General features: G+C 46.2%; 2 protein-coding genes across 6 annotated transcripts; both read left to right on the forward strand.

Annotated features, from left to right (window-relative positions):
* Positions 1 to 5678: 5678 nt before the first annotated feature.
* On the forward strand, positions 5679 to 210988 carry NR6A1 (nuclear receptor subfamily 6 group A member 1; the record flags this gene model as incomplete). 5 transcript variants are annotated; one of them, XM_080708494.1, is made up of 11 exons in its annotated part: positions 5679 to 5778; positions 40333 to 40374; positions 54665 to 54709; positions 177128 to 177370; positions 190481 to 190536; positions 193435 to 193589; positions 195291 to 195518; positions 198589 to 198843; positions 205945 to 206066; positions 207511 to 207663; positions 210900 to 210988. In XM_080708494.1, 11 exons carry the CDS (start codon positions 5679 to 5681, stop codon positions 210986 to 210988), a joined length of 1488 nt encoding a protein of 495 aa, XP_080564620.1. The 5 variants fall into 5 exon arrangements, with proteins under 5 accessions (XP_080564620.1, XP_080564621.1, XP_080564622.1 ...); XM_080708495.1 differs by lacking the exon at positions 54665 to 54709; XM_080708496.1 differs by lacking the exon at positions 54665 to 54709 and having other exon boundaries at positions 195294 to 195518.
* Positions 210989 to 228918: 17930 nt separating this feature from the next.
* Positions 228919 to 249106, forward strand: NR5A1 (nuclear receptor subfamily 5 group A member 1; the record flags this gene model as incomplete). The annotated part of the gene is made up of 6 exons (XM_080709363.1): positions 228919 to 229029; positions 229089 to 229230; positions 231854 to 232479; positions 238990 to 239109; positions 240852 to 240999; positions 248859 to 249106. Exons 1-6 carry the CDS (start codon positions 228928 to 228930, stop codon positions 249104 to 249106), a joined length of 1386 nt encoding a protein of 461 aa, XP_080565489.1. The 5' UTR covers positions 228919 to 228927.
* Positions 249107 to 288358: the final 39252 nt, after the last annotated feature.

Consider the following 288358-nt stretch of genomic DNA (forward strand, 5'->3'; position numbering starts at 1 on the left):
GGCTGAGACCGGAGGATCGTGGTTTGCGGACAGCCTCAGCTACTTAGTGAGGCCCTCCACAACTCAGTGAGACCCAGTTTCAAAATAATAAATAAAAAATAGGGCAGGGGCCGTTGCTCGGAGGCCGAATGCCTCTGGGTTCCATCCCCAGACCTGCAAAAAAAAAAAAAAAAAAAAAAGTCCAGAGTGATCCAAACCTCAAGGTCACCACCAGGCCTCACTACTCTGCTGAGATGCCTTGAGGAGGTCCCCAAGACTCGCTGAACCAAATTCAAGAAGGCACTTCCCAGCCGGGCCTGGTGTCACATGCTTATAATCCCAGTACTGGAGAGACTGATATATAGGAGAATTGCAGGTTCCAGGACAGCCTCAGCGAGTAGTGAGACTCTCATCAACCTAGCCTTCCCTTCTTCCGGAGGGAGACAGGCCCTCTGGGCACACACTTTCTCTTCCCAGGAGCAGCTGGCTCAGTGGTTCTCAAAGTGGGGTTCCCTGGGCAGCAGTCTCAGCATCACCTGGGAGTTATTCAGAAATGCAAATTTTTAGGCCCTGGCCCAGACCTACCAGAAACTTCCTGGGGTGCTGTGCCCCATGATCTCTGTTTTCACAGTCTCTCCAGGGGATTTAGGATTTGAGCACCACTGACATTGCACAAGGTCAGGTGCGCAGTAACTCTGGCTTAAGAATCATTCCTGTGGAGCTGGGCCCCGTGGCGCACACCTGTAATCCCAGTACTTGGAAGCTGAGGCAGGAGGATCACAGGTTCAGGGGCAGCGCATGATAACTTAGTGAGACCCCGTTTCAAAATAAAAAAATAAAAAGGAGTGGGATGTAGCTCAGAGTTAGAATGTTCCTGGGTTCAATCTGTAGCACTTCTTCCCCCCAAAAATCATGCATACATGTTGGGTACAAATGAGGTTCATTCCTAACTAAGAGATCCCGTGGGGAGAATCAAAACCAGTCCTAGGGTAAAAATGTAAATATTTTGTGTCTCCTTATATACAGATACTGTCTCTGAAAGGACACCCAATACAGTGGTGTGGTTATCTCCAAGGGAGGTGGGGTGGGAATGACTGGCAGGATTGGGGTAAGGACACATTTTATTGAATACTTTTTTGCATTTTGTGGATTTTAGCAATATGTGTCCTATCTGTTTAAAAAACATAAAAAGAGTGCTTAAAACAAATGTACCCAGGCAGGGCTTCCCTGTCCCAGCCCTTACCCCTGGTTGTAGCCTAAATCCAGTTTTCCAGACAGGCCAAGGCTGCTGTCACCAGAGGAACTCTGCCCCCTGCTGGCCATTCCTCCACACAGCCCACACAGCCCGAGTGTCTGCTGCCTCCTTCAGTGGGCTCCGGTTACCTGAATCTCTGGGTTCCTCAAATGTGCTAGCTTTGACTTGGCCTTAGGACTTTTGTACCGGCTTCTCTCCCACTTGCAACCTTCCTCTCCACGCAGTCTGACTCGGTCCTTACTCCTTCTCCTCCTTATTTAGCGTATCCCTGCTGGTCTGCCTGCCTCTGGCTTCAGGACCGCTCCCTCACATCCATCCTTACCATTCTTTCCAGCTCTTCTGTCTTGAGTCCTACAGGTGGTGGAGGAAACTTCTCCATTTCTCTACGCCTGCCTCCTCACTTGCAAGTTGGGGAGAAAGATTGATTTGTCAGGACTAGGGGGAGAAATGTAAGGGCATTGGAGAACAGCCTCCATCGAAGGTGCTGGACTCTTCCTGGGTGTCTACCTCACGGGCAGGACAGTGGCTGGGCCTTTGGTACACACTCATTCCCCTGGATTTTCTCAGCACTGGTATTTGACTCTTCCCAGAAACACTGCAGGAGGCAGGTGTCTAGAACTTGGGACCACGTTCTCTTTTTGCATGTATATGGTACTGGAGAGTGAACCCGGGGACGTTCCACCTCCGAGGTCCACCACCTGCCCTTTTTATTTTGTTGTGATACTAGGGATGGAACCCAGGGACCTTATAACTCTGGACTGTACCCCCAACCCCCTTTTATTTTTTTGTTAACAGGGTCTCGCTAAGCTGCTAAGAGCCTAAGTTGCTAAGGGTGACTTTGAACCTCAGATCCTCCTATCTCAGTTTCTCAAGTATTGGGATTACAGGTGTGTGCCACCCTGCCCAGCTTTATTTTTGTTTTAAAACAGGGTCTTAAGCCGGGCATGGTGGTGCACACTTGTAATCCCCGTGCTTGGGAGGCTGAGACAGGAGGATCGCACAGGTTCGAAGCCAGCCTCAGCTACTTAGTGAGGCTCTCAGCAACTCAGTGAGACCCTGTTTCCAAATAAAATATAAAATGGGTCTAGGAGTATAGCCCAGAGGTAGAAAGCCTCTGGGTTCCACCCCCAGTACCACCAAAATAAATAAATAAATAAATAAATAAATAAATAAAAAAAACAGGGACTTGCTAGATTGCTGAAGCTGGCCTTGAACCTGCGGTCCTTCTGTCTCAGCCTTTCAAATACTGGGATTACAGGCATGTGCCACCATGCCCTGAGGAATCATCTCATTTAATTCTCACTACAGTCCTGTGGTAGTAACTATTGTTATTGTCTCCCCCCGCCCCGTTAGAAACCATAATAATTTATCTCAGCAGTAATACAAAGTCATAGAGCTATTGAGTAGAAAAGTCAGAGCTGTTGTGATTCTTTCTTGGCTGAGTCACCAATTATTATTATTTCTTGGTAATAGGGACTACCAAGGCTTTCTACCTCTGAGTTACACCCCCAATCGTTTTTATTTTTTAATTTTGAAACAGGGTCTCACTAAGTTGCTGAGGCTGGCCTTGAGCCTTTGGTATCCTGTCTTAGCCTCCCAAGCACTGGGGTTCCGGGTGTGTGCCCCCACACTTGGCCTAGTTAGCAATTATTTGGTGAAAGTCTACTATGCGCAGACACTCGCTCAGTAGTTAGGGTTATAATGGTGCGAGTGATAAAGGATGTGGGTAATTGGGGTATTTGGGAAGATTTTTAGAAGGGGGAGACAGGGAATTGGAGTCTGAAGGATGAGTTCTTTGAGGAAGCCGAGTATTCATCTGGACTCTGCCATCTCTGGGTTAACCTACAATATTCATTCCCCACTCAAACTCTGGGGCGCAGGAGTTGTTTGCTTTTTTCCTTGGTGGCATTGGAGATTGAACCCAGCCGGGGGAGTCTACTTCTTGGCTAGACCCCACAGCCATTAAAAAAAAAAAATTGTTTTTGAAACAGGGTCTTGCTATGTTGCTGAGGTTGTCCTTGAATCTGCAATCCTCTGGTCTCCCAAGTACTGGAATTATAGGCGCGTACCACCTGCCCAGACTGCAGGTAGTTTTTCCGCACAGCCCTTTAGCCCCTGGCAAGATCTCCAGGTAAGGGGAAACTGGCCACATCCAGAGGTCTGTGATAGGAAAATTCTGGCCCTAGGAAGGCCAAGTGATCCTGACTGAGGGAGTGGCTCAAAGGATCCCTCTCCTCTGTGCCTCACTCCCTCCAACTACAAGGGTTCCCCTGTCCTTGTCATAGGGACCAGCACCAGAAGCATGACTTCCTGTCCCTGCGGGAGCTCAGAAATGGTGAGAGGAAGCCATCACTGAGATCATTTCTTACAGACTGCAGACAGCTGACAGAGCCACAGAGGGACCCAGTGGGGACTATGTTGTCCCTTGGTGGGCAGTGTTAAGGAAGGTGCTACTGAAGAAGTGTGTGAACAGGCTCTAGAAAATGAACAAGACTCTGGTGTGTGTGTGTGTGTGTGTGTGTGTGTGTGTGTGTGTGAAGTCAGCCGCATTCTGGCTGAGGTTGAATGGCCGTCACTCCCGGGTGATTTCATCAGTTGTTTGATGGGAACAAAACGGGAGGGACCTCACTGATGGGGCGGGGGATAAGAGGAGTCTTAGGGAGCTTTGACCAGGGATAAGTCCTAATAGAAGTGTGAGGTTTAGGAAACCAAGATTTAATGCGCATCTCAGAAGAGTGGCCCACTCGGATTAAGGATGAATACTGGTTAACCAAAGTTGGTAAAGAGCAGCGACCTCCCAGAGCAGGAAAGCATTGCAAAACCTTCCTTGCAGCAAGTAAGGGGAGGTGTGTGTGTGTGTTGGAAACGTGGTTAGGAGTCAGACTAGGCAGGAGTGTGGTCGCTAGGCTGAAAATTTAAAATTAAGTACGGAATGACACTGAGGAGCCTAAAGATTGGTGGGGAAGCGGGGGGTGGGGCGGGGCGAGGAATGAGCAGCCAATGAGGAGGCTTTGGCATATCCCCCCCCCCCCCGAGAGGCACACAAAACACCAGCGTTTTTGTATTTATTTATTTCTGTGGAGATTGCACCCACGGGTGTTCTATTCCTGAGCTACACCCCTAGCCCTTTTTTATTTTGAAACGGTTTTGCGAAATCACGCGCTGGCCTGGTACCTGCAATCCTCCCATCTCAGCTTTCTGAGTACTGGGATTCCAGGCTTGGGCCACTACCCCGGCTGTGTTCGGGTTCTTTGTTCTCAAGCAGGCCAGGTAGGGCTTAGATTCCGGAGGGTAGCTGCGAAAAGCTCTTCCCCGAGAGGGTTAAAGACGGACATCCCAGCTGGTCCAGAGGCCGGTGGGCGCGCGCCACCTGGTGGCCGCGCGAGATGCGCTCAGCTCGGAGCAGCGGAGAAAACCTCGGAGTTTGTTTCTGGAAAACTTAAGAGAAACTCGGAGGCTAGGTGGTAGTGGTGTGGGATCTTTCGGCTGGACCTCGTTCCTAGTCCAACCTCACTTTACAGAGAGGGAAACTGAGCAAAGAAAAAGGAGATCAGAGCTGGGGAAGGGGCCACTCGTAAACGGAGGACTTCAAGACAACGGGAGTAAGAGCCTGCAGATTTCTTTAATGGCACCAATGGTCCAGAGCTTAGTTTGTCCATCTGTTCGATGGGCAGGGGGATAATCAAAGAGGAGGAAGACAAACTTTGGTCTTTCCCGCCCACCCGGAGGTAAAAGGCTTTAAACGCTGCTCCGGAAAGCAGAGTTGTATAGGTTTCATTTGCATACGAACGGAGTCACCTCGAGTTAAACTCCGGTCCTTTAATCTCGGGTCCAATTTGTCCCGCAGCGGAGGAGGTAGGCCCTCGTGAATGCCTCCGAGCCCCGCCTCCCAGGCCCCGCCCACGGGGCTGGGCTTCGCTGCACGTGCTCACCCGTTCCCTACTCGATCCGCCTCCTTGGGAGGACTCATTCTTGGAGTGGGGGAGGACAAGAGGAGTCTTAGGGCATTTTGGCCAGGGATAAATCCTAGTAGAGAGAAGGCCCTGAAGTGGCCACTCATTTTGTATGTATCAGAAGTCCTGCCAGCGTTGCTGTGGTCGACAGGCCTGGCTTTCCATTCTCGGGGATGCTTTTCCTTCCTCACACCCCTTCGGTTGGTGGGGTCCAGCGCCGCTCGCCTCGCCGGCCGGACTACAACTCCCAGCGTGCCCCGCGGGCCCGTGCGTGGCCGCGGCGCGTGACGTCAGGGGAGGGAGCTGGCCAGTGCTGAGGGGGCGCGGCGCGGAGGGGCGCGAGCCGGGAGCCTCGGGGGCAGTGAGCGCCGCGGCCCGGAGCCGGCCGCTCCTGACAGCCCCCTCCCTCCGGTGCGCGACGACGAGGACGCCGACGAGGGCGCGGGTCATGGCGGAGCAGCGAAGCCGGCGCGGGTCCTGAGCACCGCCGCATGGAGCGGGACGAGCGGCCGCCCAGCGGAGGGGGAGGCGGCGGGGGCTCGGCGGGGTTCCTGGAGCCGCCCGCCGCGCTCCCTCCGCCGCCGCGCAACGGTGGGTGAGGGGCCGCAGAGCCCGCCGAGCGGAGCGGGGTCCCTGCCCGGCGCGCCGCCGCGGCCCTCCGCGTGAGCCCGCCGCTCCCGTCTCCCCGGCGGGGACCCTCGCCTTCCCGCCCGGGGCCGCGGCGCGGGCCCCCCGCCAGGTCCCCGCGCACAGCCCCCCGCCCCGGGCTCCCCTCCCCCCGCGCCAACCTTCCTCCTCCCCCACCGCCCCGCGGGGGACCCCGCTCCCACCCCGGTCCCCGGCGGACCCCACCCGCCCTCGCCGCTGGGCCGAGGGGCGTCCGCCGTCCCCAGGTCCCGGGCGCCGACCTCCGGCCCCCACGCGGGTCCCTCCGGGCGCTGCCGGCCCGACGCCACACCCTGCCCGCGCTCACCTTTCTGGAGTGTTCTCCATCCCGCAGCCCGCGCTTCCCCCTTCCTGCGCGAGCCCCGGTGGGCTCGTGTCCGCCGGCGCTCTCTTTCTGACCTCGGGCTCCGGCCCCGGCCTCACCTTCCCGGACGCCCCGCGCACTGCTGCCCGCCTCCGCCCCTGCTCGGCCCCGGTGCCGGCCGCCGTCCTGCCCGCCGAGGACCGCAGCCCGGCCCGGGGCTCCGGACACCTGCCCCTTCGCGCCGGCCGCCGCGCCTCGGTCCGCACTCGCCCAGCCGGGTTTTCTCCCCGTTCTCCCTCGCGGACCCCGGGCGCTGGGAATCCCTCACCTGGCCGGGCCCTCCTGCCGCCCGCCCCCGGCCCCGCGCTCAGGTTCCTCGGGGCTGGCTGGCCTTCCTCCCCGCTCCCCCTCCCCCGAGGGGTGTTTTATTTGTATCTGTTTGATATTTCCCCCCTTGGTGTTTGCAGCGGAATGTTTTTATTGGTAACGTGTAAGGAGCTTTTGTGAGGTCGTAAAAGGTGAACTTTTGAACTTGGAAAGCGCCCTGGAGCAATTAGCGCAGGCGATAGCCCCGGGAGGCCTGCATTACAAAGGGTGCTCGCACCGCAAACGCTCCCGCGGCAAACCCGATTTATTTATTTATTTGCCCTGCCTTCCACCTTTCACATCGCCTCATTTCCGAATAAAGGGCCGGCTTTAGGAGATCGGTGCCTCCTCCCTCTCTGCGCCATAAACTTACAATTCTCTGAGAGATGTAGGACCGAGCAGTGTCTAACAAGTAACAGATTTCAAATTGAACGCAAACACAGGGACAGTTAGGAGGCACTAAAAATTAATTGCTTCAGCGAGAAGTTTCTCAATCTGGGTAGTGACCTGGTAGGTGTGAGGGAAGTAACCTGAAAATAGGTCACTTAGCGCTCGGTTGTTGAATGAATGGAGAGCCGCGCAGGGAGGAGATCTTGGGTTGGATCTGTGTCCTCCCTCGTGGGTTTCTTAACTCCTCACACACTGTTACTTCAGTGGAGCCTGATATCTTACCCGTTAAGGAATAAGTCTGTTTAGAAGAGAGCCTGGCTAACCTCACTTCATCTTGCTGATCAAATAGTGGTACTATGTTTTCAAAGCTCTTGTTCACTTGAAAGATTTCTGTGATACTACTATGAGGTGTCTTTTGGAGACTAATTGCTGAGTGTGAACATGTTTGAAATCAATAAAATCGCATGTCACAAAGGAGGAGGCTGGAATACAGTTAGGGTAGAAGGAGACAGTATCATAGGAACAAAGGACTTCTTTAGTGCTTTTGACTTTTTAAAGTAGTTTGTGTGGAGATTTGGTTTGGTATTAATAAATACCAAATCCTAGTTTAAGATTTGCCATGCTGACTTTTTTTTAAATCCAAGCCTCTGGATCTGTCTTCTGGTCCATATATGAGTGCGTATATTTCCAGGAGGCTTTCCTGTGTGTGTATACCTCCTGTCCCCACCTGTGCATATAATGTAGATGGCAGGTTTTACTGCAGACATTACTCTCAGTTCTACTTAAAAATACTGTTGTAAGGGAAGCCTAAGAACTGCATTTGTTATTAATTATTTATTAGTAGGTTTTAAAGAACTCATTGGTAATTTTGACTCGATCAGTTTTCTCATTCATAGTTTTGCTTGTTGGTCAGAAGCATTTAAAAGAACGTTTTAGAACAGTCCATTTCGGCTGAGGTGGTTTGAATACTGTACATCAGTCCAAGTTAGTGATACAAATGTTTTTGTTGAAAACACAAATGGGAACTTTTGCTAGCTTGATGGGCTTAAAAGAGAATACATGAAACTGTTCTGGAATATTTTGGGATTTTTTTCGCTTTAAAAACTAGCATTTATACTTGCTTTGCAATTTATGTTTATAGTACTTATAAACTTAATTGGTTCGCAGAAGAATTATAAAAAAAATCAAGTAAAGTTTGTCTTTGGAATGGTGAACGCGGCTTTTCGTATGTGTTTTGTTTCCTAAACACTTTTTTCTCAAAACTGCTTAATTTCTAAGCAGAAAAAAAGAGGACTCCTGGCTTTTTATCCTAGTGCCAGATTTTCATTCTGTATGCAATATTTGGCAAGAGATAGCTATCTAGATAGGAGGGCTTTGGTTTGTGCCTTGAAGAAATAAGCTGGAGGTGGAATTTCAGAAATGTCTTCCTGCCGGAAACACCATTGATGCTGAATTTACAATCCTTTAAATGTTTTTTTATTATTCCATCAGAACGGAGTTGTTAGCCTTTTGATACGCAGCCCTTCCAGGAATTCCCTGTGCTGACTGTGCTATTTTCAGTCTTTGCTTGTAGGTTTTCATAACAAACATGATCTCATTTAGTCGTAATAGAAGATTGCTCCCTTTTGGGATTTCAAAGGAAGATGAATGATTTGAGGAAACAAATGCTGAATACTGCATTTGTTCATTTTATTTTAAAGTGAGGGAGTAAATTTTTAAATATTTAAAGCCAAGAAAAAGTTAAGAGGCATTTTAGGTAATTAGAAGTATATTTTATGTAATATGTTAGAGGAAATGGGGAGAAATTCATGTGAATGTGTTTTTCCCTGCTGTCCAACATGCCATCCAAATGTTTATCCTTGAAAATAAGTTAGTAGATATTTCCTATGATACTTTAGCCTTTCAGTTCTGTTACTTTAAAATTTAGTTCTGCATTGACTCAACTTTACTTTTTTAAAAAAAAAATACTGTAATACTGTTATTCTTTATACATACAGCCCACAGAGTTCCTATTCTTCTTTCTTTCTTTCTTTCTTTCTTTCTTTCTTTCTTTTCTTTCTTTCCTTCTTTCTGTGGCCTCCAAAGAAAACTAATAAGCAATAATGAACAGACACACTGGTAATTTTGGACAGTTGAGGTAAAGATAACCACATTTTTAATCTGATGTACTATCCACCAAATTCTGAGTATTTCTGGCTCATATAATCAGAATATGATCATGACATAGTTCCTAATCATTCTAAATTCTGTAGCAAAAAGGTACATATGTGGGTCTGTTAGCGCATGTTTGCATGTGTGTTAGCATGTTAAAAGGAGATGGGGAACTAATAATTTAAAAACTTGTCAAGTTTTCCAAAATATGTCCATATTAAGCATTTCCATCATATCTTGGTTTCTCATTTCTCCGAGCCCTTTTACCCCTGTGATTGTGTGGCGAAGGTAGAAAACAGACTTAGATTAAAATACTAGTATTAGGATAGTGGAGTCTGGTGGGTTGAAATGTCAACTGTTACTATAATTTTAATAAAAGGAATTTCTTATACTACTTTTAGTACTTGTGCAAGTTAACTTTAAATTGCTAATGATGCTTCCATGTTTGGGGCTCACCCTGTAGTAAGACACTTTCACTTGATTTTTTATATAATTATGTATATATTTGTTGATTTGTGTTGGAAAAATTGGTCCACGAATGAATTATATTTAGATGGCAACTTCTAGCTAGATTCAAAACTTTAAAACACAAGAATAGATTATTAGGAGTGCCTTCACTTGTCATCAAATTCATCAAGGTCTTGGGGGCCTTGTAATTATTTCTTGTGTTTGATTTTGGGTTGTGGCCAAGTTAAATGTCATTTCTTTGTTGAGCATTTTTTTGTGTGTGTGGTGTTGGGGATTGAACCCAGGCACATACACCCTGGTGTGTATTGAACCTCTGAGGTACACCCCCAGCCCTATTTTTTATTTTTTATTTTGAAACAGGGTCTCACTAAGTTGAGACTGTCTGAGAACCTGGATCCTCCTGTCTCAGCCTTCCAGGTACTGGGATTACAAGTGTGCGTCACCATTCCTGGCTTGTTGGGCATTTTTTCAGCGCATATAGTTAAGTAGAAAGTTAAATTTTTGAAGATGCCTTTTAAGAGTAAATTTTACATTCTTGGTAAGTTTTTTAAAAGCAGAACAATAAAAATGCTCTATATAATACTTTGAAAGTATTTCCAAAACAATCTGCGAAGGAAAATGCTTTCTTTAAAACCTTCTTTTTTTTTTTTTTTTTTTTTTTTTTGGTGTCTGGGAATTGAATCCAGGGCCATTCTACCTCCCCCAAGCCCTATTTTATTTTGAAACAGGGTCTCACTAAGTTGCTGAGGTTGGCCGCAAATCTGCGATCCTCTTGTCTCAGTCTCAAACCTTTGTATTCTTAAGGTCAACTTAAAAAGGTTTTTTTTAAATGTTTTTTCTGGCTCAGATAAATTCTTAAGGATATATGAATACCTTTGGTTGATAACTAGGGTTCAGAAAAACCAGAATTAGTAAAAGTCATCAAGAAGGGAGGCTTGGTATCAGGCAGGTAGTTCTTTTTTAGATATTGGCCTTTTTAGTGCTAAAGTTTCAGATTCATTTGAACTTAAACTGAGTATTCTTAGAATCAAGCTCAGTCTTCAATTTGTTAGTGTTTTCTAGTGTAGCTTGTCTTTATGAAAAAGGTTAAGGGCATTAGGCCACAGGTAATGGAAAATGAGATAAAAAAATCCTTGTGAGATAGCCAACCTCTTTCATTGTGGTTTAGAAATAACTACAAAACAGAGAAATTTATTTGAAAGAATAAAACATTTACTCTCCTATTTTGTTCTTTTATTATCTACTGTTAAATAGCAGCATTTTTAGAATAGCTTCTCAAGAAAACATCCCCCCCCCACTGGTTATGATTATTTAAATAAGACTTAAATGTAACCGGTAATTCTAATTAACAGCGATTTAGTTTGGGATAAGACCAGGCTTTCCTCAGCTGGCTGCTGGGGAGCTGAATTGCTTTTCTCCCCACCCCCAGCTGCATTTACTCTTTTGATCCCCAAGCTACAGTGGTTGTCATTCGAGAAAGCAAACTGCCAGAACTTAAGTTGTGAAAATAGCCCACTTTGAAGCTTCATTTACATTTTGGAATTTTTGTTCTTAAAATTATGAGAATAATTGAACTCTCATTTTTATCTTTGCAGAAGCAAGCTGGCTCAAACTATTATCACTAAATAAAAAACTGGATTTCCTTAAAAATACATTTAGAAAAAGGTTTGGGGGGATGTTTTAATACTGACAGTTTCAAAGAAGTAACTATCCCCATTTTAAAATCAGAGGAGTATCTAAGAGTTTAGAATTTCTTTAGGAATGTATGTTTGACTGAAAACAAAAGTTAGCCTTTGCTCCATGGAAACATTTTCATTTAAGGTGGTTTGTGTTTTTCCCTTCAGAAGTATAAGCTCAAATTGAGACTCACAGATTCTTATGTTTTACATTGAATTACTGCTACAACTTTTTTTTTTTTTCAAGAATTAACTAAAAAGTATCATTAAGTGATGGGTTTTCGGATCCGAATGATAAACTCTACACCTTTCAGTTTCTTTACACCAGAAAGACTATCTATTCAAGCATAAGCCACAGATGGCAGTAGTAGTATATTTTTCAATTTCCTGGGCTGATTTTTTTTTTTAAGTTGGTGTCAATTTTATGGGCATTGTTGATAAGTCAGCTGGCAGGTGTAATGTTTCCAAAACCAGTTCTCTGGGCAACAACATGTAATATATTTAGGAAAACAAATACTAGCATTTGATTTGAAGATACACTCTGTGGGTGGTTTGAACCAGATGGGTAGTACCTTTGCTCTTATTTCCAAATGGGATATAATAAAAATATCTTGGTAATAGTAATTGAAGGAATAGAGTAATAAGCGATAGCTTATTGGAGGTATAATTGTAGTAGTATTATTAGCAGAGGATATTTTTAACAGATATTTGCTTGGATAATTTGCATTGGACAAGTTTTAGTTCATTAAGTATACATAGTATTTTTTTTTTTTTATTTGCAGGTCTGGGGATGGAACCCGTGGCATTTGACCTCTGAGCTCCACCCCCTGCACTACTTTTTATTCTTTATTTTGAAACTGGGTCTCACTGAGTTGCAGAGGGCCTCACTAAGTAGCTGAGGCTGTCCTCGAACCGCGATCCTCCAGGTCTCAGCCTCCCGAATTCTGGGATTACAAGCGTGCGCCACCACGCCTGGCTATATGTAATACTTTTCAGAGAGAGAAATGCACAAATTGTTTCTGTGGAAGAGGTAGCCTTCCCACTTTTTATTTTCCAATTTCTTTGATTTCATAGAATTATGAAATATTAGATCTGTCCATAAAAACATTTCAGAGGTCTTTAATTTCTGCCTGTTCTTTTCTTCTTTCTTTCTTTCTTCCTTTCTTTTTGTGGTACTGGTGATGGTACCTCCGAGCTACATCCCCAGCCCTACTTTTTATTCCTTATATTTGAAACAGGGTCTCACTGAGTTAGGAAGGGCCTCTCACTATGTAGCTGAGGCTGTCTACAAACCGAGATCCTCTTGTCTCAGCCTCCCAAATGCTGGGATTACAGGCGTGCACCACCACGCTGCCTGTTCTTTCAATCCTGTCAAGTCCCCAAATTTCTGTGTTCTCTTTTTTTCTAAGATATTAAATAAAGAGATGATTGATAAATTAAACTTTATATTTTACTTATGATGTTTCCTCGAGACATAATTTCATAGTTTAGGATTTAGGAAACATTTCAGCAACAAATCTATGTTAAAATGAAGGTTGAGTGACAAGATTGAGTGACAAGAACTAACTTGTTTTCATTTAAAAGATTAATGCTAGCCTGGCATAGTGGCGCATGCTTGTAATCCCAGCATTCTGGAGGCTGAGACCAGAGGATCACTTTGTGGCCAGCCTCAGCTACTTAGTGAGGCCCTCTGCAACTAGTGAGACCCTGTTTCAAAATAAAGAATAAAAAATAGGGCAGGGGGTGTAGCTTGAAGGTTGAATGCCCCTGGGTTTCATCCCGAGACCCGCAAAAAAAAAAAAAAAAAATTAATGCTGTTTAATCCATGTGCTCATTTCAGTTCTGAAGCAGCATGAAATGGAATTAAAAATTCAGTCTTAACTATTTTTTTTTTTTTTTTTTTGGTGGTACTGGGGATGGAACCCGGGGGCTTTCTACCTCCGGGCTACACTCCCAGACCTATTTTATACTTTTTTATTTTTGGAAACAGGGTCTCTTAAGCCAACGCAGCTGGCTTCGAACCTGCGCGATCCTCCTGTCTCCGCCTCCCAAGAGCGGGTATTACAAGGTGCGCCACCACGCCCGGCAATCTTAAACTATCTTAATTCCTTATGCTTTACTTGATCAGGTGTAATTTTTTTTCACCATTTACTGCAGTTTCTGTAATTTAGTCTTCCTGTCACAAAAGACAATGAGGATGAGACATTGCTATGTGCCATAAATATACTTTTTATTTTGCTTCCTTATCTCTTGCCTTTTATAATTTATCAACAATAATGAAGTAGTTAAAAACGGTGAAGCTAGCTGGGCGTGGAGGCCCATGCTTGTGATCCCAGTACTACTTAGGAGGCTGAGACGGACTGTCAGTCAGGGTGGAGGCCAGCCTAAGCGATTTAGGTAGACCCTCTGCAACTTAGTGAAACCCTGTTTCAAAATAAAGAATAAAAAATAGCGCTAGGGGTGTCACTCATGCTCCTGGGTTCAACCCCCAGTTACACACACACACACACACACACACACACACAATAACAAAACAAACAATAATGTAGTACTCAGTTGGGATATATTATTTTCTAGCAATCATTTGTTGATTTTTTCATTATTAAATTATTTCAGACCTAATCTCTCTCTTCCCATTTATTGAGTCTTTAAACTTAGGTAGTGTTGTATCTAAATAGTGGTTTTCAAAATACGGTCTTTGGGTCTCTGGGGATCCCTAAGACTTTTAGGATGTTCTTGTCATTATGATACCAAGATGCTATTTGCCCTTTTCACTGTGTTGACATTTGCACTGATTGTGCAAAAACAACAATGTGTAAAAAGTGCTGATGCCTTACCAGAAATTAGAATACTAAATTATACTAGTAGTCACTGTATTTTTCACTTCCATATATTTGTATTAAAAAGAGCCGAGCATTGTGATACATGCTTGTAATCTCAGTACTTGGGAGGCTGAGACAGGAGGAGTGCAGGTTCTCAGCCAGCCTCAGCTACTTAGTAAGGCCCTCTGCAACTTAGACTCTGTTTCAAAATAAAGAATAAAAAATAGGGCTGGGGGTGTAGCTCGGAGGTTGAATGCCCCTGGGTTTAATCCCCAGTGCCAAAAAAAAAAAAAAAGCCATTTTCATTTTCACTTGAGAATGCCCTTGAAAGCAGTAAAAATGATTTCTTCTATTAAATTTCAACCCTTGGGTACATATGTTTTTGATTTGTGTGATGAAATGGCAAGTACACACAAAATATTTATGCTACAAACTAAAATAGAAAGTTTTTTTTTTTTTTTTTAAGGAAAAGTGCTTGTGGGATTATATTGTGAGTTGAACTAGACATTACCATTTTTACTGTAAGGAACAGTTGCCATACTGTGGTTTATTCAGTGCTATTTTTGTTTTTATTTTTGGTGGTACTAGGGATTGAACCTAGAGGCAGTCTGCCCCTGAGCTATACCCCAGACTTTTTTTATTTTTAATTTAATTAATTTTTTTTTTTTTTTTTTGCAGTAGGTAGCTGAGGCTGTCCTTGAACTGATCCACGGATCCTCCTGTCTCAGTTTCCCAAGTACTGGTATTATAAGTGTGTGCGCCATACCCAGTTTGTATGTATGTATGTATGTATGTATGTATGTATGTATGTATGTATTTATGTTTTGTGGTACTGAGGATGGAACCCTAGGGGCATTCTACCTCCAAGTTACACCCCTAACCCTATTTTTATTCTTTATTTTGAAACAAGGTCTCACTTAGTTGCAGAGGGTCTAGCTAAGTAGCTGAGGCTGGCTGCTAACTGCAATCCTCCTGTCTCAGCCTCCCAAATGCTGGGATTACAAGTGTGCACCACTTTGCCCGGCTTATATTTAATTTTGAAATGGTCTCACTAGCTTGTGGAGGGGATTGTTAAATTGCTGAGGCTGTCTTCAAATTGTGATCCTCCTGTCTCAGCCTCCCAAGTATTTGGATTATAGGTGGACATCAGTATTTGGGAGGCTGAGACAGGAGGACCACAGGACCAAAGCCAGCCTCAACAATTTGCTAAGACCCTGTTTCAAAATAAAACGTAAAATCGCTGCCAGGCATGGCGGCCCCTGTCTATACTCTCAGTACTTGGGAGGCTGAGACAGGAGGATTACAGGTTCAAGGATAGCCTCATCAGTGTAGTGAGAATCAGCAACCTTGTGCTACCCTGTTTTTTTTTTTTTTTTGGTGATACTGGGGGTGGAACCCAGAGGCTTTTTACCTCCGGGCTCTACTTCCAGACCTATTTTATATTTTATTTGGAAATAGGGTCTCACTAAGTTGCTGAGAGCCTCACTAAGTAGCTGAGGCTGGCTTCGAACCTTTGCGATCCTCCTGTCTCAGCCTCCCAAGCGCGGGGATTACAAGCGTGTGCCACCATGCCTGGCTTGCTACCCTGTTTTAAAGCAAAAAATAAAAAGGGCTGGGAATGTAGTTCAGAGGTAGAATGCCCCTGGGTTCAAATCCCAGGACCAAAATAAAATAGGGTTAGTGGTGTACCTCAGAGGTAGAAAGCCCCTGGGTGTGGTCCCTAGTACCACATGTGTGTGCGCACACGCACACACAAATATAAAAGGGGTCCTGAGAGAGCACTCATACCAAAATGAGTGAGACACTGATCTAAATAGCCAATTACTACCCAGTACAGTGGGAACTTCACTAGATTCTATTATTAGTACTTTGTTACTTGGCTCTTTCTCTCCTTTGTAGTGGGGCTGCCTTTTGGTGGAAATAATGGTGTATCATTTGAGTTTTCTTTGCTTGAGGCAAAATGAAATGTGTCATAGTTCACCCTCCCTGAGTTCTCTGATAAGCCTTTTGTTACTTTCCTCTGGCAACCTGTTGTTGTTTAACTGTTAATTATCTTGTGGCAGTAGTTTTCCAAATAAACCATTTTGCTCACCACAGGTAGACTTGAAAATTGTGAAAATAAATCTGACAGAACAAAAGTAATTTTTAATAAAATATATTGTAAAAATAATAAAATGTTTGGGGGAAAATCCCATCTTGGTTTTTAAAACTTTTATCAAGAAAGCCAGGTGTGGTGGCGCATTCTTGTAAATCCTAGTGTTTGGGAGGCCGAGACAGGAGGATCACGGTTTCACGGTTCACAGCCAGCCTCCCCTACTTAGTGAGGTCCTTTGCAACTCAGTGAGACTCTGTTTCAAAATAAAGAATAAAGCTAGGTGTGGTGGCGCACGCTTGTAATCCCCGTGCTTGGGAGGCAGAGACAGGAGGATCGCAAGCCAGCCGCTCGCACTGGTTTAGGAGACCCTGTTTCCAAATAAAAATGTAAAAATAGGTCTGGGAGTGTAGCCTGGAGGTAGACGGGCTTCCAGGAACCCCAGTACCACAAAAAAAAAAAAAAAAGAATAAAAAATTGGGCTGAGGGTGTAGCTTGGAGGTACAATGCCCCTGGGTTCCATCCCTAGCACTGCAAAAAAAAAAAAAAAAAAAAGATTGTTTGCTTTTCTCAGACCTGTTTGCTTTCACTGATTTTTTTTTTTTTTTATATTGGGGATTGAACTTAGGGGGGAATTCTACTCTTTTAGCTACAACCCTGACCCCTATTTTAGGGTCCTTATTTTGAAATGGGGTCTTATTAAGTTTCAGAGGGCCTCACTAAGTAGCTGAGGCTGGCTTTGAACCCTTGCGATCCTCCTGTCTCAGCCTCCCAAGCGCGGGGATTACAAGCGTGCGCCACCACGCCCGGCTTGCCCTATTTTTTATTCTTTATTTTGAAACAGGGTCTAAGTTGCGGAGCGTCACTTACATAGCTGAGGCTGTCTGCGAACCGTGATCCTCTGGTCTCCAGAATGCTGAGATTACAAGTGTTTAAGTCAATTACTGTGTTGTTAAAAGAATTAGGGATTTACTCCTCAGGGTAATTACTAGAGAACTCATTCTGCAGTGGGCTTGTGGGCTGAAGAAATGTCACATAACAATGTGAATAACGATGAGTTACTGCATCAAGACTTAAGGTGAGGCTTGGGTGGGTAATGAAAGAGCAGTGAGATGTTTGGGCTCTATTTCTAAGCGCTCTTAATTGATGTTCTTGTAGAGTTCCATGTACCTGTAAGCATTTTTGTGTTCTGTGTGGATTACAACTTAGTTTTAAGAAGATACAAGATTTTCTCTTTTCACTTTTTAATGCTTTCAAGTTTCAGACAAAATCTTAAATGCATTCTTTCTCTTTATGAGATGTGGTCTCATAAAGATACAGAGGCTGATACAGAGGCTGGTCTCAAATTTCCGGGTTCAAGTAATCCTCCTACTTCAATATCCAAGTAGCCAGAACTACAGCATCCCCCACTGCTTTTAAATGTATTTTTCAATTGACTTAAGTCAATTAATTACTAAACATAGTAATTGAGGCATATTATTTCCCCCATGGTCTTGGTCTTCAAATCTAACTTGTCAGAGACTTCTAGCTTTGCAGTCCTGCCCCCTAGATACTATTTTAGCAGGATAATAAACCACCTGGGGAAACCCCCTATTGGCATCCATGCAGAGGGCTTTCTTTGTCTTTGGAAGAGACAGTTCAGGCATCTGGGATTTTGGTTAGCTGATGTGAGAGGGAAAAGAACCAGGACTGGAGTGTGGCAGAACAAAGATCACAGCTATGTAACTTTGTCACTTGATTTCTCTGAAGGTTAGTGTTCTCATTTAATCATACTGAATACTTTTATAGTACTTAAATAATGTTCTAAACTGATTAGATATATTAACTCACTTTACCATTATAACCCTGTGAGGTACGTGTTCTGTTGTCTCCATTTTATAGATGTGAAAACTGAGGCCCATAGAGGAAACCCCTTCCTAATTTTAAAGTAACAGCATTAGTAAAGTAATTTGTTTCCTAGATTGAATTGACTATAGAGACATTAGAGACAGGGGCCTAAAAAGTGCCAAGCATAGTGTTGTCTCTAAAGTGGACTTCTGAGGATCCAGTGTATTGTTGGGGAAGCCCGGACAAGGTTAGAGAGCCATGGAGGTCTACTTTTAGAGTTCCAAGTGACATTTTTTCTTATTCAGATTGACCATTACAGTTTTTTTTTATTTTTTATTTATTTATTTATTTATTTTTTGCGGAACTGGGAATGGAACCCAGGGGCATTCTAGCTCTGAGCTTCATCCCAGCACTATTTTCTTTCTTTTCTTTGTTTTGGTACAGAGGGTGGAACCCAGGGGCTTTTCTATCTCTGGGCTACACTCCCAGACCTATTTCATACTTTATTTGGAAACAGGGTCTTACTAAGTTGCTGAGAGCCTCACTAAGTAGCTTAAGGCTGGCTTCAAACCCCTGCGATCTTCTTTTCTCAGCCTCCCAAGCGCTGGGATTACAAGTGTGCGCCACCACGCCTGGCTTTTATTCTTTTTTTATTTTTTATTTATTTATTTTTCATTACTGGGGATGGGACCCAGGGGCATTCTACCTCCAAGCTACACCCCCAGTTCGATTTTTTATTCTTTATTTTGAAACAGGGTCTCACTGAGTTGCAAAGGGCCTCACTAAGTAGTGAGGCTGTCTGCAAATCATGATTCTCCTGTCTCTGCCTCCTGAATGCTGGGATTACAAGTGTTTGCCACCACACCTGGCGACCATTACAGTTTTGCCCATTAGGGACAATTCTTGGTGAACCTACAAGGTGCTAGAAAGAAGGTATTTTGAGCTGCTCAAGGCAGGGATAGCATGTTTTGTACTCTAAGCTCAGGAAATTAGTATTTCATGAATGGTGTATGAAAAGTCAGGTCACAAATCTGAGTCTTTTTCTTATATCAGAGTCCTTTGCTGGTAGTCAGAATAGTTTACAAAATATAAGAGGAAGAAATGTTTTTCATTCATTGGCTTGAGGAAATTGGGGTCAGTGTCACACAGTGTGTGGAAGCCAAATTTAAGGTTTGATGTGCCCTCCAGGACCTAGAATGTAATTTCTATTTGGAAACATAGTCCCGTCCCGTCCTCCCCGTCCGTGGCCCCCCCCATCCCCCCCCCATTCCCCCAATATTGAGGAAATGAACCTAGGGCCTCAGTATGCTAGGCAAGCACTCTAGTGCTGAGCTATTTCTTCAGCCTTCTTCCTTATAATTTAAAGAGACTAGATACTGTCACAGGAGAGTTGACTCTGGGAAGGATCTGGAGTTCTCAGTTGGAGAGAGAAGGGAGCCTAATTCAGGACCAGCAGGGTACTTGGTTTACATAACAGAAAAGAATTTCAGCAGGAGCCGGAGACACAGAGATTTACCCAGGAAAGTCGGAGACACAAATCCAAGGGAGAAGCTCAACATCTCCAGAGAGGCCCCTGGGGTTTGTGGGTTCTCTGTAAGGGGAGCCTGGTGAGTGTGGGCAGGCATATGAAGATTCAGCCTGGAAGTCACCAGACTAGAGCATTTTGCTCATCTTCATTTGAGATGCTAGGGATTTGTAAACTCCCCAGAAATGTGGGATTTACTGGCCTGGCTTGGAGTTGCCTAGTTCACCTTGGGCAGTTTTAGTATAGGCTTCCACATTAAAGTTACATTTTCCTTGTTTTTCCTTTATGTCTCCTTTTTACGTGTGTTTGTGTGTGTGTGTGTGTGTGTGTGTGTGTGTTACTGGGGATTGAACCAAGGGACATTCTACCTGTGAGCTACACCCCCGACCTTATTTTCTATTTTGAAACATGGCTTTACTAAGCTGCTGAGGCTAACCTCCAACCTGTGATTCTTCTGTCTCAGCCTCCCAAGTACTAGGATTACAGGTGTATGCCAAAATATGTGACTCTACCTGTCTTTTATTTTTACTATCCTGTCTCAGTACCATATTAAGATAAGCTGGCCAATAAACTCCTGGCTGTTTGCTTTACTACTTTTAGGAATGAAGCTCAAGAAAAGGTGGCCTTTGTCCCCTGTACCTTTTTTTTCCCCTGCCACACAAAAGCTGGCTAAGGGGAGAACCAATCCAAGAAGATTGATGTGGTCTTTGAAAGTGGAAATTAAAGGGTTGTCCAAAGTTTTAAAATACAGGTGATTTCCTAGCAAAGAGAGATAATGAGAAAAATATGAAAGATTATAGATTAATATATTACAGTAATACTGTAGTTTGAATAGCAAAGTCAGAGAAGAGGCAGACCAACCCCCATTATTTGAGAATCTGTAAGGCTCAGGAAGTAGTTTATGCCTGAGTTCTGATTCTGGCTCTCAAATGCTTGTCTCTGGGCTCACCTATAAAATTTAGGGGTAAATCAGATAATCCCTGAAGGGATTTTCTAGCTTTGTGACGAAATGAATTGGGTGAAACCAAACCGGAAGTCTCAATTTAGGAAAGCCCCTGCCCAAAGCAAATAGCTTTCTGTGATACTCACAGCTAAGATTCTCTGGGATGATTTCAGATACTGTTTAATCATTCCTGTTAAAACATATTTATAACGCCAGGCGTGGTGGTGCACGCTTGTAATCCCCGCGCTTGGGAGGTGGAGACAGGATCATGTAGGTTCAATCCTTGCTGTAGGTAGCCTTGTTTCCAAATAAAAATATAAAAATTGTTCTGGGATTGTAGCCCGGAGGTAGAACCAGTACCACACAAAAAAACAAAACCCCCATATTTATATTTACCCTCTCTGTCTCTGTTTTGATTTTAGAGCACCTGGTTACTTTAAATTCTGTTGGATCATGTAATTTTTCTTTCGGTACTGGGAATGGAACCCAGGGGCATGGTACCTCCCAGCTACACCCCCAACCCTATTTTTTAGTCTTCTCGTTTTTGAAACAGGGTCTCACTGAGTTGCAAAGAGCCTCACTGAGTAGCAGATGCTGTGCACTTACCGCGATCCTCTGGTCTCCACCTCCCGAATGCTGGGATTACAGCTTGTGCTACCATGCCCCGGCCTGGATCATGGTTAAGTGTAAATTTAGTTTTCTGAGTTTGATTTTTATTTATAATTGAAGTTCTAATGTCATAATAGTTTGCAATGTAAGCTTGAGTTAAATTATAGTATTTATTCAGTTATTTGGCACTAGGAATTGAATCCAAGGGCATTCTACCTCAGAGCTATACCTTTCGCCTGATTTAAAAATTTTTTTGAAACCGGTCTCTCTAGGTTGATGAGAGTCTTGTTACTTGTTGAGGCTGTTCTCAAGCTGCCATTCTCCTGTCTTATCTTCCCAAGTTCTGGGATTACAGGTGTGGGCCACCACGCCTGTCTTGCCTTTATTTATTTATTTATTTATTTATTTATTTTTAATAGATCATTATTCATTTTTAAAACTGGACTCATTTTCTCTTTTGTGAGTACAGTTTTATTTACTGAGTTAAACTCAGTTAATTTAGAGTTTTCCCTCAAGACTTATTCAGGGGTATTTATCTGCAAATCTTATCAAGCATTGAGAATAGTCCTATCTTCTCAAGATTAAATGCCCTGAATTTGAGAATGTGGATTCATTAAGGAAAATTGCAAAACAGAAAGGACAGCTCAAATGCTACCGAACCACTCTTTAAATGCTGCTGGCCTATAAAGGGAACCCAGCAGGAAAGGGAGGCAATGCCTGGGGGAGGGGCAGAGTGGAGGGTGTAGCTGGGGAGCTGCAGTTGAAATATTCATCAATCATTTTACTGGCACCAGGAAACCAATCAGCCTTTTAAAGGGGAGAACTTAATCAATCACCTAATGTGGGAAAATACAATTGCTTTCCTACAAAAAAATATTCCCTTTCTTGCTGACAGATCAAATCTGAAAGGATAGTTGGGGCTGGCTAGAATTCAGAATTTAACTGATTGCAGCAGTTACTGAAAGCACTACTGCGATGAAATGCATTTAACATTTGAAGATAAAATTTCCTATCTGCTGTGAGCCTTTTCAAAATGTTTTGGAGTAAATTTACTCTTCATAGTATCTCACATATGTGAAATACTGTAAATTTACTCTCCAAAGCTAATTCCAGGAGCATGGATGAGACTCCTGGCTGGAAAATGCCTTGTTTGGAAAGCAGCTTGAGGGTGTTGTCTAAGGGGTGTTCTGGGAAACACAGTTGGAAGTGTTTGCATGTAAATAAGAGGAGGAGGGTTAGCCTGTATCTTTTTCTTTAGGTTTTAAATGGTTGTGGTTCTGTACTTGAATTGCCTATAGCCCTTAGGTCCTTAGATGTGGGCTGCTTAAGAATCTAATGCTTTAAAGTTGGAAATCTGTGGTCACTGTAGAAATAAAGAAAATGAAGGAAAACTTCTAACATTTTTTTTCTGGCTTTCTTCAAATCCTAGTTACCTTCTTGTTTTTGTGATCTTATGGTATATATTCTCTTCTTTTTATTTAAATTTTTTTTTTTTTTTTGTGGTGGTGTTGGCGGTATTGGGGTTGGAACCCAGGAGCATTTTACCTCCGAGCTACATCCCAGCCCTATTTTTTATTCTTTATTTTGAAACAGGGTCTCACTGAGTTGCAAAGGGCCTCACTAAGTAGCTGAGGCTGCCTGAAAACCATGATCCTCCTGTCTCAGCCTCCCAAATGCTGGGATTACAAGCATGCACTACCACGCCCGGCTTTTTGTTTAATATTAAGCCATTTTCTCATTATAAACTTGATTCAACATGAATTTATAAAACTTGATAGTTGTATGACACTCCATTGGTTTTCATTGCTGACCATTTAGATAACTTTTTAGTTTTTCATTCTTTTAACACTGCTGCCTGTGCTATCTTGTCCTTTTTTTTTGATCTTGGCCTTTTACTTTTTAGGTGAGGGGGTGGGGATAATTTTTAGAAGTATTGATCCACTTTAATGTACCTTCACTAGCAAACTACCTTCATTAGTTTAGTTAATACTGAGCCAGATGTGGTGGGAAATGCTTGTAATTCCAGTACTTGGGAGGCTGAGACAGAATTGCAGGTTCACAACCAGTCTCAGTAACTTGTGAGGCCTTCTGCAACTTAGACCCTGCTTCAAAGTAAAGAATAAAATAGGGCTGGGGCTGTAGATTGGAGGTAGAATGTCCCTGGGTTCAATCCCCAGAACCTCACACACAAAAAAGAAAAAAAAAAAATCTATGTATCTGTCTACTTATTTACTGGTACTGGGGATTGAACCCAAGGGCAGTCTACCTCTGAGCTAAATCCCCAGCCCTATTATTATTATTATTATTATTATTATTATTAATTATTATTATTTGCAGTACTGGGGATCGAACCCAGGGGGCATTCTACCTCTAAGCTACATCTCCAGTCCTATTTTTTATTCTATATTTTGTAACAGGATCTCCTGCATTGCAGAGGGCAAAACTAAATAGCTAAAGCTGTCCAAGAACCTGCCATTTTTCTGTCTCAGCCTCCCAAGTACTGGGATTACAGGCATGTGCTACCTCACCCAGCTTTATTCTTTATTTTGAAACAGGGTCTTTGTAAATTGCAGAGGGCCTCACTAAGTAGCTGAGGCTGGCCGTGAACCTGCCATCCTCTTGTCTTCGCCTCCCAAAGTACTTGGATTATAAGCATGTGCCCCCACACCTGGCTTAAAAAGAAATGCATACACATTGCTCTATAACTAAAAGATGCTGACTAGGACTGTCAGAAAAAATAAATTTTTAATGTATTGGGTATTGAACCCAGGAACATTTTGTTATTAAGTTATACCAACAGTCCTTTATATATTTTTTATTTTCTTTTTTATTTTTCTTTTCTTTTTTTTTTTTTTTTGCGGGTCTAGGGATGGAACCCAGGGGCTTTTGACCCCCGAGCTATACCCCCTGCCCTATTTTTTATTCTTTATTTTGAAACCGGGTCTCACTGAGTTGCAGAGGGCCTCACTAAAGTAGCTGAGGCTGCCCGTGAACCGCGATCCTCCAGGTCTCAGCCTCCCGAATGCTGGGATTACAAGCGTGCGCCACCACGCCCGGTTTATTTTTTATTTTCAAACAGGGTCTTGCTAAGTTGCCGAAGCAGGCCTGGAACCTGCGATTCTTCAGTCTCAAGCCTCCAAGTACTGGGATTACAGGTATGTGCTACCCAGCTAATAACACTGATTTGTGTGTGTGTGTGTGTGTGTGTGTGTGTGTGTGTGGTATTAGGTATTGAATTTAGGGGCATTTTACCTCTGAGTTATACTCCAAACCCTTTTTCTTTTTTCCCAGTACTGGGGATGGAACCCAGGGGCATTCTACCTCCGAGCTACACCCCAGCCCTATTTTTTAATTTTTTTATTATTCTTTATTTTGAAACAGGGTTTTACTGAGTTGCAAAGGGCCTCACTAAGCAGCTGAGGCTGTCCGCGAAACACAATCATTCACAATTTTAACAGAGGTTTCAGAATGGAAATAGAACATTTTTGACTGGATATGGTGGCATACTTCGGTAATTCCAGTATTTGGGAAACTGAGACAGGAGGATTGCAGGTTTGAAGCCAGTTTCAGCAATTTAGTGAGGTTGTCGGCAATTTAGATACTGGTGGTTTTTTTTTTTTTTTGGTGGTACTGGGGTTCCTGGAACCCTTCTACCTCTGGGCTACACTCCCAGACCTATTTTTACATTTTTATTTGGAAACAGGGTCTCCTAAGCCATTGCGCGCGGCTGGCTTCGAACCTGTGCGATCCTCCTGTCTCTGCCTCCCAAGCGCGGGGATTACAAGCGTGCGCCACCACGCCTGGCCGATACTGTTTTTAAATAAAAAATAAAATAGAGCTGGAGGTGAAGCTTATAGGTAGAATGCCCCTGGGTTCAGTTCCCAGCACCACAAAAACAAAAAACAAAAACATTTTGGGAGCCTGATTATAAATATTTAATTAAAAGTTTCAAAGCCCAGCATGGTGGCACATGTTTGTAATCCCAGTACTTGGGAGGCTGAGACAGGAGGATCGCAGGTTGCTAGCCTCAGCAACTTAGGCTTTTCTCAATTCAGTGAGACCCTGTCTCAAAGTAAAAAATAAAATAGTGCTGAGGGTATAGCTCAGAGGTAGAATGCCCCTGGGTTCAATTCCCAGTTAAACACACACACACACACACACACACACACACACACACACACACACACACGTTTCAGCAAATTATTGATTGCTGAAATTAAAATTGAGTCTTCTAGACATTTTAAAAGTGTATGTTAATTGTAAACAAATGTTTGGAGATCATTATTTTGCTTCTTTGTGCTTACTTCTGGTGGTCAGAAAACTTGCGATTTGCCAAGACAGTTTTTTTTATAATGCTCTGTACTAAGAAAGTAAATAAGCCAGCTGCTCTTTCTCTCAGCCCTATTGAGTGTGTACCTCCTCAGATCTTGCTTGGTAATTAAAAGCCTTGATAGGACCTTGAATCTAACTGCACTACAAAAGCTGTCTTGAGTTAAATTTATAGCTTTTGTTGATTTCAAAAGGGATTAGGTAGAATCCTATTCTTTTTGCTAAAGCATTAAGCATAGCCTTGGGTGTATATTGAATATCTGAAATAATTAATAAGAGGCACTTTTTAAAGTGCAAAGCAGCTCAGAATAAACTATGAAAACAATTAAGATTGTCATCTATTCCTTGAATATTTAAAATATGTACTTGGAAAGGTTTAAGGTTGGGTGGCATTTTTCAGTGTCAGTTTGTACTATTCAGATTTGCTGAAAAATTCTGTTTTCCCTATCTTAACACCAAGGAGATTTTTAAACCTTCCAGGTATTCAGAATAAGTGCTTAACACTTTTTAAAAGTAATGGTTTAAACTGGGCGTGGTGGTGCGCGCTTGTAATCCCAGCATTCAGGAGGCTGAGACCAGAGGATCGTGGTTCGTAGACAGCCTCAGCTACTTAGTGAGGCCCTCTGCAACTCAGTGAGACCCTGTTTCAAAATAAAGAATAAAAAATAGGGCAGGAGGGCAGGGGGTGTAGCTCGGAGGTCAAATGCCTTTGGGTTCCATCTCCAGACCTGCAAAAAAAAAAAAAAAAAAAGTAATGGTTTAATTGGCTCTTAAAATATATTTTATAGGATCATGAACTTTGTTAATAAAAGCCTCTGACCATACTTAGGCAGCATAAAAGTAAAAATATTTATATATACACATATAAAACAGTAAAAAGATACATATATATGTAGTACTGGAGATTGAACCCAGGGGCATTTTACCTCCAAGCTATACCCCTATCTCTATTTTTTTATTCTTTTTATTCCCTATTTGAAATAGGGTCTCAATAAGTTGCAGTGGGCCTCACAAAGTAGCTGAGGTTGTCCACAAACATTCGATCCTCCTGTCTCAGCCTCCCAAGTACTGGGATTACAAATGCACACCACCATGCCTGGCTAAAATTATTAATATTTTAAAAACGATTTAGGGGTTGGAGATGTAGTTCAGTGGTAGAGTATGTGCATAGCATGTGCGAGGCCCTAGGTCCTATCCCTAGTAACACACACACACACACACACACACACACACACACACAGAGCTTTATATATGGGGCATAAGGGTGTTACCACACAGCTTTTACTGGAGAATGAAATAAGGTAGTATGTGAAGAACATAAAGTGTAGCTGTGTTACTTTAGAATATTAATTCCTGAGTTAATATCCATATCTGTAAGTAATACCAACTAACTTTATAAGTAAAGCATACCAGTTAACTAACATTCAAATCACTGAAAGTTCATCTTTTTTTATTTTTATTTTTTCCAGTCCTGGGGATCAAAATCAGGGCCTTGTGCATGCTAAGCAAGTGCTTAACCACTGAGCAGTGCTCCCAGCCCCGCAACCCAAGTCACTGAAAACCAGTTTTCTATGTGGCCAATTTCCTCCTTAATATCTAATTCAGTAAAAGTCGTTTTTTCCAATCTAACTTGTAGAATGTACAGAATCACTGTTAATCTTAATTGCTATGCTGATACTTCCTCCCCTTTGCTTGTCTTTTCCTGTATCCCCCTGCCCCCATTCCCTGCTACCTAGACCAGGCTGCCTTTTTCCACCAGCAGAGGTCCTCTCTGTGCCCAGTTCTCTGCAGCTGTAGGAGAGGAGCAGAGAGCTGGTGTAGAGAGAAATGGAATATTCCTGAAGATGTTGCTATCCTGTCAGTTCTCACTTGGCAGAAATTCTTTTTCTCTTTCTTTCTTTTTTCTTTTTGGTGGTACTGGGGTTCCTGGAAATCCTTCTACCTCCGAGCTACACTCCTAGACCTATTTTATACTTTTTTATTTGGAAACAGGGTCTTTTAAGCCAGCGCTGCTGGCTTCCAACCTGCATGATCCTCCTGTCTCCACCTCCCAAGCGCAGGGATTACAAGAGTGCGCCACCACGCCTGGCGGCAGAAATTCTTAAAAGCCAACCAAACTGACCCATCGGTATGAACTGTTAGGAACTGTCTAAAACAGTTTAATAAACAGTTTAATAGTTAAGACAGATTATTTTTGGTAACTTCAGGAAACAGCCATTTGGTAGTTAGGGCATTACTAACTTGGAATGGCCTCACAGACAGGCTTGAGCAGACCAGGCCATGCGTGCATTGTCACACAGCAGTGGGCTGTAGTAAGTACGCGGTGCTCTGCTCTTGAAGCGCCAGTTGACCTTTCTTCTCCCTTTCTCCTTCCAGGATTTGTCTCACCTGTGGGCCCTAGTTAGGCAATAGCAGATGATGACCTAGGCTGGTTTGTGAACCGCTTAGTGACTCTTCATTACAGCCTTGTTCAGTTTGCCAGATTTAATACCTTGGACTTCTGTCGTAAAATGGCTCTTCCTTTGTTGGTACCCTTTAGGGTTTGACTTCTTGGTGATTTAAGATAAGTATCCCTTTTTCTGTAGCCCTATTCTCAGTCACTTGCTTTTGTAACCAGAATTATGAGCCTTAGGAGAATAGATTACAGCTTTATCAGGGTAAAAAGCAAGGGTAGGTCCCCAGAGGTTTTTAGTGGGAAGTTTTAGAGCCAGAGCAAATGTTCCTGTCTAATATACAGGAAACCTGGCTTCAATAACTACCACCCAAAGCCTCTCCCTGGGGGTCTCTAAAAGTGCTTTCTGGCAATATCCTTAAAAAGGAAAGGAGCTGATAGTACCAGGCATTAGGCTAAACTAACTCGTGTAATCCACTCTACACTTTTCTTTGATAGGTGCTGATCTGCCCATATTATGGATGCATAAACTGATGCTTAAGAGTTGAAGATAATCTACTGCTACTTATACCACATTCCTCTAAACCAGTTTTTTTTTTTTTTTTTTTTTTTTGGTGGCACTCAGGATGAAGCTGGGGCATTCTACCTTTGAGCTGCTATACCTCAGCCCTATTTTTTATTCTTTATTTTGAAACAGGGTCTTGCTACATTGTGGAAGGCCTCACTAAGTAGCTGAGGCTGGCCATGAACCTGTGATCCTCCTGTCTTGGCCTTCCAAGCACTGGGATTACAAGTGTGTGCTACCATCACTGGCCTAACCAGTATTTTTTATTTGTTTGTGGTCCTTAGGAACAAACCTTCTGCATACAGAGCAGGTGCTTTATTTTTTATTTTTTTGTGGTACTAAGGATGGAGAGCTTTGTACATCTGGCCTATACTCCCAGACCTATTTTATATTTTATTTGGAAATAGGGTTTCACTAAGTTGCTGAGAGCTTCACTAAGTAGCTGAGGCTGGCTTTGAACCTGTGCGATCCTCTTGTCTCAGCCTCCCAAGCGTGGAGATTACAAGTGTGTGCCACCACGCCCAGCTGCCATTTTCCAATATATCATTTATTTAATATTTTAAATATTGATTAGTTAATACTTTGCAACCCACACTTTAGGAAGAAATTTGTTTTTGTTATCTATTTTTTTGGTATTGGGGATGAAACCCAGAGGCATTCTACCTCTGAGCTACATCCCTAGCTCCTATTTTTTATTCTTTATTTTGAAACTGGGTCTCACTGAGTTGTAAAAGGCATTACTAAATAGCTGAGGCTGGCCGCGAACTACGATCCTCCTGTCTCAGTTCTTCCAAATGCTGTGTGTGTCACCATACCTGGCTTGTTTTTATTCTATGTGAAAAATTATTCCATAAATAGGAGGTTACAGTTGAAATAGGTTTAATGAAAATGTAATTGTATTAAGTTCTGGCAGATGCTGGGGTTTACCAGGGTCTCTGATGAGGCCTTTGTTAGAAACGGAGATTAGTAAGCATTACAGAGGTACCAGCCTAGATAGTCCCAAATTGAAATCAGAAGGATTAAAAGAGAATTGAAAAGATAGCAACTTTGGAGTGTCTTAAAATACTTTCTTGAGCTGTGGTGGTGCACGCTTGTAATCCCAGCATTTGGGAGGCTGAGACAGGAGGATCGTAGTTTGCAGGCAGCCTCAGCTACTACTTATTGAGGCCCTTTGCAACTCAGCGAGACCCTGTTTCAAAATAAAGAATAAAAAATAGGGCTGGGGGTGTAGCTTGGAGGTAGAATGCCCTTGGGTTCCATCCCCAGTACCTTAAAAAAAAAAAAGCCTTTTCTTTGTATCACGTACTTTCCCTCCTTTTCTTCATTTTTTTCACTTCTCTTTCTTTTCTTGCCTTGCTTTGACCTGCCTTTCCTCTTTTCTTTCTCATCTAAGAGAATTCAGTGGATTCCAGAGTAGAGAAGATTTTTACATGTATTTACCTGATATTTTGCTTTGTTTTATTTAACTTCTATGGGACAGGATTTTTATTTTATATAATTCAGATTTTTCTCAAACTTCAATCTCTTTTCTTCTCTCCATCTCTGATACTAGAGTTATACCCCCAGGCTTTTTTTTTGTTGTTGTGGTACTGGGGGTGGAACCCAGGGGCTTTTCTACCTCCGGGCTATACTCCCAGACCTATTTTATACTTTATTTGGAAACAGGGTCTCACTAAGTTGCTGAGAGCCTCACTAAGTAGCTGAGGCTGGCTTCGAACCTGTGTTATCCTCCTGTCTCAGCCTCCCAAGTGCGGGGATTACAAGTGTGCGCCACCACGTCTGGCCACTTTTTTAAAATTTTATTTTTTTTGCGGGTTTGGGTATGAAACCCAGGGGCATTTGACCTCTGAGCTACACCCCCTGCCCTAATTTTTATTCTTTATTTTGAAACAGGGTCTCACTAAGTTGCGGAGGGCCTCACTAAGTAACTGAGGCTGTCCTCGAACTGAGCTCTCCGGTCTCAGCCTTCCAAATGCTGGGATTACAAGTGTGCCCTACCACGCCCAGCTGATGAATTTTAAAAGTTGGGTGTAAAATATACAGTAATTTTATAGGCACTTATACTGCTATATAAAGTATTTGCTGAAGTAACTATAAGAAATCATAAACCTTCCTTTGTCTCTAAATTAGTGTTGGAAATGTGAATTTGAAGAAATTTTGCCAGCAGTTTTTGAAACATTTTATTGCACATAGAAGTGCAATAAAAACTTTCTCTGGTTTTATTTTCCTTTGTAGTTTTGAAATTTACATTTATAATATGAAATGTAATTACTATTTTAATGCATTATGTGATCTTACAGACAATGGTTACCTTATATGATTCTACCATAATTGGAGTCTATATTATAATTTGAATTTTAAAGATGGCATTCTTTTAGAAAAGTGATTGTTTATATCTTAGTTTGGTTTTTATTTATCTTTAGAACATTCTGAATCAGAAAAACATTTTCTATTGTCATTTTCTTATTGTCATTTTCTTATTTAATTTTGTATTGTGATACTCTTTCAAAACAAAAGGAAGAATTTTATGCTCATTTGTTTACAAAGTTTGTCTTACTAGTTATACAAGAAAAGGATTCAAGTCTGAATTATTTTATTATTTATTTATTTATTTATTTATTTTGGTGGTACTGGGTTCCTGGAAGCCCTTCTACCTCCGGTATACACTCCCACGGGCTACACTCCCAGACCTATTTTTTAACATTTTTATGTGGAAACAGAGTCTCTTAAGCCAGCGAGGTTGGCCCAAGCGCGGGGATTACAAGCGTGTGCCACCACGCCCGGCAAGTCTGAATTATTTTAAATAACATCTTTGTACTTTGAAAGAAATTATGGAGAAATTTTCTTAGAAATTAGTTCTTTTTCTTTTTTCTTTCTTTTTTTTTTGCAGACTGGGGATGGAACCCAAGGGCATTCTACCTCTGAGCTACACCCCCAGCCCTATTTTTCATTCTTTATTTTGAAACGGGGTCTTACTATGTTGTAGGAGGCCTCACTAAGTAGATGAGGCTGTCCTCAAACCCAGATCCTCCTGTCTCAGCCTCCCAAATGCTGGGATTACAAGTGTGCGCCACCACACCCGGTTAAGGATGCAAGTATTACACAGGAAAATTGTGATTTTAGTAGGGTGGGGTAGACTAGTATTTGTAGCACTTAAACGTACCCTAGTTAGATAATATCATTGGTTGGGAGGTCTGAAATCTCAATGGTTGACCCAAAGGACAAGTTTTTCCAGGAATATAGTAGCCTCACCAAGAAGCCAACGTCTCAGTAGTAGCATTGAATAACTTAATAAAAGTCCCTATTCCTTATGTGTTCAGAATGGAACCTTTTTTTTAGAGCTGCTACAAAGTGTGTGTGTGTGTGTGTGTGTGTGTGTGTGTGTGTGTGTGTGTGTTACCAGGAATTGAAATCAGGGCATTCTATATCCAAACTATACTCTCAGCTCTTTTGTTTGTTTTGAAACAGAGTCTCACTAGGTTGCTTCAAGACTTGTTAACTTGCTGTACTTGCAATCCTCTTTTTTCAGCCGTAATACCCACATTTAAGAGATAATCATTAGGAAAAAATACCAAAATGTGTTGTTGTTTTTGTGGTAGTGGCGATGGAACCCCCACTTTTGTGGTAGTGGGGATGGAACCCAGGGGTATTCTACGTCTGCAGCCCTTTCTCCTCTCCTCTCCTCTCCTCTCCTCTCCTCTCCTTTCCTTTCCTTTCTTTGGATGGAACCCAGGGGCATTTGATCTCTGAGCTACACCCCCTGCCCTATTTTTTATTTATTTTGAAACAGGGTCTCACTGAGTTGCCAAGGGCCTCATTAAGTAGCTGGGATTACAAGCATGTGCCACCACCCCCTGCTGGTCTTTATTTTTGAAACAGGGTTTCACTGAGTCATAGAGGGCCTCACTAAGTAGCTGAGGCTGGCCACAAACCATGATCCTCCTGTCTCAGCTTCCCAAGTGCTGGGATTACAAACATGCGCCACCACGCCCAGCTCTGTGTGTGTGTGTGTGTGTGTGTGTGTGTGTGTGTGTGTGTGTGTGTTATGTATCACACACATTACTCTGAAGTACTGGGCATACATTTTATAAACTCTTTTTTTTTTTTTTTTTTTGGTGGTACTGGGGATGGAACCCTTTTACCTCCAGGGTACACTCCCAGACCTATTTTGAATTTTTATTTGGAAACAGGGTCTCTTATAAACTCTTAATAAGACTGTGTGTGTGGTGGAACATGCTTGTAAGTCCAGTACTTGGGAGGCTGAGATAAGAGGATTGCAAGTTTGTGGCCAGCCTAAGGTACTTAGTAAGCCCCTGTTTCAAAATAAAGAATAAAGTAGGGCTAGGGGTGTAGCTTGGAGGTAGAATGTCCCTAGTTTCCATCCCCTTTACCACAACTCTTGATTCACTCCATTGCATAGGTGTGCCAGAATTTAATCATTCCCTTGTCACTTTGTCAAATGTTTGGGTGGTTTCAAATTTTGTACTCTTTGTTTCTAAGATTTCTAGGATTGATCCAAAGGGATATTTTAAAGGCCTTTGTACCTTTAAAATCCATGTTTAATTTTTATATAAGGATTAAAAAAAGAGAGAGAGAGAGAAAGGTCATCTCTTTAGTTGCATTTGCTCCTCACTAATGGATTTTCCAGAAAGAGCTTCTACTGTTCCATCAAACCATCTGTTGAGGATGGCATGGGGCACTTTCTGAAATGACTTTGGAAGCTCTCTGACCATTTTCAAATAAACTTTTTGATTTGCTAGATTTTTTTATTTCCAGTTTTTAAAGTGCTCATGAGTAAAAACATACCTCCTTCACTCATTCTCATCCCTCCTGGGAGCAACTTACTTACAGTTTTCAAAAGAAGGCCATAGCTGCTTCTGTCTCAGGCATCTCTTGTTACTCAAGAGGGGGCTCTGTGCTGTATGGTGTCAGGGTTTGCTCTATAAATTATGCCAATCCCCTCTACTGGTTGTTGCAAAGTATGCACTGTGCAAAGATAGGGTTTGATTAGCTAAGATGTTCTGAGAAGTCTCTTATTTTGGCTTTTGTAACTTTTTTCATGTAATAGCGTACAATTTCTTTAAACCTATAAAATGGGAATAATAGTATCTATTATTATTTTGGTAAAAATTATATAGAGTGTCAAGCTGATGTCTGGCACAGACTAAAGATTCATTAAAAGGTAACTGACAAACTATTTTTTTTTTTTTTGCGGGTCTGGGGATGGAACCCAGGGGCATTTGACCTCTGGGCTACACCCCCTGCCCTATTTTTTATTCTTTATTTTGAAACCGGGTCTCACTGAGTTGCAGAGGGCCTCACTAAGTAGCTGAGGCTGTCCGCGAACCGCGATCCTCCAGGTCTTAGCCTCCCGAATGCTGGGATTACAAGCGTGCGCCACCACGCCCGGCTCCTGACAAACTATTTTGTACATTTTCTTGTATGTATGTATGTATGTATGTATGTATGTATGTATGTTGAAATGTCATTACCCTCCAAGCTGAATAAAGAATTATCAACAGTCCCCTTTGTTTCTTTGGAGAATCAGAAATTGTAAATGAAAAGTGTCAGAGGTTCATCAGTGCATGCAATTTTCTGAGAAATCCCTGTACTATTTTTCTATGGAAACACTAATGACCTCCGACTCGTCAGTTCAAATTGCCTCCCTAAACTGTTTTCACCTCATTCTCCAACCACAGCCTTGAATCTGTGCACTGTTTTTGAAATGTTTTAAAATTGAAATGTCAAAATCTTGGGCTGGCTTTTCTGCCTTCAGTCTGCTTTCAAGGCTATAATTACAAAGCTCGAAGCCTGAAATGATAGGAAAGGTGATGTAGGATGATCAGATGGAAGTATTAATGTTTCCATAGAAATAGAGACAGTACTTGTAAACTTCATTTATGCTGAGCAAATACGTGGGCATAATAGTTATATAATTAAGAACCCTTGACTCACCCCTACTTTGCAGTGTGCTATTTTATTTTCTTTCTCAGATTTCATGTTAAAACGTGACTTAGGAAAAGGGCATTATTGTTGTTGAAGTTTTTAAAATGTGACCCTGACATTTGTGAAGGTAGAAAAGGGGAACTACCACTTGGAGCGCTGCCAGCTAGCTTTTGCTGCGTACTCAGGGTGCTATGTGCTTGCATTCAAAAACACTTAGTTATTTTTAAAGTATGGTATGTCAGGTTGCCTATGAGAAACAAAAGCTAATGGCCTGAGTGGTGCCTCACTTGATGGGTAGAAAAGCAAGAGGCAGATGTGAATATAATGCTCAGCCAAACCAAAGAAAAATGCTCCTGTATCTGCTTGGGTCTGGAGCTGGTATGTGGGCTGCAAGCTGAGCTGTACCTCAGGCTGTTGGCCTAGCTAGCCAGTGTTCATGACACAAAAAAAGAAAAACGGCCACATTTCTTCTCAGCCGCTGTCCACGCCATTCATTGTACCAGAAGGAGCCCAGAGGATGGGTGGACTTGGAGGAGGGATAAGCGAATTGGGAGGCATGTCTAGGATTTAAGCAGTTAGGAAGGTTTGTAGTATGTGTGTTGGTTGCCCCATAAAGCTTGCTTCTTGTTTGTTAGTACTGGAGGTTGGATCCAGGGCATTCTACCTTCCAGCTACATCCCTAACCCTATTTTGTTTTGAAGCAGGGTTACTACACGCTGGCCTCAAACCTGTGGGAACCTCTCCCCCGCCCCCTCCCGTCTCAACCTCCTATGTGCACACTGTTGGTTGGGGTGTGGTGAAAGAAAAGAGAGAAAGTTGAAATGGTAGGCAGGATATATGTAAAGGATATGTGTGATTTCTGTTTTGGGAAAAAATGTGATGTTCGATTAGAGTTGTAGAATTTTGTATTTTAAGGGTATGGGCTGCTGAGAATTCTGAATACATTGAGTAACTCGCAGAGTCCTAACCAGGAGCCATTGTTCAATTGCACTAAATTGCTTTCTAATAGATTAAAGTAACACTAACCTGCATTTGTAAGACACATTATGGAGTGCAGTTAAACTATTGTTTCTGGCCTGAATTTGTTGATGGGCATTACTCATAAGCCTTTAATGGTTCACATTTGGAAAAAGATACTCAAATGTTTTAAGTTGCTCTCATAATAAATATATAGCTTTGTAGTCAAATATAAAAAAAAATCCATTCTTAGGCCAGGTGTAGTGGCACATGCACATGTAGTGGGAGGCGGAGACAGGAGGATTGGGAGACAGGAGGATTGCGCAGGTTTGAAGCCAGCCATGCTGGCTTAAGAGACCCTGTTTCCAAATAAAAAAGTATATAAAAATAGGTCTGGGAATATAGCCTGGAGGTAGAAGGGTTTCCAGGAACCCCAGTACCACCAAAAAAAAAAAAAAAAAAAAAAAAAAAGTGGATTCTTTAATCTGTTACTATAACCAAACACAGTCTGAGTACTGATCTTTCTTTCTCTCTTTATTTTCCCTCCCTCCCTGCAGTACTGGGGATGGAACCCAGGGATGTTCTACCTCTAGGTGACACTCCCAGCCCTATTTTTTTTTATCCTTTATTTTGAAACAGTCTCACTGAGTTGCAGAGGGCCTCACTAAGTAGCTGTAGCTGTCTTTGAACTGCGTCCTCCTCTGGTCTCAGCCTCCCAAATGTTGGGATTACAAGCTGGGCACCACGCCAGGCTCTGATCATTTTCTTTTTATCAAATGCTTATATAGAGAAGAAATTGGCAACTGAAACTTCTTGTGTTGAAGGAGATTCCTAAACTTTGAGGCATTTATTGGTCATTTGTCATGAGGTGGGTGACATATGCGTACTCACCAAGTGTAGCTGAACATGATGGTTATTTTTAATCCCCATTTCAGGAAGTGTCTAAAACTAGTTAATTAAATAGAGAAAAAGTGGCAAATCTGGAATTTGAACCTAACTCTTATACACATGCTCATTTGAAATAATCATGAGTCTCCAATTTAAACTGTGCTTAAGTAAATATAAACTTTCCACTATAATTTCAGGTTTTACGTACATGTTGACTTGGTGATGATATTTTTAGAAGCATAACTTGGTTTTTTTTTTTTTTTTTTAATCTGTTTGAAAACAATTTAAGGCTGCCAGCCAAAGACCCTGGATTTCTGAGAATTCTCTCTTTTTTTTTTTTTTTTTTTGTGGTCCTGGGGATGGAACCCAGGGGCATTCTAGCTCTGAGCTACACCTCCAGCCCTGTTTTTTATTCTTTATTTTGAAACAAGGTCTCACTGAGTTGCAAAGGGCCTCACTAAGTAGATGAGGCTGTCTGTGAACCACAGTCCTCCTGCCTCAGCCTCCCAAATGCTGGGATTACAAGTGTGTATTACCACTCCCGGCTCTGAGAATATTTTCTAACTTTTTAGTGTATGCTGTGAGGCAGGTGGTTTTGGGGAGTCTATCTATAGGACTTAGGCATCTGCTTTTTACTGAATAGTTGAATTTTTGTTTTCAAGCTGAATCTAGTTGAATAAATTTAATTGAACATCTGTTGGGGTTGTAGTTAGCAGTGGTTTGCGTTGTAGGAACAAATAAGTTTGTTTGCTGAGAATCTGGGTAGACTCTCCTTAGAAATGGTAGCAGAATCTGGCCACTGGCACTGACTTAGGAGCACATGGTTTGTAGGTAAGATGAACGTTGTTCCCCATCTGCTCTCAGCCCCTCTGCTAGTGATTGTCTGTTAACCCAGAGACATCATTATCCAGTGGTCTCAGGGATAGATGGAGGGAATGTGACATACTTACTGAGTTCCATGGTCAGGGTTTTTTGTGACCATTGGGGAAAAAAAATGTTAAGGGTAAATATAAATAGACCTCCTCAGAGTAGTGAACATCTGGAATCACCACACCAAACAGTTTAAAAATTAAAAATCTAGTCAGGCATGATGGTGCCTGCTTGTAATCCCAGTACTTGGGAGGCTGAGACAGGAGGATTACAGGTTTGAAGCTAGCCTCAGCAACTTGGTGGGACCCTCAACAATTTAGTGAGATCTGTTTCCAAATAAGTAAAAAGGGCTGGAGATGTAGCTTGAAGGTACAGTGCCCCTGGGTTCAGTCTACAGTAACACACACAAACACACACACACACACACACACACACACACACACACACACACACACACCCTCCAAAACAAAAACCTCCAAATAATCTAAAAATACAAAAAGTTTAAAGAATTAGAGCAAGTTTCTACAGTGCCATTAGTGATAGTAAAGTTCTGATCCATATCATTAATGGCTCAGTGGTTGCCATAATGTACACTTTGTCCCCACAGACACAGCACCGAACCCCAGGGATCACTTAGTACTAGAAGCTCACCTATATTGAGCTCTTTTAAGTACAGTGAAAAATTTTTACACGCACTTTCTCACTTAATTCTTTAAGAGCCAGGTTTGGTACTTGGGAGGCTGAGACCAAAGATTTGAGGCTAGCCTGGGTAACTTCACAAGACCCTCTTTTGAAAGAAAAAAAAATAGGGCTGGGGGTGTAGCTCAGAGGTAGAACACCTCTGGGATCTATCCCTAGTCTTCTCCCTTATTCTCTGAAAAAAAAAAATTATAAGGTAGATGCTGTTGTTAATCCCAGTTTATAGCAAGGTTAAAGCTAATCTAGTTTAGATCATGTTGACATGGAGTGAAAGAAGGATAAATTTCCAGAAGAAAATCAGAGGGCTGTTCACAGGAGGGAGTCGTTATTTAAGTAGCTAAAACGCCATACGTGCTCATTTTAGTAATTTTTCTTAGTATTTTTTTTTTTTTGAGCATTCATTTCATTTATACTGGGAATTGAACCCAGGAGTGTTCTGCCTCTGAGCTAGAATCCCAGACCTTTATATTTTTTGTTCTGAAATAGGGTCTTGCCAAGTTGCTAACAGTCTCACTATGTTGCTGAGGCTGTCCTTTAACCGGTGATCCTCCTGTCCTAGCTTCCCAAGTTAGTAGGGTTACAGTGTCATGCTTGGCTCCAGCCCTTTCTTAAAGTTTTAAAAAATTTGAAACAGGGTCTTGCTAAGTTTCTGAGGCTGGCATTAAGCTTGCCATCTTCCTGTTTCAGCCTCCCGAGTAGTAGGGATTATAGCTTTGTGCCACTGTACCCAGCCAGAGATTTTCCTGAGGAAATATTAAGCCTGAGGATGAATAGAAAGCAAACGGGAGAAAAGTATGTATTTACTGGAGGTGGGGAGGGACAGCTCCCATCAACTACTGAGAAGGTATTGTATTTGCTGTCACTGCACTTGAGTTTTCTCTACAGTGTGATAGTTATGTACCACTCAGACAAATTTAACTCCGGCATTTATTTATTTATTTATTTATTTATTTATTTATTTATTTATTTATTTTGGTGGTACTGGAGGTGGAACCCAGAAGCGTTCTACCTCTGGGCTATACTCCCAGACTCATTTTATATTTTATTTGGAAACAGGGTCTCACTTAAGTTGCTGAGAGCCTCACTAAGTAGCTGAGGTTGGCTTCGAACCTGCGTGATCTTCCTGTCTCAGCCTCGCAAGCGCGGGGATTACAAGCGTGTGCCACCACGCCTGGCTTTGTTTTTGTTTTTTTGGGGGTACTGGAGTTCCTGGAAGCCCTTCTACCTCCGGGCTACACTCCCAGACCTATTTTATATTTTTTATTTGGAAACATGGTCTCTTAAGCCAGCAAAACTGGCTTCCAATCTGCGCGATCCTCCTGTCTCCACCTCCCAAGCGCGAGGATTACAAGCATGCGCCACCACGCCCAGCAACTCAGGCGTTTTTTATATGAAAAAAAAAATTTTTTTTTTTTTTTGGTGGTGCTGGGGATTAAATCCAGGGGCATTCTACCTCCCAGCTACATACACCCCAGCCCATTTTTAATTTATTTTATTTTATTTATTTTATTTATTTTTAAATTCTTTTGGTGGTACTGGAGATGGAACCCTTCTACCTCCAGGCTACACTCCCAGACCTATTTTATATATTTTTTTTATTTTGAAACAGGGTCTCTTAAGCTGGCTTCAAACCTGTGCGATCTTCCTGTCTCCACCTCCCAAACATGGGGATTACAAGTGTGTGCCACCATACCCGGCCTTTTATTTTTTATTTTGAAACCGGGTCTCACTAAGTTGCGGAGTGTCTCACTAAGTAGGTGAGGCTGTTCATAAACTGCTATCCTCCAGTCTCAGCCTCCCAAATGCTGAGATTACAAGCATGCACCATCATGCCCGACATGAAACATGTTTTGAGAGGTTTTTTATTTTAATTTGAATACCATGCTTATCTTTTTTTTTTTTTTTTTTTTTTTTTTGCAGTAGTAGGAATTGAACCCTGGGGTATATCCCCAGCTTTTTTTTTTTTTTTTTTTTTTTTAATCTTTTTTAGATAGGGTCTCAGGAAATTGCTGAGGTTGGATTTGAACTGAGGTTCTCTTGCCTCAGCCTCCCAAGCTTTGCTGGGTTTACAGGTGTGTGTCACTGAACCTGGCTTAGCATACTTATGTTTTTGGTGCCTGGGATTGAACTCAGGACCTGTGTGTGCTAAGCATGTTCTCTACCACAAAGGAGGAATTCCTTCCATTTGTGTGGGGGTCACATTTTCAGCATATGAAGGTTTTAAATAAAATTATTGTTTTATGTTATCGGTTCCTATTTTGTTTATTTTGCTTTCTTTCAGGAAAGAATTGATAGCAAGTAGACTATGACAGGTATTAAGTGAATTGTATTTTTCCGTGAGTTTTTATTCTAGCTGATGTTAGCGTTCTTCCTCAGGTCCTCGCGCTGTTGCTTATGTTGTGTGCTATGGATTGTGTTAGGTGTTATATATTGGTATCTTCCTACTCCTCATTACAACTCTGAGTAAGTGCTGTTATCTGTACTTTTAAAGCGTGAAGTGGGAACGCAGGCATATATAGTAGCTAAATGTATAGGTGCTAGGATTGAAACTCAGATTGACCTGTGAGTCTGAATTTTCTCCACTCTACTTGCTCTTTTTTATTTGGAGTCAGCTTGGAGTAATTCACAAATCATAATTTTTTCTATTGTTTTCTTTGTAGGTTTCTGTCAGGATGAGTTGACAGAGCTTGATCCAGGCACTAGTAAGTTCTGAATGTTATCCAATATTTGTTGGTAAGAAAGGGATGTGTTTATGCTTTTAAATGTATAATTTAAGGTATTATTGATAAGCTTTATATAATTGACTCTCAGATTTCTTTTCTTTCTTTTTTTTTTTTTTGTGGTACTGGGGATGGAACCCAGGGGCATTCTACCTTCGAGCTCCACCATCAGCCCTATTTTTTATTCTTTATTTGGAAACGGTCTCAGTAAGTTGTGGAGGGCTAAGTAGCTGATGCTGTCTGCGAATTGCAATCCTCTTCCTTCAGCCTCCCACATGCTGGGATTACAAGTGTGCCCCACCATGCCCAGCTTTTTTCTTTCTTTTTGGTACCTGAGATTGAACCTAGGGGCATTCTACCTCTGACCTATACCCTAGCCCTTTGGATTTTTGGTTTTTTGAAACAGCCTTGCCAGTTTGTTTTAGAGTCTCACTACTTTTCAGAGGCTGTCCTTGAATCTGCAATCATTCTGCCTCAGCCTCCCATGTACTGGGATTATAGACATATACACCACACTTGTCCATCTGTCATTCCTTACTTCTTTTTGTGATACTGAGGATTGAACCCAGGGGCATTCATTCTCCCTCCCTGCTATACTCCCAGCCCTATATTGTATTGTTTATTTTTGAAACAGGGCCTCACTAAGTAGCTGAGCCTGGCCGGGAACCTGAGATCCTCCTGTCTCAGCCTCCCAAGCACTGGGGTTACAGGAAGGTACCGCCGTACCCTGTTTATCTTTTCTAATACTCTTTTTCTAATGTTCAATGGCCAGCGTCTATTCATTTAATAGAAAGTTGATTTGCAGCAAATTTCTGCTTATTATTCATCTCCTTGCTCTGTTTTTCATCCTTCTATAAAACCAGCAGCAACAACAAAAAATTGTACTTTCACTTATGTATACTTAGGACCATATACTCTCAACCACTTTTCTAAAGTATTGACTAGTTTTGACAATTTATTTCAAAGAACCATGGTTCTTTTTTGTTTTGTTTTTGTGGTGCTAAGGATGGAACCCAGGGCTGCCTTCTACCCTTGGGCTACATTCCCACACCTGTTTTATATTTTATTTGGAAACAGGTCTCACTAAGTTGCCGAGAGCCTTACTGAGTAGCTGAGGCTGGCTTTGAACCTGCACAATCCTCCTGTCTCAGCTCCCAAGTACTGGGGTTACAAGTGTGCGGCACTATGCCCGGTGAACCATGCTTCATTTTAAAAAAAAGTACTATTAGCTGGATATGGTAGCGCATGACTATCATCCTAGTACTTGGGAGGATGTGAAGGAGGATTGTAGATTTGAGGCCAGCCTTAACTACTTTTCGAGACTATTTCAAAATAAAAAGTAAAATAGGAGTGGGGGTATAGAACAGAGGTAGAATATCCCTGGTTCAATCTCCAGTAACTAAAACACACACACACACACACACACACACACACACACACACACACACACACACGCGCGCAATTACTACTGATAACCCTTGTGGCAGTTTAATGTGTAAAGTATTTGTATTTATATTCTTAAGGTTAAGAATGTTATGAAAGTGACTATTAGAAAGTCCACCTCAATGATGAGCATAGATCATGACTTTTGGTAGCACAAAGTGCTGCCAAATGTAGCATGAAGCCAGGCGTGGTGGCACACGCTTGTAATCCCAGCATTTGGGAGGCTGAGACTGGAGGATCACGGTTCGCAGACAGCCTCAGCTACTTAGTGAGACCCTCTGCAACTCAGTGAGACGCGGTTTCAAAATAAAGAATAAAAAATAGGGCAGGGGGTGTAGCTCAGAGCTCGAATGCCCCTGGGTTCCATCCCCAGACACGCAAAAAAAAAAAAAAAAAAAAGACTAAAAAATAGGGCTGGAGGTGTAGCTCAGATGCACAATGTCCCTGGGTTTCATCCCAGTACCACAAAAATAATAACAAAAAAGAAAAAGTAGCCAGGCGTGGTGGCGCACGCTTGTAATCCCCATGCTTGGGAGGCTGAGACAGGAGGATCGCGCTGGTTTGAAGCCAGCCTCTCTGGCTTAAGAGACCCTGTTTCCAAATAAAAATATAAAATAGGTCTGGGAGTGTAGCCCTGAGGTAGAAGGGCTTCCAGGAACCCCAGTACCACCAAGAAAAGAAAAGAAAAGAAAAGAAAAAGTAGCATGCAACATTTTGGTAGTTCTGGAGAGGGTTATAAATGTTAGAAATGAAACATGAGAGCATCTGTTGTATACAGATCTTATTTTGCACTAATGCACAAAGGTCAAATGATAATTTAGTTTTAGAATTCATGAGATAGTCTAGAGTAACTTTTCAGTGGTAGAACTTTTAAAAGTCAAGGGGCTGACTGTCACCAATCTGCTATTAAGCAATGTTTAGATAAAGCTTATCTTTCCACTATTCTAGTACCAGCTTTGAAAGCTTTGAAAGAGTGGACCTTCTCATACATTTCCCCCATCTAATAGTATAAATACCCATTTGTTACGGGTATTTATGCTATTAGTTGTGAAACAAAATAAGTTCTGTGATGCTTATCAAACAGTAAGAGTTGTGGTTTTGGAGTTGTAAAATTTAGAACCAGTCTTTTGTTCTTGTTGTTTTGCAGTACTGGGGATTGTACCCAGGGCTTTGCACATGTTAGGCAAGTGCTCTCCCATTCATCGACCTACATCCCCAGCCTCTTTGTCTTGTTTTGAGACAGGATCTTGCTGAGTTGCCTGCCTGGCCTCACACTTGTGCGTTTCCTGCCTCAGTCTCCGGAGTAGCTGGGATTCCCAGTGCATATCACTGTGTCTACCTCAAATCAGTTTAGTATTAGGTCATGTAGCTTCAGTATACCAGTTGCTGTGGATGCACTCTTCTTTCTCTGTCATATTTTTATGAATAGCCTTAACTTTAGGAGGTAGAAAAGGTAAATTCAGTTGTTTTCTTGAGTCATGGTCCTTTTTGTGTGTGTGGTACTAGCGATTGAACTCGAATGTTCTACCTCCGAGCCACACCCCCAGCCTTATTTTACTTTTATTTTGACACAGGTTGACGAGAGTCTCACTCCTTGCTGAGGCTGGTCTTGAACATTCTATCCTCCTGTCTCAGACTCCCAAGTACTGGGATTACAGGTTTGTACTATGCCTGGTTTGAGTCACGACTCTTTCTTAGAAGCGTTATTGAGCCCTATGAAGAACATTGAGATAATCTGTAATCTTTCAGACAGTTATACATAAGACGCTCCAAAAATAGTTGAAAACTCTATTTGTGCTGGGGATTGGTGGCACATGCTCTTAATCTCAGTACTTGGGAGGCCGAGACAGGAGGATCATAGGTTCGTGGCCAGCCTCAGTAACTTAGTCCCTCTGCAATTTAGTGAGGCCGTGTTTCAAAATAAAATAATAAAATAGGGCTGGAGGTGTAGCTCAGAGATAGAGTGCTGCTGAGTTCAATCCCCAGAACTATAAAAACAAAAAAACAAAACCTCAGTTTGTTAAGTAGTGTGTGTTATTTTTGCTCCAGGCCCAGTTCTAGGCTCCAGGGTTGCACAGTGATTTATGTATAGCTCCTGCCCTCATCTGTGAACAGTCTATTTGAAAAGACACTTTTCAGACCTTGAGTTTTTCACATAGTATCCAAGTTTATTCTTGTATGCACTTGGTAGCTTAGCCACTGAAAGTAGCTCATGCCATTTGCTGAGAAAGGCCCTTGAGATTCTCATACAGATTATTGTTGATTTAGGCTGCCAGATAATCCTAGCTCATTTCACCATTTATCCCTGGGAACCCTAGCTGAGTATGGTGCCCTACAGACCTTTTCCTTTCATGAGGATGAACATAAATTTTTTTTATCAGTATAGAATGAAAGTCAAACTATTATTAAAAATCATCCTTAGTGTTTGTGGGTAGTATTTGCAGTAATTTTTATATTTTTATCTTTGAAAAATTAGTGTTATGTTTATTCTTCTTTTGAAGAAATACATAAGGATCTGCTAGGTGTGGTGGCACATACCTGTAATCCCAGTACTTAGGAGGCCGAGACAGGAGGATCGCAGGTTTGAGGACAGCCTCAGCAGTTTAGTGAGACCCTCTACCACTTAGACCCTGTTTTAAACTAAAAAATAAAATACAACTGGGGCATAGCTTATCAGTAGAAAGCCCCTGGGTTCAATTCCCAGTTCTATCACTTAAAAAAAATTCCTGCTGGGCGTGGTGGTGCACGCTTGGGAGGCAGAAACAGGAGGATCACACAGGTTCGAAGCCAGCCGAGCTGGCTTAAGAGACCCTGTTTCCAAATAAAAAGTATAAAATAGGTCTGGGGGTGTAGCCTGGAGGTAGAAGGGTTTTCAGGAACCCCAGTACCCCCCCCCAAAAAAAAACGATTGTTATAATAGCAAATAGGCAAAAGTAAAAATTTTCAGTCACTCTGTACTGACCTTGGGTTTAAATAGGCATGCTTTACCCTATCAAATAATAAGCCTCAAGACTGAGATGAGCTGTGTACGTTGTATTAAATTGATTATGGACCAGGCATAGTGGTGCATTCCAGTAATCCCAGTACTTGGGAAACTGAGACCAGAGGATCGCAGGTTTGAGGCCAGCCTGAACAACTTGGGGAGGCCCTCAGCAATTTAGTGATACCCTGTTTAAAAGGGTTGCAAATACAGTTTAGAGGTAGAACAACGCTGGGTTCAATCCCCAGTAGCACCAACCCCCCCAAAAAAAAAAACCCCAACAACCCCCCACACACACACACATGCTTTTTGTGTGAGTGTGTGCGCGTGTGTGGTACTGGGGGTGGAACCCAGGGGCTCTCTACCTTCGGGCTACACTCCCAAACCTATTTTATACTTTATTTGGAAACAGGGCCTCAATAAGTTGCTGAGAGCCTCACTAAGTAGCTGAGGCTGGCTTTGAACCCTTTTGGATCCAACTGTCTCAGCCTCCCAAGGGCTGGATTACAAGCTTGGGCCACCACACCCAGCTTTGTTTGTTTTTAAAACAGGGTCTTGCTAAGTTCCTGAGGCTGGCCTTGAACAGATCCTCATCGCTCAGCCTCCCAAGAACTGATTACTCAGTTATGTTTTTTCTTTTTCTTTTTTGTTTTTGTTTTTGTTTTTGTTTTTGTTTGCGGTACTGGAGATGGAACCCAGGGGCATTCTACCTCCAAGCTATACCCCCAGCCCTATTTTTTTAGTCTTTATTTTGAAGCATGGATCACCATGGCCAAGGATGGGTTTTTTTTTTTTTTTTTTTTTTTTTGCAGTACAGGGGCATTCTACCTCTGAGCAACACCCCCAACCCTATTTTTTATTCTTTATTTTGAAACAGGATCTCACTGAGTTGCAAAGGGCCTAAGTAGCTGAGGCTGTCCATGGACCACGATCCTGTCTCAGCCTTCCAAATGCTGGGATTACAAGTGTGTACTACCAAGCCCAGCGATCATGGGTTTTGATAACTGCAAATTTCATGGATCCTGACTGGATGGAAAAGAACAACACATCCTATATTAATATCTCATACTTTTTGCACATTAGATGGAGAATAATAGGGATTTTGTTATATCTTTGGAATTTGGAAGCTCAGTGCCTACCCTGTCCCCCAGATTTCTAGTAGGGAGTGCCTGTTTACTCTTGCTTATTTTGTAACAGGAAATATCTTTGCTGCTAATTTCCAGTTGTGCTTGGTTGTGGCTATAGACAGCAGATTTTGGACAACAGGTGGGATGTGTTAGAACTAGTTGAGTAAAGACTGATTTTGTCTAATTTAAATATTCATTTTTTTTTTCTTAGCCTTTTCTGTGGCAGAGCAGTTGAACAGCTATGCTTAGAGTATGGGCAACTGTTCACACTCTGGCTGTCTTCCTATGATTCGTGGGCTTCCTGGAGTCCAATGTTATGGCACAGGTTCAGGCTAAGTTCATTTCTACAAGAAGTGCCCCAATACCGTGCCTATTAGCATAAGCTAGGGACAAGGGCAGTCAGAGGTAAAGAGAAGTTCAGAACAGCATAACCTTTCTGTGCTTCTGTTTCCAAATAATCTCAGGCTGCTCTGCTCCTGAGTTTTTCCCCCCAGCCATCATGTTTACCATGTAGTTGTAAAACACAAGAGAACAAGGACTGACTTGATACAGGGAAGTTAGAGAATAGAAGTCATTGTTGCTTAAAACAGGAGAAATAATTGATTTATGTTTTGGGGCCAATTAGGCTATAAAACAGGAATGGTAAAGAGAACTGTGACTTCAGGACAGCCTTTGCTCTGATTTCTGTCCCATAGACGAGAGGGCTGTCAGCTTTCTAGGCTAAATTATTAATTCCTTTCATGCCTCTCAGGGATTGTAAACAGCACGTAATACAGGGAGACAATTGGTCCTGTTCAGTTATTGGGCAGATACAGGGTCAAAGGGTAAGGAGTTGGATTAGCAGCAGCTGTTCTTCCTTCCCAGTTAAACTTTTGTTTCTTATTATTTCAGAAAAGCTATTCCTGTATTTTTGGCCTCTGTATACTTAAGTTTATTTCTCTTCTTAGAAATCCTAAAATGTAAACATTGACCCAAATTGAAAATACTCATTTTAGTTCAGTTTACAGAGTTGAAGATGAATATTCTTTTTGGTGTATGCCATCTATGCTGTCTGGCACTCGAAGGACACTATGCCAAGGAAAGTAGCTACTTGGAGTGAAACAGATTAGCTTTTAGCTTTTAGCTTTTTTTTTTTTTTTTTTTAACCTAGTTGTTGAGGACCTTGGTTCAGCTTAATTTTAAAAAAAAAAAGAAGTTAGCTGGGCACGATGGTGCACGCTTGTAATCCCAGCATTCAGGAGGCTGAGACAGGAGGATCACAGTTCACGGATAGCCTCAGCTACTCAGTGAGGCCCTTTCCAACTCAGTGAGACCCTATTCAAAATAAAGAATAAAAAATAGGGCTGGGGATGTAGCTTGGAGGTAGAATGCCCCTGGGTTCCATCCCCAGAACTGCCCCCCCCCAAAAAAAAATTGCTTTTGTTTAGACTGTGAAGAGAGTAACTTATGTTCACTGTGGAAAGCACTGAAAGTAAAATATAAGAATCACTAATCCCACCACCTGGATATAGCCATTATTTCTTACTTCAAAATATATCCTAATATAGCTTTCTAGTTTGTGTCTAAGATTATCTTTTATATAATTAGGAATCATACTGTGTGTGAAGTTTCGTATCCTGTTTGTTTTCCCCACTTATTGTTACATTGAGAATATTGACCTATCAGGAAATATTTTTCATAAATATTTTAAATTAATTTTTCTTTTTGTGGTACTGGGGTTCCTGGAAACCCTTCTACCTTCGGGCTACACTCCCAGACTATTTCTATACTTTTTTATTTGTACACAGGGTCTCTTAAGCCAGTGCGGCTGGCTTCGATCCTGCGTGATCCTCCTGTCTCCGCCTCCCATGTGCGGGGATTATAAGCATGCGCCACCATGCCCGGCCTTCATAAATATTTTTAATGGCAAGACAGGTGGCTCATATCTATAATCCTACTACTTAGGAGACTGTGACAGGAGGATCACTGGTTTGAGGCCCACCTTAGAACTTAGACCCTTACTTAGCAATTCAGCAAGGCCCTGCTTAAAAAAAGGGGTGGGGGAGAAGTGCTGGAGGTGTAGATCAGATTGAACTTGGATTCAACTTCATTATTGAGTGCACACACACATACACACATGCAGCAGGATAATATTTCATTGAAATTGAATAGCTTTACCACAATTTATTTAACCATTCTTGGTTCTTGGGCTTTTAGATGGTTTCTACTTTTTCTACATTATAAATAATGTTATAGCCAGGCGTGGTGGTGCATTCTTGTAATCCCAGTACTTGAGAGGCTGAGACGGAATGATAGCAGGTTAGTTACCAGCCTCAGATAAATACTTAGTGAGGCCCTCTGCAATTGAGTTATACCCTGTTTCAAAATAATAAAAAAAATAGGGCTGGGGGTGTAGCTTGGAGTTAGAATGCCCTGGGTGCAATATCGAGTTCTGAAAAGAAAAGTCACAGGAACATTTTTGTCTGTAAATTTTTATAATCTACATTTCAAATGAGCACTTTAGCTTTTCAAATAAGCAATACCTTCTGAATTAAGAGCATGAATATTGGCTCAAGATTGTTTGGGTACAGTTTAGCTTCAGTATTTATTAACTGCAATCTTGGTTCTTTATTCTTCCTGTGTTTCAGTTTTCTCATCCAATAGGCTCTTTTAAGAATTAGATGAAGTAATATATGTACAGGGTTTATGACAGTGCCTGGAAAATGGAAAACACTATTACATGTATTCTCTTCGAGCTTACACAGTATAATGTTGAAATTCTTAGTATGTTCTGATGACCTGTTGTACATTTTATCTAATTAAACTAGCTTGTGTTTTTTAATGACACAAAGATAAATTATTCTAGATGTTAACAAGTATAAGTTACTACTTCAAGTATATAGTTCAGTAACAGGAACAGAGCCCATGTATTGCTTGACCATTGGGTCGAGATTGTTCTTCAGTATCTGACTATTACCAGGTTTGGCCCTTAGCCAGTAGCAGGTAATGTCCCAAATGACCATTTGCTAACCTATATTTTTAACTTCTTTGTACACTAAGGTTATCTCTCTGCTTATTAAAAACAAATGCTCAGATTATGTTTTCTCTCTTTGGCTAATCACAAGGTCTAATAGAAAGCATACTGAGGAAAAAATTTGTACAATTAAAATCTGACCACTATCACCTAATTTTTTCTTTTTCCTGAACTCAGGATTGAACCCAGAGGCATTCTATCTCCAAGCTATACTCCCAGCCTGCTTTTTTTATTCTTTATTTTTAAACAGGGTCTCACTAAGTTGCAGAGGGTCTAAGTAGCTGAGATTGGCCATGAACCTGCAATCTTTTTGTCTCAGCCTCCCAAGTAGTGGGATTACAAGCATATGCCATCATGCCCAGTTCTTTTTATGTTTGAAACAGGGTCCACCAAGTTGATGAGGGTCTCACCAAGTTGCTGAGGCTGGCTTCAAATCTGCAATCCTCCTCTTTTAGCATCCCAAGTTGGTATTATAGGTGTACACTACCAGCTATTAATACCATTTGAAAAATACTGTATGTTTAGAATTCTTGCGGCTGGGCGTGGTGGAGCATGCTTGTAATCCCCACGCTTGGGAGGCTGAGACAGGAGGATCGCGCTGGTTTGAAGCCAGCCTCGCTGGCTTAAGAGACCCTGTTTCCAAATAAAAATATAAAATAGGTCTGGGAGTGTAGCCCGGAGGTAGAACAGTTTCCAGGAACCCCAGTACCACCAAAAAAAAAAAAAAAAAAAGAATTCTTTCTGACCTAGACTTACTTACTTACTTTATTTTTATAGTACTAGGGATGGAACCCAAGGGTTGTCTATTTCCAGGCTATATCCCCAGACCTATTAAATTTTTATTTGGAAACAGGTTCTCACCAAGTTGCTGAGAGCTGGCATTAAACCTGTGATCTTCCTATCTCAGCCTCCCAAGTACTGAGATTACACATATGCACCACCATGCTTTGGCAGACATAGACTTTAAAAAATGAAATGTATTCTATTGGTGAAGGACCTAGTGAATGAACATTTAAAAGAGACTCAAAATTTAATCTTTACCCTTTCTTGCCTTATTGGTAAATGCCTACCAACTAGGGATTCTGGGATAATGAGATAAACAGGTAAGATTAAAACACACACATACACACACACACACACACACACCAAAAAATCAGCTTCATCTGAAGATAGCCTGTCACCACAACTTGCTCTGGCTGTAGTCAGCTGTGAAGTATCTTGGGGTCCTAAGGAGACCATCTGTACCCATACACCCATGTATAGAGTATCTAGATATTTTCTCCAGATTTCCAGAATTCTCTCTCATGTTTTAATTGGCTCCATTTGCAGTTGTCAGACTCTGTCAACACCCACAACTTGTGAGCTGAATATGGTGGCACACACCTGTAATTCCAATACTTGGGTGGCTGAGACAGGATGATCACAGGTTTGCGGATAGCCTTAGCTGCCCTAATGAGGCCCTCCACAATTGAATGAGACTCTGTTTCAAAATAAAAAATAGGGTTGGGAGTATAGCTTGGAGGTAGAGTGTCCTTGGATTCAATATCTAGTACTGAAAAAATTATATATATAATAATACAATTTTTTTATATATAATCAATACAATTTTGGTCTCATATAGGCCCAAGTTCATATAGGTTCATATAGGCCCAAGTAGAGTTGCAGAGAATTAAGGTTGAGTGTTAGAAATCAAAGAAGGAAGGGGAGCTACCATTTATTGGGTACTCCTTACATGCCAGGCATTTTGCATATATTCAAGTTGTGAGGGGTGATACTCTATAAAATAATTTCAGGCTTTTAGAATCTGACCCATTTAACAACAGCTACTATTCTTCTCTCTTTCCTGACTTTGTTAGCCAAGCTAAGAACACAGTTCCTGTCCTTGAGAGACTTTGACTTAGTCAGGAAGCCAGACATGAAAGGTGATGTGACTTTTACCAGAGAATAGTAGTGATCGTTGCTATTTTAATAACCTAACATGCTTCACATGTATTTTTGCATTAAGCACTCATGCAATCTGTCTAAAAAGACACTGTTCTCATTTTACAGATTAGAATTGTAAGACCTGAAGAGCTAATGACTCACCAAGGACATAGTGCAGTATGACTTTAGAGCCTTTGTTTGAACTCATCTTTCAGCCTATTTGTAGCTCTTGATTGTAGCAAGTCTCAAAAGCTAATAGTGGAAGAGTTTAAAGCAGTATAATAATTTATAACATGTATAGTGGGGCTTTTCATATACACAAGACCAAAGGCTATTTTATTTTATTTTATTTTATTTTATTTTATTTTTTGGTGCTACTGGGAGTGGAACCCAGGGACTTTTCTGCCTCCAGGCTATACTCCAGACCTATTATATACTTTATTTGGAAACCGGGCCTCACTAAGTTGCTGAGAGCCTCACTAAGTAGCTGAGGCTGGCTTCAAACCTGTGCAATCCTCCTGTCTCAGCCTCCCAATCACTGGGATTACAAGGTGTGCCAGCATGCCCGGCTCAAAGGCTATTTTCAAAGTGTCATATAGGCCGGGCGTGGTGGCGCACGCTTGTCATCCCCGTGCTTGGGAGGCGGAGACAGGAGGATCGCGCAGGTTCGAAGCCAGCCGTGTGCTGGCTTAGGAGACCCTGTTTCCAAAATGAAAATGTAAAAATAGGTCTGGGAGTGTAGCCCCGAGGTAGAAGGGCTTCCAGGAACCCCAGTACCACCAAAAAAAAAAAAAAAAAATGTCATATAGGCATCTTTTTCTGGGATTGGTACTAGGATTTATCACAGAGCTACACTTCTGTCCCCCTCCCCTTTGTTTTCAAAGGTGGTCTTGCTAGTTTGCAAGTTTCTGAGGCTGGCTTCAACCTGCATTCTCCTAAGTACTGGGATTACAGGCATGCACTAGCATGCCCAGTTCATTTGGGCATCTTCTGTATATACTAGAATGATTTTGGACACAAAGTAGAATAATTCACGGTGCAATAGGTTCCCAGAGAGATTTCTTCTGTGCTCAGGTTCAGAATGATTCCATCAGTTACCAGACAGGTTCTTTCCTTAAACAAGATAACTTCATACATCTCTCTTGTTTTCCCTTTCTCTCCTTTCTCCCAGCATTGTTAGTGATTTATGTATTTTACATTCATAACAATCGAGAGCCTGTTTCTAAGCTTCCATTGAATTTGCAACAGTATTGCTTGATCAAGTCTCCCGAGTGTGGCCTTTTGCTGGACCCCTGATAAGGGTTCTTTTGAACTGGGTGGGGGGTGGCATGAGATCTGGGGCTTAGGCTAAACTCTCATCCCCTTGACCTCTGCCCCTATCTCAGAGTTTATACTGACTTGGTAGGGACTCTGTATGGAGCCAACAGTTCAGCACTTGTTTACAGTTGATGAAAAGATAGTTGCATTCAAAGGCAGTCCTTGGGTCCTTGGATAGTCACAGATGTCTGCTACTATCTCTGGTGGGTACAGGGAATGCTTGAACATCTAAGTCTGGAGATTTTTAATGGATGACTAAGAAGGAATGAGAAGAAACTGATGTTAGATAGGTTGTAGCAATTGTTCTTTCAACATTTTGAGGTCAGAGAAGGGTTCTTATAAACCTTTATTTTATAAAAAAGAAGCTGAGCTGGGTGTGGTGGTACACAATTAAAATCCCAGCATTCAGGAGGCGGTGACAGGAGGATCGCTGTTTGGGACAGCCTCAGCTTCTTAACAAGGCCCTTCTCAACTCAGTGAGACTGTTTCAAAAAATAAAAAAAGACTAAAAAATAGGGCTGGGGGTGTAGCTCAGAGGTACAATGCCCCTGGGTTTTATCCCCAGTACTGCAAAAAAAATAAAAGAAGCTGAAAGTGTTTGGTTGCTTAAATTCATTCACAATACATTATTGATTACAGGGAGTGTATGAGAAATTTTTACTTTTTTTTTCTTTTTGGTGGTGGTACTGGGCATTGAACCCAGAGCATTCTACCTCTGAGCTATACCCCCAGCTTGATTTCATTTTTTAATTTTGAAATAAGAGTCTTGTTAAGTTATGATGGTGGTCTTGAACCTGGGATCCTCCCGGCTGATCTTTCTGTTTCAGCCTTCTAAGTACTGGGATTACTGCTTCTTTACCATTTTTGGTGTCTCACCAGAGAAAATTTACTATAGTAGGCAAATATATTGGTAGTGGTGGGACTCCCTAGGTTAAAACCACTCTCTTCCACATTATGCATAATTTTACAATTTAACATTCTCTTGAGAAAATCTTGTGATGCTCTAAGTATGCTGAGAGTATAGCAAATTAGTCCAAAATGTATTTCTTAAAAAAATTCCCTTTGAGCTGCTAGAGATCCAGCTCAAAGTCTTATACATGCCAGGCAAGTATTCTCCTACAGAACTCACCCCCCAGGTGGCATCTATATGCCTTTTCTGGGCTTGGGGTAGTCTCTCTACCAGCCTGATTTTTTATTCTTTATTTTCTAACAGGGTCCCACTAAGTTGTGAAGGGCCTCACTAAGTAGTTGAGGCTGTCCGAGAACCTGGATCCTCCTGTCTCAGCCTCCAGAATGTTGGGATTACAAGTGTGCGCCACCATGTCTGGCTACTAATTCATTCTTCTAGGAATTTGTCCTAAAGAAATGCCAGTTATACAAAATATATATTCACAGATACTTCATTTAGCATTTATAGTAGTAAAAATATTGGAAAAATTCAGAAGCTTATTTAGGGAACTAATTAAATGGACCGGAGTTACCCATACAGTGAAATACTAGTAGAGTCTTGTTAAGGAAAAGGGAGATTTTAGTTTAGAAGAAGAAAGGCTAAACTATAATGGTGGTATCTTTGGGGAAATGGGATTTGGTTTTTTACAAAGATCTCACATGATTGAGAAGAAAGATGAGACAGATGTCATGGTATACGCCTGTAATCCCAGTACTTGGGAGGCTGAGATGGGAGGATCACAGATTGGGGACCCGTCTCAGCAACTTAGTGAGACCCTGTTTCTGTTTCACAATAAAAATAAGATAGGACTGGGGGGTGTACCTTGGAGGTAGACTGCCTCTGGGTTCAACCTTCAATACCAAAAATAAAAAATAAGAAAAAAGAAAAGAGATTAAAAAATAAGGCTCCAGCCTTAGGCTGCAGGTTTGACATTCTGAGTGTCTTACCTTGCAGCTGTTCTGAGGAGGGACATCAGTGTCCTCAGGTAGCAGGGTCTCTCTTGAAGCTCCAGAACATAGTCAAAACCTAGGGCAGCACTTTCAGGTGTCTCCTTGCAGCCACCAATTGAGCCTTGAATTGGCTCCCTTTTCTGGGGCAGGTGCTCTATGCGGCTTCCGGTTTGAACGTCATCCTGGCAGTTGCATACATGCTGACAGTGGCTGTGCTGGATTGCCAGGTGTGCGGGCAGCAGGGAAGTGTGAAAGCGTGTGTTGTTGCATTGCCGTTTCCTTGCCAAGTGACTATAGGAGGCAGCCTGGGTAGCCTAGTTTCTACATCCATAGAACAGTAATAATCCCTGTTAGGGGTTATTTAAAAATCAAGATGTTATTCGTGGATTGTACAACATTTAGTTGCAGTAGTCCATCCCTGCATCTTTCTCCTTCGCTGAAATACAGATTTGTAACTTCTTTTTTGTTAATATTTAATGAACATTTACTGTAGGCTAACATCATTAAAACATTTCATTTACTCTTCCTGGTAGCTCTATATTCTCAACTCTTGGTTTCTCTCTTTTGCAGATGAGGAAACTGAAAGTTTAACGCTTGGTCAAGGCCACACAGCTGGTAAGTGGCAGAGCTGAGTTCTTTCTGATCCCAAAGACTATGTTCTTTTTATGGTTTTAAATTGAGATGTGGATTTACAAACAATGAAAAAACACAGATCTAAAGTATAAAATTCAAACAATTTTCACAAATACATGCACTCTGGTATTCTACATTCCATCAAGGTAAGAACATTTCCATCCCTTCAGAAAACTCTCATAGGCTTTTTTCCAGTTGACCCCACTACTATCCCAGAAGTAATAACTTCTCATTTCTGTCATGATAGATGGATTGTACCTATTCTAAAATATCATATAGAATCAAACAATGTGTGCTCCTTTTTTTTTTTTTTTAGCACTGAATTTGGGACTAGTCTATGATGCATATATTAATAGCTATTTTTATAGCTGTGTGGTTTCCATTGGCTTTGTCACAGTTTTTCTGTTTACTTCTTGACACTTGGACTGTTTGTAGTTTTCAGCTAGTATAAGTAAATCAGCCATAAAGTTTCTTATGTAAGATATCTGTTGATAAATTTTTATTTTTATTATACATGTTTAGGAATTACTAGGTGGTATAGTAGATATATGTTAAATTTTTATTAAATTGCCAGTTTTCCAAAATGTTCATACATTTTATAGTATATAGGTTCCATTTCTACATCTAGGCACTCAGTATTGTTAGTCTTTAATTTTTGTCATTCTAATGAGCATTATAAAGGCATTGATGTGGTTTTAATTTGCATTTCCCCAGTGACTAATTATGTTGCTTACTTTTTCATATCTTTGTAAAGTATTTGCTCCAGTCTTTTGACCATTAAAAAAAAAAAATCATGGTTTTTGTTCATTTATTGAGTTGCAGGTGTTTTTATTCTGTGTACAGGTCCTTTATTAGGTACAGATGTTGTGAATATTTTCTCCTGGCCTGTGTCTTTCCTTTTTATAATGAGCAGGTCTTTTAAATTTTTATGAAATTCAGTTCATTTTTTGTGTGATGTTTGTATGTGTGTGTGCTGGGGGAAGTGGGGACTGAACCAAAGGCATTCCATCTCTGAGCTGCACCTCCCATCCCAGTATTTATTTTTTGTTTTGAATCAGGGTCTCCCTCCTAGGTTGCTGAGAGTCTCACTACTTGGTGAGGCTGTCCTCAAACCTGCCCCTCCTGCCTCAGCCTTCCAAGTGCTGAGATTACAGGCGTGTGCCACCACTCTGGGCCACTTTTAAATTTTTGATTAATGCCTTCTGTGTCCTTTCTACGAAAACTTGGCCTGTGCTAGTCATAGTGACACATACCTGTAATCCCAGTACTTGAGAGGCTGAGACAGGAGTAGCATTGGATCCAGTCCAGCCCCAGCAACTTACAGAGACTTTGTTTCAAAATAAAATATAAAAAGGATTTGGGGCAAAGGATGTGCCTCAGGTAAAATGCTCCTGGCTTTAGTTCCCAGCACCCAAAAGAAAAAAAAAATTGCCCTAACCTAAGGTTGTAAAGATACTCTCCATTTATGGTTTTGTTGTTTTTATTTATGTCTGCAATATATCTTTTTTTTTGTATGTTACGAAGTAGGCACTAAAGTCCTTAGGAATATTCATTTGCTCTAGTACCATTTGTTGAGAAGACTTTCCTCATTGGCTGTTTTGAAGCTCTTGTTAAAAAATAATTTGTGTAAATCTGTTTATGGACTTTATATCTCTTCTATTAATGTGTTAAGCTTCTCGGAAATATGTGTTGATTAATATAGCTTTATAATAAAACTTGAAATCAAGTAGTGTTAGTCCTCTGACTCCATTCTTCCTGTACAAGCATTTTGGGCTAGTTTTTAATTTTATTTAATTTTTTTTCATCTAATTATAGAATCAGCTTATCAATTTTTTGTTATTTTTTAAAGTTTTACTGGTGCAGTATATAGTCTCACAGTGATAGTGACATAAATGTATACTTTTGTGTGTGTGTGTGGTACTGAGGATGGAACCCAGCAGCATTCTTCCTCCTAGCGACACCCCCAGCCCTATTTTTTATTCTTTATTTTGAAACAGGGTCTCACTGAGTTGCAAAGGGCCTAGGTAGCTGAGGCTGTTCTTGAACCACGATCCTCCTTTCTCAGCCTTCCAAATGTGGGGATTACACATGTGTGCCTCCACACCCAGCAATGCACACTTTTTGTAAACAAAAAATAGTAGTGAGTCTTCTCTATCTTTTCACTTATTTAGATTGTCTTTATTTTTCTCATTAATGTTTTAAAAAGTTTAGTGTTGAGCTGGACAGGGTGATACATACCTACAATCTCTGTACTAGGGAGGCTGAGACAGGATTACAGGTTCTATATATAAAGAACTTGGAGTATGGCTTAGTGATAGAAACCCTTTTGAGTTCATTTCCCAGTATTCCACCTAAAAATGAGATCCTGTACATCTTTCTTTAAACGTATCTTTTTTTGTGGGTGTGTGTGTGTGGGGATACTGGGTTTAAGCCAGGGGCATTCCAAGCTATGCCCCTAGTCCTTTATATATATTTTTTTATTTTTGAAAAAGGGTCATGCTAAGTTGCTAAGGTTGGCCTTGAACCTGTGATCCTTCTGTCTTAACCTCCCAGATACTGGAATTATAGGTATGCACCACTATGCTTAGCTTGTTTATTTTTTAATGCTATAATAAACCATATTGTTTTTAAAATTTATTTTTCACATATTTGTTGCTAGTATAGAGAAATACAATTGAATTTTGTTTACTGTGACATTGTTAAATTTGCTTACTATGTTAAATTTATTTGCTATGTCTTAAATATTCTTATATTTAAGAATCAATTCCTTGGGACATGTACATCTTGGGGTGTGTACAGCTGTGAATAAAGACAGTTATATGTCTCCCTTTTTGATTTTTATGACTTTTGTGTATTTTCATAACTAAGATGCTGGCTAAGGTTTCTAGTACAATGGTAAAAGCGTTGAGAATGATGTTCTTACCTTGTTCTTCTATTAAGGGGAAACAGTTCAGTTTCTCTATTAAGCATAATGTTAACTGTATAGGGTTGTCTTTTTAAATTGTGGCAAAATAATAACATTTACCATTTTAATATTTTCAAGTGTGCTATTCAGTGGCATTGAGTAAATTCATATCCATTGTGCAGATGTCACAAATATGTCAGAATTCTTCTTAATGTGCAAAACTGAAACTTTGTATCCATTATCAATAAATACCTATTCCTCCAGCCCCTGTCTGCCTACCAATAAAAGTAAAGGTAAATGGCCATATATGTATGGGTCTTTTTCCTGGGCGCTCTAGTCTATTGCTCTATGCATTGTTATATCAGTACCACAGCATTTTGATTACTGAGTTCTGTAGTAAGTTTTTACTTTCTAATTATATAATTTGACCATCTAGGTAGCTCATGTAAGGGAATCATATAGTTTTTTTTTTTTTTTTGCGGGTCTGGGGATGGAACCCCAGGGGCATTTGACCTCTGAGCTACACCCCCTGCCCTATTTTTTATTCTTTATTTTGAAACAGGGTCTCACTAAGTTGCGGAGGGCCTCACTAAGTAGCTGAGGGCGTCCACGAACCGTGAACCTCAGTTCTCAGCCTCCTGAATGCTGGGATTACAAGTGTGTGCCACCATGCCCATCTCCATTTAGCATATCTTTAAGGTTTATCACTACTGTATAATGTGTTAGAAATTCCTTACTTTTAAGGTTGAATAATAGTCTTGTATATATATGTCACATTTTGTTTTTACATTTGCCTTTTGATAGACAGGTTCGTTTTCATTCATTCCACATTCATTCATTCATTCATTTCATTTATTCATTTTTGCAGTACTGAGGATTAAAGCCAGGGACATTCTAACTTCGGAGCCACACCTCCAACCCTACTTTATTTTATTTACTTACTTACTTCCCTATTTATTTATTTTTTCAAAATTGGGGATTGAACCCCAGGGACATTCTACCTCAGAGTCACATCCCTAGCTCTATATTTTATTCTATTTTTGGAAACAGGGTCTCGCTAAGTAGCTGAGGCTGCCCGTGAACCGTGATCCTCAGGTCTCAGCCCTCTAGAGTTGCTAAGATTATGTGTGTACCACACCCTACTACTCTTCGAATTTTGTCTTTTGTGAATACTCTTTTCTCTGAATATGGTGTACATGGCTGTAGCTTTTTGAGTCTTTCCTTTAAATTCTTTTAGGTCTAGGAGTGGAGTAGCTGGACCATATAGTCATTCTCTTTCTGATTTTTGAGGAACTGCCATACTGTTTCTAATGTGGTTTCACCATTTTATATTATTTCTTCACATCCTCACCCTCACTTTTTTTGTGTGGTTTTAATTTGCAGTTTTCCAGTGGTTAATGATGTTGAACGTCTTTTCATGTGCTTAACTAGCCATTCTTCTTTGGAGAAATATCTATTAAAGTCTTTTGGTGCCAGACCTGTTATGAATGCTTGTAATCCTAGTACTTGGGAGGCTAAGACAGGAGGATCACAGGCTTGTGGCCAGCCTCAGTTAATTAGTGAGGCTTTCCACAACTTTGTGAGACCATTTGAAAATAAAGTCTAAGAAATAGGCTGAGAGTGTAGATCGGAGGTAGAATGCCCCAGAGTTCAATTCGTAGTACCATTAAAAAAAAAAAGATACTGTTTTTTTTTTTTTTTTTGTGTGTGTGTGGTAATGGAGATTGAACCCAGGGGCATTCTACCTCTAAGGTACAATCAGACCCAAAGTCTCTTACATGTGAAGCCATGTGTTTTACTAACGAGCTATATGTACCCAGTTCTGGAACTGTTTTTTTTTTTTTTTCTTTTCCCTTTTGGCGCTTGAACCCAGGGTCCATCCCTCTCTTCTTGCCTATTTTCCCTCCCTCTCTCTTTTCCCCTCTTTTCTTCCTTCCTTTCCTCTTTTTTTTTTTTTTTTTTTGGTGTGTGTGTGATACTGAGACTACAGGGGTATTCTACCTCTGAGCTGTATTCACAGCCTGATTTTATTTTTTGACTTGAAACAGGATCTCACTAGGTTGCTGAGAGTCTTGTTGTGTTGGGGAGGCTGTTCTCGAATCTTGCAGTCCTGTCTTAGCTTCCGATTATAGGCATTCGTCACCATGCCTGGCCATAATTTTAAGTCTTAATGAATTGAACCCGGTAACGACTTGTTATAGATTTTTATGATGATGTTCATAAAGCCAGTGCTTATATCTTATTGTTTTTCCTTGTGATACTGGGATTGAACCAACGGGCATTCTACCTCCAAACTACACCTCCAGCTGTTTAAAAGCTTTTTTTGTTGGGTGTAGGGGTGCACACCTGCAATCCCACTACTTGGGAAGCTGAGACAAGAGACTTCTGAGCCAGCCTTAGCTAATTAGTGAGGCCCTCTGCAGCTTAGTGAGACCCTTTTTCAAAGTAAAGAATAAAAAATAGGGTTGAGGGTATATATTGGAGGTAGAATGCCTCTGGGTTCAATTCCCAGTACTGCAAGAAACCAAAAACAAAAGTTTTTTCATTTTGAAACAAAGTCTTACTAGGTTACTGAGTCTCACTAAGATCCCTTTGGCAAAGCTCATCTTAACTTCATTGCTATGCTGCCTCCAAAATTTTTTATCTTTTTCCTTAACTCGTTATTTCGGGCAAATTTTCTTTCGTGTGAATCTGCATTCTTTTTTTGTGTAGTCATATATCAACCAACTGGTTTTCTAGATAGGCAAAGGATCTCTTTCTTCTCAATTTTGAAGTTTCCATCCAGGGGTTCTGGAAGCACAGAGGTGGGAGCCTGTGGACATGCATTGGCGTGTGCTCCTACTTGGTCCACTAGGTGGCAGCACGCCCCAACTGAAGAGAGGAGGGAAACATCAGACTGCAAAGTAGCAGGGAGCAATACCTGGGAAAGCTCAACAGTCAGCAGAGCTGAGAAACAACCCTTCAAAATCGAGAGAAGGGGATTGTGCCTTCAGCTCATTCTAAGAACATGTAAAAATTGTAGGCACGTTAAAACATGGGAGTTCATTTTGCAATCTCCCTATTCGTGCCTCTAAAAGTTCAAAATCTTGGCTTACACAGTGGCTCTCTAGTCATTTTGCTTTGAATATTTGGGTAAAGAAGAAGCAGATATGTCTGGTATGGTGGCACATGTGTGTAATCCTAGTATTTGGGAGGCTGAGATAGGAGGATTGCAGGTTCAAGGTGAGCTTTGGCAATTTAGTGAGATGCTCAGAAACTTAGACCCTGTTTCAAAGTTAAAAAAAGTATATGCACATGTATATGTGTGTGTTTGCATGCATGAATATATGTGTGTGTATAAATGTATGGCTGGGGTTATAACTGAGACAGAAATGCCCCTAGGGTTAATCCCCAGTGCCATAAATAAATAGATAAAAGAAAGGATAAAGGATAAGATGACAGAGCAGACCCTTAATTCCAGGGGATTTGGATTTCTGGAGTGGGGGCAAGAAGGATATATTTTTATCTACAGAAGCTAAAAGTCTGCTTCCAGGGGACTGCAGGAAGAACCACTGATGGCTCCATGTTGTCCCTCTGGTCTTAGATTTCATTCTTTTGGAGTCCATTTATGAATGCTGTCTAAAATATGATTTGTGTGTGTGTGTGTGTGTGTGGGGGGGGGTACTGAGCTTGGGAACCCAGGGGCTTTTCTACCTCTGGGCTATACTCCCAGACCTATTTTATATTTTATTTGGAAACAGGGTCTCACTAAGTTGCTGAGGCTGGCTTCGATCCTGTGCCATCCTCCTGTTTCAGCCTTACAAGCCACCATGCCTGGTGTGATTTTTTTTCTTATAAAAGCAAATGGGAGAACAGATTTTCTTGGATAAGGAATTAAGATAACAGTGAAGGAAGAGTATCTGTTAAGAGGATGTGAGATTTCAGGAAGTTGTAGATAAAATTTATGGATTCTTAGCCAGGTGTGGTGGTACATGCTTGTAATCCTAGTACACTGGTAGCCTCAGCTACTTAGCTAGGCCCTTCACAACTCATTGAGACCCTGTTTCAAAAATAAAAAGACTAAAAAATGGGGCTGGGTTTGTAGTTCGGTGGTAGAATGCCCCTGGGTTCCTCAACTAGGCTTAATGCTTTGTGACCTGAGCTGGGTGTGGTGGTTCATGCATGTAATCCTAGTACCTGGAGGCTGAGATATGGATCAGAGGTTTGAGACCAGCCTCAACATCTTAGGCTCTCAGAAACTTAGTGAGACCCTGTTTCAAAACAAAAATTTAAAAAAGGGCTGGAAGTATAGCTCAGAGGTAGAACAGCTTACTTAATATGATACTGATATCAACTTTTTGTGTGTGTGTGTGTGTGTTTGGGAATGGAACCCAGGGTTATTTGACCTCTGAGCTACACCCCCAACCTATTTTTTATTCTTTTATTTTGAAACAGGGTCTCACTAAGTTGCAGAGGGCCTCACTAAGTAGCTGAGGCTGTCCGTGAACCATGATCCTCCGGTCTCAGCCTCCCAAATGCTGGGATTACAAGCATGAGCCACCACACCCAGGTTGTCAACTTTTTTAAAATCTCAGCTGACTTAGTCATGTTAAAGACCTCATTACCTACCTACCCTGAATGTTCCTGCTTTCCAGCTAAAAATAACTCACTGGTGATGAACTATTATGTACAAATACATTTGTAGTAAGGGTGATACATGTGCTCCAGTGATTAAATTATGGTTTCATATTTGAAACATGACATATGCCTGTCACAATCTAATTACTGGAAAGTTTGTTTGTTTGTTTGTTTATTTATTTATTTATTTATTTATTGTACTGGGAGTGGAACCCAGAGGCTTTCTACCACCGGGCTATACTCCCAGACCTTTTTAATAATTTATTTGGAAACAGGGTCTCACTAAGTTGCTGAAAGCCTCACTACGTAGCTGAGGCTGGCTTTGAACCCGTGTGATCCTCCTGTCTCAGCCTCCCAAGTGCGGGGATGACAAGCGTGCACCACCATGTCCATCTAATTACTGGAAAATTTAAAAGTAAGAATTGTGTTGTTGAAATACCTAATATATACAAGATATATCAAACTAAATTGAAGATTATGATGCTGAGCAAGCCTTATTGAATATTTTAAAGGAAGAATAGCAAGAACTGAAAAGTACCACTGATTTTCTCAAAAGTGATAATAGTGTTTTTCTGAGCATGGTAAGATTTCACTCTGATTTTACATGTGCATTCACAGAATGATCTTCCCAACTTGCTACTCATTTACTGACAGCCACACATGATAGATCACTAAACAGTCTCCTGCTGCAGATGTGATGCCACATGTCTGTAATCCCAGTAACAGGATAGAGGATAGAGCAGGAAGGTTGCAAGGTCAAGGTTAGCCTGGGCAACTTAGTGAGATCTTGTCTTAAAATAACAAATAAAAAGGTCTGGAGATGTAGTTCAGTGTTAAAATGCTTCTTGGATCAGTGCCCGGTACCAAAAAACAAGCAAGCAATCCAAGAATTATATTTGTTAATTTTAGTTTATAAATGAAATTTTGTTTATAATCACTTTTTTCTTTTTGTAGTACTGGGAATGGAACCCAGGGCCATTCTACCTCCGAGCTACACCCCCAGCCCTATTTTTTATTCTTAATTTGAAATAGGGTCTCACTAAGTTGCAGAGGGCCTCACTCAGTAGCTGAGGCTGGCTGAGAACTTGCAATCCTCCTGTCTCAGCCTCCCGAATGCTAGGATTACAAGTGTGCGTCACTTTACCCAGCTTGTTTATAATCACTTAACAAGTATCTTATAAGAGTCCTTTCCTCATAGGTAGAAATAAATTCACTGTCTAGCACTCATGATTAATTAATCTGAAGGATCCTTTTATGCTCATATTTTGACAATTTTGGGGCCCAGAGGTTAGGAAGAAGGGGGAGAAAGTAGAAAAAATAGTTACCTGCTAGTTAGAAGAGGACTCAGCACAATGGGCCATTGGTGGTAGGTGTGAAATAGTAAAGGAGTATTTCTTTGGTGACTAAGCAAAATCTTACCACTGGGTATGTATTTGTGTATGTTCACTGTGTATATACAGATGTTTATAATTATAGCTCTGATGCTATTGATAGCAATAGTATGTATTATGTGAACAGTCTTGTTGGCAGAATTATTGTTATGTGAGTCTAATACTAATGATTCTTCTAGGAATTTTTGTTGTTGAATGGAATAGATCTGTGTAATTGAGAAGGAAATAAAAATCCTTCATGTAATAATTTTGTGTCGGGACTTTTGTTTGGATTTTTTTGTTTGGTTTGGAGATCAAACACACCAAGCTACATCTCCAGCCCCCTTTAAAATTAAAAAAGAATTTTTTTGAGACAGAACTTCCTAAGTTGCTCAGGTTGGCCTACCAGCCTCTCATGAAGCTGGGTTCACAGGCATGCATCACCATGCTTGGCTGGTGTCAGGAATTTTTTTTAGTATTTCAGTTTTCCAGAAATCTGGAAAGCATAACTGAGATGCAGGGGAAAAAGTCAAGCCATCCAGATAATTTTTTAAAAAATAGTATTAATTGTGAGAAGAAGAGAGTTCTTCCTTTCTATCCCCCTTTCCCTGGTAGTTAAGTTGCAAGGATCAAAATGCCCTTAAGTGTATTTAAAATGGGAACATTGTTGGAAAGTTCAAGGTTTCTCTTGGGGCCCAAGAACAGAACATGTGTTTGGATTTCATGAAGAACCAAGACCAAGATTTCTTTCTCTTCTCTTTATGCTATACTGAGTCCTCTGCTTTTCTGATGCCTTGGGTTCACATTTCTTTTTTCTTCTAGACTGATGGTCATTGCTATGTCTATGATGGAAAATGACTGTCCTGTCCTGTCCTGGTTTATCATTCTTTATTGTACCTGAGCTTAACACAGACTAGCTAGAAAATTTGTGATCCAATTTAAATACTCAGGATAGGCTCAGATTGGATCAGGTGTGTGTTTGTCCTGTAAGTCTGTTGCCTATTCAGTAGGAGCTGCTGAAGCACTCTTAGGAGACCACTGATGAGCTGACAAAATTGCCCCACTTGATAGTTTCAGTTAGGAGTTAGGCAGGATGAAGGTTGTAGACAGTGACCATGAAATCTAGTACTTAAGGGATAACGACCAAGAAGGGGCCATGCAGGGGCATAAGTCAACTAGGAATTACTTACAGGTCTGTGATGGGAGAAGATGGGTCTTTGGCAAATGCAGTGAGTATTCAGGCGGAGTCGTGCTAGAAGTTTGGCAAGTAGAAGAGAAATACTTTCAAGCCATCCAGGTATTAGTTGTGGGTATAACGTTAAGACCTAAAACTCTATGCTTGTTAATTTGTTTTATTTTTTGGCGGTACTGTGGATTGAACCCAGGGTTTTGTGCTTGTTAGGCAAGCACTCTATCCCTGAGCCACATCCCCATCCTAAGACCCAGAACTTATGTCTTGGGATGTAATGACTAGAGGGAGTCAGAGCTAAGGCTGGGCCAATGAGCAAGGGGTCCGTGATGGACACCCAGGCATGCTGATTAGCTTGATCACAGTGTCCAGGGCCAGGTGGAAGTCTCTGTACTTCTTTGCATAGGAGCTGAATTACTTGGTGACGAGGTCTGGGCTCAGGATGCATTCTTGCCTTACTCGTGATTGGCTGTGGGGCTGGTCCAGATCATAACGTTATCGAAGCCATTGGAAGTACTAGTGATGCTAGAAATCAAGGCTTCGAGACACAGGAAGTGAGAATAGCTTTTCCATGTATGGGCTGTGGGCTTCCTAGAATTGCCCATGGTCCATATTCCCAGAGTGACTTTATTCCTTTCCTCTCCCCAGTAAAGTTTTTCCGTGTACATGTGTGTGTATTGAGTTGGGTTGCATTTGAGTAGTTGAAGTGCTATGGCACTTTGGTCTAATTCCAGAAAAATGGTTTTGACTGGCTGTTTGATTTCAGTGAAATCAAGACTTTATCACTTGTGAGTTTTATAGAATCATACCCGAGGAGACTCATTTCTGGTATGAGTGAATGAGGTAGTCCACAGATCCTGCCTACCAGAAGTAACTGTACAACTGGATAAAACTATCAGGAACAATGCAAAGCTATAACAAGTTAAGGATTTGCACAGGAAAACCACTAAACCTGGGATAAGAACAAGTTTGTGTTGTCCAAGATTACTCCAGTTTTTCCCAGCTCTGACGGTGGGGCAGAACATGAACACGATTAACTGCCGTACTGCTGCAGTATGGCCTATTGCTTCAGAATGCTGTCAGTCAAAATCGATGGTCTTAGTTGGGATACTGAGACAGGAGGATCACAGGTTTGTGGCCAGCCTCAGCAACCTTGTGAGGCCCTCTACAACTTAGTGAGACCCTGTTTCAAAACAAAAAATAAGACTGGAGGTGTAGCTCATAGGTAGAATGCCTCTAGGTTCAATCCTCAGTACCACCCCCCAAACCCCCCAAAAATGGTCTAGGATGTAGCTTGGAGGTGAACTGTCCTGGCTACAATCCCCAGTGCCACAAAACAAAACAAAGTGATGATCTTGGGACTGTGAGTGTAGCCCAGTGCTAGGACATGTGCTTAGCATGCATAAGGCCCTGGTTCAATACAAATATTAAAACAAAATAAGCCTGGACTTTAGGATTATGCTTGTAATCCTAGTACTTGGGAGGCTGAGACAGGAGGATCACAAGGTTGCGGCCAGCCTCAGCAACTTGTGAGGCCCTCTATAACCTAGTAAGACCCTTTTTCAAAATAAAGAATAAAATATAGGGCGGGAAGTGGAGCTAAGATGTAGAATGCTCCTGGGTTTAATCCCTGGTACCACAAAACAAAACCAAAAGGAACCCCTGATGATCTTGGTGGCAAGTAAAACAGGGAGGGCCACCACATCCGCCAGTTTGAGGTTATAGTTCTTTTTGAGACAAACAGTGGGCCAGCAGACAAGCCAGAGGCCCCCCCCCCCCTTTTTGCGGTACTGGGTATGGAACCCAGGGGCATTGCATCTTCAATCTGTACCCCCATCCTATTTTTCAATCTTTTTATTTTTTGAAACAGTCTCACTGAGTTGCTAAGGATCTCACTAAGTAGTTGAGGCTCTGGTCTCCACCTCCCAAATGCTGGGATTACAAGCAGGTGCCACCACGCCCGGCTCAAGCCAATTTTTTTTTTTTTTTGGTACTGGGGTTCCTGGAAACCCTTCTATCTCTGGGCTGTACTCCCAGACCTATTTTTTTTTTTTATACTTTTTTATTTGGAAACAGGGTCTCTTAAGCCAGCGCGCGCGCAAGGCTGGCTTCAAACCTGCGCAATTCTCACCTCCCAAGCCCAGGGATTTACAAGCGTGCGCCACCACATCCGGTCAAGCCAAAGTTTTTAACAGGGAGGTCTGGGAGGTGAGACAACATAGGAGACTTAATGAGTTCTCTAAATAACCAGGGTTGATCACAGGTTTTATGCACATCAAAAATCTGTATGAAGCTGGGCGTGGTGGTGCATGCTTGTCATCCCAGCATTCAGGAGGCTGAGACCAGAGGATCGCGGTTTGTGGACAGCCTCAGCTACTTAGTGAGGCCCTCTGCAACTCAGTGAGACCGGTTTTAAAATGAAGAATTAAAAATAGGGCAGGGGGTGTACCTCGGAGGTCGAATGCCCCTGGGTTCCATCCCCAAACCGGCCAAAAGAAAAAAAATCTGTTTGAACCAGACATGGTGGTGCACCATTGTAATCCCAGTATTTGGGAGGCTGAGGCAGGAAGATCACAGGTGTGAAGCTAGCCTGGACAACTTAACAAGGTTTTCAGCTACCTAGTGAGACCCTGTTTCAAAATAAATAAAATTAGGCCAGGAGTATGACTTGGAGGTAGAATGCTTCTGGGTTCAATCCTCAGTACCACACACACACACACACACACACACACACACACACACACACACAATCAGTATGAAACCTAATGTGTCCCTCACATCCTTGGCCAATGCAAGGGATGTGTTAGAAAGCTCAACAGAGTCAAAATGAAACAGATGTAAAGGTTTGAAGTGTGTGCTCCCCATCCCAGTTACTGATTCACCAGCAGAGAATAAAAAAACTAGAGGTGATTGGACGGCATTGCTGACCAGTTGTGAGTGGAATAGTAAGCTATGCAGACAGAGCTAGAAGGCAGGCATCAAAATGAAAGCAAGGGGAAAAACTCTGAGCCATCAGGAACCACTCAGCAGGACAGACAGACTTCATGGATTTAGTCCATGATCGATAGTAAAAACAAAGCAAAATTCACCACCCCCAATCTTAGCAACAAGAACATATCACAAGACATGCAGAAGAACAACGTTGACCCACACTAAGGGGAAAAAAATCAATTAGTAGAAACTGTCTTGGATCCCAGCTGTTGTCTGGCACACAGAGACTTCAAAACAGCTATTACAGATTTTACAGAGAAAAAAAGGCAACCATGTTTAAGCAATTAAGGGAAGTTTTAGGACAGTGACCGCAAACAGACCCTCAGAAATTATAACGACAAAATGGAAGTTCTGGAGTTACAAAGTCTAATAACTAAATGAACAATTAAGTAGGTAGGAGTGACCAACATCAGATTTGAGGTGACATAAGAAAGAAATAATGAACCTGTAATTTAGGTTAATATGAACAGAACTTGAGAAATTGTGGGGTAACATGAAGTTTGTGTGTCACAAGAATCATAGGAATAAAAGAGGCAGAAACAGCCAAGAACAAAAAGTGGCCCCAAACTTTCTGAATCTGATGATAAACACACATCAGAGTCAGACTTAAAAAAGACAAAGAGAAAACCTTAAATAGCAAGAAAAAGTGATTCATTGTGTATCAGGATCAATGACAGGATTTATAGCTGACTTCTCTTCTGAAACAATGGGTGCGGACAGTGGGATGAAGATTGAGTGAATGGAAAGAAAAATTTACTAACCAAGAACTCTATATCCAGTAAATTATTCTTCAAAAAGAAGGCAAATGGTGGCCCATCCCTGTAATTCCAGAACTTGAGAGGCCGTGACAGGAAGAGCACAGGTTTGAGGCCAACCTCAGAAACTTAGCAAGACCCTGTTTCAATCTATAAAATAGGACTGGGGGATTTAGCTTAGAAGTAGAATCCTCCTGGGTTCAATCCCTCATACTACCAAAAAAAAAGCATTCCTGAATGTGCGTGAATATACAAATGCATGTTCGTTACTGGGGATTAAATCCAGGGATAGACTGCCTCTGAGCTAGACCTCTATTTTATTTTGAAATAGTAAGTTTAGGCCGGCATGGTGGCACACACTTGTAATCCTCGCACTTGAGAGCCGGAGACAGGAGGATCACGCAGGTTCTAAGTCAGCCTCGCTGGCTTAAGAGACCCTGTTTCCAAATAAAAGTAATATAAAAATAGGTCTGGGAGTATAGCCCAGAGGTAGAAGGGTTTCCAGGAGCCCCAGTACTACCAAAAAAAAAAAAAAGTAAGTTTAGTAAGTTGCTGAGGGCTTCACTATGTTGCTTAGTCTGGTCTCAAACCTGTGATCCTCCTGTCTTAGCCTCCCAATTGCTGGGATTACAGATGTGTACCACCACACCCAGCAGGACAAACAAGACAGATTTCCATATAAAAAGAATATGTTACTTGTGAATCTTCCTTAAAGAATACAGTCTGTGTCCTTAAGACTATGGGTAGCCGGACGTGGTGGCGCACGCTTGTATTCCCCGCGCTTGGGAGGAGACAGGAGGATCGCGTAGGTTCAAAGCCAGCCACGCTGGCTTAAGAGACCCTGTTTCCAAATAAAAAAAAAATATGAAAAATAGGTCTGGGAGTGTAGCCCAGAGGTAGAAGGGTCTCCAGGAACTCCAGTACCACACACACACACACATACAAAAAGAAGACAATGGGTATAGCTCTGAGATAGAATGTCCTTGGGCTCAACCCCCAATACCACCAAATTAATTAATTAGCTAATTAATTATTGAGTGGGGTAGTAAAATGTACAAATATTCTTGCTGTCATTTTCCCCATTGATTTCAGTTTTTGCTTCTGGTATCCTGGTGGACTTCCGTCATCATAAAACATTCTTTTGTCTCTAGTAATATTTCTTATCTCAAATTGGGCCTTATTAATGAAATCACTCCAGTTCTCCTATGGCTATTGTTTGCATGAGCTCTCTTTCACCATCCTTACTTTCAACCAATGGTGTCATTAATAATAAGGAATGTCTATTACAGCCTTTTTTTTTTTTTTTTTTTTTGCAGTGCTGGGAATGGAACCCATGAGCATTTTATCTCTGAGCTATACCCCCAGCCCTATTTTTTATCCTTTGTTTTTATACAGGGTTTATCTTAATTGCAAAGAATCTCACTTAAGTAGCTGAGGCTGTCCGCAAACCGCGAGCCTCCTGTCTCAGCCTCTGGAGTGCTGGGATTACAAGCGTGTGCCACCACGCCCAGCTCCTTACATCATGAACAACTTTATTCTAACAAACTAGACAACCGACATGAAATGGACAAATTGCTAGAAAGACAAAAATGATCAAAACTGACTTAAGAGGAAGTAGAAAATATTTATAGTGCCATACCAATTACATAAAATAAATCAAAGATAAAAAATGTCCTAGAAGCAGAAGCCAAGACTTAGATGGCATCATTGGTAAATTCTACCAAGCATTTAAAGAGGCATTAGTACTTATCTTTAACAGACTTGTTTAGAAAACTCACAAGTACAATACTATGATGGTAATAAAGTAAAAAAAAGATATCACAAGAAAATTCCAGGCCAATATCCCTTATGAACATAGGCATAAAAATATTTAACAAAAATTGACAAACCTAATTTAGTAGCATAATAAGCATATAATGGAATACATACTATCTCCATATATCTTCTACACACACACACACACACACACACACACACACACACACACACCATGATTTACTCCAGGAGTACAAACTGTTTCTGAAACAAAAAATAATAAAGGGCTGGGGGGTGTATCTTTATCTTGGAGGTAGAGTGCTTCTGGATTCAATCCCCAGCACCAAATTTATATATATAATAAATATGCATATTTTATATAATATACACATATATACTTTTTTTCTTTTTCTAGGGCACTATCTCTGCTCAAGAGTAGGGCACAGAGCTGGGCATGGTGGCTCACGCCCATAATCCCAGCATTTGGGAAGCTGAGACTGGAGGATTGTAGCTTCTGTGGCCAGTCTCAGCAACCTTGTGCGGCCCTTTGCAATTAGCAAGACCCTGTTTCAAAATAAAAAATAAGATAGTGTTAGCTGGGCGTGGTGGCGCACGCTTGTAATCCCAGTGCTTGGGAGGTTGAGACAGGAGGATCACACAGGCTCAAAGCCAGCCTCAGCTACTTAGTGAGGCTCTCAGCAACTTACACCCTGTTTCCAAATAAAATATAAAATAGGTCTGGGAGTATATCCCGGAGGTGGAAAAGCCCCTGGGTTCCCCCAGTACCACAAATATAAATAAATAAATAAATAAATAAATAAATAAATAAATAAGAAGAGGTGCTTTAAAAAAAATTATGAGCTGGGCATGGTGGCACACGCTTGTAATCCCAGCATTCGAGAGGCTGAGACAGAAGGATCGTGGTTCACGGACAGCCTCAGTTACTTAGTGTGAGGCCCTTTGCAACTCAGTGAGACCCTGTTTAAAAAAAAAAAAAAAGGCTGGGGGGTGTTGCTTGGAGGTAGAATGTCCCTGGGTTCCATCCTCAGTACTGCAATAAATAAACAAGTAAATAAATAAATAAAAATTATGAAACCAGGCATGGTGGCATTTGCCTGTAACCCCAGCACTTGGGAGACTGAGACAGGAAGATTATAGGTTCAAGAGCAACCTCAGCAGCATAGCAAAAAAAAAAAAAAAAAAAAGCCAGGCATGGTGGTGCATGCTTGTAATCCTAGTACTTGGGAGGCTGAGATAGGAGGATCACAGGTTCTAAGTCAGCCTTGGCAACTTTGTGAGGTTCTTAGCAACCTAGTGAGACCCTGTTTCCAAATAAATAAAATTGGGCAGGGTCTGTAGCTTGGAAGTAGAATGCTCCTGGATTCAATCTCCAGTACTCCACACCCAAATTATATGAAAGTCACTGGGCATGGTGATACACACCTCTAATCTTAGTTCTTGGGAGGCTGAGATGGGAGAATCACAGGTTTGAGACCAGCCTCGGTGACTTAGGGAGGTGAACTGTTTCAAAAATAAAAAGGGTTGCTGGGCGTGGTGGTGCACGCTTGTAATCCCCACACTTGGGAAGTGGAGACAGGAGGATCGTGCAGGTTTGAAGCCAGCAGCGCTGGCTAAAGAGATCCTCTTTCCAAATTAAAAAAAAAAAAAAAAAAAAACATAAAAATAGGTTTGGGAGTGTAGCCCGGAGGTAGAAGGGCTTCCAGGAACCCCAGTACCACCAAAAAAAAAAAAAAAAAAAGGGTTGAGGGCATAGCTGGAGGTCAAATTCAATTCCCAGTTCAATCCCCAGCACCTCCCCCAAATTATGGAAAAGTATTGGTTTTAAAAAAAGATACAATGTAAAAGTCTTCCATTATATTCTCTCTATAAAGTATACCTTTCTTTAATATAGAATACCAAGAAAGGATATAGTACTAGGATTGGTACTAGGAATCAAGGACACGAGAGAGGCCCTGGCTAGTGTACTGGAGCCACCCAGAGTGGTGCCCGCGCCGCTGGCAGCTGTCGCAGCTCTGGCTTCTTTAGGTTGTTCGGTCCGCAGTTTGCATTCATTGATCAGTGAGTCGATTCAGACTCAAACCCACCGACAGCAATGAATGTTGAGTGCAGCCATCAGTGCTTCCAGCCGGTGCTTCTCCCAAGCCTTCCTGCCACGCTGGCTTCTTTGAAGTCTGCTTGTGTTTTAGTAATCAGCCATCTGTATAGTTGAGGGCTCCCAAAATTATAGAACACTGACACTGAACCTGGGGAATTCTTCAAAGATGGAGAAACTACTAGAAGCGAGGAGCCCCAGAGAACTCACCCACAGGTAGCTTCGTGGCCACACAGCAGTGCCTGCACAGTGAGAGACCAGAGCTCGGCACCTGCCTCCTCTTCTCAGTTTTGGACCCAGAAGTGTATAAATTAGATAGATTGTTTGGAAATAACTAGTAGCTTGCATTTAGTGAGCGTTCACTGTGTGCTAGAAATGGTTCAAAGCATCTTAGGTATAATTTTACTGACTCTCAAAATGGCATAAAGTAGGTTCTCTTTTTGTCTCCCATGTTACACATGAGACTTAGACACTTGCCTTGGAGCACATTGCTAGTCAGAGGGTTGAGCCAGATTCATCCTAGGTATGACTCCAGAGCTGACTTTCTGCTTGAACTTAACAAGCACTTAAATAAGCATGTATGGGACAGAACAGTGAAGCAGTATCTCCACCTCTAATTGGGCTGTCACAATTCAGCCGCATAACTGTAATTGGAGGTGGAGTGTCGTGAGAATTATGGAGACACTGGACAATTTTGTGCTATTTTTGCTAATTAAATTATTTCCTGTCCCCTAATGCACAATTTTGAGGAGATGAGGGAGAAATGGAAATAAAATATTTGACTAGGTTTCATTCCAAAATAAAATACATATTTAAAATACATATTTAAAATAAAAATTTCCTTAACATAACCTCTTTCTCATCAGAAAGGGACATTAGATATTTTCATGGAGTTTTTCTTCCCCTGTTTAAATGAAACATTTGTTTGTCAAAACACAACAAAAAACAAGAAACAATGGGGGGGAGTACAGATAAATGGTGACATTTAAAAAATTCGTTGGACCATTTGTGAGGGACAGGCTGCAGGACCCTTTGAGGTAGTCTCATGTGACGTGTGAAGGTACAGTGTACACCTTTGCTTCAGGAAATGCAGTGCTGTCTGTAAGGATCCCAAGGTACAGTCAACGGTCGGTGGTTTCTTTAAATCCCAAACTCACCGACAGCGTTGAATGTTCCATGGGGTCCTCTTCAGGCTGGCCTGATGGCCCTCTTTTAGTCTGTACCTCGTTCCAAGGACCACTGAGCGCAGACCACTGCCATTTGAGGCTCTTCCATCCTTTTCCAGGTTCCACGTTGCAAGTATTTAAGCTGTGAAATGCATTGTGTACAGTGGAGAGAGAGTGAGCTGTAGAACTGCGAGATTGCAGTCGGTGATGCACGCAGACGCCAGGGATAGCTGAGAAAGTGGCCTTGATGGTATTATTCTGTAACACTGATCATTTCAAATACCCAATTTACAATAGCTTTTTGTGTGTGTGTGGTTCTAGGGATTGAACCAGGGGCATTCTACATCTGAGCTACACCTCCCAACCCTAGGGCCTCACTAAGTAGCTGAGGATGGTCACCTGTGATCCTCCTATCTCCGCCTCCCAAGTCCTAGGATTACAACTGTGTGCCACCACGCCTGGCTTACAGTAGCATTTAAATTATTACAGAGCGTGTGCTAGGATTTGCATATTTTATCTCATTAAATTCTCAACTCAACATTTTCCTAGTGTAAAAACTGATATGAAGTGATTTGCCCAAAGTTATGTAGCCAGGAGCCAGGGTTACAAGCTGGAACTTGAATACTGGACTTTGTAATTCTAGTGTCCATTGATTATACCCCCTTCATCTTTGCTGATATCTGGAGATAGAACCTTCGCTGCAGAGCTAATCAAATATGGAAATATGGAAAGGCCTCCTCTACTTTGCCTTTAAGAATAGCAAGTAGGTCTGTAGGCAAAATGTTTCACAGGAGAAGTTGGGGAAACTGAGATATGGAGGTAATTGGCGCTCTCCGTAGCTGAACGTCCTGGATCACTAATTACTGCAGAGATGTCAGTGATAGTCTGCAAGTTATTTTCCCTTTTCAGAAAGCAAAAAATAAGCAAAACAGAAAAGCCTACCACCTATTGGAAGGCCTGCATTTCTTCTAAGAATGCAGAGTGGGCTGGGTTAGGGGATGCAGCTGTTCTGGGTTCAATTTGCTTTGGCTGAAAGAGAATTAGTGAATTATAGGATATAGTGGTTATTTTTGATCATTTGTCAAATGTGATGAAAAATCTGGAAAATGAATTAGTAGTATTGATCTTTTTAAAATATAGGATTTCTATAATAGGAGGACTCCAGGAATTCTTGATAGGAAAAGGGCTTACTGAACTGTTGGTGGGATTGAAGTTAATCTCCAACCATAGATAGTTCTTACCAATTGCTTTAGATTTAAAGAGTAAAAGCTGTTTTCTAATTCTATCTCCAGTACTGCAAAAAAAAAAAAAAAAGTTTAAAATATTTTTTAAATTTATGGCATTTGAAGAAGAATGCTTTTCACATCCTTGAACAGACGAGTGAAAGGTACGTTTCTAGCCGGGCATGGTGGCGCACGCTTATAATCCCTGTGCTTGGGAGACTGAGACAAAGGTTCAAAGCGAGCCTCAGCTACCTAGTGAGGCTCTCAGCAACTTAGTGAGACCCTGTTTCCAAATAAAATACAAAATAAGTCTGGGAGTGTAGCTCGGAGGTAGAAAAGCCCCTGGGTTCTACCCCTAGTACCACCAAAAAAAAAAAAGTACATTTCTGGAGTGACATAGGACTGTTTCCCATTGTATGTATGTATGTATGTATGTATGTATGTATGTATGTATTTATTTGCAGGTCTGGGGATGGAACCCAGGGGCATTCGACCTCAGAGCTACACCTCCTGCCCTATTTTTTTATTCTTTATTTTGAATACCGGGTCTCACTGAGTTGCAGGGGGCCTCACTAAGTAGCTGAGGCTGTCTGTGAACCATGATCCTCCGGTCTCAGCTTCCCAAATGCTGGGATTACAAGCTTGCACCACCACGCCCGGCCTTCCCATTGTATTTTAGATAATTAGTTTTCATAGGATAAAAGCATGCATATTTAGTCCTTTAATTTGTTTAAACCCTTAACTTTACTTTTTATCAACAGGCATGTTTAAGGTACACATTAGGTCTTTTCCATTAATTTGGCCAAGGGGTTTGTGTACTCAGTGCAATGATAAAATCTTAACTACGCATGCTTATAATCCTAGTACTTGGGAAAATGAAACAGGAGAATAACAGGTTCTCAGCCAGCCTCAGCAACTTAGTGATACCCTCCATGACTTAGACCCTATTTCGAAAAAAAAAAATGCTGGGGATATAGCTCAGAGGTAGAATAAATACCCCTCGGTTGGTTTAGTCATCAGTACCAAAAAAAAAAAAAAAAAAAGAGTTAAGGGCTAAATTTACTGAGTTAGGTGAGCTGCACATTTAAGAAATTGATCTAAATCTGGTTTGACTGGTTTTGAGTTTGTCAGAGCTCACCATGCCATTTATCATTTTGCTTACCTCCTTTCTGTTTCAGAGAGACAATGAAATACTGAAATCTGTGTTTCTCTCATAGTCCTTTTGGGAGTCTCTTGCTATATTTGGAAGACACAGGAAGCATAGACTGAACAGTGTATTTGAGTGATTAGTAACTAATAGAAGAAGAGTCACTTCCTCAGGCGGCTCTTCCCAGATCCTTCGCAGTCCCTCTGCAGGGTGTGGCTGGAAGCACTTGGAATCATGCTGCTAGCCCCTGGCCACCAGGGTGAACGAGCTGTGAAGATGACACCTGCCGTCAGTGGGAGGCTAATATTTTTGTAGCTGAACTGTGCTAGCTTTCTGCTTTATTGTTTTATTGATTGAGCAGAAGAATCCGAGGAAGCTGGGCGTGGTGGCGCACGCTTGTATTCCCTCGCTTGGGAGGCTGAGACAGGAGGATCGCACAAGTTCGAAGCCAGCCTCAGCTACTTAGTGAGGCTCTCAGCAACTTTGTGAGACCCTGTTTCCAAATAAAATATAAAAAAGGTCTGGGAGTGTAGCCCGGAGGTAGGAAGCCTCTGGGTTCCACCCCTAGTACCACCAAAAAAAAAAAAAAGAATCCGAGGGATCATTTCTCCTGTACATAGCCATCATGGAGCCGGTATCTAGTCAGGTACTAAACACAGATTCAGTTAATGACAAGAGGATGACCTTGTCAGTGAATGGTATAAACTGTGTTAAGGGAGAGTGAGAAATGCCTTCAAGTGACAGAAAAGATATATAAGTAGGTTACGTCTGATCTAGGCTTTAAAGGCGGAGTTGACTTCTTTTTCTTTTTTGGTACTAGGGATTGAACCCAGGGACATTTACCTCTGAAATATACCCTCAGCCCTATTTTATATTTTATTTACAAAAGGCCTCACTAAGTTGTTACCTCACTGTGACGCTGAGGCTGATCTTGAACCTGCGATCCTCCTGTCTCAGGCTCCCAAGTACTGGGGTTAAAAGCATGCGCCACCACGCTTGGCTGTAGTTGACTTTTACTAGACAAAAGGAAAGGTATTCCAATAGAAGGGAAAACCATGCATAGGAACTCTAGAAACTGGAAAAATTCAGATAATGGTTGAGTAGTGAGATTAAGCTCTCAGTGTGTCAGTTAATTCTTTAAAATGTGGAACACATGGCGCTTGCCCTTACTCAACACCCAGCTATAAAAATTAAATGAGACTATGTATTTGAAAGAGTGTTCAAATGCAATCAGTAGTCTCTCTCTCCTCCCATTGCTTTTGGTTCATATGTGCTAGAATTAAATGAAGTACTTTACCAAAAGACACTTTCAAATTAGATGATTCTTTGGCTTTCTTTTTTGACTACAAAATGACTATACCTTAAAGTTTTTTTTTTTTTTTTTTTTTTTTTTTTTTTTTTTTTTTGGTGGTATTAGGGCTGGAACCCAGAGGCTTTCTACCTCCAGGCTATACTCCCAGACCTATTTTATATTTTTATTTGGAAACAGGGTCTCACTAAGTTGTTGAGAGCCTCACTAAGTAGCTGAGGCTGGCTTGGAACCTGTGCGATCCTCCTGTCTCAGCCTCCCAAGTACAGGGATTACTAGCATGCACCACCATGCCTGGCTTTTTTTTAAAGGTTTTTATAACATTTAGAGTTTTTTTTTTTTTTCCCCCCAATAGTGTGGGTTAAACCCAGGGGCATTCTACCTCTGAGCTACATCCCCAGGTCTATTTTTATTTATTTTATTTTATTTTTTGCAGTACTGAGGATGGAACCCAAGGGCATTCTACCTCAGAGCTATATCCCCAGCCCTATTTTTTTATTCTTTATTTTGAAGCAGGGTCTGAGTTGCAAAGGGCCTCACTAAGTAGTAGCTGAGGCTATCCTCAAACCACGATCCTTCTGTCTCAGCCTCCCAAATGCTAGGATTATAAGCGTGTGCCACCACACCTGGTTATTTCATTTTATTTTTAATTTTTGCAGGTCTGGGGATTAAACCCAGGGACATTTTTACCTCTGAGCTACATCCCCAGCCCTATTTTATATTCTTTATTTTTAGAAACAAAATTCTCACTAAGTTGTGGAGGGCCTCACTAAATAGCTGAGGCTGGCTGCAAACCTTTGAACCTTTGATCCTTCTGTCTCAGTCTTCCAGATATTGGGATTATAAGCATGGGCCACCACACTTGCCTGAGAAAATGATTTTTTGTGTTGCTTTTCTTGACTGTTTCCCGCAAAGTTAAATCTTCGAAACATATAATTTCTTAAAACCTTCATTTTTGAGTGTATTTTCTCTAGGAAAGCTATGCTTTGATCTACCTCATATTTTTCATAAGTGAAATCATACTGTCCTAGGTTCAACAAGCTACTGGTATTTGACATGTTGCTTTTAGATTTATGTCTTTATTGCTAATCCAAAATTGGATGATCTTCACATTTGAGTAGGAATGCTAAACACAGATGGAGAAAAGTTCTGGGTTGAAAGAATAGAAAATTAAATACCAATCCACAATTTTATATCTTTAAAAACTATCATGAGTCTAAAAGGTCATTTAAATCTCATGATTTCCAAACCTGACTTTGCACCAGAATGAAAAATGTTAGTAATGGGAAATGTAGCCTGCTATCTATGCAGAGTCCTAGGCACCAGCCCGGACTTAGTAAATCACATTTCTTAGGAGTGGGTTCTATTTTTCAGATGTCCCCAGGTGATTCTGATGCAGGCATTTTCTGGACATTTGAGAGTCTCTGAGAATCTCTGATTCAGGCTGAGGATCTTAATTTAACAGATAAGGAAACTGACTTAGAAGGGAAATAAAGATCCTAATTCACATAGCAAGATCCAAATTCAGATCCCTGAGTCTATATGTATTTTGGCTTATTTGTTAAATACTGTTTCTCAGTCCTGAAAAAGCATGCTTTTGCAGAAGTTTCTTTATGTCCTACTGGCCATCTGCAAAGTACAGCACCTTTAAGTCAGTTAGCTTGACAGGTCCAACATCTTAGCCTTAGGGGTGCACCTGGAACTACTGCAGATGGACTGTGGGCTTGGATTGGTTGCGCTTTCCTGAAGCATTTGACTAAGAAATGCTAGTTTCGTTGGCTTAAAATCTGTCCATGGTATGAGTGAGAAATAGCTGTTAAGTGATCAAGATCTGTGACGGTCCTCCAGGCCCTGACATTTACCAGCTGCTGTTACTCTACCCTACTGCTCTTCTCTAATCAAAGGTGAATACTATTGGACAGAAGAGGCTTGCAGAACCTCTGGCTGCTCTCTGGGGAGAAGTTTATTTTAATTGCCAGTGAGAAGGTAGGAGTGATTTCAATAAAGATCAAGAACCTCCATATTCTCTTTAGCGTGGGCTCCTGGCCAAGTGTCCATCCTCAGGAGGGAGCTGGTGTCTGCTGCGCCTTCTGACTTGAAGGTATTTCAGAAGAGCCTAAGGTGTAATGGAAGCCTTTTCTGAGTTGGCAGACAAGAGTGGCACCAGGAATCGAGGCCTGACACATGTCATCAGCCTGTAAAAGTGGAGTTTGGACACTAATGATAGCTCTTGTCAAGGCGCAGTGTGATGGAGGCCGGAGGACTCACTTGGGGCCTCCTTCGCACAGCAGGGGAATTACAGCTTAGAGCGCACTTGCCAGGAGGCTCCACTATCCTGCTCGTGCGTCAGTGACGCACCCTTCACCCCTGCCATGTTACTCCTTTTTAATGGGTGATGGTAGAGATGCTAACTAGACAGGGAGGGAATAGTTTTATCTAGCACAGCTCCCTCTTTGCTTGTGTTTGTGCTTTTTTGCTATGCTCTGTGTAGAATTAAATTTGTATGGCTGTATTCTTGGCTAGTGTTTTGTTCTGACTTTTTTTTTTTGTACTGGGAATGGAAGCCAGGGGCTTTCTACCTCTGAGCTATACTCCAACCCTATTTTTTTTTTTTTTTATTCTTTATTTTGAAACAGGGTCTCACTGAGTTGCAAAAGGCCTCACTAAGTAGTAGCTGAGGCTACTACTTAATGAGCCTCCCAAATGCTTAGATTACAAGCCTGTGTCACCATGCCCGGCTGGGAACTTTATTTTCATAAATGCCACTTTGCTGTTGATCACATAAATGTTTTAATTGGCTATTGTGAGAATTATTTTTGTTGTTATATTAACAAAAGTGTTATTGTTTTGTTACTGGGGATTGAACTGGCAGGCTTTCTACCTCTGAACCACACTCCCTCACCCCACCTTTAAAAAATTTCCTTTTTTTTTTTTTTTGCCAGGCATGGTGACGTACATTTGTAATCCTCGTGCTTGGGAGGCTGAGATAGGAGGATCACACAGGTTTGAAGCCAGCCTCAGCTACTTTGTGAGGCTCTCAGCAACCTAGTGAGACCCTGTTTCCAAATAAAATATAATATGGGTCTGGGAGTATAGCCTGGGGGTAGAAAGCCTCTGGGTTCCACCCCCAGTACCACAAAAAAAAAAAATTTTTTTTTTGTTTTTTATTTTGAAACAGGGTCTTGCCAAGTTACTGAGTTTGGCCTTGAACGTGTAATCCTCCTGTCTCAGCCTCCCAAGTACTGGATTTATAGGTGCGCTCCACTGTGCCTGGCTAAAAGCATTATTTTCAAATCCCAGCTCTGGCATTTAGTAGCTGTGTGATTTTTGGCAGATGTAAGTTTAGCCTCAGTTTTTCACCTGCAAAATAGAGGTGAGTAATTATTTTTACTTACATCACAGAGTTGTTTGGAAAATTAAGTGAGATCAGGAATGTCAAAGTACCTGGCACATAACATCCAAATTTTAGTTACTATTACTATTGTAATTAATTTGGTGGAACTTTGGCTTAGTAGGAAAGCTTTCTAAACTGTTGTCTTAGCAGAGGAATTGTGCTGTAGAAAGGACATGCAATTGAGCTGGTTGTGGTGCACACACCTGCAGCTCTAGCAGCTCTGAAGGCTGAGACATGAGGATCACAAATTCGAGGCCAGCATGTGCAATTTAGAGAGGCCCTGTCCCAAAATTATATCATGAGGAGGGCTGGGGGTGTACCTCAGTGGGAGCATGCCCCTGAGTTCAGCGCCTGTATTACCACCAAATTAAAAAAAAAAAAAGAACATAAAATTGAAGTTAGGCGATCCTGTCTTATCTATATTATATGTTGTTTTAATACTTTTCCATAAAGAAACAGATTGTATCAATTAAAAAACAAAATCATCCAGGCATAGTGGCACATGCTTGTAGTCCTAGTATTTGAGAGGCTGAGATATGAGGATCACAGGTTTGAGGCCAGCCTCAGCAATTTATCAGTATCCTATTTCAAAAATAAGAAATAAAAAGGGCGTGAGGGATAGCTTGGAGGTAGAATGCCCCTGGGTTTAATTCCCAATACTCTCTGTCCCCCAAAAAACCCCTAAACAAAACCAGGACCTCTAAGGTTTCTCGTCATACAAAGAATAACTTATAGAACAGTGGTTCTTAAACATTTGGGTCTCAAGATTCTTTCTATTCACAGAAGTTATTGAGATTTCTAAGAGATTTTTATCGGAACTTGTCAGTTTTTGTTGTCTACAAATTAAAACTGATAGATTTAAAATTAAAGTTGAAAAAGGAGGATCATAGGTTTGAAGCTAGCATGTGGTAATTTAGTCAGGCCCTGTTTCAAAATAAAAAATAAAACAGGGTAATTCCAGTACTTGAGAGGCTGAGACAGGAGGATTGCAGGTTTGAGGTCATCCTTAGCAATTTAGTGAGGGCTTTAGCAACTTAGTGATGCCCTGTTTCAAAATGAAAATAATATTGGGCTGGCATTGTAGCTCAAAGGTAGAATGCCCCAGGATTCAATCTCCAGTACCCACCCCCAATAGGCCTAGGGTTTATCTTAGAGGTAGAACACCCCTGGGTTCAGTCTCTAGAACTACACACAAAAACTTTTTTAACCATTTAAGTAATTTATAAATAACTCATTATACAGCAATGTAAGAAACGTTTAATTTTTTAATGGTGCTAGGGTTTGAACCCAGATCCTTGTGCATCCTAGGGAAGTGTTTTGTCACTGAGCTACACCCTCAGCCCTGTGTGAGTAGCATTTTAAAATAAAACATGACAATAAAAATGACTTTTCAAAAGAATTTGTGAGAATGCTGTTTAAATACATAATATAAATTGTATATATATTATTATTGTGTGTGGTACTGGGGATGTAACCCAAAGGCATTCTACCTCTGAGCTACACCCCTAGCCCTATTTTTTATTCTTTATTTTGAAACAGGGTCGCACTGAGTTGCAAAGGGCCTTACTAAATAGTTAAGGCTGGCTGCAAACCCAGATCCTTCCTTCTTAGCCTCCCAAATGATGGGATTACAAGGGGGCACCACCATGCTTGGCATATATATATATCTCCCTCCCTCCCTCCCTCCCTCCCTCCCTCCCTCCCTCCCTCCCTTCTTTCTTCTTTCTTTCTTTCTTTCTTTCTTTCTTTCTTTCTTTCTTTCTTTCTTTCTTTCTTTCTCTTTCTTTCTTTCGTGGTACTGGGGTTCCTGGAAGCCCTTCTACCTCCGGGCTACACTCCCAGACCTATTTTTACATTTTTATTTGAAAATAGGGTTTCCTAAGCCAGCACGCGCGGCTGGCTTCGAACCTGTGCAATCCTCCTGTCTCTGCCTCCCAAGCGCGGGGATTACAAGCGTGCGGGGATTACAAGCATGCGCCACCACGCCCGGCTTGTTTTATATTTTTAAGATCCACCCCCCTCCCTCCCTCCCTTTCTTCCTTTCTTCCTTTCTTCCTTCCTTCCTTCCTTTCTATGGCACTGGGGATTCAACCCAGGGCATTCTCTTCTTAGATACACCCCAGCCCTATTTTTTTTTTTTGAAACAGGGTCTTGCTAAGTTGCTGAGAACCTCACTGAGTTGCTGAGGCTGGCTTTGAACCTGTAATCCTCCTGTAGGATGACATTTTGGTCTCACATCAATACATGTAGGTAAAGGAGAATTTCTTTGTGTGTGTGTGTGCATGGTGGGGGGGACTGGGGATGGAACCCAGGGGCATTCTACCTCTGAGCTACACCCTGGCCCTATTTTATTTTGAAACAGGGTCTCACTAAGTTGTGGGGGGGCTTCACCTACTTGCTGAAGCTAACCGAGAACCTGCAATGCAAGGAATAACTATTATTACTATTATTATTATTATTATTATTAGGTACTAGAGATTGTTGAGCCCAGGGGCAGTCAATCTGCCTCTGAGCTACACCTCCAGTCCTATTTTATTTTTATTTTGAAACAGGGTTTCACTAGGCTGATAAGAGTCTCAGTATTTTATTTGCTGAGGCTTTCCTCAAACCTTTGATCTTCCTGCCAGGTGTGGTGGCGCACGCTTGTAATCCCAGCGCTTGGGAGGCTAAGACAGGAGGATCACGCAGGTTCGAAGCCAGCCTCAGCTACTTAGTGAGGCTTTCAGCAACTTAGTGAGACCCTGTTTCCAAATAAAATATAAAATAGGTCTGGGAGTATAGTCCGGAGGTAGAAAGTCTCTGGGTTCCACCCCCAGTGCCACAAAAACAAAAACAAAACAAAAAAAAAAAAACCTTTGATCCTCCTTTCTCAGCCTGCCAAGTCCTGGGATGCATGATGGCAGAGGCTCACCTGCATGTATCACTCTTAGCCTTTCCCAGTTCCCACCCTGTTTCTTACCTCTGCCCTTTGTCTCATGTTTGGCTCAGTGGGTGATGTTGATGTGAATGTATGTCCTGTGCACCAGGGAGGAGGATTTTAATAGTCCCTGTAGGCGGGGTGTGGTGGCACACACTTGTAATCCCAGCATTTGGGAGCTGAGACAGGAGGGGTGTAGTTCGAGGACAGCTTCGGCTACTACTTAGTGAGGCCCTTTGCAACTCAGACCCTATTTCAAATAAAGAATAAAAAATAGACTTGGGGGTGTAGCTCAGAGGTAGCAGGCCCCTGGGTTTCACAAATAAAGTCACAGATGATGTCAGTGTCCTAGACAAGACACAGACCTAGCCAACCCAGCCGAGTCCATCTCAAAAAAATTTTTAAACTTTTTAATATCATTGCTGATCTCATCAGAAACATTTTTAAATATTGAGAAGTAAAGCTCACATTGGCAGATACAAGTTTTCCAAAAATCTAATTTTTGCTTAAAAGCTCAAATTTTATCATTAGCAACAATATTGTGTAGTAACATGCTCACTTTATTTACTTTTACAAAAATACTTGTCAAATACTCAAGTCTCAATAACCATAAATTGTCTGTTAATTGTTCTTTCAGATAAAATGGTTCCTGAAACAGTCGGTTAGTTCAGTTTACAGTTCAGCTCATGTCTTTTTCCTTGAGGCAACTGATGCATTTTCTATTCTTTTCTATTTTTTGCGGTACTGGGGATGAAACCCAGGGGCATTCTACTTCCGAGCTGCACCCCCAGCCTTTTTTTATTATTATTATTTATTTTGAAACAGGGTCTCACAGAGTTGCAAAGGGACTAAGTAGCTGAGGCTGTCTGTGAACCATGATTCTCATGGCACATGCTTGTAATCCCCGCGTTTAGGAGGCCGGGACAGGAGGATCGCATGGGTTCAAAGCCAGCTTCAGCTACTTAGGCTTTCAGCAACTTAGTGAAACCCTGTTTACAAATAAAATATTAAAAAAAAAAAAAGGTCTGGGAGTATAGCCCGGAGGTAGAAAGCCACCCCCAGTACCACCAAAAACAAAACAACACAGACGCACACAAGTGTGCACCACCACGCCCAGCTTGCGCACTTTTTATTGTCAAAATATTTAAAAATATTTAACCTCAAAGGTTAAAATTTAATAAAGCAAAGATATTTATTTTTTTACTTTTTGCGGGTTTGGGGATGAATCCTAGGGGCATTCTACTTCTGAGCTACACACCCAGCCCTTCAAAGACATTTTTAAGTTAAAAAATCCCGTCCTCCAAATGTGTGGCGGTGACAAATCTAGTGACTTACCAGTGCTTTTGTTTGCTGCTGCTTGTTTGTGTCAAGCCCACAGTTTAACCCAGCGTTGGCATTTACATCATAAATGCAAATGTCAACGTAGTAAAAACACATACAGTGTCTTGGAATTAGTACCGAAATAGTCTTGACTTTGTAGACTCCCTGAAGGGGCCTTGGAATGCCTGGGACCATACTGTGAGAACCATTCCTATGGAGTGTAAAGGTTAAGATGCTCAAGGCAAGTGGTGGAAACTGCCCAAATCCCTTCTGAGTCAAATGCTCATGGTTGCTATGGGAGAAAAGACAAGCAACCCCAGGCATGGGTTTTGGCATCTCCCTGAGGCTTAGCATAGTGTTTAGGAGATTAGTTTATATGCAGAGCAGCTCAATAAAGGTCAATTAATCAATGTGGATTGCTGATTGTTATACTTGTGGTGGTGGTGGTGGTGGTACTTGGGATGGACCCAGGGGCATTCTACCTTCGAACTACATCCCCAGCCCCATTTTTTATACTTTATTTTGAGAAAAGGTCTCAATTAAGTTGTGGGGGGCCTCACTAACTAGTTGAGACTGGACGTGAACCTGTGACCTTCCTATTTCAGCCTCCAAAGTACTGGGATTACAAGCATGCACCACCACCACACCCGGGTACAACTTCTTTGTGTATATGTATAATTATTATGTTTGTGGTACTAGGGATTGAACTCTGGGTTGTTTTTCCTCTCAGCTACACCTGCAACCCTATTTTATTTTTATTTTTTAATTTTGAAACAGGGTCTAAGTTACCACTTGCTGGCCTGGAACCTGTGAGCCTCTTTTCTCAAGTACTAGGATTTCAAGCATGCCGCACAGCGCCTGGCTTCTATATCTGATAAATTCAGTTTTTATATACTCATGGGAAACACTATGTATTTGCTTTCAAATCTTGCTCAAGATTATCTTTCATAGATATTAAATTTATTTAACAGATGTTGATACTATGAGTTTTATTGTGTTTTTTAGGAGGACAGAAATAAATCACATGGCATTTGCTACTTTATGATCTTTGGAAAATAAGCAGTTATACAGCATACAAAGCAATGTCCATATGTAGGAATTAGTAATGCCCGGCAGAAGGATGACATTTAATAGATATTTTTAGGAAATATTTACTTTTCTTGAGTATCCTTTCAGGGTCAGACATCATGGTTTGTGTATAAATTTATCAACTCATACAAGCACACATATATAAACATAATCATAAACAAGCATATATTTAACATATGTATACTACATAACTCAGTGTTTCCTATTGAGATGTGAATAATTACCCTATAATTTTGTCTGTTTTGAAAGTCACCGTGTACTTTCATTCTTAGGGGCTGAATTTTTAGATGTCTTCTTTCTAATTCCTAAGTTTAAAAATCAACTCATATCTTTGCTAATGTTGATTATGTAGCACCTTCTGACTCCTTAGAGATGGTTCTATGATTGGATAAGAAATTGGAGGCAGGGGCTTCAGTTGATATTAAATTAATTTTTCTAGATCGAGTAAGAAGACAGTGTAAAAGTCCAAGTTTCAATCTTTTCAGTTTAGAAATCCGAATGTCTGCACGCTGTCAATCATAGTAAAGCCAGCCACTGGCACAGTGATCAGAATCAGCTGGGTTGTGGTAATTGCTTGGTTTTTACATTATATCTATAAAATGATTATTTAAAGAGTAATATCTCTATAAGGATTAACCATGAATATGTAGCAAGCATCTTGAGTGGAAACCTGAGGTCAGTGGAGGAGGGGGAGCTATAGATTTTAAGCCTCCTGTACATTGGCTACCTTTCCTTCTAAGAATGCCCTCAGGGTATATTTTGCTTCTAGGAAGTTTTTAGGACCGGATCCTCCCCTTTGGGGCTTTCTTACTACTTTCTCAAAATTTTATTTCCTTTGTGAAGTTTTAACTAGGCCATGTGAAAGCAAACTGATATTTATCCCAAAATTCCCTCAACTCTTTCAGGGATGTTTGATTACATACATGAACTAGTGAAAGTTTTTTTTTTTTTTTGGGGGTGGTACTGGGGTTCCTGGAAGCCCTTCTACCTCTGGGCTACACTCCCAGACCTATTTTTTTAACATTTTTATGTGGAAACAGAGTCCCTTAAGCCAGCGAGGCTGGCTCCGAACCAGCGCGATCCTCCTGTCTCCGCCTCCTAAGCGCGGGGATTACAAGCGTGCGCCACCACGCCCGGCTAGTGAAAGTTTTAAGAGTAGGCTTTTTTTGGGGGGCGTTTCTGGGGATGGAACCCAGGGGCATTCGACTTCCGAGCTACAGCCCCTGCCCTATTTTTTATTCTTTATTTTGAAACCGGGTCTCACTGAGTTGCAGAGGGCCTCACTAAGTAGCGGAGGCTGTCCGCAAACCACAATCCTCCAGTCTCAGCCTCCCAAATGCTGGGATTACAAGCGTGCGCCACCACGCAGAGTAGTCTTTAAGCTGCTTCAGGAGGTGGAGATGAGGACTGGCTAGAAGGTTGAATGCCCCTGAGTTTAATTCTTAGCACCACAAACAAAACAGAACTTGAGAAGGATTGGCAGTGTTCAGTGCATTTGCCTAGCATTCAGTTCACACAGGACTTTGAGTTGATCCCCAGGGCCGTAAAATAAGATGAAAATGTTGGGAGGATTATGTGATTTTTTACACATGGAAGTCTTTTGTCTGTTGTGTAGATTCTTTGTTTAATTGAGTAACCAAAACATGTATGTTGGCAAACTTAAGAAAACAGAAAAGTCAAAGACCAGATCTGATTATGAGTGATACTAGGAAAACCTAGCATGGGAAAAATAATACTGTCTGAAGTCAGATGGAAGGTATGTTTTGGGAGAAAGGTAACGGAGGATTCTTGTAGGATACCAAAATATGTGTCCACAGCTTGATGTGGGTGGTGGTATGTACAGATCTGTATTACTGGTCAAAGTGAATCTTAGGATTTGCTTACCCTACCCTACCTCAGAGAGTAAAACAGTAATAATCCCATCAGAAGCAAATCTTGATAGTTGTCAAATGTAGGGGTATAATTACTCTGTCATCATTGTTTTCATGAGAATTTGAAGATACAAATGGATATTTGTCATTCTAAACATGTCAAATTATTTCTGATTTATGGGAGGTAAGACCTTTCTCATCTTTCTTTCACCTATCATTTTCCAGATTTGGAATTTTGTGTTTTTCTTTGCTATTACCAAGGGAAACAGCATGGAGGTGTGTGTGTGTGTGTGTGTGTGTGTGTGTGTGTGTGTGTGTGTGTTAGTTTTTAATATCAGTTGTTGAAGGGGAAGAAGCCAATCTTGATCTTTCCCCCCCCCCCCTTTTTGGCGGGTCTGGGGATGGAACCCAGAGGCATTTGACCTCCAAGCTGCACACCCTGCCCAATTTTTTATTCTTTATTTTGAAACTGGGTCTCACTGAGTTGTGGAGGGCCTCACTAAGTAGCTGAGGCTGTCCGCGAACCGCGATCCTCATGCTGGGATTACAAGCGTGCGCCACCACGCCCAGCTCCCCCCTTTTTTAAATGCAGTACTGGTGATGGAACCCAGGGGTATTCTATATCCAAGCCATACCCCCAGCCCCATTTTTTATTCTTTATACCCCCAGCCCTATTTTTTATTTATTTTGAAACAGGGTCTCACTGAGTGCAAAGAGCATCACTAAGTAGCTGAAGCTGGTGGTTAACAGTGATCCTCCTGTCTCAGCCTTCCAAGTACTGGGATTACAAGCATTGCCACCACACCCAGCTCAATCTTGGTCTTGAAACCAGCTATATATAAATTCTTTACAATCTTGAATCTAAGTAAAATCAGATCATTTTGCTCTAGTAAATATGTAGTAGCTTTAATTGAGCACCAATTTTAAAGGTTATGTCCTTCATAAGTACTTGTCATTAATTTGATGTTGAACTGTCTTTTAGGCTGACATTACTATTTCATTTTGTATTGGGAGACACTGAAGTCTAAACTCAAGGAACTTGTTAGTTACTTGTTAGGCTGAAGTGAGGAGAGGCCTCATCATTAGGCGCTTCTGATGTCAGAGGATAGCCATGACAGCAGCTATCACTCGTATTAGCTGACTATTGCCATAATTGGGTAATCACTAATAGACTTTCATGCACTGTTTTATGCCATTTTTTAAGAGGTTATATTAAGGGGCCTTTAAAATCTAACACTTTCTTAATAACTTGGCAATGTGGCTTTATCCTATAAAGCAAAATCTGGAGTAAAATATTTATTTTCCTGAGGTATGAAAAAAACTATTTGTAGGTCATCTTTTTTTTTTTTTTTTTTTTTAAAGGCGAGGCATTTTCTTTCCAAACCGCCTCCAAACCCATGCCAACTTGGTACAGGGCCCTTACCAGAGTGGCATTATAGCAATTTGAAAGTATACACAGCACAGCTGCCAAAGCTCACTGTGTTGTTTCAGCACTGTTTGCCAGAGTCCACAGCTCAGTATTTCTCTCTGTATTTATCATATAATCAAATATATTTATCTCATTGGGGTAGGGGAAATCAAGAGTTATTGCTTGATAAATTTATTGCTTTCCAAGGTAATGGTACTATTTTGTCTCTTACAAAATATTATCCCACTAATCCCCAAGTCTTTAAGCTCCTGGGCAAATTCTTCAAACTTGTGGCCAGAGTGGCAGCACATACTTGCCCAGGTAGGTTTTGCAAGGCTGCCCTTCCCTTTGCATGGTGTCTGTCCACTCAACATCATGTGCTGCGCTCCATTTGCCACATCTTGGTCTCTTATCCAAGTACAGTGTTTGTGTATGCAGTTACACAGATTGGCAAGGGCAGACTCTTTCCTGGATTCTCTTGGGGAAAGCTTGAAGTTAAGAAGCAAAGGAGAAGCAAAGCCAAATATTCTGGATTGAGTCTGGCACCCCTACTCAGGTTCTACATGGTAAGACTTCATTTGGAAGTGTAGCAGGCTTCCTCAGCACCTGTTCTTGCCAACCATAACATTTTTTTATGACCAAAGATTTTGCAGTGTGCTCTCTTTACTAAAGCAAAAAGAACTGTACACAGGAGCTCCAGGAGAGGGTCTCCCTATCATTCGGAGAAAAAGTAGCAGGCATGCAGAGGAGGGTTGCCTTGCACAGGGATTAAGTCTAGGATGAGGGCAGGTGTGTCTGCATCTGCAGACCCTTAATCACACCCGGCCTAGTTTAAATTTTAAATAGGAGCCAGGCATGGTGGCACATGTTTGTAATCCCAGTACTTAGGAGGCTAAGAAAGGAGGACCACAGGTTGGAGGACAGCCTCAGCAAGTAGTGAGACCTTGTTTCAAAATAAAAGTAAAGTAGGGCTGGGGCTGTAGCTTGGAGATAGAATGCCCCTGGGTTTAATCCCCAGTGCCACACACACAAAAAAAGTTGTTTTAAATAGAATTGTTTGGCATCAAGAGACGTGAACTATGATGGGCTTTCTGGCACCTGGCAGCACCGTGTACAGGAGGAAGTTGCTCACTGACTGAGCTCCACATTTACTGCACCTTCTCTGTGTACCAGGCAGTGTACTCGATGCTGGTGATAACTAGGTATTCTTTCAAGAAGCCACCAGTGGGAGGCTCTTAAAAGGATTAATTAGTACTCACTGATTTAATTTGTTGCTGATACAATTTATTTTTTTATTATTTTTGCGGTACTGTGGATGGAACCCAGGGGCATTCTACCTCTGAGCGATATCCCCAGCCCTTATTTTTATTCTTTATTTTTGAAATAGGGTCTCACTGAGTTGTAAGGGCCTCACTAAGTAGCTGAGGCTGTCCGCAAACCACGATCCTCTGGTCTCTGCCTCCCGAATGCTGGGATTACAAGTGTGCACCTCCATGCCCAGCACAATTTAATATTTTGTTCACTGTATTAGTCACCCATAAAAGCCTCTCCACAGGATTGACTTTATGGCCTTCTAAGAACAAGCATGAGATTTCCTTTTAATTCTAAAGTGTGCTTACTTGATTGTATTTTTGCCTCATTAGATACTTCTTCTGATTTGTCTAGGGTTGGAAAGAAAAACTTAGTTGAATGCAGAAAGGCATTTCTTTTTTTGTGTGTGTGTGGTACTGGAGGTGGAATCCAGGGGCTTTTCTACCTCCGGGCTACCCTCCCAGACCCATTTTATATTTTATTTGGAAACAGGGTCTCACTAAGTTGCTGAGAGCCTCACTAAGTAGCTGAGGCTGGCTTCAAACCTGTGCGATCCTCCTGTCTCAGCTCCCAAGAGCGGGGATTACAAGCGTGCGCCACCACGCCCGGCTGGAGAAAGGCATTTCTAAGAAGGCTTCTCTTATAAGTAATGTTTTCTCTACATACAAAAGATGTGAGAATGCACAGGTCCCTTCAGTCGAGTTGGTGTCAAGCTATTGTAAGGTGACAGGAGGTGAAATGAGTTCCTCCCCTCTGTGGAATGTAGGCCTCTTTAACTCAATTGTTAAACACAACAGGGCTAGAGACCGTGTTTTCATAACTGTTTATGGATGGGTGAGATCACATTTACTTAGTAGTGATAGTGTTCCAGTGATGTAATTTCGTATTTCTTGAGCCCTTTTTCTTCCTGTTTTTGAGAAGAGTATATAGTATATAGTATATATAGTATATATGAGTATATAGTATATTTCCATTGGGCCTTTTTTTCTTCTCTTTCCCCCCCTTTTTTTGGGGGGGGGTCCTGGAATTTGAACCCATGAGTGTTCTTCCTCTGGGTTAAACCCCCAGCACTTTGTTTTGTTCATTTTGAAACTCTGTCTTACCAAATTGCTGAGGCTGACCTTACACTTGTGATTCTCCTCCCAAGTCCTGGGATTACACCGCCATGCCAGGCCCGTTGAGCCTTTCTTAAGCGTGAGAAGGATATTAAATGCCCATGTCTAAACTCAGTTCCAACAGTGAGCTCCCAGTCTTTTTTTTTTTTTTTTTTGCAATACTGAGGATAGGACCCAGGGACATTCTACCTCTGAGCTATACCCCCAGTCCTGTTTTTTTATTCTTTATTTTGAAACAGGGTCTCACTGAGTTGCAAAGGACCTTACTAAGTAGCTGAGGCTGGCCGCGAACCGCGATCCTCCTGTCTCAGCCTCCCAGATGCTGGGATGACAAGCGTGCCCACCACACCAGGCTGAGCTCCCAGTCTTGGTGTTCATCTTTAATTCTCAAATATTTTGTTGACTAATCATCACCCTTGTCTTCTCTCTTCTTCTGGTGCACTCAGTAGAGAAAAAACACACTAAGCATTAAGAGATGGCCCTTTTGTCTGAAAAGAGGAGATTCTGGTCTAATTCATGTCTTCATGGAAGTCATGGCATTTAGTGAACTTGTCTTTTATTAAGGCCTTATCTTTTTCTCTTTAATCCCATTTGTTAGGACGCATCACTCTTCATGGGTTTTTTCTCATATCTTTACAGAAATTCTTAGAAGCTGTAATGAGGCAATCTTAAGCATCTCTGAGATTGTTTTATTGTGTGTGACACAGGAGATTGAACATAAGAGCATTTTGCCTTTGAGCTATATGCCTAGCCCTATTTTATTTTTTATTTTGGAATGGTCTCACTAAGTAGCTGAGGCTGGCCTTGAACCTGTAATCCTCCCATCTCAGCCTCCCAAGTATTGGGATTATAGGCATACACCACCATACCTGGTTTGAAGGTTTTGTTTGTCTCTTTTAAATAACATTTGATGTGGAAACCTACATATGTCCCCCTAAATCTCAGTAGTTATTGTTATGTTGTTTTTGGATATTTAACCCTTCTACAGCCTTCTACATCTAGGCAATGCCCCAGCCCTATTTTTATTTTTTATTTGGAAAGAGGTTTCACTAAGTTGTTGAGAGCTTCAGTAAATTGCTGAGGCTGGCCTTGAACCTGCAATCCTCCTATCTCAGCCTTCCAAGTACTGGGCTAACAGGTGTGTGCCACATGCCTAGCTTACTGTTAGCTTTTGAGTCTCACATGGTATTCATTCTCATTGGCAAAGCCAAATCTAATAGCTTCAGAACTTAGTATTTTCTACCTTTTTTTCTTTTCTCCAAATTTTCTTCCTTTTCCTGTTGTTCTAGATTTTCTCTTCTTTCTCTCCAACCAGTTGGTCACTAAGATTTAAGTCTGCCTCTCAATATCTATCAAAAGCTGGCCCTAGGTACTCAGCATCACTGGATATCAGAAAAATGAAGAAGAAAAAAAACTTGATACGACATACTACTGCACTACCCACCAGACCAAGTTAAAGTAAAAAGTAAAACAGGTCCTATAAATTGTTGATGAGAACAGTCGGAACATACATTTTGTTGGTGAGAGTATGGTGGAGATTGTACAAACCCTTTTGAAATTTTCAGTAGCATCTATGGAAGTTGAACATAAGCAATTACATTTTTTTTATTTTTATTTTGTGGTACTGGTGATTGAATCATAGGGGCATTCAGCCTCTGAGCTGTATCTCCAGCCCTATTTTATTCTCTATTTGGAAACAAAGTCTCACTGAGTTGCTGAGGCTGGCCTGAAACCAGCAATCCTCCTGTGCTGGAATTATAGACATGCGCCACCATGCCCAGTTAAGCAGTTATATTTCTATGCATATGCTCAACACAAATGCTAAGAGTATGAAATACAGTATAAGAATATTTATGTAGTATTATTTGTAATAGTCCCAAAAGTTGAAATAAACTAAATACCTATAAGTAAATTGTGGTAAATCCATAGAATGGAATACATCTATAGAATGGAATACTTTATGGCAGTGATACGGATAAACTCACAACACTCAGCACAGTATGGATGATTCTCCTGTGCGCATGTTGAGCATAAGAAGCCAGGCACAGAAGATTACATGGTATGCAATTCTTCTTATATAATGGTCAAAAATAGACAACACTAATAGTGGTTAGTGGTTACCTTTATTGAGGGAATAAAATGGCTGACAAGGGCACAAATATATGCTTTTTTCTTTTCTTTTCTTTTTGTGCTGGGGATTGAACCCAGGGGCATTCTACCTCTGAGCTACACCCCCAGCCCTATTTTGTATTTTCATCTTGAAATAGGGCCTCACTAAATTGTGGAGAGCCTCACTAAATAGCTGAGGCTGGCTGCAACTCTGGATCCTCCTGTCTCAGACTCCCAGGTACTGGGATTATAAGCGTGCGCCACCACGCCTGGCTAGGTATGCTATGTTTGTTAAGTATGTTTGTACTTGTTTTATGTCTGAGGCAACGGAGGCTTAGAGATTTTATTTAGGAAATTAGTTGAAGCTTTGATTAAATGCATGTTGTCTGTGCTTTTTTCTGAACAGTTTGCTATTTGCCCCAAATTAAGGATCTTATTTGGTGAATTACTAGTAAAAGTAACTACAAACTGGGCACAGTGATGCCCACCTGTAATCCCAGTACTTGGGAGGCTGAGATATGAGAATAACAGGCTCAAGGCCACCTGCAGTAATTCAACGAGAACTTTAGCAATGTAGCAAGATCCTGTCTCAAAATAAAGTAAAATAAAATAAATAAAAAGGGCGGGAGGGCTGGGATATAGGTAGAGTGTTCCTTGGTTCGATCCTTATTACCCAAAAGTAACTTCGAATTTTTTTTTTTTTTTTTTTTTTTTGGTGGTATAGGGGATGGAACCCTTCTACCTCCGGGCTACACTCCCAGACCTATTTTATATTTTTATTTGGAAACAGGGTCTCTTAAGCCAGTGAGGGGCTTCGAATGTGCAGGATCCTCCTGTCTTTGCCTCCTAAGCACGGGGACCCTGTTTCCAAATAAAATATAAAATAGGTCTGGGAGTGTAGCCCAGAGGTAGAAGGTTCCATCCCCCGTACCACCAAATAAATAAATAAATAAATAAATGCCCAATACACTTATGTTGTTTTTATATCAATAAATGTTTAAAGAGATCATACAGTTTTTTTTTTTTACTTCTTCTGGAGACTTGAAGCCTGATAAATAAATCATATCTAGCTATTTTTAAAAGTCCGATGCATAATTTAGACTGTATATTGCTGACATCTAGAAATCTATTTCCATCATATGTAAAATTGAATTTTATGGTCCCCATATCCTTATGATCTTGGAAACCAGTTTATTTGAATGTTTGAAGGAGAGGAAAACAATTATCTACTTTCTGACAGAGAAAAATTCAGGGGGGGGGGAGAGAAAAAATCCCCCAAACCGTAGACAAACTGGTGTAGTGAAATGATCCAATTTCCAAAAACAAGACCTCTAAGTTCAAGTCTGGACTCTGTTTTTTTTCTAACGGTTTTGACAGCAGACAAGTCATTTCTTCCCAAGCTTCAATATTTTCATAGAAAAAATAGGAGCAGGTGTGGTGGCACACGCTTGTACTTCCAGCATTTGGGAGACTGAGACAGGAGAATCATAGTTCAAGAACAGCCTCAGCTACTACTTAGTGAGGCCCTTTGCAACTCAGTGAGACCGTTTCAAAATAAAGAATAAAAAGTAGGACCGGGCTGGGGATGTACTCAGAGGCAGAATGCCCCTGGGTTCCATCCCCATCCCCCCAAAAAAAGGAAAAAAAAAAAAAAGAAAAGAAAAACAGCAACTAATAACAATACCTAATTCTTCTGGTGACTGTGATTATTAAATGGCATGTGTAGAAAAGCACTGCACAAGTTGGATGCAGTGGCACATGCCTGTAATTCCAGCTACTTGGGAGACTGAGGCAGGAGAATTGCAAGTTCTAGCCCTACCTAGACAATTTATCAAAACCTGGCCTTAAAATTAAAAAATTTAAAAAGGTCTGGAGATGAAGGCAAATGCTCCTTGGTTCGGTCCCTAGTAACACATATGCACAGGAAGGGATGGCAGGAGGGAAGGAAGAAAGGAAACCGCATAGTGCGGGACACATAGTAGACTCTTGATAACTGGCATTTGCTGTTGTTTGGGGAGACTGGATTTCTGACGCAAGTTAGGTATGTGCAGATACCAGAATCTTGGCACATGCAAAGTTTTACTGGAAATCTGACTTTGCACACTGAGCTGATCTGCTCCCATTTCTAGAGCTTGTCGTTATGTGAGTTTCTCTTTCATGTAATACATGTATTCTAACATCTAAAGGAAATCTGAAACATTATTTTCTGTTAAGAAGTTTAGCTTGAGCTGTGCATGGTGATATATGCCTGTAATCCCAGTACTTGGGAGGCTGAGACAGGATTATAGTTTAGAAGCCAGCTTCAGCAATTTAGCAAGGCTTTGAAAAACTTAGCAAGACCTCATTTTGAAATAAAAAATAAAATGTGGCTGGGTGGCCGGGGGTGGGGGGTAACTTGGAAGTAGAATGCCCCTGTGTTCACTTCCCAGCAAAACACACACACACTCATATTCTCCCCCCCCTCCTCTTGCAGAATTTTTAGGGAAAATTACAAAGAAAGGAAAGGAAAAATGAAATTGTTATTATTCTGTTCAAAGAACAAGTTTTTTCCTCCCGTTTTCTGTCAGTGTTTGTTCCCCTTGACTATCGGTACTTGGGTAAACATACCTGTGCTCTGGGACTAAGGCCATGCGAGTAGACTCTATTTAATTGGGTTGTATTGTCTTTTTTTTCCTTCCTTTCAAGAAATTTTGGGTTTTAAAATTCAGTACAGGGATCATTCTATATGGTGTCTTCAGATGTTTCCTTTTTTTCTAGCCATTTCCACAGTTAGGTAGGCAAGTGTTTTATGGTTTTAGATAATGCCAAGGGATACTGAAGGCGAGCGTTTTGAGGAAGAACTCTTCTTAACTTTTAGTTTGCACGGAGGATCTGAAGCAGAGCTGGCCTTCAATAAATATTTGTTGACTGGATAATATTCAATAAGAACTTGTAGACTCTTATGCCTAAGATTTGAAAATAATTTAGATACAAAATAAGATAGCTTTTTATATGTCTTAATTTATATTTTTTATTTGGAGACAGGGTTTCTTAAGCCAGCTGAGGCTGGCTCCGAACCTGCGTTATCCTCCTGTCTCAGCCTCCCAGAGGCGGGGATTACAAGTGTGCGCCACCACGCCTGGCGTTGTGTTTTTTGGTCGTACTGGGGATGTTTATGTCTTAATTTACCAACTATTTTTCATGTCAGTACCATCCCAGTCACGGGGCAGCAGATTCTTGATTAATTTGGTTCCAAGCAGTGAAATACATCTATAAAAAAGAGTGTTTTGGTTTGGTTTGACTTCTGAAAATGTTGGAACCTGGTTTTCAACTAGTACTGTGTCCTGTTAGAACGTTTTGACCATTGCTATGAACTGCCTACCACTTGGAGTGATGTATAATTTGGCTTTCTAAGTTTTTCTTTAAAATTCTCTTTTTTTATTATTGATCAAATAGAAACTTTATTTTGGTTTCTGTATAAGTATGTTTGGTAATGTATTTATTTATTTACCTATTTATTTATTTTGCGGTGCTGGGGATGGAACCCAGGGGCATTCTACCTCCAAGCTAAACCCCCAGACTTTTTTTTTTATTCCTTCCTTCCTTCCTTCCTTCTTTCTTTTTCTTTCTTTTTTTTTTTTTGTGGTACTGGGGTTCCTAGAAACCATTCTACCTCCGGGCTACACTCCCAGACCTATCTTACATTTTTTTAAATTTGGAAACAGTGCCCCTTAAGCCAGCGAGGCTTGCTTCTAATCTGCATGATTCTCCTGTCTCGACCTCCCAAGCACGGGGATTACATGAGTGTGCCACCATGCCCAGATTCTTTATTTTTTTGAACCAGGGTCTTCACTGAGTTGCAAAGGGCCTCACTAAGTAGCGGAGGCTGTCTACAAACCTCCATCCTCCTATCTCAGCCTCCCACATACTGAGGTTACAAGTGTGTCCCACCATGCCCAGCTAACTTTTTTTTTTAATATTAAAAAAGAATTTATAGCCAGGTGTGGTGGTGCATGCTTGTAATCCCAGTACTTTGGAGTCTGAGACAGGAGGATCACAGGTTCTTGGCCTGCCTCAGCTGCTTAGTGAGGACCTCCACAATTTAGACCCTGTTTCAAAAAAAAAAAAAAAAAAATGGGGCTGAGGGTGTAGCTTGGAGGAAGAATACCCTGGGTTCAATCCCCAGTACCAAAAAAACCCAAAAAACAAAAAACTAAGCTGGGTATGGTGGTGCATGGCTGTAATTCATATACTTGGAAGGAGGATTGCAAGCTTGAAGTCAGTCCCAGCATCTTAGCAAGGCTTTCAGCAGGTTGGAGAACAGCCTCAGCAATGTAGGAGACCCTGTTACCAAATAAAAAACTAAAATATTATATATATATTGAGGCCTTCTAAAACTTATTGAGACCCTGTTTCCAAACAAAACATAAAATAGGGCTGGGGATATGGCTCAGAGGTAGTATGCCCCTGGGTTAAATCTCCAGTATTCTCCCCACACAAACACACACATACAAATCTGTGTTTTCTATATGGATCGGGTAACATTTATATAGTGACAGAAAAACTTTCAGTATTTTTAAAAGTCTAATAATTAAGACAAATAGCTACATATTAGAAAGAAGCTTACCAAATATTGATAGTAGTTTAGGTAATGGGATTATGATTACCTTCTCTATAATTAAGAATACTTTTTTTCTTCATAATTTTTCTGCCTATCAGTCTAGGTACAATTTGTATACTGTTACTATAAGGGAAGAAGTGTTACTTTATAAAGTATATCATTATAATCAGACTAAGAATTTGCCTTTAGAGAAATTTTCATAAGAATTTTACAATAATATTCAGAGGAAAAGACATGCTTTCTTTTGCCCTTCTTCTTTTTTTTTTTTTTTTTTTTTTTGGTGGTACTGGGGTTCCTGGAAGCCCTTCTATCTCCGGACTACACTCCCAGACCTATTTTTACATTTTTATTTGGAAACAGGGTCTCCTAAGCCAGCGCGTGCGCGGCTGGCTTCGAACCTGCGCGATCCTCCTGTCTCTGCCTCCCAAGCGCGGGGATTACAAGCGTGCGCCACCACGCCCGGCTCTTTTGCCCTTCTTGATGGTTAAGGCAGAACTTGAGAGTCCAAATTTCTTAGATTGGTTTCTTCTATACAATTTCTACTTAATTTGCCTGAAATAGTAACACTACTAGATATACAGTGCATACACTTTGGAATCTGTGTAGATGTAGTGATCTCTTTCACCACTGATATCATGACTTAAAAGTAATTTTCTAATATATCTTGCTCCCTTGTGTTGGCATATAGAAACAGAAGCTAATTCATTGCCAGAAGTAGAGTTTTATCCATTAATGGCTCTTACTCTGCTTGCCTTTTCAGCAAAATATTTTAGATATGTGTATGCCTTTGAAGCATTACTGTCATCATCATCATTATGGATTGAAGCCAGGGGCGTTCTGTCCCTGAGCTCTACACTCCCAGCCCCATTTTATTTTGAAACAGGTCTCGCTAAGTTACTGAGGCTGGCCTTCAACTTGTGATCCTCCCGTTTCAGCTTCCCAAGTACTTGAATTACAAGTGTACACCACACATGCCTGAAACTTATTTTTTATTTTTATTTTTGTAACCCTTTTTACTGAGTCACCATAAAAACAGTATAAAATTCCCCTTGAAAGGCCCCCAAATGGAAGGAGACCTTAAGAAAATAGCAGAAGCATTTCTTTTTCCTTTTTTCTTTTCTTTCCCTCCCTTCCTTCCTTCCTTCCTTCCTTCCTTCCTTCCTTCCTTCCTTCCTTCTTTCCTTCCTTCCTTCCTTCCTTTTTTTGTTTCTTTTCTTTTCTTCTTTTCTTTTTTTTTTCCCCTTTTCTTTTCTTTTTGTTACTGGGGATGGAACCCAGGGGCCTTCTACCTCTGGGCTACATTCCCAGACCTATTTTATATTTTATTTGGAAACAGGGTCTCACTAAGTCTCACTGAAAGGCTCACTGAGTAGCTGAGGCTGGCTTTGAACCTGTGCGATGCTCCTGTCTCCGCCTCCCAAGCGCGGGGATGACAAGCGTGCGCCACCACGCCCAGCTTCTAGTAGAAGCATTTCAACACACTGATCTCAATAGTCTGGTCTGTGCAGAAATATTTTCTCTTGAGTCAGGGTGTGTTTGCTCTTTGGAATGAAACTGAGTTTTTAAAATCTAGATTCATTCTTATAGATGGATGTGATAACAGTAAATGGTAATATATACAATTTGTGAAACTATAGCTTCTGTGTTAATATAAGATGAAGCCTATTTTTTATTATTGTTCAGCTTTAAATTATTTTTCATTATTTCATTGGTGCTCAAGGCACCACACTAGACACGCAGTATAATTTTCATAACAGCCCTTTGAAGTAGTTTTATTTTTCCTTTTTTCCTATTAGTAGACCTGAGATTCACTGAGGCAAATTCTTCTAGGGTCACACAGTTCCTGAGTGAGATTCGGGTTTTTGTGACTACATTGCCAGAGGACAGGCATTTTTGTCTTATTTACTACATCTCTCGTGCCTAGAATAAGGTTTGGAATACAGTAAGCACTCAGCAGATGTCCCCTGGATAAATGAACTGTACACCTAGAAACTCTTAAGTGGCCAACCAGAAGGAATTGTTCTGCTCTAACAATATGGAATTACACAGAGAAATGAACCTGACAAAATGCCGTGCTATTAAAAATACAAATGGAAGTAATTCCAAAGAAATCTGGGTCACAGTAACAGATAACCAGATTGAGGTCTTTTTTGATGAAACTGTCTAATTTGCTTTAAGCACATTTGCCAGATTTCTTTTCCACTCAATTGTGATATTCAATGAACAAAGAAGTAAAATTCTCAATGGTAATTGAGTCTCTGCTAGTGACAAAAATCTAGGTGGAAACCCAGGCTCTGTGAGTAACTGGAACAGGACTCTTTGGATTGGGACTTTTGAATCTTGGGGGTCAGTTGTATGGAAATAATATTGTGCCATCGTGGCACATGCATACACCGCACTCTGGGCTGGCATGCCTATGCTGTACAGTGAAGAGGAAAATCTAATTGGAAGTGGGTTAATACTTTGGTACCTGTGGGCATAAGTGGGTCTCATTGGAACAGTAAATTGCCATGAAAACCCAATTGTGACTCTAGCTTCCCCTTCTCTTCATATGTGTTAAATATTCTTTTGGGGGGGGTTACTGGTATTGAATTTAGAAGCATTCTACTCCAAGCTACACCTCCACTTTTTTTTTTTTTGTATATGCTGCTAGAGATCAAACCCAGGGGCATTCTACCTCTGAGCTGTACCCCCTGTCCTTTTTGTTTGTTTGTTTGTTTTGCAATAGGGTCTCACTAAGTTTCTGAGGTTGGCCATGAACCTGCAATCCTCCTGTCTGAGCCACCCTAGTACTGGGATTTTAAGGATGTGCCACCACTCCTAGCTCAAATATTCTTGATCACCCAGTGCCCTCATGGTCCTGGTACTGGCTAATCATAAAGATACTAGCATGCATAATTAAAGGAAATGGTAAGTGCCAAAAACATAATCTTGCAGAAGGGATGGAGGAAATATATATAACATTTAATGTTTCAGTGTGTCCATATGCTCCTGGCACATTATTTCCTGCCCAGATTCTCTTTATTCCATACCCTCCACAAGTTATATTGTCCCTAAACATTCATCCAAAGGAGACTTAGGTATTTTATGAGTTAGTATAAACTGCTTTTTTCAGATCTAATAGTCATTGTGAAACCAGCCTGGGTGTTTGAAAGTATTTGAGTGGCATGATGATTCCACTGAAAATCAACTAAGAAGCCGGATGTGGTGGCACACGCTTATAATCCCAGCATTTGGGAGGCTGAGACAGGAGGATCACGGTTCATGGACAGCCTCAGCTACTTAGTGAGGCCCTATGTAACTCAGTGAGACCCTGTTTCAAAATAAAGAATAAAAGATAGGGCTGGGGTGTAGCTCAGAGGTAAAAATGCCCCTGGGTTCCATCCCCATCACCGCAAGGAGCGGAGAGGGAGGGAGGGAGGGAGGAAGGGGGAGAAAGTAAATCTACTAAGAGTTTATAGCTTAGCCTATCTCTTTGCTTGAATCAAATGGAGCTGAGTGTGTACATTTTTTATTATTTTATGCATTAGATTGGGTTCCCTAAATCATTGGACCTCTTTTTAAGGTTTCTGAATTCAGCTCCCTCCCATTTTGCTTTAATGATAGGGTCTCTAGCTCTTGCTAATCTTAGTTCTTGCTTGTCAGCTTCATGAAGGCAGGTAATAAGTCTTTATTCACCATTCAACCTGGGTCTAACACTGCATGATAGCTATAAGGAGCTTAATATTTGTTTGTTAAATGACAGGAGAGAGAAGATTTTGATTATCATTTAACAAGGACCCAGACCATTTGTTGAAGATCTTCAGGAACATTTCCTCTGGAGATCTTGTGTTTTATTTGTCAACGATGATTCTTGTGTTAGACTTATTTATGTATTTGTATATGTACGTATGTAGCTATCACCTGCTTAAGCATTTCTGTAAAGCATTTTAAGATACATAGATATTGGAGAAGCATTTTAAGATACATAGATATTGGAGAAGCTGTGAATACTCTGGCATATCCAAATTCTCCCCTTTAAGTGTTACCTGTTCATTAGCTTCTAGTATGAATATATTATTTGGACCATCACTAGTAATATATTCTGAGAAGTGACTTAGTAAAAGTTACCTGGCTAAATAGTGCAAAGCAAAGATACAGCATGTCAAAATGGGCTAATTTCTAGAATAAAAACCGCCTTTTAAATTTTTCTACTACATCACATTAATTCCTTTACTGGTCTTCTGTTTGCTTTAGAAAATCTGCTACTTTGCCGGGCGTGGTGGCGCACGCTTGTAATCCCCGCGCTTGGGAGGCAGAGACAGGAGGATCACGCAGGTTCGAAGCCAGCCACTCTGGCTTAAGAGACCCTGTTTCAAAAAAAAAAAAAAAAATTGGTCTGGGAGTGTAGCCTGGAGGTAGAAGGGCTTCCAGGAACCCCAGTACCACACACACACACAAAAAAAAAAAAAAAAAAAAAAAAAAGAAAGAAAGAAAGAAAAGAAAAAAAGAAAAAAAAATCTGCTACTTTATATATTGTGGAAGTTTTATGGCATGTTCAAGAGTTTTTAGTTATTTAGTATCATTAAGAAATACTACTAGTTGGGTGTGATGGGGCACACTTGTAAGCCCAGTATTTGGGAGGCAGAGACAGGAGGGATCACAGGCTTGATGACAGCTTCAGCAATATAGCAAGACTCTCAGCAGCCTAGCCAGATGCTGTTTTAAAATAAAAATAAAATGAGCCGGGCGTGTGGCGCACGCTTGTAATCCCCGTGCTTGGGAGCTTGAGACAGGAGGATCTCACGGGTTCAAAGCCAGCCTCAGCTACTTAGTGAGGCTCTCAGCAACTTACTGAGACCCTGTTTCCAGGGTCTCTGGGAGTATAGCCCGGAGGTAGAAAGCCTCTGGGTTCCACCTCCCGTACCACCAAAAAAAAAAAAAAAAAAAAGTAAAAAAGTAAGAAAATAAAACAAGAACAAAAACAAAGTAAGAAAATAAAAATAAAATAAAATGAAATTTGGGATGTGTCTCAGAAGTAGAATCGGTTCAATCCCCAGTACCACCACCAAAAAAGGGGAAACACCTGCTATTTCTTGTTCCTACTATTGATTTATTCTCAATCAAAATGAGTTCACAGATATAATAGAAATACATCTTGCCCAAGAATTTTTTCTATGGCTTTGATTCCCCACCCCCTGGCCAGGATTGTTGGAAAGTTTTACTGTTTAATCGGACTTTTCTACATGAAGAAAAAAAGTTCAAACCATTACAGTAATCCAAATATCCAGAGGTGAATAATTTCATATTAAACAAAGATTCTATGGCTTTGATTTTCTTTCTTTTTTTGTTTTTTACGGGTTTGGGGATGGAACCCAGGGGCATTTGACCTCCAAGATACACCCCCTGCCCTATTTTTTTAATATTTATTTTGAAACCAGGTCTCACTAAGTTGCAGAGGGCCTCACTAAGTAGCTGAGGCTGTCTGCAAACCGCGATCCTCCGGTCTCAGCCTCCTGAATGCTGGGATTACAAGCGTGCGCCACCATACCCAGCCTATGGCTTTGATTTTAAAAGATAAGAAATTTTTGCTGGCCTAGTGATATACACCTACCTACTTGGAAGGCTGAGGCAAGAGGATCCCAAGTTTGAGGCCAGCCTAGACAACTTAGTGAGAGCCTATTTCAAAGTAAAAAACAAAACAGGCAGGGGATGTAGCTCAGTAATAGAGCCCTTACCTAGTATTTGGGAAGCCATTGGATTGACTTCTCTAGTATCCCACCCCCAAAAATAATTCTTGCCTGTGCCTACAGGAAATTTTATATTTACTTATTTATTTGTTTGTTTGTTTATTTTGAAGTACTGGGAATTGAAACTGGGTCATTCTACCTCCAACCTATACCCCCAGACCTGTTTTTTATTCTTTATTTTGAAACAGGGTCTCACTAAGTTGTGGAGGCCTCACTAAGTAGCTGGTCCCCCTGTCTTAGCCTCCCAAGTGCTGGAGTCACAAGCATGTGCCACCACACCCTACACCACTCTCCTCTGGCTACAGGAGGTTTTAGTTTCTTACTCAAAAACGGTATTTTAGGATTTCTTTGTTTTTATTTTAATCACCAAGAGAATAGAAATCTAATTCCAAAAGAGTCACAAGGTAATATTACTTTTAAATTTAAGAAAAATATTCCTTTTTTGCTTAATGATAATAAATTGTATCAGCATTAAATTATAGTTTACATTATTATAATCTGATATCTTCCATCACTTTCCCAACAGTAATTTTCCTCCAGAGCATGGTGGCATTTGCCTGTAATTTCTGTATTAGGAGGCTGAGATAGGAGGTAAGCAGGTTCAAGGCCAGCAGAAGGTAGCTTAGCAAGACCCTATTTCACAATAAAAAATAAATAGGGCTGGCGGGGTAGCTCAATGATGGAATGGTAGAATACCCCTGACTTAAATCTCTATTACCACATACATACCTAAGAACAAATAACAATCTTCCTGTATTTAAAATTTTTATGGCACTCGGGTTGGAAACAGGGACATTCTACTTTGGATCCACCCTAGCCCTATTTTATTTTTTATTTTGAAATGGGTCTCACTAAATTACTGAGAATCTCTGAGTTGCTGAGGCTGTCCTTGTACCTACAAACCTCCTGCCTCATCCTCTTAAGTACTGGTATTGTAGATTATTGGCCACCATGTCTGGCTTAGTTTTCCTATATTAATTCAGTCAATTAATTCAAACCACTTATTTTTCTAAGGTTTTTAAATTTTTTGAGCACTATTGGCAGTGTGTGTGTGTGTGTGTGTGTTGGGGCTGGCTGAATGAATACTGGAGACTTGGAGATTGAACCCAAGGCATTCTATCTCTGAGCTATTTATTTATTTATTTATTTATTTATTTATTTATTTATTTGTGGTGGTACTGGGGATGGGACCCTTCTACCTCTGGGCTACACTCCCAGACTTTTTTTTTTTTTTTTAAACAGGGTCTCTTACGCCAGCGCGGCTGGCTTTGAACCTGCGCGATCCTCCTGTCTCCGCCTCCCAAGCGCAGGGAGGACAAGCGTGCGCCACCACGCCCGGCCAGTCCTTTTTATTTTGAAACAGTGCCTTGCAGAGTGCTGAGGCTGATTGCTGGAACCCCCCGTCCAGCCTTCCAAGTACTGGGATTCCAAGTGTGTGCCACCTTGCCGACTGTCTGTTTAAGTTTCAAATGGAGGATGGCTTGTGTGTGAATCACCCTATGGGATTCCAAGTGTGTGCCACCTTGCCGACTGTCTGTTTGAGTTTTAAATGGAGGATGGCTTGTGTTGGGAATCACCCTAGAGTCTTTCTTCTTCCATCTTTAGACGATGACCTGGACCTCAAACCCTACAAGTTTTCATAGAATTGCCATTTTCAGGATGTTTTCCATATGTCGGGAACAGTTTTAGGTGCTTTATTTTTCCTTTGAGCCTTAAAACAACCAGACAGGAAGGCATTACTACTTCTATTTTATAGAGGAGAAGTCTGTAACAAAGAGGGGAAGTGCTGGGCATGTGTTGCATACATGCAATCCCAGTACTTGGGAGGCTGAGACAGGTGGATCACAGGTTCATGGCCAGCCTCAGGGACTTGGTGAGGCCCTCCACAACATAGCCAGACCCTGTTTCCAAATAAAATAGGGTTGGGGGTGTGACTCAGAAGTAGAAGGCCTCTGAGTTCAATCCCCAGTCACTAACACACACACACACACACACACACACACACACACACACACACACGTGAGAGGGGGACTTACTTAAGATCCCATAGTAGCCGGGCGTGGTGGCGCCCGCTTGTAATCCCCGTGCTTGGGAGGTGGAGACAGGAGGATGTGCAGGTTTGAAGCCAGCCTCGCTGGCTTAAGAGACCCCGTTTCCAAATAAAAGTATAAAATAGGTCTGGGAGTGTAGCCCGGATGTAGAAGGGTTTCCAGGAACCCTAGTATCCCCCACCACACACACACACAAAAAAGATCTCGTCGTAAATAAGTGATGGAGCCAGGATTTAAACCCATGTTCACTTTACCCTAAGAACCATGTTGTTCCAAGCATGCATAGGATAGGTTAGAATGTCATCAGAATCTAAGAACCTTCCCCAATTATTTGATGATAGATTGGGGGTTAAGATAGGTAGTCATGATAGAAGTCCTTTTTTTTTTTTTTCTTTTCTTTCCTTTTAAACCATTAAAGCATAGATTCCCAAAGTGAGCCATATTGTCTCCCAGGGAAGAGAGGTGCTAAAACAAAATATAGATATATAGAAGAATGTAAATTTGTCACTATATCTATGTTTATTTGTTTAAAGAAGGTAGAAGCCTCCACCATAAACCATGTTCACAGTAGTCAAAGGTCATCAGCCATTGATTGGTCAGTTCATCAATACTGTTACTAGAATGTAGATTGTGAAAATGTTCCTTGAAAAATGGTTGAATTGAATATTTCTTTTGAGGATTTCCATTCAAAGTTTTCCTCTCTGCTTCAGTCATTGCAACAAGAGAGAATGGATTTCTAATCATTGCATTTCTTTTTTTTTTCTTTCTTTTTTTGGTAGTACTGGGGTTTCTGGAAGCCCTTCTACCTCTGGGCTATACTCCCAGACCTATTTTTTATATATATTTTAAATTTGGAAACAGGGTCTCTTCAGCCAGCGCCGGTGGCTTCGAACCTGCGCAATCCTCCTGTCTCTGCCTCCCAGGCGCGGGGATTACAAGCGTGTGCCACCACACCCGGCTAATCAATCATTGCATTTCTAAAATAGGTTTTTTTCTATTTTTCTGAACAGGTATCAAATTCCCAGTATTTCATTTCCATTCATTCACTCATTCATTTGTGTTGCTAGGGATTGAGTCCAGGGGCATTCTACCTCTGAGCTACAACCTCAGTTCTAATTTTAGTTGTGTGTGTGTGTGTGTGTGTGTGTGTGTTTTAAAATCGGACCTGGTGGCACTCCCTTGTAATCCCTGAGCTTTGGAGGCTGAGACAGGAGGATCGCACAGGTTCAAAGCCAGCCTTAGCTATTTAGTGAGGCTCACAGCAACTTAGTGATACCCTGTTTCCAAATAAAATATAAAATTGGTCTGGGAGTGTAGTCCAGAGGTAGAAAGCCCCTGGGTTCCATGCCCAGTACTAACAAAAAATCAAAAACAAAGAAACAAAATAAAAACAAGGTGTTGCTAAGTGCCTAAGAGTCTCACTAAATTGCTGAGGCTGTCTAACAAACCTGTGATCCTCCTGTCTCAGCCTCTCACGTACTGGGATTACAGGTGTACACCACTGTGCCTGGCTACCTCATATTTAGGAAGAACTTTTGGACACTTAGTACCATTCTGGAGCATTCTTCTTATTCTGGCCACTATTACCTTTCATCCACTGCAGTCCTAATATTCTTCCTAAATGTCATTGCAGACCAAGAAAGGAAAATGGATCTGAACCTCTGTCAGTAAGTGCTTTTCTGGGCTTCTGTCAGCAGTGTCACTAGGTATTTTGTCATGCTTGTCATTTAATTTTTCCTCAGAGATTATTGTTTTTCATAATCACCTGGATGTGTCATTGAAACGTGTGATGGGTATGAGCATGGGTTAGATGAATGCCATCCAATATGACTTTTTGCAGTGATAGACACATCTTATACCTGAGCTGTTCAGTATGCTTGGCACTAGTCACGTGAGGCTAGTGAGTGCTTACAATGTGGCCAGTATAAAGGAAGAACTGAACTTTTCTATTTTATTGGATTTTGATTATTGTAAATCCACACAGCCATGTATGGCTAGTGACTACTGTATGGTACGGCCCAGCACAGTGTGAGGCAGTAACCGAGAGTTGCATTTGGTGAGTAATGAAAGAATTTGAGGAGACTCAGTCACCGGTAGTTTAAAGGTTGCAGATTTGTTTTCCAGCAGTGTTAAATCTGGCCTATGTTCTGCTTAAAGCCATATTATCATGGGACAAAATAGAGTAGAACAGTTCACATTTCCAGAACACTGTTTGGTCATTCTCGATCTCATTTGATGAATCTTTTAGATATGTCACAGGACTTTTTGTTTGTTTCAATTTCTAGTACTGGAGATTGAATCCAGAGGGGTTCTACCACTGAGCTACATACACCCCCAGCCTTTTTATTTTTTATTTTGAAATGGTATCGCTAGCAGGACTGGGGGTCTTGTTAAACTGTTGAGTGCCCTCTAACTTAGGATCCCCGTCTCAACCTCCCAAGTAGTGGGATTATAGGCGTTCACCACCACACTGAAGTATGACTTGGCTGTGCTAATGGGTCTCAGAAGAAGGCAGAAGAACAAAACCAATTACAGCTTCCTTAGGAGGCTCTCCTCCTGTTGGGATGGACTGTAGTATGGCCTGTTGGTGCTCAAGTTGCAGCTTGAGGCCAAGTACTCTTTCTCTGCTTAGTGATCGAGACTAGAGAACGGTCTCTCCTCTCATTTATAATCTACATGGATTTGATTTCCTTAGGTCTCAAATTAATGAAGTAAAGGCAGATTCTAAATTTAGTCAGGGAATGACAATACTTTGATAACTGACAAAAATATAGTTTTTGAAAATAAGATTTCAAAATAAGTACTCTGGGACTTGGACTTTAAATTTTGTTTTGGCAAGTGTAGCTCAGAACTCAGAAGTTTTCCGTGTGAAGACTAGTTTTTAAATTAGTATGTGTTCAAAAGAAACTTGAGGGAATTAAATTATAAATTTTATATGCTGTCTTGGAGAAAAATTAATGTCCCTAGAGTTTTGATAAATTTGGTTTCATTTTGTTAATCTGGTCTTACAAAATAATTTTGAAAAGATATTTTATGATGTGTCCTGAGCATATTTTTTCCCTGACATTTTGTTTGTAAAATGGTCCTCTCCTCTCTACCAGAGGCTATAACAGTCTACTCTGGATGCTTTCAATATTTCTGACTGTACCAAGGCATTCGGTGAAATTCCCCATAGTGAGAAAAGAGAGCACATGGGACCCATGACTTATGTACTCCAACAATAGAGCTTTTATGACATTGGAGGTGGTTAAAAAAAAAAAGCTAGAAGTAGCTCTTAAACATGGCATCTCTGTGTTGCCTTTTTTTTTTGTATTCTCAGAGCTGCCAGGAGTGCATCGAGCCTGTAATTTCCTGTTCTCTGAATCCCCCATCTTTCTGCAGCCCCAAGCTTTGTGTCCCACAGCCTGTGACTCTGTGCTAACAAATCGCTATTGTCCAGTGGGTCGAATGGTGGCTGGAACTAAAGAATTGCTGTCTGGTTTCTATTCAAATCCAGGTAGTGAGATATATGAATGGACTTTTCGAATCGTCATGTGAATAAGGTCTGCTCGGCGTGAAGGCTCAGAGCCACGCCAGGAAAGATTAACTTCTAGGCTGACCACCACCGTCCTTTGTGGTAGGAGGTAGAGACATTCCAGAGTATCGTTTTATTCACATGGATTTTTCATTTCATACCCAAAAGTAGGTTAGCTGTTTAATTATTTGGTTACTTTTCTGTCAAGTTTTAGTGCCTCTGTTGATAATACGGAAGTTTGAGGGAAATGCTAAGTTTTTTTTCACTTAGAACTCTTTTATTTTCTCTCAAAAGTTGTATACCTCCCATTTGCATAAAGTTGCCTTTATATCATACAAGCACAAAGTAAGAGAGAGCTGCTTTTTCCCAGAAACCAGTCTTTGAAAATACATTCCCAGCAACGAAGGTGGAAAGAATCCTTGTTTTTCTTTAGTGCACACTACTTACTGCTCTGCATTTTTTCCCTCCCAAAGTTCAAATTTATACAAAGAAAACAGAACTTGACATGCGGTGTGTTCAATAAACGAATGCGTCTCCTTCACGATAGGAGCAAACTCAACTGTTTGTAAGTACAGCCAAGTCAGGGTTGTTTTTTTTTTAAAGCAGATTTGGAGCTGAACCATAATTCATAATTCTCCTTTATCCATGGAAAAGTATTTTATCTTTTTTCTATATACCTTTAAATACGCACAGGCTCAGAAGGCCATGCTTTTACATTCCTTCCATATCACAGGTACTATGAAACGGAGAACCTTTTATGTTTCTTTTTGTCTTAAACTCAGACAGCTTTGTAAGCAGTAGTGTGTAGATTACAAGAGTTAGACAAAAGCAGGCGCGACTGAGAAGAGTTGGTTAGGGGGGAGGCTTGGGCACTTCCTGTCACTCAACACATTCCAGATCACTAAAAAATTTCCACACCCTCGGCATTCCCTCTTGCCCACCCCAGTTCCCGGTATTTTCTGATTCCATATGTTGTGGGATTTTTCATAATTCTTCTCTCTCACTGGGCTCTGGCAAGACTGCATTAGAGCAGAGGAGATACATTCCTTTAGATTGTACAAAGCATAGCTGGGAAAATGGCTGGCAGTTTCAGAATCTAGTCACGATCGCACGCATGAGCACCTCACGCATCCATGCCCCTTTCCCCTCCCGCCCCTGCAGCTGGCTGACCTGTCTCACCCGCTGCTGGCCTATCGAGCGGCCGGGGCTGTCTGGTTTTGGCTCATGCCTTTGTCCATGTCTGGCTTAGTTCCTCTCTGTCTATGCTTGCCTCTACCCCCACCGCCCCAGGCGGCACAAGTGTTTGGCCACACAAAACTACAGCTAGAAAAGGTGGTAAAAACTTCAAACTTGGCTAAGATCCTCCAGCAGTTTATTCTCTTGTGACTTTTTTCCTTCTTTAAATACTGTTTTCAGAAAACAAATGCAAAATTAATTCTCTAAAGGCAAAGAATGCAAAGCCACCTTTGTGTTCCCTATAATAACTGACTTCATAACTCTTCTCCGGCTGCGTTGTGGGGTGTGTAGAAAAGCTTCTGTTCTGAGAACAAAGGAGCACGTGCAGAAATGAGACGGAAACCTCCACTGACAGTATTTCGCTACCCAGATCACTTAAGAGATTTTAGTTAAGCTTCTCAACCAGTTTCAATTTTCAAATGGTTTTTAGTTTAAAAAACAAAAACAAAAACAAATTGAAAGTGCTTACCCAGTAAAAGAACCGAAGTAGTCCTGAACTGTTACGTAAGACTTTTTACAGTTGGATCTTTGTCAAAAGGGGACGGGGGTGATGGGAGAGGCAGCAACAACAATCGGAAAAGTTCGAGTTACTGTAGCTAGAGGACAACTTCTGTGCTTCCAGATAGGATTCTCGCTGTAGAAATGGAACTTCTAGCCAGCACAGCATCATGTCCCGGTGGAGGAATGAGTTTGTCAGTTTAAAAAAAAAAAAAAAAGTCACTGGAACCCAGGCTAGACAAGGTATTGAACTGCGCCAGATTTCCTTGCAGCCCTGTCTGCCCAGCTCGCATTGAACTATATATGACCCAGATGATGGACAGAAGCACATTCAGTCATGTGCACACTGGAAGAAAGCGGATTTGCTGCTCCCTGGCAGTGCAGGGGTTTGCCTTCTGATTGGGCTGTGCCCTGATCGGTGAAATGTGAAGCTCTCACCATTCAGGGCTGTAATTCAGGGCTGGCAGTTGGTGTGTTTGGCTGCTTCTAGTCACTGAGAGAGAGACTTTGAAGGTGCTGCTTTTGTTTGGAGGCATTACCCACCCAGAGGTTGCTTACACCTATGTACTTGTATCGGGAGAGACACGAGGCTAGACTTTGTAAAGTACAGGGTGCAGCTGACTTTGCCAGAGTGTTAGGACACCCTGTTGTTGATGAATCGGGCTCTAACTTAAACCAGTTATTTGATTTGAGAGTTATTGTGGTCCTAACCAAGCTTTGTGTTCAGACCACCCCTTGGTCCTGATTTTATGGAGTCAATAAGATACAAACCAAAGTGGCATTTGACTTTGAAGTTTTTCTAGACAATATAAAGTGCTCTTAATGAAAATTGGAAGGATGGACAAGAGAAGTTAAGTTTTGAATTCTGGGCTCTTTGAACTTATTAAGAAGCTTTATCTCTTACTATCTCCTTTGTGAGGCTGCCACTCTTATCCCAATCCTTCATCACTTATACAATTGCAGGGAGGGGGCTAAAGGGGGAGAGGTTACTAAACCATAACCCCAGCCAGACACTGACATCACGGCGCACACCTGTAATTTTCTTTTTCTTTTTTTTTTTTTTTTTGGTGGTACTGGGGATGGAACCCAGAAGCCTTCTACCTCCGGGCTACACTCCCAGACCTCTTTTATATTTTATTTGGAAACAGGGTCTCTTAGACCAGGTGAGGCTGGCTTTGAGCCTGCGTGATCCTCCTGTCTCAGCCTCCCAAGCTCAGGGATTACAAGTGTGCACCACCAGGCCCGGCAGTAATCTTAATACTTGGGAGGCTGAGACAGGAGGAGCACAGGTTCAAGGCCAACCTCAGAATTTAGTGAAATCCTATTTCAAAATAAAAAGGGCTGAAGCTGGACATTGTGGGGCACGCTTGTAATCCCAGCATTTGGGAGGCTGAGACAGGAGGATTGCACAGGTTCAAAGCTAGCCTCAGCTACTTAGTGAGGGTCTCAGTAATTAAGTGAGACCCTGTTTCCAAATAAAATATAAAATAGGTCTGAGAGTGTAGCCCAGAGGTAGAAAGTCCCTGGGTTCCATCCCCAGGACCACAATAAACAAACAAACAAACAAACAACTAGAGCTGAGGGTGTAGCTCAGAGGAAGAATGTACCTGGCTTCCATCCTCAGTACCCAAAAAGGCATAGGCCCCACTGAACTGTGACATAGCCCCCTCTCTGCACTCTGTCTGAACTAGTGTCCTTTCTTTTCTATCTTTCTGGGCCACTGGGAAACCAGGTCATTATCCAGGACTGTCAGTTATGACATTTTTGTTTAGTACATGACAGTTATTTTGTTTAAGGCAAATTGACACTTTTTAAAAAATTGGTGTAATAAGGTTACAATATGAGACTTTGACTTTGCTATATGTAATTTATGCTACATGAACCAAGTATTTTGCCCTGTGGACTTTCTTATCTCTTTAGGAATTAGTGTATATAGTCCTACATCACTCTTTAGACATAGAGCCACTTTATTTTCTGCCTCTCATACTTGTCACCTCTCTCATATTCTCTCATAATTCCATGCTGAGTGTGTAAGTATCTGTCTACTTTACTATAAATTTGAGATTTGGATACTTGTGTGCTTGTAATTTTTTAGGTATTTATTTTTAGTGTATTATACAGTATCATCTGTACGTGAATTACCCTGGAATTATTCTTCTGTCCTAACCTGGGAAAACCTAGGTTGATATGCTGCTAGATACAAGGATGCTCAGTCAGAGAAGAGGAGATGAGCATTATATTATCTTTCTTCTTCGGTAAAAATTTCTTTGAGCCAGGCGTGGTGACACACGCTTATAGTTCCAGCGTTCAGGAGGCTGACAGGAGGATTGCGGTCTGCGGACAGCCTCAGCTACTTAGCGAGGCCTTTCGCAACTCAGCAAGTCCCTGTTTGAAAAATAAAAAGATGCCGGGCGTGGTGGCGCACACTTGTAATCCCAGCATTTGGGAGGCCGAGACTGGAGGATCCTGGTTCACAGACAGCCTCAGCTACTTAGTGAGGCCTTTTGCAACTCAGTGAGACCCTGTTTCAAAATAAAGAATAAAAAATAGGATTGGAGGTGTAGCTCGGAGGTCGAATGCCCCTGGGTTCCTTCCCCAGTACCAAAATACATACATACATACATACATACATACAAAATATAGGGCTGGGAGTATTGGTCGGAGGTAGGAAAAAATTTTTTTTAGCCAGACATGGTGATACGTACCTGTAACCCCAGTACTTAGTAGGCTAAGACAGGAGGATTGCGAGGTTTGAGGATAGCCTCAGGAACTTAGCAGGACCCTGTTTCAAAACAAAAAATAAAATAGGTTTTGGCTATAACTCAGAGGTAGAAAGCCCCTGGGTTCAATCTTCAGTAGCACACACACACACCGTCCAATTTTTTTTTTTTTTTTAAGCTGAGTGTATTATGCCTGTAACCCCAGTACTTGGTAGGCTGAGACAGGAGGAATGAAGGTTTAAAGCCAGGCTTAGCAGCTTAGTGAAACCCTCAGAAACTTAGACTCTTTTTCAAAATAAAAATTAGACTGGGGCATAGCTTGGCAGTAAAATGTCTTTGTGTTCAGTTACCTGCACCACAATCAATCAATTAAAAAAAACTTTTGTAGTGCTAGGGATCAAATCCAGGGTCAAGTGCTCAGGGCCCTTGACCACTGAGCTACATTCTTTTTCTTTCTTTTTTTTTTCTTTTTTTCTGCGGGACTAAGGATGGAACCCAGGGGCATTTTGCCTCTGAACTATACCCCAGCCCTATTTTTCAATTTTTTATTTTGAAACAGGATCTCATTGAGTTAGTTGCAAAGAGCCTCCCCAAGTAGATGATGAGTCTGTCCTTGAACCATGATTCTCCTGTCCCAGCCTTCCAAGTACTAGGATTACAAGCGTGTGACACCACGCCTGGCCACTGAACTACATTTGTGTGTGTGTGTGTGTGTGTGTGTGTGTGTGTGTGTGTGTGTGGCACTAGGGTTCCTGGAAGCCCTTCTACCTCCGGGCTACACTCCCAGACCTATTTTATTTTTGGAAACAGTGTCTCTTAAGCCAGCAAGGTTGGCTTCGAACCAGCGCGATCCTCCTGTCTCCGCCTCCCAAGCACGGGAATTACAAGCGTGCGCCACCACGCCCGGCCACTGAACTACATTTTAAGCCACAAAACCCATTCTTTGAAATTGTGATCAAAATGCACCTAACTAGCCGGGCAATCCCCGTGCTTGGGAGGCGGAGACAGGAGGATCGCGCAGGTTTGAAGCCAGCCTCGCTGACTTAAGAGACCCTGTTTCCAAATAAAAAAATATAAAATAGGTCTGGGAGTGTAGCCCAAAGGTAGAAGGGTTCCATCCCCAGTACCACCAAAAATAAAATAAAATAAAATAAAATAAAAAAACCACACACACACACACACACACACACACACACACACACACACACAACTACCATTTTAACCATTTTCAAGTATATTGTTCTATGACATTAAGTATTTTCACTTTCTCATGTAACTATCACTACCATCCACCATTTTGTGTGTGTGTGTGGGGGTACTAGGGATGAAACCCAGGGGCCTTCTACCTCTGAGCTATACTCCCAGACCGAATTTATGAAACAGGGTCTCACTAGTTGCTGAAAGCCTCACTAAGTAGCTGAGGCTGGCTTCGAACCTGCATGATCCTCCTGTCTCAGCCTCCCAAATGCTGGCTCATCACACCTGACTCATCCACCACTTTAATTTTATTTATTTGTTTGTTTGTTTGTTTGTTGTGGTACTAGGGGTGGAACCCAGGGGCTCTTCTACCTCTAGGCTATGCACCCAGACCCATTTTATACTTCATTGGCAAACAGGGTCTCACTAAGTTGCTGAGGCTGGCTTCGAACCCGTTTGATTCTCCTGTCTCAGCCTCCCAAGTGCTGGGATTACAAGCATGCCCCACCACGCCCAGCCATTCACCACTTTTAATCACTCCAGTTTCAAGGATTTGGGGCCTTAAGTCTTTCTGCATTAGTTTTTCAATGAAAACAGTTTAGTCTTCCTCTAGTTTCCTTCTTTAACCAGCCGCACCCCCCCCCACATTACTTGGATTTAGTTTTCTTCTCTTTTGTACTTAAATTGACCTGATTCTCCAAAGCTTTTGGACTTCATTTTTTCTTGGGGGAGGCAGAAACGGCCAGGTGTCAATGCCTGCTAGGGAAAAGGAGCAACTCATGTGGCTAGAATTGGGTTGGAGGGTTGGACCATAAACCTTTACTTTTATAACTGCCAGGAAGATGCCCCTGGGTTCAGTCTCCAAGACCATAAAGAGAAACCTTTAAAAAATACGGTGGTAAGCTGGGCGTGGTAGCACACACTTGTCATCTCAGCATTTGGGAGGTTGAGACAGGAGGATCGTGGTTTGAAGACAGCCTCAGCTACTACTTAGTGAGGCCCTTTGCAACGCAGTGAGACCCTGAGTTGCAAAGGGCCTTGCTAAGAATAAAGAGTAAAATAGGCTGGGGGGTATAGCTCAGAGGTAGAATGCCCCTGGGTTCCATCCCCAGTACTGCCAAAAAAAAAGAGGTGGCAATTGTTTCTGTGAGTGTGTGTGTGTGTGTGTGTGTGTGTGTGTGTGTGTGTGTTTGTTTCTGGGGACTGAACGAGGGGGCATTCTACCTCCACACTACATCCCCAGCCACTTTTTTATTTTGAAATATGGTCTCACTGGGTTGCTGAGAGTCTCATTATGTTACTGAGGTTATCCTTGAACTGCAATCCTTGTGTCTCAGCCTCCCACGTACTGATATTACAGGTATGTGCCACCATGCCTGGCAGTGCTCAGTAGTTTTTAAAAGATTTAAATGAGATAATATAGGAAAAACACCTAGACTAGGTTTGGCCCAGTATAAGTGCTCATTTATGCTAGGTATTGTTACTATTCTTACATGTGTGCTGGGTTCCATACCCAGTACCACCAAAAAAAAAAAAAAAAAAAAAAATTAGGGATATGTGACACTTATGTGTTTACTTGTACCCATTTTTTAGAGGACTAGCTCCTTGAAGACAAGGATTATAAAATATTCATTGTTGTGTCTGAAACAGTGCTTTGCATTTATTCATAAAGATGTTATATTTCACTTAATGAAAGCCTTTCACAAAAATCACCTTATTTAAACCTCCCCAGAATCCTGTGAGGTGGGCAGAGTGCTGGCTGGTTCTTACGGGTAGGTGCCTCCCATGCTTTAGACCCTGCGTCTTTCCTTCACACTGTTTATTCCACTTTAGCTATCATAGCTATCTAAAGCAGCACTTACTACTACTCTGTTTTAAACAAAGGAGCCTGAGGCTCAGAAAAGATAAGTAACACGACAAAATTCAACCAGCCTATGAACTTCAGAGCATGGACATATTTTTTAAAATCCTTGTTATTTTAGAATTGAATTTTCATGACCATGTACTAGGTTTGGTGGTATTTAAGTCACAAACTTTTTATTTTCCTTTCTTTGCTTTGAGGGATCTGGCTTCTTGTCTCCTGAAGTAACTATTGATACCAAATACTGTAGTAGTGTCAGGAGAAAAAATCTTTAGACAAGGACTAGAGGAAAAACTGATCTTAGATTTCTTGGTAATGTATGTGTGTGTGTGCCCGTGCGCACGCGTGTGTGAGTGCGTGTGTGTGTGTGTGTGTGTGTGTGTGTGTGTGTGTGTGGTGTGTGTGTGTGTGTGTCTGTCTGTCTGTCTGTGTCTGTGTCTGTTATACTGGGGATTGAGCCCAGGGGAATTCTATCTCCAAGTTACACCCTGAGTCCTATTTTATTTTTATTTTGAAACAGGATCTTTACTAGGTTGATGAGAGTCTCACCACTTGTTGAGGCTGTCCTTAAACCCATGATCTTCCTGTCTCAGCTTCCCAAGATTCTCACTGAGGTTACAGTTGTGTGCCACCAAGCCTTACAGTAACTGTACTTTTGAAATTGCTGATAAGAATGAGTAGGAAGAAATGCTGCTGGGTATGTTGCTAGTGCTTCAAAAGGCTCTTTCAACGTTTTTTTGGTTTTGTTTTTACCATTTAGTTGGTTTGCTATAGGCCAGACTTAGATGGTTATGAAACTTACATTACAACTTGAGGTATGTGGGAAGAGCCCTAGGTCGATTCAGTAGAGATAGAATTGGAATGAATCCTTTTTAGGAGAGATAATGATTTTTTTTTCAGTACTGGGGATGGAATTTAGGGGGCATTCTGCCTCTGAGCTACATGCCCCCCCACCCCGGCCCTATTTTATATTCTTTATTTTGAAACAGGAGCTCACTGAGTTGCAAAGGGCCTCACTAAGTAGTAGCTGAGGCTGACAGTGAACCCGGATCCTCCTGTCTCAGCCTCTCAAATGCTGGGGTTACAAGTGTATGCCACCACGCCCGGCTCTCGAGTCTCTTTTTCTTGTATATACAAAAAAGAGGGGGGAAAGTCTCACATGGCAGAGTTTTGAAGATCAAATACAGTAAAACGCCTCGCCTAGTACATAATAGGTATCTAATAAATGTTATGTGTAGTAAGTGTACATTATTCCCATCTATAAGAATTCCATATGTTTAGCCTAGTACCTAACAGCGTTCCCACTTTGACCTTCCTTAACTTTCCTGCCTTCTCCTGCCACTCACTGTCGTATGTGCTGAGACTCTAGCGGCACCAAGGCACCAAATTGCAGCATTTTCAGAAGAACACATTCTTCTGTGCTACCAAATCATTTAAGTGCTGCATTTCCTGCCTAGAAGGCACCTCCACCCCCTTTCCGCTCTCTGCCTATTGGAGTATACTCCTTCTGGCTGTGCAGCTTTCTTGCTATCCATAGGAAGCTGGATCACTCCTGCCGTTGGTTTCCTATTAGCACATTGTTCATATTTTTCCCTAGCATACTACACGTGGTTTATCTATTTTCTGATCTTTTTCCTTCCCAAATTCTAGAGGATATTGGCTCTGGCTTAGTGTTTGTTTGTAGTTTTTGAGGCAGCAGAATACATTACTATACCTCATTTGAGCATTTCTTTCTGTTTGAGTGCTGGATATGGAAAATGTAATAGATCTTTTTATGTTAAAATTCCTTGAGGTATAGTAATCAAGACAACAGATCCTCTTAAATATAGTCAACTGGTCTTTGTCATGGAGCAAAGGGAAAACAATAGAAAAAGATAAGCTGGGTGTGGTGGCGCACACTTTTAATCCCAGCATTGGGAGGCTGAGACAGGAGGATCCGGGCTTGCAGACAGCCTCAGCTACTTAATGAGGCCCTTTACAACTCAGTGAGGCCCTGTTTCAAAATAAAGAAGAAGAAATAGGCCTGGGCATGTAGTTGGGAGGTATAATGCCCCTGGGTTTCATCCCCAATAACAGGGGGAAAAAAAAACACAAAAGAAAATGAAAAAAAGATAGTTTTTTCAACATATGTCTAGGACTATATATCCATATAAAAGTGAATCTAAACACAGGCCTTATACCCTTCACAAAATTTACCTTAAAATCAATCACAGACCTAAGGATACGATTAAAAACTATAAAACTCCTAGAAGATAATGGTTATGGTTTAGATATAGAATGTCCCCTGAAAGAGCTCATATACTTATACCAAAATATTCAGAGGTGAAGTGATTGGATTGTGAAGGTTCCAATCTCATCAGATGGATCAGTGGACTTATTGGGTGGTAAGGTAGGCAGGTACGGTATGTCTAGAGAAGATGGTTCACTGGGGTGTGACCTCGGGGACTCTACATATGTCCATGAACCCCTTCTCTCACTCTCTCTGCTTCTGGCCTCCACGATGTGAGAGCAGCTCTTTGCTTTCCAGCACCTTCATCTGAGGTCCCAGGATATCACATAGACTGAAGCCTGAAATCTCCAGAGCTGTGAGCAAATACATCTTCCATCCTCTGAGTTATGATGGTCAGGCACTTTGGGTCACTTCAGTGAGAATACTGACGAAACAGTAACAGGAGAAAACCTAGATGGGCTTGTATTGGACACATGACTATTTTAGATATAATGCCAAAGGCAACATATATGAAAGGAAGAATTGGTGGACTTCCTTAAGATTATTATTATTATTATTTTTTTTTTTTTTTTGCAGTACTGGCGATGGAACCCAGGAGCAGTCTACCTTTGAGCTATACCCCGGCCCTATATTTATTCTTTATTTTGAAACAGGGTCTCACTAAGTTGCAGAGGGCCTCACCAAGTAGCTGAGGCTGGCCGCAAACCACGATCCTCCTGTCTCAGTCTCCTAAATGCTGGGATTACAAGCGTGCGCCACCACGCCCGGCCTTAAAATTATTATTATTTTTTTTCTGTAAAAATGACACTGTCAAGAGAAGGAAAGACAAGCCAAAGACCTGGGAGAAAATATTTGCAAGTAACATTTCTGATAAAGGACTGTTACTGAAAATGTACATGAAACTTTTAAAATTCAACAATAAAGGCACAATCTGATCTTTAAAAAGACCTTATCAGACCTCACCAAAGATAATACAGGTTTCAAATACGTAGATGAAAGATGCCCCACGTCAGTTTATAAGGGAATGCATGTTTTTAAAACGACAGTGAGAGCCAAGTGTGGTAGTGTATGCGTTTTGATCCCAGTACTTGTGAGGCTGAGATAGGAGGAGCATAGGTTCAAGACCAGTGCACAGTAACTTTGTAAGTCTTGTTTCAAAATTTAAAAAAAGAGTTAGGAGTGTGGCCCCTGGGTTCAGTCCCCAGTACTACAAAACAACAACAAAATAAACAGTGAGATACCACTACACACATATTAGAATGGCCAGAATTAAGAACACTGACACCGACAGGTGTGATGGCATTCTTCTGTAATCCCAGCACTTGAGAGGCTGAGACAGGAGGATTGAGGTTCACAGCCAGCCTCGGTTACTTAGTGAGGCCATCTGCAACTCAGTGAAACCCTGTTTCAAAATAAAGACAAAAAATAGGGCTGGGGGTGTAGCTCAGAGGTAGAATTCCCCTGGGCTCTCAGTACTTAAAAAAAAAGGAACACTGACACATATGATTGTGAGGATGTTAAGCAGTAGAAACGTATCCCTTGCTGGTGGAATGCAAATTGGCATGGCCAGTCTGGAAGACACTCTTACCATATATTCCAACAATTGTGCTTCTTACCCAAGTGGATTAAAAGCATGTCTACTCAGAAACTTGCAGGGAGATGATTACAGCAGCCTTATGTTCATAGTTGCCAAAAGTGTGGACACAACCAAAATGTCCTTCAGCAGTGAGTGGATAAATAAACTCAGGTATGTCCAGACAATATCATTTTATTTGGTAATAAAAAGAAATGACACCTAGAGAAAATTGAAATGCATATTTCTAAGTGAAAGAAGCCAACTTGAAAAGGCTAAGTGCTGTATTATTCCACTTATAGGATATTCTAGATAAGACAAAATTATGGAGACAGTCAAGAGAATAGGCAGAGTATAGAGGATTTTTAGAGCAGGGAAACCGCTTGTGATAGTGCTCCACCGTCATGTGGACACATGTCACTACATGTTTGTCAAAACCCACTGAACACACAGTGTCAAGAGTAAACCCTAAGTCAACTTTACTCTCAGGCGATAATGGTACGCAAGTGTAGCTTCAGCAGTTTTAGCAATGTACCACTGTGGTAGGGAATGTTGATAATGGGGAAACTTACCCTCAGTGAGGGTAAGGAAATATGGGAAACTTCTGTATCTTACGCTGTATTTGGCTATGAACCTAAAACTGGGCTGGGAAATGAGTCTGCCAAGTAGAAAACTCCAAGGAGTTAATGAAGGCAGATTTTGATGAAAAGGTCAGGGCTGGATGTGGCGGCCCACTCCTCTAATTGCAGGACTTGGGAGGATGAATTGGGAGGATTACAGCTTCGAAGCCAGCCTCAGTAATTCAGACTTTCAGCAACCTAGTAAGTCCCTGTTTCAAAACAAAAAATTAAAATAAAATGAAAAATAAAAAGTGGCTTGGATGTATGTAGCTCAGAGGTTTAATACCCAGTACAAAGGGGGGCCAGTATGGTGCCACACACCTGTAATCTCAGTATTTAGGATGCTGAGGCAGGAGAATGGCAGGTTCGAAACAGCTTAGCAAATATTGAAACTCATCAACCTAGCGAGATCCTGTTTCAAAATAAAAATAAAATAGGGCTGTTGGTGTAGCTTGGAGTCAGGCAGCCCCTGGGTTCAACCCCCAGCACCACCAAATGAATGAATGAATGCATGCATGCCAGGGAAGGAGAAACAAAACATAAAATGGAAAGTATGGAAATTTTCTTTTTAAAGGAAAAAACAGAAGTATTAAACCTCCCTCCCCCACAGTGGTAGCCATTGAACCCAGGCTGCACACATGCTAAGCCAATACTTTGTCACTGAGCTAAACCCCCAACCCAGTGCATTGGCTTTTTATTTATTTTTTTAAACAGGGTCTCATTAGGTTGATGATAGTCTTACTACTTGCTGAAGTTGTCCTTGAACCTGCGATTCTCCTGTCGCAGTCTTCCAAATACTGGGATTACAAGCACGTGCCACCACGTCCAGCTGTGTACTGGCTTTTTAAATTGCAAAATCACACGTTTATTTTGGAAAAATAAATATTTAAAAAATCAAATCACATATGATTCTACCATCCAAAGAAGACAGGTTAAATTTTTCTTCTATGTATGTGCCATTTAAGAAACAAAATTGGCTTAAACTTTGCTAGTATAACTGCTGTGGCAATTTCTATAGACCAGTTTTGACTTATTAAACATCTTTATCAATTTTCTTTAGTATTTTGTAAAAATGCTGTGTTGTATTTGCAATGAGGACTCACTCTCACTATACAAATACAATCCAGATTATTATCCTCTTGTTGGTGACCTTAATTCATTCCAAAAACTCAAGGTAGAGCCGGGCGTGGTGGTGCATGTTTGTAATCCCAGCATTCGGGAGGCTGAGACTGGAGGATCATGGATCACGGACAACTTAGTGAGACCCTGTTTAAACACAAACACACACACACACACACACACACACACACACACACACACACACACGGCAAGGGGTGTAGTTAGGAGGCCAAATGCCCCTGGGTTCCATCCCCAGACCCACAAAAAAAGAAAAAAAATCAAGGTAGAAGACAAAAAGATTAAGTCAACAGGCTATCCCCATATTGCAAAATCATTGAGAATAAAAAATATTACATTATCCGTTTCTTTCTAAAGTCCATTCTAAAAGCAAGTTTTCTCAATATATAGCTAAAAGCTAAATAAACACTGAACGTGATATATATATTTTTAAAAACCTTTCTGAAATGTAGGCAGTCCACATGAAAATTAATCTTATTGCTCAGATTTGAACAACACCATGTGTGCAGTTTCTTTAATCCTCCTCCAGCTACCAAAATAGATTTAGCAGTTAACATCTCTATTTTCTGTCTGGGGCAATTGGAGCTTTGTAAAATTTGTCCTGTTGGAGCAGTGATCTTGGCGCCCGATTTAGGATAATCATGGGACTTAGAATTGGATGTTGTTGAGGACCTAGTATGGCTCCAGTGTGGCCAGTGACAGCACCAGGGGCCCTGCTTATGTTTATTCAAAAGACCAGGAATTCAGCCTCTGATTTAATTTTCTGTGACACATTGAGTCTCTGTTGTAGCCTGCAGAATACTACAGCTGTGTCCTAATTCTCTTAACCCTCCCCCTTCCCAACTTTGTGATCTTCCTATCACTGACTTTTAAGGCATTACTGTTCTTGGCTGATTGTCTTGCATTTGAAGTAACCACAGCACAATGCTTTAACACGTCTGCAACATTCTTGTAAATAAGCAGAATTCATCACAACAGAGAAACAGAGTATTGGCGTATTTCGGGATTGGTAGTATGTGACTTTTCCTGGGACTCATTAGGTATTTATCTACCAAGTAGAAGAGTTCAGTCAACAAGAACACTTGCATAATTTATCTAAAGAACAAGAATCATAGTGATGAGGACTGCCATTTTCTGAGGAGTACTCAGTATCTAGCTCCATGCTAGCTAGGCTCCAGAGGCACAGAAGCAGATTGACTGAGGCAGGGCATCTAGCAGGGGAAACGCATTCAGAAACTAGTTGTCACTTTGCAGTGAAATCAACTCCGTGATACTGTTAAGAACCAGATTCTGTGAGTATGTAGGAGAGGCATGTGTCTCATACCTGTGATACAGGCTAGGTCAGGCTGCATTTTACAAAGAACAATGTGTTTTTCTAACTTCTATGTATAGTTTAGCCTGTGCCCGCTCTCCTCATGGTCCTGTGTGAATGTTTTCCCACCCTTCCTGTGCCAGATCACGTTCTTTATTGTGCGTTTGTTTTCTGCACTTATCACAGCTATCATAATTATAATGAAATATTTCTTATATAATTGCTTGATTTGTGTTTCTTCTACTAAATTGGAAGTCCATAAAGGCAGAGACCATGCTAGTCTTGTTTGCCATTAAATCTTCAACTTGGGGATTGTTGATAATCCATTGTTATTTATTTAATTAATGATTAAATTTTGTTCTCATACAGTAAATTGTCTCAACAGTATACTGTGGGTTTAAAGTTTAAGAACGAATAAACCAGCCAAGCATGATGACACACACCAAAATCTCAGTACTTGGGAGGGTGAGACAGGAGGTTTGCCAGTTCTTGTTTAGCCCCAGCAATTTTATTTATTTATTTATTTATTTATTTATTGGTACTGGGGGTGGAACCCAGGGGCTTTTCTACCTGCAGGCTATACTCCCAGACCTGTTTTATACTTTTTTGGAAACAGGGTCTCACTAAGTTGCTGAGAGCATCACTAAGTAGCTAAGGCTGGCTTCGAACCCATGCGATCCTCCTGTCTCAGCCTCCCAAGCACTGGGATTACAAGCATGTGCCACCACATCTGGCTCAGCCCCAGCAATTTAGCAAGACCCTTTGCAACTTATTGAGACCCTGTTTCAAAATTTAAAAAATGTAAATAGGGCTGGTGTTGGGGAGGAGGGGAGAGGAAGACAGAGGACACCTCCCCCACCCCCGTGATGGTGTGTGTATACCTGTAACCCTGGTACTTGGGAGACTGAAACTGGAGGATCACATGTTTCAGGGCCAGCCTCAGATATTTAATAAGACACTGTTTTTGAAACAAACAAAAAGAGCTGGGGTTGTAGCTTGGAGGTAGAATGCCTCTGAGTTCAGTCCCCAGTACAGGAAGGGAGGAAGGAACCTGTCCCATACCAGACTGAGTATCCTTACAGTCCAACTGTGCATCCTTTATTAGATGGTGAGCCGTGGTGCAGAGTAGACAACTCCAGTATTATGCTTTCTTTCTTGTACATTTTCTAATGTACAACTTTTTGCTTGGAAATGCCACTATTTCTGGGGGAGAAAGGATAGATACTAAAAATGGCTGATATATTTTGATTTATAATATCTCACCCAAGAGCTCCCTGCAGACTCAGTATGTGACTGTTTTTCCTTAAAACTCACAACTTTGCAGAGGTATTGGAGTCAGCTCGGCACTTCTCCAGGTCCAGCCAGCATGTTCTGAATGTGCCAGACATGAGGCTAAACCTGTGTTTTCTATGTAATGTTTAGAGCTGGGGTTTGGAATCGATGGGCAGGTCTCTGTCTGTCATGAAGTGCTGGGGACTCTTGACAGGAGTGTTACCTGTCTAGCTCACCACTCTACCCGTCTCTTAGGGAAGTGCCAATTGCATAATAGTAGGTACTCAGTAGTTGAATAAATGTATTTGTGACCTACAGTGTGTACAGCTTGTACTTCCTTGACCCGCGTTGACATTTTTTGTGTGTGTGTGTGTGTGTGTGTGTGGTACTAGGGGAGAAACTCACGGGCTTTTCTACCTCTGGGCTATACTTCCAGGCCTATTTTTATATTTTATTTGGAAACAGGGTCTCACTAAGTTGCCGAGAGCCTCACTAAGTAGCTGAGGCTGGCTTTGAACTTGTGCGATCCTCCTGTCTTAGCTTCCCAAGCGCTGGGATTACAAGCGTGCGCCACAACGCCCAGCTCCGTGTTGATTTTTGTTGTTGTTGTTTTGTTTGTTTTGTTTGTTTGTGGGGTTTTTGGCGGTACTGGGGTTCCTAGAAACCCTTCTACCTCCGGGCTACACTCCCAGACCTATTTTTTTTTTTTTTTTTTGGTGGTACTGGGGTTCCTGGAAGCCCTTCTACCTCCGGGCTACACTCCCAGACCTATTTTTACATTTTTTTTTTTATTTTATTTGGAAACAGGGTCTCCTAAGCCAGCGTGCGTGGCTGGCTTCGAACCTGCATGATCCTCCTGTCTCTGCCTCCCAAGTGTGGGGATTACAAGCGTGCACCACCACGCCCGGCTGCCAGACCTATTTTTTTATATATTTTTAAACTTGGAAACGGTCTCTTAAGCCAGCACAGCTGGCTTTGAACCTGCGCGATCCTTCTGTTTCCGCCTCCCAAGCTCTGGGATTACAAGCATGCACCACCACGCCCGGCACACCATGTTGACTTTTTAAAGACACATACTACCTTCTACTCTTTTCTCAGTAAAACACTCTTTTACCCATAGTAACTGGTCCCATATGTCTAAGTTAGCAGGAGAGGGACTGAAATGTCTTCTGTGCATTTTTTTAAGGGTACATATCCCAGTGAGATGGAAAAATTGCTTATGAAGTTGATACTGAAGCTGCTTAAAATACAGGTTAGCTACAAAAGTTGGTTCTCTGCAGCTTATCTGAAAAATTTGAGGCTTGGATAATCCTAGAGCATTGTAGCTGAGAAACATTCTCAGTGAGTATCAGCTATGGTGTTCTCATTATGCAGGTGGGAAAACTGAGGTCTAGAGAGGGGACGTAGTTCATGAAGGTCACCAGCATGTCAAAGGTAGAGTGTGGACTTGAATGCAGTCCTTGTTACATTTTGTTGATGTGTGTGTGAGTGTGTGTCTCTCCCGCCCCCCCGTGTGTATGTGTTTATTAGCTTCTGGGGATTGAACCCATTGTGTGGCCTAGCTATACCTCCAGCCCTAGTTTAGTTTTATTTTGAAACAGGGTTTCACTAGATTGATGAGAGTCTCACTACCTGCTGAAGCTGTCCTCCAAGTTCCAGTCTCGGCCACCCAAGTGCAAGTATGTGCCACCACACCCGGCCTGTTTTATTTTCACAGGTTAAATAACCCTTGAAGGAAGAGTTCCCCCAGATTAAAACTTCTACTTTATATATATATTTATTTATTTATTTATTTGGTTTGGTTTGTTTGTTTGTTTGTTTGTTTTGTGTTACTGGGTATTATGGGCATTGCACCTCTGAGATACACCCCCAGACCTTTTTTTGTTTTTTATTTTGAAACATTGTCTTGCTAGGTTGCTTTTGAGAGGCTCCTTAAATTGCTGAGGCTGATCTTGAACCTGCAATCCTCCTGTCTCAGCCTCTAAAACTTATTTTAAGTGGAGTTGTGTTAAAGCAGTAATTTCAAATTTTATGTGACTCTTCTGCCATAATCAGGTTAGGAAAGCATGTTGTAAATTTAGGGGACATATCACAAGAGGTCTCACAAATCTTCAGAATTTTCAAACTCAAAAAGTAAGCAGGATATGCTGGAATTGATTTGAATTTTTTTATCTTTATGGGAGCAGATGCTAAAAGAGCTGCAGTGGTCTTTGGAGGAAGATTCTTGGCCCCATTTTCCCCACAGTGTATGCCTCTGACAGCTGGCCCATGCTATTTTTAGACATAATCTATGGGATTATAGAATGGTTTCATTTCTTTTAAAGCTATACTGCAATTGTGTAGATTTTTTTCCCCCCAGTACTGGGAATGAAACCCAGGGGCATTCTACCTCCAAGCCCTAGTTTTTTTTTTTTTTTTTTTTTTTTAATTCTTTATTTTGAAACAGGGTCTCACTGAGTTGCGAAGGGCCTAAGTAGCTGAGACTGTCTGCGAAATGAGATCCTCCGGTCTTAGCCTCCCAAATGCTAGGATTACAAGCGTGTGCCACCATGCCCGGCTCTGATTTATTTTTGTAGTAATTTGAAGATTAATATGTAAATTAAAAAGGAAAAATCATTTTTATTTAATCACGGATGTGTATGTCTATATGCAAATATTCCATTGTACGCTAAACTTCCAATTGTGATCATATTTTAACTAATTCAGGAGAAAGAAATACTAAAGTATAGAAATAAATTTTTACTTATTTATGTCATATTACTAATCTTCATTTTCTTCATTGGTTCATGAGAGGTACAATAAATATACTGCTTATGAGCTTTTAAAACTCATCTATAACAAGCATCCATTGCATACCTGCTATTTATCAAATACCGTTTCGTCCCAGGAACTGAGCCTGCCTGATACTAGTTCATTTACCTTATGCCTTCCAGTAACCAGAGAAAGTTAAGGGATAATGTCTCCATTTTATAGGAGCCTGCTAGCAACATAGTAATTTGTCTGAGCATTCAAAACATAAAATAGTAGAGCAAAAATAGGAACACAGGTTTTATAAATCTTAGAATTAGAATCTTATAGTAGGCAGTTTCCACTGGTTTTAAGTAGAACCTGATTAGAGGGACAGAAATGGTTAAGTTTAGAAAGATGTAGTGATCCTAGCCGCTGTGGTGGTTGCGCACTCTTGTAATCCCCGCGCAAAAGCAGGAGGATCACAAGTTTTGGTTCAGCCTGGGCAATTTAGTGAGACACCCCCCCCACACACACACACCAACCTCCCAGAAAAAAAAGAAAAGAGGGGGGGAGGTGTGTGGCTCAGTGTAGAGCACTTGCCTAGCATATGCAAGCCATGGATTCAATCCCTAGTGCAAATAATAAGCAGAAGTTTCTACATTTAAGCATGTTCATTTTAACCCAGAGCTCTCATTTTATGAGTTTTTATTACTTTTTGTCTTGATTGCATGAATGAAAGAATTTGGAAAACATGGTTTACCACTTTAACATCACAAAATGTTCATTAGGAAAAAGGCATTTGCCTTTTGCTCATAGAGCATTTAGAATTTTAACAAAAAGTCAGTGAGATTAAATTGCTCTAAAAGGTGGAGGGAAAAAATTGTCAGTAGAGATTAATTCCTACTTGTGCCATGTCCATTTTAGAAAACCTATGCAAGTGACTTAGAGCATGGCAAGCATAATTTTGTTGTTCTTCAAATTAGGATGATCAAGAAGCTACAGGTACCGTATTTGTCCCACATCCAGAAACTGTGTTAGGACTACAGGAAGAAACCATTTTTCTTCTTAGGAAATGATGGAAGTGAGAAGCCTAGCAGGATACCTCACACTGGCCAGGCGTGGTGCACACCTGTAACCCTGGTGCTTGGGCTAACACAGGAGGTGGCGGCTCAAGGCCAGCCTCAGCAACTTAGTGACAGTCTGTTTCATCTCACATTGGCCAGGCGTGGTACACACCTGTAATCCTAGTGCTTGGGCTAAAACAGGAGGGTCGGGTTCAAGGCCAGCCCTGGCAACTTAGCAATAACCTGTTTCAAAATTTAAAAATAAATAAATAAACAAAAAGGGCTGCGAGCCAGGCGTAGTGGCACATGCCTGTCATCCCTGTACTTGGGAGACTAAGACAGGACAATCACAGGTTCAAGGCCAACCTCAGCAAATAGTGAGACTTTCATCAACCTAGCGAGGCTCTGTTTCAAAATAAAAGTAAAAAGTAGGGCTTGAGGTATAGCTCAGAGGTAGAATGCCCCTGGGTTCAACCCACAGTACCAAAAATAAATAAATAAATAATAAATAAGGCTTTGTGTGTCGCTTGGAGATAGAATGCTACTGAATTCAACCCCCACCACGAGGAAAAAAGACAGTGAGGGACAAGACCTTCACAGCTTTGGGAAATGGCCTCAAGAAGGGGGGGGCGGGCATCCAAAACTTGGAGTTAGGTGCCAGATCTGCCCATGTGAACATTTTTATTTTTTTATTTTTTTTTTTTTTTTTGCGGTACTACAGATAGAACCCAGGGGCATTGTACCTCTGAGCCAACCCCCACCCCAGCTCTATTTTTTTTCTTTATTTTGAAACAGGGTCTCACTGAGTTGCAGAGGACCTAAGTAGCTGAGGCTGTCTGTGAACCTGAATCCTCCTGTTTCAGCCTCCTCAGTGCTGGGATTACAAGTGTGTGCCACCACGCCCAGATTTTTCATGTGAACATTTGACTCCCACTTTCTGATCCTCAATTTTTTCACTGGCAAATGGGGTTAAGAAAACATGGCATGATGGCACATACCTGTAATCCCAGTACTTGAGAGGCAGAGATGGGTGGATCATAGGTTTGAGATTGGCTTCAGCAACATAGCAAAAACTTTCAGCAACCTAGTGAGACCCTGTTTCAAAATAAAAAATAAAATAGTCTGGCTGGCGGTATAACTCAGAGAATACCCCTGGATTCAATCTCCAGTAACACACACACACACACACACACACACACACACACACACACACACACACACGGGTTAAACTGTATTCATTTGTGGCAAGAAGAGTGTGATTAATGATGCATCCATCATTGTAGGAGACAGAAGCCTCTTTGGCCCGGCTTTTCCTTATCCCTTGCAGTGGTGATCAGCAGAGGAGAATATGCTGGCTTATTAACATTAAAAATCACGGCCAGCGTCTAGGGCTGTAGCCCAGCGGTAGAGCATTTGCCTAGCATGCTTGAGGCCCTGGATTTAACTCGCAGCGCAAAGCAAAACAAAAAATGGCCAAACACTGGTTCCTTCCTCCCACATGTACCAGCACCCATCTATATTTAGTTCATTGGAGACCATTGTACTTTTTCTTGCTGTCCTTAAAAGAAAATCCTTTGCTGTTTATTTGCTCATATGTTACTCCTTAATAAAAAAAAAAAAAAGTGTTTTGTTTTTTGTTTTTTTGCTAGAATGGAGCTGCTCACTTTCTTATCCTGCCCCAAAGTGCTCAGTTTGTGCATGTCCAGAGTGTGACCCTGTTCTTGTTTTCTGCCTTACAGAGTTTTTGCCATCTTGCTTCTAGGAATGGATGGAGGAAGGGAAAGAGGTACAGCATAGTTTGTCACCCTTGCTGTTTCTTTCCCTTTCAGTTTTTTTAAATTTTTATTTTTGTGGTACTGGGGATTGAACTCAAGGACTTTCTACCTCCAAGCTGTACCTCCAACTCTATTTTATTTTTTATTTGGAAACAGGGTCTTGCTAAGTTGCTGAGGCTGCCGTTGAACCTGGAATCCTCCTGTCCCAGCCTCCCAAGTACTGGGATTACAGGTGTGCACCACCGCGTCTGGCTCACTGTTAGCTCTTTCAAACAAGATTAAAAGTTATTTAGTCAGGTGTGGTGGCGCATGCTTGTAATCCCCGAATTTGGGAGGCTGAGACAGGAGGATCACGCAGGTTCGAAGCCAGCCTCGCTGGCTTAGGAGACCCTGTTTCCAAATAATATAAAAATAGGTCTGGGAGTGTAGCCTGGAGGTAGAAGGGCTTCCAGGAACCCCAGTACCACAAAAACAAACAAACAAACAAAAAAAAAAGTTATGTAGTTAAAGAGCACGTGACTGTCTCTGTGTTCTGACCCCAACTCCACCACGTCCTAGGCATGTTAACCTAGACCAAAATACCCCATCGCTCAGAGCTCCTACGCAGAAATGGAGGATAGCTTTTGTTTTATAGATGTCACATGTCATTTATTTATTCATTCATTCATTCATTCATTCATTCATTTTTGGCGGGTCTAGGGATGGAACCCAGGGGCATTCAACCTCCAAGCTACACCCCCTGCCCTATTTTTTTTTATTCTTTTATTTAACAGGGTCTCACTGAGTTGCAGATGGCCTCACTAAGTAGCTGAGGCTGGCTGCGAACCGCGATCCTCCAGTCTCAGCCTTCCAAATGCTGGGATTACAAGCGTGCACCATCATACCTGGCTACATGTTAAAATGTATGTGAAACATTCTAGTGCAGTGCTTAGGATTTGGGAATTGTTCAATAAATCTTGTTTTTTTTTTTTCTTTTCTTTCTGAAGCATTTTTTAGGTTGAGTATAATGGTGCATACCTGTAATCCGAATACTTGGGAGACTGAGACAGGAGAATTGCATGTTCAAGGCCAGCCTCTGCAACATAGTGAGACCTTGTTTCAAAATAAAAAATAAAATGCGGCTGGGGCTGTACCTCACAGGTAGAATGCCCCTGGGTTAAATCCCCAGCACTACCCCCAAAATCAAAATAGAGTAATATCAGTTACTGTACTTGTCCAGGAAATAAGTGTTAATCACCTTTAAGGATAACTTCTCAATAATCCTTTGTCCTTAAGCTCTATTTTATCACTGGAAAAGCCTGTTTGTTTGTGGGTTTTTTGGGGCACTGGGGATGGAACCAAGGGACATTCTACCTCCAAGCTACATCCCCAGCCTTTCTTTTTCTGTTTTTTTTTTTGTTTTGAAACAAGGTTTCTCTAGGTTGCTAAAAAATCTCAATACTTGACTGAGGCTGTCCTCAAAACTGAGTTCCTCCTGTCTCTGCCTCCCAGTACTGGGATTCCAGGGATGTACCACCACATAACACCTGGGAATTCCTTTTGTTCCAGACAGTGGGCCTAAAACTGGCTTTAGGGAACATCTGTAATTTCTTAGTCAGAATCCGACATGCTGGAACAAGAAGAGCTCTGAACAATTAACCTTTGTTTTTAAATTTAACCATATTTCTGTCCCTTAGTATAGCATAGGGAGATCAGGAATTCTAAACAAAACTGATGTACTGATGTTAGGGTTTTCCAGAGAAACAGAACCAATATATTTGGTAGATGGATCAGTGGATGGAGATTTATTATAGGGACTGGCTCAAATGATTATGGAGGCTGACAAATCTAAATCTGTAGGGATTATTAGCAGTTGAAAAGCTAGTGCTGCTTTCTGAATCTTGCAGGCCAGACACCCAGGAGAGCTGATATTTCAAGTTCACAGGAGTTTTCTCTTGCTTGAGAGAGCCTGATTATTACTATTGTTGTTCTGTTTGAGTCCTCAGCTGATTAGATGAGATCTGGCCACATTATGGAGGGCAATTTGCTTTACTTAAAGTCCACGGACTTAATGTGTACGAAAAACCTTCAAAAGACACACCCAGAATTATGTTTGACCAAATATCAGGGACATTCATGACCCAGCCAAGTTAACACACAAAATTAACCATTATAGTAGTAATGCAGAAAACACTTGAAAAAAAATGTGTTGTTGGTTTTTTCCCAGTATTGGGGATTGAACCCAGGAGCATTCTACCTTTAAGCTACACCCCAGCCCTATTTTTTACTCTTTATTTTGAAACAGAGTCTCACTAAGTTGCAGAGGGCCTTACTAAGTAACTGACGGTGGCCGTGAACCTGTGATTTTCCTTTCTCAGCCTCCCAAGTACTGGTATTACAAGCGTGCCCCACTATGCCGGGCTTAAAAAACACTAGATTTGCCGGGCATGGTGGCTCACACTTGTAATTTCTGTGCTTGGGAGGCAGAGACAGGAGGATAGCGCAGGTCTGAAGCCAGCCTCTCTGGCTTAAGAGACTCTGTTTCCAAATAAAACTAAATATAAAAATAGGTCTGGGAGTGTAGCCCAGAGGTAGAAGGGTTTCCAGGAACCCCAGTACCACCAAAATAAAAAGAAAAAGAAGAAAAGAAAAGAAAAAAGAAAACACTAGATTTAATGAAGAACATGATGCATAGAGATTGTTGTAATATTGGCCACCATTTTTGTGCCTCTTCATAATTACATGACCATAGGTAGCACTTTCCAGTGTATTTTTACTTAGAATATCTCAGCTGATCTTTCTGGCAACTTCGTCAGGTTACTGGATTAGAGCTATATCCCCATTTATTAAAAGAGGTTACTCAGACCCAGATAGATTGGGGGACTTGCTCAGTGTCTAGTGAGTAGCAGGGGTAAGCTTTGCCCAGGTCCCATAACTTCAGTCCCAGGAATTTCCCCCTTGTCTATGCATGCTCTTTGTGGCATGGGGAAATTTGGGAAATAGTTTGAGTGCCTGTGGTCTTTTTTCTTATAACTGGTATTATACTCTTACATGAAATCATTTTGTGTTAGAAAGTTAACCCAGTATCTGTTGGCAGAAGTCATCCAAAAACAAATATTTTTGTCTTTAATGATACCCTGAGGTTGAAAGGAAGAAAAAAAAAAAAAAAACAGTGGAGGGGGCAGCAACAGAAAGAGTAATGTCAAAAAGTAATTAGAGCAGGACAAATGGATTGTGCTGCTGTGTTCGAGGCTGTTATTTCTGTAGGCAGTGAGGAGGAAGGCACTAATGTAATCTGACGGATCTGGAGCAAAACCCAGGGCACCAAGAGTAAACTGCAGACTCAACCAATAGTAAGGCTCAAGTTACAAGTTCTGCTAATATTTGAAGTTTTGAAGAGTTTCGTAGTTTTTGTAGAGTCTACCTGTGAAGGTAGTCACTGAGTCCTCGGAATGCTAGGATCATTCCCATCCCAGCACTCGGGCCCTGCGCATGCCCAGGCCGGGCAGTGACACCATGCCTGCAGGGATGTTGGAAGAGACATAGACATCACCCATTCAGAGAGAAGGATTCCCTAAAGGAGTTGTGGTTTGCTAACCTCACTGACCTTGGACAGTGATCCCACTGCTGCCGCCAAGCAGGAGGAAACTGCCATAGCCCTCAAGAAAAGCAGAAGTTCCTTCGTTTTCCTGGGTGGAAATTTCACACGGGGAAGAGTAGATTGATTCTCTCTCCTGAGTCACCATATCCATGAAGTCTCTTACTACCTGCTGCCACCAGGATGGCCTGAAGTTAAGAGCTTGTGCCTTAATACTCAGCCATTTCTGTGTCTTACTGATCCACGTTCTAACCCTGCCCTTTCTGTTTGACCTTGGGCAAATTACCTGAGCAGTCCAAGCCTCAAGTTTATCTCTGAACTGGGGAATAACAAATGAAAATTCTTATGAGATTGTGGTGAGATTATACATGTAAAGCATTTAGGACTGGTGTTAGGCACAAAGTAAGGCCCAGTAAGAATGGAAGAAAAAGTATAGGGGAGTGAAGGAGGCTTGTACTGTCTACCAACAGGTGTCAGTGGAAAGTGCACTCTGATGTAAGCAGAGATGAGTGGGTTTCCTCAGGAAATCATAGTATAGCTGCTATAGGGCTAGAATGGTTAAAACAACCTTTCCTTATGTAATGCTCAAGGGATAGGAAGGAGAAATTAAGACAGAATATTATGGTTCTAAATAATTGGAACCATAAGGTATAGATTTTCCTCTTAGACCCCTGGAAGGAACTCACTTTCCTTCCTAGCTCTTGGCTTGCCTGAACTGCCCTCCTCTTTTCTGCCTCCCTATCCTCAACCCTTTAATAACTTAGAACTGATCGAAGATCAAGTCATTTCCCTACTGTTCTTCAGCTCAATTCATTTTAAAAAATGTTTTCCTTTTCTTATGCCACACCTCTGCAGAGTACTGGCTTGAATGAGGGGCAGAGCAAATCCAGCTGCTTCCTTGCAGAGAGAGAGACCTCTTACCTGGCACACTGGAGGGAAATGTATTTCTGGACCTTTAGAGTATTTTCTGCTTGATACTGAGTTCATAATGCCCCCTCCTCTTACAACTTTTGCAGTACAGGGGATTGAACCTGTGCGGTCCTCCTGTCTCAGCCTCCCAAGCACTGGGATTACAAACGTGTACCACCATGCCTGGCTTGGGGGGGGGGTATTCTTTATGTCAGAATTTTGAATGCACATTTATTTAAAAAGTTAAAGACCCAGGTGTGGAAGCACACACCTGTAATCTCAGTACTTGGGAGGCTGACACAGGAGGGTCACCGGTTCAAGACCATCCTCAGTGACTTAGCAAGACTCTTTGCAACCTATCTAGACCTTGTTTCAAAACAAAAAATAAGAAGGGCTGGGCCGAAGCTCAGAGATAGAATGCCCTGGGTTCAATCCTAGTAATCCCCCCAAAAAAGTTAAAGCCTCAGTGGACTTTGGAGAGAAAGGCTCCTATCCATCAGTGTGACCACTATTTAGTGAGTATCCCTGGAATCATTGATTCACTACTTGATATTTAAGTGGCTTCCATTGTTTGATTATGAATAATGCCGCTACAAACTTTCATATGAAAGCCTTTTGTGTAGACATGTTTTCATTTCTCTTGATTATATTGTATGTGTATGTGTATCTGCGGGTGTGTGTGTGTGTGTGTGTGTGTGTGTGTGTGTGTGTGTGTGTCTAGGATTCTACCTCTGAGCTACACCCACAGCCTTTGTTAAACATTTTTTATTTTTTTGGTGGTGCAGGGGTTCCTAGAAACCCTACCTCCAGGCTACACTCCTAGACCTGTTTTATACTCTTTTTAAATTTGGAAACAGGGTCTCTTAAGCCAGCGCGGCTGGCTTTGAACCTACGCGATCCTCCTGTCTCCACCTCCCAAGCGTGAGGATTACAAGCGTGTGCCACCACGCCCGGCTAAACATTTTTTATTTTGAAACAGGGTCCCACTAAGTTACTACCGCTGGCCTTAAATTTGCAATCCTCCTGTCTCAGTTTCCTCAGCACTAGCATGATGAGCATGTACCACCACGTCCAGCTTGGCGTGCATCCTTTAATTATAAACGTACTGCGTGCATATTCTGGAAAATTATGTATGGAAGTATAAAACTTGGCAAATCAGAGTTTCAATCCTAATTTCTATTCCCAGAGGTGATGTTAATAATAACAATTATTTTTATTATCCTTAAGCATTTTCTCAGCATTTTGCTATATGGCAGTTATTGTGCTACTATATACATACATATATACATACACATATACATGTACACACACACACACACACACACATATAATTTTTGTGTTTGTGTGGTACTGTGGTGGAACCCAGGGGATTTCTACCCCCGGGCTATACTCCCAGACCAATTTTTTTTATATTTGGAAACAGGGTCTCAGTTGCTAAGAGCCTCACTCAGTAGCTGAGGCTGGCTTTGACCTGTGCAATCCTCCCGTCTCAGCCCACAAGCACGGGGATTACAAGCGTGCGCCACCACGCCCGGCTATACATGTATTTTTTAAATTCCTGAATTGTTACATATATGTGAGAGAGTTTCATTTTCATCATATTCCTCTGAAGTTGATTCTACTCACACACATTTTATAGATTAAGAAACTGAAATTTAAGGATTAAGTTTAAAGTCACACTTCTAGTAAGTGGCAAGAACCAAATTCCTGTGTAGTCTGATATATATTCTTCCAGACTTTACAAAATATAGTTTTTTAAACAATTGTATTATTTTATTCTGTAGTATATTTTATTTCACTATTTTCCCCCCGGGGCATTCTACCTCTGAGCCACGCCCCAGCCTTATTTATTTATTTATTTATTTATTTATTTATTTATTTATTTATTTATGAAATAGGATCTTGCTCAGTTGCAGAGGCTGGCCTCCAACCTGTTATCCTCCTGTCTCAGCCTCCCGAGGACTGGGATGACAGATGTGCGCCACCATATCCAGCTAATTTCACTTTTCGTAGACTGTTCCATGATAGGACTTATAGATTTATTCAGTATTTTTAATGGTTACAGTAGTGGGTATGTCAGGATTTACTTAATTCATTTTTGGTTAGTAGAAATTGTATTGTTTGTATTCTCTGTTATGAACAGGGCTGCAGTGACTATCTTATACTATTTTCCTTTCCTATAGCATTACTTTTGTAGCATAAAGTCCTAGAATAAGAATTTCCACGTGAAGTCGTGCATGGTGGCACATGCTTGCAATCACAGTACTTGGGAGGCTGGGACAGAAGGATTGCAAGTTCGTGGCCAGCCTCAGTTACTTAATGAGACCCTCTTTCAAAATAAAATAGGTCCGAGGGTATAGCTCAGAGGTGAATAGTGAATATTCCTGAGTTTCATCCCGAGTACCACACACACAAAAAGAAAGAATTTCAAGGCGCGAAAGAGTGTATACATTTAGTTTTGAGGTGCGCTCTTGTAATCTCCGTATGTGGGAGGCAAAGACAGGGTGGTAGCAGGTTTGCAGCCAACCCCAGCCACTTTGTGAAACCCTGTTTCAAAATAAAGAATAAGAAATAGGACTGGGGATCAGAGGTAGAGTGCTCCTAGGTTCAATACCTGGAACCACCAAAAACATTTTTCCCTATCCCCCAAATGGAAGTAAATAATAGCCCCCACTCTTCTACCCTCTTACCTCTACAAGCAGAATAGAAGGGAGCCCACTTATTCAATAGGGAAAGAATTTCCTCGAAGGAACCCAAGAACTGAGGCACTGAGTAGCATGAACTTTAGATCATATTAATTTATGGTTGCCTATTTGGTTGATGATCTAACATGAACACGGAGACATTCCATCAATAGCCATTCCATGACCTTAGACCTATCACCTGACTGCTTGGGCTCATCGTTACTGTGCACATGATTGTACCCTCTAGTAGCCTGCGTTGCCCCGGCTTGTTTAATGTGATGATGCAAAGAGAGTGAGCCCTTGGGTTTTCTGTAGTAGGTAGGCAGGACTGCTCTTTCTTCCTTTTTCCCCCTTTTCTTTCTTTCTTTCTTTTCTTTTTTTTCTTTTTCTTTTTTTCTTTTTTTTTTTTTCTGAGTGTGGGATGGAACCCTGGGGCATTCGGCCTCTGAGCTACACCCCCCTGCCTTATTTTTTATTCTTTATTTTGAAAGAGGGTGTCACTGAGTAGTGAGGCTGTCCTTGAACTGAGCTCCTCCTGTCTTGGCCTCCAGAATGCTGGGATTACAAGTGTGCGCCACCACGCCCGCGTCGTCTTTCTTTCTTTCCTTCTTTCTTTCTTTTTCTTTCTTTCTTTCTAAACTTCCAGAGTGGGGCTCCTTTAGTCTCCCCAGAAGTAAGGCTCCCATTATTTCTGTTGTTTGTAAGCTCCAAGTTGATAAAGGCATGCATGGTCACTTTGGCTAGTAGAGCAGTATATACTTGTTCAAGGGGAGTTAAGTGTTTTGTTTTTTTTTTTAAATCATGGTGCCAGTACAGGAATCGAGGACACACAGGATTAGCTGTCACTAGTTATGAATGATCCCTGTTGTCCTTCAGGAGCTAGCATCTTTCTTATATCCTGAATCTTGGGAGCCATCCTTAGCATGCCTTGTGGGTCTTGCATTTGTCTCCAGTCTTTCCCTTTCTTTCTGCTCCCAGGCTGGATACCTGCACTCCGAGGCCCGGTAGACTGGGGAATGCTGCCCTCTGCTGGTGGGCTGAAGGCCACCCACAGCAGCTTGAATAGGTCTGATACCGGGAACAAAGCTATATGGAGCCAGACTCCTAAAAGCTTTGTGAGTATCCAACTTCATGACCCAGTCCTAAATCGTTTTCCTATGAAAATGTTCTGTAGACATGAGTAAAGATCCACGTGCACAGACATTTTTTGTAACATCTGTAAGGGCAAAAGAGTGTCTGGTGTACAAGATTAGCTAATTGTATTTCCATTCAGGACTACACTTGGCTATGTAAAAGAAAACATAGAAGAATGAAAATACTTGCCACCAAACAATAACCAGACCGAATCGAAATGAGCTTTCAGCGCTGGAATGATTTCCATTTTTAGTAAATAGTGTTGGGGGGCGACTCTGCATGATTGACAGTGAGAAATTCAGCATGCATCTGGCAAGCTGATCAGGAAAGGTGTAAAAGTCTGCTTTTTTTTAATCTTCTCAGCTAGCCTGCATCTTGGCTACTCCTTTGCTGATAAATATTTAGGTTTCTTTTAGCTTTCTAAACTTGTGCCGAGTATTTTAGTGATCATCCTTACATATTATCTTTGTGAACATCATTGAGTACTCTTGTAAGAGAGTAGGGAAGTGGGGCCTCTTTGGAGATCGGGGCCCCAAATGGAGCTGAAGAAGAGGCTGTTGAAGTACGGGCGGGTGTTGAACGGAAGCAGAAACTGAGGCGGCGGGGGCATGGCTGTGATGGCTGAAAGGCTGATGGCACGGCACCTCACGAAGTGGCATCCAGTGCACCTGTCACTGCTTAGGGAAGGACCGCAGGAAACTCCTGCAGCAGATTGGGCTCGCCCAGAAAGAAAAGGCAGCCATGGAAGTGAGAGCTCTCCAAGCCACCTAGGGCAGTGGACCACAGCCAGGCAACAAGAGAAGACAGGGTGCAGCCTTGGAGACACGGAGATGAGAGCTAGGCGCTTACCTCTTCACCAGAACATCTTGAACTGGAGCTAGGAGGATTTGGTGGTGGTCAGAGGACTTTGGAGAAAGCATTATCTCCTTCCATTTTTGTGTGTATGTGTATGTGTGTGGTGCTGAAGATTGAACTCATGGGCATTCTACCTTCCAGCTACACCCCAGAACTTTTTATTTTTCTTGTTTCAACCAAGGGTCTCACTTGGTTGCTGCAAGTCTTGCTAAATTGCTGAGGCTTGCCTCGAACCTGCACCCCTCCTGCCTCGCCTCCAAAGCATTGGGATTGCAGGTGTACACCACCACACCCAGCTGCCTTTGCATGCTCTCCAGGTTCTTCCACAGTGGCCTGCTCACCTCCCCTGGAGGGTGTGTTGGTGATGTGCCTAGTGGGATGTGTCTCCTGTGTGCCAGGACCCTTCCCTCATGGAGGTGAAGAACAGATTGCAGACAGCAAGTCCAGCACTCAGACAAGGCTTATGTAGGAAAACGTTACATTCACAGCTTAAGCAAAAGCAAAAAGCCCTCAGAGAGGGACGCATCTCGAGCAAGAATGCAGGAAATGACTTATAATCTCGGGGTATTCGCCTAGCTGTCAGTCCAGGAGGAGTTCTAATGCTCCTTTGGTTGTGCACCGAGTTTTCATCCTACAGTGTGCATTGCTCAGCAGGGCTTGGCAGCCCTAGCCCATATCCTAGGTATGTTTTCAACTTGTTTTTCTTCTAGCTTTACTTAAACTTGTTTTGACCCTTACTCACATCCTTAAGGGCCTAAGTTCCAGTTTTAGTTTCCTCTTAGATAATGTCTGGGCTTTATTCTCTGCCTACGTTGTAACTACTCTCCCTCCTCCTCTTCTTCCCCCTCTCCCTCTCCCTCTCCCCCTCCCCCTCCCACTCCCCAGAAATAGAAGGGTTCCATCTCCAGTACCACTTAAAAAAACAAAAAGAAAGAAAAAGAGAGAAAAAAAATCACTGTCTTTGGCTCCTGAAGTCCGCTACCTGAAAACTGCATTTCTCATTTGTCAAATTCTGTAATTGTCTCAGTCAGGAGGCTAAATCTAGGCACCTATAATTCCATTTTGGCCAGAGGCACAGAAGTCCATTTGTATACTTTGATATATTTTTAAATATACTTGCTTGAAGCCAGGTGTAGTACCATACACCTGTAATTCCAGTACTTAGGAGGCTGAAATACATGACCAGCCTCGGCAACTTAGTGAGACCCTGTTTCCAAATAAGAAATAAAATCAGGCTGAGGGTATAACTTGAAGGTAGAATGCCTCTGAGCTCAACCCCCAATATCATAAAAATAAGTAATTAAGCTGGGCGTGGTGGCGCACACTTGTAATCCCAGCATTCAGGAGGCAGAGATGGGAGGATCACGGTTCACAGACAGCCTCAGCTACTTAGTGAGGCCCTCCACAACTTAGTGAGACCCTGTTTCAAAATACAGAATAAAAAATAGGGCAGGGGGTGTAGCTCAGAGGTCCAATGCCCCTGAGTTCCATTCCCAGACCCACTATACACACACACACACACACACACACACACACACACACACACACACACATTTTTATTAAAGGCAACAAACTGGTTTTTATTTTTTACACTAACAGTGTATTGTCAACTTCTTTCCATGCCAATAAATTTTTAAAACTTATCTCATTCTTTATTATTCACTCTATTAATTGCAGAATTTGTTTTGAGTTTTGAGTTTTTAAAATGTATTTAGCTTGCCGGGCATGGTGGCACACACTTGTAATCCCAGCTCTTGGGAGGCCGAGACAGGAGGATCACACGGATTAAAGCCAGCCTCATCTACTTAGGCTCTCAGCAATTTAGATCCTGTCAAGGGAAGAGCTCTGGGTTTTTTGATTTGGTGGTTGAATAATACTGTTCGCTGAATAGAATGCCCAGAAAAGGGAGCTGCTTTTAAAGGGACACATATCTGCACATGTGTAAGGTTTTTATTTTTATTAATCAGTTAATTAATTTTGTAGTACTGGGACTGAACCCAGGAGTGTCTGCCTCTGAGCTTCACCCCAGGCCTAGTTTTTATTTTGATACAGGGTCTTACTAAGTTGCTGAGGACCTTGCTAAATTGCTGATGCTGTCCTCTAACCTGCAATCTATCCTCTAGCATGGAAGGAGGCTATGAATTGACTGTTTGGAAAACTGGGAGAATGGAGTTTTAGAATATTTCACAGAGGAGGTGATATTTAAATGGAGACCAGGAAGAGGAGTAAGTGGGAGTAAGCTCTAAAGAAGTGGTGAGAAGCGTGGCTCCGGCAGATGGACTCTTAGCACGGTTCACTACACCGGGGTCTGTAGTAGCAATGATGGGCAGCAGGAGGCATGGTGGAGAGCGCAGCAGGAGCTGGAGGCGCCGCCCTTCTACCACAGGTGCCTGGGAACCACTGAGGACACTTGGTGAGGACACCCTGTGTGTTGTAGGCCTTTTCCCAGGCTCCTCCCACAGAACCATGCTCCTTGTGGGCAGAAGCCCTTTTCAGTATATCAGACTGTCTCTAAATGGGGTAGATGGATGATGCGGAGAGGGAGGTCAGGATGGAGGCCAGAGTTAGCCGGAAGCCACTGGTCTTCCTTTTCAGGATCCAAAGGAGGAAGACTGCCCTGCCTCCAAGCTTGGGACTTTCCTTTTTACTTGATTATTTTGATTTCAACTGCATGCGTTGCTTAACAGCAGCTTGAACTATTGTTATAGTCAGAGATACACTATTTGTTTGCATCAGTATCTGGGCTAATCTGGGGATTGAACCCAGGGGCTTTCTACCTCTAAACTATACCCTCCTGCCCTATTTTTTTATTCTTTATTTTAAAAGAGGGTCTCACTATAAGTGGCTGAGGCTGGCTGTGACCTCACAAGTACTGGGATTACAAGTGTGTGCCACCACACCCGGCTACCCGCAGTCCTATTTTTTATTTTTTACTTTGAAGCAAGGTCTTACTCACTAAGTTGCAGAGGGCCTCACTAAGTACGTGAGGTTGGCCGAGAACCTGTGATCCTCTGTCTCAGCCTCCCAAGTACTGGGATTACAAGGGTGCACCACCACTTACTGCTTGGTATGACTTGTAAAGAAGGCAAGCAGGCAGGAGGGCCACATGGGACGAATGAGCCCTGACCTGCTCAGATCTCTCAGGAGACACAGTGGCTGGCTGCATGCAGGTTCCTATGCTGTATTCATGTTTCGTTTCTTTCCACTTAAAAAGGATTCATTTATTCATTATAATCTGCTCTCTTGACTGTGATACTTTAAAATTTCATGTACAGCCGGGCGTGGTGGCGCATGCTTGTAATCCCCGCGTTTGGGAGGCAGAGACAGGAGGATCGCTCAGGTTCTAAGCCAGCCGCGCGTGCTGGTTTAGGAGACCCTGTTTCCAAATAAAAATGTAAAAATAGGTCTGGGAGTGTAGCCCCCAGAGATAGAAGGGCTTCCAGGAACCCCAGTACCACCAAAAAAAAAAAAATTTTTTTTCATGTACAAAATCTTGACTGGAGTCACTTTTGGTAGCACGTGCCTTTAATCCCAGTACTTGGGACGCTGAGACAGGAGGGTTGCAGGTTTCAGGCCAGCCCCAACAATTTAGGGAGACTCGTAACCTTAGCGAGGCCCTGTTTTAAAACAAAAAATACAAAAGGGCTAGTGTGTAGCTCAGAGGTAGAATGCCCCTGGGTTCAATCCCTAGTACCATAAGTAAATAAATTAGTTAAATAATTAAATCTTGACTGGAGAATGTGAGGTTTTGTTTCTTTTAATGGTAGAAATACTTTTTGTAGATGAAAAACGTACTCACTAAATACCCATATTTAGATTTTCTTGATTTTTTCCAAATATCTCCTTATAGTTGATTTGTTCAGATTTGGACCCAAACAAGATACATACATTGCATGTGGCGCTTATTATATACGTGCATTTTTTAAAGTGATACTGGGGATTGAACCCAGAAGAATTCTACCTCCGAGCCCTTTTCTCAAAAGCTTCTTAAAAACAAGTGCAGCTGAAATAATTTCAGATCTTGCAGCCTCTAGAATTGCTATCTTTTGTTTTATAATGAAGGACCAAGTTTATATTATACGCCTTCAGCTTCAGAGTCTGCAGTCCTCTTTGAAAGCTGCTATTTGAATAAACAGACATGGGAATGGCATCCAAAAGAACATCTAAAAAGAGGCCTTAGCTTCTTCTGTCCAAGATAAGTGTTGTAATGAAAGAAACAGGGACACAGATAATTGGTTTTCTTCTCATTAGGTTGGATGACCCCTGCCTCTCTTTTCTGTGGCCCATTTCAGAATGAAATGGAAATCAGTGTTTTGCTCCTTAATGAAGGTTCCACCATTTATTTTTTTTTATTTTATTTGTTACTAGGAATTGAACCTTAGAGGCATTCGACCTCCAACCAATGCCCCCAGCTTGATTTTATTTCTTTATTTGGAAACAGGGTTTCACTAGGTTATAAGACCCTCGCTATTACTTTGAACCCGCAATCTTCCTCTTTCAGCCTCCCAAGTATTGGGATTCCAGGCATGTGCTACCATACCTGGCCACTATTTATCGTTTGAACTCAGGTATGCAGATGCAGTGCTGATGTGCACTTTGCTTGTTAAATAGTGTGTGTGTGTGTGTGTGTGTGTGTGTGTGTGTGTGTGTCACTAGAGATTGAACTGAGGAGCATTCTACTTCTGAGCTATATCCCCAGCCCAATTTTTTATTTTCATTTTGAAACAGGGTCTCACTAGGTTGATGAGAGTTTCACTATTTGCTGAGACTGTCCTCAAATCTGCAGTCATTTTTTTTGTTTGTTTGATTTTTGTTGTTGTTGTTGTTGTTGTTGTTGTTGTTGTTGTTGTTGTTTGCAGTATGGGGATGAAACCCAGGGACATTCTACCTCTGAGCTATACCCCAATCCTAATTTTTAGTCTTTATATTTTTTGAAATAGGGTCTCACTGTGTTGCAAAGGGCCTCACTAAGTAGCTGAGGCTGTCCGCCTTCTGAATGCTGGATTACAAGCTTGTGGCACCTCTTCAGACTATATTTTATTTTTCATTTTGAAACATTGTCTCCCTAAATTGCTGAGGCTGGTCTCAAACTTGTGATCTTCCTGTCTCAGCTTCTCAAATTCAGGGATGACATGCAAGGACCACCACGCCTGCTTTAGAGTTTTGTTCATCTACTCTCCTCCACAAGCTAGTGTTAGCAAATGGAGAATGTTGCTGGCTTGTTTTCTTTTTTCCTCTTTCCATTCATAAATTCCAGGAGTCCTTTTAAACTTCTTAAATTATTTTTCTTCTCTGAAGTTGTTTTTAACAATCTTACTGAGTGCTTTGGCTAAGAGTTTGTCTTTTACATTCATATGGACAGTGAGGTTTATATTCATTCTTCCTTCCTCTTTCTTTCTTTCTTTCTTTCTTTCTTTCTTTCTTTCTTTCTTTCTTTCTTTCTTTCTTTCTTTCTTTCTTTTCTTTCATGGCCCCAGGGGCATTCTACTTCTGAGCTACACCCTCAGCCCTGTCTTTTTTTCCTTTGACCTAGGATCTCGATATGTTGATGACTAGTCTCACTGCTTGCTGAGGCTGTCCTCCAGCCTGCAGATCCTCCTGGCGCAGCCTTCCAAGTACTGGGATTGCAGGTGTACACCACCACACCAAGCAGTGAGGTTCATATTCAAATTTTTCCAATATCTTGTCTCCTAATAAATCTTCTAAAAGGCTGTCAAGAAAGGAAGGAAGGAATCAATCAATCAATCAGTGGAACAGAATACTGAAAAAATATGGCTCTTCCCCCCAAACACACACACCCCGTACCAGTTGTGTTGCTAAACTTAGGTCTTCCTGCGTACTAGGTAGGGAGTCTACCACTGAGTTATGCCCCAGGTCTTATTTATTTATTTTTATTTAAAAAAACATTTTTTGGTGGTACTGGACATGGAACTCACCTCTGGGCTACACTCCCAGACCAATTTTATATTTTATTTGGAAACAGGGTCTCACTAAGTTGCTGTAAGCCTCATTAAATAGCTGAGGCTGGCTTCAAACCTGTGCGATCTTCCTGTCAGCCTCCCAAGTACTAGGATTACAAGCGTGCACCACCATGCCTGACCCCAGGTCTTATTTATGACAGAACCTTGCTAAATTTCTCAGATTGGCCTCAAACTTGTGACCCTCCTGCCTCAATCTCTCTTCTACCTGGGATTAGAGGGGGGAAACCACCATGGCCAACTTAGTGCTAACTATATTCTTAAACTATGTTAAAATTTATCCCCGCGCTTGGGAGGCAGAGACAGGAGGATCGCGCAGGTTCGAAGCCAGCAGCACACGCTGGCTTAGGAGACCCTGTTTCCAAATAAAAATGTAAAAATAGGTCTGGGAGTGTAGCCCAGAGGTAGAAGGGCTTCCAGGAACCCCAGTACCACCCCCCCCCAAAAAAAAAACCTATGTTAAAATTTTATCCTTAAATGTATGGGGGCATCAGGGATTATTAGGAAGCTCTGTCCTTAACAATCAAGGTCTCAGGTGTGTGCAACTGCACCCAGTAGTTGGAAGGCTGACACAGGAGGATTGCAGGTTCAAGAGCAGCACATGGTAACATAGTGAGGACCTGTTTCAAAATAAAAAGTAGCTGGGCGTGGTGGCACACACTTATAATCCCAGTATTTGGGAGGCTAAGATGGTAGGATTGCAGTTTTGCAGACAGCCTCAGCTACTTAGTGAAGCCCTTTGCAACGCAGTGAGACCCTGTCTTAAAATAAAGAATAAAAATTAGGGCTGGGGGTGTGTAGCTCAGAGATAAAATGCCCTGGGTTCCATCCCCAGTGCTGCAAAATATATGAATAAAAATAAAAAATAAAATTGGGCTAGGGGTGCAGCTTAGAGGTAGTATGTTCCTGCATTCAATCTCCAATGCTATAAAGAAACAAATAAGTGCAGCACATATACTAAAATTGGAACGATACAGAGAAGATTAGCATGACCCCTGCGCAAGGATGACACGCAAATTCGTGAAGTGTTCCATATTTTTTGGGCAATGTGCGCATGTATGTCTACAAAAGTTTTTTTTATCCCATTATGATGTAGGAATACAGTGCACCAATAAAAAATTTTAAAAAACCAAATAAATAAAAACAAAGATCTAGATCTTTGCTTTAGTCTTCATACTGAGAGCCAGGCAAACACCTCGTCTTTCGATTTTTCCTCCTAAGGTTGGTGCAGTAAAGCAGTCTTACTACATTTCTGTTATGTGCAGATAGCAAGTTTTAATAATCTCATATCCATCAGGAGGTAGAATGCTGTGTGTTTCTAACTGAAAAGCTTTTTGTTGGTGGGCTTATCCTTTAGTTTCCTTTTTCTTTTTTTTTTTTCTTTCTTTTCTTTTCGGTACTGGAGATGGAACTCAAAGGCATTCTACCTCTAAGCTATTCCCCCAGCCCTATTTTTTAGTCTTTTTTTCTTTTTACTTTTTTGGGGTCTGGGGGTGGAACCCAGGGGCATTCAACCTTCAAGCTACACCCTCTGTCCTATTTTTTATTCTTTACCCCTGCCCTACTTTTTATTCTTTATTTTGAAACGGGGTCTCACTAAGTTGCAGAGGGCCTCACTAAGTAGCTGAGGCTGTCCGCAAACTGCGATCCTCTGAGTCTCAGCCTCCCAAATGCTGGGATTACAAGCGTGCGCCACCACGCCTGGCTGTCTTTTTTTATTTTTGAAACAGGGTCTCACTGAGTTCCAAAGGGCTTCGCTAAGAGCTAAGGCTGTCCACAAGCCATGATCCTCTAGTCTCAGCCTTCTTCTTCTTCTTTCTTTCTTTCTTTCTTTCTTTCTTTTTTTTTTTTTTTTTTTTTTTTGGTACTGGAGTTCCTGGAAACCCTTCTACCTCCGGGTTACACTCCCAGACCTATTTTTATATTTTTATTTGGAAACAGGGTCTCTTAAGTCAGCATGGCTGGCTGGAACCTGTGCGATCCTCCTGTCTCCGCCTCCCAAGCACAGGGATTAGAAGCTTGAGGCACCACTGCTGGCCTTAGTCTCAGCCTTCTGAATGCTGGGATTACAAGACTTTTTTTCTTTTTAAAGTCATTGGTAACTAGGCCCTACTTTGTTATTGCTGTTGTTGTTTGGTATTGGGGATTGTACCCAGACCTATTTTCTTTCTCTTTCTCTCCCCCCCCCCTTTTTTGTGGTATTGGAGGTGGAGGGACATTCAACCTCCCAGCTACACCCCACCCCTATTTTTAGTCTTTTTATTTTTTTGAAACAGGGTCTCACTGAGTTCCAAAGGGCTTTGCTAAGTAGCTGAGGCTGTCTGCGAACCAGAGTCGTCTGGTCTCACCCTCCAAAATGCTGGGATTACAGGTGTGCACCACATACCCAGTTTTTCTTTTATTTTGAAACAGGGCCTCAGTAAGCTGTTAAGGATCTCACTATATTGCTGAAGCTGGCCATTATACTGTGATCCTCCTGTTTTAGCCTTCCAAGTATTGGGATTACAGGTGTGTACTGTCAGTTCTGGCCAGGCCCCACTTTGTAAGAATATTTTAATGCTCATTATTGTTTGGAAAAGTACTCTAGTCATGATGCTACCATTCAGTTTTATGTCTACCAAGTAACAGATTTCACTGTTGATCTAAGAAGGGGCCCGTTTTTTCTGGAACACTGCTGTAAATTTACCTGACATTCATTCATTCATTCATTCATTCATTCATTCAGCGGTACTGGTGATAGAATCCAGGGGCATTCTACCTCTAAGCTACATCCCCATTTCTATTTTTTATTCTTTATTTGAAAACAGGGTCTCGCTGAGTTGCAAAGGGCCTCACTGTGTAGTAGTTGAGGCTGTCCACGAGCCACGATCCTCCTGTCTCGGCAGTACTCCCAAGTATGAATTAGAGGAGTGGGTTCATAGAATGAAGTACTGTGCACTGACTGTTTGGAATCAGCCTCTTGGACCATTCCACCTTCTTGTGGAACTTCCCCTGCCCACCCTCCTCCCTGGAGTGTTGGTTCTTGTGCAGAGAACTTTCCCTTTTCCTTGTGTTTTGATATCAGAAGGGAGAGCTGGGTGTTTGACATCATGTCGTTAGCATATGGCACAGATTTGCTGGCCTCTGCTCTGTGTCAAGGTGTGAGTGTATATATTCACACACCTTCACACCTTGCTGCTTGTTGCTCATACCCTTCACAAATCAGGGAGGCATCGTGATTACTTACAATCTTAGGAATTTTAGAAGAATTAAGCAAGAAGCTTACTTTAAAGATACAACCATTTGGCTGGAGGCTAGGGGATAAAATTTCTAACCTTTGCTTTCTGAAAGGCTCTTGCAAACTTAGTTTTCTTTTTCCACATTCTTTCAAACTAGTAGGTATAACTAAGAGTACAGAAAGGAAGCAGTAAGTTACGGGAGCCCTTAAATCATAGCTCCACTCTTGAATTTTCTCAGAAGAATTTGCCTTGTCATTGTTTATTATAATGACAAAAAGCAGGGAATCACATTCCTGCCCCTCCAACACACACACACACACACACACACACACACACACACACACACACACACACCACACGTTTTGTTTTGTCTTTTCTTTAGGTCAGGTTTTAGCTCTGAATTTTCTAATCCAGAGTAAAGAAGAATATAGTATACAAGAGCTTTTGAAATGGGGGGAAAAACCCACATACTAGAACTTTTAAAATTAGTCCCTCTAAAATGTTGCCTTTTAATTTTAGGATCTCAGTTTAAGATTGGAGGAGTATTATTTAAAATGTTTCCCTATTCATATTCAGAGAGATGTGCTAGGCTGTATTGTTAACTAAAGAAAATAAGTCTATCAGTTCCACTTAGATAACCTTTGGTAATAAATGAACTCCATACACACTGTGACCTTAGAGCCTGAACTTTGTAATCACATGACCAGCTTGTAAACTGACCTGTGAGGATGACTGTCGTAGTCAGGCTTAGAGAAAGAAATTGACCAAGTGTCGGAAGGGTGGTCATCAAGCTGGACTTGTCCTGTAATCTCTGTTTCTTCATGGCTGCAATAGAACTTCTCAGCAGACTCGGAGAAGCATGAAATGGAGACATGGGAAGGTGAGGGGAACTGACGGAGTGTGGGACGGGAATCTAAGGTTTGGATATTTTCTTTGAAGTAAACGTTTAGAGCAAACAGTAGCCTTGAGGGGGAAGGGAGGCAAGTCCATACACAACTGTTTTTTTTTTTTTTTTTTTTTTTTTTTTTGTGTGTGTGTGTGTGTGTGTATCTTAGTAGAATTCAGACAAGAAATTTTCTTGTACATAGCAACTGACTGTGAATGTTTTAAATACAGAAAAGAAGCAAAGAAAAACTGGTGAAATGTTGGGTTTTTTTACGAGGAAGAGCATAGGGAAATGGATTTAAATTGTACAGTGATGTGAACATTTAAACGTCACATTCCAGTACACAGTAAAATTTACATTTAAAAAATTGCTCTGTTTGCTTCTTGACAGAGTTTGTTTATGTTTTAAATTCTTTAATCCAGTTTACCATCTCCTAAAGCCTTATTTATTACTGTTAATTATAGATAGAATTGAGGTCATGAGGCCATTGATAAGGCAACCTCATCCTCTTTGGGGGGAACTTAGATACTTTATAGTTTAGGGTATAAGATTAAGCCATGGCTAATTTATTTTTAAGTGGGTTATTTTTTAAATGGGTGAATTTTCTCTCTGTGTAGAAGCAATTTAGAATGCCCAGCCAGCATTATATCACTCATTTATTTGAGATAGGCTCTTCCTTATATGAGAAACCCCAGTATCTCACAACTTTATTATTTGGGCCAAAGAAGAAAGATAGAGCTGTAGAAACAGCTTAAAGATTAGCCTTCGCACTAAAGATTCGCTGTGCTTATAGGGGTGTAAGATCTGTAGAGTTTGATTTCTTACAGGTTGGCACTGCTGAGCTATCTCCACAAGAGTTTGGACTCTTTGAAGCAGTTGATGAATTTCTAGGAATGCTATTAACCGTATGATATCGTCCTGTGAAGCTTCCCAGCCCCTGGCAGTATGGCTAACATCTGCCATAGGCAGCTTTGCAGTTTTGTTCTGGCTCTGGGGATGCACAAGCCAGAGACTCGGGACTCCCCCTCCTCAGGGCTTCTTTATAGCGATGCTGGCTCTCCTCCTCCCACATATACATCCAGCCTCTATTCCAGAATTACCACATTGGTTTATATTGTTACTTAGTGGAAACAAAAGAGTTAGTAGAAATGATCAATTACGCATAAGACCTGTTACTTTTATCCTCTCCTTCCCTCTTAATATACTAGATTTTCCAGAAAGGAGTAGTTTAAGAAGTAGGACTTGCTTTGGACCCAGTGGACAGGAGTTTTAGTGGTAGGCAGAGCTACCAGAGAAGTGGCTATGAGTTTAGGAACATTTCATTTTTTTCAAGCAGTTTGAATCTCTCAAACTGTGTTTATAGTCCACCAGCTCAGAAAGAAAGGGCTTGCACAGAAAAATTTCCCCTAGTGCATTTTTTATTAAGGGTTGAAACTTTAATTTTTCTTAGCCATCCAATGGCAGAAAGTATTTTACAGTGCCACTGTTTACAAGAGCTTTCATAAAGCAAGGAAGTGAATTTAAAAGTTTTCACCCAAATCTTTCATACAAAACTCTAGTAAAGCAAAATGAATTATCCCAGCTGAATAAGGTCTTTGGAAGCTTAAAAGGCAAAATCAACTGCTTACAAAAGAGGTCAGTGAAAATGCTACTGTAAGAAAGCATTGCCTGGCTTTAGATATTGGGCCCTCGTCCATTTAAGTTAACCTTTGCCACAGCTGGGCATACAAATGTTTTGTTTTAGTTCACAGAGGGTTAACTCTATTCACGCTTTCACTGTGGCAGGCCTGATCTGTGGAGTCATACAATCTGGTCTTTCAGCCCTGCCAGTCTCTAGGCAGGAAGTCTTATTTCTTAAGCTATCTTTCAGAATGGGGGGCTGGGATTTGGAGAAGGGTGGGGGAAGGGCCTTGGAGCATCTGTAAGGATCAATAACAGAGGGAGAGAGCCGAAAGAGAGGCTATTGTGCACTCTTCAAGATAGATGCAGCCCTGTGCACGGCCCCCGCCTTGGCAGGACAGACACCTAAAACCAAAACAATGCCACCAAACGAATTCCCTGCGAAAATTAGATGGCTCTTTAAAAGAGAAGAAATAACTTGAGTGCCCTTTCAACATTTGGGAATATTCGCATTCTTCAGCTTGCAAAGATTAAGCAACCCTTGCTAGAAATAACTCCAAATTGATTTTTAAATGCCTTTTGTCCTCATGCTAATACTATATTGAATTGGAGAGGGTGATCATTTTGGTCTTGGTCACATGCATCAAAGCCCTGAGTAATCTTTTCTGTTTTTTCTCTCTTTTCCCCCCTTTCTTCTCTTCCTTCTTTTTTTTTTTTTTTTAATTTTTGTTCTATGTTTGTTTTACCCTGTTGGTTTTGGTGGTATCATTAAGGGAATGAAAAAAAATCCTAGGTTTAGTTAGCATTTGAGTAACACATATGTGGAAATCTCCCCCCCCCCACACACACAGCTGGTATTGGCTCTGGAAACTTCAATTGAGCTAAACAGATGCTCTTAGTGTTATTTTGAGATCATTTAAAACCAAGCTTACAGTCCAGGAAATCTACAAAAATTAGGTCTTACTTGAAAATGCGTGGAAGTTGTGATATCATACATCTTAATAATACATATTAAATGAGTGTTAAACAAAAACTCTTGAGTTTGGGAAGGTTAGCAGTTCTGCCACTAAAATTGTGGCTTTACAGGTACTACCAGTTTGTTGTTCTTTTACTCCAGTCCAGATTTTTATTTCTCAAGTCCCCCTTTCCCAAGCCCAACTGTAACATGCCCTTTTTTTTTTTTTAAACTGTAGCTTTCTCCAGAGGACTAAAGCAATAATTCAACAGGTACTTTTATGATGCAAATTATTTATGGCCTTTAGAAGGAGTAGTGGAGTCATTGCCTCCTCTCTTCCACTAAGCCTCTGAAGTACTGGTGACAACTGATGGTAGCTGAGGAAAATGGAATCATAAACAGCTTCTAATTCTCCCAACCAGAAGCTTCCAGAAATAAATGCATAAACCAACTGGGGGTCCATAATGTGACTTGCAGACGTACAAATGGAATAAGGGGTAGGGTGAGGGGAAAGGACCTGCATTTTAAATTAGCAGCAAGTGTAATTTAGTTCAGGCTTCTTGGATTGAGACCTGACATTTCCTGGACAATTTTGAGGGTAGGGTGAATACTTTAGAGACTTAACAGATCATCCGAAAATGTTTAACCCATCAGTATAGCTCATACTCTTTTTCTGGGGAAAATGATATACAAAAAGAAAATCTGATTTAATCTCCACAATTCAGTGGTGCCTTCTCGATATGATTGTTTCTGCCTAACACACTATAATTCTGTGTTAATAGTTAAATCAAAGGATCAGTTCTTTTATAGGCATTTTCCAGAGACATACAAATATTGCTACCCAAACTGGGAAGTTTATACCATTTACATTGTATGAAAATGGGGTATGAAACCTACCATGACCCTTTTGAACAATGTGGTCTTTAATGTGTATTAGGGGGAGGGCCTAGTGAAGGAAAAGCCATAAAAGTCTTCAGGGTTCAAGATGAGGTTGGGATTTGGGCCCATTGCTTTGTCATTTTCACACACCAACATGGCTGCAGTGGTGTTTGATTTAGCGTCTGCAATACAATGAGGTGGGAGAACAAAAGGGTATCAGTGGCACAAGCATGGAAGCCAAACAGTGGCACCCCCCCCCCCCCGCTTTCCCAGCATTCTTTTTTCTCTGTTCCCCCTGCTACTGAGGAAATGAATTCTTTTGCAAGAATCTTTTTGCATGCCTTGGTATTCTGCTCAAGTAACTAAAAAAATTCACATCTCAAATTGTTATTTAGTCATATAAAAGTTTATTTTCCCAAACCTTGGTGCAAGCCCATAGTTAGACAAAATGTTTCGACCCATATTTCAAGATTGAGAGTTTGGGGCGTTTCCAATACCCATCTGTTTTACATATTTTGAAAAGCCTGAGAAATGTAAAGGTCATTACTAACTCTAAAGAGTTTTGACGCTCACACTGTGATCCAAGGAGCTCGCATTAATTAGGGTGTGAAGCACAGAGGGTCAGAAGTCACTGGCTGGTGAGCCTAGATGCTTGTCAGTAGGGCCAATCAGAATTCCTGTCGAATTTTTAAACCCTTAAGCAGAAAACATTGCTGTGTCTGTTGCCTGAGTAGATCCCTTGGTCTGCGTGGTAAAGACTGCTCCCTTGCTCCCAGATGGCACATATAAACTGGCTATACCTCCGGCTTGCTCCTTACGTCATTGTGTTGGGTAAGAACCTCAGTAGCAGGATGTCAGTTGGTCAAGTCATTGCACCTTTATGAGCCACGATTGCCTCATACACGCAACAGGTGATAATAATACCCAGCTCAGAGAATTGCTATGATAATTAAGTAAGAGAGCCTCTGTCTGAGGGCTCAGTATGTGATTAAAATGGTTTGCAATAGAAGTGAGTTGCAAAGAGGAACAAAGTTAGGAAGATTAGGAGGGAGAGTTTTTGGGTGAGCATGTGGCCATTTCATGCTCTTTATCCAGCAAGGAGAAAGGTCCCCGGGGAATGCCTCCATTCAGCAGGCAGCGTCATCTGCCTTTTGGAAATCGAGCTTTGGGAATGCTGTACAGCCAGTGCGGGGAGCATTCTAGAACTAATTGCGTGGCTAATATGCGACCCCTGGGCTAGCAAAAGCAATTCAGAATGAGTTGGGTTCCCTGCAAAATTGTGACCTTTTTTCCCACTGAAAGTCTTTTGCAATTGTGTTGATTGGGAAAAAAAGGGAAAGGGATTAAGTCATAATCAGGAAAGAAAGGGTAAAGTTGAGAGATACAGGTAATCACTTAAAAAGGTGAAGACACATCTGCTTGTACTATCAACAAAAGATAGCCAAAGGAAAGGGGAGAACTGTAGAATACTATGACTGATGTGACCTTGTTTCTGTTATTTAGAATTATCATACATAGATACATACATACATACATATATGTATGTATGTATATATATACACACATATATATATATGAATATACACATACATGAATAAAAGTTTGGAAGTGATTATTGGGGTGAGAAGGGAGAGTAAAGGGGACAGGACAGACATTAAAATATTTTAACTTAGCCGGGCATAGTGGCACACGCCTGTAATCCCCGCGCTTGGGAGGCAGAAACAGGAGGATCACGCAGGTTCAAAGCCAGACACGCGCACTGGCTTAGGAGACCCTGTTTCCAAATAAAAATGTAAAAATAGGTCTGGGAGTGTAGCCCGGAGGAAGAAGGGCTTCCAGGAACCCCACTACCACCAAAAAAAAAAAAGTAAAATATTTTAACTTTATTATCTCTTTAACACAAATATGTAGTACTTTTATATTAAAATATCAGCATGTAGGCCCCGGCATGGTGGTACATGTTTGTAATCCCAGCATTTGGGAGGCTGAGACAGGAGGATCATGGTTCTCAGGCAGCCTCAGCTACTTAGGCCCTCTGCAACTCAGACCCTGTTTCAAAATAAAGAATAAAAAATAGGGCTGGGGGTGTAGCTCGGAGGTAGAATGCCCCTGGGTTCAATCCTGTTCAGTTTCCATGCCGGAAAAAAAATAAGCATGTAAATATGTCTTTACATTGGGATATTTCTTTAAATTGCTAAGTGATAGAAGCAGGTATTAAGCCAGACACAGTGGCACATGCCTGTAATTTTAGTACTTAGGAGACTGAGGCAGGAGGACCACAGGTTTGAGAAACTTAGAAGGTTTCAGAAACTCGGCAGTCCCCTCAGCAACTTGGTAAGACCCTATTTCAAAAAAATAAAAAGGGTTGGGGTATAGTTCAGAGGTAGAATGCTTCTGAGTTCCATTCCCAGTACCCCTCCCCCCAAAAAAAGCAGTCATTAACCCTTTCCCTTCACTAGGAATATAATTTCACAAACACACAGGGACTATGTTTTGTATAAGACCCAGAAAAACTTCTTTTATTGTTGAAGGGGTAGATTATGACTGGACACCTATGTATTTGTCATATTATGAATTATGACATTGATTTCACAACTTCAAGCTACTTCCCAGATGTCACATGATTAGATGCACCTTTATTTTATTTTATTTTTTGGTACTGGGGATTGAACCTAGAGGCATTCTACCTCTGAGCTCCACCTTTGGCTCTCTTTATATTTATTTATTTATTTGTGTGTGGTACTGGGTTGGAACCTAGGGGCTTTTCTACGTCTGGGCTACACCCCCAGACCTATTTTATATTTTATTTGGAAACAGGGTCTCACTAAATTGCTGAGAGCCTCACTCAGTAGCTGAGGCTGGCTTCGAACCTGCGTGATCCTCATGTCTCAGCCTCCCAAGCACTGGGATTACAAGTGTGTGCCACTATGCCCAACTGGGATTATAGGTTTTTGCCTTCATGCCCAGCTAGATACACTCTTTTCTTATTTTATTTTTCAATACTGGGGATGGAACCCAGGGGCATTCTACCTCCGAGCTACACCCCCAGCCCTATTTTTTATTCTTTATTTTGAAACAGGGTCTCACTGAGTTGCAAAGGGCCTCACTAAGTAGTAGCTTTGAAACTGTCCTTAAACATGATCATTCTGTCTCATCCTCCCAAATGCTGGGATTACAAGTGTGTGCCACCACGTCCGGTTTAGATACATTCTTGATCAGAGGCAGGAGTTGGAAGAAAGAATACAAGATGAGGAGTAAGAAGTTAGTTTTACTGAAAAAGCCTTTAAAGAGTCTCCTTTTTAAAATCTATTTATTTATTTTTTGGTACTGGGGGTTGAACCCAGGGACATTCTACCGTTGAGCTACATACCCAGCCCTTTTTATTTTATTATTTTGAAACAGGGTCTCACTAAGTTGCTAAGACTGTCTTCCAACCTACAATCCTCCTGTCTCAGCTCTCAAATACTGGGATTGGAGGCATATGCCACCACACCTGGCTAGTAGTCCACTTTAATATTTTAGCCAAATTTCTTTTTGGAGTAACTTTCTTACACAAAATCAAATGCCTTCAGTGATGAAGTACTTACTTTTTTAGTTGAAGCAAATATATGACTCCCTTTCATAAAAACATATTGGTTTTCTTTCTTATTTCTGGTGCTATGGATTAAACTCAGGGAATTCTACCTCCCGAGCTACACCCCCAGCCCAATTTTTTTATTTATTCTTATTTATTTTTGTAATTTTTTGCAGGTCTGGGGATGAAACCCAGGGGCATTTGACCTCCGAACTTCACCCCCTGCCCTATTTTTTATTCTTTATTTTGAAACAGGGTCTCACTAAGTTGCGGAGGGCCTCACTAAGTAGCTGAGGCTAGCCACAAACTGCGATCCTCCTGTCTCAGCCTCCCAAATGCTGGGATTACAATCATGTGCCATACTCCAGCTTTTATTTATTTATTTATTTATTTGTTTGTTTATTTTTATTTATTTATTTTTTGTGGTACTGAGGCTGGAACCCAGGGGCATTGTACCTCCAAGCTACACCTCCAGCCCAAGTTTCCAGTCTTTTTATTATTTTATTTTTGAAATAGGGTCTTACCAAGTTGGGGAGGGCCTCACTAAGTAGCTGAGGCTGGCCGCAAACCCAGATCCTCTTGTCTGTCTCCCAAGTAGTGAGATTACAAGCATGCCTGGGTGGGTGGGTGGGTAGGTGGGTGGGTTGGTTGGTTGGTTGGTTCATTCATTCATTCATTCATTCATTCATTCATTCATTCATTTATAGTACTGAGGATTGACCCAGGGCCTTTGGAGTTTTCTACTTGCTTAGAAAGACTGTATGATGCCCAGGATCTGGTATGGCTTGATGAGTACAAGATGGTGGGAGGAGGAATCACTGTTCTTCTGTTTCCTTTTGAATACTGTGTGTTGGGTTTTATTTGTTTTTGAAATAAGGACTTCCCATGTTGCCCAGGCTGGCCTTGAACTCCTAGTCTTAAGTGATTCTCCTGCCTCAGCCTCTCAAGTAGCTGGAACTATAGGTACACACAGACTGTGTTTTGAATTAATGCAATAGTGCAGCCTAATGTGTTTATGAAAGTATATACTGTATTTCTTCATAAAAATAATGGATTAGCTGGGTGTGGCAGTACCTGCCTGTAATCCCAGTACTTGTGAAGTTGATACATACAGGAGAATTGCAGGGTTGAGGACAGCCTCCCCAATTTAGTGAGACTCTGTTTCAAAATAAAAAATAAAATAGGGATGGGGTATAGCTCAGAGATAGAATGTCCTTGGGTTCCATCCCCACCTAGTGCCAAAAAAAAAAAAGATAATGGATTAATATTATTGATCATTCTGAGTGTATAGCAACTGGCCTTTTAGTCTTTTTCATGGTCCATTGCTAAGCTGACCAACTCACATCCTGCAGTAGTAAGTTGGATCTTTGTGCCAAACACCGAGTGTTTTATTTGCATCACCCTGATATTCCTGCCCATTGAGATGGGCTTTCCCTTCTAGCTTTGGGACATCACTGTACTCTCACAGCCTTCATTATGCTCTGCCTCCAGCTTTTACACAGTGAACAAGCCGAGCGTTAAGCAAGGCTTGTGATCTCAGGCTGCTCACTTCTCTCTATATCAGAGAGCAGCATGGGACAGTGATTAAGAACATGAGCTATGAAGGCACTCTCTGGATTAGAGTCTCGGCTTGGACTATGGCTGCAGCCGTATTGTCTCTGTGCCTCAGTTCCCTCATCTACAATAGGAATAATGGTAGTACTTCCATCACACACCCGCTGTGAAGATTGAATCATTGTATGTAATCTGCTTAGAGATCGTGCGTAGAAGTTCCTTGCATATGGTAAATGCTCAGTAAATGCGAGTTGTTACTACTTTTGTTGTATCATTGCCATTTTGTCCCAGGGTACCCATCAGTAAAAATGGGAGCGCGCGTGTGCGCGTGCCAGAGATTGTCTCAGCATTTGTGGATGGCCTCAGCAACTTAGTGAGGTCCTTTGTAACCCAGATTCTGTTTCAAAATAAAGAATAAAAAATAGGACTGGGAGTGTAGCTCAGAGGTAGAATGCCATGGGGTTCTACCTCCAGTACTGCAAATCCCTCCAGTACTGGGATTACAACCGTGTGCCATCACACCTGGCAGCACAGGCTTTTGACTGCTGGGAGCCATAACAATGAGAGTTCTTGTTGTATTTCTTAGTTCTTTTAGAAATATCTTCCATAAGCTGGGCGTGGTGGCGCATGCTTGTAATCCCAGCATTTAGGAGGCTGAGACAGGAGGATCATGGAGGATCATGGTTCACAGCCAGCCGTAGCTACTTAGTAAGGCCCTCTGCAACTTGAGATCCTGTTTCAAAATAAGGAATAAAAAAATAGGGCAGGGGTATAGCTTGGAGGTCAAATGCCCCTGGGTTCCATCCACAGTACCACAAAAAGAAAAGAAAAAAAAAGAAAAGAAAGATAGATCTTTCATAGCCAGGCATACTGGTACACACTTGTAATCTCAGTACTTGGGAGGCTGAGACAGGAGGATCAAAGGTTCGCAGACAGCCTCAGCTACTTAGTGAGGTCCTCTGCAACTTAGTAAGACCCTGTTTCAAAATAAAGATTAAAAAATAGAGCCGGGTGTGGTGGCGCACGCTTGTAATCCCAGCATTCAGGAGGCTGAGACCAGAGGTTCACAGCTACTTAGTGAGGCCCTCCGCAATTTATGAGACCCTGTTTTAAAATAAAGAATAAAAAAATAGGGTTAGGGAGTGTAGCTCAGAGGTAAAATGCCTCTGGGTTCCATCCTCAGACCCACACAAAAAAATAAATAAAGATTAAAAAATAGTGTTAGGAGTGTACCTCAGAAGTAGAATGCATGCAATTATATTAAAACAAACCAGAGTTACCGAAATATCCTTTAAGAAAGTAATTGTGTAAAAAAATGATGGCACACGCTTGTCCAGTACTTGGGAGGCTGAGAATTGGGGATTGCAGGTTTGTGGCCACCCTCAGGTACTTAGTAAGACCCTCTGCAACTTAGTGAGACCCTGTTTCAAAAAAAAGAATTTAAAAAAAAGGGACTGGGCATGTAGCTCAGTGGTAGAGTGCCCTTGGGTTCAATCCCCAGTACCATGAAAAAACAAACAAAAAATAAACACCCTGTGCTACGTGTTTAGGCACTGAATTAGAGCTTGGTTTGGTTACTGAAGTTTCTCAATGAAAAGAGCATTGCTGGCTTCTTTTGGGAGGAGAGGGGTATTAAACCCAGGGTCTCGTGCATGCTAGGCACGTGCTCTGCCACTGAGCTACATACCCATCCCTTTTTACACTTTGTTTTTGTTGTCTTTTTTGTGGTGCTGAGGCCTGAACCCAGGAGCTTTTCTACCTCTGGGCTATATTCCGAGACCTTTTTTTTTTTTTAATACTTTGTTTGGGTCTCACTAAGTTGCTGAGAGCCTCACTCAGTAGCTGAGGCTGGCTTCGAACCTGTGCGATTCTCCTTTCTCAGCCTCCCAAGCGCAGGGATTACAAGCGTGCGCCACCACGCCTGACTCTAAATTTTATACTTATTCAGGAGAGTAGTGCAAGGGATTAAATGTAGGGGCATTCTACTTCCAAGTTATACCCCTGACCTATTTTATGTTTTATTTTGAAACAGGGTCTTGCGTAGTTTCTGAGGCTAGCCTCAAACCTGCCATTCTTGTCTTTCAGTCTCCCAAGTACTGAGACTGCAGGTGTGTACTACCTTGTCCAGATTAAGCTTTAGACTTTTATATCTCTGCTGCCTACTTAACATTTCCATTTAGCTTCTAACTGGCTTCTCAGACTTATCAAAGTCACACAGAATTCTAGGTTCTAGTCCTACCCCTCATATCATGTATTTCTTGGATATTCTCTCCCATCTTGGGAAACAAAACCAAAGGCCTTTAGTCGTTCCAGATTAAAATCTGAAAGTCACTTCTTAATCCCTTTACTTTCTTTGATATTCTATCATCTGAACCATCATCAACTTAAAACAGTTTTCCCACAAAAATGTTTCTCAGATCTGTTCTCCATCTCCACCATTACCAGTCTTGTTTGTTTGTTTGTCAGTCCTGGGGATTGGGCCCAGGGATATTCTACCTCCCAGCTACATCCCCAGCTGATTTTTTTTGGGGGGGGGGTGATACTGGGGATGGAACCCAGGGGCCTTCTACCTCCAGGCTACATTCCCAGACCTATTTTATATTTTATTTGGAAACAGAGTCTCTTAAGCCAGCTGAGGCTGGCTTTGGACCTGTGTGATCCTCATGTCTCAGCCTCCCAAGCGCAGGGATTACAAGTGTGCACCACCACACCCACCCCAGCCGATTTTTTATTTTTTATTTTGAATCAGGGTCTCGCTATGTTGCAGAGGGCCTGACTGAATAGCTGAGGCTGGCCAGTGATCCTCCTGTCTCAGCCTCCACCAGCCTGGTTTTAAGTCTCCATCATTTCTCTCTTAGATGACCACTTCATTTACTAACTGCTCTCTCTACTTCTGTCCTTCCTACACCACAGTGTCCAACCCCTTCTGTAATGTAGTTGTTAAAAGTTCTGCTGAGGCCAGGTACACGTGCCTGTAATCTCAGCTGCTCAGGAGGCTGAGGCAGGAAGATTATGCAAGACCCCCTTCTCTCAATTTAAAAAAAAAAATGAAACTAAAAATTTCACTGCTCAAACATTCTAATCACCGTATCTTGATGAATATAAAATAAAATCCATATTTTATGTATTTCGCCGTGTGATCAGACTCTAGCTTAATTCTCTGACCTCATTTAATTCTACCCTACCCCCACCCACTATGCCATACACTGGGAATAATTCTTTCTCGGTGCCAAAAAAAGCAGTTTATATCTAGGCAGAGGATTACAGAGGAGTAGATCCTAATACATCAATTCAATTGCTTAACATTCCCAAATCCCACAAAGCACTCCAGAACTGTGCAAAAAACTCCTTCATCATAAAGGACAGCTTGACATTAAAGAAGAGACTGAGAGTAGTCAGAGGTACAAGACGTAAACTGTGATTTTAGAATTACCTGGAAATACAGACAAACCATTTCAGTAACTAGAAATTGCATCTCCTTTTTATCTTTAGTCATTTAACTTTTTTTTCTTTTTCTTTTGTGTGTGTGGTACTAAGGATTGAACCCAGAGGCATTCTGCCTTCAAGCTAGATCCCAGCCCTTATTCTATTTTTAAATAGGGTCTCACTAAGTTGCTGAGGCTAGCCTTAAGCCTACAATCCTCTTGCCTCAACCTCCCAAGTACTGGATTTACAGGTGTGCACCACCATACCTAGCTTCATTTAACTTTTATAAAGAAAACTTGTTCTGCCAGGTGTTGGGGCGCACACCTATATTTTCAGGACTTGGGAAGGCTAAGAGAGGAAGATCACAGGTTCCAGGCCAGCCTTAGCAACTGAGCAAGACCTTGGCTCATAAAATAAAAAATAAAAAGGACGGAGAGGGGGGGGCACAGCTCAAAAGTAGAAGTCCCCTGCGTTCAGTCCCCAGTACCACACAAAACAAGTACAAGCATGGCTTGCCCTAGAAAACTAAAAGAGACCTTTAGTCTAAGCTAGTGAAAACATAGACCAGATATTAAGTCTATAATGTTCTTTTCTTTAAGAAAATACAACAGGCCCCCTTTGTATCTGGAACAGTCCCCCAGAGGACAGATGGCCCCTTGGCTGAGCACAGAACTTCAGAGAGCCTCTGGCTGCAGACCTGGCAGTCTGGGCCAGGGTTGTGTTAGGCTACAGCAGACCCTCCCCAAGTCTAGCAGCAGCTTCTTGAAGCGCTAAGCCTGCAGTGCTAGGCCTCCAACTCTGGGCAGAACCATGTTCCTTTCTAGCAAAGAACATTAGTGTTTTCACCATATTTGCAAGGAGAGGACTGACAGGAATGTGGAGAGGCCTCACTTTGCTGAGGGGTCAGCTGCCCGTTCATAGATCAGCCTCCTCCCTAGGTTTTCTTTATATCTAGAACCAGCCAATCTTTCTGTCCTGTGTGGGTCTTGTAATTCACCCGTGCTGTGCCGGTGGTTTTTACATTGCCCTCTCTTTGCTCCTGCTGCTCCTTCTGCACCAGTGTGACAGTATCCCTGCCTCTCGTGGGTCCTGCTCACAGCCTGACTCTGTAGCCCAGCACAGCTTCAGTACATGCAGTATTTTGTCATTGTGCCTCTGGCACTTGGTTACGTGTGAGGCTGTTTCCCTCTACTACATTGTACTCCACAGGGAAGGGAGAGAGTCTTATTTTTCTGTATCCCTATTGTATACCTAATACCAACCACAAAGCAATCACCAGATGAGCCGGGCATGGTGGCACATGCCTGTATTCCCAGCTACTTAGAGGCTGAGGCAGGAGGACCAAGAGTTCAAGGCCAGCCTGGGTAACTTAGCAAGATGCTGCTCAAAATAAAGGGCTGAGGATGTAACTCAGTGGTAAAGTACTCTCCTAGTTGGCATGTGCCAGGCCCTAGATTTAATCACAGATATCACAAAGAAAAAAGTTTTAAAAAGAAATAAATGAAATGAAAAGAGAAGAGAAAAACTCCAGATCAACACTGGTAAACCAGCTCAGAGGCCCTGTGCCATTGTCCAAAGGTCAGTAATCAGCTCCTGATGTTCCTGCCTAGTCTGACATCCATGAAAGAGGGACCAGTTAGCATGCTTTTAAGCAAAGCCATATGTTCTATGAGGGTGGAAAATGTAGTTGCCACATTCCTTACCAAAAGGCCATTTTCTTTAGAATTTTAGCCAGATTTAGTATATAACAGGCATTCCCACTTATTTATTTATTTATTTATTTATTTATTTATTTATTTATTTATTTATGCAGGTCTGGGGATGGAACCCAGGGGCATTCGACCTCCGAGCTACACCCCCTGCCCTATTTTTTATTCTTTATTTTGAAACCAGGTCTCACTGAGTTGCAAAGGGCCTCACTAAGTAGCTGAGGCTGTCCGTGAACCGCGATCTTCCAAGTCTCAGCCTCCCGAATGCTGGGATTACAAGCGTGCACCACCATGCCTGGCTTCCTACTCTATTTTCCAAAAAGTACTTTTGTAACTCTGTGTGTATAACAATGTTCAGAATAGGTGCTAGAGCTGGCATCCTGGAGCCAGGCATGGCAGCTCACATTTATAATCCCAGTACTTGAGAGGCTGAGGCCGGAGAATTGCAGGTTTTCAGCTAGCCTCAGCAACTTAATGAGGCCCTCCACAATTTAGATTTTAGTGATACCCTGTTTCAAAAATAAAAAAGAGCCAGGCATGGTGGCACATGCTTGTAATCCCCGCGCTTGGGAGGCAGAGACAGGAGGATCACGCAGGTTCGAAGCCAGCCGTGCTGGCTTGAGACCCTGTTTCCAAATAAAAATATAAAATAGGTCTGGGAGTGTAGCCCAGAGGTAGAAGGGTTTCCAGGAATCCCAGTATCACAACAACAACAACAAAAAAAGAATAAATAGGGCTGGGGGTGTAGCTCAGAGGTAGAATGCCCCTGGCTGGGCTCCATCCCCAATGCCACCAAGAAAAAAAAAAGTGCTGGAGTCTGTTTGCATTCATCACTAAGATTACAGAGTGCAAAGGTTAAAGGGTGAACACACTTCCACACATTACTTTCATAGGATTTTACTACTGTAGCCATTAGAACCAGAGGTTCTGTTTCCTTTGAGGCACTGGATCAGTACTTTTCTAAACTAGCACTCTTCTCCCCTACCCACTCCTCCAGACTCCCCAAAGATTTCTCATCCTGCACAGTGTTCCCTTTGCTAAGACTAATGGTTGGTAGGAAAAAAAGAACTAAGAAATTGAGTCCAAATAGTTTTCAGCATATGTTAAATATATATTGGATTTCCCAGACTAAAACTCTTCATGGTGAATGTTTCTTTTCTAGTTTTAGATACTCATGGTATCTTCATGATAAGTATTTGAGTCTTTTTTATACTAGGTATTGAATCCAGATGCATTCTACACCCTAGCCTGGTTTTGGTTTTGGTTCTGAAAGAAGCTTACTAAGTTGCAGAGGCTGGCCTTGAACCCACAATCCTCTTGCCTTGGCCTCCTAAGTACTAGGATTATAGGCATATACCACAATATCTCAAGAGTCTGAGTCTCAAGTATTTTATTTTATTTTATTTTGTAGGTCTGGTGATGGAACCCAGGGGCATTCGACCTCATGCCCTTTTTAGTCTTTATTTGAAACAGGGTCTCACTGAGTTGCAGAGGGCCTCACTAAATAGCTCCTCACGATCCTCCATTCTCAGCCTCCCAAATGCTGGGATTATAAGCACGTACCACCATGCTCAGCTTCATGTGTTTAATTTCTATGTATTCAAAAGGAGCCTAGATTTTTTTTTGGAGGGGAGAGTGGCAAGGAGGACTGAACCCAGGAGCATTCTGTCTCCAAGCCGCACCCCCAACCCTTTTGTACTTTTTAATTTTGAAACAGGGTCTTGCTAGGTTGTAATACAAGGTACGCTTAAAACAATGGTATGGCTGTACTGTAAGCAGTGACAGAGAAAGACAGTAATTATGATACATCGTCACATATTCCCTGAGTTTCCCCACTCAAATAACTTGGCTCTTTGCCCCACTGCTAATCTTTTCATTATTACAAATACTGTAGATGTTCATTTGAAAAGAGCTCTGGCATAAAAATATGGAGAAGGCAGTGATTGGTTAAGTATCAGAATGGCATGCCCTATAAGGAACTCTTTTAAGGGGAACTAACAATGTTGGCTTCCTCAATTAATATTTATTGCATGAAAGGAAAAGTTTAGAGGACACCAGAAAATGGAGCTGGATCTAGTGGGTGGAGGGTTACAGGGCGCAGCTGGTGCAGTGCTCACCTGTCATCCTAGTACTTGGGAGGCTGGGATAGGAGGACCACAGATTGGAGGACAGCCTCAGCAATATAGCAAGACTCTCAGTAGCCTAGCAAGACCCTGTTTCAAAATAAAATATAAAATATAGGGCTAGGAGCAGAGAATGCCCTGGGTCCAATACCTAGTACTAAAAAAAAGTACAGGGTGAAAGAAGTTGACACAATATGGAAGAACTTAATAATACTCGAAGCTGTTGAGTAGTGGTAAGTGCCTCGTTTATGAAAGTGTGCTAGCATTCATTCTGTAGGTGGAGTGGATGACCTCTTAATACCCCTCTGAGCACCAAAGAATTGAAATTCTACCCATGCAGGAGAAAGTAGAGCCTTCCCAGCACCATTCAGATAAGAGTGGAGGGCAAGGGCTCCTACTGTGTTCATTTCCTGATTTCAGATCAATTACCTCGTGTTTGGGAATTCAAAGATAATTTTTTCTTCAAAGACTGGATCCTGCTGGGTACGGTGGCACATGCCTGTAAATGCCAGCTGATCAGGAGGTTGAAGTAGGAGGATCACAGGTTTGAGGCTAGCCTGGGCAGTTTAGCAGTTTCTTTAAAATAGAATTTGAAAGAAGATCTGGGGATGTAGCTCAATGACAGAGTGCTTGCCTAAGAGAGAGAGAGGCGCGCGCACACACACACACACACACACACACTCTCTCTCTCTCCTTCTTCACTCTTGTCCCTGTTAGGATATTACGTGTTGGCACCTACGTTGGCATCCTTTATTCTGTGTGTGGGAGTACTGGGGATTGAACCCAGGGGCATTCTACCTCTGAGCTGCATCCGCAGCCCTTTTCCTATTTTTGTCTGGGAACATGGTCTTGTTAGGTTGCTGAGAGTCTAATCATCCTGTCTCAGAACTGGGATTAAAGGAGTGCACTGCCATGCCTGTCTTGGCACCTATGTTAAGTTGTGCAAGTTCCAGATTCGTGTAACTTTGAATCACTCGTTTTGAGAAACGAGTACGTTGCAAAGACAATTCAGTCTTCAGACTTCACTCAGCATCCTGCAGGCCTCACCTTAGAGCTTTGGGATGTTCTTTGCTTTGGGCAAGTTAGTCTTTTCAGTTACTAAGGCCCAGGATTGGGGAGCTCCCCAGGCCCTGGAGAGGACCATCGGCCATGTCATATCCACAGTGCTCTTCCTACAGCTTTCTTAGCTTTCCAGTTTGGCTAGATCGTGCCTTTAGGAATTTCTAGAAAGTGTCCTTGCTTGCTTATGGAAGTGCCGCACTGTGGACATGCTTTGGGCATCCCTGTTAATTTGCTATGGTTTCTTTCACTGTTGTGCATACATATCGCAGATTTCTTCAACCAAGCTAAACCCACTGCCCAGCAGGAGGGAACACAAAACCCACATATGATTGCTCGGCCTTTCATGTGTCAGCCATGTGACCTTGGCTAAGTAATTTCTCTGGGTGTCATTTGCCTTACTTGCAAAATGGGAGCTCCCTCACCAATTCAGCACTCACTTTGGAGAGTAGTCTGTAGCACTTGGTTCTGCTTTTTTTTTTTTTCTTTCTTTCTTTTCTTTTCTCTTTTTTTCTTTTCTTGGTGGTACTGGAGATGGAACCCAGGGGCATTCTACCTCCAAGCTACACCCCAGCCCTATCAGGACCCTTAGCCTTTTTTTTTTTTTTTTTGGTACTGGAGATGGAACCCAGGGGAATTCTACCTCCGAGCTACAGTCCCAGAACTGTTTTGGGGTTTGTTTTTGTTACGGATTTGGAAACTGTCCCCAGGGATGAATATGAAATACACCAAATTTGAAATGAATACACCAAAGGGATTACACGTGGATCGGACTTTTTATACCCATGACCTCCATCTTGTTTATGGAATTCTGAGTAGTGAACGTCCCTGTAAGGTACCTCCCCTTACCCTGTAAGGTGCCTCCCCCAACAAGGTGTGGCAGGGTCTCTCCTTTCATGAAGGTCAACCCCTCCTACCATCTTAGCTAGCTTATCCAATCATGTAGATCTGTCTTTAGAGAAAGGCCGAGTTCTCCTCTCCTATTGACTGGTTAATTACTTTGAGCTAGGTTAATTTACATTGGAATAGCTGCCTGTTTTTAGGCACAGATTTGCCCTTCACCCAATTTTTAAATATATTAATAATCATAGCTTTCTCAAATCTTCCTAGGCCATTCCCATTGTGTGTGTGTGTGTGGTACTGGGGTTTCTGGAAGCCCTTCTACCTCCGGGCTACACTCCAAGACCTATTTTATATTTTTATTTGGAAACAGTGTTAGATGAATTAGGTTCTTATTTCAGATCTCCCCCCCCCCCATAAGGTAAGTCTCCAGAAAGGCTCTGGTCTGACCAGTTAAGCTACCATCCCCCTCTGACCGTACCTGGTCACTTACCTGGGAGACCTGCCCCCTCCTGGTGCCCTTGGCCAGTCAGTGAAAGGGACATTTCCCGCTGACCCCGAGCCAATTATCTGGCCACACGACCCCCTCCCATGGGACTCTAGCCAATTAGTTCAAAGAGCATTTCTCCTATCCTGTTGGCCTCCAATCTGTAACCCCAAGCCCCTATATAACCCTGATCCCAGCACATGCTCCCTCTCTTCCCAGATTCTTCTTTTTCCCTGTCTGTCTGTCTGTCTGTCTGTCTGTCTGTCTCTCTCTCTCTCTCTCTCTCTCTCTCTCTCTCTTCCTTTCATACCGGCCCCTCCAATAAATCTCTTGGCTATAAGGTGGTCTCTGGTGTGGTCAAACTTTGTCCTTTCAAACAGGGTCTCTTAAACCAGCACGGCTGGCTTCGAACCTGTGCAATCCTCCAGTCTCCGCCTCCCAAGCACAGGATTACAAGTGTACGCCACCACGCCCTGCTAATTCTTTACTTTGAAACAAGGTCTCACTGAGTTGTGGAGGGCCTAAGTAGCTGAGGCTGTCCATGAACCACAATCCTCCTGTCTCAGCCTCCGGAATGCTGGGATTACAAGTGTGGGCCACCACGCCTGGCTCCTATTTTTTATTCTTTATTTTGAAACAGGGTCTCACTGAGTTGCAGAGGACCTCACTAAGTAGTAACTGAGGCTGTTTGGGAACCATGATCCTCCTGTCTTGGCCTCCCAAATACTGAGATTACAAGTATGCAACACCACACCCCCTTGGTTTTACTTTCTTTTTTAAAAAATTTTTTATTGGTGTATTATATTCATACATCATATTGGGGTAAAAAAGTTGTGTGTACATACATGTACACATCACTGATTTAATCCCTACCCCATTCCCTTCCATCCCTCCCTCCCTTGCTCGGCTTAGTGGTTGACTTCGATATGTTTAAGTCCATTGTGTGTTTTAGAGATTTCCCTCTCCCCCCTCGTTCTCCTTTAGGTTGCCTTGTTTGCTCCTCCATAGGATTTCCTTTTCCACTTTTTCTTGACTCCTTGAAATCTCTCTTATCTCTTCCATATTCCTGATGTTGCCTTCAGAGGATACTTGGTGATCAGTGAAGAGATCAGTATTGGTGTCATACCAAACCATTTTGGAGCCCGGGGCAAAAGGGGAAAGTCTGCCAGCACTGGTCTTTGTTTTTGTGTTTCTTGTGTGTGCTAAGGAGCCAAGCATGCTTAGGTTCAGGCATACTTGGCAAGCACTTTACCACTGAGCTACACTCCCAGCCTCTGATCTTTTCTTTAAAATTTGTTATTTTGTTCTTACATTAATTTTTTTATTAATAATTGATTTTTCATCTGCCCAGCACCATAGAGCAAGCCCAGTGCCTCATGCATGCTTGAGCAAGTATTCTACCACTAAGCTAACCCCAGTCCTGATTTTTAAAAATATTGCACAAAATGTGTTTATTTACTTATTGTGGTACTAGGGATGGAACCCAGGGGCACTCCACTCTACCTCAGAACCATACCCCTAGCCTTTTTTTTTTTTTTTTTTTTTTTTTTTTTTCAGTGCTGGGGATGGAATCCAGGGGCATTCTACCTCTGAGCTACATTCCTAGCCCTATTTTTTTTTTTAAATTCTTTATTTTGAAACAGGGTCTCACAGGCTCACTATGTAGCTAAGGCTGGCCATGAACTGTGATCCTCCTGTCTCAGCCTCCCAAGTACTGGAATTACAGTCACCACACCCAGCTTAAAATGTTTTTATTTTAATCCTGAATGTTTTGGAACCTGTTTATGTTTTGCACCAAAGCTCTTAGAAGGTTATCAGGAGGTGATCTGCTATAATCTAAAGAATGAACACCAGCATACTGTAATAAACAAGATACTCATTACCTCAGCACTACAGAACAGGTTTGACTGTTACTCAGCTCTCACTTGAAATCTTTCCCCTTAAAACTTCTACCCACTCCTTCCCAGCTGCTGGTCATCGCCTCTGCCCTCAGCCCATTCCCAGCTCAGGGCTCAGGTCCTTAGCACTGTGGCCCTTTGGCAAGTTCTTTGTTCCTGTGACTTCCCTGGAGGCCCACCATCCAGTTTCCTTTTTCTTTGCCTCTCTTTGTTCTTCCTGTCCTCTAAATGTAATGTAAGATCATTTAATCGTGAGTTAGAAAAACTCATGAAACTTAAGCCCTGAGTGGAAGTAACTTGAAGGAAACTGGAATAGAGCTTAGATATGAAGAAATACAGAAGAGTTAGGAGTCAGGAGGAATGGCTATAGTCATCAGGAGCCCCCCAGCTACCCTCAGTCCCTCTGACGCCATGTGACAGAACGCCTCTGCTTCAGTCATCTCAGCCCTCGGCACCACCGCTCCTAAGGCAGAGGACAGTCTTCTAGAACGTTATCTCGCTGGTGGCTTTCACAGTTCCAGTTCCATCAGAAGCTAGCTAACCCTGTGTCCCCCCTATAAAACAGAATCGCACTGAATCAGATTGAGCAAGTGTCGTTCTCCAATCCAAGCAACAGTGGCCAGTGTCTGTCCCCTGACCGGTCAGCTTGTGTACAGTGTAAATCTACTGCTTCACAGGCTGGGCAGTAGCTATTCACCAAAAAAAAAAAAAAAAAAAAAAAGCTGGAGGGGGCGCTGTGAGCTGAGGAGATAGCCCCAAGGCACATCCCACAGACCTGTGCTCTCTGTGCATTCCTCCAGCGGTCTCATCCATGCCTGAATCTTCTTGCAGAAGGGCTCCCCGTGTCAGTTCACCTCCAGATCATTAGCATTTACAGAGGCCCTCCTCACCTCCACCTGCCTCAGATACCACACTCTTAAAACACACTGCAATACCCGCAGCCAGCAAGCCTCTGCCTGGGCCGAACCTGTGCCCTCTGGCTAAAGTTCCCTTTGACACACTTCTACACCCAGGCTCTATCCCAATAACACCTCTTCCAGATAATCTTTCCTTCTGTCTCCCCAAGAGAAAATTGCCACTCACCGCCCATGGCATCTTCTCTTTCTGGTTTGGTGTTGGCTGCTAGGTATTGAAATTGTGGGGTTGTGTCGTCTCCTCACTGCTCTGGGATGTATTGAGGAGCATAGTGGGCTCTCTAGTATTTATTCAGTGAAAATGGCTGTGATAATTTGAAGCAAGAATGAATAGTTATTAAATAGTAAGCTGGACATGGTGACATATGCTTGTAATTCCAATATTTGGGAGTCTGAGGCAAGAGGATCATAGGTCATGGCCAGCCTCAGCTACTTGGTGAGGGCCTTTGCAACTAACTCATTGTGACCTCGTTTCAAAATAACAATAAAAAATAGGGCTGAAGGTGTAGCTCAGACGTAGAATGCCCCTGGCTTCCATCCCCAGTACAATAGATAGAAAGAAAACCAGTTTCTGTACTTCCAAATTCAAAAATACTTACTTGTTTATAGTTATAGTGCATGGAACCAAACTATCAATGAAATATCTGTATATATACATTTTTTCTGAGAAAAGTTTGTATTTTCTCAAATTCAATTATTTTAATATAAATTAAAAAGGAATTCTTAAAAGTTCCTGGTAACTACAGACTTGCATGTTCTTTTCTCCAACTGGTGTATCTAAACTTGGCCTAAATATGAAAACTGTTTTCATCCCAAATAAAAACTTGATACCTATTTCAACTATCTCTGCATATAGAAGACAGATGGAACTACTGAGTGTATTCTGAGTTTGTTTGTTTGTTTGTTTGTTTGGGTGGTACGGGGGTTCCTTTGGAAGCCCTTCCACCTCGGGCTATACTCCCAGACCTTTTATTTGGAAACAGGGTCTCTTAAGCCTGGGAGGCTGGCTTCGAACCTGCGTGATCCTGCTGATTCTGCCTCCCGAGCTCAGGGATTACAAACATGTGCCACCACGCCCAGCAGTTTTTGTTTGCTTCTTGTCTTTAATCTCTGCCTTCATGTGGGATGCTGCGCTGATGGGTAGCCATTCCTCTGGCTCACTGCTGTGGTCCAGCTCACTGTAACTTGGAACCACTTATTTCAGCTTGGTTTCTTGGTCTGAGCAGCTAGTGGCAGCAGTAACTTTTATGTCTTTTTGCCATTTTTCTATTTAGTGATCAATAAAGATAACACATTCAGTCCATACCAGTTTTTATTAAACAGTTTTAAGTTGTACATTTATGGTATAGAACATGATGTGATAATTTGAAACATGTATAATAACTATCACACTGGGATAATTAGCTTTCTGTCTTCATAAACATTCAGCATTTCTTTATGTTGGGAGTCTTTGAACCTCTTTCTTTTAGTTCTTTATAAAATATATAATAGCCGGGTGTGGTGGTGCATGCCTATAAGCCTTGTAATTGGGAGGCTGAGACAGAGGATCACAGGTTTGCAGTCAGCCTCAGCACCTTAGTGAGGCCCTCAGCAACTTAGTGAGACCTTATTTCAAAATAAAAAATAAAATAGAGCTGAGAGTATAGCTTGGAGGTAGAACATCCCCTGGATTCAATTCCACATGTATATTTGTTGCAAATTGTAGTCACCCTACGAGCTATAGAACATTAGTACTTATTCCTTCCATCATCCACGCCAATCCTGAAAACTGCTTGCTTGTTTTCATTCAACTAATATAACTCTTAGGAATTTCCTCTAAAGAATTCCATATGTGCTGGGTATGGTGGCGCATGTTTGTAATCCCAGTACTTGGGAGGCTGAGACAGGAGGATCCGGATTCGTGGACAGCCTCAGCAACTTAGTGTCCTTTGCAACTCAGTGAGACCCTTTTTCAAAATAAAGAATAAAAAATATGGCTGGGGGTGTAGCTCGGAGGTAGAATGTCCCTGGGTTCCATCCCCAGTACCCTCCCCCCCCCAAAAAAAAAAAAAAACTTCCTATGTGACCTATCAGTTGATTTTTGTAGTGGTATGTGCGGTAGAGTAGGATATTTAGAAATTCTATGATTTTTTTTACTTGTTTCTGTTTAAATTATTTTTGTGTGTTTGGTTCTAGGGATGGAACCCAGGGGCATCCTCCCTTCAAGATACACTCCCAGACTTCTTTTCTTTATTTTAAAACAGATTCTCACTGAGTTGCAAAGGGCCTCACTAAGTAGCTTAGGCTGTCCATGAACCACAGATCCTCCTGTCCCAACCTTCCAAATGCTGGGATTACAAGCATGCGACACCAAGCTCGACTGTTTCTCTTTAAATTTTGTGTTTACAACTGGGCGTGGTGGTGCACCCTTGTACTCTCAGTACTTGGGGGGCTGAGATGGAGGTCTGCGACCAGCCTCTTGTGGTAGCTTTATGTATAAGATACAAAGCAGAGCCAGATGTGGTGGTGAGCACCTGTAATCCAGTACTTGGAAGGCTGAGACAGGATCGCAGATTCAAGGACAGCTTCAGCAGTGGGCAGGATTCTCAGCAATCTAGTGAGACCCTGTTTCAAAACAAAAAATAAAAAAGGACTGGGAGTATTACTCAAAGGTAAAATGCCTCTGGGTTCAGTCTCCAGTAAAAACACACACACACACACACACACACACACACACACACACACACACACACGGGAGAGGGGGAGGGAGGGAGAGAGGGAAGGAGAGAGAAAGAGCACAACAGACTGAAATATCTGCCCTAATTAAGAGATAAAACTTGTTAAACAGCTATTTCCACAATGCTAATGGTTTGATCAGATTGGAGAAGAGATTTCAGTGGCTTGCTTGAGGTCATATTCCGCTTAGTATTATTTTAAGAATGGCAATGAAAATAATATGACACTGACCATGCATATAAAAATGAAGGAGGTAGAAAGGATAGTATACTAAATGGCAGAACCCAGATTCCCAAAGATTTTAACAGACCAGAATCAGCTAGGAGTGGTGGCGCACTATTGTAATCCCAGTACTTAGGAGGCTGAGACAGCAGGATCATGGTTCCCGGCCACCTTCAGCTACTTAGTGCAGCCCTCCACAACTTAGTGAGACCCTGTTTCAAAATAAAGAATAAAAAATAGGGCTGGGGGTGTAGCCCTGAGGTAGAATGCTCTTGAGTTCAATCCCCATTAACACACACACACACACACACACACACACACACACACACACACACGGTAGGGAAGGAGAGGCTGAGGGTATAGTTCAGAGGTAGAATGCCCCTGGGCTCCACCCCCAGTACCACAAAGGGGTGGGGGGCAGAATCATATACAGAATTTATTAGATAAAGGTAGAATTAGTCAAGGACGAGTATAAAGTTCTACCTTCAGGTTCAACATCCACCCCCAGGGATGGAATGAGAGATATGGTTAATGGTATGTGTGATAAGTACTTGATTTTAGATGTCTGTGAACCAGATGTGGAGGGAGGTGGGGGTGGAGTGAAATATAATAGAATTGGAAGTTCTTGACTTCTGCTTTCATTTCCACTCCTGACTGACTGACCCTGTAACCAGAATTAAGTTTCTCCTCTCTCCTCTCCTCCTCTTCTCTTCCCCCACCCCTTTCTCTCTCTCCTCTCTGTAACCCTTCCCCCAACCCCAGGCAATTTTATTTTGAGACTATGTGTCTAAGTTTCCCAGTCTGATCCCCTTCCTCAGCCTCCCAGGGTACTGGGTTTATAAGCATACTCTCTTTTGCACTTCAGTTTTACTACTATAAAACATATAGTAGGTAGGGCATGGTGACACACACTTGTACTCCCAGTACTTAGGCAGCTGAGGCAGGTGTATTACAGGTGCAAGGACAGTCTTAGCCATGCATAGTGGCACAGGCCTGTAATCCCTAGCACGTGGGAGGCTAAAACAGAGGAATATAAATTCGAAGCTGGTCTCACACCTTAGCAAGGCCCCCGCAACTTAGTGACACCCTGTTTCCAATAAATAATAAACAAGCTGGGCGTGGTAGCGCACGCTTGTAATCCCAGCATTCGGGAGGCTGAGACCTGGAGGATCGCGGTTCACGGACAGCCTCAGCTACTTAGTGAGGCCCTCTGTAACTTAGTGAGACCCTGTTTCAAAGCAAAGAATAAAAATAGGGCAGGTAGTGTGGCTCGGAGGTCAAATGCCCCTGAGTTTCATCCCCAGACCTGCAAAATGATAATAATACTAATAATTAATAACAATAATAATTAATAATAATAATAATAATAATAATAAAACAAAAATAGGGCTAGAGGTATAGCACAGAGGTAGAATGTCCATGGGTTTAATCTGTAGCACCATCAAAAAGAAGAAGAAGAAAATTCATACTTGGAAACTCCCATTATTATGTTTGAGTCTCTGAGTGGCTTGTGTATGAACCAGGTTAGATTGTACATTTATGTTTTGCCCATGGGCACATTATTCAAGGCAGTGGGTAACTTCCGATATTGCTTGGTGTGAATAACAGCTTTATGTGTGTGAGGAGACACTGAGGGCCAAACCCAGAGGGCTCTGTCACTAAGCTACACCCTGCTGAAGGTCTCATGAAGTTGTCAAGGTTGGCCTAGAACCTTATGGTCCTGTATCTGCCTCCCAGGGACTGGGATTGCAGGTGGACTGTGTGTGCTGCCACACCCAGCAGGACCTCCTTCTAAGGACTCTCTGCTTCAAGGTGTAATGATGTCTTCAATCATTCTATCTTACATACCTCTTGCTCTGGAGTGAGTCAGAATGTCTGGCTTTCTGCCTGGGCCTCTGGTCCCAACCTTGCCTCAGGTTTCTTGGACAGCTGGCAGGGCCTCACCACAGCTCAGCAGGCACTTTTTTGTCACATGCTGTTTTTCAGCAACTAGTTGGCAGTGAGTGAGCACAACTTCAAGGAAGAAGAGGGACGCTCCGTTCTAGCCCGAAGTGAGTTTCCTGAGTATGAGGAGCGGGCCGGTTTATTTATACCCTACCATAGGGTCTGGACATGGAATAGATGTTCTGCTGCAATATCAACATCACCAGGGGCCGACTGGCGTGCTTGCTTTCTAACTTCCATTATCTTTTCTGGTGGTGCTGGGGAGCAAACCCAGGAATTCGTGCATTCTAGACAAGTGCTGTGCCATGGAGCTACATGTCCAGCCCTACCAAGGACTTTCGTCTACACACCTGTACTGATGACTTAGAAGGGTGCCTAGAGTAGAATAGTTGCTCAGCAAATATCTCTTCTGGATGAATGGCTAGCTTAGCTGGGCATGGTTTGAATTTTTTCTCTTGTTAATAATTACAGCTGTCATTTCTTGGATGTATACCATGTGTACCATTGCTAGGCTCTTACCTGAGATGTCAGTGATTCTTACCACCTTCTATAGGGCAGCATTGATGGCCTGTGGATGAGGAATGGAAAGGGAGGAGTCCTGAGCTGGTTGCTGTGGTGCATATCTATAATCCCTAGTATTTGGGAGGCTGAGCCAGGAGGGTCACAGTTTAAGACCAGCCTCCACAGTCTAGAGAAGCTCCTGGCAACTTAGACCCTGTTTCAAAGTATAAAATAAAATAGGGCAGGGGGGTATATCGCAGAGGTAGACTACCCCTGGGTTCAATCCCCATTCCTAGGTTTCTGACTTGATACTGGTTCAAGTGATAATGAAACCAGGAGGAGGTATGCAAATTCTTTCTGAGGTAGTCTGTGTTTATGATATCTGCAGGTAGACATAAGGGTTTGTCCCTGTGACTAACGACTCTAAGATGCTGTTTTCTGGTCAGCCTTGGATGTTCCTGGTCTGCCCAGAGCAGGGTTGTTTGTTTTAAGAACTGTGGGCTTAATGCCATTATTCTCACTGTACTCTAACTTGCACATGTTCAGTTTCTGTTCCAGATGATCGGTCTGAACAAAGAACCTGTCTCATTTGCGGTGACCGCGCCACAGGCTTGCACTATGGGATCATCTCCTGTGAGGGCTGCAAAGGGTTTTTCAAGCGGAGCATTTGCAACAAGCGGGTGTACCGGTGCAGCCGTGACAAGAACTGTGTCATGTCTCGGAAGCAGAGGAACCGGTGCCAGTACTGCCGCCTGCTCAAATGCCTGCAGATGGGGATGAACCGGAAGGGTGAGTGGTGCTCGGGGCTCTGCCCACCCTTCACTCACACGCACCTTTAGGTGTCAGCCACTGTGCTTCAGAGTTACTTTCTCAAGCCTGCCCACTGTGCCAGGCCTCATCGTGTACTCAGAACTCAGAAACGAAGCTGGCACAGTCCCTGCCTGTGGCCACCTCCTAGTCTATGGGGAGGAAGGCTGGTTAAGGGTTCTGTGGGAGTGAGTGCCCGGGCCCCAGGTCTTCGCATGCTCACTTCCCTAATCCAAAACATGGCCACACAACTTAGAAGACGAAGACTTGCTTGCTCACAGGTTCTTGAAGATTTCAGAGTTTCCATCCATGTCAGGCCTTGTCTGTGGCGCTCAGGGCATGGCAGCAAGAAGCAGAGAGAGAGAAGCATGCGCGCATGCTATGAGAGACAGACAGAGAGACAGAGAGACAGACAGACAGACATGTGCGCACACTAGGCTCTGCTGTCACATCATAAAGACCAGAAGCAAGAGAACAAGGGAGAAGCAGCCACATATAACCCTCAAGGCCAACGCTCAGGGGCCACCTCCTCCAGCCACATCCTTCCTGCCCAAGGTACCACCCAGTAAACCATCACAAAGAATTTATCCACCCTCGTGACTGAATTATATCAACTCTGAAAATTAATAGATGGGCTCTTGAGGTGGCATTCTACAATTAACCATTATACTATGCATAGCAAGACTCCAGTTAACAATCAGGTCCTGGCTGGAATGAATGTACTCTACCAGTTTATCAAGGGGTAATGATAAGAAGTAGTAAATTTATTTTATTTATTTATTTATTTATTTTGCAGGTATGGGGATGGAACCCAGGGCATTTGACCTCTGAGCTATACCCCTGCTCTACTTTTTATTCTTTTTCTGTGCGTGTGTGTGGTACTGGGGGTAGAACCCAGGGGCTTTCTACCTCCAGGCTACACTCCCAGACATATTTTACACTTTATTTGGAAATAGGGCCTCACTAAGTAGCTGCGGGTGGCTTCGAATCTGTGTGATCCTCCTTTCTCAGCCTCCCAAGAGCTGGGATGACAAGCGTGCGCCACCACACCCACCTTATTCTTTATTTTGAAATAGGGTCTCACTAAGTTGCAGAGGACCTCACTAAGTAGCTGAGGCTGGCCATGTACTGTGATCCTCCTGTCTCAGCCTCCCAAATGCTGGGATGACAAGCGTGCGCCACCACGCTCAGCGTGAAGTAGTAAATTAGATGGAAGGCTGTGAGAGGCCCTCTAAATATGGTCTAACTTTGTTTGCTCAGATCTGGTTTGCTCAGGCTAGGCATGGTCAGAAGTCTGTGTCCAAGTCAGTGAGGAGTTTGTTGTTTACTGGGGTCCTTCCGAGACCGGTAGCCTAGGAAGACATGAACAAACTGGCAATCTAATACAGTAGCATGGGCAGCATTCAGGGTGGGTTGGGGTAGGAGCAGCAGAAAAAGGACAAAAATGTTGAGCGACCCGAAGGAAAGTGTGGCCAGGGAAGGGTAGAGTGGCATGCACGAGAGATGTGGGAGAAGCCCTGACAAGAGCCAGGGTTGCTGAGGACTGGGCACACCACAGGCTGCACTTGAGTGTTTGGAATAGAGTCGTTTCCCTGCCAGGAAGAAAAGTCAAGCTGAAGAGCAGGGTGGATCAGAAATCTTGATCTGGGTAATGCCGAGTTTGAAGCACCTCAGGATATAGAAATTTCTACCGAGAAGCTGAGTATGTAGAATTAAAAGTGGGGTGGAAAGTCCTCCCTGCGGTGAGGAGGTTGGAGCCGTTAGCATGGGGTGGGAGTTTGTCCACACAGAGAGCCTGGATACAGAGGAAAGAAGGGTGCCAGAACCTGGGGGGGCCCTGTGGGGAGCAGAGTAGGGACTCGTCACTCAGTAGAAAGCCGGGCGTGGTGGGCACGCTTGTAATCCCAGTATTCGAGAGGCTGAGACCAGAGGATCGCGGTTCGCAGACGGCCTTAGCTACTTAGTGAGGCCCTCCGCAACTCAGTGAGACCCGTTTTCAAAATAAAGAATAAAAAGTAGGGCAGGGGGTTTAGCTTGGAGGTCGAATGCCCCTGGGTTCCATCCCCAGACCCGCAAAAAAGAAGAGGCTCTAGAAGCACACTGCTCTGTGGCCTTGGAAAGTTTGCTTTTTGTCTCTGATACTCAATGATCTTGCATTTTTTTTTTTTTTTTTTGGTGGTACTGGGGTTCCTGGAAGCCCTTCTACCTCCGGGCTACACTCCCAGACCTATATTTTACATTTTCATTTTGGAAACAGGGTCTCCTAAGCCAGCGCGCGCGGCTGGCTTCAAACCTGCGGGATCCTCCTGTCTCTGCCTCCCAAGCGCGGGGATTACAAGCGTGCGCCACCACGCCCAGCCTGATCTTGCCTTTAAAATGGTTTTTTAATACTTACCTTTCAGAGTTTGGTAAAAAATTTAATATGCTAATGTGTGTAAAATACATGGCAAAGTATTCACAGGGTAGTATGAAGGGGGTAAGGGGTTAGATTTGGTGCACTTTTTTTTTTTTTTTTTTTTGCTTTGCAGGCCTGGGAATGGAACCCAGGGGCATTCAACTTCCAGGCTACACCCCCTGCCCTACTTTTTATTCTTTATTTTGAAATTGGGTCTCACTGAGTTGCGGAGGGCCTCACTAAGTAGCTAAGGCCGTCTGCGAACCGCGATCCTCTGGTCTCAGCCTCTCGAATACTGGGATTACAAGCGTGCACTTTTCAAACTGGTTTTGTAACATTAGTTAATATAGACATCCCAAGCCGGGCGTGGTGGTGCACGCTTGTAATCTTAGCACTCGGGAGGCTGAGACCAGAGGATCGCGGTTCGGGGACAGCCTCAGCTACTTAGTGAGGCCCTCTGCAACTCAGTGAGACCCGGTTTCAAAATAAAGAATAAAAAAAATAGGGCAGGGGGTGTAGCTCGGAGGTCAAATGCCCCTGGGTTCCACCCCCAGACCCACACACACACACAAAAAAAAATATATATATATATAGACATCCAGATATACTTTGGAGTAGTTTTACTGTGTGTGGAATAGGAAGGCTCCTTTTAAAATTGTTCAGTATGAAGAAAAATATAAGAGATATGAAGGGCATTTGATAAATTTTGGTAGTTTATAACTTATTCATAATATTAATATTTATTGAGCACTCACATGTACCAGAAACTCTTTAAACTCTTTCCATGCATTAGATCATTGAATACACACTATAACTGTATTATTGACTATTATTCCAGATTTACAAATACAGCTTAGGGATGGTAAATAATTTAAGGGTGATTATGATAACAGTTGGTAACTTTCAAGCTATAATTTGTTCCTAATCAAGCAAAGGTGGTGCCTGATCACATGGGTAGCAGAGTGCTTCACACGTCTCCTGTGGCCTAGCAGTGTGTGTGTTGGAATGAATGCCCAGTGGTGGCTGTAGTAGGGCATCTGAAGTGCTGCCACCCTTCATAGCCTCTGCCTATCCTTCTAGCTTCTCCATCCCTCTACCTGGAAATCCTTTTCCTTCCCCACGAGCATTTCTCTCATGCTGAAACCTTTCCCAGTCACCAATACCACCGATACCCAACCAGAAACCAAGCCACACTCCCTCCCTCCACTCGTTTTGGTGGTACTGGGGTTTGTGCCAACCACGCCTGGCCTTTTTTTTTTTTTTTTTTTTTGAAACAGTCTTGCTAGGTTGCTGAGAATCTCGTTAGGTTGCTGTGGCTTTCCTCAAACCTGCGATTCTCCTGTCTTAGCCTCCCAAGTCCTGCAATTACAGGCATGCACCACCATGTCCGGCTCTGATTTGGTTTTTGTTCTTTACTTTTCCCATCACTTTTTGTTGCCCTCAATGTGAATATTTTCTCAAAGCAGTTATTGGATGCCTTCTTAACTACTCTCTGTGGTGAATCATCTGCCCTGTGAGGTTGGAGTGTGAGATTCTGAGGCTTCTAACCAAATCCATCTGTCTTTTGGAAGAAGAAGCTTAAAGTATCATTTTCCTCACTGCTGCCAGGAGATGACACACAGGGTGCATGGGGTGTGAGAGCTGTCTGTGGGTAGAGCAGGCCAGCTCAGGTTTCTGGTGAAGGTGGCCTCTCAGAGAGAAACCCTGCCACCTTCTGGTTGGTGCTGAGAATGCAGGGCTAAAATGACAGTTACCAAGGGACTATTTGGGTGAGGGTGAGAAGTAATATCTATAGACTACAGTGGCTGATAAGTAATTGTATACATTTGTCAAAACCCATAGAACTGCACACCACAAAAATGAATTTTACTGGCTATAAAATTTATTTCAATCAACTAGGATGTGGTGTAATTGAGAAATGGAATGCTCACCAAGACAGTGGGTGAATCTAATTGGTATTATGGGGAAGCACACAGTTATGCTAAAGGAGATATGCCAGAAAGGTGCTGACCTTGGAAAACAGTGTACTGACTGTATATTGCAACACCAAAGACAAGAAGAATTATATACAGACAAGGCACTCTATAAAATTTATTTCTCTCAAGGTTATGTGTTAGGAATTCTGTCCCTACTTTAAGTGTATACTGTGGCTGAATGGACAGTGACAAGAGTCAGATTCACATATCAAAGGAAGAAGTTATAAGTCAGAAGAGACTAGAGTGAGACCTCAGGAGCTAGATAGGAATTCATGGTACCAATATGGACTCATGTTTATATGAAGAGATGATGGATGGATGGATGGAGGGATGGATGGATGGATGGGGAGATGGATGATGATAGATAGGAGTGGTATCAATATGGATTCATGTTTAAATAGATAAATAAGGCCGGGCGTGGTGGCGCACGCTTGTAATCCCCGCGCTTGGGAGGCAGAGACAGGAGGATCGCGCAGGTTCAAAGCCAGCCATGTGCGCTGTCTTAAGAGACCCTGTTTCCAAATAAAAATGTAAAAATAGGTCTGGGAGTGTAGCCCCGAGGTAGAAGGGCTTCCAGGAACCCCAGTACCACCAAAAAAAAAAATAATAATAATAATAAATAAATAGATAAATAGATAAATAAGGAAAGAAAACATAGATGTGTGTGGCTTTATGAGTTAGAATACATACATGTTTGTCCAACTCTAGCTAATAAAAGGGGCTCTTCTTCTGGGTGCAAAGAGCCACCCAGATCTTGGTACCCAGATCTTGGTTTCTAAATATCTATAAAAGTAATCAGGACCTATATAACAAAGGGAACTATCAAGAGCCTCAACAGAAGCCAGGCCAGGCATGGTGGGACATGCTTGTAATCCCGCTACTTGGGAGGCTGAGATAGGAGGATCACAGGTTCACGGCCAGCTCCAGCTATTTAGTGAGGCCCTCTGCAACTCCATGAGACCCTGTTTCTAAATAAAGAATAAAAAATGGGGTAGAGGGTATAGCTCAGAGGTAGAATGCCTCTGGGTTCATTCTCTAGCACCACAAAAATAAATAAATAAATAAATAAATAAATAAATAAATAAATAAATAAAGGAACCTCGACAGAGAGCTGACAGAGTGGAAGGAAATTTTTGCCAACTACTCCAATAAAGGACTAATTTCTAGAATATACAGAGAATTCAAGAAACTCACTACTAAGAAAACAAATAACCCAATCAAATAGAACTAAATAGATGTTTCATAAAAGAAGAAATTCAAATGGCCAATAAATGTATGAAGAAGCATTCAACGTCATTAGCAGTCAGAGATACAAATCAAAACTACTCTGAGGTTTCACCTAACTTCAATTAGAATGGCAATTATTAAAAACAAAAACAACAACAAATGCTGGCGAGGGTGTGCAGAAGTGAGAATTCTAATTGTTGGTGGGATCGCAAATTAGTGCAACCACTTTGGAAAACAGTATGGATGATCCTCAGAAGAATGGGAATGAACCTGCCGTATAACCCAGCAATGCCACTTCTGGGTATCTACCCAAAAGAATGAAAACCAGACTACCAAATTAATGCATGTGTATCTGTGTTCATAGCTGCACAATTCACAATTGCCAAACTCTGGATTACAAAACTATGGGATATGTACACAATGGAATTTTACTCAGCTATAAAGAAGAACAAATTATATCATTTACAGGGAAATGGATAGAACTTGAAAACATTATGTTAAGTGAGATTAATCAGTCACAAAAAGTAAAAACTGGATGCTCTCCCTAAATATATGGGAGCTAGGGAGAAAATGGGTCATAGGAGGACTCTAGGCAAGGAAAGAGAAACCATAGATGAACAAATAAGGTGATCTAACTGAGGGGCATAGGAGGGGGGAAGAGAGAAGTTCCGTAAGGTACACGACTTGCATTCACAGACGTCACAGTCAGTCATTGAGCCACACATGAGAGGAGGAAGGGGGAGGGCTAAATGAGTGATGTGTGCCTCTACTGCCTTGTACCCCATTAAGATGTATGACTACAATGCATCAAGTTAAAAAAAAAAGAAAAAAGGAATTCAGAGCCTGGACATGGAAAATATAAAATGAGCCTAGAATACAAGACATAGTGGCCTTCCCTATTCTCGGTGCTTGGATGGCTGAGGCAGGAGGATTACAAGTTTGAGGCCAGTGTGTGTGATAACTTGGCAAGGCCCTATTTCAAAATAAAAAATAAAATGGGGCTGGGGGTGCAGCTCAGAGGTAGAATGCCCCTGTGTTCAATCCCCAGTGTTAAAAGTTTCCTAGAGGAGGTGATATTTTCAGAATAATTTTAAGACAGTGATTCTTTAGCTTTGGCATGTCACTTTACCAGGATAAAAAGTTTCCCCTAAAAGAGAAAAAAGAACAGCCAGGCATGGTGCACACCTATAACCCCAGTACTTAGGAGGCTGAGACAGGAATATCACAGGTTTGAAACCAGCCTCAGCCATTTAGGGAGACCCTGTTTCAAATAAAAAATAAGATGGGGCTGAGAGGGTGTCATTAGCTGTGGCCAGTGTCAACAGTTGATGAGCACAGGATGTAAACTGTCCCATTATCAATAATACTAAATCATTTGGTTAACGTGACGTCACTTGGGTAAGGTGCCATTGTAACTTTTTTCTCAGTACAGGCAACATTTGCAGGCTGCATGGCATGTTCAAGAGAACTAGTAGTTCTCTGTAGGTAGAGTGTAGTGTTTATAGGAAGAGATGAGAGTGTGAAATCCACAGCAACAGATTGCAGGGGTCCTGAATGCCAAGCCAAGCTTGGGTGTAGCTCCTAGACCAGAGAGTCAGCCACCAGCAGGTTTTGAGACCCTGTTTCAAAATAAAGAATACAAATCAGGGGCTGGGCGTGGTGGCATTCAGGAGGTGGAGACTGGAGGACAGCCTTAGCTACTTAGCAAGGCTCTTTGCAATTCAATGAGACCCTGTTTCAAAAAATAAAAAAGACTTAAAAAAATAGGGCTGGGGGTGTAGCTAGAGATAGAATGCCCCTGGGATCCATCCCTGGTACCGCCAAAAAAAAAAAAAAAAAATAGAGCTTGGGGTGCCTCGGAGGTAGAATGACCCTGGGTTCCATCCCTATTGCCAAAAAAAAATTTTTTTTTAAAGGGCTGGAGGTGTAGCTCGGAGGTGGAATGCTCTGGGTTACATACCCAGTACCACAATCAATCAATCAATCAATCAATCAATAAATAAATAATGTAAGTAAGTTTCAGGACAAGAAATTGCAAGATGTAAATCTTTGAGATGGGTGGTTCTTTAAACACAAAAGTAAAGCTTGTTGATTACTTCCTTGCCTCTGAGATGGTGAGAGATACCAACTGAAACAGACTCAGTATTGTATCTACCAGTTGTAGGTCTTTGGTTTGTAGCTGTGAGCTGAAAAAAAGACACGTGAGATGCCAGTATTGGTCATGTCTGAAGATTGTCGTTGACCCTGGAATGGCAGAGAAAGGATTTTTAGAACCTTAAATTAGGTTGAAAAAGAGTGCTCCCAGACAGCAGCCGGCATGACCCGGCTTTAATGCTGGCCGTTTCTCACTCCAGACCCCCAGCAGGCTGGTCAGCAGACTTCGTTATCTCTGTTTTACAGAAGAAGATAGTGACTTGCAAAGTTGAAAATGAAAACTTGGTTTGTTTAACTCCCATGCTCAGAGAAAGGAGGCTGGGGAGAGAGGAGCAGTGACTCAGTGCCTATCTGTCTGCCAAGCCCTGTGCTTGTTGTCTTAGCTCTACTATATGTGACAAGTATTAATAGCCCCTTGACCTTCAGAGGAATGAAGAAGTCTGTAAGGACACAAGACTGATGTCTACTTAAGGAGAATGAGCTTCCTATCAGAAACAGTGTTAGGAAGCCAGGTGTGGTGGCGCACACTTGTAATCCCAGCATTTGGGAGGCTGAGACAGGAGGATTGCAGTTCGAGGACAGCCTCAGCTACTTAGGCCCTTTGCAACTCAGTGAGACCCTATTTCAAAATAAAGAATAAATAATAGGGCAGGGAGTGTAATCAGAGGTAGAGTGACCCTGGGTTCATCCCTGGTACCATAAAAAAAAAAAAAAGAAGAGAAACAGGCTTAGAGCCCTCACCTTTTGAGACAACCAGCCCCAAGTCTTGTAGTTTTTCTAGGATAATTTTAATGCTTTTATTGGTACATTGTAATTGTGCATCTTAGTGAGGTTCAAAGTCATACAACCAATGTGCGCATGGGTCCCTTTAGATCCCACCTGCTACCCACCCCTCCCCGCACATAATAGTGATGTTGGTAGTGGTAGTTTGAATCATGGGCACAGCATAATTTGAACTGTCTCTTTAATCAGTTTTTCATTTTCTCCTCCCCACCTCCCTTCCCCTATTCTCTTTATTTTCTACAGTTGTTTCCTATTTTCTTTTTTACTTTGTTTGTTTCCTATTTTCTAAACAAAAGTTGTTTCCTATTTTCTCTCTAGCTTTCACATATGAGAAAAAACGTTTGACCTTTGAATTTGTGAGACTGGCTAATCTCAGCATAATATTTTCTAGTTCTATTCAGTTTTCTGCAAATGACATAATTTTGTGGTTCTTTGTGGCCGAGTAGAATTTCATTGTGTATATATACCATATTTTTGTTAAACATCCACCTGTTGATGGGCGCCTTGGATGGTTCCGTACTTTGGCTGTTGTGAACTGTGCTGCTATAAACATGGATATGCGTCTGTCATCACAGTATTCCAACTTCTTTAGGAAAGTGCTGAGGAGCAATGTCGCTGGTCATGGTGCCTGCATTCCTAGTCTTTCGAGGAATCTCCGTAGTGGTTGTACTAAGTTCACCCACAGCCTCATCAGCATTTATTACTGTTTGTATTCTTGAAGATCGCCATTTTAAATAAAGTCAGGTAGAATCTCAGTATGGTTTTAATTTGCATTTCTGTGAGTGCTAAGATGTTGAACATGTTTTCATAAATGTATCAGTCATAAGAATCATCTATCCAATTCAGTTGACCATTTTTTATTGTATTATTTGGCTTCATTTTAGAGTATTTTAAGTTCTTTATACATTCTAGATATTAGATTTTCTCCCAATCTGTGTTCTCTCTTTTCAGACTCTTGATGGTTTCTTCTGCTGTGCAGAAGCTTTTCAACTTGATGCCATCCCATTTATTGATTCTCAGTTTTATTTCCTGAGCTCTGAGTGTCTTATTGAAAAATAGCCGGGCGTGGTGACGCACGCTTGTAATCTCTGTGCTTGGGAGGCTGAGACAGGAGGATCGCACAGGTTCAAAGCCAGCCTCAGCTACATAGTGAGGCTCTCAGCAACTTAGACCCTGTTTCCAAATAAAATATAAAATAGGTCTGGGAGCATAGCCTGGAGGTAGAAAGCCTCTGGGTTCCACTCCTACTACCACCAAAAAAAAGAAAAACCCTCTATAAATGCCTTTATGTTGTAGAATCGGTCCTATGCCTTCTTCTAGTAATTGCAGTTTCTGGTCTACTTTCTAGGTCTTTGGTTCATCTTGAGCTGACTCTCCTGCAGGGGAAAATAGTGGGTTCTGATTTCACTTTTCTACCTGTGTACATCCACTTTTTTCAAGCATATTTTTGGCTCATGTATCAGCAGACTGTTAAGTGTCGGGATTTGTTTCTGTATCTTCGATTCCATTGTTCTTTACATTTGTTTTTGTGCCCGTTTTTTGTTACTACAGTTCTGAAGTATAACTTGAGATTGGGTATTTGATATTTCCAGCATGTTGCTCAGAATTGCTGTGGCTATTCTGGGTCTTTTGATTTTCAACATGAACTTCAGTTCTGTGAGGGATGCCATTGGTATTTTTGAGAGAAATAGCATTAAATCTGTAGATCGCTTTTGGTAGTATGGATATTTTAATGATATTTATTCTGCCTATTCAAGAACATGGGAGGTCTTCCTGTCTTTTAGGATCATCTTCAATTTTTTACTTTAGTGTTCTAGAGTTTCCATAGTATAGATCTTTTACCTTCTTGGTTAGATGTATTCCTAAGGTGGTGGTGGTGGTGGTGGTGGTGGTGGTGGTGGTGGTGGTGGTGGTGGTGTTTTGAGTCTATTGTGAATATGATTGTTTTCCAAAATTCTTTTGTCAGTGGATTTGTATTTGGTGTATAGAAAGACTTTTTTTTTTTTTGTAAATTGGGTTTACATTTGGCTACTTTGCTGAAATATATATCAGTTCTAGAAGGCTTCTGGTTGAGGTTTATTATTAAGTCTTTAAGTATAGAATCACCTGCAAACTGAAATAATTTCAGTTTTTCCCCCAATTTGCATTATTTTAATTTCCTTTCTCTTGACTTATTGCTCTGGCTAGAATTTCAAATACTACATTTAATAGGAGTGATAATAGTGGGTATTTTTGTCTTATTCCTGATTTTAAAGGGAAATCATCCAGTTTCTCTCCATTCAATATGATGTTGGCTTTTGGTTTATTATTTATTGCTACTATGATGTTGAGGTAAGTTCCTTCTATCCCTAATTTCTTCATCTTTCTTTTCCCTTTCTTTATTTTTATTTTATTTTATTTTGGTGGTGGTTGTGGTGGTGGTGATGATAATGGGGATTGAGGCAAGGGGCATTCCACCTCTGAGCTACACCCTCAGCCTTTTTTTTAAAAGTGGCCTCACTAGATTGCTAAGGCTACCTCCAACCTACCATCTCCTGCCCCATCCTCCCAAATACTGGGATTACAGGCATGTGCTTCTTCAGTGTTTTAATACGGATGGGTATTGGTTTTTGTCTGCATCTATTGAATTGATGATGTGGTTTTTGTGCTTAGTTCTACTTATGTGGTGAATTACATTTATTGACTTGCATATGTTGAACCAGCCTTGCATCCCTAGAATGAAACCAGCCTGGTCATGGTATACAATTTTTATGTGGTTTATAATGTGAATCATTAACATTTTATTGCGTATTTGCTTGTTGGGCAGATTATAGCAAGGCTTACTTTCCCATGGTCGCATTAGCTTATCCTCTGTCATTGGTGACATTACCGTCTCAAGCCACCCGCCGCAGTAGGAGCAGTTAGTCTTCTGTATGTCTGCTTCTCTCCAGTCTGCTGGGCTGCAGCCTCCACCCTTGGCCTTGGCATCCCAGGCTCCTTGTGACTTGACCCCACCTCGGCTTCTCTGACTGTTCTTCCCCACATAGCCCACCGTCCCCATCCCAGTTTATTGTCCAGATCCTACCACTTGGAAGTTCCCAGAAAGAAGTCTGTTCTCCCTTTCATCTTGGCGTTCTTCTGCACACTACGATTCAGTCGACCTGGGACACCCTTTTCCTGCCTGCCCAAATCCTCCTCATCCTTTAAGACTCAGTCCACAGGGTGTCTTTTCCAGAAAGCCTGGCCTGACACAGGGGTCCTCTTTCATTGCAAACCAGGCCTGCCTTCTCCGTGCCTCCTTTGTAAGTGCTCCATTAATACTGATGACAATAGTATTAGTGGTCCTTAGTAAGGCTGGCATGAGTTAAAGGACACGTATGGAGTTAGAAAATGCTAAGTAAGCCAGGCCTGGAGGCACCCGCTTTAGTCCCATTACTTGGGAGGCTGAGACAGGAGGATTGCAGATTTGAGGCCAGCCTCAGCTACTTAGGGAGGCAGGCCTTCTGCAATTTAGTGAGAATCCTATTTCAAAATGAAGAATAAAAAATAGGGCTAAGAGTATAGCTCGGAGATAAAATGTCCCTGGGTTCCATCCCCAGTACCACAAAAAAAAAAAGGAAAATGCTGGGCAAGCTCCTTCCACTGCGGAGGAGCTCCTCCTCTCACTGCTGTGTGCCACTGAAGTCAGGGTTCCAGTTAATAAAATCTGCTTTTGCTGACCCTCCCAATTGGACCTAAACTTAGGCTGGAAATAAAATAATTTATTAAAAATGAAAATATTCTTTCTATCCCTTCCCTAGAATTTGCCAAGGCCTTCATCATCCTGGTAGGATGTGTGCAGTGGACTAGTTAACAATAGTGGCACCTTTGTTGACTGTATTGGATGTGTACACGTGTGTAGTGTGTACTTGAATGCATACAGGGTGCATAGTATGCATGTGCCTTGGGGCCAGAACGTCTGCTGCCCCTGAGGTAGCCTGCCACGAGGCAGCCTGCGGTAATAGAAAGAGTCCGTGCTTTGGGTCCAGAAACACCTGCGTTTTAATCTTGGTATCACCAATTACTACCTTGTACTTTGGGCCAAATAAATTTTCTTTTTTTCTTGTGGTACTAGGGATAGAACTCAGGTGGTACCTCTGAGCTATACTCCCAGCCCTTCTTTATTCTTTTATTTTTCCTTCCTTCCTGTGGTACTGGGGGTGGAACTCAGGGGCATTCTACCTTTGAGCTATACCCTCATCCCTATTTTTTATTCTTTATTTTGAAACAGGGTCTCGCCGAGTTGCTAAGGGCCTCACTAAGTAGCTGAGGCTGTCTGCAAACTGCGATCCTTCTGTCTCAGCCTCCCGAATGCTGAGATTACAAAGGTGTACCACCATGCCCATCTGTTCTTTAATTTTGAGCCAGGGTCTTAGTAAGTTGCAGACGGCCGCACTCAGTTGCTGAGGCTGGCTGCAAACCTGGATCCTCCTTTCTCAGCCTCCCAAGTACTGGGATTACAGTTGTGCTCCTAAGGGTTTTTTGTGTGTGCTTGGACTTCTGTGAGCATGCTTTTGACGTCCTTATGTTTCCTTCCAGCTATCAGGGAAGATGGCATGCCTGGAGGTCGGAATAAGAGCATTGGGCCAGTCCAGGTAAGCTCTTGGCCCCACTCCCTGTCCACCCTCAAAGTGGCTGCTCACCTCCGTCCTCTCATTTGCTGCTGGCATCTTAGCTTTTCTTCCCGTAAAATTTCTTTTAGAGTCGGATGTGAGAGCGCTTTGAACATCTGGAATGTAGAGTGTATGGTTAAAGCTCTTTTTGGGATCCCACAAAGCCCAGTTCTGGCTCTGAAAACTTGGAGAGTTGTTTTGGTGAATCACAAGTCGTTCCTTAGTTTAGTCTGGCTGAATTGGGTCTTCCCAATTCAGCTATCAGTGTCATCTAAAGATAGAGCAGCAGGATGTGCATTACCTGACCAGTAGAGGAGGAATATAATACCCCACTCAACCCCACAAATATCTACTAAGTTCCCACTCTGCTAGGCTCTCATGTGAGCTCAGTCTACCGGGAGAGACGGCGATGTAAACAGACATCACGGCACAGTGAGAGTTGACAGCTGCTGCTCACTCCAGGGGCCTAGTGTCCCGCCCAGGGAGCACAGAGGGACGGGCTTCTGCTCTCTGGGGCTGGTCTCATGGCTGGAGCCTGGAGCTGCTCAGGGGAGGCTTCCTGGGAAAGCCAGTTAGATCAGTCTTGGAGAACAGGAGAATTGTCGGTGCTGGGACGCGGTGGGAAGCTGAGCATTTCTGTTCATGCTAGAGAGGACAGACTGTGAAGAGACTCGGGTCCTTCCATGCCCTCGAAGCTCGGGTCTGGCTCTCACACCATCCCTGGCCCTTGAGTTGCAAACGGTGACTTTAGAGTTCTAAGGACCCCCTGAGAGAAAGTACAGAGGTTTTTGTTGTGTCTTGTTTTTAGCTACACTTAACTAAAGTTTACAAAACATCCCTCCAATGTAATATATAACCCTACTAACTTCAAACTGATCATTCAGTTTATGCACCAGTTAAATACTTCTTGTTTCTCTTCTATTCCTGTGTGTGAGCTGGCTTCCACCTAGAAATACTCCTGGATCCATGCAAGGCAACTCAGGGGTCCCTCAGAGTCTGGAGCAAGAAGCATCTGGCCCATCCTCCCTAGCATTTACTCTTCTTTTGTGTGCTGAATGTAGCCATCTGGGCCTCAACTCTAGGTTATAGACTTGAGAGAAAAATCTGTTTACTCTCTGTATGGTAGCAGCTAGAGCACTGGGCCCAGTCCCCGCATACTTGGGTCTCTTTCTCAAACTCCTGCCTGGACTTGGCACAGTGTACCTCACACAAGTCAGCTCACATGTGTGAGCTGCAGTTTTTTCTCTTATTTAATAGGCTTAGAGACGCTACTGAAGAAAGAATCCATGTGACGGGATGTGGTGGTACTTAGTAAATGTATGTTGAATAAATAAACAAATCTTCATTTATTAAGTACTTCCTCTTTCCTAGTTCTTATCACGGCCTTAGGTCTTACAGAGGATATATGTTTTCATAGTGTTATAAAAATAATCATGACAGCTGGGTGTGGTAATGCATATGCTGGCAATTACAGAGACTTAGGAGGCTGAGATAGGAGGATTGCTTGAGTTGGAGACCGGCCTGGGCAACAGAGCAAGACCGTGTCTAAAAGGAAAACATGAAAAGTGATGATTATGATCTCATTATCAGCCCCTCCATAATTGTTCTGTCAGATCCTTTTCTAAACATTTGGTTTATATTAGTTTAATCTTCAGTAATTACCTATATAATAGTCTATACTATTACACAGAATTTCATCTAAAGATATAGGCCAAGCTTGGTGGTATGCATCGTAATCCCAATACTTGGGAGGCTCAGACAGGAGAATTGCAGGTTCGAAGACAGCCTCAGCAACACAGTGAGATTCTCAGTGACCTAGTGAGACCCTGTTTCAGACAAAAAAAAAAAAAAAAAAAAAAAAAAAAAAAAAAAATTTAAAAGGGCTAGGGATATAGCTTGGAAGCAAACCACCCCTTGGTTCAATCCCCAGTATCTATCTCTTTTTTCTCCTTATCTCTATCTCGTGTGTGCACACACGTGGTCGGTTACACGTGCTCTCTTTCTCTCTCTCACACACACAATCCTACTAGATAAGCCGGGCATGGTGGAACATACCTGTAATTCCAGTACTTGGGAGGCGGAGACAGGAGGATTAGAGGTTAAAAGCCAGTCTCAGCAATCTAACAGCTCTCAGCAACTTAGTGAGGCCTTGTTTCCAAATTAAAATAGTGCTAGGGGTGTAGCTCAGAAGTAGACTGCCCCTGGGTTCAATCCCTAGCACCACCAGAAAAAGAAAAGGAAAAAAAAAAGAATCCTACTAGATAGACTGTTATTCTCTTTATCATGCAGATGAAGAAACTTAAGTTCAAACAGTTAAATGACGTACCCAAAATTGTACAACTGAAATGGTAGAACTTTGATTTGAACAAGGTGGTCTGGCTCTAGAATCTGTACCCTCAACCACTGTGCTGTTCTGCCTGTCTCAAAATCCACAGAATTATGAATGGATAGGAGGGCCTAAAATTGGGCTCACTTATGTGGGCAGACATGAACAGGTGTTGGTAGAAAGCATCACAAAGGAGGTAATGTTTGAACTGGCTCTTAAAGGCAAGTAGGAGAGTGTCACTGAGGAATGGTGTTTCAGGTTAGGGGAGAGTAGACTTGAGGACACAGGTGTGTTGAGCAGAGAGACCTGTGTCATGAGAGCAAGGTAAGCGGCAGAGGGGACAGCCATGATGGACTGTGGTGCTGGGAGACGAGCAGCCCAGCTGTCCTAAGGTTAGTGAGAGGCCTGGAGTGTGTGGTGTAGCAGAGGGGGTCTGGGTTCCTCTCTAGAGTGTCCTGGAGGTCCTACGAGTTTTAAATAAGCTCTTAGTCCTGAAGAAGGAACAGAGGGTGTCTTGAACACCCAGTCTAACATACATCGATTCCTTGTCAAAGATATCAGAAGAAGAGATCGAAAGAATCATGTCTGGGCAAGAGTTTGAGGAAGAGGCCAACCATTGGAGCAACCATGGTGACAGCGACCACAGTTCCCCCGGGAACAGGGCTTCAGAGAGCAACCAGCCCTCACCAGGCTCCACACTGTCCTCCAGGTGAGCTCTAAGGCAAACCCAGGATGTACCACCACCTAGGGACCATCCGAGAATAGACCCTCTGTGGGAGTATGCCTGCCTGGCCATCTGCCATTATGCCCTTGTTCCCTCGGGCTCTGGGAGGAGTCAGGATGATACAAAGCCATTTTATACTGAAAAGGAACTTGAACATGCCAGTGGTCTCTTCTGCAGACTGTGCAAGCCTGATAGCTTCTGTGCATGTCCATACATTTTTTACCCAGCAGAATAACATTTCAGTCTTAATGTGTTTTCCTTTATTCACTTATTTATTTATTCATGGCACTGAGGATCCATCCCTTATTTATTTTGTCACTGAAATAGAACAAACCATGCTTGACAATATCAAATTGTTATAATTTCTCTAAATTGCATCACAATTAAGGTAAATTAATTCAAATTATAAATTTTAAGAAACAGTAAAGGTTCTCTAAACCATTCGATTTTGCTGCCATCAGAAAATACAGATTTAGTCAGGCGTGGTAGCACACACTTGTAATCCCAGCATTTGGGAGGCTGAGACAGGAGGATCTGGGGTTCATGGACAGCCTCAGCTACTTAGACCCTTTGCAACTCAGTGAGACCCTGTTTCAAAATAAAGAATAAAAAATAGGGCTGGGAGTGTAGCTCGGAGGTAGAATGCCCTTGGGCTCCATCCCCAGTACTGCAAAAGAAGGGAAGGAAAGGAGAAAGGAATGAAGAGAGAAGAGGAAGAGAGAAAGAAAGGAAAGAAAGAATAGATTTAAGCATTGTATCTTAAGGCATTTGTCAGGTGTAAAGTAGAAACTTCATCTATAAGATCAAGGATCTTTTCCCCAGAAACCTTTCTTCTGGGATAGTGGTTAACAGATTTCTTCTGTAAAAGCCATACAGTGAATGTTTTAGTCTTCTCAGGCCTGGTGGTCTGGGTCTCTGCTACCCAGCTCTGCCTTTATCAATTGCCAGCAGCCCCAGATCATCTACAAACCATCTACAAACCCATGCGTGTGCTGTTAGTGGACTTCAGTTGCCCAAACAAGCAGGGCTGGATTTGGCCTGCAGGCTATAGTTTGCCAAATCCAGTTACAGGAGACACGTGGATAAAAGCTGGAGGATTTTTTGTAATTAGTTGACAGGTTGTTTCAATTTCTCCAAGAGAGGGGAGTAAGGTTATAACCTTCCTTCCTCTTCATGTTTAATTACAATTTTCATACCAGACCACTCAGCATGCTCTAGTGTCTTCTTTCATCGGAGTAGTGGGGTTATTGCTACAGGCGACATTCCTTGCGAGATGCTGGATTTTCCCTGTGGCCTGGCAAGGAAATTAGCCTGCTTGTGCCTTTGTTTCCCTAGCACTAAAATAATAAACATCCCCTTTTGTCATCATAGTCTACGAGTATACATTGAAAAACTCTTCAGATGTGGAACCTTTACAGATGCATTCATTCATCCAGTATTTGCTCAGTATCTGCGCTGCCCAGGCACTTGAGTGTGCAGTGGCGAGCCTACGGCTACGCACCCACACAGAGTCCTGTCTCACAGATGTAGATCTGGAGTGAGACGTCCGCAACAATCATGTCCCTGCCTTGATGAGACAGACCTTACCTTATGGCCAAAGAACGCCTACGCCACCTTCTGGCTCATTTCCTTTGAGCAGACACTAGACCTGCCACGCTTCGCTTGACTTGACATTTTTTTCTCCAGTAGGTCTGTGGAACTAAATGGATTCGTGACATTCAGGGAGCAGTACATGGGCATGTCTGTGCCTCCGCATTATCAGTACATACCGCACCTTTTTAGCTACTCTGGCCACTCGCCACTTCTGCCTCCACAAGCCCGCAGCCTGGACCCCCAGTCGTACAGTCTGATTCACCAGCTGATGTCAGCCGAGGACCTGGAGCCACTGGGCACGCCCATGTTGATCGAAGACGGGTAAGGCGGCTCTGCCTGCTTGGCTCCTTGTGATCCCAGCTTGTCCCTCCTGTGCACCTGCCTGCATCCCTGGCTAGCATACTCCAGGCTTTGGGACGAGTCGGGGGGGGGGGGTCATGAGCCATGAATTAAGCACAGGTCTGTGCTTATATTGAAGGAGCCACTGACCCTTCTTTTTTTTTTTTTTTTTTTTCTGGTGGGACTGGGGTTCTTGGAAACCCTTCTACCTCCAAAGCAAGGCTGGCTTCAAACCTGCGCGATCCTCCTGTCTCCGCCTCCTAAGCATGAGGATTACAAGTGTGCGCCACCATGCCCAGCTGCACTTTATTATTTCTAGTCTCCTTTCTCATAGAGTTGGGGTTACTTTTCATCCCTCTGAAATTGCTATGAAAAAACCTTTATTTCTGTATGGGCCAGGTAAGCCAGGCCCTAGGATGGTGAGTGCTTCTGTGCCTGAGATGAGCTTTAATTCTGGAAATAACCCTAAATCCAAGTCTAAGTACCTTAAAAAGGCATTTGGGGCCCTAATTTAGGATTGTGGCCTGTCTGTATCACTAGCCAGCATGCTTATGGGTAACCTGGTGGCATGTGACTGTCTTGGTGCAGACCTGAGTGGGTGGAGGAAAGACCTCAGTGCTACCTGAGCTAAGTTAGAAGTCAGTATCCAGGCCCACCCATTGCTGTTCCCTAGGTCTAGAGCACAAGCTGTTAGTGCTACCAAGTTTATACCTCGTGGAGGTGCCCTGAGGTTTCCAGTTTCAGAAGAAGATACTCAAATGTCTACCCACACATAGATCACACAAAACCTGTACATATCTGGATGTGGTCGTGTAAGGAAGAGGATACTGAGGTGCCTTTAGAACAAGGACAGGCTATGACCTCAGAGGAGCCTCTGAGTCTATGACCTCAGAGGCCCCCTGTAGGCCAGAGTTGAAAAATGCCCTAGTGTTTTTATCCAGCTGTAAGCTTAAAAAGAAGTGCTGAACAATTCTGGTTCCTGACTTCTCCTTCTCACCACCAGAGGGTGTAATGGGATCAGGAAAGCTTCTGAACTCATTCTGTTCCATTTAGCTGTCTGGCCCCGGGCGCATTCTTGTGCTGGTCCCTTTATGGGGCTGCACCAGACTCCCCACTGAAGTCTTCATTGCTTTAAAAAAAAAAAAAAGGCAGGAATGACTCTGAATTTTCTCTAAGTCATGGGATGTTAGAGGACACCTAAAGTTAGAGGACATATTCCCTAATAATTGCACAAGTTTCTAAGCCTCCTTTCCGTTCAGCAGCCTTTTCTCACCAAACCTATCTCCTCAGCCCTGAGCTTGTTCTGGCCTAGTCTTGATTAGAAAATTGAGCTAAATGAGCCAGGTGTGTTGGCGCATGCTTGTAATCCCAACACTTGGGAGGCTGAGACAGAGGAGGGTCACACAGGTTCAAAACCAGCTTCGTCTACTTAGTGAGGCTCTCAGGAACTTAGTGAGACCCTGTTTCCAAATAAAATATAAAAACAATAAAAACAGGTCTGGGAATGTAGCCCGGAGGTAGAAGGCCCCTGGGTTCCACCCCCAGTACCACAAAAATAAATAAATAAATACTAAAAAAAAATTAGGGCTAGGGGTGTTCAGAGGTACAATCCCCAGTAATGCAAAAGAAAGAGAGGAAGGAAGGAAGGAAGGAAGGAAGGAAGGAAGGAAGGAAGGAAGGAAGGAAGGAAGGAAAGAGAAGGGAAGGGGAAGGGAAAGGAAGGAAGGAAAGAAAGAAAGGAAATAAAGAAAGAAGGAAAGAAAGAGAAAAGAAAATTGAGCTGAATGAAGCCAGGTGCACACTTGTAATCCCAGCATTTGGGAGACTGAAAACAGGAGGATCACGATTCACGGACGCCCTCAACTACTACTTAATGAGGCCCTTTGCAACTTAGTGAGATCCTGTTTTTGTTGTTGTTGTTGTTGTTGTTGTTGTTGCTTTTGTTTTTGTGGTACTGGGGTTCCTGGAAGCCCTTCTACCTCCGGGTTACACTCCCAGACCTATTTTTCATATTTTTATTTGGAAACAGGGTCTCTTAAGCCAGCGCGGCTGGCTTCGAACCTGCGTGATCCTCCTGTCTCCGCCTTCCAAGCGCGGGGATTACAAGCGTGCGCCACCATGCCCGGCAGTGAGATCCTGTTTTAAAATAAAGAATTAAGCCGGGCATGGTGGTGCACACTTGTAATCCTAGCATTCGGGAAGCTGAAACTGGAGGATCACAGTTCGCGGCCAGCCTCCGCTACTTAGTGAGGCCCTCTGCAACTCAGTGAGACCCGGTTTCAAAATAAAGAATAAAAAATAGGGCAGGAGATGTAGCTCGGAGGTCGAATGCCCATAGGTTCCATCCTCAGACCTGCAAAAATAAATAAATAATTAATTTTAAAGATAGGGCTAGGAAGCCGGGCGTGGTGGCACATGCTTGTAATCCCAGCATTTGGAAGGCTGAGACTGGAGGATTGCAGTTCACGGACAGCCTCAGCTACTTAGTGAGGCCCTCTGCAACTCAGTGAGACCCGGTTTCAAAATAAAGAATAAAAAATAGGGGAGGGGGTGTAGCTCGGAGGTCGAATGTCCCTGGGTTCCAATCCCCAGACCCGCCAAAAAAAAAAAAAAAGTTCTTTGGCTGGGCGTGGTGGCACAAGCTTGTAATCCCCGTGCTTGGGAGGCGGAGACAGGAGGATCGCGCAGGTTCGAAGCCAGCCAGCCACGCTGGCTTAAGAGACCCTGTTTCCAAATAAAAAATATATATATATATAAATAGGTCTGGGAGTGTAGCCCGGAGGTAGAAGGGCTTCCAGGAACCCCAGAACCAAAAAAAAAAAAAAAAAAAAAATAGGGCCTAGGGATGTAGCTTGGGGGTAGAATGCCCCTGGTTCCATCCCCAGTACCACAGAAAAGGAAAGAAAAAATTGAGCTGAATGAAACTGGAGATCCACAGTCAAGGGGAAGGAGCCCACCGCCAGGGACCCCGTGCACCCTGGAGACCCTCTCCCTGTGCCCGCGTCCTCACCCTCTGGCTAAGGAAGTGACTTCCTCCTCTCCCTGCCCCCAGATACGCGGTGACTCAGGCAGAGCTGTTTGCCCTGCTTTGCCGCCTGGCCGATGAGCTGCTCTTTAGGCAAATTGCCTGGATCAAGAAGCTGCCTTTCTTCTGCGAGCTCTCAATCAAGGATTACACGTGCCTCTTGAGCTCCACGTGGCAGGAGCTAATTCTGCTGTCATCCCTCACCGTTTACAGCAAGCAGATCTTTGGGGAGCTGGCTGATGTGACTGCCAAATACTCGCCTTCTGACGAAGAGCTGCATAGGTGAGAGCCGCTGGCTGGGGAATAAATCCTGAGCAAACAAACCACTGTCAGCCCTGCGCAGTGCTGGTGTCCAGAGGGTGCAGGAAACCACACAGGCCTGGATTGGCATCCTCGTTCTTCCACTGAAGAGCTTTGGGATGTTGCCCCAGTCCTCATCCTCAGGTTCTGAATTTACAAAATCGGATGATATCAACACCTCTCCGAAGGAATAGATGTTACACAATCTAACTTTTACATCTAGATAGGGAGATAAGAAAACATCTCAGAAAAACATAAATTTAAAATTGCTTGCGGGGCGTGGTGGCACACGCTTGTAATCCCCGCGCTTGGGAGGCAGAGACAGGAGGAACGCGCAGGTTCGAAGCCAGCTGCGTGCGCTGGCTTAGGAGACCCTGTTTCCAAATAAAAATGTAAAAATAGGTCCGGGAGTGTAGCTCGGAGGTAGAAAGGGCTTCCAGGAACCCCAGTACCACACACACACACAAAAAAAATTGCTTACAAGGCAAGAGGGGTTCTAAACTGTAGTTTACAATCCAAGAAAGAGATTATGGTACCTACTTATGGCAGGCACTAGGAAAGATATTTTATTGTCTTATTTCGTTTTCACAGCCTCCAGCATTGCAGGTGTCATTGTGCCCATTTACTACAGATGAGAGAACTGAAGTTGAGAGATCCCAGCCTTGAGGGTTTGGGGTTCGAACCTAGAGTCCTGAATTGAGCTTAGAGGTGGCGTCTGCAAAGCTTAGGCTTGTTTAAGTCATCTGAGATTCAGCAAGAGGCTAAGAGAATGGGTGGGGCTGAGAGCCTGGGCCGTAGTTCTGCCAGCCACCTTCTTGTCTCAGTTGCCACCGTTTACAGCCTTCCTGTCTAAAAGGGCATCTTCCCGCTGCTCCTGCAGCCCATGCAGCACGCTCTGGTCACTCACTCGGGGAACCCGGGGCATGCACTGACCATATTTTCTGACCCAAAAATCAAGACAAATTATGTTGACAGTTTTTCTGGCTTATTAATTTACCCATATAAAATATGTTACATAGGTTAATTCACATTGAAATAGACATTTAATAATAATAAATCACAAGCAAGTGTTGTGGCACATGCTTGTAATCCCCAGTACTTGAGAGGCTGAGACAGGAGGATCACAGGTTCACAGCCAGCCTCAGGGACTTAGTGAGGCCCTGTTTCAAAATAAAGAATAAAATAGGACTGAGAGCTCAGAGGCAGAATGCCCTGGGTTCAATCCCCAGTGCCATAAAAAGTAAAATAAATAATAATAAATCACCTTTATTGGACAATTTGAAATAATGGAAACCAAAGTATTTTAGGGAACCCAAAAGGTAGAAAAAATAATTATTAGGGAGCTCTACAAACGACAGGTATTTCTGTTTTGTTTTAGTTTGCTTTTTGATTGTGTGTTTATGTGTGGTATTAGAGATTGAATCCAAGGACACTCTACCCTTCCCCCACCATTTTTATTTTTTATTTTGAAACAGCGTCTTGCTAAGTTACCATGCACTGGCCTTGAATCTGCCATCCTCCTGCCTCAGCCTCCCAAGTACTGGGATTATAGGCATGCGTCACTACTTCTGGATTATAAATGACAATTTTGAACCCAGCTGACACTTTGTCCTGTAAACAGCATTTTTTGCCTATGACCTAACCCCTTGATCAGAGCCTCTAATTCATTGTTTCCATCGAATTCCTGTCTCTCACTCTAGGTCCTGACTGTAGGCAGACCACTCGCTCAGATGTCAGAGTTTGCAGAACTGCCTGGGCTGTCAACAGAATTGGCCCCTGGGCTCTGCTCCATTAGAGTGATAGGTTTTCCCCAGCCCTCTGCAGAGAGGCATGGCTTACTCGTTGGTAGCAGAGGGCTCCGTGTTTGGGCTCCTATAAGATACTCGGTCCTACTATAACCAGCCCCTTAAGCCTCAAGACCAAGGCAGGGGCCAGTAACAGATGAATTAGTGAGGAAACTTTTACTTCCCAGAAATGTTCCTTACCAAAAAGGGTATAAAACTGTACTATAAGCGGGGTGTGGTGGAGGATCACAGGTTTGAGGACAGCCTCAACAACTTAGCAAGATCCTGTTTCAAAATTTAAAAATCAAATAGGCCAGGTATGGTGGTGTGCACTTGTAATCCCAGTACTTGGGAGGCTGAGACAGGAGGATTACAGGTCCACGGCCAACCTCAGCAACTTAGTGAGGCACTCGGCTATTTAGTGAGACCCTGTTTAAAAAAAAATAAAATATATCTGGGAGTATACCCCAGAGGTATAAGGCCCTGGCTTCCATCCCCAGTACCAATCAATCAATAAATAAAATAGGGCTGGGGGTATAGATCGGAGGTAAAATGCCATACAAGAGAGAGAGAGAGAGAAGAAACTTATGTGATAGAGACAGAAGAGGGAGAAGTGACTGAAGAGAAAGGTAGAGACAGGACAGTTCAGGAAGGTGTTCACACGCCATTCTAAAGAATTTGGATTGGGTTGTATAAATAGTATTATGTCGTAGGAAGTTTTTACATGGTGGAATCACACGGGTTGCATTTTAGAATGATTTCTGTTAGCCAGGCATGCTGGCACATGCCTGTAATCCCAGTACTTGGGAGGCTAAGCCAGGAGGATTGCAGGTTTGAGGCCAGTCTCAGCAATTTAGCAGTACTTTCTGTAACCTATCAAGACTCTTTCAAAACAAAAAAGATAAAAGGCTAAGGGTGTAGCTCAGAGGTAGAATGCTCCAGATTCAGTCTCCAGTAACATGTCCTTCCGCGCACGCACGCACACACACACACACACACACACACACACACACACACACAAGATTTCTGTGTCTGGAAGCTCCGATGGGTTTGCTTGGACCACACTGGGCATGGTTGTTGAGTACGAGGCTATTCCATAGCTTCGTGGGTAACCTCAGCAACTTAGGGCCCTGCACCACTTAGTGAGACCCTGTTTGAAAATAAATAAAATAGGGCTAGGGGTGTAGCTCAGAGGTAGAATTCCCCAGGTTGAATCTCCAGTACTGCAAAAAAAAGGGAAAGGTGCAGAAAGGAGCAGTGACGGAAGCGAGGGTGCAGACAGCTAGACATGGTCAGGGAGAGGAGGGCAGCGAGGCGTCTGTGAGCAAGAGAGTTGGGATGCCAGCGGGTTTGGGGACTAGAGGGGCGCTGATTCTCTTAGTTAAGACAGAGGAGCCTGGGAAGAGCAAGATGGGAGGCATGCCCCTGAGTTTGGTTTGAGTGTCCGTGAAAGTGAACGTGTTACTGGCAGTCACAGGATATGGAGCTGTGAGAGCCTGGAGTTGGCTTAGTGGCTGCAGAGCTTCACTCTGTCTGTGCCAGAAGCCCAGGGCGTGGAGTCTGTAATTGGCCCTGGTTCTTTCCTACCTCCCTGCGCCTGCGTTACTCCCACTCCCCCAGACAGCCTTCACTTGTTCACGGCTTTTGGGTGTGAGTACCTACTGTCAGGACAAGCTTTTCCAGGATAATGTATGACCACCTCCTTTTCTTTTCTCAAATATTGTATCAAATTTATGGTGCACATATTCCTTAATCAGACTGTTATCAGACAGCAAGCTGGGCTAATTTGATTTAAAGCAGATTGTAGCACCAGCCAGCGACTGCTCCTGGCCCTAATCAACGCTGCTGCACTCCCAAAGAAGGTGCCTTGAGCTAGATGAATTTCAGCCAGGTCTCCAGAAAGTCGCTTCCCAGCTTCCCAGCCTGGACCCTGTGAGGCTCAGGAAACAGTCTTTTCTCTTTGCTACAGTCATAAAAGTGGTGATGATGATACTGACATTATTGATAATAGCCAACAATTATAGAGGATTTACTGCCAGATTCTCACCCTAAGTGCTTTCCTGTATTATTTGTTCGGTCCTCGCTGCCATCATCTCATCCCGGCACTACTACGAGCTCAGTTATAGATATGAGAAGCACGAGGTTCTGAGATGTGGAAACACACCTATAAAGCCAGAAAGAAACAGAGTTGAGGTCATCGCTTAGGTCTGTGGTGCTTCAAAGCCTAGCCTCGTTACATTTCCCTGTACTAAATTCTTATTCTCAGAGGTTTGACTCTCTGGAATTTGTCCTGGAGCTGCAATCTGACTCTCCATCTTCGAGTTTGTTTGTGGGTGGCAAGATGGCAGTTCTTTTAAGGTTGTAGCTAATGACTGCTCCTGGGGGAAGATGGATTTTGATGAATGCAAAAGAGACAACTGGGCCTCCCAGCCCCTTAATGGGATATAACTTACCCAGTGTCAGTTTCAATTGCTGACTGAATGGTCCACTGGTTTGGGGGATCCTGGCAGGAGTGTTTTCCTTGTCCTAGCGTGCTTATGTGATAGGAACCCAGAAGAAGAATGGGTGTGTTTGTCCAACTTTATGGCTCTGTGTGCTGATAATTTGTAGACAGGGAATACAGGGGCATCAGAACTGTGGAGTGGGCAGATGTGGAGGAGGCACGGCTGCAGGAGGAAGCAGGCCCATAGAACAGAGAATAACTTTGTTTATCTAGGGGTGGGATGTGGGTGTAGAGGAAAACTTTGCAGTCAAGCTACAGAGACAGAGTGGGGGCTGCTGGGCTGGCAGCCAGCCCCCAGCACTGCCAAGGGTCCATGAAAGTTGCTTGCTATAGGAAATTCAGAATAGAGGGATGTGCTGTCCCCAAGAGTAAGAGCAGATCTGGTGCATATGCACAGGCCAAACACTTAAGAGCTCCTTCGTGTCTCCCAGTTCGAGACGCAGCCAGGAGCAGGTTTAACCCTGCTGGCTAGGGGTCTGGCTGGCAGCCACACACCTGCAAGTTCTGCTGTGCCAGAGTGAGCACTTGGGGCAAGAGGTTGCTGATTACGGGACAAAGCATTGTCTGTGCTTGCTACATGGCTCAGCCACCAGACAGATGCTGACACTGCTTCTCAGCTTTTCCCACGTCATCTCACCCCTTCCCCACCCTTCCACACAGACACTAAGGGGAATTTGTGGCAAAGCCCTTTATATCCTCTTGTGATCACAAGTTGCCAGCAGAGTGCAGTCATGAGGAGTGGTCTTCAGTCTCAGGCACATGCTTCCCCCAGTCTCAGCATCATGGAGCACCCAGTAGCCACCCAAGCCTGGGCCTTGGGCTGCACTGCTGTGGGAACACAAGGCCCCTGAGGTCCTCGGTAACATGTGGAAGTCTTTCCCAGTGGGCAACAGAGCACTGAGAAAAGCCAAAAGGCTGGGAATCAGAAAACCCAGGTGTGAGCCTGGGCCTCCCCAGCCTTCCTAATGTGTAAATATGGAGAGGTGACTACCTCTCCTTCTGCTTCCTCATCCCTGATATGATATACATGATGTAAGGCGATTCTAGTTATCCTACAGGAAGACAGACAGCAAGAATGCATGTGAACGCTGGGCATGGTGGCACACGCTTGTAATCCCAGCATTTGGGGGGCAGAGACAGGAGGATCAAGGTTTGCGAACAGCCTCATCTACTTAGGGAGGCCCTTTGCAACTCAGTGAGACCCTATTTCAAAATAAAAGAATAAAATATAGGGCCGGGGTGTAGCTTGGAGGTAGAATGCCCCTGGGTTCCATTCCCAGTACTGCAACAACAACAACAAAAAAAATGCATGTGAAGAGGCCTTACTACATAATAGGGGTGCGATAAACAACCTTTCTGAGGCTTCTTTTCCACACTTGAACAAAGGGGATTGTGATTGATGTACATGTTTTGATTTATTGGGAGTATCCAATGAGGTGTAACATATGTGAAATAAAGTGCCTGACAGGTAGCATCCAACACATGATAGAATCATAGATATGGTTGTTAGGTGGTTATTCAATATGAATGTCTCTATTAGCCAATCTGGGAAATTATCAAGTTGTAAAGGCGATGGGGCCAGGTGAGAGAGAAATCAAGTTAGCCATCATATCTCAAGTCAGCAAACAGAGAAGTCCCAGCTTCAACTGCCTGAGAGACATACCAGGGGGCAGAGAGGTTGGGGTTTCAATTTGCGGGTAGCTGTGGCTCCCCTTGGTCTTGAAGTTCAGGTGCCTTTGCCCCCAACCGGAGCCAGGTTTTCCCCCAAAGAAGAGAAGATATCCTGTAGCACAGAAAGCCGAAGCCTTCAGTCAGCACAGAGAGCAGCAGTGCATCCCCAGGTGTTCCGGGCCCTCCCAAGACAGACCCACTGGGCCTGGCACAAGGACCGCAGTGCCCAGATGGCAACCTGTTACCAAGAAGCGCCCTGGGGCTTCGTGTCTCCTCTTTGTGACTGAGCTGAATCCAAGGCCTGTGTGGAATTCTCCTTGGCCCACTGTGCAGCCCACTCCAGGCTGACTCAAACCAGTCTTGACCCCAACTTTGTTTGTGTGTTTGTTTCTTTGTTTGTTTGTTTGTTTGTTTGTAGTGCTAGGGATTCAACCTAAGGGTGCTCTACCACTGAGCTATATCCCCAGCCCTTTTTATTTTGAATCGGTCTTGCTAATTTGTCAAGGCTGGCCTTGAACCTGCAATCCCGTCTCAGCCTCCCACATACTGGGTTTACAGGCATATGCCACTATGCCCAGCTCAATAAAATTTTTCATCATGCATAACCTCAGCCCTGTTGGAAAGAGTGAACCTAAACAAATGCAGTTGGCAGCGTTTTCAGTGTTGCAGCTGAGGCTCACACAGAGTCACCATGGCAGCTGCCATTGATACTGGAGACTGCGTCTCAACAAAAGCAATAGCTCAACAGTGTTATCTTCCTCTACATTTACATCGCAGACCTCCTTTGGCTCTGGTTACAAGAAACCATCAATACTTTGCAGAGGAGAACCTCAAAGCTGAGCAGAGCCAAATGACGGTCCTGAGAGTCACACAGCTTGTGTATGGTGGAGCTGGGTTTGAACCTAGGTTTGATTGACTCTACCTGACCTCAGGAAGAGCCGCTTGCATGAGCTCTGTTGGCCTCTGAACTAACCGTGGATGGGCCTGTGGATTTCATTTCTCCCAAGCTTGGCCTCATTCCTGTTGTGGATGCCTTAAGGAGTGAATTGTGAGAGCTTTCTCTCTGCCCTTCCTGGTCCCTTCTGGTATCAGAGCCCACAGATACACTCCGTGTCTCTTCTCCAGATTTAGTGATGAAGGGATGGAGGTGATCGAGCGGCTCATCTACCTGTATCACAAGTTCCACCAGCTGAAGGTCAGCAATGAGGAGTATGCATGCATGAAAGCAATTAACTTCCTCAATCAAGGTAAGGGACTAGGGGCAGCCCCTCCTATTGTACACGCCCCTTCCTTCAGGACTGTTCAGAACTTGTCACACACACAATGTGGCTACCAATGCTGAAGGATCCGCCATCCTCCGTCATCCTCCTGCCCCTTTACAGTGTGGGGAATGCTTTGCACTTTTTTTTCTTGAAAACTAAATGCCACAATCTCTATAACTCATAGAGGAAGGAAGAAGATTCACTTTGTTTAGTCAGTTTTAATGCATTTAAACCCAGACACCAAGGACAGTACATGCGTCATTTAAAATATGTACCAGTTTACCAGCAACCAAAGAAGAGCAGAGTGACTTATGAAACTATTGGAGATAAGGCCTCTGTGACAGGCTGGCAGAGTTTCTGGCTCCCCTTCGGGGAGGACTGGCCATGCACAAAGCTCACACCGTGTAATGAGCATAGATTGTAATTAGAAGATTGTTGGACATGATTTACATAGAGCATTATCTGCAAAGTGGCACTTGGTAGCTGCTGGCAACCGGCATATAAAGAAGAATCTAAATTCTTTTTCTAGAGTAGCATGTGAGCACTCTATTTTCAGAGTAGAACAGTGGCATGGAAGTGTTCTCTTCCTGTGCGGACTTCCCCAGTCCAGAGACTCTTGGTTCTCTCCTCAGTGCCCACTCTCCCTGTGCCAGCCAGGCCTCCTCCTGCTTCGGCATCATCCATGCATTTATCTGGGGTTCTGCCTGCCTTCCCTAGGCCGAGCACTGTGCTGACATTGGAACACTGTCCCAGGTCCCTTAAGAGGTGCACACTCTGGTGGCTCGGGATCCACAAGTGCACCTCACGTTGGGAGGGGAGCACTAGCAACTTCTTGGAGAAGGAATTTGGGCTGGACCTCAAAGGCTGGTCCTCAAAGATTTCTATATAGAATAATATATATCTGAATTATTTTCATAGTCTATATACTCTATATTATATGTATGTAGATAGAAAGACGGCTGGATGGAGAGGGATGGAAATCTATATAGAAAAGATGGACAACCCAGATAGCATAGTGAGAGGAGAAGGACATTAGGGGTTTTGTGTGTGTGTCTCATGCATGACTGTTGTCAATAGGTTTTCTGATTGGTTCCAATAGTGCAAGTTCAAAGATGCTGTGAAGGATAAATTTGGAAAGGCTGGCTAGTCGTTTGCTCCTATGCTGGGAGCAGGGTATGAAGTAGAGAAAGACAGCCTAGCCCTCAAAGGGCTCAATCTAGTGACTGTTTTTTATATTACGTTTTTTCTTGTCTTATTTTCTTTCCTTTCCAGAGCTCAGCTCCTCCATATCAGGAGAAAAGATCCTCCTCTATTGTGACTGGATTTAATAACTTTAATTGAAAAATACATGTATTCAAGAAGCTGTTGTTTTTCCACATAGAAACCCTTTCCCATTCCCTGTGTGATTTTTTTTTTTTTCTTCCTCCAGACATCAGAGGTCTGACCAGTGCCTCACAGCTGGAACAGTTGAATAAGAGATACTGGTACATTTGCCAGGATTTCACTGAATATAAGTACACACATCAGCCAAACCGCTTTCCTGATCTCATGATGTGCTTGCCTGAGATTCGATACATTGCAGGTAACATTGTGGGTGGCAGCTCCCAGCGCTTCCTTGCTTGTCTTACTTAGCAGAGAACAAGGCTCACAGTACTGTCAGGACACTTGCTGGAGACCATCGCCAGGCGTACAAAGGAGCTGCTGCCCTTGTTCCCAGAGGGCTTTGTTGGAACATGAAATTTATGTTTTTATTGTATAGGAGAGAAACTTGTATTCCCCAGGTTTCTGTGATATTCAGGGTACTTTGTGGCCTCAGTATCCTGTGTTCTTTGAACAATCTCTACAAAGCTGGTAGTCAGTGACATGGCCATTGTATAGACAGGGAAACATACTCAAGAGTGTTTTTTTTTTTGTTTTTTTTTTTTTTTTTTTTTTTTTTAACTGAGGATTGAACCCAGGGGGCATTCTACCTCCAAGCTATGGCCCCAGTCCTATTATTCTTTATTTTGAAACAAGGTCTCACTTAAGTTGTGGAGGGCCTTACTAAGTAGGTGAGCCTGTCCAAGAACTTTGATCCTCCTGTTGTAGCCTCCCAAGTACTAGGATTATAAGTATGCGCCACCACGCCCACCTTCAGAGTATATTAAATTAACTTCATTTCCTGAATTGTATGTTTTGTTTTGTTTTTTGGTACTGGAGGTTGAACCCAAGGGCATTCTATCCCTGAGATATCCCCCAGCCATATTTTATTTCTTGTTTTGAAACAGAGCTTACTAGATTTCTTAGATTGGCCTGGAACCTGCAATCCTCCTGTTTCAGTCTCCAAGTAGTAGGATTACATGTGTGTGCTACCATACCTGATTTTTAATTGATACTTTAGAAGAGTGAATTTTATGATATGTGAATTGTATCTCGATTTAAAAAATAACACTCAGGTCGGGTGTGGTGGCACACGCTTGTAATCCCAGCATCTGGGCGGCTGAGACAGGAAGATCCCCGTTTGCAGACAGCCTCAGCTACTTAGATCCTTCACAACCCAGTGAGACCCTGTTTCAAAAATAAAGAATAAAAAATAGGGCTGGGGGTGTAGCATGGAGGCAGAATGTACCTGGGTCCCATCCCTAGTATCGCAAAAACAAAATACTGTCTTTGAGCTTCCAGGGATTATTTAATTAGTATCTTTTTTTTTTTTTTTTTTTTTTTTTTTTGGTGGTGGTGGTGGTGGTGGTGGTACTGGGGGTGGAACCCAGAGGCTTTCTACCTTTGGGATATACTCCCAGACTTTTTTTATATTTTATTTGGAAACAGGGTCTCACTAAGTTGCTGAAAGCCTCACTAAGTAGCTGAGGCTGGCTTCGACCCGTGCGATTCTTCTGTCTCAGCCTCCCAAGTGCAGGGATTACAAGCGTGTGCCACCATGACCGGCTTTAATTAGTATCTTTAAAATCCTATTTTACAAAAGAATTTTGTGTGTTGACCCCCTCTGAGCTTCTTGATTTTTTTTTTTCTTTGCAGTACTAGGGATTGTGAACCCAGGGCACTCTACCTCCAAACTTTACCCCCAGCCTTATTTTGTTCTTTATTTTGAAACAGGTTGTGGAGAACCTCACTAAGTAGCTAAGACTGGCCATGAACCTGCAATATTCCTGTCTCAGCCTCCCAAGTACTGGAATTACAAGCATGCACTACCATGCTCAGCTGCCTCTTGATATTTAATAGGCCCATTTCAATGCATTATCTTAGCTTTTTATTGTTGTTGCTTTACTTAATTTAGTAAAGATTCTTGTTTCTAGTTGTCCAACACAGCCTGAAGGGCAACTCTGAAATGTGGCCTCTCTAGACTGTCATTATTCCTGCAAACTTCAGCAATGCTTTTTTTTTTTTTGTACTAGAGACTGAACCCGGGGTGTTCTGCCTCCAAGCTGCACGCCTAGCCCTTTTTTGTTTTGAAATAGTGTCTGGATAAGTTGCTGAGGGTCTCTTGATAAATTACTGAGGCCAGCCTTGAATCTGCACTGGAATTACAGGTGTGTGCCACCACACCCAGCTACAATACCTTTTTTGAAGGAAAAATCTTGAGTCTTACAAGGGAATTTTTTCTACTTCTTGGGCCACAGAGCAGTTCAGCGCATGTAGCAGGATCTGGCAGTGCTTGGAAAAAAGCACCTGAGTTTCTTTTTTTAAATCGGTGTTGAGTTGCCTCTCCTGTCATTCTGAATTAATTGATATAGGGAGGAACCTGGGAATCAGTATTCTCCAATGCTCCTCAAGTGGCTGTGAAGTACTCTCAGGGAAAAGAACCACAGCCTAGGTATTTTCAAAGTATATTAGCACACTAAATGCTCTTGGGAAGTTTTTAGTAAACCTGTAAAGCTGGTTTTTGTTGGTTGGTTGGTTTGTGGTAATGGGAGTTGAACCAGGGGCATTCCACCTCTAAGCTAAACTGCTAGCCCTATTTTATTTTTTATTTTGAAGCAGAGCCTTGCTGACTTACCGTATGCTGGCCTTGAACCTATGATCCTTCTATCTTATCCTCCCAAGTTCTGGGATTACAGGCGTGTACCAGTGTGCCTGGCTTATAAAACTGTTTTTTAACTATGACTTAAAGTTTGTTTGCTCCTGTGACCTCTCCCTTTTCCTGAAGGACTTTTATTAACCTATTACACATTCTCTCTCTCTTTTTTTTTTTTTTTTTGGTGGGTCTGGGGATGGAACCCAGGGGCATTCGACCTCCGAGCTACACCCCACCCCCTGCCCTGTTTTATTCTTTATTTTGAAACCGGGTCACTGAGTTGCAAAGGACCTCACTAAGTGGCTGAGGCTGTCCATGAACCGCGATCCTCCGGTCTCAGCCTCCCGATGCTGGATGACAAACGTGCGCCACCACGCCTGGCTCCCTATTATACTATTCTGAAAAGCAATGTTTTATAGAATACTAGATTCGACTAGGAAAAAAACAGGATATAAGTTTCTTATGGTATTTTAGCTCTAACAGGGCTAGGCAGAACCACCTCTTAGTTTCATATTCCTCATCTATAAAATTTGGGTACAAAGCAGTATGTATCACATGGAAATACTGTGGGGTTAAATGACCACCTAACACCAAGTAAGTAATCCCTGGACTGTGAGTTGACTTCATTACTAGTCCTCCGAGGGCACTAACACGAGTGAATATCGGGTCCCTCTGCCCATCTGCCCTGTGCCATACAGCTGGCACTTCCTCCCGTGGCCCCGTCTTTCAGCAACGTGGCAGTGCTTTCAGCAGGCCGCCTCCTACTCATGGCCACCACTAACCCTTCTTTTCCTACCTTTCCCTAGGAAAGATGGTCAACGTGCCCCTGGAGCAGCTGCCTCTCCTCTTTAAGGTCGTGCTACATTCCTGCAAGACAAGTGTGGTCAAGGAATGAGCTGTTCCCCGCACCAGCCTCCACACCTTGGGTGGGCAGGACGGCTCCGGAGGAGTGAGCCCAAGAGACCAAGATGGCGACCGTGGAACAGTTGCCTCCGTAGCCAGAGAGTTTTTGTTTGTTCGTCTGTTTTAGCCTCATTTTCTATATATTTATTTCACGACAGAGTTGAATGTATGGCCTTCAACATGATGCACAAGCCTTTGTGTGAATGCAGCAGATGCATTTCCTCGCAGTTTACAGAATGTGAAGATGTTAATGTTCCGGTGTTGTCATTGTCTAGAGATAGTGCTTTTGTATTTCGAGGGAGAGGGCGGATGGGCTGAGATGACTGTTTCCATAATGTTGACGAAGATGACTACCTCAATGGGAACGGGGATGTGACCATCCCTGGTGTTTCCACACTTTCTCAGCAGGCATGTGCACGTGTCTGTCAGAGATCAAACTGCCTTTTCTAGCCACGAGACTTGTCAGGTAAAAGAGCACACCAAGGGGTGAAGCGGTACTTGGGGATTTACTAAGTGAGGTGGGGAGACGTTCGGAAGAGGAGGTGAGGACTGGGCCGGCCTTTTTTTGGACTGTGGGCACAGTGGCCAGATCGCGAGCGCGTGTCCTCCCGCCCGGCCGTCCTGAGGGCGCAGGGCTCCCACTCTCACGCCCTGCCGCCGCTCAGCTTCTCAGGGAGGCCCAGCCCTGGTGCTCTGGCGCTCATTCTGCACGACTTGCCACCAGCCCCTCCCTGGATCTACTAAGGCCTGCCTTCCTTGGATCCAGCCTTCCTCCCTTATAAATTTGACTTCCTTTCAGCTTTTTGAAAAGTGATGGAGCACAGTGCCACATTCGCAGTCCTGGAGCCACTACCCATATGTTCTCCTTTCGCTCATTTCCTCCAAAGGGTGGTGGGACAGAGGCCAGGCAACTGAAAGAATATGCAGCTCCCTTTGAATCCCTTCTCCTCACCCCGACTTAGCCCCAGAACTGAACCCAAACAGTGCAGTCTCCATTTTAAACAGTGGAGAGAACCATGTGCCCACCTGCCCAACAGAAACTATGGTCCTAAATTCTGTTCCAACTTCTCCTAACCTCACCCAGAGGAGGCCAAGACAGAACGCCCGAGGCTCAGAGTTAGCCCCGCTTACCCCTTCCGTGGCCTGGCTGGCCAGGCCTGGAGGGCTGGTGCCAGGCACACCTGGACGGGGAGGGGAACTTTAAACTACCTCATGTTTCTAAGGCCTGGCTGCTGCCAATGCAGATGTGGCCTGTGGACCCCTTGTCCCTTCACTACCACTACCTGCCCACATAGTCCCGGGACTTACTCTTGCCGCTCTTGACTTTGGCCCGGGCGGCACCAGGTCTGTCTTGGAGCTCCTTCAGGTACTTTTCCCTTCTCTGCCTTAAAGCAGCATTGCCCCTGTCCATGCTCAGGCATTTCCCACAGCCGGTTCCCCAGACCGGACCACTTAGCTAGATGCATCCTCAGGTGGGCTAGAGGGGCCCCCAGCACCTCTTCTGCCTGCTTGATCAAAGGCTGTTTGCTCTCCCCCAGCTCAGCCTGGCAAACCTACCCAGGGGGCCACTGTATCTTGTGCATATTGGGTAGTCTTTCTGATTGTGACTTATTTCCTTCTGGTGAGATGTTACGGGTACCAGCGAAATGATGCTTTTGTCCCTTGATAGATGGAAAATTCAGAGCAGTACTCCTCAATGCCATTTCCCCAACTGCTTTGAGAAAGAGACATGTTCCTCAGGAAAAGCTCCAACTAGTATGTTCTTTCATCTATCAGTGGGAAGATTTGTGTATGTGTGTCTGTCTGTTTATTTGTAAGTTCACAGTATTTTCTTGTTCCCCTGAATTTTTTATTTAACCATCTAGATCACATTCTTGGGCTACAGGTCAGATTCCAGGCTGTTTTCCTCAAGAGAGGGGAGGAGACACATAGCAGAGACCTCTCCTCTAAGACGGCTCCTGTGTGCAGCATCTTTCTTTGCTTAGACCTCCACCTGTCACATTATTTTTTTGAAATTGCTGTTTAAATTAAGCATTTTCCCATTGCATTGGGTGTCAAAGGAAATTGCTCTTTGATGAGGCAAGAATATATCTCTCTAATACTGTAGTATTAAACAGAGCAAGTTGTTAATTTGTGGAGTGGGGGAAAGGTTCTGCAAGTTGCCATTGTATAAATGCATTTTTACAAATGTTTGCAGCAGATTCCACAGAACAAAGAGCCCATTCATTGCCGAGAGCCCTGCAGAATCTCTGAGCCAAGTGGCTGTGTGTTCCGAGCCGGAGCCTGACCTGTGGACCGCCTTTAATGTCTTCTGCACCCAGTCCTTTTATGACATGGGCTTCTTTTAAACAGGGTAAAGTGAATGTGTTGCATTGCAGACTCAGGTATTATGAGGAGAAGGTAGGAGTGTAGCTAGCTGCGTGGAGACATTAGGTCAGCCACTAGATGCATTTGTGAATTTGGTTTGAAGGACACAGAGAAAGGTTGGAGGGGGAGGGTTTTTTTTGTTTTTGTTTTTTTTTTGTTGTTGTTGTTTTGTTTTTTGTGCCTTTCTTCCCATAATGTTTGGTTAACAGGCAGGCTTTTTGCTAGTGGAAGAAGAAAAAAGTTGTGCATGTTATCTCTAATTCTTCTCTCTTCTGTCTTCTCTCTGATCCCAACCACCAAAAGCACTCACTTTGAGTGAGAAATTTTTCACCATAAAGATGTGATCTGGAAAGCTGTGTGAAAGAGGAGACTCCTGCCTCCCTGCACAGTGTTGACACCTGCAGGCTTTCCCTTCCGAAACTGTTGAACGTTTTCTTGACCCGAGACAAAGCTTGGACTCTTGGAGCCTCATCTGATGCTCGTGCTCTCTGGCTCCCCTCGTACACTTTGAGAGTCCTCTGAAAGGTGTAGTGGTCTTGCCTTAGTCTGGAGAGATCCCCCAGAACTGCCTCACAGCACTCCCCCTGGCTCAGAGGTAGCCACCTGGGCCCAGCCCTCAGGTGAGGTGGGCAGGCCTCCAGGAGTAGAAGGGAGAAGGCAGGGAGCTCCCGTCCTGGTTGCAGGCCACAGTAGGGACCGGGACCCCCAGGGTCTCCCTGCTGTCACTGGAGGCAGCTGCCCCACACCTGCTTCTGACCTGCCCCTGCTCGTAGGGAAGCGAGTACCTAGCAGTGTCACCAAGTCTTCAGAGCCTGGCCCTCTCGACTAGCAGCCTTGCTCTGCTGCCCACAATTGTTGTTCCTGATTCCCCGGGGAATGGGGCAGAGACAGACCCGGATGGGCCACGTCTCAGCCACGACCAAGGCTGGCCAGCATCTAGGACCCTCGCCTCCCAGCAGGGGCATGAGTTGAGCAGCAGCTCCAAGTCTTCAGCTTTGGGCCCCTGGTTTTTATATTTTTTCCTTTGTCAATTGTTTTAAGAAATTCATCCTTTCAAATCAGCTCTTTTATTAACTTTGAATTTCTCTTTATTGATTTTTAACATTAAAAAAAAAAAACAAAAACAAAAATCCTAAAAAAAAAAAAAAAAAACACTGTTCTTACTCCCCTGCCTTGGTCCACAAGAGCACCCCACATTCCCCGCTGCGTCCACTGCTCATCATCCTCCCTCTTTCCTCGCCTGGAAGCATCTATGTCCAGTGTCCGTGAAATGATGTTTATCTGTGTCTCAGGATGAGAAACGGCAATCATCCTACCAGGTGCTGGAAACGGGTTAGCCTTGAGCCACGGGTTTCTAGGGCCACAGCTCAGGGATGTGTATTTAATTACAGGGCCCTCGGAAACCCTTCTCTTGGCTGCCACAAGCAACATCTTTCTTTTGGGCTTGGGGGCCAGAACTGGACTGTTGAGCCAAGCCTGGGTTACTTTGATGCTTGGAAGACTTCTGACTGTCCTGCCACGTGGGCCATGGTGGCTCTGCTTCCGCCAGCCTGGCACCCGTGTCTGGTCCAGTCACCACCTGGCCCCCCTCTGCTGGGCGTGCTACCCTACAGGGGCCATGGCTTGCTCAGGAACCGACTGTAGCTGGGAGGAAGGCCAGAAGAGCCTCAAGCCCAGGAAAGATGTTGCGATCCTGGTGCAGACTGGTCTTCCACGTCCTGGAGCCAGCCCTGCCAGCCAAAGGATCCCCTTTATCCTTTAATGACCATTGCTTTCTTTGCTGAAATGTCTTATAATAGGTGATAATGTTGTTGACTCAAATTTCCATGAGAAAAAAAAAAAGAAAAAAACTACCTCTTTGAGTGACATCCTGGCCGATTCCTCTCTGAGGAGTCCTGTGGGAAAAGAGTACTGCAGCTCCCGCACTGTTTACATGTTTCTGTCGGGAAAGAAGCTGGCCTGCCCTGGGGTACTGGTGTTTTTGTCTGCGCTGCCATCCCAAGCCTGCGATAGGGCTTGTGGCCATGTTGTGATGTCTGGGCTGCGCCTGGGGAGTCCTTCCCACCTGTCCCGCTAGGGACACGCCACCGTGAAGAGCCTCCAGCCCCTCCCGTGTGCCCAGGCATTGGGCGCACCCCTGCCACAGGCATGCCACAGGAGCTCGATGGCCACCCTGGGCCGCCTGTGCCAGGGCCGCGTCCACCCACAGTCCTGTAGGGATCGAGTACATGGATGTCTCTGAGCCCTTGTTCCCAAAGGGCCGGCCAGGGCTGCCGGCCAGCGTGGCTCCGTCAGCCCTGCGTGGCTGCGTGACCACCGGCAGCTCCGCGGGTTGCTCGGGCCCTCTGCTACCTCCCACGCTTGCTGCTGGCAAGGGTGGGCCCTGTATGTGAATTGACTACCTGTGGAATGTGACCAATTAGTGTGAAGTGCATGTTTAGCAAGTGTTAGGTACTGTATTTGAACCAATAAATGTGAATCCTTCTGCACATGGCATCTGTCTGTGAAGCTTGTCTGGGCTTTGTGGGGGTAGCAGTATCCTGAGCAGGATCTTGTCTTCAGACCTGTCGCCTCACTCTCACTGACACCCACCCGGTTCCTGTTGTGGAGGCTTGGGCTCAGAACTGCCAGAACCACTGGACCACGGGGAGCAAGCGCCTGCTCTGTGCACCAGCAACTGTTAGGCCTTTACACAAACTGGAATCTCCTTGAGCTTCAAGGATTATTTCCTCTATGTCAAACATGAAGCTGAGCCGGGCGTGGTGACGCACGCTTGTAATCCCTGCGCTTGGGAGGCTGAGACAGGAGGATCACACAGGTTCAAAGCAGCCTCAGCTACTTAGTGAGGCTCTCAACAACTTAGTGAGACCCTGTTTCCAAATAAAATACAAAATAGGTCTGGGAGTATAGCCTGGAGATAGAAAAGCCCCTGGGTTCTACCACCAGTACCATAATTTTTTTTTTCTAATTAAAATGAAGAAGCTAAGGTGGAGGTAGGGACTTACTAAGGTCACCTAGCCAGAGGACACGAGAAGAGGGTTGTGACTCGGTCATATGTGGGGTCATGGGGAGAGCAGAGGCTCGCTCTCCACAGGGGCTCGGGAAGGGCTTCTGCTGAAGTTGGCCCTGGAAGCAAGTCACCAGCAGCAGGAAGTTAGATGGACCAGGTAGAGGGCTCCGAGTCAGGAAGACCAGCAGTGTGCAGTGTGACGGGGTCGGCCAGCAGCCATGGCGTCCAGGCTGGAGCAGCAGCAGGAACCTCAGGGTCACAGGAAGGAGTCTGGGTCTACATCTCAGTGATAGCAGTGTGCTGGTTGGACAGCCTGCCACAGAGGCTCCATGATCCAACAAATCAGTATCTGTCTCTGAAAATAGATGAAGTCTCCCAATGCTTTCCTAGTGCTGAGCACATGGTGGCTCTGGGAAGCCAGGGGATGCAACCACAGTCACATAGGTGTCGCAGCTACGCCGCCAGCCCAGATCTGCCTGATGCGAGTGCCCAGCAGTCCTGTGGTCCTGCTCACGGGGTCAGAGGAGTGGCAGTGAAACAGGAGAGACAAAGGCGCCTTGGTCTGAGAGGGTAGAGGTTGAGAGGTTCTCCAGGCTTACTAAATTGTCCTGTGTGGAACAGAGTGTGCTCTGCCCCTAGCACAAGGGGCCAGAGAGCCCTCCCTGAGGCTGGAAAGCTGGTCTTGAACAAAAGAGCTGCAACAGAGGGAGCAGGACAGACATGGAGGAGGAGGACATCAGGCCCCGGCCAGCGCTTCACTGCACCACCTTTAGAAGCCCTCCAGAGCCTCACGAGGAAGTCCAGCCATTTGCCTAAGATGATACACGGGCAGTTTTGAATCCAGGTCTATCTGATATCAAAGTTACAACAGCTTCCTCCCTGCTCCACCTCAGCAGTTCAGTAGTGCTGAGTATGAAAGTCTGAAATTTGTAACAAAGCCCAGGAATGGCCTTTGGTTGAACCTTTCTATATTAAAAAAAAAAAAAAAAAAAAGTTGAGCTAATAAAGGATTGATTCTGTAAAGAGTGGATGAACACGCCCAGTTGGATTAAGCTGTGAAGTAGTGTCCCAAACTGTCAAATGCTGCAGACAACACATTTGTATGAATTCTTAGAATACAGACATCCCATGAGATGGCTCTGTCAAAAAAGAAATAGGCCAGGCGTGGTGGCACACGCTTGTAATCCCCGCACTTGGGAGGCGGAGACAGGAGGATCGCGCAGATACGAAGCCAGCCTCGCTGGCTTAAGAGACCCTGTTTCCAAATAAAAATATAAAATAGGTCTGGGAGTGTAGCCCAGAGGTAGAACAGTTTCCAGGAACCCCAGTACCACCAAAAAAAATAGGCCGGGCGTGGTGGCACATACCTATAATCCTAGTAATTGGGAGGCTGAGATAGAAGACCACAGGTTCACAGCCAGCTTCAGCAAATTAGCAAGACCCTTAGCAACTTAGGCCCTGCTTGAAAATAAGAAGGGCTAGGGGTGTAGCTTGGAGGTAGAACACTCCTGAGTACCTGCCCTCACCGCCCCTAAAAAAGAAAAGGTTTTGCACTAGGAGTAATATTTAGGGAAATGCTGCTGCCATCTATTTTTCAACTACGGGTCCCCATCCTTCCTTTGCCTATTAAAGGTTCCAAGAAGTCATACCGAAAAAAATTAATTTTGGTTAACTGAGGTTCTACCAAAATATTTGAGCATTGGACACTTTCCTCCTGTTAAAATCTGTTGTGCCCAGCCAGGCATGGTGACAGCATGGTTGTAACCTCAGTACTTGGGAGGCTGAGACAGGAAGATCACAGGTTCAAGAACAGCCTCAGCAAATAGTGAGACTCAGCAACTTAGGAAGGCCCTGTTCATACATTATATATATATATATATATATATATATATGTGTGTGTGTGTGTGTGTGTGTGTGTGTGTGTGTGTGTGTGTGGCTGGGGATGTAGTTTAGAGGTAGAATGTCCCTGGGTTCAATTCCCATCATGGCAAAAAAAAAAAAAAAGAATCTTGTTGAGACAGTATTCCCTGGAATAAAAGTAGGGCCCTGCTTCAGATTCATAAATCACTGCATGTCGGGCGTGGTGGCGCACGCTTGTAATCTCAACACTCTGGAGGCTGAGACAGGAGGATCACACAGGTTCGAAGCCAGCCTCAGCTACTTAGTGAGGCTTTCAGCAACTTAGCGAGACCCTGTTTCCAAATAAAGTATAAAATAGGTCTGAGAGTATAGCTCAGAGGTAGAAAAGCCCCTGGGTTCCACTCCCAGTGCCACAAATAATAAATCTCTGTTTAGGTAGCCCAGAGCTTCTGGTTTCCTGGAGTGCTAGGCAATCATCTGGAAGTGAAGTAGGGCTGGAGGTGGTAGAGTAAGTACTAAGAGTCCGAGGCCCTCAGTTTAGTCCCCAGGACAGTAAGTAGTCAGTAGAGCAAGGCACTGACTCCCCAGCACGGCGCCATGAAGTTGATGTCATAATGACCCCATTTTAGAGGTAAGAAAACTGAGGCCCAGAGAGGACACGTCATTTGCCTAATGTTACATAACTAGTGAGCCCTCCGGAGCCAATAGAAGCCAGCACTGACAGAACGCCTCCTCTCTCGATCTGTGCTGAGAGCCTTCAGCCCAGCGTGAGTCAGGTCAACTCTGCAATCAAGCAGCCAGAGTGCTGGCTGCTCTGGGTTTGGGGTGTTTTGCTTTTGTGCTGAGGATTGAACCTTGGGGCATTCTACCTCCAAGCTCTACTGCCAACCCTTTTTCTTTTTTGGAAACAGAATCTCACTAGGTTGCTGAGTCTCCCTAAGTTACTGGGGCTGGTCTTGAACCTGCATTCCTCCTGTCTCAGCCTCCCAAGTACTGAGATTACAGGTGTGCCACCATGCCTGACATGCTCTGGGTTATTAGACTGACTCCAGAAACTCCCATAAATGATGGCAGAGGAGGGGCAGGCTGCAGGGCGTCCTCCCCGGGGACCATTCCCTTGGGCAGCCAATGGGTCAGCAGGCACAGCACCCCAGGGGCTCAGTTTTTCCAGTTCTTTCGCTTCCTGGTTGAACATGACCTTCATCCGGGTACCTCGGTGGTCTTCATTTTCTCTTTGGTTAAGGGGTTTGAGGAAGACTGGCTGGCTCAAATTCAGGGCTCAATGAAGTCAGTACACAAAAGGGGCTGTGTGCTGGGAGTCACTGCCCCCACCGCAGCGACAGAAGCCCAGCAGCGCCAGGAGCTCCTCTCCAGCTTGACCTGGCCTTGGCCTGGCTGCCCATCGGGGCTTTAGGTCTATGGTGGCAGGCAGCCTCTCGGAGCCTGTGGCAAAAGTGCCCAACTGCCAGACCCTGGGCTCTCTGAGACTTGTTCCCTTGGCAACAAGTTTCACCATGGAGACCACAGCCCCATCCTTGCCCTCCTTGCAAGCTCCTCTCCACTAGCCTTCCCCGCCCAACGCCCAGGCCTAGGAGCAGAGTGAGTATCGGAGCACTTTGAGGAAGCACTTCCGCGGGCTGAGGTGCTGTGGTACCGCCAGTCGGCAAAGGCTCCTCCATTCTGCCTGTCCACTTCATGCCCGGCGAGGTTGCGAGGCATCTCCTCCACTCGCTCCCGCTCTCGCCCTGGTTTGCACAAGTGGAAACCGAGGCTCACAGAGGCAGCAAGGACCACACCGTTGTTTCCAGGCTGGTCCCCACAGAAGCCGAGACTCGAGTTCAGGGCTTCTGAGTCCAGAGTCCGTGATTTTTCCTGGCCGCCCCCTCCCCCAAACATGGCCACACAGCTTACAGCAGCAGTCTGACGAGGGCTGGACGGTTGGATGAACTTCCTCCACCCAGGCCTCTGCTGGCCGAGCAGCAGCCCTTTGAGATCTGGGCCGGGCCCAACTGCACTATTTTAAGCCAGAGGGCTCGTGTGGGCACAGGAGGGTGGCCTCGGCCCTTGGCCAGCTTCCCGGAAGTCACCATGGCCTCCCTCCTCTCCCCCGAGCAGCTTTTTGAGGCAGTAACTTCCCTGCAAACAGGAAGGAGGCCCTTAGGCCGAGACCTGCAGCCCCAGCTTCCTCCCCCTGCAGCGCCTCCCCAGGCTTCCTCCATGGGGAGCAGGCTGCCCAGGAGTCCCGTCCCTGCCCTTACTGGGCAGGTGGGTGGGAGGGACCCTGGATCTGTGCTGCTCCAGCCACCCCAGTTCTTCCATGACAGGCCCCCCTCTCCAGGCCCTGTCTCCTCCACACAGCCTGAGTTCTCTTGTAGCAGCCCACTGAGCTGGTCACTGGGAGCCTGAAAGAGAAGTGTCCCCGCATTCGATCCTGCTCAAAGATCCCAGAGAGCGAGCAAAGGAAAACTAAGGCTGAAGTAGCAGAGAAACAAATGGGGACGTCCAAGGGAGAGCTGCAGGAGTGTGTGGTGACAGACAAAGGCAGAGACGGGCAAGAGGTGGAGAGGGCTGCAGGGGCCGAGAGGGCGGGGCACGGCCACCCCCAAGCACAGCCCAGCTCAGGGCTGTGGGGGGCCGCCGGCTGCACAGCTGAAGAAGAATGTGGGGAGCAAGGCTGGGTCACCCCTTGAGGGCCAAGCGCGTGCGCCATGAGATAAGCTACCCCAGGAGGAGGGCCCCAGCTGTGCTCCACGCTCCCGGAGCATGGCGGAGGGGCCAGGCCCAAGGCTGGAGGCCTGCCACACGGCCGGCCGCACCTGCATCTGCTCCGGGGGGGGCTCCCAGGCCAGGCCCAGGTCCCTTGGCGCTGCCCTCGAGGACAAGCACAGTCTAGGTGTCCACCATGGAAGGGAGCTCGGCACTAGGAAAAACAGCACGGAGGCTCGGACCACCGCCTCCAGCTCTGGCCCATCTGGGCTGGGAAGGAGCTCGGGCAGGTGGGCACCGAGCTGACAACGCAGGGCAGACTCTGGCAGCCTGTGGACGCTCTGCACCAAACCATAAATTGTCCCTGTGAGGCACTGCAGCCGTGTGTGTGTGTGTGTGTGTGTGTGTGTGTGTGTGTGTGTGTGTGTCCAGGTGCTTCCTCAAATGCAGGGGTGTGCAGAGATGTTCGTGTCCACGGGTGGCAAGGAGCCCCACTCGGCCTCCACATGACCCACTCTCAGTCTAGAGAAGTGGCCCCCAGAGGCACCTGGTCTACCCACCCCCGCCAGGTGGTCCAGCCTGGAGGGCCGCGGAGGGAGCGGAGCGGGAGAGCAGGCAGGTCTCCTGCCGCCCCGCCCCTCCCCACGCAGCTGAGGCTCCCGCGGCCACGGCCTTGACCCAGCACTGCGGACTTCTCTGACATTGGCATCGGATCTGAACATCTGGCAGAAGGCTGATAAGGGGTGCAGCGGAAACAGTCTCTGCTGCTGCCAGCAGGCCCGCCCCCTCCGCTGCCCTGGAGGGGTCTCCAGGTCCCCGCTCCCTCTGGGCCCCTGCCCCTCTCTCTCCCTCTCTCTCTGAACTTCCTCCTCATCCCTTCTCTCTCTCCCACGTTTCTTCGTCTCTGTCCCTCTGAGTCCTTCTCTTCCCCCATGCCTGACCATCTGTGGGTCTGTCTTGTTACTAATGGCTTTCCTTTTTTATCTCTCTTCCTATTTTCTGCCTCAGTCTCTATAGCTTCTCTTTCTGGCTGTCTTCGCTCTACCCCAAAGGATCCCCTTTCCCCTCGTTTCAGTCTCTGGGTCTTTGATTTATTTGTTCTTTATCCCACTCCAGGAAGTAAGCCTGGCACTTTGGGAAAGCCCCACTCGGGAGCGGGACCCGGGGCTTTGTTGCCTGAGTCAGGACTCTGCGCCCCGTCCCCTCCCCTCTGAGTGGCTCTTGTGGCCTGAGACCACCTGGGCTGGACCTGAAAGGTCAAAGTAGACAGACCACCCAGGGCTCCAGACTCCTGCTGCCCCCATTTGAACGCTGAGTCCATGACTTTTTTTTTTAGTATTATTATTACTGTGTGTGTGTGTGTGTGTGTGTGTGTGTGTGTGTGCGCGTGCGCGCTTTACTGGGGATTGGACCTAGGAGCGTTATGCCTCTGAGCTACACCTCAGCCCTATTTTTTTTATTTGGAAATAGGGTCTTGCTAAGCTGTAGAGGGCTTCAGTAAGCTGCTGAGGCAGGCCTCAAACCTGCAATCCTCCTGCCTCCGCCTCCCAAGTACAAGGATTACAAGTATGTGCCACCACACCTGGCGTCATTACTCTTCTCTTAGTGACTTTAGAAAGATGCCTCATTTCTCTGGGAGTGAGTTCTTTTCTGTCCAATGCAGCTCATGGTGATGAGGGGAAATAGTGCCCACCCCCAGGGCTAGGGAGAGGGTCTAATACTGACCACCAAGTGCAGAGGTCCAGAGGGGCCAAGCACACGGAGGTGGCCATTCCTATGCCAGCAACCCCTGGCTGCTGGCTGGGTACACCTCCACGAAGCACCCAGTGTGGGTAAGTAAGGACCTGAGTCGGGAAGGGGAGCACCCCAGAGGAAGGGGACGGCGGTGAGGACCCTGACGGCTTGTCGGGCTGAGTGCACCCAGCCTGCGAGGTGGCACGGGACCACATGGGATGCGCAGAGCCTGTACCTACAGGAAGCGCGTGGGGCCTTGGCTGCAGGGGCAACAGTCATTTAACAAAGCTTGCCCCATGCTTCTCTGTACCCAAGATAAATCAAGCCCTTTCTTGAGGGTTCCCCCGACCGAGTGAGTCACCCCATCACAAAAGGGCAAGCAGGGCTTGTGACGATGTCGCAATGTCAGGGGCAACACGAGAGGGAGAACGCTCGAGGACGCTGCCGGGCCTGCAGCGGCTGCTGGCGTGTGCTGGCATTTAAGGAGCGCACAGCACACCCGGCAGCCACTGAGCATGGTACACCTGTTTGTTGCATTTCAGCCCCATCATACAGGGGAGCGACAAGGCCCAGAATGGGAAGCACCGTGGTCCCGGCTCACACAACCGGAAAGCAGCAAAACTGGGACGGAATCCAGAGCCCCGGCCAGGGATTCTCCTCAGAGATCAAGGACCCAACAGGAGACGGTGGTGGTGAGGCAGGCTGGTTATTTCCATGACATGATGGCATTGAAAGACCCCATCTGAAGTGGGCGTGGTGGCGCACACTTGTGATCCAGTACTCGGGAGGCTGAGACAGGAGGATCGCTCATTCGCAACCAGCCTCACCTACTTTAGTGAGGCCCTCCGCGACTTAGTGAGACCTTGTTTCAAAATAAAGAATACAAAATCGGGCTGGGGTGTAGTTTGGAGGTAGAATACTCCTGGGTTCCATTCCTAGACCTGGAAAGAGAGAGAACAGAGAGAGGGAGGGGGGAGAAGGCCCATCTGTCCTCAGCAACTTAGCTGAAGACATCACCCATAACCCTATTTCAAAAATAAATAAATAAAAACAAAAATAGGGCTGCAGGTATAGCTCAGAGGTGGCGTGCCCCAGAGTTCATCACACACACACACACACACACACACACACACACACACACACACACACACCAGCACCACCACCAACAACAAAAATGAAAATGGAACCAGGGGAAGTGTAGATCCCCCCCTCACAAAGTTCCCAACAAAAGAGGTGCTGTAAGCTGGGTGTGGTGGCACACACTTGTAATCCCAGCATTTGGGAGGCTGAAACCAGAGGATTGTGTTTTGCGGACAGCCTCAGCTACTTAGTGAGGCCCTCTGCAACTCACTGAGACCCTGTTTCAAAATAAAGAATAAAAAATCAGGCAGGGAGTGTAGTTTGGAGGTCAAATGCCTCTGGGTTCCATCTCCAGACCTGCAAAAAAAAAAAAAAAAAAAAAAAAAAAAAGAGGTGCTGTAGCTGGGCATGGTGGTGCATGCCTGTAATCCCAGTACTTGGGAGGCTGGGACAGGAGGCTCACAGGTTTGCGGCCAGCCTCAACAACATATTAAGGCCTTCAGCAACTGAGTAAGATTCTGTTTCAAAATAAACTAGGAAGCCAGGTGTAGTGGCGCACACCTATCATCCCAGTACTTGGGCGGCTGAGATAGGAGGCTGCAGGTTTGAGGACAACCTCAGCAAATAATGAGACTTTCATTAAACTAGTGAGACCCTGTTTCAAAATAACTCAGAAAGCAAGGCTTGGTGGCGCACGCTTGTAATCCCAGCATTTGGGAGGATCGTGGTTCACGGACAGCCTCAGCTACTTAGTGAGGCCCTTTGCAACTCAGTGAAACCCTGTCTCAAAATAAAGAATAAAAAAATAGGGCTGCGAGTGCAGCTTGGAGGTAGAATGCCCCTGGGTTCCATCCCTAGCATCGGAAAAAAAAAAAAAAAAAAAAAAAAAAAAAAAAAAAAAACCAACAACTCAGAAGTAGAATGCCCCTGGGTTCCATCCCTAGCATCGAAAAAAAAAAAAAAAACAAACAAACAAACAAAAAAAAACTCAGAAGTAGAATGCCCTGGGTTTCAACCCCCAGAGCCAATAAAATAAAATAGGGCTCAGGGTGTAGCTTGGAGGTAGAATGCCCCTGGGTTCCATCCCCAGTGCCATCAAAAGAAAAAAAGAAAAAAAACCGGTGCTGTGATTTTGTTGCTGTTGCTGCTATGTGTGTGTGTAACATTCTGGAGATGAGGGCATTTGCTGGTGATTTTCTTTGTTAAGTTCATAGAGTGAGCTGGGCATGGTGACACACTCCTGTAACCCCCGCAATTGGGAGGCTGACACAGGAGGATTACAGGTTCAAGGCCCGCCTCAGCAAGTAGCAAGATTCATAGCATCTCAGCAATCTAGGGAGACCCTGCTTCCAAACAAAAACAGAAAAAGGTCCTGGGTGTAGTTCAGAGGTAGAAGGCCCCTGGGTTCAATTCCCAGCACCACTTGCACTTGTGTGTGCGCATAACGCATGTACACACACACACACACACACACACACACACTCAGCAGTGCATTGAAATGGGAAAAGGTAAGAAAAATAAAGTGAGGAGATTAGATTAAATAAATGAGAGACTCTGAAAGAAAAATGAAATAAAACTAAAACTAGGAGGCTGAGCTCCAGCTGGATGCAAGAGAGGTACATCCTGAAAGAGACCTCTGCGCGCAGAGGGCACGAGCTGGGGCTCAGACCTCTTGGTGAGTGAACTGTATGTTGGAAGTCGAATTAGGACATATTTAATCAGAATAAGTTATGACATTAAGAATACTGTTAATCGTTCATAATTTAAAAACAGTGGCATAATGAGGAGAGGCCGCCCCAGGTTGGGCGGGGCGCGGTGGCGCATGCTTGTATCGCGCAGGTTCAAAGCCAGCCTCGCTGGCTTAGGAGACCCTGTTTCCAAATAAAAATATATTTAAAAAATAGGTCTGGGAGTGCAGCCTGGAGGTAGACGGGTTTCCAGGAACCCCAGTACCACCAAAAAAAAAAAATAAGTCTGGTAGAAGGGCTTCCAGGAACCCCAGTACCACCAAAAACAAACAAACAAACAAAAATTCTTCCACCACCTAACTTGTCTAATAAAGAGAGAACATATATTAAAAAAAAAAGAAATATAGTTGGCATAGTTACCCAGAAAAACCCCTCTCCGCCCAGCCAGGTACGTGAGGGGCATTATGTCTTTGCTCATTTCCTTGAGTGAGGGGTGGGCAGGCGCCTGGAGGGTCGCCCGCCTCGGCCCCACTGCACACACCACGATGGTGGCGGGATGCAGATCCTCCGAGGACAGAAACTTCTTCCCCATCGACATTATTATTAAGTGGGGAGAGGGGTGGTACAGATGGAGCCCAGAGGCACTCTGCCTCTGAGCTCTGCCCCCAGCTCTATTTTGTTCTTTCTTCTGAAGCAGGGTCTCACTAGGTTACTGAGGGCTTTGCTAAGTTTCTGAGGCTGGCCTTGAACCTGTGATCTTCTGCTCTCAGTTCCCAAGTACTGGGATAACAGGTGTGGGCCACCACGCCTAGCTTTTCCCGTTCGCTACTGTGGGGGCTGCAGTGCCGGGCACCCAGAGCACACGGTCAGCAGGAGAGGAGCAGGAGCATAGGAGTAGAGTGTGGAGTGGGACAGGTGCAGCCAGCAATCTGGGCCTGACCAGCCAGGGCAGGGCCTGGGGATCGTGCCAAGCTGTAGGGAGGACTGGCCTTCCAGAGGACCCCCTTACCTCTACTCTGCCCTGTCCTAGCCTACCATCCATTTAGGCCAACCAGGGGCCACTGCAGCCAACCCCCCAACCAGAGGAAGACTCAGCTCAGCCTCAGTTTCCCCAGTTACCGACTGGTAGAGGGGGACATGCAGAGCAGCTCACCTGCTTGCCTTCTGTCCCTGCTCTTCCTTTCTTCGTCTTCTGGAAGAGTAAAAGACCAGCCCAGAGCAGCCTGTCTCTCTTCTCTACCTAGCTGGTCATGCCGTCCATGCTCCTACCTGCCATCGGCCCGTACTGACTCCACTCCCATGCTGGCCAAGCTGGACCACGCCGGGCCAGGACCCGGGGAGGAAGCCATTGCAGGGGAGAGAGGCCAGGCTGCAGGCCGGTGGGGGAGAGGCTCATAAATCAGGTCCCACTCCCACCCATCACTAACAGGCGGGCTGCCTACCAGCCTACGTGGGGTCCCTGCCTCTGGGCTCCCACAGCGGCCTGCAACAGCCAGCTGGCCAGGCCTCCGAGTGCCTTGGCCTCCACCCCCACCAAGGCCCCCAGATAGATAGGGGCATTTTTTTTTCTTTTAGGAGAAGAAAAAAAAATAGACCTAAATGAAGAGAAACACCAACAAAGGAGAGAGCGAGGCCTGTAGTCACGTGGGGGCAGAGACCAATTGGGCCTCCGGTGGTCCCCCCCAGGACGGGGAGGAGGAGGAGGACGAGCGGACAGGGCCAGCTTGCGGACCGCCCGCCGCCCGCCGCGGGGTGAAGGAGTTCCTGCGTGCCCACGGTCGCCACTGCCCACCTGGCCGCCAGAGCCCCCCCACCCGGTGCCCGTCCACCCTCATCCGGTGTGAGCGCTCTCCTTCCGCTCTGTAAGTGAGGGCCTGGGCCCAAGCCTCTAATGGCCAGCCTCCCTCCTCAGTGCCTCCCTGCGGCCTGGGCCGGCCACTGCCTGCTCCATGAAGTGGCCAGGTCACTGCTCCAGTGGGGAAGGGGCCAGGGGTCTCTCTGTATCCCCTCAGCTGCCACGCTGCCCTCTCTCCTTCCCTGGGCCGCAAGGGGAGGAGCTAGGCCTGCAGCGCCGGCCCGTGGGGTCTGTGGGTGCCCCACCGTCTAGCTGCGGTGTTGTCCATGGGGGGTGAGTTGGGCAGATTCCAGCAGTCGCCGAGTGTCTTGTAGGGTCTTGTGGGGCCGTCTCGGGTCTATGGGTCTCCCTGCCCGGGTGTCTGTGCCTGTGGGGGTCTCTGGGTCTGTGTGCATGCGTCAGTCTGTCTTCAGTGTCCGTTTGTCAGTCCGGGTCGTGTGGCTGGGTCAGGGCCCCCTTTGCTTCCCTGGGTGAGTGGGTGAGGGGCTGGGGGGCTGTGGAGCCCTGGGCTCTGGACAGCAAAGCCTGGGAGGGGGCTGAGGTGCAGGAGGAGGGAGAGCTGGCGGGGCCCCCACTAGACTTGTGCCTACTCTCCTGGGGCCTACCTGCCGGGCCTGCCCCCCAGAACCCCTGAGGAGCCCCCCTCTCCCTGCTGTGGAGGTGGGCCCTCTGAGTTCTGCCCTCCGAAGGTTCTTCTCTGAGGCCAGGCTGTCCAGAGGCAGAAGCGGCCACACTCAGGAGAGGCTTCTCAGGGGCCTGGGCTGGGGGCCTTCCTTGTCTTTGGCCATTAGCTCTGGCTCTCGCTCCCTCTTCACCAAGATCGTCCGTGGGATCTGGGGAAAGCCCTTCTGGAGGGCCGGCCCTTCCATTCTCAACACGGAGAAACTGAGGCTTAAAGGAGCAGTGACTTGCTGGAACTTAACTGCCAGCCGAGCCCGCGGCTCCCAGATTCTGCTCCTCACTCTGCAGGAGGGGGGGCCGCGCAGCTCCTCCGGAGCCCCGGGCCTCCAGCCCAGCCCCGAGCCAACTGGCCAATGGGCCGCGGCCCCCAGCCTCCACCCCGGCCTCCCCCGCCCTCGGGCCTCAGTTTCTTCACCTGAAAAGCGGGAGTGGCCCCGCGCCGGCTCCCCAGCTCCGGCGACCGCGCCGCCCGCCGCAGGCATCCTTTGTCCTCGGGCCGCTCCGGGTGCGGGGCGCCTCCCAGCTCTGCGCTCGCCGGACCCGAGCCTCGCGAGCCGGGTCAGCATCTCCGGCCCGCGTCCGCCTGCCCCCCGCGCTGGGGAGGGGGCTCGGCCGGCCGCCCCGTCCTGCCCCGCCGGGCTCCCACTTCGCGGATGGGGACACTGAGGGCCCGCGGCGGGAGGGGCGCGAGCACGCCGGAGCCCCGACGCTCGCCGGCCGGCCGGGCGGGGGGCGCGGGGGGCGCGGGGGGCGCGGGGCGGCGCCCGCCGTCGGGCTTTGTCTCCTCGGGCTCGGGCCCGCCCGCGGTCGTCTACCCCCGGGGCTCGCCGGCGGGCGGCGGGCGGCGGGCGGGGGTCCTTCTCGGACCCGGGCTGGGCGGTGCGGCCGCGAGTGCGGGCGGGGGCCGGCGCGCCGTGACCGCCGCCCCTCGGCAGGCAGACGCCGCGGGCATGGACTATTCGTACGACGAGGACCTGGACGAGCTGTGCCCGGTGTGCGGGGACAAGGTGTCGGGCTACCACTACGGGCTGCTCACGTGCGAGAGCTGCAAGGTGAGCGGGCCGGGCGGGCCGGGCGGGGCGCGGGCGGCGCTGACGCCCCTCTCCCGCAGGGCTTCTTCAAGCGGACGGTGCAGAACAACAAGCACTACACGTGCACCGAGAGCCAGAGCTGCAAGATCGACAAGACGCAGCGCAAGCGCTGCCCCTTCTGCCGCTTCCAGAAGTGCCTGACGGTGGGGATGCGCCTGGAAGGTGCGGCGCGGCCCCGGGCCCGGCGGGCCGGGGTGGGGGGAGGCCGGGCTGGGGAGGGGCGCAGAGGGACCTGACCGTGAGCTCCAGCCCCTGCCCGGCCCCGCTGCCCAGCCAGGGCTCCCTCCGCGTCCTGCGCCTCCGCTCTCCCGAGGAGCACATCGGGCAAGTTTCTTAACCTCTCTGAGCTACAGATTACGATTTTTTTTTTTTTTTGGTATGAAAAATGGGCTTAGTAAGTGTCGTCTGCCAGGTGTGGTGGCCCATGCCGGCCGTCGCAGCTACTCCGGGAGGCGGAGGCAGGAGGATTAAGAGTTCCGCTGGGGCAATTCAGTGCGACCCTGCCCCAGAGAGTAAAAGGGAATCGGCACGATGGCGCGGGTCAGTAATCCCAGGTCGGAGACCAGCCTCAGCCACCTGAGTGAGGATATCAGCAACCTAGGAAGACCCCGTTTCAAACAAAAAAATAAAAATAAAAAAGGGCTGGGAGTAGCTTGGAGGTAGACCGTCCCTGGGTTCCACCCCCAGCATCAAAAAAGAAAATAACGAAATAACTAAATAAATAAAAATTGGAAAGGGCTGGGGACGTAGGTCGGTGATAGAAAGTGCCCCTGGGTTCAATCCCCAGGACAGGAAAAAAAAAAAAAAATAGCGCCTTCCTTTTCTTGACATAACACAAGGATTGAGGGACGTACGAAAAGCTTAGGCGCCTGGTAAATACTCAACAGGTCAGCTTTCACTTTTATTATTGTTTTTCATTATTATAATGCTTTCCACTGTCATTTATCTACCATCACTGTCTGGGCTGCCCATCTGTCTGTCCATCCAAATGAAGGGTCACTCGGCTCATTCACTCAGGGGGCGAGGTTCCTCCCTGCCACAGGAGGGCTGGGGAACGGGGGAACATTGGCCCCCAGAGGACACAGGCCACCGCTGCCTCCCCACCCTCACCCACCCGCCATCGCCATCGCGAGGGGAGAAGTAATAGCCCAGCAGGAGAGTCCGGAGCCCTCTGAGGGTGGACAGGCGAGCTTCCACCCTGCTGGCCCCAGCCGGGCTGTGCGCCCAGCCGGCAGCTGCTGGCTAAATTTTCTCAGCAGCAGGAGAAGCCCCCCAACCGCCCCCAGACTCTGAGAGTTGCCACCTAAAGGAGGGAATCCCTGCCCTGTCCCAGGAGCCCACATCCCTAGCTCCAGATCTTTAGGGGCCAAAAGAGCTGGTGGCTGCGGGCAGAGGAAGCCCCTGCGTCTGACAGAGGGAGCAGAGCCGTTCCGCCCACCCGCTCCCTGCTCCCTCCACTGGAAGATGTATAGCCGGCTCCGAGCTAGCGATCCACGCCAGCGCCGCCCTCTGTCTCCTGCTCCCTCTCCTCTCAGAGCCCGGGTGGGGTCCTGTCTGAGCAGGGGCTGGGGCCACTCCAGCTGCAGAGATGCACCTGTTGAGTCTGGCTGGCGACACATTCTTGGCTAGGCAGAGCAACATCTGGTCAGCAGGAGCTGTCTGCTCCCCCGGCACAGAGCCGCTGCCAGCCCTAAAGTTCCCTTTTGAAGCCAGCAGGGAAAGCCCAGTCATCCTGCAACGGGCTTTGGGAGTCAGGCGGGTTGCCTGTGAATAGGACCAATCAGGAGGGGACCCTCCTGTTACTGTCTGTCTGCCAGGCGCTGTGCCGGGCACCTGAGCCCAGCACCGAGTCTCCAGGACTCTCAGCCGGAACCTTCCGGCATGATGAGAGTGGGCAAGGCGTGGGCTTCAGGGGCAAGGACAGTAGGTTCCGCCCTGGGTGAATCCAGGAACACCTCCTGGAGAAGGTAACACAGAGGTTGGGTGTTCAACAAACACAAGAGAAAGAAGAGAAAGAAAAGGATTTGGGCAGGCAGGAAGAATATCAGAGGCAGGCTGGAGGAGGAAAAAGTGGCAGGCGTGGTGGCACACGCTCGTAATCCCAGCATTGGGGAGGCTGAGACAGGAAGATCGCAGTTCACAGACAGCCTCAGTTACTTAGGTCCTCTGCAACTCGGTGAGACCCTGTTTCAAACTAAATAAAAAATAGGGCTGGGGCTGGGCGTGGTGGCGCACGCTTGTAATCCCCACGCTTGGGAGACAGAGACAGGAGGATTGTGCAGGTTTGAAGCCAGCCTCGCTGGCTTAAGCGACCCTGTTTTCAAGTAAAAATATTAAAAAATAGGTGTCTGGGAGGGTAGCCCAGAGGTAGAAGGGTTTCCAGGAACCCCAGTACCACAAAAAAAAAAAAAAATAGGGCTGGGGGTGTAGCTCGGAGGTAGAATGTCCCTGGGTTCCATCCCAGTACTGCCAAAAAAAGAAGAAAGAAAGAAAGAAAGAAAGAAAGAAAGAAAGAAAGAAAGAAAGAAAGAAAGAGAAAGAAAGAAAAGAAAAAGTGCAGAGCCCGAGGAATAGAGGAGAGGAGGGTTCAGCAGAGAGGAGGGTGAGGGGAAGGGACACCGGGCTTGGGAGGGATGCCTGGAAAGTTGAGCACAGCCTTGACTGCCAGGTCAAGCTGACTGACTTTGCCAGTGGGAGCCACGAAAAGGGAATTGAGCAGGGGAGTGAGCCACTGGGCTCTGCTTGGAGCAGAGGGCTGAGCCTGACCCTCTGCCCCTGCCCACAGCTGTGCGTGCGGACCGCATGCGGGGCGGCCGGAACAAGTTTGGACCCATGTACAAGCGGGACCGGGCCCTGAAGCAGCAGAAGAAGGCACAGATTCGAGCCAATGGCTTCAAGCTGGAGACAGGCCCCCCGATGGGGGTACCCCCGCCACCCCCTCCCCCACCGGACTACATGCTGCCCCCCAGCCTGCATGTGCCTGAGCCCAAGGGCCTGGCCTCTGGCCCGCCTGCTGGGCCGCTGGGTGACTTTGGAGCCCCGGCGCTGCCCATGGCCGTGCCCGGCGCCCATGGGCCCCTGGCTGGCTACCTCTACCCTGCCTTCCCTGGCCGGGCCATCAAGTCCGAGTACCCGGAGCCCTATGCCAGCCCCCCGCAGCCGGGGCCGCCTTACGGCTACCCAGAACCCTTCTCTGGAGGGCCCAGTGTGCCTGAGCTCATCCTGCAGCTGCTGCAGCTGGAGCCGGACGAGGACCAGGTGCGGACACGCATCGTGGGCTGCCTGCAGGACCCCGCCAAGGGCCGCCCCGACCAGCCCGCGCCCTTCGGCCTCCTGTGCAGGATGGCCGACCAGACCTTCATCTCCATCGTGGACTGGGCACGCAGGTGCATGGTGTTCAAGGAGCTGGAGGTGAGCCCCTCCCTGCGCCTCAGCCTCCCCGCCCTCTCCCTGACTTTCTGGGTCCCCACCCTTCGGGCTCTCTTCTCTGCCAGCTTCTCCCTCCTGACTGCCCCTCAGTGTCCAGCCCCATCAGTCTGTCCGTCGTTTTCCTGGTGGGTTTCTGTAGGCATTTCCTCTTTCTTTGACCTCCTGGGCTGTCTCAAAGGATGAGCCGGGTCTTGTCTTGTCCCCCAAAGCCCCAGCCCAGTGCCAGGGAGGGGTCCGGCCCACCCATTCAAGGAGGGCACCGAACCCTGAAGCCTCGAATGTGTAGATGGGCTCTGAGTGTCTGTGGGCTCCTCTCCTCCCCAGGCAAGGTGGGAGATCCCACTGCCCCTGCATCTCTTGAATATGGTGTGGTGTGGTGTGGTGTGGTGTGTGTGTGTGTGTGTGTGTGTGTGTGTGTGTGTGTGTGTCTGTCTGTCTGTCTGTCTGTCTGTAGGCAGGAGGAGCCAGGTGGGGGATTCCAGGGCCAACTAGTGATCTAGCCAGGTGAAGCGGCTGAGCGCTCCTTTCTCCCAGGGTTAGGGTGGGTACTCAGGAACACAGCAGGAGAAGAGGCCAGATGTAGGGAAGATCCTCCGAGTCACCTTGCCTACTGGCGTGAAGGGCCTGAGGCCTGGGAGCTGCCCCTCCCGTTCCTGACTCCCTCTGAGGCCTCCCCAGACACCCTGAAAGCTTGGCCAAGCCCCAGCGCTCCCTGGCCCTGCTGGGGCTGGTTGTAAACAGCAGGCTGTCCCCTCGCTGGTGGGGCCGCTGCAGCCTTGAGCAGACGCCACTCAGGCCCGGGCTTCCTCCTGGGACGTGTGGCCGGATGGGCCGGGGGCACTGCCTGCCCTGGCTGGCAGCGGGGAGCGAGGTGGGGCCTTGGTGCTCGGGAACCTGGATGGGCCATGAGTCTGCACAGGTTGGCTTCTCTCCCTGCCCCCTCGCCACGAGCCCTCTCTGGGCAGGGGCAGAAGGCAGGGCACGGGACGATTGTGGCCGGAGGTCCTGGGGGATGAGGACCTGAGCCCCTAGGGTGGGTGGCCGACTTCCCTGCATGCATCCCATGAAGCCCCTGTGCAGAGGGAGGAGCGCAGCCTTCCCCGCCATCCCCAAGCCTGGATCCTGGGGCAGGGCACTTCCTCTGGCCGCCTTCCGCCTTCGGCTGCTCCCGGGGCTTCACGCAGGATGGGAAGGGCTTTTGTCCCAGCTCAGCTGAGTGTTTTTTCCTGCTTCTGGCTTCTCTGTGGTCCAAATCTTCCTGCTTCCCCTTCCCAGAACCTCTGCATGGCGCGCCCCCTATCAAGGAGTATTCTGGCCCTTGGAGCGCTCCTCTGCAGGCCAGAGCCTGATGGGGCCTGGGCTGGGGTCCGCTTGTCAAGGCCAGGGGGTGCAGGAGGGAGCCCAGTGACCTTCTCTCCCTTTGGCTGATCCAACTCCACACCCAGGCAGGACGGAAGAGGGGCTCCAAGAGGGGGCTGCCCCTAGAGAGCAGGGCAGATGCACGCACAGTACCGCCAGCGCAGGCGCCCAGGGCTCAGCGCGATGGCAGCAGCGGAGGGAGCCCTGGGAGGGCAGAGGCGCCAGGCGGAGGCGACAGCACAGAGGAGGGCCTTGAGGGCCCCAGGTGGCCCTGTGAAGCGGGGTCAGAGCGGAGCATGGATCGTGAGCGGCCTTGGGCAGCAGGCCACCCCCTGGGCCCTCGTCCTGCTGCTCAGGGAAGGCGTGGGGTCTCAGCCCCCAAGGCTGCTGGGGGCCCAGAGTCATCTGGCCCGGGCCCCCCTGGGGTTTTCACGCTTGGTCTGTTATCTCTCTTTCCCACCTCATCCAATTACAGCGTGTTGGGTCTTGCAGGGCTGCAGGAGTAACCCCAGAGACCAGAGTCAGGGAGGCTTGTGGTCCACCTCTGCCATGCTGGGCCAGTGACTTTCCTCCCGTGAGCCCCAGTGTCCTCGCCTATAAGACGGGAGGAGGTTAAACGCTACCCTCCCGTAGGGCTGCTGTGTGGGTTTGTGACTCGCACAGCGTGGGCCTGGCCCGGGGGCGTCCGCGCAGGGCCTCAGCTCCCTTCCTTCTGTGCTGGGCCATGCCAGGCCGGACGGGAAAGAGAGCAGGGCGACGCACTGCACCCAGCTCCCCGGAGCTCTGTGTATCCATGGGCTCTCTCTGCCCTGGGCGTGTGAAGCATCTTCATACCTGTGGGCAGCGGGAAGGGAGCCTCCCCGCGGCCCCTGGGGGCAGGTTGCGGAGCCAGGCTGCCAGCGCCTCTGGACAGTTATGGTGAAGGATAGGCCAGGAGGGTGCAGGGCCGGCGTGGGGGAGGACGCCGAGTGCCTAATGACCCGGCACCACATCGGTTCACTGGCTTCAAGGCCCCCAATGGCAACAGACTTAATTGCCCACATACTGAGCTTCATCTAAGCCACAGCGACTCTGTCAGGGCTGGTTGACAAATGGCGGCCCTGGGATCGCCGTGGCCAGCCCGTGGCGTGTCAGCCACCAGAGAGTTACGGAGCCCGCTGGCCTGGCTGCCAGACCAGTCAGACCCCCGGGGGCCCCAGAGGAGTCCCGCTGGGGGAGAGGTCAGCACGGCACCCATAAATACCCCCTCTCCCGGCAGGCTGCAAAGTGTCAAGGCTCTGGGGAGATTTGTGGCTGTCCAGCAAGAGGGGTGGGTGGCCTGGGGCCCGCAGATGGGCCGTGCTGGCCAGGGACCCCGGGGCTGGGGCTGTGAGTGTCCTTGTTCCCAAGGTGGCAGGAGGCCTGGGGGTAAAAGAGGCAGAAACTTTAGCTTAGGGAGAAAGTTCTGGAAGGTGGGGCCAGCTCCTCTACGGTGAAGAAGGCTCTTGGCCACCTGCTTCCTCATGGAGAAGGCTGGCCATGCAGGCCTCTGGTTTTCTTTGCTTCTGTTGTATGTTTGTTTGTTTGTTTGGTTGGTTGGTTCAGTTGAACCCAGGGGCAGTCTACCTCTGAGCTCTTTTTTATTTTTAGTTTGAATTAGGTCTCGCTACCTTACTGAGGGTCACGCTAAGTTGCTGAGGCGAGCCTCCTGTCTCAGCCTCTGTTGTTTTTTTTTTTTTTTTTGCAGTACTGAGGATGGAACCCAGGGGCATTCTACCTCCCAGCTATACCCCTAGCCCTACTTTTTTATTCTTTCTTTCTTTTCTTTTTTATTTTTTGGTGGTACTGGAGGTGGAACCCAGGGGCTTTTCTACCTCTGGGCTATACTCCCAGACCTACTTTATTTGGAAACAGGGTCTCACTAAGTTGCAGAGAGCCTCACTAAGTAGCTGAGGCTGACTTCGAACCTGTGCAATCCTCCTGTCTCAGCCTCCCAAGTGCTGTGATTACAAGCGTGCGCCACCACGCCCGGCTTTTAGCCTCTAGTTTTTATTTTTTTATTTTCATTTATTTTTTTTAGGTACTAGGTATGGAACTCTGGGGCATTCTACCTCTGAGCTATACCCCTAGCCTATTTTTTATTCTTTATTTTGAAAAAAGGTCTCACTAAGTTGCAAAAGGCCTCACAAAGTATCTGAGGCTATCTGCAAACCACAATCCTCCTGTCTCAGCCTCCCAATGCTGGGATTACATTATAAGCGTGCGCTACCACCCCCAGCTCTGTTTTTATTTTTAATAGACAGGTGTGTGTGTGTGTGTGTGTGTGTGTGTGTGTGTGTGTCTCTGTGTGTGCATGCATGTGTACTCATCATCATGTGGGAATGTTTTAGAGCTGAGTGTCTTCGTGTGTCTACCAGTCCATCCCAGTGTGGAGGGTCAGTGGGCAGGGAAGACAGCCAGGTGGGCGCCTGGCTAGGGCAGTGCCCGGTGCCCATGGAGCCCTTGCGATGGGTGATACTCATTCATACTTTTTCTCTGACCAAAAGAGGGAGGATCGTTTCTCGCATTTCCCAGACAGGAAATGAGGCCGAGGAGGACTTGTGGCAGGCTCGGGCCTCGGGCACAGGCCGGGGCAGCGGCTCTCCAGCCGGCCGCCCTGCCAGCCCACTGGGCATGGCTGAGCCCGCGAGTCTGCTGGGGCGGGCCAGCCAGGTCACTGTGACCCCTCTGCTCTCTGCCTGCTTATCTCCTAATTCTCCCTCCCTATCTCTCCCCCCCCCCAATCTGGGCACAAGGGTGTCTTCTCTGTGGCCTCACGAGGGGTGGGAGACAGAGTACAGCCCCACAGGCACAGGGCGAGAGTTCCTTGCCCCCAGGCCTCCCCCGGGCCTCCTGAGGTGGCCCAGCAGGAGACAGGGGCAGAGAGCCTGCCTGCCTCTCACCATAGGGGAGCCAGGGCAGAAGGTTGCTGGGCAGGACTGAGATGTCCAAGTCCTCAAGCTCTGCCTCCCTCCCTGAAACTGCCAGCAAGGCTCCTGCTGGGCTTCGTGGGCCAGCTGCCCCCAGGGCAGCCAAGGAGGGGCAGCCCCACGCATCCACGGCTGGGGGACACTTGGTCCAGGCTGGACTTCTGTCCAGACAGAGGAACCCAGAGATGGCAGGAGGGAAGGATGAGGGTGGCTGGGAGCAGGACACAGCCTTCTCTCTGGGAAAGGGCTGGGCAGGCAGGGGCGGCCGTTCCTGTGTCTGCTGGCTCACTTTTGTCTTGGTCTGGCCTCTCTTCCTCCAGCCCCCTCTGCTTAGGGACAGGGGCCCCAGGGACGCCCCAGAAGAGAGAGCTGATTCCTAGGCCTGCCCAGTTCCCCTCAGGCCAGGGGCTGCCTGGCCTCTTAGCCTCGGGGGTGGGGGTAGGGAGGGTCCCACAGCTGAGCTGGACACCGGCCCTGCTACGCGTACCTCATGGCATCAGGAACGGCACTGGCATGACCGGGGCCAGCAGAGGTTGCAGATTCCGCACCCAGAGGTTGGCGAGGGTTGCAGAGGGCTTTGTGGAGGAAGCAAGGGGTCTATAAGAGACCACGGACTGCTAGATGGGGTCCGGGGAGAAAGGTCTTTCCCACCCCTCAGGGTAGAGAGCAGGGATCTGGAGCCAGACAGAGCTGTGTGGCCTTGGGCAAGTTCCTTGCCCTCACGGGGCCTCAGGGCCGCAGAGGGGCCTGCGTTCAGCATGGGCCAGCCCTGGAGTGTCTGGGAAGTGTCTGCAGGGCGGCGGGGGCTGGCTGCCGAGCCATGGGTGCCATGGGGGATGGGGTCCTTCCCAGGAGGACTTGTGATGCCCCAGGCTGTCCTGAACACCCAGAGGCCTTAGTCGTCACTACAGCGATCATGGAGCAGGGAGACCAACCCCAGCCCTGGCCTTGCTCTGCCCGTGAGCCACTGCAGGAGAATCTCTGGCTGGGTAGCAGATTCTTCATCTGAAAACTAGGGCTTTAGTTCTGGTTCCGAGTAGAGCGTGTGTGTGTGTGTGTGTGTGTGTGTGTGTGTGTGTGTGTGTGTATTACTGGGGATGGAACCCAGGGACATTCTACCTCTGAGCTACACCCCCCGCCCTATTTTTTTATTCTTTATTTTCGATGTATTTATTTTTTACTATTCTAGGGAGAAAACCCAGGACCTCAGGCGTACTAGGCAGGAGCTTTACCACCAAGCCATGGCCTGCCCTGAGTTATTCTTTATTTTGAAATAAGGTCTCACTGAATTGCAAAAAGCCTCACTAAGTAGCTGAGGCTGTCTGCGAACTGCCATCCTCCTGTCTCAGCCTCCCAAATGCTGGGATCACAAGTGTGTGCCACCACGCCCAGCTGAATCTGTTGTTTTCAAGAGCCTCCTCCCTGCCTGGTCTGGAGTGCAGTGATCCCCAGAGCTGAGGGCACCACAGCAGGGGCTGTCCCTGCTCTGCTGCGGGCCTGGTGGTCGCCTCTTTCCATGGGCTGCGTGCGGGGAGTCCTAGTTCTTCCCCGGGACTCTTGTTTGAGTAGCTGTGACTGCCAGGGTTGTGGCCAAGGCCAGGTGGGCATTGCATTAAAATTAATAGTAACCTCTGGCTGGGTGTGTTGGTACCCAGCTGTAACCCTAGTACTTGAGAGGCTGAGGCAAGAGGGTCACAGGTTCAAGGTCAGCCTCAGCAAGTAGCGGAGACTAAGCAACCAAGCAAGATCCTGTTTCAAAACACAAAATAAAAAAGGCTGAGGTCATAGCTTAGAGGTAGAATGCCCCTGGGTTCAATCCCCCCGAACACACACACACACACACACACACACACACACACACACCACACAGTAACGTTTATGGGGGCTCCTGCACACTAGTCACCAATGTTTCTTGAGTGCCTACTATGCGCCAGACCATCTGCTAAGTACTTTGCTCACCTTACAGATAAGAGAGGCACAGAAAACGTCTGGAACTTGTGTAAGGTTGTGCAATCTGTGAGAGGCAGAGCTGGCCCCAAAGACGACCCCCCTTCCCTGGCCCCAAGCACCGACGGGGCACAGAGCGGGCTTGCTGGCCCTGGTGGCACGGGTTCAGCCGGGTCTCTGAGCCAGGAGCGGGGGATGAGGTGCGCCCCGGCCGGCCCCCACACGCTCTTCCTTGCAGGTGGCCGACCAGATGACGCTGCTGCAGAACTGTTGGAGTGAGCTGCTGGTGTTTGACCACATCTACCGCCAGGTCCAGTACGGCAAGGAGGGCAGCATCCTGCTGGTCACCGGGCAGGAGGTGACCGCTCTACTTCCACCATTCCCAGCCCCAGAGTCCCAGGCCTCTCCAGGGCTGGCTCTGGGCAGCCTGAATTTCAGTGCTGACACCTACTGGCTGGACCTCTGTGGCCAGCACTCGCCCTGGCCCTGGCCCCGACCTGAGAGGGGCCGGCCCCTGAGACCCCGGCTCTGGGGGCGCAGCTCGGGGAGTGAGGACGGTCAGGGTCTTGGAGAAGGTGAAAGTGGCCCTAGGTCTCCTAGGAATAAGTCCAAGAGAATGAAGCAGAGTCCGCAAGTAGCGAGAAGAACAGAGGGGAGCTGCCCCCTCCACACGGTGGGGAGCTCTGAGGAGCTTGGAGGTGCTGCTGGGCCTGCGGGGTGGGGCGGGGGGCTGAAGGAGCCGTGCACAGTGGCTCACCCCAGGAATCCCCATACTTGGAAAACAGATGGGAGTATTGCATATTTGAGGTCAGTGCATGGTAACTTAGGGGGACCCATTTCAAAATTGAGAAGGGCTGAGGGTGGAGGGGGGGGAGGAAGAGAGGGAGAAAGAAGAAGAAGGAGGAGGAGGAGAAAGAGAAGGAGGAGGAAGGAGGAGGAAGGAGGCTGGAGGGGATGCTGGTGAGGTTTGAGACCTTGCAGACTCCAAATCTTGAATGAATGAATGAATGAATGAATGGGCAAAGGCTCCAAAGAGCTCAGAATGGGCAGCTGGGCTCTGGGAGCTGGGGATGTGGAGTAACAGGGAGGGAGCTGGAGCCTGGAAACTCCTGCCCCTTAGCCATGGGCAGAGGGACCTGCCACCCTCTCTCTGAGGAGGGAGCAAGATGGGGGTGCAGGAGGGACACTGGGGCCTTGAGTGACACCTTCTGGGAGGAGGACCCCCAACTGGTGAGTCAGTAGAGGGGAGAGGGGCTGGAGGAGGGCGGAGGGTCTGGGTCAGGCATGGCTGTAGGCTAAGGCTGGGTCCCCAGCCGCAGGCCCTCTACTCCTCACCCTGGCGTCTGGGGCCACTGGGTCAGGGACAGCGCTGTTGTTTCCTAGGGGTCGCTGCGGGCACGGAGTGAGCGTGTGTGTGTGTGTGTGTGTGTGTGTGTGTGTGTGGCTATAGGAACAGCTGTGTGCCTGCCTGTATTTTACTGAGCAGATGTCTCCCATAGAGGTGCGTGGGTGTCAGTACCTGCTGCCATCACACAAACAGGAACACGGCCGTGAGCATGTCTGTGCTACTGTGAAGGACCATCCAAGGGCACATGTGGGTGTGGGTGTGGGTGTGTGCAAACAGTGCGCCGTCACACAGGGACGCAGGCGGCAGCCCCCTGTGAGTGCGTCTGCGTGCGTGCGGATGTGAGCTGCGCGGTGGCTGAGTGTCAAGTGTGAGCATGTGGGGCCGACGTCCTTCCCATGTGACGTGCCCTGCCCTGTGCACGCCGTCCCCACCAGAGGTTGCACAGAAGCCCTTTGTAGCGCTGGGCCTGGTGGCTGCTCTTTATATATGAAGGACCCTCAGTGGTCCCCCGAGCCTCCCTGCCTGGTGCTGGCCCCTCTGCTGTTGAGGGGGGACAGCAGGCTTCCAGCCTGGCAGGTTGAGAAGAGCTGGGCAGAGGTCTTGTTGTTGGCCGGCCTGGGAGGGCTCTGGTTCCGAGGGCTGCCTGCACCTGGCTTAGCTGGGAGGCCGCGCACAGCTGATTCGCATCCCTGGTCAGAGCCACCTGCCCCGCGCCCTGGGCCCCTTCCCTGACGCCTGCCCTCTGCCCTCAGGTGGAGCTGAGCACGGTGGCCGCGCAGGCCGGCTCCCTGCTGCACGGCCTGGTGCTGCGGGCGCAGGAACTGGTGCTGCAGCTGCAGGCGCTGCAGCTGGACCGCCAGGAGTTCGTCTGCCTCAAGTTCCTCATCCTCCTCAGCCTCGGTGAGTGGCAGCGGGAGGCAGGGGAGACCTGCTGGGGCCGTCCCTGGGACAGGGCGGCGTCCCGCTGGGCCTCAGTCTCTGGGTGGACTGCCAAGGGCCGCAGTGTCCTCCACGCTGCGGGAGCTGGGGCCTCCGTGTCCCTCTCCCTTCCTGGGCCCGCTCTCCCCAGTCCCCAGATCTGACTCTGAGCTCTTGGGGGCCCGGACCCCTTTGCTCTTCCCTCGTTCATTCACTCTACAAACATTTCTGAACATCTGTACCATGCTAGGCACTGGGGCCAAAACACTGAGCAGAAATGAGCCTGAAACCCCTCCTGGTGAAGCTGAGCTTCACAGGCGTCTGGAGTCTCCCTGGCGCCCTCCTGTCTCAGCCCAGCCACTCCAGTTCCCCGCCCAGGGGTTCTGTGCACAGGGCGCTGCCCCTGCTTCCACGAGTCCAGTGTGGAACAGGCTGGGGCTGCAGCAATGGGAGGGCTCAGGGAACCTGGGAGGGGGAGCAAGGGCTTTGCCTGGAAGGCTCTCTGGGCGGGGATGTTTGGCAGGGACTTACAGGTGAGTAGGAGTTCTCTGGGTGGGTGAATCTTGTAGCAGAGGAGCAGATATGGGTGGAAGTTGGGAACTCTGGAGATGAGTGCCTCCCCTGGGGAGGGGCCAGGATTGAGACTTTGTGGCTGCTGGCATTATAGCCAGTCTGGCAAGGGGATGCTTATCAGAGTGTGGGGACAGTGGGAGGTGTTGGGGAGCAGACCGGAAGCCCTGCGGCAGTGGGCTGGGTCTCCTGACTGGCAAACAGGCTGGCAGCTGAGGGCCTCCGCCACTGTGGGGAGCGGTAGGCAGGTCTTGGGCAGCCACCTGGGGGCTTAGCCCTGACATCCGTGGAGAGCCTTAGGGTCCAGCGGGGACCTGCCTTCCTCACCCCTGTTCCCCGGGAGCTCTGAACACAGGCGCTGGCCGGGGTTGCAGATGCAAGTGTCTGGGGGCCGTGTGGCCTGGCTGTGGACTGCAGGCGTCCCTGCGCACCCGTCTGTCTCTTGTGTGGCACACGTGTATGTTTGCTTGTGCACTGCGAGCTCTCACATGCATGTGGTTTTCCACGTGTCATGTTCTGTGTGATAGGGAATGACCAGAGATTTGGGAACAGGAGCGATTTGGAGGGACACGAGGCGCTCGGAGACACCTAGAAATGGAAGGTGGAAATGTGGACCTGTGGGGTCTGGGTGACAGTTTTTGGTTTTTTTTTTTTTTTTTTTTTTTGGTACTGGGGTTGGAACCCAGGAGCATTCTACCTCCAAGCTATACCCCCAGCCCTATTTTTAATTCTTTATTTTGAAACAGGGTCTCACTGTAGTGAGGGCCTCACTAAGTAGCTGAGGCTGCCCGCGAACCGCGATCCTCCTGTCTCAGCCTCCTAAATGTCGGGATTACAAGCGTGCGCCACCACGCCTGGCAAGGGTGACAGTTCTTGACCAAATTGCCATCGAGGGGCACCAGGGAAGGTCCTGGGGAGGGGTGGGGACTGCCAGCACCAGCATCCTCAGCTGGGGCCCCATCTCTCCTTGGGTGTCCCCTGAGAAGCCCCCAGTCCCTCTTCCCACCAAAGCCCCAGGCACCCCCAGGCACCCCCAGGCCCGGTATGTCTCTGGCCTCACTCCCTTTCAGAGTAAATCCAGGACCCTCCTACTGTGGGGCGTGGGGACCACAGCAAGGCAGAGGCAGAGCTGCCCCTTCTCCACCCACCGGGAGGGCCTGGCCCCCCCACGCTGAGGCTGGAGGGAGTCTGGGGAGGTGAGAGCATGTGCACATGCGCCAGGGCAGGGCGGGCCAGCGGTTAGGGAAGGCGAGGAGGATGGACCCCTGGAGCCTAACTCTAGTCTCTGGCTTTGTGCCTTGAGCAAGTCCTCCCCCTCTCCAAGTCTATTTCCCCATCTGTCAAATGACCATCAGAACACTCCTTAACTGGCGACGTAATGAGAGCATGGGCAAAGGCTCCAAGGAGCGCAGAGTGGGCAGCTGGGCTCCCCTCCCCTCGGCCCAGTGTCACTGGATTTCTGGCCCCGAGGCTGCCCCCGCCCCTGCACCTCAGCCAGGCCCTCGTCCCCATGCCCAGAGATAATGCCCTGGGCCAGAACCACAGCATGTGAGCAGAGGGAGCCTGGGGCCTGGTCCCTTCCTGAGCCAGTCACTAGGCGGCTCACTTGACTTGTTAACCTAGTAAGGATGATGTCTGGTAGACACCCCAGTGGCCAGCGCTTGGACGACTCTCGAGTCTGGGTGTACCTGTGTGCTAAGATAGGAGGCCGTGGGGCCAGAGCGCTGCCAGGCAAGGTCCAAGTTGGTGGAGGACCCGCGTGGTCCAGGGTGATGAGGGCTGACCAGCTCTGCCTGGGATAGCAGGGCAGGCTTCTCGGATGGGGTACATCTGAGCTGGGCCTTGCAGCATGAGTAGGAATGTTCTGGGTGAAACAGAAATTGGCATCAGAGGCATTCCAGACCAAGGGAGCTGCTCCTGCATGGCTCTGGGGATTCTAGAAAGTTCAGCGAGGCTGTAGGGGCTGGACAGGGTGGAGAGGAGGTGCTGGCCATGGACACCGGGCCAAGTAGCTCGAACCTTCTCTTAGGATGGATTTTAACCTGAAAGTAACAGGATCAGATCTACATGTAATCAAAGCCCTTCCAACTTCTGCAAGGGTCTGAGAAGGATGGTGGGTGGGCAGGCAGCAAGAGGTGAGGCCTGGGGCTGGGGCAACGGGGCAATCTGGAACAGAGGGCTCCTGCCACGATCCCACCCGGGCCGCCAGAATTTTCCAGGGGAAACGGAGCCAGAGAGGGACGGCCACTTGCCTGCAGACTTCCAGCTGGCGTGCAGGGCGTCGCCCTGGGGCGGCACCTCTCAGGGTTGGGCTGTGGAACCCGTGGGATGCCCCCCCCCTCTCAGCGCCGGCTTCTCGCCTGCCTCCGCAGAAGGGTGCCATTTGGCGTCTAAATAGCAAGCTGGAGGCAGGTAAGGAGGTTTAATTAAAATTAGTGCCTCTCTCCTGGCAATCGCTGTGTTTATGAAGATGGGCCCGGCGGGCATTGTTCTGCCGAGGACTTAATCGAAGCTTAATGGATTGACCTAACATTCGATTTCCTGGTTTCCATTGAGGCAGCGGCAGCCGCATTCCCTTAAGCGTTTGCAATTTACCCAGTGCTAGGAGCCAACAAAAGGCGGCCTGAATAGCAGCCCCACTCGAGGGGCCATTGTGCGAGGGGCGCCTGCCTGAGTCACCGCTATTGGGACAACATTCTTTATGCCTCACAGGAATGAAAGGATTATTCAAATATTCAATTAAACCGTGAAAAGGGGGCTTTTCTGAGCTCCTGGGGGCCCAGAGCTGGGCAGAGCTAGCAGGCTGCTCCCTGGGGTGGGGGTGCCATCTCCCAGCCCCCTCACCTCCCGCCCCCACCCCTAAGCCTGCTGCGAGCTGAGCAGGCTGGGGACAGGGACCCAGCCCCGCCAGCACTTTGGGCCCTGCACGCAGGGAGGTCTGGTTCCTGGTCTCCTGTGGGACAGAGATCTCTTCTCCCCTACCTCACAGATGGCAGGAATCTGAGATTCAGAGAGGGGAAGCGACTTGCCCACGGTCACCCTCGTTGTAGGGCTGGGATTGAGCCCTGCTCGGTGAGGGGCCGTCTCCAGTGTCCACCACGCTCTGCGGGAAGTTGGCTCTGCTGGGTCCCTTAGGTCTTCACAACAGGCCCCCCAGAGACTGGGGACAAGGGGAGGCTGGCGAAGGGAGTGACCTGTCCTAGGTGTCAAGATGATGGGAAGTCGAGTCTGAAGCCCAGAGCAGCTTCTGGGGGAAGGCTAGGGCCCAGGGGCCCTTGGACAAACTCCTGGGTTGGATGGAACATAAGGTTTGTCCCGCGCCTTCCAGAACAGTGTCTGGTTGACCCAGCCCTGCTAGCACATGGTGGGAGTCAGCTATGGAGTCAGACTTGGCTTCTGGTCCAGCTCGGTGACTTTGAGCCTCCCAGGCCTGCCCTGGCCGTCTGCATCCATGGCCGCTGCTCTGGGCACCTGTGGGGATTACCTGAGCTGGGCACATGGTGTCTGCCGGGTGCTCAGGACACTGGATCCAGACTCTTGGACTATGGCCACGAGGGACTTCATGGGGTCACGGGGGTCTCAACCTGCTGAGAGCTGAGAGACAGGCGGGGAAGGGGGGGTGTCCCTGAAACCTGTCCTTGCTCTGCACCCAGCCCCTCCGCCCACCTGCCGTGGGGCACGATGTGGCCAGGAACAGTAAATCCCAGTAAAGCCGAGGCTGGGTCCTCCCTGGTCTCTCCCGAGCCCTGTCCTACTGCAGCCTGCTCTCACCCAGCTTCCTTCCAGCCCCTTCCCCGCTGTGTGGCCTTGAGCTGCTCTCCAGCCTTCTCTGGACTCTCCTCCCCAATCCTGACTTGTCAGAAGACAGCGTCAGGAGCCATACCCAGCCTGGGGACAGTGGAGGGTGACGGCCTGGGAACGGGTCTGGGATGGAGAGACCCTGTGACCTCTTGTCTAGGGAGAGGGCCCCTAGACTCCGCTTGCTTCCAGGAAGCTGGCGAGCTGGGCCAACTCCCGTGTCCTCTGAATGTGTCTGGAGCAGGCCCGGCTCGGCAGCTGTGTGCCGTGGGCAGGTCATTCACTGCACTCGGGCACAGGGGCAAGGGAGGACCAGGCCGGAATCTAGCGGCGTCTCTGTGGGCAAGGGCAAACCGTCCAACTGGCAGGAAGGTGCCGTGCGGGCTAATGGTGGTCCTGGGCAGCGAGGAGGAAAGCCACCTGGCTCCCTTCCCGCGGGCAGGGCGAGGGGGTGGGGCGCGGCGGCCCTCCACATCTTGCGGTCTGACCTGGGCCCAGCTCCGGTTTCCCTAAATCCAACTCTGGACAACACAGGCCTGGTTGGGCACACCGGGGGCGGCCGGGGATCAGGGTTGCCAGGAGCGGCAAGCTTTCCTGGCGCACGGGGTGTTAAGGGGGATTACTGGGCTGAGGGCTGCACATGCCCATGACCCCCATGGTGCAGAGCTGGGGTGGGGGGGCAGCGGATGGCCATTTTCTGAGCCTCCAGAAGCTACATCCTGGAGGCCCGGCTAAGACTTGGGGATTGGGGACTGATCCCTCGGGGGCTCAGTCAGATTGGGGGCTGGTCTACAAGCTGGAACAAGGGCCCAGGCTGTGCCACCCCTGCTACAAGGTGTGCATAGTCCCTTCACGGGGCGCGGGGGCTTCCAGGAAGTGCCACTGATTTTGCTGGTGGCTGGGATCTGAACCTTGTCTGTCTTACCCCAAAGGTGACAATGACCCTCTCTTCTTCCTCCTCCTCCTCCTCCTCCTCCTCCTCTTCCTCCTCTTCCTCCTCCTCCATCTTTTTAGGTGCTGGGGATTGAACACATTCTACCTCCAAGTTATACCCCAGCTGTGTTTTTTTAATTTAGAAACAAGGTCTCAGATCATGGTGGCATACACCTGTAATCCCAGTACTTGGGAAGCTGAGACAGGAGGATTGCAGGTTCAAGGACATCCTCAGCAAGTAGTGAGACTCTCATCAACCTAGAGAGACCCTATTTCCAAATAAGAAATTGGGCTTGGGGTATGGCTTGCAGGTAGAATGCCTATGGGTTCAATCCCCAGTAACCCCCCCCCCCACCACACACACACACACACAACAAAAAGAAACAAAGTCTGGCTAAGTTGCTAAGAGCCTTGCTAAATGTCTGAATGTCTGCGACTAGCTTTGAACCTGAGCTCCTCCTGATCCTATTTCTGTCTTCACTGGGCTCAGGGGTACCCGAGGCGTTGGTTATACCCCTCTGCCCTCACAGGCGTGGTCAACGTCCCTGCCCTGCTGTTCATAGGAAGCCTGTCCGTCCTTCATGCGAATCTTTTTTTTTTTTTTTTTTTTTTTTGGTACTAGGGATTGAACTCAGGAGCATTCTACCTCTGAGCTACATCTTAGCCCTTTTTATTTTATTTTATTTTGAAACAGTGTCTCGCTAAGTTGCTGAGCCTGTCCTCAAACCTGTGACCCTCCTGTCTTAGCCTCCCAAGTACCCGGCTGGCAGGCGTGTGCAGCGCCGGCTTCCCTGTTCTTACACCACGTGTCTGCCCTGTGTGGCAGCTTTGCATTTTCTTTTGTGGTACTGGAGCTGGAACCCGAGGCTCTGTGCATACGAGGCGAGTGTGGTACCACTGAGCTGCACCGGCAGCCTCGCTAAATTGCTGAGGCCGTCCTCAAACCTGCAATCCTCCTGTCTCAGCTTCCCAAGTACAGGGATCATAGGCGTGCGCCACCGTGCCCAGCGGTCTGTGTTCTGTCGACGCCACTGCCTCTGTGTGGCATGGCCCAGGGCCAGGAGGCCACTTCCTCACCACCACAAATATTGCTGTGTGTCCAGGTTCCCCGTGGCCCCATGGAGAACTTCCTTGGGGTGCCAAGCCCCCTTCTTGGCTGTAGAGTTAACCCCAAGAGTGCCCGGGCTCCCCTGCAAAGGGCCGCCGGTCCTCGCGCCGTGAGCTGGGGTCCTGCTACTCACCAGGCGCCTCTCTGGGCACTAATGACTCCCACCCAGCGAGCTTCCAGTGTGCGACACTGCGGTTCTCAGCATCCCCGGGCCGCCTCCTTAGGTCCTCAGGACAGTCTTGTAACGGCTACTGCTGTGCATTTTACAGCTGAGAAAACTAGCTGGGCGTGGTGGTGCGCACCTGAAATCCCAGTATTTGGGGGGCTGAGTGGGAGGATTGCAGGTTTGAGGCCAGACTCGGCAAATTAGCAAGACTCAGCAACTGAGACCCTGTTTCAAAAGAAAAAATAGGAGCTGGGCGTGGTGGCGCACGTGTGTAATCCCAGTACTTGGCGGCTGAGATAGGATCTCAGGTTTGCCACAGGCCTCAGCTACTTAGTGAGGCCCTTGGCAACTTAGATCCTGTTTCAAAATAAAGAATAAAAGCCGGGCGTGGTGGCGCACGCTTGTAATCCCCGCGCTTGGGAGGCTGAGACAAGAGGATCGCGCAGGTTCGAAGCCAGCCTCAGCTACTTAGTGAGGCTCTCAGCAACTTAGTGAGACCCTGTTTCCAAATAAAAATAGAAAATAGGTCTGGGAGGATAGCCTGGAGGTAGAAAGCCCCTGGGTTCTACCCTCAGTACCATCAAAAAAAAAAAAAAAAAAAAAAACAGAATAAAAAAAGGGCTGAGGGTGTAGCTCGGAGGTAAAATGCCCCTGGGTTCAATTCCTAATTCTGACCAAATAAATAAATAAATAAATAAATAAATAAATAAATGAAAAATAAGTCAGGCATGGTGATACACACCTGTAATCCCAGTACTTGGGACAGGAAGATCGCAGGTTCGAAGACAACCGTAGCAACATAATAAGACCCTCAGCAATCTAGCAAGACCCTGCTTCAAAATAAACTCAAAAGGGCTGAGGGTATAGCTCAGAGGCAGAAGTCCCGTGAGTTCAATTTGCAGAATAAAAAAATTGAGTGGCGTGAATAATGTGAGAGGGGACACAGCTGCAGAGGTTGGCGGCGGTCTTGGTGACCACTGGTGTCCACACGACCATCGCGGTGATGACTTTGGTAGTGACGATGCTGACGGTGGCCCGTGGTTCCGTTGTGGATGGCGGCAGTGGCCACCACTTGGGAAACGCAGGGGTGTCTTGGGCCATCATGGGGGTGCCATCGATGGCTTGGGCGATGGCTGGGGCCAGCGGTGTTCCTTAGCCCCGGTGGCCACAGTGGTGGCGGCCATGACTCTGGCGGTCACCGGGAAGGTGGCGTCCGGGAGGCCAGAGACTGATGTTGGCGAGGGGTGACCGGCACCTCCATTGCAGATGTCAAGTTCCTGAACAACCATAGTCTGGTGAAAGACGCCCAGGAGAAGGCCAACGCCGCCCTGCTGGACTACACGCTCTGCCATTACCCGCACTGTGGAGACAAGTTCCAGCAGCTGCTGCTGTGCCTGGTGGAGGTGCGGGCGCTGAGCATGCAGGCCAAGGAGTACCTGTACCACAAACACCTGGGCAACGAGATGCCCCGCAACAACCTGCTCATCGAGATGCTGCAGGCCAAGCAGACTTGAGCCCCGGCCGGCCACGTCCTCGCGCCCCTGCCCCTGAGCCCTGGGCCGCGTTGGGCGGGGACGGGCAGGGCCAGGCCAGGGGGCAGCCCTCACCGGCCACTGGCACTTGCAGCCACTCAGAGGGCCCCAGGAGGCGGCTGCCCCCCACTCTCCCTCCCCGCTTCCTGCTTCTGCCCCGGAGTCTGAAGCGATGGCTGTTCAGGGAGGTTCTGGATTCCCCGGCGACCCTCCATGTCCCCTGGGTCAAAGGTCATCCCTGCCCCTCTCCTGGAATTAGAGGCAGGGAGAAGTTGAGTGGGCATCAACTGGGGGAAGAGAAGGGGTTTCTAGACACCCCCCCCACACACACACACATGGGGGGGAAGTCCTCTGTTTTGGGAGCTATGGACATCTGAGTTTGCTAACCTGGGTAGGGGACAATGGAGACAGGAAGGGACGCCAGGCCTCCAGCGCCGGCTCTGGCCGCTCCTGGAAGGACTTTGCTGTGGTCACCTTCTCGCCCTCCTCTGCCCTCTCCCCGCGGTGGGGGCAGTCCAGGTCTGCTGCATCTGGCTGGCCAAGAGACAGGAGGGTTTTTTCTTTTTCTGTTTTTCAGTCTCATAGAAAGGAGTGTGTGCTGGAGGCAGGGGGCAGCTTTAAGGACCAAACTGAGGATGGGGGTCAGCACTGAGTATACCCCACCCTCTCCCCACACTCACCCCCAGGGCCTCAGTTTCACCCAGAGGAGCTGTGGTCCCCCCTTGGGCCCTACGTGAACATCAGGGGCTTCATGGGGGGGATCCTGCTGAGGCCCGAGGGTGCAGGTCCCCAGATCAAGGACATGCCCCTCGTGGCCACCCTGAAGCCGGGCGCGGCTCTCTGGCCTCCCCCCGAGGTCCCGATGGATGTTCTCTGGGCCAGGCCCTGGGGAGAGGCCGGCTGCCCTCCATCTCCCGGGCCTCACTGTCTATCCTGCTTTCACGTCGCTGTGCCGTCTGCGCTGAGCCTGCCCAGCTGGCCAAGGCCCCCGCCTTCCGCCGCCCCGTCTCAGTCCCCACCTCTGCCCCTGAAACTGTGCCCCTGCCCAGGCCAGAGCCCCACAGCCCCAAACAAGAAGTGCCCTTACGAATCTCCCCAGCCCCAGCAACCCTGGAATAAATTTTGCAATTAGTTTCCAGCTATTGTTGCCAATTTGCATTCTGGAGCCAAAGCAGAACCTCCCGGGTGGGTTTTGGGGGGCTTCTCGGGGGGCTGATGTCCTGATAGGGAAATAGAACGCACAGCTGGCCTTGGGTTCAAAACAGTGGGATGGGACGGCTCGGGAGCCGGGGTGAGCTGGCACCAGCTGGTTAGGGTTTGGGGCCTGCCGCACTCGTGGGGCCTGAGGGAGATGCTGAGACCTCCTGGGGTCTCTGCCTCAGCCTCACCCCGCCAAACGAGAAGGGACCACTCATTGGGTGAGCACCGCCTGCACCAGCCCTCATCCCCTTGTCTTCACAGCCCTGCCAGGCAGGGGTTAATAATCCTGGGGAGAAGGTTCATGCGAAGGGCCCCTTCACCAAGGGTGCAGTTCCCAACTGAGCCCCCCCCCCCAGGCCACCAAGCACGGCCGCCCCCTGCGGGCTGGCACCGCCTGGCAGAGTCCCTTCCTCCCCACCCGCCACTTGGTGACAGCAGTGAGCGCCGCTGACCTCTGCTGGCTCTGGAGGCACCGGCAGGGCAAGGCGGCTCCTCCTGCTTTCCCGTGGTCCTGTCTGCTCTCTGCGCCCTGCTGGAGGTGGCAGCCCCAGATTACAGATGAGGAGTGAAGTGGCTCGCCCGAGGCCACACTCCTGAGAATGGGCACAACTGTGCAAATCTCACCTCCACCAACCTGATTGGGTGGGCCAAGCCCGGCCCAACAAGCGCCTCTGTACAGATTAGGAAAAGGCTGGGGCAAGGGAGAGGGGCTCTGTGCAAAGGAAAAGGTCCTCCTCTCCTTCCTGGCCCCTGCAGAAGTGAAGCCCACCCTTGAGGTCGGCCCTGGCGTGTCCAGTTTTTAGGAGGAGGCTGTCTTAATCAGAATCTGTCCTGTAACTCAGCCAGACGAGATGATGGAGTGCTTGAGCTTATTCCTAGTGGGATGGGAGGAGGGACAGGAAGGCTTCAGCCCAAGGGTGTCATTGGTTTTGTTTGTTTTCTGAGATAGGCCTTGGTAGAAAGCCCAGGTGAACCTCCAACTTAGATCTTCCTGTCTCAGCCAATTGGCTTTTCTGAGAGGTTTTTTGTTTGTTTTGGTATTGGAGACTGAACCCAGGAGTATTCAACCAACCTCTTAGCTATAACCCCCCCGCCTTTTTTTTTTTTTTTGGTGCTGGAGATTGAACCCAGGGGCATTCTACCGCCAAGCTACACCCCGGCTGATTTTTTATTCTTTATTTTGAAACAGTGTCACTAAGTTACAGAGGGCCTCACTAAGTAGCTAAGGCTGGCCATGAGCTAGGGTCCTCCTGTCTCAACCTCCCAAGTGCTGGGATTACAAGTGTGTGCCACCACGCCCAGCTTCCCTAGTCCCTTAAAAAAAATCGAAGCAGGGTTTTGCTAGGTAGCTAAAAGTCTTGCTAAGCTGCTGAGGCTAGCCATGAACCCGCAGTCTTCCAGTCTCAGCTTCTCAAGTACTGGGGTCATAGGCACGGGCCACCACATCTGGCACCAATTTATTTATTTATTTATTTTTGCAGTACTGAAGATGGAACCCAGGGGCATTCTACTTTTGAGCTACACCCCCAGCCCTATATTTTATTTTTTATTTTGAAACAGGGTCTCACTGAGTTGCAAAGGCCTCACTAAATAGCTGAGGCTGTCGGCAAACCGTGATCCTCCTGTCTCAGCCTCCCAAATGCTGGGATTACAAGCGTGCGCCACCACACCCGGCTTTAATTGGGTTTTGAAGGATGCCTCTGAGTTCACTGGCTAGACAGAAGCTGGGGGCAGTCCAGGCAGAAGGAAGAGTGGGAGCGAAGGGAGAGGCTGGCAGTGTTGGCTGGAGAGTGGAGAGGGTACCTGTGTGTGGAGAGGGAGGAGGGACTGAGAAAGGCCAGTTGGCCCCCACTTTTGCCTCCACCTCCAGCACTGCTTGGAGACAGGAGCCCTCTGAGAGAGAGGGGAAGGATTCCGAGGACTGAGCCCGCAGGCAGTCAAGCCACCCAGCGCCCTGCCAGGTCAGGTCCACGCCCTGCAGCCCCTCAGGCTCCGCCCCCCTAGTCCCCGCAGCCACGCCCACAGGGCGCGCCCAGCCCGCCCCCTCCAGGCCTGGCGCCTTCCCCGCGCCTGCTCACTGCGCTGCCTCCTGGAGGGAGCGCCTGCTCTCGGGACCTCTGCCCCCGCCCCCGCCTGTGCCCTCCAGGCCTTAAATATGGCCCCTCGCCGGGGCTGCCCACGGCTCTGCTCCTGACTCTGGCAACTGCGGCCGCTTCCTGGGCGCCCACTGTGCACAGGGCACCGTGCCAAAACGAATGAGTGCGCTCCTCCTAGGGCCTGTCCTGTGGGCCTGGTGTCCCCGTGCCCTACGCGACACGCGGGCTTCAAGAGGGCGCACGCTTGTTATCCCACAAATCGGGAGGCTGAGACTGGAGGATCGCGGTTCGCGGACAGCCTCAGCTACTTAGGCCCTCCGCAGCTTAGTGAGACCCTGTTTCAAAATAAAGAATAAAAAACAGAGCAGAGGGTGTAGCTCGGAGGTCGAATGCCCCTGGGTTACATTCCCAGACTCTTAAAAAAAAAAAAAAAAAAAAGAGGGTAAGCAGCCCCATCCCCGGGAAGAAATCGGGAAGAAATGCCCAGAGCCCTGGCCGGGCGGGGAACGGCCTGCCCCGCAGCGTCAGTGGCAGATGGACTCCAGAGGAGAAGCCACCAAGGCCCCTGGGGCCCCAGCGCCTCGGCCGCCTCGCCTCACCCGCCGGGCTGGCCCGGCCCCGGCCTCCCCTGGACGGGCAGACTCTCCACCGGACTGTTTATTAACATACACTGCACAGGGGCAGCGGTGGTGATGCGGCGGCCGGCCGCGGTGGGTGAGCCGCTGGAAGGCACGGCCGTCTTCTCGTTCTTGGGCTGCCCGCTGCGCCTCTCCTCAGCCTGGGGCTCCCGGGGTGAGGTCCTCATACCCGTCGAGTTGAGTTTGGGGGTCTCTAGAAACCTGGGGCGGGGGGAAGTGGCCCTGTGGGCTGGGCCGGCGGAGAACCCAGGACGGCAGAGGTCTGGGGCCGGGGTGGGAGGCCTGCGGCGGAATCCGGGCTCCGGCCCCTCTGAGCCTCCGCGTTTCCGTCCTAAGGACTCCTGCGCGCCCCCAGGTTACACGGGACTCGGGACTAGGGTGGAGGTTTGGAGCCGGCGCGGGCGGGCTGGTTGGGGTCCGCAGGGCGGGGCGAGGTGGAAGTGGCTCCGTTGCTACGAGCGGCCTTAGCAACGCACCCATTCAGCAGAGACAAAGGCGCCTTCACTGGAGCGCTGCGGCTCGGGTTCCCGCAGACGTGCTGCGCCCCGCGGGGCGGGAGGCGGCGGCCCCTGGGATCGTCCTCACGGGTGCCCCTGCGCCCTCCCGACTTGCCTGCAGGGGGCGCCTCCCGCCCGCGCTGCAGAGACGGAGGCCGAGCCTCCAGCGGGCTGGGCTCCAGGCGCGGGTGCGAGCCCTCCAGGCCGGGGTTCTCCAGCGTCTTTGACTGGCAGCGCCCCGGCGGGCTCATCTGTGCCAGGGTTGCTTCGCAAATCCCTGCCATCCTCGCACGGCGGGGCCGAGGGGTGCGCAGGTGCCTGCGGCTGAATGCCGTCAGCTCCACGGCCTGTGGAAGAGGGGGACCGGCTGGCGTCCCCCCTCGCCCCGGGGTCCTTCTGCCAGCCTGGCTCCTCCCTCTCCACCCCGTGGCCTTGGCATTCAGACCCTACATGCTGCAGCCCCGCAGCTGAGGAGCCAATCCCAGGGAAACGCCCACCCCCTTCCCTTTGGCTTCCGCCATGGTCACACTCGCGGGCCCCTGGGGCTGCGCCTGTCCCCGCCTCCCCGGTCTCTCTGCGACGGAGGCGAAGGCTGTGGGGGTTCTGGGGCCCTAGCAGGGGAGGAACGTGGGGTCCGTGAATTCCATGGCACGAAGCCTTCTCTCTGCTCTCCCAGCCTGGGTGGGACCTCATTATCAAACGCCCCAAGAATCCGCCCAGGGTTTTACACAGGTTAGTGATGAGCCAGGCGCAGCAGGTGATCTGGACAGGAATCCTTGCCCGGCCTAGGGCCCCGGGTGTGCGGGAAACCCCAGCCTCCCTGCGTGCACACCGGGTCACCGGGCAGGCCCACCTCCGGCCTGGGCCGGGAGTCTGGGCGTCCTACGGGGGGCTTGACACGCCGTTTTAAAGCCACTTCCCAAGCTTAAGAGGGCAGCTTCTTGGGCCTCCGTTTCCCGGTTTTTCTTGTTTGTTTGTTTGTTTGTGGCTTAGAACCTGCGCGATCCTCCTGTCTCCGCCTCCCAAGCGCGGGGATGACAAGCGTGGGCCACCACGCCCGGCCGGTTTCCCGGTCTTTGAAATGGGCCAGTAGGATCTGCCACCACCCACCCTGCTCTGCCCGAGCTCTGGGGAAACCGAGGCACGGGCAGCGCTGGGACCGCACGCGGGGAGCCGGACCTCTGGGCGCCCCGAGTCTTCGCGGTGGAGCGGGGGCTGCGGGGCTGCCCGGGCGCCTCCCGGGGGCCCGAGAGAGACGCCGGAGGGGTGGCGCCCACCAGGGCCGCAGCCGCCTTCTTCTCGGCCGCCCTGCGCAGGGCGCTCCGCACCTGGGGACCGCGGAGGTCAGCCTGCGGGGCCAGGTGGAGGCCCGCGCCCCCTCCCCGCAGCCGCCGGACCCCCACTCACCTCCCCATTGCAGGCGGCATAGACCAAGAAGATGTAGGACCCCTGGGGACAGACTCCGTCACTGCCTGGGAGACCCCCCCTCCAACCCCACCGGCCTCCGCCTCGGTGGGGTCGCAGCGCCCCCCAGTGGTTTCTGGGCCACCGCCGGGAAGCCCAGAGACACAGGTGAAGGCGGATCCCGCCCTCCTTCCGGGCAGGAGGGAACCCAGGGGCTGGGGCCTCCGTCCCCAACGCGCCTGGCCCTGGTCCGCTGCCTTCGCAGCCTGCAGGGACATGAGACCTCTGGGCCTTCTGCCCCCAGGGCTGAAAGCTAGGGCCCAAGGGTCCAACTACTTTATCTGGTTCCATGACCACCACCCTCTGGCGCCAAGACAGCTCCTGGAGCCTCGCAGCCCCCAAAGCCGGCCTGTCCACTCTCTGGCTGCTGCAGGGGGCCTTCTTCACCCGGTTCACCCACTGCTCAACACCGGAACAAAGGTATCTTTCCGACTTCCCCCAACTATGCCAGCACCTGCCTAACACACTCCATGGTTTCCAAGTACCCCTATAACCAAGTCTGAGCTCCTTGTAAGTGCTCTGGGGAGTACAGGAGTACCCAAATGCCCCAGCTCCGTTTCTCACCAGCCTCCCCCCCCATGGCTCCCCATTTAATCCCACCATGACCGCCTGGCTTGAAGCATTCTTACCCCTGGGCAGCCTTTGGGGCTTAGCCAAGGATCAGCTGTGTGCCTGGTTCCTGGCCCCTGCAGGGTCTTCCATGGCTCCCACATAAACGGGTGACAAATGGGGTCCAGGTGACACGCTAGGACATCGCTGCAGTCAAGTTCCCTGCTGCTTGAGAACCCAGACTCCGGGTGTAGGGCCCAGTGGTGCTCTTTCTGCTACGAGGCTTTGGGCACGTGACTCCACAAAGCCTCAGTTTCCCCATTTGTTGGGAGACGTGACCCTGAGCCTGGCTGGGCTCAGAGTGAGCAGCCAGGCATGGCGAGCCACAGTTACAGCTGCCCAGGAGGGCTGAGGCCCAGGCAGGGGCAGGGGGCGTGGATCTGGAGGGCTTCCCCTCCTCTCTCCAGCTGGTGGGACATGGAGCCCTGCCCTTGGCAGAGGACAGGGAGGGGATCTGGGGGAGGACCGCAGGAAGGGGCAGAGTCCAGGAGGGTGGGGGGTGCTTACCTAGATCTTTACCCTGGACCCAAACTTCTAGGGATTATGTGATTTGTCCCTAGCAGGCTGCCGGTGCCTTCTGCAGTGTGCTCACAAAGCCCCAGGTAGACACACACACACACACACACACACACACACACACACACACACGCCTCCCCCCTTCGTCCTGGCCTCACCATATCTGGATCTTGATTTGCTGCTAACGGCTGGGCTGCGGGCTCAGCATGCGGGCACAGAGGCGGGCACTGGACACAGTGACCATCACCACATGGACCAGGATGCAGGTGTTGGCCTGGGGACCCGGTGTCAGCGGGGGCAGGAGGGTCCCCATCCCTTCCCCGGGGCCATGCCTTCCCGCTCACAGTCAACACAAACAGCACTGGTCCTGCGAGGCCCAGACGGCCCCCACATACACGCTGAGCCAGCAGTGTCTGGAGCCCCTTAGTCGTGGGGGCTGCGGCCCGGGTGGTGGCCACGATGGCCGCAGGCAGGACTAGGGAAAGCACGGGCTCAGGACATCCACCCACTGTTTCCGGGCCCCAGCCCTTGCTCCCGAGCTGCAGATGACAGGCACCCCGGGAGGTCGGGGAGGCAGGGTTGGGGGAGCCCAGTCCTGTGAGGGGCACTGCAGCCATGAGTCTTTGGGAGTGGAGGAGCTGAGACCGCGGCTTCAGGCTGGCGATTGGCATGGGGTGAGCCGGCCCGGATCGGGGTTGGCACTGGGGCTGGGGAGCTGGGTTGTTGAAGCGGGAGTAGAGTAGAATTGGGTTGAACTGAGGAAACTGAGCTCTTATCAGAGATGGCTGCCAGGTGGTGCTGGGTGTGGGGCCGTGCTGGGTGTAGGGCCGTGCTGGGTGGTGCAGGGTGCTGGGTGGTGCTGGGTGCAGGCTGGTGCTGGGTGCTGGGTGCTGGGCACTGCCAGGTGTGGGGTGGTGCTTGGAGCTGGGTAGTGCCAGGTTCAGGACAGTGCTGCATGCTGGGTGGTGCCGGGTGTGGGGCGGTGCTGGGTGGTGCCGGGTATAGGGAGGTGCTGGGTACTGGGTGTTGCCGGGTATGGGGACGTGCTGGGTACTGGGTGGTGCTGGGTATAGGGTGGTATTGGGTGCTGGATGCTGGGTGGTATTGGGTGAGGGGCGGTGCTGGGTACCAGGTGGAGATGGGCAAGGTAGGGCAGAGCAGGAGCAGGGAGGCTGGCCTCACCCCAGCCCACCACGTAGCACAGCCTCACCCCGGGGCCCAGGCCACACACTCACAGGCACCACCTGCCCCCTAGCAGCAGCCCCTCCACCAGCACCCAGGAGAATGCCGCCAGAAACAGAAGGTGCATTGCAGCGCAGCTGTGACGGTCAGGCCGGCCCCCTGTGGGAGGCACACTCCCCACTGAGGTCAGCTCTGGGCGCACTCCCACGCGGCCCTCATCTGCCTGGCATCGCCGACCCCGGCAGGCTCAGAGGGCAGGGCCTCTCCTCCCTGGGCAGCAGAGCCCTGTGAGGCGGCAGGGGCCACCCAGGCAAGGGGCGGGTCCTCCCCGCCCACCCGGGCCCCTCCAGCCTTGCTGCCTTTGGTCCACTCGCTGGCCATGAGGAGGCCCTCGGCGGCGGCCAGGGAGAAAGTGAGGTTCTTGTGAACCGTGGTCCCCTCAGACTTGGGGGCCCTGGACAGGTGGAGGAATCGGCTGACAAGGGCGGCCCCGCCCGGGCCCTTGAGGCTGAGCCGAGGGAGGCAGAGAGGCTGGGGGGCCAGCACGCCCAGGGAGGCCACACCCCAGGTCCCTGTGACGAGGAGGGACACCTGGCCTCAGGGGCACGGCGGCTGTCCTCACCCAGCTGTCAGAAGCAGCAGGAAGGTGGTGGTGAGGGCGCAGAAGGGCACGCCAGTGCCCACACATGAGAAGGTCCTGGGCAGCGACTCCTCCTCGCGACCCCTCTGGGGGGGACAGAGAGGACCCCATCAGCACGCAGTCACCTAGACCAGACTCCCCCGCCCGGAGACGCCCACGGGTCTAGATGAGGTGGGAAGAGGAGACTGCCCCGAGAGGCCTTTTCTCCACTAGAAAGCAGGGTTGGTAACAGCACCACCTGCAGACCCGAGCTGCACACAGTAGGCACTTAGACTTGCACATGCTTTGCTCTTGCTGGGGAGCCGGACCCTCCACCCCCCGCCGGGGCTCGCCTCCCCACCCGCCCTCTGCTGGCGCCTCCTCTGTCACCCCGTCCATCCTGTAAGACTCAGTGTCCGCTCCTGCCCCTGCTGCCACCCGGCGCCCACCTGGACGTCAAACGCCTGCAGCAGGACAGCAAAGTTGGTGCTGTGGTTGCAGATGCAGGCGGTGGAGCCCTCGTGCAGGCCCAGCACGGAGCAGCTGAGCAGCCGGTGGTGGCCCAGGAGCCCCCATGCACGGGCTTGGGGAGGGGACAAAGGGCTCCTGAGACAGGTGGACAGGGGGACGAGGGCAGGGCAGGTGGGCGAAGCCACCCTGCGGCTGGGCCACGTGGCCTCGGCCAGTCCCTGCTCAGCCACCTCGGCTGCCACTGTTCAACAGACTTAAGTTTCTTAAGGATGGCCGGAGGACCTGATGGCCATACCAGAGGTCGCCGCCGGACACTAAGCAGCTGCCATTGCGTCCACTGGAGACCCAGGAAGCCGGGGCTAAGCCCTGCAGCCTCTTCCCGCTCGGTGAGTCTCCTCCTAGCCACCTCACAGAGCGGCACCGCCTCACATGCTGCCTAGGACAGGGAGCTCACGACCTTCCGGGTGACGCACACGCCCGCTCCAGTTTGTTCTGGAGCACGACTTGCTTGCGATCTTCCTGTCTCCGCCTCCCAAGTACTGGGACCTGGACTCCCCACTGTAAGGCAGTTCTGAAGGTCAAAATCACACTGAGTCCTGCCCCTTTGCAAGCAAGGTGGGTGTCTTTTTTTATAGTGGAGCCGGGCGTGGTGGCACACACTCGTAATCCCCGTGCTTGGGAGGCTGAGATGGGAGGATTGCACAGGTTCACAGACAGCCTCAGCTACTTAGTGAGGCTCTCAGCAACTTAGTGAGACCCTGTTTCCAAATAAACTATAAAATAGGTCTGGGAGTATAGCCTGGAGGTAGAAAGCCTCTGGGTTCCACCCTCAGTACCAATAAACAAATAAATAAATAAATAAATAAATAAATAGTGGAGGCTGAACCCAAGGGCATTTTACATCCGAGCTATAACCCCAACCCTATTTTGTTTTTAATTTTGAAACAGGGTCTTGCTAAGTTGCTGAGGCTGGCCTTGAACCTGCAATCCTCCTGTCTTAGCCTCCCAAGTACTTGGATTAGAGGCGATATGCTACCATACCTGTAATAAAGTAGCCTTATTTTATTTTTTAAAAATTTTTTGCAGTACTAGGGATTGAACCCTGAGACATTCTACCTCTGAATTCCACCCTCAGCCCTATTTTATTCTTTATTTCGAAACAGGGTCTCACCAATTTGCGGAGGGCCTCACTAAGTAGCTGAGGCTGGCCACAAAACTGCGATCCTCCTGTTTCAGCCTCCCAAGTACTGGGATTACAAGCGTGCAGCACCGCGCCCGGCTAAAGTGGCCTTATTTAAAGAGCCAGGAAATGGAAACTCACCTGATACTGAAGTTCCAGAAAGCACAGATGGGCTCCACCAGCTTCCTAGAGAAGGCCTAGGGGCAGGACACAGACAGGGTGGGTGTGTGAGCGTCTGGGGCGCAGGGCAGGTGTGGGGGGGGAGAGAGTGGAAGGGGATGGGGCTACAGGCTGTGTTTTAAGGACCAAGGCTTGCCCATTCTGGGTCACTGGGGAAGGGGCTGGAGAAAAATCCCAGTGGGGCAGGAGGAAGGCCAGGTAGGCAGCTTCCATTCTATCCCCGGGTATAAGATGGAAAACCAGGTCAACCTGAGTGGCCCTCCAGCAGGGAGGGGTTAAGAGCTGCCATTCCTCCCCGATGCTTTGTATCTCGTAAGATCAACAAGTGGGTCTCTAGCTACTAATGCAGAAAGATGTCTGTGAGTCATTGTTCAGTTCAGATGCCTGGTGTGAGCCCATCTTTGTAAAGTATTAAGCTCATGTATACATGTAGGCGTGCAGGCGTGTGCATGCACACACACAGCCTGGGAGCTAACTGAACAATGGTCAGGTCTTGAATGTATCATAATAAACATGTTAGTTCTTTTGTAATTAAAAGTGGATAACAATATAAATTCTATAAAAAGTCACTAAGCTGGGCATGGTAGCACATGTCTGTAATCCCAGTACTTGGGAGGCTGGGATCGGAGGATCACAGGTTTAAGGCCAGTGTCTTACTAAGTTGCTGTAAGCCTTGCTAAGTGGCTAAGGCTGGCCACAAACTTGTGACCCTCCTATCTCAGCTTCCTAAGTGCTGAGATTCCAGGCATGCACCACCATGCCCAGCTGAGTATTTTTTCTTGCGCACTGTTCAGACCTCGGTTGTCCAACGAACAAATAAATAGTGGGGGGCAGGGTGTGTGAGATCAAAAAGTGCCACCCAGGGCCTGGGCCTGGTGCCGCAGTTGAAAGGTCACGGCTGTGCTGACCTCCCCAGCAGCTCCCACATCTCAGCGGAGATGATGCTGACCTACCTGGGTGCTCAGGAACCTGCGGGGAGAAACGGAACCTAAGGGAGGGTCTAGGGGAGAGGTCACACATGACTGGGTCATCCCAGTCAGACCCCTGGAATAAAGCGGGCGCACTCTGGGTCCAGAGAAATATCAGGGGAGGTTATGCTGGGACACGGGGTGCTGGGCTCCAGTCCTGTGTTGGGGACTTGGGAAGCCCTGCTAGCTTCCCGAGTCTCAACAGGGAAGCCAGGTCCCTGGATAAGGGTCATCCGGGTCCCACCCATTTCTCTTCAGCAGGTCCAGAAATGGGGGGCACGGAGGGAGGCCCTGGGCTGCTAAGATCTGCCCACAGAAAGGGCTCCAGAAGCCAGATGTGGTGGCACATACCTGTAATTCCAGTACTCAGGAGGCTGAGGCAGGAGGAGGACAGGTTTGAAGCCAGCCTCAGCAACTTAGTGAGACTATTTCAAAATAAAACATCAAATAAAGGTGGGGGTATAGCTCAGAGGTAGAATACCCCTGGGTGGCTCAATCCTGGGTAACACAGAGAGAGAGAGGGAGAGAGGGAGAGAGGAAGAGGGAGAGGGAGAGGGAGAGGGAGAGGGAGAGGGAGAGAGAGAGAGAGAGAGAGAGAGAGAGAGAGAGAGAGAGAAGATGAAGCCTGGCATCCCCTGGGTAGGGGACACAGGCCCGCAGCCCACTGGGTGGGCCCACTCACCTCTGTCACCTGCTTGCCTCCTCTGAGCCATCAGGGGCCTGGGGCTCTAGGTCAGCTGTCCCCAGAGTATGTTGGAAGACATCGGAGGTGAACCAGCTATGGATCACGGTGACTCCAGAGAGGCCTGGCTGAGCGGCTGGGGGACCCCAGACCCCACCTGGTGATTGAGCCAACACCACCAGCAGGCTCTGAGGGTAGCGCTCTCGCCACTTTACAGATAGGGAAACCAAGGCTCAGAGAGGTAAATGACTTGCCTAAGGTCACGCATGATAGAGGCAGATTTCTATGCAGCCATAGTTCATACACCTAGTCTTGCAAATCCAAACCCTTTTGTTCCTTGCCCGTCATGATTTAGTTCAGGACCGTGCCCTCCCAAAAGCTCACGTGTCAAAGCCGGGTCTCCAATGTGGCAAGAGTCAGAGGTGGGTCAATGGGATGCTGTGGGGCGCGGCCTTGAGGACTCTGTCTGTCTTGGCCCCTTCTCTCTCCCTCTCTGCTCCTCGGCTGCCATGAGTGGAGCAGCTCTCCTGTGCTACACTGCTGCCTTGAGCCAGCCAACCATGGACTGAGCCTCTGAAACCGTGAGCCAAATTAAGATCTCCTCCTCCCAGAAAGTTGTTCTTATCAGGTACTTTGGCTGCAGTGAGGAAAAGCTGGCTAACAGGCTGCTCCTGCATGGCACCAAGGGGGGCTTCCTCTTCCACCCACTTCCGAGGAAAAGTGTGTGGGGTCAGCAGAGGAAACCAAGTGGACACTGCGATGGTGAATTTGTTACCTGTGTAACAACCCACAAGGCAAGAGCTAACGCGCCCATCCTGCAGGTGAGGAGCGAGGTGCTGGGGGATAAGAAAGCTTGTTCAGGAGCCGAGGCTCCACCCCCACCCCAGTGGGGCCTCACCCGCCTTTCTGGAGGAGCTGCCTCAGTTGAGCTGCGGGGATGTAGAGGTGGCCAGGCCCCTCGGGACACCCGCCAGGTATTGTGAAGACATGGCCTCCTGAGCTGGCCTCCCCCAAGCGTAGGCCTGGGAGTAAACGGGGCTCAGTCACTTGCCCGGGCCAAGTCGACTTTTGTGAGTCCAGGAGAGGGAGGGTTCAGGGAAAAGGCCGTCAGTGGGAGGCAGGACCTGACCACCAGCCAGTTGCCAGAATCCTGGGGCATCAGACAGTGGGGGAGATTCTGCAGCTAGCTCTGCGGACACTCAGAGAAGGCTTGCAAACAGCCTGGGCACTCAGGGAGCGTCAGGTGGAGACAGACCACGCTATTATGTGATTGTCACAAATGCCACGAGAGGCACATTGAGATGCTGGGGTAACCAAGGACAGAGGGACTAGCAGAAGAGAGCGCAGTCCAGAAGATTTGATGCTCAAGGTGGGTACTGAAGGGTGTGTAGGAGTTTTCTAGGATCCTGAGGGGGAAAGGCATCGTGGATGGTGGGCGCAGAGTCGGCAAAGGCAGGAGATGGAACAGAGCATCTGAGACACAGCCCTCAGTGAGCAGGCTGAGGAGCCCAGCCCTACGGAGGACGGGTGGCAGGCTCACCGGCATGGCGGTGCCTGATGGTGCATTCGGAGCTGCTCCAAGGTCAGCGCAATGCTCAGCTGGGGCGCCAGGCCCTGTACGCTCGCCACCAGGGCCATGGGTCCCCCAACCATCTGGGGGTAAGCTGCATGTCAGGTCCTCTGGCTCTGCACCCCTGACCCGATCAACAGACTCTCAATGACCCAAGAGGTGGCCCTGGTGCTCCAGACCCTCCGCGGCTTGACAGGGCTTGGGATGGAGACCTGGGCCCCAGGCTGGCATCTGAAGCCCGCCCTGCCCCAGCCCCCACGGCCTGTCCACCCAGGATGCCTCTTCCTCCAGTCCAGCCCCAGGCCTGGCAGTGCCGGCCTGCCAGCTCGTCCTTCACCAACTGGAGCCTCCCCTTCACTCAGCCTCCATTTTTAGATATTTATTTATTATTTATTTATATAGTATTGTGTGGTACTGGGGACCAAGCACTAACGAGACACCTGCTGTGCTGGGCAGGCTGCCCAATTCACCTGGAATTCCTCTCCACTGTCTTAGCAAGGCAGGCATGTGAATCCCCATTCTCCAAGGCAGAAAACCGAGGTTCAGAGTCCATATCCTCCTAATTTACCACGGTGCCTCGGGATCCCCACTCACCTGTGGGCTGCATGCTTCCCAGGGTGGGGAGCTCACTACATGTCCAGGCGAGCCAGTCCCTGGAATCAGCCTCCTGGGTTGTGTCCTCTCCATCCCACCCCCACACCCTGGTCCCAGTTTTGGCCACTGAGGCCACAGGAGACCATGTCTGCTCCTTCATGGCCAGGCACGGGCAGGCAACATCTATGAGCATTGCTCTCTCCCTTCTCTGGGCCGATCGCTCCCAGGCCTGTGGCCATTTTACTTACTTATTTATTTATTTATTTATGGTGGTACTGGGGTTCCTGGACGCCCTTCTACCTCCGGGCTACACTCCCAGACTTATTTTTACATTTTTATTTGGGAACAGGGTCTCCTAAGCCAGCGCACGTGGCTGGCTTCGAACCTGCGCGATCCTCCCGTCTCTGCCTCCCAAGCGCGGGGATTACAGGCGTGCGCCACCACGCCTGGCGGCCTATGGCCATTTTAGCCAGGATGTCTCCAACAGCCTCTCCAAATGGATGGCACCTTTCACATCCTCCGGAGTGTCTAGCTGTTTATACAGACAAGATGGGCCGACTGCTTGGCAAGGAGAACCTTCCACTTGAGGCTGACAGCGGATTTTTGGATACTGGGAAGGCCCTTAAGTGGCTCTTAATCATTTTTAACTGTAGACATTGTTGTTCAAGTGGAAATCCAACTTAGCAAACAGACAAAAGAGGAACTTCTCCCAAGGGATGAAGAGAGGGACAGAGATGGGTGCTGACTTGCCCATGGCTTCAAAACAAGCCAGAGGCCAGACTGGAAGCAGGGCGCGGCCCGGCCTGCCCTGGCAGCCTCACCTCACCAATGGCCAGCCATGCGCCTGCCAACTGCTCGCTCAAGACCAGGCTGGCCACAGCCACGACACCCAGGCCCAGCTGCTCCCAGGGCCCTGCCAAGGGCTCTGGCTCCCAGGCCCCAAGGGCTGTCACCCTCATCAGGAAGTGCAGGACCACCAGCAGTGCAGCTGGGCCCGGGGCAGTGGTCTCCATTGCCAGGACTCACTCCAGGATGCCGAGGAAGCTGGAGGCCTGGTCCAGGGACAGAGTTCCGGGGGCTTCTGAGAGGGTGTCCAGGAGAAGCTGCGGGTAGAGGAGCTACAGACTGCCTGTCTGGCTGTGATGAGGGGATCCCTCTGGGGGCCACACTTGGGCTCTACTTGGGGGTGCACGTCAAACTCGCTTCTAGCTCTCTGATCTCGAGGGCTCCAAAATACAGCAGGAAACGACTTTAATGCCTGCAGACACGCCAGCCTTACAGGCAAGGAAATGGAGGTGCGAGGTGGCCTGTGGTGCTCCCACCTCTCCAGCCTCCCGGGAAGAGGCTCACCACAATGGCTTTGGCCAAGGTATTGACTCAGCTGATAAGATCCTGGCCCGGCCATGACTGGACATCCTGCAGGCACTGACAGGTCTCTGCAAGGACAGATACTAGGCAGGGCCTGGCAGCACCCCTGCCCAGAGGTGCCCCCCCCACCACGGGCCACCCAGAGGAGGAAGAGCAGGTCTATGGCTGGGTACCCGGAACCTTACACCCTGTGCGCTAGTTGGGGAACCTGAGGCACAGAGTGGCCTAATCATCTGCCTAAGGTCATGGGGCTGGGGTTCACCCCAGCACTGACTGATCCCACTGCCCTGTGCTCTACACTCTGCAGACCTCGAAGCTCCGGGGAGACTCAGAAGTCCCTGACTCTCATTGGCTTCTGCAGGGCCCGGGTCACAGCTAGGACACACCTGCCTGGTAGCAGCAGAGGAAAAGCTGGGGCTGCAGGCCGAGCTCCCACCCCTCGGTGCTGGCTCCTGGATTCCACGTGGGACACTCCTCTGAGGGCACTGGGCAGGACAGGGGAGGTGTCAAGACCTCACTCAGGCTCCCCAAGATCACGAGCCCCGCCCTCGAAGGTGTTATGGGGAGCCAGGACGCACTGCCGGGGCTAGGGGCCATGGGAGACCTGGGAGAGGTTCCCTGCGGTCAGCACTGAGGGAGTCCCAGGGTACAGGGACTCCCAAGGCGCGGGAGGGGCGGCCTCGAGAGGGCGTGGCCAGAGGTGGGCGGGGCAGAGCCGGCCCAAAGGGGAGGAGCCGCAAGCCAATCGGGGTCGCCGAGCCAGATGGAGGGGCGGGGCCTAGGCGCCAGGGGCGGGGCTTTGAGGCGGCAGGCGGGGCGGAGCCGGGCGGCCTGGGGCTGGGCACTGTGCCCGCAGGCGGGCGCAGCGGGGCAGTCGGGAGCGGAGCGGTCGGTACCCGGACAGGGCAGGCGAACAGGGACTGCGGGCAGCAGCGAGGGCGAGACGTCCAGGGCGCTCGGGTCCCCGCGGCAGAGCAGGGCCCGAGGCGGTGCGCAGGCCGGTGCCCGGCGCAGCTGCGCGGGACTCAGCTCCCGGGTCCGCAGGTGGAAGTCGGTGAGGTTGCGGCTGAGAGCGCCCCGCGCGGAGGAGCCGCGCCCGGGAGTCCTGATCCTGGCCGAGCACTAGAATGCGCGCCAGCCCCGCGCCGCTCCACGTGGCTTACCGGGGGTGCCAGCCCGCAGCCCCGTCCGCCGGCCTCTCCCGGAGAGGCGCGCGCCTGCGGGCGGGGGGCACGCGGGCCTGCCTCAGTTTCCCCCTGGTGCACGCAGTCCTGCCGCCGGTTGCCTTTTAACACAGCTGCGGGGCCCCTCGGGGAATGTGGGATATTTTGCCGCCTCGGGAAGAAAGAAATGGGGTTTCTAGTTTTCCTGCCCACCAGTCAACCACTACTTCCAGTCCGTGGCAAGGGAACCTGGAGACGCAAGGCGGTGTCACTCCGAGCTCATTTCATGCATATCGTCGCCGTGAAGCTCACTTTTAGGGTCACCAAACCCCCTCCCCTCCCTCGAGCCCCGGGTCCACACTCACGCCTCTGCGGGGGTCTCCGCAGTGAAACTTTTGGTCGTCCCACCCAGATGGAGTCGCACAGCCGGGGAACAAGAACCTTATCTAGGGGCCCCTTGGGCTTGCCACCAGCTCAGCCGCTGCCCTGCGAACTTGCACACCCCACCGGCCGTGTCCACCGCCTCTCCCGGGGCGGGAGGGCTGGAGGAGAGAGGAGAGGGCTTGTTAGAGCACGTGGCCGGCACCTCCCGCTTGGGGGGATGGGCGGTGCCAGGGACGTTGGGTTTGGGGTCTTTCCAGCCGGGGTGGGGCTCTAGGACCTGGCCAGTCTGATTCGCCTGCAAAGCGTTTTCAGATCCGTGGGACAGGACGGCTCCCGGCATGGACAGTGGGCCTGACCTAAATGTCCTTTCTCCCTTGGAATTCCAACCCAGGGCTCCAATTTGACCATAGGCCGGCTGGGCTGGGGAAGGGGCTTACCCCGAGATCCCTCATGCTAACCCGTGGCCCAGAGGCTCCTTGATTCACCTGGGGAGTCGGAGGACGTCCCAGGTAGACTCTTGATCTGAGAGAGAAGTCAGGAGGGAGCTGGGACCAACCCCCCGCTGTGTGTGGTTATTGGATGTCTACTGTGTGCTTCAGGGGCGCAGTGGAGGCTGCAGGTTCAGGGGTGTGCGGCTTCATGCAGGTCATTTCTCTGGGTTTCCCCTTGCAGGCATAAGCTGCTGGGCTAACATGAGAGGCAGAGCACTAGTAGGTGCTTTAATTCTTTTTTTGATACTGGCCATTGAACCCAGGGGGTTCTACCCCAGCCCTTTGTATATATTTTGAAACAGGGTCTCACTAAGTTCCTGAGGCTGGCCTTCAACCTGGGATCCTCCTGTCCCAGACTCTTAAGTACTGGGATTACAGGCATGCACCACTGTGCCTGGCTCCTTTTATTCAATTTTTATGCCAGGGGCTTCTCTCATGCAACCTTTGCAGTGACCTCATGATGCTGCTGGTGACCTGGCATCTCTGGGTGCCCTTGCCAGCCTGCTCTGGACCCCACCCCTAGAAGCTTAGGTACCAGGAGGTAGAGGAGGCAGTAAACAGGTGGAGGCCTCCTTCCACCTGCTCCCAGACTGCACACTTTCCAATTCCTGGGTATGGTCCTTTCTCCAAACTTTTTTTTTCTTTTTGTGCCGGGGCTTGAACCCAGGGTCATTCTACCTTTGAGCTACACCTCCAACCCTATTATGTATTTATGTATGTATGTATTTATTTATTTATTGTGGTGCTGGGGATGGGACCCAGGGGCATTCTACCTCTGAGCTACATTCCCAGACTTTTTTGAAATTATTTCTATTTTTTGGGGGGTGGTACTGGGTTTCTGGAAACCCTTCTACCTCCAGGCTACACACCCAGACCTATTTTTATACTTTTTTAAATTTGGAAACAGGGTCTCTTAAACTAGCACGGCTGGCTTCAAAACTGCGCGATCCTCTTGTCTCTGCCTCCCAAGCGCGGGGATTACAAGCATGCACCACCATGCCCGGCTTAATTATTTTTATTTTGAAACAGGGTCTCACTAAATTGTGGAAGGCCTTACTAAGGAGCTGAGGCTGGCCTCAAACCCTTCTGTACTGAGATTACAAATATATGCCACCACGCCCAGCTCTATTTTTTTATTAATTAATTAATTTAGTTTATTTTGAAGGGCCTCACTAAAGTTGCTAAGGCTGGCCTCAAACCCTCCTGTCTCAGCCTCCCAAGTACTGGGATTACAGGCATGTGCCGCCGCTCCAGCTTCTCCAAGCCTTTCACAGTGCTGTCCCTGTCTAGACTGGCTCTCCCTCTATCAGCAAAACCTTCAAGTGCTCAAGCTGGGCATGGTGGCACATGCCTGTAATACTACTACTTGGGAGGCTGAAGTAAGAGGATGGCAGGTTCGAGGTCAGCCTCAGCAATTTAGTGAGACTCTCAGCAACCTAGTGAGACCCTGTTTCAAAACAAAATATGAGCCTGGCGTGGTGGCACACGCTTGTAATCCCAGCATTCGGGAGGCTGAGACCGGAGGATCGCAGTTTGGGGACAGCCTCAGCTACTTAGTGAAGCCCTCTGCAACTCAGTGAGACCCGGTTTCAGAATAAAAAATAAAAAAATAGGGCAGGGGGTGTAGCTTGAAGGTCGAATGCCCCTGGGTTCCATCCCCAGACCCACAAAAATAGAAAAAGAAAAAAGAGCTGGGAGTGTAGCTGAGAGGTAGAATACCTCTGGGGTCAGTCCCTAGTACACACACACTCACACACACACACACACACACTCACACACACACACACACTCACACACACACACACACACACTCACACACTCACACACACACTCAATCATTCAATCAGGGCTTGATGACTTCACTCTCCCCCCATCTACGGCAGATATGCCACAGCCAGGTGGTGTGCTGAGCTGGGGTCACCTTATTTGTGGGTGACTTGGGAGTCGTTCATGGCAAGCGGAGGCCGTTATAGGCGGTAAGAGAAGCATTCAGGACCTCTGCCTCAGCCCAGGACCCTCACAAAGGGGTCTCAGAAAACACACTGTCCTGCCCGCCAGCCTCACGCCATCTGTGAGTCCAGCGCCACCCACAGGGACAGTTAGAGCTTTCTTACCTTCCAGACAAAGGCGTTATATGAGCGCGAAAATCGAACCTAACCCAGCAAGGGAGGACGCAGGGACTCACCTTTTCTTGGACCAATTCACTGTCACTTTTCCAAAGCCTTTAAAACTGCACCTGCAGCCGCCGGCCCCTCTCAGACCCAAAGGGTGGGGAGCTGGAGGAGGCAGCTCTGTGGCTCTGTGTGCTGGGCGCCTACAAGGGGCTCAGCAGGTGCCAGCTCCCTTGTTCATGCTTCTGGGCGCCCACCCACCCACTTTCCTTGAGAGGGAGGGAGGGAGAGGGAGGGAGGGAGGGAGGGAGAGAGAGAGAGAGAGAGAGAGAGAGAGAGAGAGAGAGAGGAAGTTCTAAGACAGAAAGATAAAATTCTGAGAGAGAGAGAGAGAGAGAGAGAGAGAGAGAGAGAGAGAGAGAGAGGAAATTCTGAGAGATGAAATTCTAAGACAGAAAGAGAGATAAATTCTGAGAGAGAGAGAGAGAGAGAGAGAGAGAGAGTGTGTGTGTGTGTGTGTGTGTGTGTGTGTGTGTTAGAGTTGAAATTCCACTACTGCTGCTTGTCTTTTCTGCCAGGGGCCCATGGGGAACCTTCCTGGGCTGAGGAGCCTGGGGGACAGGGGCCCCCTTGCCCACCCAGCCATCCCCAGTTCCCAGCCCCCGTTCTCACCCAGCAGCCTAGGGCTGGGGCAGAGATCTGCGAGGTGTCTGCTGCCCACAGGTCCCAGAGGCCCGGCCCCTCAGCCTCAGCCAGGCCCGCCCCCCGGGGGGGGGGATGAGAGGGCCCTTCAGTCCCGCCCTGGGCCTCTTGTCCTGTCCAATCCAAAGGGCCACCTCCGAGACTCCAGTCCAAAATTAACTTGTGAGCCGGGCGTGGTGGCGCACGCTTGTAATCACAGCGCTTGGGAGGCTGAGACAGGAGGATCGCACAGGTTCGAAGCCAGCCTCAGCTACTTCGTGAGGCTCTCAGCAACGTAGTGAGACTCTGTTTCCAAATAAAGTATAAAACTAGGTCTGAGAGGATAGCCCGGAGGTAGAAAAGCCCCTGGGTTCTACCCCCAGTGCCACCAAAAAAAAAAAACAAAAAAAACAAAAAAAAAAACTTGTGGTCACAGGCAGAGCCTGGCCGTCTGGTCCTGGTTGGATGTGGGGTCTTCATCCTGGCCTCACACGCTGAGGCCTGGGCCTCAGTGGCAGATTCCTAGCTGGGAGGGAACTCAGAGTGGGTGACCCCAGGACTCAGGCTTTGGAGTGACACAGCTTGCTGTCCGGGAGGCTCAGGGGAACCTGGGCGGGGCCTGAGGACACGGTGGTCCTCGTGCCTGGGTCCTGGCCCTTTCAGCTCCACAGCCAAAGTTCTCACAGTCTGGAGCCATGATTTTTGGCAGAGGGCCCAGCACTTGGGGTGTTTTCACCTTGTGGCCACTGGGATCCCCAGAGGCTCGAGGTTTGGCCACCGACTGGGACCACCTCTACGTAGATGCTTTCTCTCTCTAGCTCTATCTCTTTCCCTCTCTCTCCTACACCCCAGCCTTGTTTTATTATTCTTTCTTTCTTTCTTTTTTCTTTTGAAACAGGGTCTAAGTTGCGAAGGGCCTCACTGAGTAGCCGAGGCTGTTCTCAAATCCCGATCCTCCTGTCTCAGCCTCCCAAATGCTGGATTACACATGTGCGCCACCATGCCCGGCTCTACACAGTTTCTTCTTCCACAGAATGTGGAGAAGCCCCTCTTGCCCTGGGGACTGTGGGAAGAGATTCCTGGGTGCTGTGGTCACTGTCCTCTTTCTCCAAGGGGGGCTGGCTCCCACCCTGTAAGCAAAGTGGACTCCACCTCCCCTCTGTGTATTTAGGATGGGCCCAGAGCCAGCTCTACCTCCCCTCTTGCTGGCTCCAAAGCCTCTCCCACCTGAAGTCACAGTGAACTCCCCGGAATCTCCATCTGCTCCTGCCTCTCCCCTGCTCAAGACCCTTCAGTGGTTCCCTAGTGCCGCTAGGAGCAAGTCTGACCTTCCTCTCTTGGTTAGCGGGCTCTAGCCCTGCCCTCTCCTCCGTTACTTGCCTTCCCCTCACCTTCAAGCCAGAGTGGAACCTCTTCTCTCTTGCTTCTTTCTTTCTCCCTTTCTTTCTTTCTTTCCTTCCTTCCTTCCTTCCTTCCTTCCTTCTGTACTGGGGCATTTTCTACCCTCCCAAGTTATACCCTCAGCCCTATTTTATCTTATTTTTTTATTTTGAAACAGGGTCTACTAAGTTGTGGAGGTCCTCACAGGTTGCTGAGGCTGGCTGTGAACCTGTGACCCTCCTGTCTCAGCCTCCCAAATCCTGAGATTACAGGCGTGCACCGTCACGCCTGGCTGTGAATATCACACGGGTTCGAAGCCAGCCTCAGCTACTTAGTGAGGCTCTCAGCAACTCAGTGAGACCCTGTTTCCAAATGAAGTACAAAATAGGTCTGAGAGTATAGCCCAGAGGTAGAAAACCCCTGGGTTCCATTCCTGGTACCACCACCAAAAAAAAAAAAAAAAAAAAAAAAAAAAAAAGTAAACCAAAGTTTCAAGTCGGGTGTGGTGGCACAGGCTTGTAATCCCAGCATTTGAGAGGCTGAGACAGGAGGATCTTGGTTTTCAGTTAGCCTCAGCTACTTAGTGAGGCCCTTTGCAAATCAGTGAGATCCTGTTTCAGAATAAAGAATAAGAAATAGGGCTGAGTGTGTAGCTCGGAGGTCGAATGCCCCTGGGTTTCATCCCCAGGACCACAAAACAAAACAAAAAACACCAAAGTATCCAGGGGAATTTAGGGAAACATTTTGCCTTCCTGATAAAAGGGATTATCACAGCTTTCTTTCTCCATCCCCTCCTACCACCCACTTTCTGCCTCCAATGCAGGTGAGATGCCTGGAGCAGCAGCAGCCTTCTCCTGACCATGAGGCAGCAAGCCTGTCAAAAGGCAGACTCTCAAGGGTGGGGGAGCGGCAACACTGATGGACCTCAGATCCAGCACCTCCTCGAGCCGCCCTCCTGACCCGGAAAACACCTGCCGGTGACCTTTTTGGTATGTATTGACCATAAATCCACACTTCTTTTTTTTTTTTTTTTTTGGTGGTACTGAGGGTGGAACCCAGAGGCTTTCTACCTCTGGGCTATACTCCCAGACCTTTTTAAAATATTTTTTTATTTGGAAACAGGGTCTCACTAAGTTGCTGAGAGCCTCACTAAGTAGCCGAGGCTGGCTTCGAACCCGTGCGATCCTCCTGTCTCAGCCTCCCAGGCACGGGGACTACAAGCGTGCGCCACCACGCCCGGCTCTGTCCACATTTCTTTAAAGCACTGTTGTTCCTTGCAGCTGAGCGCACGCCCGACCGGTACATGGACAAAGACTTTGAAATACAGCGGGCAGCGCGTGAGTGTTGGAGTCAGGCAAACTGGTTCACGTCTCATTCCCCCTCCCCTGTTTACAGTGGGGTTTTAGTTCCTCTCTCTGCGAATCTCAGTTCTCAGGGCTTTAAGATGCTGCTAGTGACACCCCCTCTTAGCCTTTCAAGGGTCCAGCGTGGCCGATTTGGAAGTGATCTGTTGACAAGTGGTATCACACCAGAAGTCAGAACAAAGAAAGAAGGGTTAGCTATCTGTGAGAGGAGGAGGTGTGGCGCTGACTTTTCCTCCCTCTCTTTTTTCCTCCTGGAGTACCCCCAGCCTGCTCTGGCTCTCCCGGAGCCTCGCGGAGGGGCCGCCGTGGTGCGGGGGGGCGCCGGCAGGTGGCGCTGGCGGCCCGCTCACCTGGCCGGGCTGGCGCGGGGCGCCGGGGAGCCGCAGCCAGCGGCTGTGGCTGGAGGTGCAAATAATCAGGGAAGGACAGCTGTTTCCTTGTCAGCAACCAAGAGGGAAATAACGCTCACGTCCCCTCCAGCGAAAACCTGCTCTCCGGGTCCCCTGGCTCCTGCCACCAACTGCTCGACGTCCGCGTGCCAATCCAATCCGAACGCCTGCGAGCCGCCCCCAGAGGCTGATTTTAACTTCATCAAGTGCAGAGAAGAACATCCAGGCTGCGGGGCGCCGGCAGGGCGGCTGCGGCGGGCGGGGGCCGGGCCGGCCTTGGGTCCCCTCCTCCCGGCTGGCTTCTGTCACTGACCGCACCGTCCACCCAGCTGGGACGCAGGGGCTTCTACTGGGGCTCCCTGGATGGGCCAAGCCCCCAGCCATTCTAGATGCCCCTGGCCTTCTCTCCTGCCCCCTCCTCCCCAACCCGCTGCTCGGGCTGAGCCTGGCCCCCTGCCTTCCACCCCAACTGGCTGTCCGGCTGAGTGGTCAGAAACCCCAGAGCTCCTGGTCCTCTGAAAGCCCGAGTCCCAGGGCCTCCAGGCAGAGGGCGGGTGCTCCCGGCCCTAGGGCTCTGCACACCCCTCTGTTTTAACTGGGAAGTGGGCATCTCCTGCCTCCCTTCCCCGCCCCTCTTTTTTATTTATTTATTTATTTATTTATTTATTTATTTATTTGCAGGTCTGGAGATGGAACCCAGGGGCATTCGACCTCCAAGCTACACCCCTTGCCCTATTTTTTATTCTTTATGTTGAAACTGGGTCTCACTGAGTTGCAGAGGGTAAGTAGCTGAGGCTGTCCACAAACCGCGATCCTCCGGTCTCAGCCTCCCAAATGTTGGGATTACAAGCGTGCACCACCATGCCTGACCGCCCTTCTTTTTTAAAGAAATTTTATTTAACAATTTTTTGTGTGGTACTGAGAATTGAACCCAGAGGCATTTGACCGCTGAGCTGCACCCCCAGTCCTATTTTTTATTCTTTTTTTTTTTTAATTGGGGATGGAACCCAGGGGTATTCTACCTCCAAGCTCTACCCCAGCTCTATTTTTTATTCTTTATTTTGAAACAGGGTCTCTCTGAGTTGCAAAGGGTCTCACTAAGTAGCTGAGGCTGTCTGAGAACCTGTGATCCTCCTGTCTCAGCCTCCTAAATGCTAGGATTACAAGCGTGCGCTACCATGCCCGACTATTATTATTTAATTTAATTTATTTTTTGGCAGTACTGGGAAACCAGGGGCGTTGTTCCTCCAAGCTATACCCCTAGCCCTATTTTCTAGTCTTTTTGCTTCTGAAACAGGTCACTGATTTGTGAAGGGCCTCACTAAGTAGCTAAGGCTGTCCGTGAACTATGATCCTCCTGTTTCAGCTTCCCAAGTGCAGGGATTACAAGTGTGTGCCACTATGCCCGTCTATTCTTTATTTTTTTTCTTTTTTTAAATTTTTTTATTGGTGCATTATATTCAAACATCATATTGGGGTAAAAATCTTGTGTGTACAAACATGTACACATCGCTGATTTAACCCCTATATTCTTTATTTTTTTAAACAGGGTCTCACTAACTTGCAGAGGGCCTCACTAAGTAGCTGAGATTGGTTGTGAACCTGAGATCCTCCTATCTCAGCCTCCCAAGTGAGAGCGCATTTCTGACCCCTAATTCAGTGATAGGAGACTCACATTTTTTGTTTATTCATTTCTGTATTGAGTTTTTATGAACAAGTAGCACAGTCATGCACCAATTAACATTTTGTTCAGTGAGGATTACATAAACGACATTGATCCCATGGGAAGATGGTGATGGTGGTGCTGATTGTGGGTCTAGGAGTTGAACCAAGGGCTTTCTTTTCTTTCTTTCTCTTTCTTTCTTTCTTTCTTTCTTTCTTTCTTTCTTTCTTTCTTTCTTTCTTTCTTTCTTTCTTTCTTTCTTTCTGGTGGTACTGGAGTTCCTGGAAGCCCTTCTACTACCGGCCTACACTCCCAGACCTATTTTTTTACCTTTTTATGTGGAAACAGGGTCTCTTAAGCCAGCAAGGCTGGCTCCGAACCAGCGCGATCCTCCTGTCTCCGCCTCCCAAGCGGGGGAATTACAAGCGTGCGCCACCACGCCCGGCAAACAAAGGGGTTTCTACCTCTGAGCTACACCCTCAGCCCTTTTCTTATTTTTTGGTGAAACAGGGTCTCGCTAGGTTGCTGAGAGGCTCCTTAAATTACTGAGGCTGTCCTTGAACCTGTGATCCTCCTGTCGTAGCCTCCCAAGTCCTGGGATCACAGGTGTGTGCCACCATGCCTGGCTGGTCTCACAGGATTATAATGGAGTTGAAAAATCTCTACCACCCAGAAATGTGATAGCTGCCCTCTGCAAAGATATGTGAATATTCAGTGCTGGGTTACAAGTGCCTGCAGCACTTGGCAGGGTAACATGCTGGACTGGCCTGTAGCCCAGGACCAAGAGGTGAAGCACATGGTCTGCAGGGTGGGCTGCACCTCAGCCTGTGGACATTCTGATTTGCACAGTGACAAGGACAATGGTGAAACTGCCTAACCATAGCCGGGCGTGGTGGCACACGCGTGTAATCCCAACATTTGGGAGGCTGAGACAGGAGGATCGCGGTTTGCCACCAGCCTCGGCTACTTAGTGAGGCCCTTTGCAACTCAGTGAGACCCTGTTTCAAAATAAAGAATAACAACTAGGGATGGGGGTGTAGCTCAGAGGTAGAATGCCCCTGGGTTCCATCCCTAGTACTTCAAAAATAAAGAAAGAAAGAAAGAAGAAAGAAAGAAAGAAAGAAAGAAAGAAAGAAAGAAATTGCCTAACCACGGACTTCTCAAAATGTATCCTGTCACTAAGTAATACATGCATTATTATTAAAAATGAAAATCAATTTTTGTGTGGTACTGGGAATTAAACCCAGAGGCATCTACCTCTGAGCTATACACCCAGCCCTATTTTATTGCTTTTATTTTGAAATAGAGTCTTACTAAATTACCACTTGCTGACCTCAAGTCTGCGATCCTCCTGTCTCAGCCTCCAAAATACTGAGATTACAGATATGCACCACTGCTTCAGTCTTACAAATTATTTATTTGTGTGTTTGTTTATTTATTTTTGTGTGATACTGGATCTCCGAGCTACACCCTCAGCCCTATTTTTTGGTCTTTTTATTTTTTTGAAACAGGGTCTCACTAAGTTGCAAATGGCCTTGCTAAGTAGCTGAGGCTGTCTACCAACTGTGATCTGTTGTCCTCCAGTATCTGCCCTTTTTTAATTTTTTTGGTGGTACTGGGGTTCCTGGAAACCCTTCTACCTCCGGGTTACACTCCCAGACCTATTTTATATTTTTATTTAGAAACAGGGTATCTTAAGCCAGCGAGGCTGGCTTTGAACCTGCGCGATCCTCCTGTCTCCGCCTCCCAAGAGCGGGAATTACAAGCATGTGCCACCACGTCCAGCTTAGTCTCTACCTTTTGAATGCTGGAATTACAAGTGTGCACCTCCACACCCAGCCTCAGTCTTAACAATTTAAAATAATAAATATTAAATAAAGCTGCCAGGTGTGGTGGCAAACACTTGTAATCCCAGTACTTGGGAGGCTGAGACAGGAAGATCACAGGTTCACAGCCAGCCTCAACTACTTAGTGAGGCTTGCCTTAGCTACTTAGTGAGGCCTGCCGCAACTTGGTTAGACCCTGTTTCAAAATAAAGAATAAAGCCAGAGCCGGGCGTGGTGGCACACACTTGTAATCCCAGCATTTGGGAGGCTGAAACTGGAGGATTGCGGTTCATGGACAACCTCAGTTACTTAGTGAGGCCCTCTGCAACTTAGTGAGACCCTGTTTCAAAGTGAAGAATAAAAATAGGGCAGGGGATGTGGCTCCGAAGTCAAATGCCCCTGGGTTCCATCTCTAGACCTGCAAAAAATAAAAAAATAAAATAAAAAATAAAAAAAGAATAAAACTGGGCATCGTGGCACACACTTGTAATCCCAGTATTTGAGAGGCTGAGACAGGAGGATCGAGGTTTGAGGACAGCTACTTACTGAGGGCCTTTGCAACTCAGTGAGACCCTGTTTCAAAATAGAGAATAAAAATAGGGCTGGGGGGTGTAGCTCAGAGGCAGAATGCCCCTGGGTTCCATCCCCAGTACTGCAAAAAAGAAAAATAATAAAAAGTAGTGCTGGGGTATAGCTTGGAGGTAGAATGCTCCTGGGTTCAATCCCCAGTACCACACACAAAATAAAATAAAAATAAATAAATAAAACTCAGATACTAGTACAAAATTAAAGTTTGCTTTGAGGCCAGCTTCGTCCCTACGGGGCCCCAGCCCTGTGCCCCGAGAGAGCAACTTGTGTTTGGCTGCCCGGTGAGGACAGAGCCGAGTGCCCTGGGCAGCCTGGGGTTGGGGACAAGGGACGCTGCCGCGGTTGTACCGTGGTTGGTGAAGACCAGACATGGGATGTGGCGCCAGGTGGGAGCAGCTGGGTGTTGGAGGCCCTCAGCCCCTTAGTCGCCCCCCTCCGCTGGGTGGGGCTTGTCTATTTTGTATGTTTAGTCAATTGGAAAATCTGAAAGCTTGTTGACATATTGGAATGTCCCAGCCCCCGGGGGAGTGTTTACATGTCTCAGGGGACAGCGTGTCCCCGGCTTGATGGTGGAGAGAGGACACGGGCCTTCTGGAGGGAGTTAGGTGGGACAAGAGGAGGAAGAGGGAATTGTAGGTGTATGCGTGGGGGCTGGGGCGGGAGTGAGGACCAGAGCAGCAAGGAGGGCTCTGGTGGAGCGGCTCAGAGAGGCCCAGCAGTCCACCCAGGGCCACACAGCGAGCAGCCTGGTGGGCTTCCACCCCAGGTTTGACTCCCAGTCTCCTGCTCCCTGGAGGGGACCTTGCAGCCGCTGGGGCTTCAGCTCTCTGTGGCATGGGTTGGTCCCGTGGGTGGACCTCCTTGGGAAAGGCGGGACCTGCGCCTGCGGGCTCTTTTATAACCCAACACCTGCCGAGGGGAGGGCTGGAGACGCCATTTATTTATTTATTCATTTATTTATTTATTTATTTTTGCAGTACTGGGGTTGGAACTCAGTGGCATTCGACCCCCAAGCGACACCCCCAGAATATTTTTTATTCTTTATTTTGAAACAGGTTCTCACTGAGTTGCAGAGGGCCTCACTAAGTAGCTGAGGCTGACCGCGAACCATGATCCACCTGTTTCAGCCTCCCGAATGCTGGGATTACAAGCGTGCGCCCCCACGCCCGCCTTCTGTTAGGATGGAAGCCTACCCAGGGTGCAGGCCTGTGGCCACGAGTCAGATCATCTTCACTGAGGTGAGCACCTGCTGCTTCCTGGGGGCCCCGCCCAGCTGCTTCTCTTGGGGAGCCCTCCTCCCTCATCCCTGCCTGGCGCTGCAGCGGTCTCTCCTCAAGACTGAACAATTTCGTAAAATCCACCTGGAGTGGCCTTGAACCGCACTTCAGCCCCACGTCTAGTAGCACCGGTGGCCCAGCCAAGCCCCTCGGAGCTCTGCTCCCACGCCGTGGCGTGAGCGGGGCTCCTGGCCCTAGGCTTCTGCATCGCAAAGATGTGGGGCTGGAGCTGCGTGTAGCCATCTGTTGTGGGCTTAAGACTGACTACACATAAAAAGCTTCAAACATAAGTGGTTTAGGCATATGAAGAGTGTGTGTGTGTGTGTGTGTGTGTGTGTGTGTGTGTGTGTACATATGCATATATATTTATTTTCTTTTTTTTTGTGGCACTGGAGATTGAACTCAGGGGCATTCTACCTCTGAGCTACACCCCAGCCCTATTTTTTATTCTTTCTTTTGAAACAGGGTCTCACTGAGTTGCAAAGGGCCTCACTAAGTAGCTGAGGCTGGCCACAAACCACAATCCTCTTGTCTTAGCCTCCCCAATGCTGGGATGACAAGTGTGCGCCACCAATGGTTTCTTTACTTTTTGAAAAATAATCTCAGTAAGTTACTGAGGGCTTTACTCAGTAGCTGAGGCTGGCTCCTGTCTCAGCCTCCTAAGTATGGGGTTTACAAACAGGTGCCACCACGCCTGGCTATTTTTTTTTTGCAAATTTATGTATTTATTTGGTGGTACTGGGGGTGGAACCCAGGGGCTTCCTACCTCTGGGCTATATTCCCGGACCTATCACTCGGTAGCTGAGGCTGGCTTCGAACCTGTGCAATCCTCCTGTCTCAGACTGCCAAGCACTGGGATTACAAGTGTGTGCCACCACACCCAGTTTATTTATTTTTTTTAAGTGTAAGAGAAGTCTGGTGGTGGCCAGTCCAAGGCTCCAGTGACTCACTGAGACATTCTGCCTCACCTCATAGCCCAAAATGGCTGGCACAGCACTAGCCATTGCACCATGTTTTAGGCAATGGGAAGGAGAAAAGGGAGTGAACAGCCTGATTTTTTATTTGGAAACAGAGTCTCGCTAAGTAGCTGAGGCTGGATTCGAACCTGTGATCCTCCTGTCTGAGCCTCCCAAGCACTGGGATTCTAAGCATGTGCCACCACGCCCGGCTTGGAGTGGGCTCTTTAGAGACAAGGTTTCCGGAAGCGCAACGGATGCTCCTGCTTACATATGCTGGTTATGGGGGACTTTTGAGGAATGTCATTTCTTACTTGGGCATTCTACTGTTCCCACCCCAAGGAAAAAGTTGGGTTCTGCCTTTGCCCTGGCTGCATTCCCTGTGTGTACCCTCCTTTAGTGGGAGAGAGTAACTCACCGGAGGTGGCGGGGGGGAGACAGAGTCCTCGGTGAGGACTTCCCTGGGTGCCCAGCTGGCCCCATCCTGGGGCATTTATTTATTTATTTGTGGGTTTGGGGATACACCTCTGAGCTACACCCCCTGCCCTATTTTTTATTCTTTATTTTGAGACAGGGTCTCACTGAGTTGCGGAGGGCCTCTCTATGTAGCTGAGGCTGGTGGCGAACTGCGATCCTCCGGTCTCAGCCTCCCAAATGCTGGGATGACAAGCGTGCGCCCCACGCCCGGCTCCTGGGACCTTTAGATTGCACCTTCTTGTTCCCAAAGCAGATCACCTGGAGTGTGCCCACTTTGGGCGAGGATTTAACTTGAAGCCTTGGTTTTTTCTTTTGAGAAATGGGGGTTCTGTTACCACCAGGTGGAGCTGTGACCTGGGCTGAATGTGTGACACCGTGTGTGTGTGTGTGTGTGTGTGTGTGTGTGTGTGTGTGTGTGTGTGTTGGGGTTGGGGGTGCGGTGTCTGAGTGACCTGCTCTTCCTGCCGCAGGGATTCTGCTCCTCCATATTCTGGGCTCTCGTGGAACCTGCATCCTGTGGACACAGGGAGCTGGCCAGATTTGGGGGCGTTTTCTGAACACTTCAGGTGTGGGGTGAAAAGTGAAGAAACCAAACTAGTGTGGACATGTGAGTGTGGGGCGACTCCTGGAGCACAGGACCCCTGCACCTTGTGTTTGGGGATTTGGCTGCGGGCACTGCAGGAGGGCGAGGAGCCGGGCTGGAGGGTGGGGTGCTGGGGGTGGGGGAGCCCGGTGGTGCCTGGGGACCACGCTGTGGGGCATCCTTTCTCTGCTTGGACACTGGGGTGACCCGCCAGCTCCTCCCCTGCTCCTGGAGCCGACACTCTGTCCTGTGGGAAACACCCTTCCATAATTAGTCCCAGCTGGGCTGGGAGGGCTGTGTACATCTTTTTCCTGACGCCCTGGCAAATGATTTGCCACCCAAAGCTGCACCAGCGGCCAGCCTCACAGATCTGTGGCTTGGTCCAGCGTGTCCTCTGCTTTGGGCCCCTTGCACAGTCCTAGCAGGGTGTTGGGGAGCCGGGTGTGGTGTCACAGCCTGATCCCAGTACTTGGGAGGCTGAGACAGAAGGATCACAGGTTTAAGGCCAGCCTCAGCAGCTTACTGACACCCTCAGCAACTTAGTGAGACTCTTCTTAAAATAAAAAGGGTTGGGGTGAAGCTCAGTGATAGAGTGCTTCTGGGGTCAATCCTCAGTGACATACACACACACACACACAAACACAAACACACAAACACACACACATACACACACACACACACACATGTTGGCTAAGTAGCCTTTATTTTGAAACAAGTTCTCTCTAAATTACTGCATGCTGGCTTTGAGCCTGCGATCTCCCTGCCTCAGCTCCCTGCCTCTTCTTCAAAAACTGTGACAGTTGGTACAGGAAGTGGCTCATTAGAAAACAGATGCTAACTCAGTGAGGCCCTGTTTCAAAATGAAAGAATAAAAAGATAGGGCTGGAAATATAGCTCAGAGGTAGAATGCTCCTGGGTTCCATACCCAGTGCTGCAAAGAAAGAAAGAAAGGAAAGAAGGAAGGAAGGAAGGAAGGAAAAAAGAAAGAAAGAAAGAAAACAGATGCTACACCAGGTGTAGTGGTACACATCTGTAACCTAGTACTTGGGAGGCTGAGACAGGAATATATCAGGTTCATGGCCAGCCTCAGCCACTTAGTGAGGCTCTCTGCAACTTAGTGAGACCCCATCAAAAATAAAAAATAGCTGGGCCTGATGGCGCACGCTTGTAATCCCAGCATTCGGGAGGTGGGGACCAGAGGATCGCGGTTCACGGTCAGCCTCAGTTAGTTAGCGAGGCCCTTTGCAACTCAGTGAGACCCTGTTTCAAAAATGTAAAAAGACTAAAACATAGGGCTGGGGGTGTAGCTTGGAGGTACAATACCCCTGGGTTCCATCCTCAGTACTGAAAAAAAAAAAAAAGAAAAGAAAGAAAGAAAAAGAAGACAGATGCTAATAGTGGGCTCCGGAGGTTGGACCACTAACCAGCTAAATAGCAGCAAGGGCCCTTGGCAGAGGTAGGAGGGCAGCGATGGCTCCTGGCTCGCTGTGGCACCCCGGTAGTTAGACTCAGGTGTCTTGGGTTGCGAGAGGGCAGAACTGGAAAGGGAGGCTCGGGCCATGCCGTGGCCCCAGCTCCTGAACGATATGGCACATTGATAATTACCAAGAATACGCATGGCTGGCTTTTATGAATAACCTTGGAAATCTTGAAGAAAGAGAATGATGAGCCCAGGTCAGATAACTCTGGGCATTTTGTAAAAAACCAGAAAGAAGCATCTATCATCTATAGCAGCGTTTAGAGGAAAACCAGCTAGAAGGGGTGCTAAGGGCAGCCTGGCCTCAGGAGGCTGCGTGGAGCCTCCACAGGTGTTCTGGGCTGGAGTCAGTGACAGGGAGGCTCCTGGGGACCTGCGCTCCTGGTGTCGGGTGGATGCACCTGAGACCTGAGGCCAACTTGCCCCTGGATCCTCTGTTTTAATTATTTTTTCAATACTGGGGATTGAACCCAGGGGCATTCTACCTCCCGAGCTACACCCCCAGCCCTATTTTTTATTCTTTATTTTGAAACAGGGTCTCACTAAGTTGCAAAGGGCCTCACTAAATAGCTGAGGCTATCCACAAACTGTGATCCTCCTGTCTCAGCCTCCCGAATGCTGTGATTATCCGGCTGCCCCTGAACCCTCTGGATCAGCAGGGGTGCCCTCTTTTGTAAAGATCTGTGTGTGTCCATATCTAGCACGGCAGTGGCTGAGCTGTGGGGCGCACCTAGAGGGGCCACATCTGGGGCCAGCCAGGCAGCTTCTGGGGTTCACTGTGTAAGGAGCGCACATCCCGGCCAGGCTCTGGTGGTTGAGTCCATGCATGAATGCTGTCTTATTGCCAGATGCAGTCCACTGATAATGGCCCCCAAAGACATAGGCTTTGCAAAGACCTCACCCAAGGCACACTGTGCAAAATGCTTGTCTTTCTCAGGACCTGACCTGGCCACCTGCGTCAGAGTGCTCTGGTGGCCGTGACAGATCGCCACAAGTGAGTATCGGGGCGCATGTATCTCCCGTAGTGCAGTGGGTCAGCTCCAAAACCAGTCTCCCCGGGCTCAGCCGGGGCGGAGTCAGGGCTGGCCTCTCCTGGAGGTTCCGGATTCCTTGGCTTTTGGCTCCTTCTCTCATCTCCAAAGCCACTTCTCCTGCCACGTGTCATTCTGCTCTTCCAGAGTCAAGTGTCCCTCAGGCTCCGTCATGTAAAGACTCATGTGATGGCAGCTCTGGATAATCCAGGCTCTCCTCCCCATGGCAACACCCTTTACCCAGTCGCACCTGCAAAGTGTCTTGTATCAGTAAGTTAACATTTTCACAGGTTCTTGGGATTAAAACTCTTTGAAGTCTTTAAAAAATTTTTTTTTTTTTTTGGTACTGGAGGATTAAACCCAGGGGCATTCTACTTCCAAGCTCCACCCCTAGCCTTATTTTATTTTATTTTTTATTTTGAAACAGGATCTCTCTAAGTTGCAATGGGTCTCGCTAAATTGCCAAGGCTGACCTCGAACCTGTGATCCTCCTATCTCAGCCTCCCAAGTACTGGGATTACAGGCGTGGATCTCCACCTCCAGCTGCCTTCCTCCATATCTTTTGGGACTGTTATTCATCTTACCACATTTGGCAGCAAGGTGACATCATACATTGCTTTACTAATCAACTTGGTTATTTATTTGCGCATCAGCGCTTGGCTCCGCTTGAGTCTGGCTGGGATGGACAGAGCTCCCCGTGGGGGAAGCCCGGCAGTGCCCAGCCAGCCCACTCCTGGCTCCTCTGACCGAGGCACTGTTCCATGTGACCCCGTGGCTTGTCCACCGCCTCAGCTAGACACGGGCACACACACAGGTCACTGTGGGTCACTTTCCGTGGCAAGAAAAAGACATGAATTCAGTCCACTTTGGCCCAGCCACGCCCACAGAGCATTTGCTGGGTGCTGTGCACTGCACCTGTGCTTTGCTTTTTCCACCCTGAGTGCTGGGGTTTCCTATGGACTTGAAAGGCCCAGAGAGGCCAAGCCGCTAGTCCAAGGTCACACAGAGTAGAAGGGGCAGGTGGGATGTAGGTTTGGGGACTCCAGATCCTGCATCTCCCACTTCACCCAGCCGCGGACGGGCTGGAGCATGGCAGCTTCTCTGCATCTCTGAGTCATTTTTCTTTGCCCCCAAAGTTAGAGACCTGGCTCCGCTCCCTCTGAGCCAGGACGTTGAGTAGGAGTTGGCATGTGGCCCTTGGGGACAGAAGACATCAGGCTTCCTGTGCTGGGGCCCCCTGGCCACCTGTTCCCCAACTGCCGTCACCTTTTAATAGATTTCTCGGGGAACAAGTAATTTGTTCTCGCTGCCTCATTGGCGTGAAGCAGGGAGTCCCTGCAGGCCTGGAAGGTCAGTGTGGAGCCTTTCAAAGGCGACTGCTGGAGGAGATGGTGGTCAGTGCTGGCCACTTAGCGCGGCCGTGCCGCCAATTACCGCCCGGCCTGCTTCCTGCCGCGGACGTGCCCAGGGCCAGGGCTTTGAACCCTCGCAGGGCGGCCAGCTTCCAGTAAACAACCCAGGGCAGCAGGCAGATTGACAGGAGACGCAGGACGCGGGTGGTGGCTGGTCCTGTCTGTCCCTCCTGCTGGCAGGTGGACAGGGCCACAGTCTCTGGGGTCTCCACACGCAGGGGCTCCGCGGTGCGGGCAGAGTAGCCGAGCCTCACTTCTGGGTAGACAGCTCCTGCCTTGTCCAGCGGGGTTTATGAGCCAGGGAAGGACATGGAGGAGACCAGCCTGGGCTGGGTCCCCTTCTCAGCCACCAGCCTGGGAATGGGGTGGTGGGGTGAAGAGAGAAGTTGCAGCTGGATATCAGGGCCCGGCCACTTTCCGCCTCACTAGGAAGGCTGCAAAATCATCTAGGTCAGGGCCTCTTGCTAGGGCCTCTTCTTTTCCCAGTGCTGGGCTAAGAGGACGCCCCCTGCAGGAGGTTTCTAGATACGTGGGTGGTTGCCCTTGGGGGGAAGTGACTGAGGGTTTATAACAGGGTGCCAAATATCTGCCCAAGTCATCTCCCTCGTTCTCCAAATCTGTGCATTTTACCTGCTGCTGTTTGCATCCACCTTGATCCAAAAATAAGACGAAGGAGACGGGTGTGGCAGCACACACCTGTGATCCCCGTGCTTGGGAGGCTGAGACAGGAGGATCGCAGGTTTCCAGGACAGCCCCAGCAGCTTAATGAGACCCTTAAGGAAGACCCTGTTTCAAAATAAAAAGTAAAGCCGGGCGTGGCTTGTAATCCCAGTACTTGGGAGGCTGAGACAGGAAGATTGCAGGTTTGTGGCCAGCCTCAGCTACTTAGTGAGACCTTCCACAACTTAGTGAGACCCTGTTTCAAAATAAAGAATAAAAAGAGGGCTGAGGGTGGAGCTCAGAGGTAGAATGCCTCTAGGTTCCATCCCCAGTACCACACACACACAAAAGAAATAAAAATAAAGAGTAAAAAAGGGCTGGGATCATAGTTCAGAGGTAGACTGCCCCTGGGTTCCATCCCCAGTAGTAAAATACATACATAAAAATACATAAAATATGTAAAAATACATAAAATACATACATAAAAATACATACATACATACATACATACAAAAGAAAGAAGAACGAGATGCAGGTTGAGCCGGGCGTGGTGGCGCACACTTGTAATCCCAGTACTTGGGAGGCTGAGACAGGAGGATCGCAGGTTCATAGCCAGCCTCAGCTAGTGAGGCTCTCAGCGACTTAGTGAGACCCTGTTTTCTTTTTCTTTTTGAAGATTTAAAGAAGTTTATTAAAAAGATAGAAATACAGAAAATAGAAAGACAGAAAATAGTTTCAGCCCCATGCCGAAATGGCATGAGTGGGGAGGGTAGCCCGGGCCAACTCACCACTCCCCCCCCCCTTTTTTTTTTTTTGGTGGTACTGGGGGTGGAACCCAGAGGCTTTCTACCTCCGGGCTATGCTCCCAGACCTATTTTATATTTTATTTGGAAACAGGCTCTCACTAAGTTGCTGAGAGCCTCACTCAGTAGCTGAGGCTGGCTTCAAACCTGTGCGATCCTCCTGTCTCAGCCTCCCAAGCGCGGGGATCACAAGCGTGCGCCACCACGCCCGGCTGAGACCCTGTTTTCAAATAAACTATAAAGTAGGTCTGAGAGTGTAGTTCAGAGGTAGAAAGCCCCTGGATTCCATCTCTTGTACTACAAAAAAAAAAAGAAAGAAAAAAAGAAAGAAAGAAAGAAAGAAAGAAAGAAAGAAAGAAAAGAAAAGAGAAAGGAGAGATACAGGCCTCTAGAACCTGGGAGACATTCACACATGTGCACACACACATGGCCACACATGCTGACATGTCTTTCACATGCACACATAGTCTTCACACCCTCCCCTTCACATGCATTTGCACACAAGTGTGTCTGTCTTACACATGTGCTCACACAGTCTTTGCACGCTCACGCTCTGACCTGACGCTTACTCCCTCTTGCAGACAAACGTACTCTTTTTTTTCCTGTCCTCAGAGAGCTGTGGAAGAACGCAGGTTCCCTGGGCGTTGGCGCTGTGATTAGTGCCTTCCCGTGTATGTGACAACAATGGGCGACACGGGAAGAAGGGTGCCCGGCGTGCCAGTGCCCTGTGCCTCAGCTGGCCCTGGGCAGCCGAGAGCTGGCGCCCCCAAGAGAGCACCTTGTCTGCCTGCCCCCTTCTGCCCGGGGGCCTTTCCATGTTCCCTGTGGCTGGAAGGACCCAGCAATTGATCCTTTCTTGCCAGAAAGCCGGAAGGGGCAAGCTGGCATGTTTGCAGGGGTGCCCACTGGCCAGTTGGAGGTAAAAATGATAAAAAACAAGAATGGATTATAACACACAGAGTGAGGGATGATGGTGTGAGGCAGGCACAGTGGCGCACACTTGAACTTGGGAGCCTGAGACAGGAGGAGCACAGGTTCAATTTAGGGAGACCCTGTTTCCAAATAAGTAATAAAAAGGTCTGGGGGTATAGCTCAGAGGCAGAACACCCCTGGGTTCAATCTCTAGTGCCAAAAAAATAAAAAAATATCAGCCATTCTCTCATTGTTTTGATAGTAGTTTATAGACTTTTAAAAAATTTTTTAGTCCTGGGGATGGAACCCAGGGACATTCTACCTCCAAGCCACACCCCCAGCCCCATTTTATTTTTATTTGGAAATAGGTTCTCATTAGGTTGATGAGAGTCTCACTACTTGCTGAGGCTGTCTTCAAACTTGCGATCCTCCTGTCTCAGCCTCCCAAGTACTGGGATTACAAGCGTGAGCCACCACGCCCGGCTCTAGACTTTCATTATAACATTGCTGTAAGGCAGCTGTGGTGGTGCATGCTTGTAATCCCAGCACTTGGGAGGCTGCGACAGGAGGATTACAGGTTTGTGGTCAGCCTCGGCAACTTAGTGAGATCCTGTTTCAAAAAAATAAGGACTAAAAAATAGGACTGGGGGAGCACCTGGGCGGTAGAATGCCCCTGGGTTCCATCCCCAGTACTAAAAAAAAAGGGTTGGGGGTGTAGCTCAGAGGTAGAGCACCCCTGGGTTCAATTCCCAGCACCACAAAGAAAGAGAGACATTGTGTTGCTTCTGGAGAGCCATCCATGGCTCTCCAGTGCCCTTGGGACAGGCCCAGGTTTCTGAGCTGGACTGTAAGGCCTTTCATAACGAGCCGGCCCTGTCCCCCAGTCTTACCTCACCTACCCTGCAGCCTCACAGAACTGCCTGCTTTCCTGCAGACCCAACATGCTCTATCATGCTTCCAACCTGTGTGCGTGTGCGTGTGCGTGCGTGTGCGTGTGTTACTGGGCACTGAGCCCCGGGGCATTGGCATTCTACCTCTGTGCTACACCCTCAACTCTATTTTGCTGAGGGTCTGGCTAAGTTGCTGACACTGGCCTTGAACCTGTGATCTTTCTGTCTGGGCCTCCCAAGTGCTAGGATTACAAGCACGTGTCACCCGCTCTAGTGTCCAGGTCTCAGCCTCGCCTTCCTCGCTGTGTGGCTGGGCCGGTCCCTGGTCCTCCTGCCTTTCAGTTTCTTTCTCCGCTCCTTCCCCCCTTTTGGGTTCCACCTGCTATTCTTTCCATCCAGGCTTAGTAAGAGAAACAGTTGTGCTGAAACAAGAGGCTTGGGTTAGGAACAGGCACCGTGGACCCGGAGACCCGGCTTCCAGTTCCGGCTCTCTTGCTAACCAGCTGTGTAACCTTGGGCCAGGCTCCCCCTAGCTCCAAGTGAGGTGTCCCCGCGTGTAAGCCGCTGGAGGAATTGATGGTGCTGTGGCCTGGAAGGTGCTTAGCATGGTACCCGACACAGATGGCTGTCAATGAATAGACGCTGCCCAGGACTGGTAAGCCAGGTGGGGAGGGAGTTGGTAAGCTGCGCGTGGTGCAGAAGTTGGGGGCCATCTCTCGGATGTCACCATGGCTTGCACAGACCTGGAGAGGAGAAGGAGGGATGCCTGGTCCCCCTCACCTTCAGCTGGGGCCAGTGAGCTCGGGACCCACTCTGCCCCGGCTCTGCTGGGGATTCTGTGGGCATCAGGTGGGCCCCAGACTCAGTGGCTAAGGGCCACGG

This window comes from Muscardinus avellanarius, assembly GCF_963383645.1.
Source record: "Muscardinus avellanarius genome assembly, chromosome: 13".
In the NCBI taxonomy this organism is placed as follows: domain Eukaryota; kingdom Metazoa; phylum Chordata; class Mammalia; order Rodentia; family Gliridae; genus Muscardinus; species Muscardinus avellanarius.